The following is a 255646-nucleotide window of genomic DNA, read 5'->3' as shown; positions in this document are numbered from 1 at the left end:
GAGAAGTGGCATATACATTTTCTAAACAAAATAAATCTGATAATTGAAAAGGACGAGTGCCAGCATGGTGAAGCATACCGTGTCAGGCTAGAATCTAAGAAACACGTGTTCAAATGCTCCCCCACCCTCGCTCCTGCTATGGTTAGGTGGTAACCTGGGCCACACACTTTCCCTCAACTTAACCTACTCACGACTTTTTTGCAGAAAACGTCAAGCAGGAACTCATTTGCATATTAGGCCACACCCCTGATGTCACCATTGTTTCACACAGTGCTTTATTTGTAGAAGGAGCGGGAACTCATTTGCATATTAGGCCACACCCCCTGATGCTATGCCAGCCAGAACTGCATTCCTGTGTGTTCCTACTAAAAAATCCCTCTGAACCTGCTTAACATAACTGTTGTAAAGATAATATGGAAGATGAAAACATTATCTACACCAACCTAAGCTGCTGGAAGGATGAGATGAGATTAATTTTTTGTTTAAAAAAAAATCATTCAAATCACCAACTAGGAGTATGACAGAGTGGCTAAAAGGCATTAAGAGGTAATCTACATCAAGAGATGTGCTTGTATCTTTATATGCAGTGCAGTGACCAGGCCACATCAAATGAAAATTCTAATTCAGATCCAGAAGTGCAGCCCACAAAGCTAAAAACGTGTACAGATCATCATACAGGCGAATCTATTGGGCCATGTGTAGGCAGGAATGTTCTTGTCTCACTTCCTGGTTTATGATAAGCATCCTTTCACAGAGTAAGCTACTATTTATATTCTGTATACTACACCATTGTATTATAGAAAACAAATAAGGGTGGCTTTGTGTTTAAAAAACCAGCTCAGGAAATCTGAGTTCTGTTCTGAGCTCTTCTGCGGAGACTTTTCCCTTTGAAGTCCCCCCTCCTTTTTATTTTACCATTTTTAAAAACCTATATTTTGTGCTTCTGAACCTATAAATATTTAATATTCCTGTGATGACTTTTCTGTTCATCTGACCTGCATCTGACGAAGTGAGCTCTGACTCGCAAAAGCTTGTTCTGGAATAAATTTGATTACTCTTTAAGGTTCCACAAGGCTTCTGTTTTATTTTGCTGCAGCATGGGTACTTCTCTGGAATTATTTTCTGGTCACAGCCAGATCGCTAGAATGTATTCTCTTCCCCTTGAAGCAGGAAGGTCAAAATGACCCCTGGTGGGATGAATTCCCCAAAGTACATTGTAAATTCTCAGAACACCAGGAAAAAGCTGTTTTTGGTTTTTAGATAATGCACTTTCAATCTACTTTCGAACTGGATTTTACTGTGTGAGCTGGCAAATTCCAGTTAGGAAGTGGATTGAAAGTGCATAATTTAGTGTGCGTGGTTGCAGGATTATTCTCTTCCCTTTTTGTCTGGCTTGCAGCCAGAGACCACAACCATTTTCCTTAGGGACTCTGTCTTGTCCATGCAGCAAGGACCAATGGGGAGAAGTCCCAACCAAGAGAGCCAAGGAGATGATAACTGAACTAGTGTGACTTCAAATAATACTAACTTATCCTATTTAAACATTGTTTATGGTAAGTTCCAAATTTGGGGACGGGGACTACATGTTTTCCTCTTTTCCTTGTACCTTTGCTCAGCCTGATGCTTGACCAGATCACGAGTATTACTTTCATTTATTAAACTTCCTTATGTTTTGAATGCTTTAAGACACAGCATACTTAGGGTGCGGTCAGACGTCCAAAAAACCCCGCTACAGGCATGAGTTGAGCCCGCATGTATGTCGGATTTTACCGGGACGTTCACACATGCACATCTGTGAAGCGTGCTTAGCCCGTGCCCGTCCCACGCTGATGCGCCTTGCTCGCGGATTAATTTGCCACTGCTTTTAATCCGGAACAAGACGTTTCCTGAGCGCTTCCTGGGCGCTCTGGAGCGTCTGGACGGGCAATCATTGCTGAGTTGCAACAGCGCTTCCCGCTTCCAGCTTCCCGCCACAAGCAAATGCATATCACTGCACCATCGAAGGAAGGGGGGGGGCCTTCTGAAACGTGCAAGCCCGGCCTTTTTTAAAAAAAAAATATTTTAGTTTATTGCGTAATAGCGATATATCGAAATATGGAAGGGAGGAAGACAATTCTCTCGGAGCCCAAGGAAAGCGGGCAGCTTTGGCCGCTCCGAGGAGGAGATGGTTTCACTTTAAAAGCCGCCCTCGGGGAGGGCCGGGACTTCCCTGGGCTGGCGGCGACCACCCCGCGCTCCTGCCTCCGGCTGCAGAGTCTTCTCCAAAGGGGGACCGAGAGGCGCGGCGACCTTCCTTCACTTCTCCTCCTCCCTGTCATCGATGTTATGTTTCACGTGCGCTTTTCTAAACAGCAGTTTGCAACATCATGTCCCCCTCCTCCCTTCTAGCCGGGTGTGCGTGCGAGTCGCGTGTCCGGCCCGGGGAACGTGAGAACCTTTGGCCGCAACCATGGGGATGTGTTCCAGCCTCCGGCCCAGGCTGCTGGGGGGCGCCCACCCGCCGATCCCTCCCTACGTGCCGGGAGACGCGGAGGTCTCGGAGCGCGGCGGCGACCGGACGGCCACCAAGCAAGAGCTCAAAAATTCCATTTCGACACAACGATATATCGATATATCGATAGAGCAGCGGGGAAACAAAAAAAAAGAGGTTTAATAGCCGGAAACCCCGCAAACCCTCCTGTTAGCGCCCAGCACTGCGCCTGCGCTAATGCGGATTGCCGCCATCTGAAAGAAGTTCCGGGAGGGCGCTGTGTGATCGAGCAGGGGACGGGATCAACACGGCACGCCATCGGAACTCCATGCTGTCTGATCGGGAAACAGGATGCGGCGGATTATCTGACATATGAAATAACGGCGCTTTAAAGATGGGTTGCTGATGGATTTAATGTAAGTGTGTCTTAGTGTCTGAAGCATGGTAAAGGGGAGGACCAGAACATAAGCTTGCCATCCCAGGAGACAATAACTAGAAATTGCAATGTTGTGATAAATAGCCTCCATGCTAGTTTGTGGAAGCGAATTAGCAGGAGCAAAGCAACAGATGGAGCCTCTAAATGCAGATTCTGAGTGCAAGATGTGGTGACTCTGGTTAGCAGGAGATACTTTCAGAGTCTCTGGAGGCAATGGGAGTTATCCAGTTTGTTTTTGGTAACCCTGGGAAGTGAGGGAAAGAATGGCATCACAGAGCAGATACATGGGGTGGATATGGGGTTTTCCAGGAACCACCTGGAAAGGCACAAGTGGCTTGCAAGTCCGTGCTGTCATAGTTACCACCAGGGAATGCAGGTACGAGGGAAAGAAGTACTGTGTATATATTTTCTTAGTTAGAAATTGTAAGTTCCCAAGAAGTAGAAACTCATTTTCCTTCCCTCGTAAATATTCTTTGTTTTATTATACCATTGAAACAGACTTTTATGAAATGTGTTTTATTGAAATGTCTTGAAAATTGATAAATGCAGTTTTTGTTGTTCAGTTGTACAATCGAGTCTGACTCATTGCAGCCTAATGGACAAAGTCACGCCAGGCCCTCCTGTCTTCCACCATTCTTCACATCTTTCTCAGCAGTCTTTACAACAGCCTTGCCTGGTAGCTCAGTATGTAGGTTAAAAAAGGTGGTGATAGAATAAAAATTTGCCTGCAGCTCATTGCACACAATTGCTCATTGCAAGCACACAATTGAGTTGAGACTTGAACTGTACATTTCTCAGTCCGCACTTGTGCAGTGCAATCCCATGCATGTCTAATTTGACGTAAATTATGTTCCACGGCAATTAGTCCTAAGTAAGTGTGAGAAGGATTGCACCCTTAGCCCCTTATACAATAGTAGCTCTGTTCGTTTGTTCTTTAAAAAACATTGGGGCTGTTTTCAAAGATCAAATAATTCTGGAAGTATGCTGTTGTTCTGCTGTCTTTTGTTAGTATTAATCTGATTCCTCTATAAGTCTGCAGGTTTTCAGGAGAAACCTCTTACGGAATTCTTGTATGGTCTCTGAAGATCACCTTGCGTGTTCTGACGTGCAATGGGAAGCAATTGATATTTATGCAATGCACCAGTGTGAATTTATCACAATACCAAGACCTCATCGCTAATGAACAATCTGAGAAACAGCAGAATAGTAATGGCCTGTCATTCAGGATTTAACAAAGGGTGTTATTGTAGCCACCAGCAGCATTTAGAGCACAAAAGCCATGCTTTTAAAAATCTTCCTTTGTAGAATCCCCTAAAGAATTTGGTTATACGGGTTTTAGGGGTTTTTTATATCTATACAATTATTGTCAGTTAACACTTTTTTGAAGACTAAATAAGTGGTAATGACATTATAATGGAGAAATTAACATTCCATTGTAACAGGTCCATTAAGCCAAAGTGATGGGATTTTAGCTGATTTGCAGATAGAGGTGTAAATAGGATACGCGGGCATGTTCTCACATGATGCTTCTTCACACATTCAGATTTTAGAAATGTGAGTTGACATGTACTGGAGAAGAGCCAGCAGCAGCAGTAATTGATTTATAAAGGTTTCTTCCACATGCAGAGATCAGTATTTGGGGCCTGCAGCTGATATTAAACCAATGGCTTAAGACAATATTCTTCATCCTTCTCAGATGCAGAGCCCACCTTTAATTCCTATTTGGTAACATGAGATCTACTGAACTGCTAGCACATGACAGGAAGTGATGGGTTTTATGGTACCATAGAGTTTTACTGTAATTCCTAGAGTCATCATCTAGCTTTAGCATCACACCGGAAACTATTCCTAAAGTCATCATCTAACTTTAGCATCACACTGGAAACGCTCTAGAATTCATGGTACCATAGAGTTTTTAGTTCAAGCCCTAGAGCATCCCTGGTGCGCTGTTCCCAGCGCAATGACGTCACTTCTGGATGACATTATTGTACTGGGGACAGCGCACACCGATAGGGCTCTTCGGGGACAGGGATCTCCCTAGCGGCCTTCTCCCTGCTGGTGCGTTGGGGCCCTCCTGGGCAGGGGATCCCCCGTCCCTGGCAGAAGCTTGGCAGCCCTAGCAAAAAGTAAAGTAATCACACCAACTTTCTTTCACCTACACTCCAGAATGAGTGAGCTGATATTCTTTGCCCCCAAACACTTCTGGTTTCAGCTCAGACCTGGAGAAGGGTGAGAAGAAGCGAAGGAGGAACAAGGTGAATGGCCAGGTTCTCCACAGATTTTGCTTTGTTTTGCCCCACCCTTGACTTCATAGATGGGAGCCTGACATCAGTCTTTTTTTTTTTTTGTCTAAAGTGGGGGAAAAAACCCTGTAGAATTTCTGTGGCATACTGGGGCGGGGGGGGGGGGGTATGCTGACTTTGTTGAAGGGTTGTGGATGGAGTTTGGGAAATAATCAGTGCCCAGTGGTGAAAAGCCTCTTTCTAGCTTAAGCTAATGTTTCCAATAAGCCTAGACAGGGGTTTTGTTTTGTTTTGTTTTTGTCAAAAAAGCCCAGCAGGAACTTATTTATATGTTAGGCCGCACCCCATGTTGTTTCACATTGGGCTTTTTTCCTGTAGAAAAAGCCCAGCAGGAACTTATTTTCATATTAGGCCACAGCTCCTGACACCAAGCCAGCTGGAACTGTGTTCCTGTTTTAAAAAGCCCTGGGCCTAGAGAAAAATGCCCCTTTAATAGAAGCTTAATGTGTGGAAATGGGCAGCTGAAGATTTTCAATGCATAGAGGTAAATAACATCATCTAACTTTAGCTAGAAGATCCTAACTATTCCCCAACCTCCACCCAGAGCCCTTCAGTCAGCATAAGAGCTTTCAGTCCCCCCCTCCCCCGACAGTATAGCATGTCAGATTCACTCCTATTAAATCAATATTGACAATGAAGAATTCTGAAGGGGCTAAACACTGGGAGCAGAACAGACCAACTACATCCCAAAGCATTGTTAGGTAACAATAACATATTGTAATTCTACTTTAGTTTGGATCCAGTAAGCTGTATTGAACATATGAAGCTGCCTTATACTGAATCAGACCCTTGGTCCATCAAAGTCAGTATTGTCTACTCAGACTGGCAGCGGCTCTCCAGGGTCTCAAACTGAGGTTTTCCACATCTTTTTGCCTGGACCCTTTTTTGGAGATGCCGGGGATTGAACCTGGGACCTTCTGCTTACCAAGCAGATGCTCTACCACTGAGCCACCGTCCCTCCCCATTAGCTATATTAGCTGAATCATACCCATACATATAGGCTGAGGGTGTTTATGGACTGCTAACTTTTAATGTATCAGGAGAAGTGTGCATGCTAGGATTGCCAGGTCCAATTCAATAAATATCTTGGGACTTTGGGGTGAAGCTAAAAGATATTGGGGTAGAGCCAGGAGCAAGGTTGTGACAAGCATAATTGAACTCCAAAGGGAGTTCTGGCCATCACATTTAAAGGGGCGGCACACCTTTTAAATGCCTTCCTTCCATCGGAAATAATGAAGGATAAGGGCACCTTCTTTTGGGGCTCATAGAATTGGACCCCCTGGTTCAATGTTTTTGAACCTTGGAGGGTGTTTTGAGGAGAGGCACCAGGTGCTATGCTGCAAATTTGGTGCCTCTACCTCAAAAAAACAGCCTCCCCAAAGCCTCAAATATCCGTGGATCAATTCTCCATGATACCCTATGGGAATCAGTCTCCATAGGGAATAATGGAATGCCCAGCAGACATTTCACTCCCCACTTTCTGATGATCTTGAAGCAGGGGGAGGGCCTCCAAACCAGGGGATTCCCTGCCCCCACCTGGGGATTGACAACCCTAGTGTGTGTACAGGAAAGCTTTTTCCTTGAGTGAAACTTTGTTGGTGTTAAAGGTGCCACTGGACTCGAACTTTGTTCTGAAATCAAGTAGCAATACCCCCAGAACAAAAAGGATACTCCTCCAATGGAATGTTGGGAGAAAAGAAATGGCTTGGGAGTTCAATTAATTACTGCAAACAAAACAGTTCGCCGCCCCCCCCCCTCCAGGATATATTCCAACTGTCAGCTGATTACAAAGAGCTTCCTCTCCCTGCTGGCCTGAGGTCAAAGGTCCAGGTCATTGGGTAATCTATATTTCCTATATGGTAACAAACTAGTATTCCCATGGCAGTTTCCCATTCATCTGACCTTTTAACACACCAGGATGTAGCCGCCTGTGTGTGAAGCAGCCTGTGAAAAGATGATAAAGATGCAGTCTGCACTAGCAGGTGTTCTGCGCACAGGCACTCCAGTTAGGTGAACTACAAGTTTGCGAACTTGAAAAAAGTTCTAGTCTTTTATGCTCCTAAAGATATCTTTAGATCTATCTTCTGCATGTACGGTACACCAACCAACATTTTCTGTTCTGGTGGAGTAAATAGAATTTATAAAGCTTACAGCATCCATGGGTAGAAAAGGTGGGAGTTCAGTGGTACCTTTAAGACCAATAAAGTTTTATTCAAAATGTGAGCTTTCACTTGTTTGCACACTTCATCAGAGAAAATGAAATGAAACTTACCAGTCCATACATATAGAGCAGAGGTTGAATGGCAAATTGGCAAAGAAGCATACAATATAATGAAATGTTCTGACAGATGCAAAGAGGAATAACAAGCCAAGTTTATAAGGTCATCATGGTTTAGATTCAATTCCAGGGGGAAACAGTGAGTTAAATATGTCAACATTGGTGATAGATTTGTAAATGTATCCTCAATTATGGAGTGTTAAGAGCTATCATCTGACTGTGCTGTCACACTCCACCCGTCTCCTCTCAGAAGACTGGGACATTAAAACTGCCCTGGAGTATGGCTGCTGTAGTACTGGCGCGACTGCAGGGGCCAGACAACTTGGAATCCAAGTCAAGCTTAGGAGTCAAGCTGGTGATTGACTTGGAATCCAAGTCAATCACCAGCAGCTTAGGAGCCACACTTGGCCGGGAGCAAGCACAGTCACCAGTGGCTATCCAGGTCAGCAGCCCACCAGGAACCATCCCACTAAGGCTCAAAGTCTATCTGTCCTTCTTGATCTTAAAATAGACAGGCCCATTACAGCAACTCAGGATTTCCTGGCAAAGACCAAGTATATCCAGGGAGATGGGACACAGCTGTTTGAACACTTTCCAGCTGCAATTGAGTGGATTGAAAAATCTAGATATTAGTATTTAGGGGGATTGCCCAATCGGTCTGCATCCCCACTGTATGAACTTGGTTGCATATTTTATATTATTATACGTTTCCTGTGTAACTTGTGTAATACCCAAGTATATTTAGCTAGCATTAACCAAGTATTTATTCCACCCCGAATATCATCTTTGAAAGAACATCAGATTCATGAGAGATGTACAGGTATTATTGAACATTAGCGCTAGGTTACAATTGCCAGCTGTCTTGGCTGTTTCTGCTTTCATTCTACCTACAGTATCTTCTTTCATTGGAGTGTATTTGAACACCAGCTCTAGATCTGTAAGATGAGACTGCAAGAGAAGTCAGTTTCAATAAATGTTCCACTGTGTGTGTGTGTATTTTGTCCTGCCAACTCATTCTGATGCAAGCTAATCTAATGCTTCCTGCAAAAGGGAGCCTTCCTAGAGTTTCGTTCGTTAATCATTTAAAGTAAAGGGGTTTTAGTTTGTAGTGTATCTATTAAGCCATTGTGACAGAGAAACACTAAACTATTGTGGATCACTAGATCAATTGCTAAAAATAAATTTCCACTCCATACAAACCCCACATTTACTGCCTTGAAGGAACAAAGCACAGCAGAACCATTTATTTTAGCACAAAAGACGCCTACTAATTTAATTGGATTGCCAGTCTCCAGGTGGGTCCTGGAGAGCTCATAGAATTACAATTTATATCCAGATGTCAGAGGTTGGGGCCCCTGGAGAAAATGGCTGCTTGGCTGGGTGGACTGTAGTATCACATCACTGCCGATGTCCCTCCCCTTCCCAGGCTTCATCCCCAGAATCTCCAGGAATGTCCCAACCTGGAGTTGGCAGCCGTATGTACATTATCATCATGATGGAATGAGGAGAAAGGTTAATGGCTTGGAGTTTTTACAAGGAGCTGCTTTGACTCTGTTCTATTGAGTGTTTGAACCTTCCAACTTAACCCCTGTCCATTTGATTCTAGTCAAGAAATAGCCAATTTTATCAGAGTGAGAATCATGCCTTAGCCAAGTTACACGAAATCCAGAACCCAGCTGTGCTGCTGTTGCCAGACAAGCATTAAATGAGATCAGATGTGCATGACTTTCTTTTCTGACCAGCTTGTGCAAGCAAAAGTGAAGCTGAGGAATTCCCACTTCTGTGTCCCCCCCACCCCACCATAATGTCACATACTCTTTTTAAAGAAGGGCATTATTATTCTATTTAGACAGGATAAGTTTCAGGAGGGTCTTTTTGTCTGTTTTCATGACCTGAACAACGGAAAGACTGCCTGCCCGCAGACCTTGTCCCAGTGGGTGGTTTCAGCTATCCTGCGACTTGATGGCACTTTTCACCACCACCATGACTTGATATATTCTCTCAAATATGGGACTTGGATGCATATGGGAAAGGAGGGTGCAAAACTGGTATGGTTAAAGAGAGATGGGTAGAACTACAGGACCAAGTATGTATAAGAGATCCCCTTCCCCTATTTACTGTGGTATCTTTAGCAAACCCTGGAACATGACAAAAAATTGTCAGAGTACCTTTCAGTCCCCTACCATTCAGCAAACTCAGTATTCTGACAGTCAGTTCCTCCTGGCATTTTTCTGGTTGCTCCAAACTTCCTTTCTGATCGTGTTTCTGTTAGAACCGCAGTCACCCAGAAAAAAACCTTACACGCTGTCTGCTCTTAAGTCACTAATTTCATCACATCTGAAGATTTTGCTCACTAGATGTTCCTGGGGTTTTTTCCCCTTCCAAGCAACCTGCTTGATTATTTTACTTAAGACCTGATTCACTTGCATCTCTAGAAATTCACATGTTGGCTTTAGCATAAGGCTGCTGTCTACAAAGATTATTTTGACAGAAGAAGATACATCTTAATCTACATTAACACTGAAATGTGTGACTAGGTAAGGATTTAAAAATGTGAATACCTGAACAATCCCATGGCCTTGTTTTGTTGCCTGGAAAACCAAATGCCTCACTTCAGCCTGTCTTGAAGGTACGCTCCTTTGGGGACTCACGGACTCTTGCAGTGGCTAATACCCATGTGGTAGCCAGCACAGTGATGGAGCTTGTGAGGACCACCAAAACAAGGACTGTATTGGTGGTATGGTGGTTAGAATGTTGAACTAGGATCTGGGAGACCTGGGTTTGAATCCATGCTCTGCCATGAAAGCTTCCTAGGGGATTTGGAGTCAGTCTTTCTCTCACAGTCTAACCTACCTCACTAGGTTGCTGTGAGGATTCAACAAAGGAGAGGGAAACAATATTGTAAGCTTAGGAGCCACACTTGGCCAGGAGCAAGCACAGTCACCAGTGGCTATCCAGGTCAGCAGCCCACCAGGAACCATCCCACTAAGGCTCAAAGTCTATCTGTCCTTCTTGATCTTAAAATAGACAGGCCCACTGGGTTCCTATTGGAGAGAAAAGTGAGATGTGGATAAATTTGATTGGATAGCAGCAGGGGCATTTTGGAGGAAGAGCCAGGAGCTAAGAGGAAGCCTTGACAGTTACTGTGGATCACTCCTTCCCCTTAAAGCTCTTCTCAGCCACTGAGATCTAAAAAGTTGCTCCTGAATTTGGAAACACTGAAGCAGCATATGTTTTAATTTAAGTGTATATTTCTTGATGAAATTGTTAGGCAAGTTAACAAAGAACTGAATCACTGGATTTTTAGCACGGGGAAAACCCTAAAGTATATACGGGCAGCATACTGTATCATTGCTGTATAAGTATTTGTGTGGAATTATAGGTATTTAGAAATTGCACTGATCAGCTACACTAAACACAAAGTAAAAGGACACCATGTGACAGTGTGCATGAGAATACACAATATTTTTTGTCCTACACTTGTAAATACCCTTTTAGCAAAAAAAAAAAAAAGAGTCAAGTGTGAAGTGTCCTTTTGAGAAGCTGCATGAAGAATCTTGAGCTGATCCAAGCCACAGAAGAAAATGATCAGGAAAAAATCATGTAGAACTGGAGACATACTAGAAAAAATCTAAAGGAGAGGCGAGCGAAGATCAGGTTGGGGTACAAAAGGGCAGACACAATTCTGGCAAGGGACCTACAAAAAGGAAAGAACAAGGCAGCTAGAGAGTTCTGAAGAGTGCTGCCCATTAATTCAGAGCAAAGTCAACATTTATTAAAAACAGTCATAAGACCAGCATACAAAATAATATAAGATAAGATAATACAATATAAGGACATGGCAACAGACAATTACAGCCATAATTCCTAAAATTCTGGACCAAACTAATCCTTCACTAATGACTCAACTTACAGTACGATCTACGCTTTTTAATTACCAGATAACAATACCTAGCAACCTTGCGTGAGATGGAATCATAATTGTCAGCCAATAAAAACTTCATAAATTGTTCCTCAACATATTTACAATAATTTGCCAAAGGTTTAAAATGTAAGAGAAGCAGTATCAGCAGCTGCTGCCCCTCTTCATCATACATAGGACAATGAAGAAATATATGGGCAGCTGACTCCACCTGATTTTTTTTTTCAGTTTTCAAAAGTTTATTTCAGCTCCACAGATTAACAAAACAATATATCCATTACAATTACAATTCTCCTGGTAAACGGTTTACATGAAATCAAAAAGTTTTATAAAGATAAATTGATATCAAAACTGTAACCCGTCTTTGTTCTTCCCATTGAGACTGGGAAGCCCCAACGGGTTCAGATGAGTCTTAATCCAGTAGTTACACCTCTGATTAATTCAGAGCAAGAACCAACTCCACCTGATTCGATGCACAAAAATAAATCCTCTGATGCATGGGAATCCAGGTATATCTACCAAAAAAGACTGCTGATAGGAGCGCATCGAAACGGGCTCTAGTAAATGCCCATCTATAATTAGGATTTTTTATAAATCCAAAATAAGATGCGGATCTTAGGCTTGGTCCCAGTTTCAGTTTCTTGTAATAAAAAGGTAGAGCTGTATAATCATTTTGTGCTTCGATATTCTTAAATCTTTGAGAAATCAAACTCCTTGCATACTTCTGCCCTCCCTCTAATAAATTTTCAGGGTCAGTTTATCAACTACTCTATGAGACCATTGGGGATATGGAGTTGATGTCAAAAAATCAGGAATAAGCCCCAACGGGTTCAGATGAGTCTTAATCCAGTAGTTACACCTCTGATTAATTCAGAGCAAGAAGCCCATAGGCCTTTTGGTGAGACAAATGAACTTCCGCGAACATTAGTGCCATGTGTGCAACAACTACATTTTAGCCTTTGCAAGACAGCGTGCAGAGGAACAGGGTTCGTGAGACTGGAATTGCTACAACTATGGCACTTTATGAATGCTCCATCTGACTGAAATTAAAGGGGATTTCACAGTTCAGCAGTGTAGAAGTTCCACTGAGCATGTTTAAATTTTTGAGTTGTACTACAGCCCAAGGCGGTCCCAACTCTTTTTTGCACTGGGTCGATTATTAAATACACAAAGTTGGATTAGGAGATTTCAGGTTTTTACTTCATCAAACAAAGACTTGAATTCCCTGAGTAAGCCCATTGAATACAACGGGTCTTAGGATGCCAAGCCAGAACAAGATTCATGCAGCCTTCCAAACTCTTAAGGCTGCACTCTGCCCTATATTTGTTGTTATCTGTGGCACAAGGCACAGTAAAGTGTACTTGACATCCCTGGGGGCACTCAATGCGAGTACAATTTGTGAAACTTGCCATAGGTGCTAAAATGCCAAGTTACGTCACTGCTTAGGGCATTCAGGTGTGTTTTGAAAGGTTCTTTCCTCTTTTTCTTCCGCTGTTGTTGCCTTCTGCTGTTCATTGGTCTTTGCTTTCCCTCGTGCATTACCAGAAGAGATCCATTTTGTCTTTTGTATGGTTGCCAATCTCAAGGTGGGGGCAGGGGATCCCCCGGTTTGGAGGCCCTCCCCCCACTTCATGGTCATCAGAAAGTGGAGGGGAAGGAAATGTCTGCTGGGCACTCTATTATTCCCTATGGAGACCATTATTCCCTATGGAGACCAATGGAATAATGGAGAATTGATCCACGGGTATCTGGGGCTCTGAGGAGGCTGGTTTTTGAGGTAGGGGCACCAAATTTTCAGCATAGCATCTGATGCCTCTCCTCAAAACACCCTCCAAGTTTCAAAAGGATTGGAATCGAATTCTATGAACCCCAAAAGAAGGCGCCCCTATCCTTTATTATTTCCATTAGAGGGAAGGCATTTAAAAGGTGTGCTGTCCCTTTAAATGTGATGGCCAGAACTCCCTTTGAAGTCGAATTATGCTTGTCACAACCTTGCTTCTGGCTCCATCTTCAAAGTCTCCTGGCTCCACCCCCAAAGTCCCCAGATATTTCTTGAATTGGACTTGGCAGCCATACTCTTTTGAGAAGAACAGCTGGGACACAATCTAATTAAGTTTAAGTACTTTTAGGAAGTCATAGAAATGCTGGACTTTTACACCATGGGTCTTACGTACATCCTTTGTGCTGGCGTCCACTGTATTTTCACTCCAATAAAACTCCTTTGGAAAGGTCTGGAGGAACATTGGTTCTTGGCAGCAAAAGACGGCTTTGAGCATACCGCTCTGAATGCATTTGAAAAAGTATTACCAGCCATCAATATTTAATGATAAACTAAGCAAGGTACTTTCTGTAACATAATAATAACCAAAGAGAGTGGGGAAATGGGTTTCTATTACATCAGAAGCTGGCATGAGCTAGAATTAGTCTGATGGCTGGAGCTTTAAAGTAGTTTATTTGGTCTTTATATTTCAATTGTGTAGGTTGTTTTGAAACGAAAGCCTCTGTATACAGAAGAATCAACTGTATTCTAGATCAAGGTGTACAGATTTTAAAAGTGAGTTTTGACTGCAGGTGAATTTATCTACTGTTACCTTGGAGAGCTCCTGGGATCAGGGCTGGCCCTAGACAGTCTGGCACCCTAGGCAAGGCTAACTTTTGGTGCTCTCCCCTGCATTGATAACATCACCGAGTCACATGGAGGCACCCAATCCAGTGTCCCCAGAAGACCAGCGCCCTTGGCAATCGCCTAGTTTGCCTAGTGGCAGATCTAGCCCTGCCTGAGATTATAACTGATCTCCAGACATCAGAGATCAGATCACCTGGAGAAAATGGCTGCATTGGAAGGTGGACTCTATGGTATTATATCCCATTTAAGTCCCTCCCCTCTCCAAACCTTGCCTTCCTCAGACTCAACCCCCCCTGCAAAAAAAATCTCCTGGTATTTCCCAACCTGGAGCAGGCATCCCAAGTACCAGGTGAAAAAAATGGGGTTTTTTGGTTGATTTGTTTGTATTTTTAAAATTTCTCTCCCCTCCCTCCCAACTTTCTTTCCTTAATATTCTATCATTTATAACTTTCTGTATTATGATTTTATATATTTTCCCCTGGACCTGCTTCCACTTTTAATGACTATTTTGCATTTTAGAAAAACCTTGTGATTGAAGCTGAGAGCACACAGTTTGAGATATGTAACATAAGCTTCACCACCTGGCAGTATGTGCATTTTCATTATGGAGCATATAGGCTTGAGAATGACCATTTTATAGAAACCGGGAAAGAGGTGTAATCTTAAATATGCTAGGAAGCGCCATTGAACTCCATGGGATTTACTCCTGTTGCTTATCTATCTATACATTTTGTCCCATCCTTCCTCAAAGGAGGTCAGAGCAGCACATGTGTGTGACAGGGATAGGCTGGTGAGGGAACTCACATATCTGAGGCCAGGATGTGCACCACATGAGGAAAGCCCTGAGGTGCTGCTAGAAGCAACAGGGTGGACAAACAGCTCTGGAAAAGCTGCTATGCAAACTGTGTGGGCTAACAGCTCTGGAGCCAGGTTGAGCTGGCAGCAGTTAGCAGCAGCTGGAAACAGGTGGCAGGCTGATTAGCTAAACTAAGGTGCTTGGTAAAGCAAAAGCAGAGGGCAGACACTCATGGGTGTGGTTAAGGGAATAGCCAGATGAACTCAGGGGGCACAAGAGAGCAGTGGGTGTGTTGTTAGCCACTTCTTCACCCTATTTGTATGAAGGCCAGCTTGAATTATTACAGAAGTGATTTGAGAGTCTAGTGCATACAAGGGGTGGGAGAAGACCAACAGAGCAAGTCTGCTATGGGTCCCAGTGCCACAGGTGACGTGGGAAATGCCCAATCCTGCTACAGCATGGTTTCCCCTTCCCATTTTATCTTCTCAACAACCTTGTGGGATATACTAGGCTGAGACAAGCAACTAGTTGGAGTCCTGATCATTGTAGAATTGTTCTTGATAGTGTAGAATCTTTCTTGTAACTTTTGATAATTTATATCCAGCTTTGACTGGGTTCTAAGCTACCTTGAACCACTCTGGACAGTGGGAAAGGTGGGACCAAAATTTTTCAGTAGACAAACAGTTTTATTTTCCTTACAAATGAACAGATAGGCAAACTGTTTACTGTAGCGATAGAAACTGTATAGATCAAGGGTGTCAAACTCATTTGTTAGGATCTGACAAAAATGGGACTTTGTGGGGGTAGGCCATGTGTGCCATAAAATGTAATATGAGGTAGCAGAGATATAAACTTAATAAAGGACACAGACAAACGCAATTAAATTATGTTTTAACTTAAAATACAAGCATCCTTAAACTCTTGCAATATTTTGTTTAAAATGGAAAGGTCGGGGAATAGTTGGATTTGGCAAGGCAATTTTTTTAAAAATCAAGAAAAAGCACAAGCAGAAACTAAAAAATATAAAGTGGTCTGGGCCTGGGAAAACAATGAAATGACATTGCAAGCTTCTCCCCCTGCCTCGGGTCTACTCAGATTGGCAGTGGCTCTCCATGGTAATATTTCCCTTTGGCTGTGGGTTCCCAGATTAGAGTATTCACTAGGTCAGATCCGTTCAGCAGAGATAAGATGACTCAAAGCATCAACCCTTTATTTGCAAGGACACAACTCCAGGAATCTTGAGCTTCAGCAGACTATAGGAATACTGAAAGTGAAACTGATCTCCACTTTATTGAAAAACTTTGCAGCACAAAGTTGCCAGGAATTTGTGGAATGGATTTTCCATTAAAGTCTCTGGGCCCTATCTATCCGGGCACAGAGACCTTAATGGAAAATCCATGCCATGCTTTCCTTGCAGCTTGGCTTCTTTCTCTAGCTGGCAAAGATAAGGCAGAAAGAGCGGGGAACTTCATCAGCCTGGAGCTTCGAAAGGTGAGGGCATGACGGGGAGGATGGGGGAGAAAAAAGCCAAGCAGGCCTTACTGAGGCCCTGGGTGGGCTGGTTCTGGTCCATGGGCTGGATATTTGACACCCCTGTCATAGATAAATAAGACTCTCTCTCCTGCTTCTGTGGACCTTTCCTCAAGAATGATGATTATCACCCTTCCCTAAGATCTTTCCCCTCTCCTCCCTGTGTTTCTCTTAGTTAGCTCTTGTATGTGTGTTTACTGTATGCATTTTGTTTTATTCTTGCTTTTTTAATTAAACAACAAACTTTTCTGGTTGAACATCTGCCTGGTTTATTTGAGAATTCTTTTGAAGGAAAAATCCCCATATACATAGGTGGAGAATCCTAGTTACCCCTCTTGCTCTGTTTCCTTAAAGCAAATTCCTCCAGCTAATTAGGAGACTGCCTATTTGGGTAACAACTGCACCAGGCTGTTCAGCAGATTTCATTACCCTTTCTCTTGATGGAGGGAGGACACATGATGAACACATGAAAATGCCTTACACCACATCAGACCATTGGTCTTTTGAGATTATTATGTACTGTGAATGATGGCAGCTTTCCAGGGCCTCAGATGAGGTTTCTCTGGGGTTGCCAAGTCCAATTCAAGAAATATCTGGGGACTTTGGGGGTAGAGCCAGGAGACTTTGGGGGTGGAGCCAGGAGACATTAGGGGTGGAGCCAAGATCAAGGCTGTGACAAGCATAATTGAAAGGGAGTTCTGGCCATCACATTTAAAGGGATGGCACACCTTTTCAATTCCTTCCTTCCATAGGAAATAATGAAGGATAGGGGCACCTTCTTTTGGGGCTCATAGAATTGGACCCCCTGGTCCAATCTTTTTGAAACTGGGGGGGGGGTATTTTGGGGAGAGGCACTAGATGCTATACTGAAAATTTGGTGCCTCTACCCCCCAAAAACAGCCCTCCCAGATACCCGCGGATCAATTTTCCATGATTTTCTATGGGAATAAATCTCCATAGGGAATAATAGAGTTCCCGGAAGACATTTCCCTCCCCTCCCCCCGCTTTCTGACAACCTTGAAGCGGGGGGAGGGCCTCCAAACCGGGGGATCCCCTTCCCCCACCTGGGGATTGGCAACCCTAGGTTTCTCTGATAAACTTTTACCTGATCCTTATAACTGGAGATGCTGGGGACTGAACCTAGGACCTGCTGCATGCAAAACAGATGTTCTGCTACTAAGTCACAGTCACTCTCTTAGACAAGGTATGCATGACTGAAAAAGTGGCTGTTTTTAAAGTAGTAATCAAGAATAGATCTTAGATTATTCAATATCTTATTAAACAAATATCTACTACCACTGTACTACAAGCTATCTGTTTTTATGTCACTGTTGTGTTACTGAAAGAGGTCAATTACCTATACAATAAAAATATAATAAAGAAAAAAATGATTTGTATGACTAGATAAGAACACCTTTGTTCCTCGCCTTCATCCTGTGCTTCTTGTTCCCTTCACATTCTTCTTTGCTTTTAAACTTCCGTTTTCCAGTTATTTAGCTGCAAGCATTTTCTTGAGTTGCTCCCTGGGTTTGGAAAGCTTTGCTAGATAACAGTATGGCTTCAAGAAATCTCTTTTCCTTCTTTTTTAAATTTCATCTTAATTAGCTTTGGAGAAGAAGTTATTTTATACTGTTTAGTTATCTCAAGTAGTACTAATACTTTGCTTTTACTTATACTTTTACATTAGCTGGTCCAGTATGGCAAGATAAAACTGCTTTGTAAGCAGCTTCCAGACCACCAGTTGCCCATCCCTTATATTTAAAAAAAACCTGTTTCTCACTTTCTGTTAATAGCTTTCTTGGGACAGATTCTTTGCTAATCCTAAAAGAATACTTGTAAGGAAATTGCCTGCATTCCTGCCTTCTTTTCCCAGTGGAGGCCGCCAACATGCTCGTTCCTGGCCTTACAAACAAAGAACTGTACATGTTCTTTGCAGACATAGGTGCACCTTGACAACCAAACCATGTCTGAAAATATATTATTTTGTACCCTCCTTCTCCTCTGAGCAATGGGATAATCAGGGCAGTCTAGACTAGTTAAGTTTCTATGTCTGAGCTCTATGAGACCATTCAAAGCACTGTGTTCCATGAGCAACCCTAATCACTAAAAGATTATTTTTCTGTATGTGAAGTCTAAACATAAATAGATCAGTAGGCTGAAGAAATGTTGGAACTAAGTAATAAACAGATTATAATGTTTGACTCGCAAAATACTCTGGATTCATTTGGTCCTATCTGGAGCCTGTTCTATATTTCAGAAGTAATTTCACACTAATTTATCCTTGGATCTCTGGCCAGACCCTAACTACTTCTGTGCTATCCCCTTTGCTGTTTAGTTATCTTTCTCTTCTTCTGTCTCTTCCGTGCGACGTCACATTAAAGGAAGTTGGGGTTTTCAGCACTACGTTTTCATTATAAGCCCAATGTAGCTAAAGGGACACTTATAGGAGATTATCAGCAGGCAGGAAGGGGACAACTTTTCTCCCATTTGCTGATTCTCCAGGTTTCTCCTAAGGATTCTGTTGTTTTTTACTTGGAGCTAGGTTACAAACCATCTTAGTTGAGGGCAAACAGTGTGGGGACAGGATAATTTCTAGGAGGTTAAAGATGATGCCAGCCTTAACAACTTATTTCTGTTTACTGATGTGTAGTGGTTTTAAACCAGTAACAGCCAATTTTAAAAGAATATATTTTCATTGTATATTGCCTCCGTAATAGCCTGATTTTGAAATTTACGCAATGTGCATTATCAGGATTCAGAAGCAAACAGCGCAAATCCCAGGACAACTCTCAAACACATACTGATACTGGGCACAGCTCCTAACTGCATCATCCTTTCCATCATTTGTCTGGTTTTAGCAAACTCTCCAACCAGAGAACCTGGTTTCAGATTGTCTGTCCTGCAGGCAATGGGTGTGGCTCGAAAAAGTCACATTACTATTGTTTAAAGAAGAGTCTGGAAGGAGTCTGAAAGTCTGTTGCAATAAAAATTCAGAGGATTGGGCTGCATGTTCCAGTGGGACCAGTGGCTTTAGCTGAAGTTCTGTGCACACTTAGGTGAGGTTAGATCCAGTATGGAATGCAATAAGGCTGGGCAAACACAGATAAAGACCAAATTCCAAATCCTGTTCCATTGCCTTTATTTTATTTAGCTGGGATGGTGCAGTGGTTGGGCTAGGGCCTGGAATAATCAGGTTCAAACCCCAGCTTTGCCATGGAAAATTGCTGGGTGAGCCTGGGCCTGTTGTAGGGTTGCCAGCTCTGTGTTGGGAAATACCTGAAGATTTTGAGGGTGGAACCTGAGGAGGGGAGGGTTTGGGGAGGGAAAAGACTTCAATGGGATATAATTTGGGTTGCCAGCTCAGAGTTGGGAAATACTGGGAAACTTTGGGGGTGGAGCCAGGAGAGGGCTGGGTGAGGAGAGGAGAGGAGAGGAGAGGGACCTCAGCAGAGTACTATGCCATAGAGTCCACCTTCCAAAGCAGCAACATTCTCCAGGAGAACTGATCTCTACTGTCTGCAGTTCAGTTGAAATAGTGGGAGATGTCTAGTCCCCTACCTGGAGGTTGGCAACCCTAGCCTGTCACAATCTCTGAGCCTAACCTACCTCACAATGTTGTTGTTGTAATTGTGGGGATAAAGAGGAGAAGGGGGAAATGATGTAAAAAGTTGCTCTGGGTGAAAAGTAAGAATTTTTTTTAATCATTTATTTGTTTATGTATTCATTTCATTTATACATCAGATTTCTCCCTAATGAGGACAGAAAGTGGCTTACATTGTTCTCTCCTTCATTTTATCCTGACAGCAACCCTGTGAGGTAGGCTAGACTGAGTGTGCATGACTGCCCAAGACCAGCCAGTAAGTGTCCACAGCTTAGTAGGGTTTTGAAACTGGGTCTCTGAGATCTTAGTCTGACACTCACTTCCTCACATGGTCTCTCTGCTTAAAGTCTCTTCCACTTAAAGTGGAAGCCTGTACATGTGCCCTGTATTCCACAGTCAGGGCCATTTATGTGTCCTCAAGTCAGTGGTACCTAGAGCCTTGGCCCTGAGGCTGGTAGGTTTGAGGACCAGGAGCTGGAAACAAATACACTTATACCTGATGGGCTAGTTGACCTACTGAACTTCCTTTTGCAGCCCATGGCTTAAATAGACTGAGAAGGAAGCCACACTTTCTTCTCTGGAAGCAACACCTGGAACTCATCTTCTCCAGGCTTAAGTGGATCCAGAATCCTGCAAAGGATTACATCCACAGGGAGTCCAGGAGGTGGAACACAGGTTGCAAGCCCAGCACTCTGTCTCTACTGAGCAATTTCTGCTCAAGGCAACTACCTCTGCTGCTTCTGCTGAAGCAAGTCAGATCCTGGTGTGTTGTGGGCCAGGTCTTCGGCTGGCACTTGGTTGGACAGAGAGAAGTTCTGGTGGAGAAACTCCAACTACAGGCTTCTCTGGGGCATGTTCTGGAACAGATGGGCCAGGGCATTTACCATATGGGGGTTTCTTGGAGTTCCCTGCTTTCCCTCAGGCCATGTTCCTGACTCTAGGCTCCCCTGAGCCTTGCAAATTGGATTCCAGACACAATTTAGTGGGGGTCAGGACACCATGTTAAATCCTGCTTTATTCATTGGCAGTCACTCCCAGGTAAGTGCATACAGCATTGCAGGTTAAGTCATTGTGATTAACTTTTACTGGGTTGTGCCATTTGTGTTGGAATAAGATTTAATGAGAAACATTTTAAGAGTCAGGGTAGCTAACAAGAATGAATAAAACCAAGCCAAGATATAAAACCAGTTCACAAAAGACAAAATAGTAAGAAAAATGCACCCCCACCGTAGCTTCAATGCTAAATCCAGCCAACATTAAATTTTGTAAGTAATCAATCTGTCAGGTAAATGAATATATAAAAAATGCAGAGGCTTTGATCCACACAGCTTTTCTACTGTTGAATAATGGAGGAGGAAGTCCACTTGACCAACAAGAAGCCTATGCTGAGGATTACAGGGACTGCATGTACAAAAATCATGTGGGATGGGAGCTGTAACATGGAGAACAATTGAGATTGAGTGAAAAAGCTGGCTGGATGTAACCCAATGGTTTGTCATGCTCCTGAACACATCAGGGACACAACAACAAACAAGTCACACACACAAAAGAGCCTAATTTCAGGCCAGGGACTACTCATGATGAGAAGATAGAAAGGGCAGAACAGAATACACTGTAATGTCTCCTTTGGCTGTGGGTTCCCAGTTTAGAGAACTCACTCAGCCACCTGTTCTCAGGTCCATTAGGCAGGGACAAGCTGGCTCAAACTGAAACAAGAGCTCCACCCAATAGGACCTTACTAAATCACACAGATATTAGGGGGGGGGGGGAGGGAGCAGAATGTTCCATTACATATATACAATAAATATCACACACACACTATTCTGCAAGCTGAGTTATGACTGCCCCACTGAAAGCAATGGAAGAAGACTTGCAGAGTGATCCTATAAATGTTTACTCAGAAGTAAGATTCAGTGGGGTAGCTGTGTTGGTCTGAAGAAGCAAAATAAAGTTTGAGTAAAGTAGCACCTTTAAGACCAACAGAGTTTTATTTTGGGTATAAGCGTTCCTGTGCATGCACACTTTTTCAGATACATCGAAACAGAAGTCACTGACTGTTACATATAGGTATAGGGTGGGGAAAGTATAGCCAGGAAGGGCTAAGTAGAGTCAAGATGCATAAGTAACTGAGCAATAGATATAGCTAAGGCTGGATTAAGGCAGCCTGTGTTTAGCAGCAAATTAGCATAATAAAAGAGTTTACAAACAGATGCAAGAACTGAATGATGTTAGTGTGTATAGTGAGATAAGAAACATATCTCTGTTAAGCCCTAAGGGTAGATCTCACAGATTTCACATGCACATATGAAGCTGCCAGATACCAAGTCAAACCATTGATCTATCTAGTGCCAACTGGAAGTGACTGTTCAAGAGTAAGTAAGTAAAATTTTATTTGTATCCCGCCCTCCCCCGCCGAAGCAGGCTCAGCAGCACAAAAGGCCCTTGCTCCCCAGGTTTGAAGATTGAACCTGAAGATGCCCAGGGCTTTTTTTGTAGAAAAAGCCCAGCAGGAACTTATTTGGATATTAAGCTACACCCCTTGACATCACCATTGTTTCACATAGGGCTTTTTTGTAGGAGAAGCCTTGAAGGAACTCATTTGATATTAGGCCACACACCCCTGACAGCAAGCTAGCCGGAACTGCATTCCTGTGCATTCCTGCTCAAAAAAAAGTCCTGAAGATACCCAAGACCTTCTGCACACAAAATGGATTATCTGCCACTGAACCAGGACCCCTTCCCATTTATCTTTCAGTTAGGCTTGCCAATCCCCAGGTCCCAGAGGGGGTTCTTCCGCTTTCCCAGGCTCCTTCCCACCCCCAGTCAGCTGGCTGACGGGAGGGGGGGGAAGCCCCACCCCCAGAGGACCGTGTGCCTTTCCACCTCCGGAGGCTTCAGTCTCCAATTGAAAGGCTTCCTCTTGGGATGGTGTGTCTGTGAAGAAGCTGGCAGCAACTCGTGAGTAGAGAGGTCAGTCCCTTGCTTCAGAGTTGCCAGAAATGGGAGAGGGGAGGGAAACGTCTGCTGAGCACTTTATTATTCCCTATGTGGAGATCGATTCTCATAGGGTATAATGGGGAATTGATCGGGAGGTTTTAGAGGCTTTTGAGGTAGAGGCACCAAATTTTCAGTATAGTATCTAGTGCTTCTCCCCAAAGTACCCCCCAAGTTTCAAAACGATTGAACCAGGGGGTCCAATTCTATGAGCCCCAAAAGAAGGTGCCCCTATCCTTCATTATTTCCTATGGAAGGAAGACATTTAAAAAGATGTGCTGTCCCTTTAAATGTGATGGCCAGAACTCCCTTGGAGTTCAATTATGCTTGTCACACAGTTGTTCCTGGCTCCGCCCCAATGTCTCCTGGCTCCACCCCCAAAGTCCCCAGATATTTCTTGAATTGGACTTGGCAACCCTACTTTCAGTCCAAGGACACATAATGAACTTCAGGCATGAAAATGTTTCAAATTTAGCTACATGCAGACTTTCAATAGAGGGTCTGCACATTGAGGAGGGCTGGAACCACCACCACCAATCACCCCACAACCAAGCATTGTAGAACCAATCCAAGCTCAAACCTCTGCTTATTATTTCTGAGGCAAGGAGAGAAAATCACAGCTAGTGTCTATAGTTCAGTGCAAATGAGGCATCTTGGACTATTTTCCTGTGCTTGGATTTGTAAAAAATCCACATTTTGCAAGTGGGATTTGAAAAGAGCTTTGGGACATTGAATTCCCTTGTCATTTTTATAAGGCTGGAAACCACTTCTTTTAAAAACTATTATTGTTTTCTCCCTAGTAAAATGAAAATAAGTAATAGGGAGAAAGAATGACTGTGCACTAAGACTGTCAGATGAGATGGCTTCAGGGCAGATTGTGTAAACTAAGATCTTTAAGGAAGAAAATGAAATGTGACAAGCTTTCAAACCTTAACAATCAGGTAATATAAGGCTACCTTGGCAGTGACAAACAAAATCCTCACGCAGAACTTGCCACACAATGAATGTGCTCCAAACAGAACCTCAGAGGAGCCCCTAGCATTTGTAAATTTGTTTAATAAGAGCCTGGCTGTGCACTTTGGAACCTTTCAAGTATTCTGTGCTTAGAAACACAAATTATGTGCGGATTTCTGAAGCAACGCCTCTTATTGGAGCAAGTTCTATTGGTATAAGAAACTGCAAGCTTCTGAACTAAAACAGAATTCATCAAGGGAGGGATACAAAGACGAAGGCTCAGCGTCAATGCAGACACTTGTAGTCACTCCAAATGGTGAGCTATTTGTAAATCCAAAAGGAGAGAAAATATTAACCAGCTCAAGAGGCAGTTAATGGTTGTTGAAATGATCTTTTACACAGGATCAATGCTTATCGGGAAGCTCAGTTTAAGAATATCACCAGCAGGTGATGAATGTTCCTTCCATCAAAACATCTCCTCAGATCTCTCACTCTTCATTTTTACTTGATTATTTAAAATGTGGAACCTTACTAGAGGCAAAGGGCAAGCATTTTCTAATGTTTTCTTCGAGACTGTGCTTTAGCCTCTAAGCAGCTCCTCCAAAAATCTAGCATTTAAACATTTAGGAACTGCTTAAAATGGTCCCAGGACTCTAAATGGAATTTAGATCTAATTGGGGAAGGCAAAGGCAAACCACCCCATAACAAAAAGTCTGCCAAGAAAATGTCATGATGCAACATCATTCCATGGGTTGGTAACGACTTGCTGCTTGCACAGGGGACTTACCTTTACCGTTAAAAGGGCTGAAGATGGAGGTGTGAATATTTTCAGGCTTTCAGCATGGATACCTAGATTACTAGTGTTATTATGAACCAGGTACTCTTTGAAATGCCCACCTTTGGAAGCTCTGTTCTTTATTTCTGTAGTTTTCTTCCATTCTGTCTAATAAGGCTGCCAGCTCTGGGTTAGGAAATACCTGGAGATTTTGGGGGTGGAGGGACTTCAATGGGATATAATTTCATAGCATCTACCTTTCAAGGCAGTGATTTTCTCCAGGGGAATTGATCTGCATTGCCTGGAGAGCAGCTGTAATCCCAGAATATCTCCAGCCACCACCTGGAAGCTAGCAACACTATGTCATGAACCCTGTATATTCTTGTACCAACCATTAGTCAAAATTAATCACTTATGTTGTGATATCTGAGCAATAATTTAGAAAGTGTGCCATATGAATAGAGGAGAACTGACATAATTGACATATTGACTACAATTTGTTCTAATACTGTTTTGTGGTCTTAATCCTGTCTCATAAACATGGGATTAAACCAGTGGTGCCCAGACAATAATATTCAGAGACTGTAATACAGGACCTAGTTTTCAAGGCACTAGGTGGATGTTTCTAAATATAAGTCCTCATCTGCAGGTGCTAATTTCAATTGTGGTTTGCCAGGCCCATACAATTAAATTCTGTAATTTGCCGTAGTTACCATTTACTTCAGTGGGATCCAAATCAAGTGTTTATTCACCAATGACAATTTACATAGTTGTTTTGTGCGCTTTCTCCTCGAAGCTAACCACATTGAGGGTAAACATAATTTTTCTTTCATGTGGCAGTAAGGCAACACTATTTTGCATGCCATTCATTCCTTTTATGCATGATTCAAAGACTCCAGTGCCCCTCCCATAACAAGAAATTCTGCTTCCTATTAACTGGAATATGCAGATATATTTACATTCCACCATTCCATATGTTAACTATAATAAATGCAATAAGAAGGATTCCTAGTTGGATTTCCACACAAACTGTGACTCATGAAAGCTCATTTTGAAATTAATGTTGTTAGTCTTTAAGGTGCTACTGGACTTCTGTTTTATTTAACTATAATAAACCCAAGTCAGCAATAACTTCTCATGCAATTTAGAATTAAGGCATTTGGACATTCTCACAACTCTCTAAATCTTCAGGTGCAGCAGAGGGCAGGCTTCCTATACCTTTAGTAGAGGATGCAATTTCAGAAGGAACAGTTGAGAAAAACTATGCCTATCAGCACCCCTCTCTTCTCTACACCCACGAAAACTACTGGAGCTCCTTCCTTTATTGCATCTTGTAATCTGTTCTGACAAATAAAAGTGGTCTCCCAAAAGTGTGGTAGGACACAGCACAGAATGACCTTGCTGCTGCTTCAAGGGCAAAGGGGAACATTTGGAGTCTATCATTTAAAGGTAAAGGTAGTCCCCTGTGCAAGTCATATCTGACTCTGGGGTGACGTTGCTTTCATGTTTTCATGGTAGACTTTTTACGGGCTGGTTTGCCATTGCCTTCCCCAGTCATGTACACTTCCCCCACAGCAAGCTGGGTACTAATTTTACTGATCTCAGAAGGATGGAAGGCTGAGTCAACCTTGAGCTGGCTACCTGAACCCAGCTTCCGCTGGGATTAAACTCAGGTTGTGAGCAGAGTTTAGGACTGCAGTACTGCAGCTTTACTACTCTGCACCACTTGGGAGTAAATATTGCTCTCATGTAAATCTGCAAAGGAGTGCAACTCATAATCTAACATCTGGTCCCATACAATTGGGGAACTGAGTAAATTTATGTAGGATCTTCATGTCAGATTTTAAGAAAACAATTTTTTAAAGTCTACACGCTAGTGCACATAATAAATTATTTCTGCTTGAATGCTTCCAAACTATTTTCTTTGTACTGCCCTGTAATGGCTCAAACTAGTGTTTTATTTTGACATGTTAAAACGTGTAAGGCAATTTGTAATGCTAATTTTTGGTTGCAATCAGAAACCTACTTTCTTGGAAGCAAGTGCCACTGGAACTGAATGGGCAGCTTCCAAGTAAATATGATCAGGAACAGAACATTCATCAGAAAATTGTCAAATGCCTATTTTTCTAGGAGTATTTAAAATCCTGCCCTTGTTTTAAGGGTGGCATATGTAGGTTTCTCGTCCCCATTTCCCCCTCACAAGAGTAGGTCAGGCTGAGAGACTGTGACTGCTTCAGGTTTACTTCATGGCAAGATCTGAATCCAGGTTTGTTGGATCCTAGTCTAACATTCTGTTAAGATAGTTTCAAGGTATTATGGGACTGAAATCTTCTTATTTTAACCATTAGATCACAGAGGGGAAACTGAGGCAGAGTGATTGACTTAGCGCTATTGACCTAGCAAGAATGGAGCGAAGTCTTGCCAGTAAACACAAGGCAGAACTGGTTGCTCTGCTTTGCTTTGAAATCTGCTGGGTGCTCTGACAACACTGGACATTTATTGTAGCCTTGCAATGACTGTGGTCTGTTTTATTAGTTACCTGCCCCATTTTCTAAAATAGCTTTTATCAGTTGCTTGCTGTATAGCCCAGAGCAAACGCTTCTGCCATGGGAATATATTGGTTGCCCTTTATCACAATTCTCCTGGCAGGTAGTTGTCAACATTTTCTTCTTAGCAAACTCCTGTCCCTTTAACAGTTGTCTGAGCAGCAGTGAATTTTCCTGGAATGTACACGCAGGATTAGGGGGAGCTTCAATTCTGTAGGCAGTTCTTGAAAATGCAGAAGACCTTTAAGGTTTTTTTAAAAATAAAGTTGGCAACACTGGTATAAATTCCAGAGGGAAGCCCACCCCCCACTTAAGAGGGGGGGGGAGAAACAGAGTTGTTCAACTGATCCACTGTTTTGAGCGTCTCTTCCCTTTGACCGGTTGCACTTACGCTAATATGTATCACAGGGTGGGTGCTTATTGGCGCAGACGAAAAGACGACGGACCCCGACGCCCCCCCGCCGGGCTTCTGGCTTGGACCAGGTAGTGAGGAATGCTGTGACGTCACCACCGAAGGCAGGTGCCGCGGCGGGCGCCACAAGGTACAAGAGGGAAGGAAGGTGTTACATGTCCCGGCTGGTACTGAGCACGCGCACTGGGCAGTTCCAGAGGACTGAGTGGAGAAGGGGAAAAAAAAAAAAAGCTACAGACCGAGAGAAAGCGCGCCTTGGCGCGCTCTCGCCCTGTTCTGGACCCAGCGAGGCAAATGGTCCTGCTGCAGCCGCAGAGCAGAAGGTAACAAAACCCTGCAGGGCCCTGCTTGGGCGGGAGGGGAGGGGAGGGGAAACGTGCTACCCGGCGGGAGGGTTTCTTCTCTTGCCTCGCTGAACTGCGGCGGGCGCAGGAGGAGGAGGTGGAGAGGGGAAGGCTGAACTTTGGCAAGGAACTTGAGCCCGGGGGCGGCTGGCTGGCGGGCTTCCCGTGCCAGTTTAGTGCTGTGAAAGAAAGAAAGAAAGAAAGAAAGAAAGAAAGAAAGAGGGAAGAAGACCTCGTTGCGTCTCCGAAAGGGCCGCCAGCGAACTTGAGAGTGGGGACTTTTGAATCTCTGCTTGGTGGTTGTGAGGGGAAGGGCGGCGGGAACGCGCGCGCGCACGGTGGTGGTGGTTCTGCTGCGGGGCGAGGGTCGCTGTCAAGTTGGTGCGGAGAGTTGTGGCGAGCTCGACCCTCCTCCTCTGGAACGCGCGTGGGCCAAGAGGCGTGGCGGGAAGGAGCGTGGCTGGGGGGCTCTCATTGGATTTGCTTCCCCCCCCCCCCTTCCCCGGGGCTGAGAGTGAAAGGCGGCGACTGCTGCTTTCTCCCCTTGATTCCTTCGGCGAAAGTGGGCCGCTGCGGCTCTCTGCGAAAGGTTGCTGTAGCGGGGAGAGAGAAGAGAGGCTGCTGGCGTTTGGCCACCAGTCCCAGGCGGCGAGAGTAGCAATGCTGAGAAGTCATTCCGGCAGGCGCGCTCTTATTATCCCGGGTCGTGGCTTCCCTCCCTTCTCCTCCCTCAGCCTTAGGCAGTGCCAGGCACTTCGGGGGGTGAGTGGGGAGGGGTGGAAAGGTTGTCACGGCTGGTCCGAAGGGTGCTGACTGATCCCTGCTGTGCGTGCCTCGAGCTGCAAAAGCCCGTCTAAACCGACCTGGCGGGTTGCGGCTGTTTTTGTTTTGCTCCTTTGAAAGATGAAAGCAGCCTCTTAACTGCTTTGCCCTCTAATAATAGCAACTTGGGATTTACATAGCCTTTAGTAGGTTGTAGGCACACCTATTGTCCCTGTGACAGTCCTGTGGTGAATTAATAAGCTTCAGTCTGCAGTCTGGGTCTGTTTGTCTTAGCATGCCCTTTCACTCATTCCCTTCCTTCTTTTAGCCTCACAGCAGTCCGGTAAGGTGGTTTGAGCCTGACCTGGACAAGGTCATCTGAATGGGGAGCCAAAAGCTTGGTCTGCCACCTATTGCCAGTCCCAAGGGACTGAGATGCCAGAGATCTAAGGTGGTAAAAGAATGGAGTGCTTTATTTTGAGGCTGTAGGTGGAAGGTCACACTTTGGAATGCTCTTGTGTTAAAAAGTTCCTCCAAGTAGAAAATTAGCAAGGGAGGGGAGGAATCTTTCTCCTTGCTATTCTCCTTTTCTGAGTGAATGGAGCTCTCTTTTATGCAAAAGAACCATCAAAGCCAGAATCCTCCACCTATAGTCTGTAATTATGTTATTCTTCCACCTCATTCTCTATTCATGAACCAAGCCTTAGAGATAGTGGTTTGCTTGAGGTTAGCTTAGGAATTCATGAACCTGGGATTTCCAGACTCCTAGGTCAGTTCGTGAAGACTGAAGTATAGGTTTTCTGAACTTTTTCCCCTCATGGGACTAATTGCCACTTGAGGGTGCCCAGTGGTCGTCTCAGTCTGAAACAGAGGCCCTGCTGCTCTGCTTGTATTTAAGGGTTAAAAAAGATTTGATGACGAATCTCCAATATAACATAGTTTGTCCCTTAGTCATTATTCTGTGTCAGTTCTAAAACATGTTATTTGTGGACCATTGGCTGTTGCATTCTGGCATTGTCAGATGTGTCTCTGAAAGGCATCATTTGAGCCTTTCTTGCGATGTATGTGAATCTTTTAATGTTTAGAGCAGAATGTGAGAAAGCCACTCTTCAATAATGTTTCCTTTGTGAAGTTATATGCAGTTTGGGGATAACACCCCCCCCCAAGCCTGGAATGCCTTGCATCTTTAAAGCTTAGGTCAGTTAGAATGTACATCTGATTTTTTAAAAATGCCTTTTGCTTTTTATTGCACATCAGCAGTATTCTTGTACAAATAATGTGTGAGATTCAAAGCTTTTTATAGTATGGAAAAGTTCTTTGGCTTAAAACTGGGAGATTCAGATCATTACTTCATTGTACTCTACCTCAATTCTCCATTTGCATAATGGGATTATTACTCCTGTTTATCTACAAGATGGCTGTGGTGATAAATGGTATCAACATCATGAATATTTGCCACATCAAATGTTTCATATAGATCAACAGAACTTGTGTATTGATTTTGTTAGCACATTATCAAGATGTTAATCCTAGCAAATTCAGAATTTTGTGGTAATCTCATTTGCAAGAATAAGCCAACATTTGTGCTTCCTAACGGAATGAATTTTACTTTGACTTACAATGAGTTGGCTTTGTTTTTATTCAGGAACTTGATCTGGATTTGTATGTGATCATTTAGCCATGAAGGTCTACAATCCAGGAGAGTTATACTGTCCTTTTAGAAGTCAGAAGTGTTTCATTCCCCCTTCCCCCACTAGTCCTGGCATCAGATTTCTCTTACTTTCATTTAGACTAATAGCCTGTGTCTGGTCTTCTCATCTCATAGATACCTGTTACAAAAGAACTACTGAAAACTGCTACCTTCTTTAGCAGTTGTTTTTAGGGCGAGAAGCAGAAGCTCTTGCCCCTTTCCCTGGGTGAGGGCAAGCCAGAATGTATGAAACAAAGATAAAATAATCACAGACGTATTGCTAAGTGGTTTGCATATGCCTGCATGTCAGGCTTCTGAACCAAACTAGGAAGAATCTGTCATGGGGAAAATGCTGATTGTGATCTATAATGCTTCAGCTGAAGCTGTCATTAAAACAACTGACTAGAATATGCATACTCCCCCCCCCCCCCCCGTTACAAAGGAAGCAATTGGATGCTTCTCTGGGTCATGCAGCCTGAACAGTGTCAAGTAGCACTTCAGCTCTCTTTCACATCCAATGGAAATGTCATTTCTTTCCCTTACACAGCCAGTTGCATTTTTAACTCTGTGCCTCCTTGCTGTGCTAAGCATTCTGCATTGCTGTAGCAGTCAGAGTGGCAAGGAATAATGATTTGACTGCAGTTGTAGGAGAACAGCTACCTCTTGATAAAGTCTTGGTGCATCACACTTACTGAGAGGCTAGACTGGGCTGCCATAAGATGTCATGAATTTTCATTGCTATACAGTGCTATGTTAATTTTAGTGTTAATTTGTTAATTAGAATTGATATTCAGTTGGTATGAAATACGTAATTCAAAGATATTCATCTAGATAAGTTTTTAACCTTTTAAACCTGGGACCTTTTATTAACCCTGATGGATTACAAGGGATAAAAATTATAAACTAAATGGCGGGTATCTGTGCCTCATTCTTTCCCCCTCCAATTTATTTCAGATAAAATGACAAACAGACCGAAACACATGGTGATCTGCTAATATGACCACCTGTGACCCTCAGCCTACTAATTGAAAATAAGCCTTTTGTTCTAGGGAATGAAAATAAGGAAAACTCTCCAGTTTAAAGTTCTGTTGTAAATGGCTTATTTAAATAAAGAGTGGAAGATCATTACAAAGTTTCCCTCCATTATCTCTGCCAAATAGAAATCTATGGTATGTCTAACCATTTCAACTGTGAAGAGATACTAGCTTTGAGGATGGGGCTGTGGAAACTGATCTGCTCATAGTAATCCCCTCTAGGAAGACATCTTCATTCTACCTGATTTCCCCCCATCCACCCCCGCAGTTCTAATAATAGTTTGAGACAGGGCCTTTTTTTGGCAGGGAACACACAGGGATGTAGTTCTGGGTGGCTTGGTGTCAAGGGGTGTGACTTAATATGCAAATGAGTTCCTGCTGGACTTTTTCTACAAGAAAACCCTGCGCAAAACAATGGTGATACCAGGGTGTGTGGCCTAATATGCAAATGAGTTCCTTCTGGGCTTTTTCTACAAGAAAACCCTATACAAAACAATGGTGACACCATGGTGTGGCCTAATATGCAAAGGAGTTCCTGCTGGGCTTTTTCCACAAAAAAGCCCTGGAAGATACAGAGTACATTGCAGACATGTTGATGATGCATGCAGTTGGTTGAAGAGAAGCTACTAAATATTGATTCTCTGTAAAGTTGTTCTGTCTTCTTTTAAATATTGGGCATCTGAGTTGCTTTTAAAAGAATTTAATTTAGTTTTTCAATTTATACCCCTCTCTATTCCGCAAGCGAGCTCTTTTTTGTACAACCCAAGAATGATTTTCAGGGGTGTGAACGGTACTGTAAGTATAACTCCAGGGAGAAAATTCCTGAATTTTCCTTTCAAGGACAGCTCTGCAAGAGCTATAGCTTGAACCAAGGCCATTCCAGCAGCTGCAAGTGGAGGAATGGGGAATTACTTCATACCATGATGTAAAATTTAGTTTAAAACTTGCCCTTACCTATAGTCTTTATGAAAACTGGTATTACTCCATGCATTTGATCTCGGTTGAAAGGAGAAAGTGCCAGGAGAGCATTGAAACACCATGATGATATAACTGGAGTGAGCCATTACCACTCATCAAGCACTGTCTGTCCAGGTACTTACCGTAGATCAAGATGAGGAGCCGCATACACCAGCCTGAGCCCTGTTCCACAGGGAAGGGTGGTTTAAAAATCTAATTTAATAGAATGTCTGTGGCAGTAGAAAAGACCAAGAGTTCAGTGGCACCTTAAAGACTAATAAAATGTGTGGCAGAGAATGAACTTTCATGAGTCACTGCTCACTTCTTCATGAAAGAATGAAGTTCATACCCTGCCACAAATTTTGTTAGTCTTTAAGGTGCTACTGGACTCTTACTCTAGTTCAGGAATTTTTCCCCTGGAGTTATACTTACAGTACCATTCACACCCCTGAAAATCATTATTTGGTTGTACAAATAATTTTTTTTAAAATATACAGAATAATTTAATCCCCCCCCCCCCCAGTAAGGGCACTTCATTGGAAATTAGTTAGGGCAGCTGGGTATTTCTCTTCCAAAATTGTTACGTAATTATTTTGGAAAATAAATATTAAGCACAGGAAGCTTCAACTCTTCTTTCTTTTGCGCCCCCCTCCCCTTTTGCATTGTCTTTCTCTTGTGCACTATCAAAGACCATAGCCTTGACCTGAAAGAAACCTCTTTGTAACTGGATTAATCTCCCAGTTTAAGCTTCCGTTTCTGCTTAGAGATTTAATGTTGTGAGTTGCCTAATGTGTTTTAAGCGAGGCCACACACACTTCTAAAGAAACTAGGAGGGGGGCATTCTTATAAGTGCTTCAGGCGTCATTGTCCTCTTGAAATATGAATTGCTTCTAGAATATGAAGTTTTGGTAAAATCTCTCATTGGATGTTTGTACCATAGACTTCTCAAGACATAGTTCCTAAGAGGGCTTCTGGAGGTTTTGTGGTTGTATATACTGTTACCACAAAAATGCACATACACTCTGACCTTAGAAGCTCATAGAAGAAGATGATGATGATATTGGATTTATATCCTGCCCTTCACTCTGAATCTCAGAGTTTCAGAGCAGTTTCCAATCTCCTTTAACTTTCTCTTCCACAACAGACACCCTGTGAGGGTGGTGGCGCTGAGAGAGCTCTCACAGATGCTGCCCTTTCAAGGACAGCTCTGCGAGAGCTATGGCTGACCCAGTGCCATTCCAGCAGCTGCAAGTGGAGGAGTAGGGAATCAAACCCGGTTCTCCCAGATAAGAGTCTGTGCACTTAAGCACTACACCATACTGGCTCTCTGTGTATGTTTGCCATACACAGAATTGTGGTTTTTAAGGGTTTCCTTCCTAATGAATGTATAATATTTTCACATAAATAAATGTTTTGAATATAGTAAATGCTAAAAGTCCAGAATTTATTCTTTGATAACTCCTCTGAGAAGTTTGAATATAATATCAAACAATTTTAGGGAAAACTAGTTGATTGCAGTGCTTATACCTTCATGTTTATAAAAAAGACTGCCTCCAAAGAGAGATGAACTGGAAAGGGCATTAACTTTGAATTTGGTATCAGTTTGGTGGCCAAGGAGAGGTAGGGTATGAATAGTCTCTTGAGGCTCACTAAGAAATTAGAAGAGTGCACTTAAAAAAAAAAGCATGCCCTGAGCAAATAAATGATCCACTAATGAAATGTACATGATAAATTCAACTGCATGAAATAAGCTGATGAAATCCCCAAGTGCCTTGATTTGCTGTGCTGGCATATAAAATGCCACTGAGTTAAACATTCTCCAGGTATCACTCGTAAGCTGTTGGGGAGGGGGGGTAAAAACATGTTATTGTGTAATACTTGTTTAATCGTCTACTGATTAGATCTTTGGTAGGTAGGAAAAATGTGAACCATCAGCCTGCACTTTACAACGTGGCTATTTATGCCCTTTTGTTTTCTGTTTGAAATACCACACAATGAAGACAGCAGTTTATGTACAAGCATCTCACCATGTAAAGCTTGGGAAACAAAGGCACAGAACATTCTTGTTGAGCTGTCTGAGGCTGAAAGCTTCCATTTGCATACTTGGAAGTGAGCCCCACTGAGAATACTGGAACCAAACATATTGCTCATGTATTAAAAAGTTACAGGTAGTCAGTCCCCTGTCTAATTAAAATACTTGTGTTTTATTGGATTATGTGCATGAACTGAGAATCTTCTGAGAAGGTTGACTTTCGCCTGTAAGAACTTTAAACTGTAGTTGATAGCATGCATTGGTGCCTTTCAGGGTGTGTTTAGTAGCAACTCATAAAAAGAGAAGACTCTTTAGTTGCTTTGGTGATCTCTAGACTCTATCTGGAACTTAGCAACACCATCCATGCATGCAGCATTTTTTTCAGGCAGCAGTTTTATATTGGAAAATGCAAAACATAAAACATACAGCTAACATGAACTGAATAAACTGGTTCCCTACCTTACTGATCTACAGATTCAAGACATGGGCCTATCTGAGCAAGGAGCATCCTTTTTCCTTGCAAAAGGCAAATTTAACTCTCACTTTTCAGGCAGCAATTTTTCTCCAGGCCAGTTTTGCCTGGGATCCTGGAGAGTTTTGTGCCCCCTCCAATCTTCTGGGCTTAGAGCAGCGGGGTCACTGGGTGTGTGTAGTGGGGAGGTACTTGTGAATTTCCTGCATTGTGCAAGGTGTTGGACTAGATGACACTGGAAGTCCCTTCCAATTCTATGATTTTATGATTCTAATTCTTAAATGTCCAGCTCCCCACTCTTCTCTTGCTTGGAGGTACTAGGCATACAAAGGCTCAGAAGAGAGAGAACCAGACAAATTCAATGATAAACACCTTTCTTAATCCATTGGAGACTATCAGTTTTTCCCAAGTGGTAAAATTATGGATCATTGAAAAAACTTCAGTGAAATTTTCTTTGTTGTAATGTATTTTTTCTTTGCTGTGAGGGCAAAGACTGAAACTTTCTGGGAGATATAAGCATCAATGTCAGATAAAAGAAATACTATTTTTTCCTCATCTGTATAAGCAGTAAGGCCTGACAGAATTCCATCTAAAAAGTTGGCCCTTGGACTAGAACAGAGAGGACAGAAAAGTAAATAGTGAAGTAAGTCCTTAATTACAAGAGAACTTCAAATGCATAAATGTCAAGCTACTGGAGTTTGGTTTAAATGATCTTCCACGACTGCTGTTGGCACTGACTAGAATCATATGGAGGTAAAGTTCACTCTAAGAACATGATTAGAAATGTTAACTAAGTATGAACATCTTGTGTGTTCAAACAACACTATGGCTTAGGCTAGGCTGAAAGACCAAGACAGAGAGTGATCTAAGTTCACCCAGTGAATATCTGTTGTGGAGTAGGGATTCAAGCTTGGTATCCAAATCCTGGTTTGATTCTTTAACCACTATTCCATGCTGGTTTTAAGATAAGGTTTTTATTCACTCAAAAAGCTTTCTAAAAACTATATAGTGTATAAAAATCTCCAGCAGCAGTTCTCAGACTTTAACAACTCCAAAGATCCCCTTTTCTGTTAATCTGTTGCGGAACCCTTAAGTCCTTCCCCTTCTGGGCATGTTATAGCTACAGCCCAGCAGGACGGGGTGGGAAATGTCCTGGAAAAACATTCAAAGTGCATTACTGAAGTATAAAGAGACCAGCGTTGCATACCACTTGAGCATATAGTGTTTCATTGAGACAATGATTGACTGCTATTGTCAATGAATGCAGAATCTTTTGTCTCTGTCTGCATCTTTTGCCACAGAAAGAAAAGTAAAAACTACTTTGTGAGTAACTATGATGACTGAATTAGGGCTATACTTCTTGGTTTACTCAGCTGATTATTTCTTAGGGCTGATTTGTTGATTCCCATTGACTAATCAGTGTATATTCTGGCTAGGGCTCTAGAATCTAGAGTCTAGATGTTAGGAGCTGCCCCTCACAGCCAGCTGAAAGAGGGGGAAGGTTGATGTGAAAGTTCTTACTCCTAGTAGTAGAAAAACGAGGTGTCAGTATTGACAGTATCTGGCTGGGTGCAAGGACTTGCTTTTAGTTCTTACAAAGGACTCATGGAATCCTGGGGTCGCACGATCCTGTTCAAGATTTCTTTAACATTAGGTAAGGATAATTTGTGAACATACTGTAGGCATATTTCAAAGATACATTTGTTAGCTAAATGTGAGTACTGTAATTTCATCTACAGTTAATAACATATGCCTATGATGATGATACACTATGGAAGAGGTCAGTGCTAACTTGATATCCCAATCTGCTAATAGTCTTGCTACAGTCATACAGGCTTGAATCCAGCGGTAACTTCCACATATGGAACAGATTTCCAGTGGTGGAGAGTGACTTTTCTGCCTCCTGTCTTCTCCTGCAGCCTGAAATGCTTGGGAATATAGAACCCTCAGGAATAGCATGAGAGGAATGTCAGATTCGCAGCCAGACAGAGAAATCAGTGACAATGCCCCTTGTCCCCAGAGATTTTCCTTTGGATTATAGTAACAGTATTAAGGACTATTTCTAAGTCATAACAAAACATCTTTTGTTTATTGTAACATTTGTGGTTTATGCTTTCAACTTGTGTCTCCCAAATGGCAAAACCTTAAGATATATGTGTTTAGGTAACATAGATTGCAGCTCTGTTACTAGTTTTGTTTTGGGTTTTTTGCTGCCAAGTTGCAGTAGTCTTAAGGTGCACCGCAGGTTTTTCAATGCAAGAGACATTCAGAGGTGGTTTGCCATTGCTTTCTTTTTTATTGCAAGCCTGGTATTCCTTGGTTGTCTTCTACCTGAATACTAACCAGGCTACAGTCTTATCTCTAGTACAGGATATAGTTGCACTTTTGTTTGGGGAACCCCCCCCCCCAAGTATTTATACATTAAGATTCCTGCTGAATATTGCAATTTTATATGCTAATGAAGTTATGAATGATGCATTTTCATTAAGTAAAATATAGTTAGGCTTGGTAAAAAATACATAAATCCCATTTCCAAACTTGATTCACAATTGTGTGAAAAATAGGACAGAAAAATTACATTGAGGAGAAATTAAGCAGAAATTAAGCAATCTGCCTCTTTCCACAAAATCTTCTGTTCCTTCCCAAGATGTTTCTTTGGGAGACCCATGAATGTTAAGTACTAGAATTAATTTAGTAAACCAACATTCTTGTTAACGTGTGTGAAACAAGTAAACTGCAGAGTTCTTTGATAAAGTGTTATATAAAGGCTGACTAAGAGAGCAAGCCTAACCAGGGCTACTCAGAATCCTACTCAGTTCTATTCAAAGGGGTTTACTTCCAGGAAAGTATTTTAAGGATTGCAGTGTAAATCTGTGTGACTGTTTCCATCCTAGTGTCTAGAGTCATATTTCTGGTTGCTGAATGAAACAGTTGCTGATGTGTTCATTAATTGTTTGGATAGGGTTGCTTTCATTTGTGGGGAAGGGCAGGAATTCATATTCTCACAGGCTTTAACAATACACAGTTGCTGTTGATAATAAGTAAGTTTTCAAGACTATTCCTTTACATTCATTTTATTCTAATTTAGGTACCTTTCTGTTTTAGATGAGTGACATGTTGGCACTTCTGCTTGCTCCTGAATTATTGTGAAGTCTGTAAATGTGTGCCAACTTGCTATCAACAGGTGTTAAAAGTAGCCACTGTCTTTGGCAGATTCAAGTGTTTAAGGGGAAAAACAAGCTGACGTGCCAAATGTATTTACCAACATTTAAAAAATATTTGTGAAAGGCTAGAGAATATCTGTTCAGAGTAATCTTGCATTGTTTTTAAAAAGTTGATCACAAGGCATGTAAAGTCACTAGCAAAACTGTATATGCGGCTTGTATGACCATCCTACAAAAGTCAATCTTTCTGGTACAGAAATTAGCCACAAATTAGCAGAGTCTTTTGCTGGAGGCTCTACTGGTTAGTGGCCCATTTGCACGCTTCATGAAACAAGTTCACACCATTGGGTTGGATTCATACTAACAGTACAATCCAATGCAAAGTATTCCAGTCTAAACTCAAAGACTTCAGTGGATTTAAACAGGAATAACTCTAAGCAGGAGGACCTCAAAAGTGAACTTGTGGATCTTCTGACAAAAATATGTAATCTTTCATTAAAATCTGCCTCCATTCCTGAAGACTGGAAGGTAGCTAATGTCACCCCCATCTTTAAAAAGGGTTCCAGAGGAGATCCAGGAAATTACAGGCCAGTCACTCTGACGTCAATATTGGGAAAGTTGGTGGAAACTGTTATTAAAGAGAATTAGTGGGTACATTGATGAAGAAAAGCTATTGAGGAAGACTCAGTATGGGTACTGTAAGGGAAGATCTTGTCTCAACCTGTTAGTGTTCATTGAGGGGGTGAATAAACATGTGGACAATGAGGACCCAATAGATGTTGTTTACCTTGACTTCCAGAAAGCTTGTGATAAAGTTCCTCATGAAAGGCTCCTAAATAAGCTCAATAATCATGGGGTAAAAAGACGTCCTCTCATGGGTCAACAACTGGCTAATTAATAAACAGAGTGAGTATAAATGGGTAGTTTTCACAGTGGAGGGTGGTAAGCAGTGGGATACCACAGGGCTCAATACTAGGTCTGATGATTTTTAACTAGTTCATTAATGATTTGGAGTAAGCAGCAAAGTGGCTGAGTTTACAGATGACACTAAATTGTTCAGGGTTAGGGAACATTGTGAGGCACTCCAAAGGTATCTGTCGAGGCTGGGCGAGTGGGTGTCATTGTGGCAAATGAGGCTCAACGTAACCAAGTGCAAAGTAATGCACATTGGGGGCCAAAAATCCTAACTAGAAATACAAGTTGATGGGATCCAAACTGGCGGAGACTGACCAAGAGAGAGATCTTGAGGTTGTTGTAGATAACTCACTGAAAATGTCGAGACATTTAAAAAGGCCAATGCTATGCTGGGAATTGAAAACAAATCAGCCAGTATCATAATTCCCCTGTATAAATGGATGGTGCAGCCTCATTTAATATACTGTGTACAATTCTGGTCACCATATCTCAAAAAAGATTATATAGCATTGGAAAAAGTGCAGAAAAGGGCAACTAGAATGATTAAGGGGTTGGAACACTTTCCCTACGAAGAAAGGTTAAAGTGCTTGGGGCTCTTTAGCTTGGAGAAATGTCGTCTGAGGGAGTGGCATGATAGAGGTTTATAAGACTATGCTTAGGATAGGTAGAGAAAAACGTACTTTTTCCCCCTTTCTCACAGAACAAGAACTCATGGACACTCAATGAAATTGCTGAGCAGTTGGGTAAGAATGGATAAAAGAAAATGCTTCACCAAAGAGTGATTAACACATGGAATTCACTGCCATAGGAGGTGGTGACAGCTACAAGCATAGATGGCTTCTAGAGGGGATTGGATAATCATATGGAGCAGGGTAGCTACAGGGTGATACTCTGTGTCTGGGGCAATGATGCTCTGTATCCTTGGTGCGGGGGGTGGGGGGTGGGGAGGTGGGCAACAGTCCTGGCCCCACTAGTGGATCTCCTGGTGACACCTGGTTTTTTGGCCCTGTGTGACAGAGTGTTGGACTGGATGGGCCATTGGCATGATCCTACATGGCCTCTTAGGGTATCTTATGTTTTTATGTGTAGGATTGCACTATCTATATATCTAATTCTCAACTATGTCCCCATGTGGGGATACTTATTTCTGCAGATAGGGGACACAGGAGAGTAAAGAGATTTTTCTCCACACTTGGGGCATTTTCCAGGTTTGCTGAAAAATCTTACATCTTTAAAAAAAGTATATGGGGGAGACGTAACTCCACCCCAAATACAACAACTTTTCTGTGCATGTGCAGAGAACAGACTTACTAAAGCAGAGAACAAGGAGCCTTCTCTCCCACCTCTTATGTGATAATAATCACGAACATGTTTCCCTGCCCTTCTCACTGAATGTTTCAACAGAGCAGCCAATCACGGTGTAGACATAAAGTGAAGAGGTAAGGAAAGCAGTGGGTGGCTTTGGGGCAGAGTCTGCACCGATTTGGCTGATAGACAAATTAAATTGATAAACTGATAGGCAAATTAAAAATTAATAAGTCACCAGGTCTGGATGGCATACATCCAAGAGTTCTGAAAGAACTCAAAGTTGAACTTGTGGATCTTCTGACAAAAAATTGTAATCTTTCATTGAAATCTGCCTCCGTTCCTGAGGACTGGAAGGTAGCAAATGTCACCCCCATCTTTAAAAAGGGTTCCAGAGGAGATCCGGGAAATTACAGGCCAGTCAGTCTGACTTCAATACCGGGAAAGTTGGTAGAAACCATTATCAGGGACAGAATGAGTAGGCACATTGATGAACACAAGTTATTGAGGAAGAATCAGCATGGGTTCTTTAAGGGAAGATCTTGCCCCACTAACCTGTTGCATTTCTTTGAGGAGGTGAACAAACATGTGGACAAAGGAGACCCAATAGATGTTGTTTACCTTGACTTCCAGAAAGCTTTTGATAAAGTTCCTCATCAAAGGCTCCTTAGTAAGCTCGAGAGTCATGGAGGAAAAGGACAGGTCCTCTTGTGGATCAAAAACTGACTAATAGGAAGCAGAGAGTGAGTATAAATGGGCAGTCTTCGCAGTGGAGGATGGTAAGCAGTGGGGTGCCGCAGGGCTCAGTACTGGGTCCCATGCTCTTTAACTTGTTCATAAATGATTTGGAGTTGGGAGTAAGCGGTGAAGTGGCCAAGTTTGCAGATGACACTAAATTGTTCAGGGTGGTGAGAACCAGAGAGGATTGTGAGGCACTCCAAAGGGATCTGTTGAGGCTGGGTGAGTGGGCGTCAACGTGGCTGATGAGGTTCAATGTGGCCAAGTGCAAAGTAATGCACATTGGGGCCAAAAATCCCAGCTACAAATACAAGTTGATGGGGTGTGAACTGACAGAGACTGACCAAGAGAGAGATCTTGGGGTCGTGGTGGATAACTCACTGAAAATGTCAAGACAGTGTGCGATTGCAATAAAAAAGGCCAACGCCAAGCTGGGAATCATTAGGAAGGGAATTGAAAACAAATCAGCCAGTATCATAATGCCCTGTATAAATCTATGGTGTGGTCTCATTTGGAATACTGTGTACAATTCTGGTCACCGCACCTCAAAAAAGATATTATAGCATTGGAAAAAGTCCAGAAAAGGGCAACTAGAATGATTAAAAGTTTGGAACACTTTCCCTATGAAGAAAGGTTGAAACGCTTGGGGCTCTTTAGCTTGGAGAAATGTCGACTGCGGGGTGACATGATAGAGGTTTACAAGATTATGCATGGGATGGAGAACGTAGAGAAAGAAGTACTTTTCTCCCTTTCTCACAATACAAGAACTCATGAGCATTCGATGAAATTGCTGAGCAGTTGGGTTAAAACGGATAAAAGGAAGTACTTCACCCAAAGGGTGATTAATGTGTGGAATTCACTGCCACAGGACATGGTGGCAGCTACAAGCATAGCTAGCTTCAAGCAGGGGTTAGATAAAAATATGGAGCAGAGGTCCATCACTGGCATATGTGTGTGTGTGTGTATATATATAAATTTTTTTGGCCACTGTGTGACACAGAGTGTTGGACTGGATGGGCCATTGGCCTGATCCAACATGGCTTCTCTTATGTTCTTTACTGGCAGTGGTGGCTTCTGCCCTGCCTGGCCCAATGAAAACCTTGGCTGGTGATTGGTAGCAAAGCACTCAGCTGCTAGGCTGTGTCTTGCTGGGAGGGTAGCTTCCTGAATGGGGTTTGACACTTCCAGGCACTGCCGCCACTGCCGGGCTCAAAGGTCAGGGAAAAGAAGGGGGGAATGGTTTGGAGAGAGAGAGAAGGAAGGGGGGAAATGGCTTGGAGGAAGACAGATGAAGAAAGAAGGGCCGACTTAGTGGAGGGTTGGAAAGAAAAAGAAGGAGGGATTGGCTTGGGAAGAGAAAGAAAGGGAAAGATTGAAAGGGGGAAAAAGCAAAGGTGAGGGAATTTCCACTCCCTGCAAGTTTCTTGCGGGTCTTCCCCTGTAAATTTTTTGACAATAGAATGGAACTTTCCTCCCTCCCACTGATCTCCATGAAATGTTGCTCCTGGGGTATGACAAGTGGAGTGGGGGCGGTCTACAGTGATAAGGGGAACTTGTGGCTATTGCCAGTTTAGTCTGGGTTCAACCCAGTGTCTCTAAAACTACTATACAATCTGTTTATTTTAATTCTGTTTCAGAGTATTAATGGCTTGGCTTTCAGTTCTGTTGTTCAGGAGGCTTAAGTACCATATCACTGGTGGTACAAAGCAGGAGCTGTCCTTAATCTGTAGGTCGGTTTATGTTTGAGTAATATGGGACAGCTAAATTCTTTGTCTGAATATTGCACCTGTCTTGTAAATGTCTAGTTGGTGATAAAAATACATAATAGGATAAGTAATATATCACCTGAATTGTAATATTAAACATGTGAGCAGTTCTTGAAGTAAGTATATATTTCACAATAGCATTTTTCTATATTTAATTCTTTTTTTTAAAAAAAACTCAATTAAGTACACTACTTTGCAAAACTATTACAGTGCTATTTTTTGTACTGTTAACTAGGTGCAACAGAAAACAATACATGTTGTAGCAAAATTGTACAATGTGACCAAGCAGAATATATGGCAAATGCTAAAATCTGTTACTAGATTTGTGTCCCTTAGGAAACCTTCTATTAATAACTTTATACTTTTCATTCCAGTGCTCAAGATGTTATTTTAAGTAAAGATTTTACGGAGCTTCTTGATGAGTGGCCTCTTGACCCTCCCTCTCCAAAGGAAGTGGGTGTGGCAGGGAAGCATATGAACATATGAAGCTGCCTTATACTGAATCATACCCTCGGTCCATCAAAGTCAGTATTGTCTACTCAGACCGGCAGCAGCTCTCCAGGGTCTCAAGCTGAGGTTTGGTTGGGCCCTTTTTAGTTGGAGATGCCGGGGATTGAACCTAGGACCTTCTGCTTACCTAGTAGATTCTCTACCACTGAGCCACCATCCCTCCCCAAAGCAGTTTTTGAAATGAAGGGAAACTACAACAGCAATATGGATATGACATGGGTTATTTATATGCATCATGAAGCTATTTGAAGAGAGGAACCTCATTTGGAGAGATGGGTATTACAAGTCCTGTTAACCTAAACTCTTTGGATCTCTGTCAACTTTAGAAAGTTCTGATTTTCATTGCTTGTGTACTCTTCTTATGGAATGAGGTGCAGGGAGGCTTAAGCACTTGATCCATAAGCTCGTGTGATGTATCTCAATATCTGCCTAGTTTCATTGTTATTACAGGCTTAGTGGGTGTAAGAACAATTGATGTTATGGACATATCTTGTTTGTCAGTGCTGATTTTAGACAGTTACTTTACAAGATATTAACAGTAGCTAAGGAAGAGACAACACTGCATGTTTTGTGTTAGCACTCACTCAGTTTCTGGTGATGGGAGTCAAATAAAAATTGTGGGAGACTATTTCATTTATGTCCCACTTTAATCCCCAATGGAAATTTAAAGTGGCTTACATCGTTACCCTTTCCTCCATTTTGTTCTCACAACAACCCTGTAAGGCAGGTTAAGCTGATTGTGTGAATGGCCCATGGTCACCCAGCAGGCTTTCAGGGCACAGTGGAAATTGAACTTGAGTCTCCCAGATCCTAGTCTGACACTCTTAACTGTTATATTACACTTCATTCACATCAAGCTAACATATGTTTACAGCAGGCATATTGATGAGATGGATTCTGCAGAGGTCACTCAATAGTACTAGCATAAGTTATATTTAGAGCTTGTGTACAGTAGAGAAAAGCTCCTATTAATACTGTTCAGTTATTTATATACAGCATGAAGCAATAGCAATTTCTATAGTGAGGTGGTTTGTAACTTCATGTGTTGCAGCTAGACTTCTTTACAAAAAAAAGTAAGTCGTTCTTACTCTGCCCATATGGCATGAAAGCATGGCAAAGTAACTTGCTTTCGCACCTTTTTTCTTCATATGACAAAAACTGAAGTCCTGCTTTAAAACTTGCTAGCAAAAGCTGCGCCACATTTTTACACGTTTTTTGCTTGAGGCAAAAGAGGAACTCTTTAAATGGTCTTAAATTCTATAATATGTGCAACACTAGATTAAAAATCATATTAATAAAGTTTGGAAAGCCGGTTAGAATACCAAAAGTGCTTCTTCTGGTCCGGTCTGCAGCAGTAGAGAAGCTGGTGGATACTTGGGAAGAAGGGTTGGTACTTTACCACCAAACCTGCCTCCCCTCCTTTGTTGTTTGAGGTTGCCTTTATGCCAGACAAACAAGGACACTGGAGATTTTCAGATGTGCAGCCTGCTACCTTTTCTATCTGCAAGAGAGCCATTTTAACTGTACTTCTAAGTGGTGATTCTTTTTTCAAAACTGCATTGAGCAAACATCTGCATACTGAATTGTCTACTGAAGAAGCTGTTCTGATTGAAAGTTAGTAAGATGAAATTTACTCTTGTCCTGCTTCAGTTTGTCATTTGAGGTTCGTATGGGAACAGGTTCCAAACTGAAATTTAAACAGCTCTTGAATCCTTAGTTTTTTGTTTTGTTTGTATATAATAATATAAACAATATTCTCATAATGAATGTCCAATATGTATTCCCGGGCCTAATACAAACATTTGGATTTGTATTGGTTTGATTGTTTTGTAACGGAGTTCTTACCCTTGGATATTACCTGGATAAAGGGGTTGATGGGCACACTAGCAAAGTATATGTAAAGTTTAGGTAGTTGCTATCCAACCCGGACATTTAATTGTTTGGTCCTTTCCCCAAAGAATCCTGGGAACTGTAGTTCTTGTAGAACTGTTATATTCCTAACTCCACCCTCTCACAGGACTAGAACTACAATTCCCAAGGCAGGCAGGAACTGTGTTAGGGCACTGTGGATGTGCTATCAAGGGGTTAACCATACTGACAACTTTTTTTGTAATAGAAACCTCTCTGAAAATATCTGATTTGGTGTACAGGCTGGTGTTTGTAGATTCCATAGAGATTTAAACAATTCATAGTGATAATTGCGGGGGATGGGGTAAGCATTTGGTTCAAACTATGTAGTGAGGGTTGGTAATCTCTAGGTGGGGCATGGAGTTCTTCCAGAATTACTTGATCCTTCAGTCTACAGGGATCAGTTCTCCTGCATTACTATGGCAGCATTGGAGAGTGGATTCTATGGTATCACATACCTGCCGAATTCCTTCCCCTCGCTATACTCAACCCTTCCCAGACTATGCTCAAATCACATAACATTTCCCAATCCAAAATTGGCAATGTACATTGCTCAAAGCCTGGCAATGGCCGGGATGGGGTGATCCATCAATAATGATAATGATGATGATACTAGTAATAACCCTATGAGGTGGTGATAAAATCAGGTTGATTTTTATTAGCTCATAAAAGGAGAATGATTGATTTCTATCTGTCATAACTCTTTAAAGATCCAGAAACATACTTGCCTTGCTTTATTTTTTTAAGGTCATCTGATTTAAGGCTCTCTTAATGCAAACCCTTCAGATAGAATTTACTTACCAATAGAATTTATTTACCAGTAATTAAGAACCCAGTCCTAGCTGTTGCATTTATACAAAATTGTTTCTTTTTAGCAGAAATAGGCAGTGAAATGAGTTATAAAATGGTATTTGTATTAATGAGCGATTACTACTGTGTTTAATGCTTGCCACCATAAAAGGAAAGCATTAATGTCCAAAAATCTGCTTTAACTGCCTTGTATTTAAGTTTTTGTACATAAAAAACTTTTTGTTACCTTTTGTGAGTATATGAGTACTCGTTTACTCATATACTTGATTACTCAATCCCTTTAAAAATAAGTCTATTTTTGAAAAAAGGATTCCTCAAAGCTAATATGTAGGTAAGAGTTTGGTGGTATTAAGTTTCTCTACTGCTGAGATTCAAAGATTTTTGGCAAATCCTGTTCTCTTGGTTGCTAGGTTACATGGAATGCTGATAATCTGTAGCTCCTCCCACAGCTAGATGGCTAACCAGTTGCTCATTTTGTCAAGCTGCACTTTTCCTTTTACTGTAGATAAGTTATGGGGCTAATGACGGTTGCAGGACACAAGAATGTCTGTGTGCCATCATCCCTTCTTAAAAGCCATGAAGGGTTTGGCGAGAGCTGCTGGGCATGGCACCGCTGGCAACAAATCCCAGGAAAATTCTTGAGTGGGGGGGAAGAAGTTATTAAACTCTGCCCTGTTACTGCTGCTCGGTTGATCTGCTTTCTGAATAGAAGAGTCTTTGTAAAACCTGTCTGGGATTTCTGCTTTTCTAGCAGTGGCTTCTGTGCTAATGTGCTCAAATGTAACAGACTGTCTGCTGCAGAGTAGTTAAATAGGAGTCGGTGAGTACTTTAATCTACTTAAAGCTATGAATAAATTTGTTCCAGCATTCCTAATGCTTAAGCTTTGAACATTTCACTTTGGTGGCTGTGAGATGAGTGTTGTTTGGCTAACAGAATAAACTTTTGGCTGCTTCTATTTCTTGTTCCATAATAAAGTGCATCTACTTTGTTCAGTGAAGAGTTGCATAGGTTACTGAGTATTTTTCAGACAGACAGGCTGTGAACCTTATTCAGTGGTCTTCATAACATAAGACACTGGAAGACGTTTTTGATGCTTTGTACCATTAAGAGGTTCTGTTCATGAAAATGAAAACATTCTAAAGAGATTAAGTGTTTGAACATGTGTTGGTGCAGGATATCCTGAAAAGCAGCAGGCGCCTTTGCCAGCACTTGTACTAATGTTTTTCCCAGTTGGGATCAAACTAGCAAACAGCCAGTGGAATAAATGTCTCGTTATAGGTTGCCAGAGTGAAACATAGCTGCCTTGGCTTTGCAGAATAGATAAAGTGAAATGATAGTGTTTTCTTTGTACTAATTAAACCAGCTTTTCCTTAAATTCGTATGTACCAAGATGAGTTCAGCTATCTTGGTCTCACTGTGCCTTATGTTTTCCATGAGAGATTTACAGCTTCCCTAAAAAAGCAATTTAAAAAGTGCTTAAAGCTTCTACAAACAGAACTGCAATCAATGCATTAAGATGCTGATCAAAGGCATATGCATCTTATTTAAACATTTATGTAGCAGTCTATTTCAACAAAGCAATCAATGTTATATGACTGCAGGTTTCTCTTTTATCTACCCATCCCCGTTTTGAGACCCATGTGGATAGAAAGTTTCTGCTGTGAGATCCTGATTGAACCATTGGTCTGGGGAATGCACCTGAATCTATTTTACTGATACTACATACGAAGAATTAATTGGAGTTATTCCCAATTAAATGGTTTGGAATCAGTGGACCAGGATTACCCAGGGGATGGTTTGGGGCTGCAGCAGGAAGAAGAAAGTTATACTTTGCTGATGAAAATCATTCTGCCTGTGGAAACATTCAAGTTAATTCATGTCAATGTGTCTAGGATTGTAGTTTTGAGGTGTGCTAGAGACGTTAATATTGACTCTTCCATTGAGAGCAAGATGTTTCCCAGAAGAATAATTTCACACTTTGGCTGTTTAAAAAGTTAACAAAAGCAACTGTCCAAATAGGTTTTTATCTTAAACAATCTATTTACATGCTGTTTATATCTATTTCCATCTGCTTGTCCTCCCTTACCTGTCATGGTGCTATCTTACTCTTATCTTAATCTATTATTCCATCTCTGGGTCTACTGTTGTATTGATATATATAATGTGCCCAACTGGAAACCGCTGCCTGTGACATACATGTTGTTTGTTCTATTGTATCTTGTGGTTTTAGCTTGTAGTTTTTAATGGTTTTAACTTTTGTTGTATCTGCCCTGTGCCCACTTGTGGGAAAGGAATACAAATTAACAAAAATAAATAAATAAAAGCTTTATTTTAGATGTACAGAGCATGATTAAATAAAGGCCATCCACTATATCTGCTGCTAGATGGTTAATGAAACCCTTGAAAGAGTAGTTTTGCCAAGTATAGTTATAGCTTTAGTGTTGCTAACATAACAAGGTCTGATTGAATGGGTTAAAAACTATACTTGTAAAAGTAACTTTGCATTGGAATGTTATTTAAAAGACATATTGTACAACTTGAAACTTAACCGTACAGTAACTTGCTGCTTTATAAACCATTTTCTCTAAATAGTAGTGTGGGTTTTTGGCTGTTTTTCTTTCTGTTCCTAGATAAGGTAATCATGCTGCTTGAGATCAGATAATTTGTTGAGTCCATCTATGCTCAGTAGTAGTCAGCCTTGCTACCAGAAGTCCAAATTAACTCCACAGAATGAGACTTCAGGTTTTATTGCACACTGTGGTAGCCATCTGTCCACACTGTGCCTTGCTGCCTAATTATGACTATTTACTCAGCAGTAAGTTCATTGTGGCTTATTTCAGGTATGTGTGCATTGCAGCCTTAGTGTGATTCTAGTCTACCTGTCCAGGAAGCATGTTAGAAATAAACAGGTATGTGAGCCTGACTGTTATAGCTAGGCCTGTGCCCCATTGTAATTCTAGAGTTTAGAATCAATTTAACCATGTGGTAGAAATTCTGTTTGCAATACAGCATGCTTGTCTCTTCTGCTGTGTCTGAAGGACTATTTACATTATATTAGAAAAAAGTGACATGTTTTCCTTGGTTATAACCTAACCCTTACTGCCCAATTCTGTACATTGATGGGGGATGGTTGTTATTTATTTGATTTGTTAATCACCCCCTCCCAGCTTGTGCTGGGCTCTGGGTGATATATGGGGGGAGGAGTTTGAATGTAATCTGATTTCTTCAGTGTCTTTAATTAATACCCCAATGATTTAAAGTAGCACTAGATGTGTTTCAAATATTAGGAAACAATTTCAGTAGGTTTTCCCAACCTGTTTTAAAAATGTCACTTTAGTCCACTGTATATATTGGGGAGGGAAGGGGTCTTCAGGGATCCTGAGCAAAAACATGGCAAGCTTTGTTTACTAGCCCTGTTCATCATTAGTGTCTTCAGACTTTAATACATTGTGTATTTTAATTAGCTAATATTGTACTCTAGATAATTGTAAGCTGCTTCCTGTGTGACAACGGCAGTAGAGATTTAATGCAGATGTAAAATTCAGATGTTTCTTCTACAAAAGTAAAGTGACTTGTATGCCTGGGAATATCAGTTCTGATAACATAAACAAAACCAGATTTCTGTAACTTAAACTGCTGTAATGAAACTGCTTTTTTTATATTTAAATAAGTATCTTGCTGTGTGGCCTGTGTGGGTTAATACTGTATGCAATCTAAATTAAAAATGACTGTGGTTAACTTTTAAGCAAGAAAACATCTATCTCTTCTCCTGGCCCTCCCAAATTATTGGCTTGGATCTGTTAAAGAATTGGCTGTGGTTCAAATACCATTGTAACTACGTTTGCAAAAGCTGTTGCTGGAATGATAGCTGTAGTATGAATGGGGTTTCTAAGCGTATTCCTTCGCTTTAGTGCTATTATTGCTGTTAAAGAAACTTACACTTGTTGTGTCTCCTGAACAGCACCTACGCAATCTATTTGTATCTGGAATGCAGACATGGTGAAGTGCTGTGTGCTCCCAGTGCAGAGATCAAATTTGCATGCTTGCAGCAGCAGATATTTAACTGAGGAAAATTGCACTCTTAAGTAGAAATGACTGTAGTCTGTAAGTGCTGTGGGTGAGAAACCATTAGGGTAATATGGAAGGCTTCCTAGTTACCAAGTGTTTCTGCTCCCCACTGGTCAAAATCAAGCTTATTTCCAAAACGGTGAGTGAATAGGTATACCTGTCAAAAGAGAACAAATACTTTTCTTGAGAGATTAAACTCTGTAATGATAAAATAGATAACAGCCCTAAAATAAGTGCTGCAGAAATAGAATGAGCCTGTAATACGGAACCATGTGTCCTAACGCAGTAGTGTCCTAACGCGATAGTAGGTTACTGCAAAATGTTGACGGTATGAAGCATGTGGCTAGTACTATAGGAAATTGAAACAATATTGCTGTGACCAGTAGGTATGGGCATGAACTGGAAAAATGTGGTTTCGTTCTTGGCATGCCCAGTTTGCAAACCATGAGCTGTCACTACTTCTCAGGGCTAAATGAACTGGTGAGATTCATGATGTGGTAGAATACCCCCTGGTGTGCTAGAGATACCAAACTCACAGGGGATCTCTGACTGACTCTCTTCTACCTGCCCTCCAAGATTGGTGATGAGTAGAGTTACAAGTTCTGAGTTATGGGCCCCCAAAGAAGGTGCCCCCAGGAAAGTGCTTTCAGGGGGAAAGTCAGGCTCATATTCACAAGTGTGTAGAATGGACCCCCTGCAAATTACACACACCATATGCATAGGGAAACTCATCCTGCCATCTGCTTCTCTACAATCTCTTCAAGTTGAGGGCAGATTACATTTCTGGGATCCCCCCCCCAAAAAAAAGGTATCCCTAGCGCTCTCTCTATAAGAGAGAGCTGCAGTTACAGGAGTCTGTGGAACAGCTCAGGAACACGCCAGTGACACCAAGCTCACAGGGAAACTTCACCTGGGCAGGCTGGCCCGCAGCCAGATACTGGAAGCAAGGCAAGTTTCCCCCCTATGCTCACCCCCCCCAAAAAAAAGCTGGTGGTGAAGAATGCTGTGGAAGCCCTGTCAAGACCATCTGAGATGCTGTCCTCCTTGAGATGCAGTCCTTGCTCAAAACCTAGTGGCACCTGGCCACCCAGTTCTCATGTAGCATCAAGTCTACCCATCTGCTGCATGAGACACAAGGGGAGGGGGATGAGGAATTCCACCTGCACCATGATTGCACTTTTGGCAGAGCAGAAGGGTGCAACAAAGGATGTCATCTGCTCCATGACCATCCTGCCCAGGGAAGAGAAGCTCATCAGCTCCAGTGACTGGCTGACCCTCTCTCAAATAGTACATGTGTTCAAGCTCTTATAGGACACCACTGATATGCTGTGTGTCCATATGGCTAGCCTGATGCGAGGGCTAGACCAGGTGCTGGGTTTCTCACTGAAGCTGACATGGATCAGAGCCTTGACAGAGAGGCTGCTGGTGGGCATCACCACCAGGTTGCATCCTCTCTGCAATAAAGGGGAGTACCTGTATCTGTGACCTCTGGATAAAAGGCAGTATTGCTCTCCTGATTGCAGAACTCTTGTAATGGAAGTGTGAGCTCTGCAAAGAAGTGTGCAGGGTACAGGCCAACAGATGTGACCAGAGGGAACAGTGGGTGGAAGAGGCTGGGGAGGAGGAGGAGCTGTAACCCAGAACCTCTGCTTCAAAGAGCCCAACCAGGGAGAAGCCCCACTACTGGCTGTCAATAGTGAACTGGGAGGTCAGCAACAGTAGAGATGCCAGGCATACAATGGCAGAGGATTTGGCAGAAATAGTGAAGCAGTACCTTGCCAAGTCCCCTGAGCTCATCGACACTGATCCTCTGGAGTAGTGGTCACACAAGGCTGTCATCTGGCCTCACCTGTCTTGATGGTTATGAACCATGTGTCCACCTAACACCCAAACCCCATCAGGGGAGGGAGAGATAGATAGATAGAAATATAGATAGAAATATAGATAGATAGATAGATTTATTGTCATTGTTCTCAACAAAAAGAGAGCAATGAAATGAGTAAACAGTAACGTAAAAAGTGTGGGTCCTTAGCCAAAACACCTGGCATGAGCAAAGAGACAGGATGGCTCAGAGCCTTGAGTCTACCTAACACCCAGACTTCAGCAGGGGGGACAGGTTCAGAATCAGGAGGATATAAAGCGTGGGTCCTCAGCCAAGGCACCCAGTAACTAAGCCCCACTTCTCAGCATGAGCAAGGAGATGAAGTGGCTCAGCACCCTGATTCCACCAAACACCCAAACCCCAGCAGGGGAAAGGTGTTCATAACCAGAAATAAATGAATGTGCTCTGCTTTTAACAAGTCCCCTGCCTTTCTCTCTCTAGGACTTCCAACAGCCAACAGAGGAGAGGCTGAGGTGCAAAGCTGATAAATAGTTTTCTGATCCCATAAAGCAGAAGGGGAGCTTTGTTACTGGCGGTCAGTAGCGCCTGCTAAGCTTTGGAGGACTTCTATTGGTGTTTCCAAGGCTGGAGACTCTCTCCCTTCCTATTGCTTTGAATTTTTGTAAACTGTTTGAGTGGAGACTGTCTGTCTGGAAATTTATCCATCACAAACCACTATGAACAGCTGAACAAAGCAGGAGTCAAGTTTCACCTTTAAGACTAATCAAGTTTTATTCAGAACGTAAGCTTTCGTGTGCTCCCTAAGCACACTTCATCAGACGAGGGGATGATGAAGTGTGCTTAGAGAACACACGAAAGCTTATGTTCTAAATAAACTTGGTTGGTCTTAAAGGTGAATCTTGACTCCTGCTTTGCTCAACTGCTTCAGACCAACACGGCTGCCCTCTTGGATCTATCTACTATAAACAGCATGGAAGTTTATGCCAGTCAACCTCCCAGGAACATTATTTCACGAACCAGCCGAAATTTGCGATGAGCTTTAGTTTGTGAGCCGGTTCGTGCCCATCCCTACCGACAAGAGAATGTTTTATCCTACTTCTTAATACTTATGACTGCTTTTCAACCTAAGTCCTCAAGATCATAATAGAAGCTCAAACAAATTCATGGAATTCAATCATAATAATGTAGTGAACATATATTTGATAAGTAAAAAATCTGTTTGCTATCTGCCTAAAAGATTTAGTATGTAAATGTTTCTGTAAAATTTAAGTAACTCCAAACATTAAGAGTTAATAGGAAATGCAAAGAAGGCGATAGTGAATTTTCAGGCCCTTAGCAAAACAACTGATCATGGCAAAGGGTAAGATATGATGATGGCTACTTATATATGTATCCTTTTTCTTTTTAGTATATTCACATAACTGAATTGTTCTGTAAGTCTGTTAATTAATGTAACCCTTCTAGGTTGGTTTAGTACTTATGGATCTGGAGAGCCAGCATTTGCAACTATAACTTCTAGGGCAGGGTTGCATGAGTAGTGTTTAAACATTTGAGAGGAGTGTTGCTACCTATCATGTTAGACACATTTGTTCTGTATTACTGTTGCTGAAACAGGGTTTGTTGATTCTTGAAAGAATAAAAATGCGTTTATCAGAAACAAAAGCAGAGTGAAAGTACATGCACATACAGCAATTTGTCTTTCAAAACACCTTCAGTGCTCTTTGGATAAAAGTATTGTCTTTATGCAGCCTCACTAATGATTTCAGCAACCCTTCCCACAACAAAACAAAAGTCAAAGGAAATTAGGATCTTCTTTTTTTAAAAAAAGCTAGCTATTTGGTTAAGTCTAAAGAATCCATATTGATGCACTTCTTTCTGATGACACTCCTTCAGAAGTCTGGTATCAAGGAACATCCAGAACAAGAAGAGAAAAATTCACCCTCAGTTGCATAAGTAAAAATGTAAAAATAAGTAAAAATGCTTGTATTGCCTGGGGGAAGAGGGGGGTAGAGTGGAAACAAAAGTGTTGTTGATTTTTTGTTAATGAACTCTCAAATAAACTTATTTTTTAACTTGAATTCTGAAGGCACTCTTACGAGCTTTGTGGGTACCAGTGAACTTTCAGCATTATAGTGCAAGAATTTAAAGTCTCAGATGAATTTGAGTATTGTTAGATAAACAAAAATAGTCCTTGGCTGACTCAGAAGGAAGGTTGTAACTTTATTAAAAGTAGTGTCTCAATTACTGGACGCCTCTTACTGTTTCATACTCTCTCTGTATAGTGCCAGAAGGAGTGTTTTTGCCAACATAAATTGAAAACCTTGCAATCCTGGGCTATTGTTTTTTCTTAAGTTTCTGCAACATTTGGAGGTGGCATGTTCAGAATAATTGCATAACAGCATTCCATTAAACCATTTACAGCCCTTATAAAACTGGGTGTTTTCTTGAGATTCTTAATTCAGCACTGCTCCCATACAGATGTTACAGGTATTACTGCTGTGAGCCTGATTGAGTTTGGTTTATGCATTGCCCTCATGTGCTTTCTGAGGGACCTTCAGAAAGGTACATTTAAATGCCTTCTGAGACCATTGGTGTCACACCACAGTGGTGGCAGGATCTGGAAGTCGGCTCAGGAGGCATTTAAATGCCTCCTGAGATCACTCCACACAGACCGCCCAAACCGGCCACCTAAAAAAAAATTACAGTCTGTGGGCGGTCCTTAAAAACAGCAAATGGGCAAACAGACCACAAACTTGGCCTTGGTTCATGATGAATTTTGGTCTATGGACTGGTCCGTGTCCATCTCTACTTGCCAGGGTCATCCTTGCTTAGCTTCTGAGATCTGACAAGATCAATCTTGCCTGGGCTATCCAGGATAACAGGACAAAGAAACTCTTAAGGGTACCTCCCACTTTTAGAACAAGTAAAACACTTTTCTGGACTAGATTTTATTCCAAATATTATGCAAAATTTTAGGTAAAACTCTACAACATTAAAGTCCTGTGTATGCTGTAGACATACTGTTTTGTAGGATATGTTGCTTAAATGTGAGTAATTTTGTCTGCAGTTAATATTTATTTTTTCAGTTTGTATCCCACTCTCTTCCAATATCATGTGACTCAGAATGGGTTACAATATATAATAAATAAAGCTATAATATAATTAGAACATATCAGTTTAAAACAATTTACAGTTAATCAGATGTCATTTACAGATAATCAGATGGCATAAAATAACACTGTAACACTGTCCCAAGGGAAGAGAAGGGGGAGGAAGAGGCAGGAGAATCTGTATAAATGGGAGTTTTCCAAACCTCACCCGTGTGCTTGATGGTACATTTTTATTTTGCGGGCCCTGTGGAACTATACTAAGTCCTGCAGGGCCAGATCTTGCTTGGAAACGTATTTCACCAAACTAGAGCCCAAACCAAAAAGACTGGCTCTTGTTGAAGGCTGGTGAATACTCCTTGGTCCTGGGGTCATCAGTGTGTTGTTCAGAGAGCATATATGCTATGATGTGTGTTATAACGAGAATATTGAAAAGTTCAGTGTTAAAATTTAAGTCTGTCCAAACATGCTGCTATCCTGTTGTGGTTGTGTGTGAATGTCTCCGTTCAAATACACTTTTTAAAGTGGAAAAATCTATCCTGCTTTCCACTTTTACTTTTTCTTACCTTTCAGTTAACAAAAACTGTGATACCGTGATATCAAAAACTATGATACTTACACAAGTAATATAAGGTATAGCAGTTTTCATCTCCCTTTCACCCCCCCCCCAATATTAACAAGTTGCTTGTAGAAAACTTAGATATTTACACTTTAAAACTTAAACAGTTTTGTGATCAGTTTTGTTAAAACGGTACAATAACTTTAAGTACTACATATATTTCATATTCACCTCAAATGTACCTTTTTGTAGAAAACAAAAATGGCTTCAAAATTTCCAACATTTTACATCTCTCTGAAGGAACCACTGCTGTTGGGAAGTACAGGAGTTCTTATTGTGTCCCTGAATCTTGACGGCTTGAGGTTCTGAAACTGTATCCCAGATTTTGGTGTCCCATTCGCTCCCATGTAGTTCCAGTGTCAGGCAACTTCATTGCTGCTTGCCAGCACATGTGTCCTTTGCCAAATTTAGTTTCATTGTAGGCTAAAACAGGAGGTTTACAATAAGCACAGTTCAAGTGCCCCTTTTTAACCTTGCAAAAATAATTTTGCTTAAGCTTTGACTTCCTCTCCCCTACATGTTCTGCAGAGAATGGTACAAACAGTAAGGAGTTGTTCTTAGGGTATACTTGTATTTTCAAAGTTTTGCTCCTTCATAGACTTCTTGCAACCAGAAGTAAGAGTGGGTGAGATCTTGAGCACTTAGGTATCAGCAGTCTTTCACATGGTCCTCTCTGCAGCAGTCCTCTCTGAATCTGGTAAAGTTAGTTTCTGAGATGATGGGGTCTAGGTGGGCTAATAGCCACATGGCTTGCGGAGAGTGGAGGGTGAAATCGCCATCATCTGCAATGCTGAAAGAGGAGGGGTGGGGAATTTCGCTCTGCCCCACTACAGCTCCCTGGTCTGCATGGCTATTAATTAACATGAGTCCCAATTTTCCTGAGGTGAGATGTGACAGCTTGTGGGGAATGGCAATGTGGCAAATCTCTGTGACTATTGGTACTTCTGCTGATGGTCACCAGGAGCTAATCTAGTTTCTCCCAGAAGGATGCAAGACTTGAAAGTAGGTATACAATGACCAGGAGGGAATAAACAGTCCTAGTTGTAATATTTTTCAGATTTGTTACTGTGTTACCTTAGCCTTCAGTGAAAGGTGGATTTAAATCAAATATAGTTAGTAAGACCTGTGCATGGTGGCTTGATTTCCAAATAGTGATTACCAGGGCTTTTTTGTAGCAGGAACTCGTTTGCATATTAGGCCACACACCCCTGATGTAGCCAATCCTACTGGAGCTTACAGGGCACTTAGTACAGGGCCTACTGTAAGATCGGGTACATCAGGGCTGTGTGGCCTAATATGCAAACGAGTTCCTGCTACCAAAAAAGCCCTTGTGATTACTAGTAAGAATCTCTTGAATGGGTTATAGGTAATGGATGCAGGGAATAATGCACTACAATAAGTATATAGTGCAAAAAAGAGTTTTGCGCAGAGATGAGTAAATGTAACTCATGGTTAGTGGCATGTTGTCCCCTTCAGATTTTGATGATCCCCTGTCACATGTGTGGCTCCTCATTCAGGGATGTTGTGACTGACCAAATGGGCAAAGTGTGAGCTCTAATTTGTGTATGCAGCAGAAAAGTAATATGCTGCAGTTATAAAAGGAAAATATCACGGGTGGTGGGGGGGACAGAATCCTGTTAATTGTGGCAGAACCGTACCACTATAACCTGCAGGCCCTGTTCTCTTCTTCCCTCTGAGGCATCTGGGGTAAGTGGCTGTGCAAAGTCTCTGCCTGGCACATGCCACCCACCTGGCTTTTCTAGCAACCTGGAGGGGTTTTTCTCTCCCTCTCTCGGTTCAAACGCTGCTACCTCCTGGCCTTTGTAAGAACTACGGTACCTGCTGAGAGGACCAGAGCTCACAGCTTCCTTTCCATGTGGTGGTGTTCTAAGGCCTTGCCTTGTGCCTGTTTCTCCTGCAACCTAATGTCTGGTTACTGTGGGGATAGCTTACTGCACTTGCATAGCTGCTTGCCAGTTGACTGCCCTGTGCTGGCCCATCTCCTGGCACGTGTGTGGCTCCTTATTCAGGAATGTTGTAACTGACCAGACTGGCAAAGCATTACTCTAACTTGAACATGAAGCAGAAAAGTAATCTGCAGATATACGGGACAATGACAGAAAAATGTCATGGGTATATTAATAAGCACACCAGAGTCTCTGCCTGAGCTGAGGGATGGTGGGGCAATGTTACTTTGGCAGAGGAGAGTATGGATCCACATCCTGGATTTTCTTGCTCTATCAGAGTAACTGCCCAGCCGTGGGAAACTGGGGGGGAAGAGCTGCGAGGCCTCATTTATTGAACTACAAGCTTTCAGCAGCGTTGTAGCCTTTCTCTGTCTGTCCTCTCCCCCTCTACCCACCATAACTTGTCGTTTGGCAGCGTTATGAGCAAGTTATAGCAAGATTTTCATTCAAGGTTGAAGGATAGCTCATCCCAAGGGCTTTCCGTGTTAACGCATGCCCTCTACTGGATAGAATATTTTGACATTTATAGTTAGGTCATTTGCTAGTTTATAGTTAAGTCAATTTCTAGTTCTTGTAACCAAAACACTTGGAAAAAGAGAAGAAAGTTAAGGAAGAGTTAGTGTTTCAGTAGGCTTTGTTTATTAGACTCAGTAGTTCCTCTCACCCATAGTGAAGCATAGCTTTGACTCTTACCCCCAGTTTGAATGTGGGTAGGCTCTGGTGGGGGGTATGGTTGCCAGCTCCAGGTTGGAAAATTCCTGGAGATTTGGGGATGGAGCCTGGGGAGGACGTTGACCTCAGTGGGCTACAATGCCATAGAGTCCAACCTCCAAATCATTCTTTGTCTCAAGGAGAACTGATCTCTGTAGTCTGTAATTCTGGGGGATTCACAGGGCCCAACTGGAGGCTGGCATTCCTAGTCCCCCCCCATATATATGTAAGTGTAATATATATATTTAAAGGTAAAGGTAGTCCCCAGTGCAATCAGGGTATCCCTATATGGATCTCAGCATTTACCAGGAAAGTGAAGGGCATTCAAGCCTCATTCTTTAGACAAATTCTTGGTATGCCAAAATGTGTGTTCTGCTCTGCTCTCTGGTCAGTCTTTGGTGGAGACAAAAGCCTGGATTGCAGTGTTTAAATTCTGGCTCAAAATTCACTTTAGAACAGATCTTAACAACCTTCTTGATTGTGTGAAAAGAGACCCATATATTTCATCCTGGACAGCAGTGCTTATGTCCAAACCTAACCAGTTGAGGATAGAGGTTGATGATTTTTTTACTTCTGATGAGTCATATATCTTCAGATGTATTAAATTGAGGCTGTGGGAGTTGGAGGAAACGAAACTACAGCCAACAGACCCTTATATTTGCTCCCCAGCTTCCTTAGGTCTTTATGTTTTCTGCGGCAAAATGCCCAATTATCAGACTTAACCATTCCAAGTCATCGCAGGGCATTTATGTTGGCTAGACTAAATGAGTTTCCCTCCAAAGTTTTACAAGGGAGATATCATGGAGTCCCTTTAGGCGACAGACTCTGTTCCTGTGGAGCGAATATTCCCAACTCAGTTCAGCATATATTGCTTGATTGTTCCTTTTATCATAATCTCCGTAAAAATTTATTTTGCAAGTTTTCTTTCTCCCCAGATTTGTCTATTCTGCCACCCTATTATTATTTATTGAATGATACTGAGGGGGAGGTTAGCAAGGCTGTGGTTTGCCATTGCCTTCCCCAGTTATTTACACTTTCCTTCCAGCAAGCTGGGTACTCATTTTACCGACCTCAGAAAGATGGAAGGCTGAGTCAACCTTGAGCCGGCTACCTGAACCCAGCTTCTGCAGGGATTGAATTCAGGTCTTGAGCAGAGAGCTTGGACTGTAGTACTGCAGCTTTACCACTCTGTGCCATGAGTCTCCTGTGTGTGTGAGTGTGTACACGTGTGTACATACATGAAAAAATGATTGAAATGTCTCAAACTATATTGCTTCAAATCAACAGGCTGATCAATTATAGAACTTTTGGGAAAATGTATGGGGATCAACATACATTAATGCCTTTTCAAGTACAGCATTTTCCTCTGAGAAACATTTTAATGAAACATTTTAAATAACTTAATTGTAGGTGATGGGGGGAAAATCTTACTGCCTGTTTTTCCTGTGCTATGTTATTTATGGCAAGTCATTCAAGAGCACCTTTAACAATGTTAATGTGTGTTAACGACGTTAACTGCTTTGCATAGATCTTTTTCAGGCTGTAAGACCTAAAGTCTAAAACTTAATTATTGTACTTCATGCATACTTCTGGTGGTGGTGGGGACATTGAAATAAGTGTATCTTATTTCCAAGTAAATGTGGATAGGGTTGGGTTGTGTGTCCCACTGAAACAAGTTAAACAAGTTGCAACAAACTTAAGTCAAGTGAGTCATGACTAGTTCTAGTTAGATCAGGGCTCTTTTCTTTTATTATATTTTTAAATATTTAATTTCCCCATATCTCCAATTCTAGATCTAAGAGTTGTGCATATACTTGAAGATTCTGGATTCAAGAAAATGAATTAATGTTCCTTGGGAGAAGCTTTACAACAAGAAAAAAACTCTCACCCTGACAGACATCTTAAAATTCAGACTTGGACTATGCTAAACTAGAAATAAAGTCAAAAATGAATGTTGAAGAATTGGAGGAAATAGGCTTACAGCCTCCTTTAATCATTAGGGATGAAAATGGCAATAAATGTGTGTGTCGTAATGCTGCATTACCCTCACTGAATGGAAGCCCTGCTAGCCAGTACCAAGAAGCAGAACATGAAGACTACATAGAACTGAAGGATACAAATGATCTGATAAACAGAGCTAGCCACCCATGCACTGAAGCAGAAGACCTGCAGAAAGTTGCCAGTGACTACATTTGCATGGGGACCATGGATTTAGAGGCTGTGCATATCCCTGCTTCAAAGGAGCAATATTACATGCATGCCTTGAAACAAAATGTCACAGAACCAACAAGCCTTCTTAAAGACAGCCTTGCGGTGAAGAGTATTCAGAATCTCGGGACTGAGGAATCTGTGCCTTATTGCCAGGCAGATTGCATGCACTTTGCTGCAGTTGAGTTAACTGAAAGTACAACAATCCAAGATGAATTAGATTGTTCTCAAATAGGACAGGAAGGTGCTAGTCCAAGTGAATCTTTCATTACAGTTATAAACATGGAGAGTAAGTGTAATGAAGAGGGATCTGGCCATCAGGTATTTGCATCTTCTGGGGAAATGAATACAAGGGACAATTTGACTAACAGTGTAAACTCCTATAAGCTAGATGACCCTGGCAACCACAATATGGTGAACATGAACCTAGATAGGGGAATCCCACTTGCTAATGTTCTTTCAGTAACTGGAGATAACATCACTAATTATATTGATTTGGTATCAAAGAATAGGGAATGGCATGAAAACCAAGGAAAGCAGGGTGCTGAATGGGTAAATTCTTGCTATAGGGACTCACCAGAGTTGGAACCATTTAAGTGGTACGAAAGTGAGCCTTATATGCATAGCACACCTGAGCATGATGAAGATAATAAATGGGCAGCCAAACATGGAAAAGATGGTGCTGTCAATGCCTTATGTCCTCTAGCAATACAGAGTTTTGATGAACATTTAGAGAAGGAGTTTTGCAAAGATGGAGAGACTTTGACCAAAGGACCAAACTTTTCGGAAAATGATCAGGCTTTTCTTGAGGGATGTGCTCAAGAATCTGAGACAATGCAAAATGGTATACCAAAGCTAGAAAAAGCTGTTCTGCCTGAACCCAAGTGTGAGGCAACATTTGTAGTTTTTAATCCCATTGCTTGCGAAAATGGCTCTATTTCTCCTTTTACAGACTCATCAAAAAATACAACCTGTGTGGTTTTTGCCATGGCTGATGAAGTTGGTGGTATTTCTAAAGCTGGGAAGAATAACCACATGGTGAAAGAGTGTGCTAGGAGGACTTCATTCAGAAGTAATTCTGAACGAGTCACGGTTAAACCAGTCACCAGATCCCCACTTGCTCCTACCATAACCAAAGCAAGAAAAGCAGAGATAGTAAGCTTTCCAAAGCCAAACTTTAAAAATGTTAAACCAAAAGTTGTGTCCAGGCCCATACCACAATTGAAAGAGAGTGCTGCATTAAAAGCAGCTCAAAGATCTCCTCAGCTATCTACCACATCATCATTTTCCCCATCTTCTTCCCCAAGGCAAACATCATCTTCAATTGCAGTGCTAAGAAAAAAAATAGACTTGGAAAGAGGTACAAAAGCAGAAACACCGATGAATAAGACCTATAAGCAACATTTTAATAAACACCTTCCTAGCCAAGCTGTACATGCTGCAACTCATTCTGAAAATACTTCCCACAAGGTTACAAAAACAGCTGTGTTAAAACAGAATGTGGAACAGGTCGACAAAGCGAGGTGCCCCAATTCAACATTCCTCTCTGTTTCTGGGGCTGTTACATATGCAAACAACACAGATGGGACTCTGAATGACAAAATGGAAATTGTAGAGTCCTGTGTACGGCCTTGTACTTTGAACATCTGCCCAGTACCTCAAGAGGAACAGCAGAATGACTGCCTGGGGGTTCCAACAGAAAAGTCTGCTCAAGATGCAGTGAATGAAGGTGTTGGACTTGCCCGTCTTCCTTCGGTAAGATTTCCCTCCCTTTTGAATGTATTGTCAGGTTGTCCCTGAGCACTGATTGCAGGCTGCTGATTTAAAACACCTCGCTTTTTTATTGACATGCAAAATGTGCTTAATTATACAGCAAATATGAGAGTCTGCATAATGATATAGGAAAAGGAAAAAACCAAATGGGCTTTCAAAAATGCTTTGTTGTTAACCTTGGGTATCTTGGCTCAGTGCAAGCTGTATGAGGTTCTATTCTTGCTACTTCTAGCCAAAATTTCTGCTGAGGGCTAGAAAACTCTGTCTGGGTGGCACAGTTTGAGTGGCACAGTCTAAGATGGAGGGCACACCACAAAATCATGCAGCCTTGGGCTGTCTGTTGAAATATTTCCTTTAAGGTAGCTACTTCTCGTTGTTTAGCCTTATGATGGAAACCTATCACTTGTATGTAGCCCTGATGACTTTATATTTGTGTCCATTAGAGACATAAGAAATTTCGTTTGTAATTTGGTTATAATATCTTAAATCTTATAATGTATGTACAGCTATATGCAGTTTATTTAGGTTTGTAACTAGAGAAACCTGGAGATACCGCCATCTCTGCATATTACAGCTTTTACGGAACAATAAATATGCTGTTATTTCGAAGTGTTATCTGTCCTGAATAAATCATTGTCAGCTAGGACAGAATGGCCAACTGGCCCAAATGAACTGCTTCTGAATATAGGTAACTTTGTAGACTGCTCCCCCCAGGAGTATCTGATCTAAATTGCATGGGAAGAGTCCACACCAGAGTCACCTTCCTGTTTCTTGCCATTTAATTTCCTAAATGTGGTGTGTGCAGATATTTTGGCTTTCGATTCAACTTCACGTTCTTAGATCAGACTTCTGAATAGCCTAAATTTGGAGATTTTGTTAAATCGGGGGGGGAACCATGCATTTGAATGATGTTGCTGTGTCAGATTATTGAGATGACAGCTATGTAGAAATATCTCCTCTCTCAGAATGGCAATTAAGATATTACACAAGAGCAGTAATCCGTAAGAGCTCCTAGGAAGTCTGTAGCAAATGTTTTGAAGCAAGTTTTATCTTTCCATCGCTACAGTTGTAGAAATACTGTGCCAAAGCTCTGAAGGTGTGGGCTGCAAGTCTCCTAGACTTGTATTCATTAATTAAAGTGTTGATTTTGGTTTTCTGTAAAATTAAAAGTTTTTATAAGTAAGTCCATAAATCATTGTCAGTAGTGATGGTCCCACCTTCTCTGGTGTCCAGCCTGTTGTAGACATTCAATTCACCACTCTTTCTGATTGCAGAGAATTCATGGAAGAGGAGTGACCATCACTTCATATTGGACTCTGGCCGAGGGGGGGGGGGGAATAAAAGGAACTTACACCACTTTTTATCACCTTCGAAGTCTAATGCAAAATGTGGCAAGACTCCACTTTTATCCTAGTTTTTTAGACTAAGAAGAGAGGCAAAGTCCTTCCTTTGTACTAAGCTTCAAAGAAAGAAAGTCTCCCCCCCCCCCTTCTTCACTACTAGTGTGAACTAGCTGGACACTTCCTTCCAATGCCTTCTCTAAAACTGTCAAGATCTGTCCCTTTCCAAATAATCTGCGAATGCCATGAACCTGGAGGATGGGAGACTTGATCTCCTGCCATGCTTGGCTTCAGAAATGTCGGAACCAACATGAGTCCCTCTCACTTGTTCTGTGTACAACTGTGAGAGGCTGGCACCCTCCTTGTGATGATTAATGACTGGCTACTAAGCCCTAAACCAATACTGTTTTGGTCTCTGTTAGTGATGTTTAAATTGTTTCATTGCTTAGAGCAGTGGTCCCCAACCTTTTTGGCCCCAGGGCCGGCAAAGTGGGGGCACCCAATTCGGCCTCCCCCCCCCCCCCCCGTGGCATATTCTCCCCCTGTTTTCCTTCTGTTTCCTCCTCCCTCCCCCCCCCTTGCCTCTTAAAGGTGCAGTTTGACTCCTACTTTGTTTGGTGTAGTGGTTAAGTGTGCGGACTCTTATCTGGGAGAACCGGGTTTGATTCCCCACTCCTCCACTTGCAGCTGCTGGAATGGCCTTGGGTCAGCCATAGCTCTGGCAGAGGCTGTCCTTGAAAGGGCAGCTGCTGTGAGAGCCCTCTCCAGCCCCACCCATCTCACAGGGTGTCTGTTGTGGGGGAGGGAGATAAAGGAGATTGTGAGCCGCTCTGAGACTCTTCGGAGTGGAGGGCGGGATATAAATCCAATATCTTCTTCTTCTTCTTCTACTGCTTCAGACCAACACGGCTGCCCACTTGGATCTATCCTCCTCACCCTGTTTTCCTCCTCCCTCCTTTGTCCCCCCCACGCAGCCTCACTGCCACCTCCCCTCCCTTTTCACCATTTTAAGTCCGGGGAAGGGGTCGTGAAGCTCCTCCCAGACCGACCCCCCCCCCCAAGAAAGGAGGTAAGGGCAACATCCCTTGCTGCCGCCACTGTGGTTTTCCCGGCCAATCAGCTTATTGGCAGGGGCGTCGGCCTGGGAGGACCATCGCCCTTTCCCTGGCCTTAAAATGGTGAAAAGGAGGGGGAGGCGACATGGGGGGCAACAAGGCTGCTGGGGGACAGGGCGGTGAGGCTGAGCAGCCCATTGCAAACAGGCCACGGCCTGGTTCCAATCTCCGGCTCAGGGGTTGGGGACCCCTGGTTTAGAGAAACAGGATCATATTTTGATAGTGCACTTAACGATGTTGAGAAGATACTAATGGAAATGCTTGATTTGAAATTTCCTTGTATTGTCAGACCATGAAACTACCTAGTCATATTTAGTTAGGAAACTCATGTGTTGCCTCTCCAGAGACCTGTTTGAAGTGGCTGTGTGGTTGCGTGGTTTGACTGTCCATGTCCTCCCAAGGTCTTGGACAAACATTTTCCCAGCCTTGTTACCTTTTTTCGGAGAAGCCATGGTTGAACCAGGGGTGATCTTAGGTACAAACTGAGGTGTGAATACCACTCTTAAAAACTTTGATGATCTAGAATTATGTTTGAGATTATGGTCCCCTCCAGGGGTTTTTTTTGTAGCAGGAACTCCTTTGCATATTAGGCCACACACCCCTGATGCAGCCAATCCTCCAAGAGCTTACAGGGCTCCTAGTATAGGAGGACTGGCTACATCAGTGGGGTGTGGCCTAATATGCAAAGGAGTTCCTGCTACAAAAAAACACTGGTTCCCTTAATCTTGGAACCTGTATAGAAATGTTTTAAATTAATGAAAGATTGTGCCAAAACTATTTTAATCCTGTTGAGTAGCACCCTGTTCCTTAGGGTTGTGTAAGGTAAATGATTTTATTGGTTTTGATCATTTTATGTGTATGTTATTTTTCTCTCTCTGGTGTTCTGTTATGAAGTAATTCATTAGAAATCTTATGACCACAGCTGTTCTGCATTGTTAAAAAAGATTTAGATGCCAGTCATTAAAATAAAAATTTAGCCAATAAATTATGTTATTTTGGAACTGTCTGAGTTCATGTGGGATCAAATTGTTCTTCAGTGGCCTTTGTCCAATGTATTCATAATGCCTTGCATTGTGACATGGCACACTACACGTCATAGTAATTGCAAAGAATAGAGTACAGATATTGCCTATATGTTTGCTCAGTATATACTTGTATCCTGTTTTTTAAACATGATGTAGGCTTCTTCACCTAAAGGAGAGAGAACACAGCTGCAGAGTTTACCCAAGGACACCCCAGTCATCCTAAGAAATATCCCAGATTCCAGGAGGACGTTCTGCTCTAAGAGAGGAAGTGACAGTAAAAATGTTCATGCAACCAAAGTATCTTCTCCTCAAAGAGCAGTTCTACCTTTGAATTCAGGTAAGAAACATTTTTATTAATTGGTTCTGTATACAAGTCTTGTAACAAGAGATTTCAAAATGAACATGGTTTTGAAAGTTATGTGTGCACTGAAAGGTTGCTGCAGGTCAGTGCGGTATGAGACATTTCTGCATTCAACTCAGATGTGTCTGGAGCATACTGTGTTTCATTTGCAATAATTCATGGTAAAACCCTCTTGGCCCTACCTGGATGTCTCTGAAATCTATAAAACTATCCTAGTTATCACATTTATCTTCTTCTTACTATGGTGAACATGAATGCTAGTAGCTGTTGTTCAATAGCTTAGGTAGCAGAGATAACAGTGACTTGAGGAAGGCCACTCAATGAGCTTTCTGGATTGAATGTGTGTTAGAGCCTGGGTTTCCTGTTGCACAATAAATTGCTCATATTGCTGTTGTACTCAGCATTACTCCAAGGGGAGAGCTGCGGGGTGAAAATTTTTCCAGTGTTCCATTTCTGCATGAGAAAATAAAAGCCATGTTGCTCTTTCCTGCAGCAGTTGAGTAGCTTCATTTTATTCTGCTGTAATAAACATTTCCAGCCCTAAAGTTGGTCTGGGCATGAAGAGCTAATTTTGAAAACATGCCATAAATTTAAAAGCCTGTTGATGACTCTTAGCCAGAATAACCTGCTTTAATTTTGCTTGACTTTCCCACCCTTTTTACACTGAAAGAGAACAAAAATAACTTTCCTGTGTTGTGTATACACATGTGTTTGGGGAGGGGTATTAGAAAAGATTTGTGTTTTTCTCCTGTAAAAGCCCTATGTATGATAGAACAGTTTATAATTTTTCCAACCCTATAAAATGTAAAATGGGATTAATCATGGTAAAAACAATCCTTGTGCTCTTTATGCTACTTTATTTCCACTTTTGGTAGCTGACATTGGGAAAACAAAATTCTCCCTTAATACTGTTGTCAGAGCAGTTCGTTATCTGCATGGCTTTCTCTTGAATGGCTGCTAGAATTGGCTTGAACTTCTGTAGCCTTTGGCTCTTATCCTGAGAACTGCTTGTGTTTCTGCTGGATATGGGAGTGCAAACATATTCTACCTGATGGTATGAAAGACTTATGTACTCATAACATGGGAGTGGGGGGGAAGGTATTTGTGAATTTCCTGCGTTGTGCAGGTGGTTGGACTAGATGACCCTGGACGTACCTTCAACTCTATGATTCTCTCTAACTAGATCACAGCCTTGGGCTTGGCTGATCCAACATAATGCTGTCAGTTCCTTCTGTGGTAAATGGCAATGAGAAGGTTTTCTTCTGTATGTCCTTAGGGAGTTTATTTATGGTCTTCTAACAAGTCAGTGTAGTATCAGTGGTAACAAAGGAGCAATCTAATTAAAGTCACAATTCATTTACCACATATGGGCAGTATATCAATCATTCTCAGTGGCTGTTCTGTCTCTTTGGGGTTTCCTCCTTTTTGGAGGCTTTTCAGAAACATAATCTTTAAAGGTGGATGAGTTCTTGGTCTTTAGAGCTAGCTAGCGTAAGTGGAGGTATACTATCTCTTTAATATTAGCTGCAGTAGCCCAAGCCACTGCAGCTTCCCTGCATTATATTGAACATGAATGCTTAGAAATACCAGTGTGGCTTGGTGGATAAATGAGATTTAAGGGCAAGCCAAGAAATATTAACCAAGGATTTTATTCCATAATTTCAGGTGGAGGGGTGTGTGTAAAAATGTTTGAGCACATTTGGTCATAGGTGAGGACACCGTTCTTAGTTACAAAGTATATGCAAATTACCTAAGTAATTGTTAGTGTCTGAAATAAAATTTTTGTATATCAGCCCAGAAAATGAGAGGATTGTACTTCTGTTGAGCGCTTTTTTTTTTTAGATTGGAAAATGCCAAGAAATTGGAAGCACAACACTCTCTCATCCAAAACCTTGCTCAGTGTTGAGTGAAATCATTCTCTAGTGAAAGGAACTCTTTCCTTTGGAGATGAGATAACAACGCAGTCCCTCTTGACTAAATTGTGTCCAGATACTATTGAAATTATATATGTTGCTTAAACCTCACTGAGGCAGTGGAGGAGGGAGTCATTAGTGTAGTTTATTGTTCCCACAAGCATAGCTCTAACAAAAAGATTTAGAGTAAATTCAAAAAACAGCCAAAATAAATCTGGTAGGTTTGTTCACTATAGATCCAGAAACCATGTTGTAGTCTGTGGAGCAAAAATCTTTCAATTCCTGTATAAATTCTACTGAAGCTTTGTGAATTAAGGGATAGCCAGTCTTCTTATCTACTTGACTAAATGCTCTGTGTCCTATGCCAGAATGTGTCTCATTTGTAGTTACTGATGGGCAGAGCTTTTTTTTGAGCAGGAATGCACAGGAACACAGTTCCAGCTGGCTTAGCAGCAGGGGGTGTGGTCTAATATGCAAATAAGTTCCTGCTGGGCTTTTTCTTTAAAAAGCCCTGGGTGAAACAATGATGATGTCAGGGGGTTTAGCCTAATATGCAAATGAGTTCCTGCTGATGATGGGGAAATTTCTCTTAACAGGGAATGAATCCAAGCTTTGGGGTGCGAGACCTTCCATTGGATAACAAGTTCTGTGTACCAGAAATTCTTCTAATGGGGCTTAGAGCTTCCCTGTGAAAGCCTTTGAGCCATATTTACTTTTAAGGCCTTTAAAAAAAAAAAGTATCTGGATATTATTGCGGAATACAAAAACGGATTGGGGTAGGAGTTCCCAAAATCTGGTTATCCAACCACTTTATTTGTAGCAGAGAGCCATGCACCTCTGTTTAATATAAAGGCCAGTCATGGGATCTGGATGATTGTATTCCTTTTAAAATACTAGTGGGGGTGAAGGGGTACCCATCCACTACTAGAGCTATTTCTCAGCATGATTCAGTCATAGCTTTGCCATGTGTAGTACAGTTAAGCAATGGAAGATAAATAAATTTATCTTCCCTTGTCCCCAAACAACCTGTCCCACTGCGTATTAAAAGACAGCTGGTTTAACACTGAGAGGAGGAGGAAGAGGACCAGAGACAGGTGTGTGTAGGCTCAATGGGGTAGCAGCAGGCAAAGCATAGTGTTAAATAGCTACTGAAGAAAGCAGCTGTGCATTCAGCCCTTGTAGTGTGCTCTATGTTAATATGCTGTGGATGATGTATGTATAGTTTTGTTGTTCCATGAGGAATATTTTGCCACAGAATTGTTTACCAAGTTATTAATGCTCATATTGAGTGAGAAGATGTGGCAGACTACAAGCTGTATTCAAGATGGCGTAAAAAGTATTGCAGAAAAGAGTGCTCATACTGCTGTTGCATTCAGCTCTTAGGTGAGAGATGTGAGGTGGGAATGTTTCCAGTGTTTCATTTTTGCATGGTAAAAGGAAAGTTCATTCACTTATTGTGAAACTCTCTTCTCATGATCCTAGGGTGGAGCAGTCATGACTCATGAGTAGAAGCTCCACCATCCCCTGATCAGTCCAGAAGCCATTTTACCCCTAACAATAAAATTTGCTAACTTATAAATGCCAAGACAGTCAAAGACTAAACTGAAAACAGAACAGTCAAGAACAGGAGAGGCAGCAAATGGCCATCCCCCAGGGTTCTCCCACTTAGGGTGGCCATAATGTCTGAAGGTCAGCCAGGGACACCTTTTGGGGGGGGGAAGGCAGGGGTGTGCGCGCGCGCCGGAAACAGGAAGTGACATCACTTCCTGTGACATCATTTCCCCACACCACCTGCCGGAAACAGGAAGTGACATCACTTCCTGTGACATCATTTCCCCCAAATGACATCATTTCCCCCAAATGCCACTGCCGGAAACAGGAAGTGACTTCACAGCACTTCCTGTGACGTCCCCAAAAATCCCCCAAATATCACCGCCGGAAACACCAAGATTATTTATAGAGAGGGAAAGGGGGAAGTAAAGTTAAATGAAACTCTTTTTTTACTTTTTTCAAAGTGAGAAGACTAGAGAGAACGGGTTCCATGCAGAGAAGCCAGTCAGATTCCAGTGAGATTCCAGTGAGACTGTGCTGCATAATGCAGCCTATTTATTTTGTCCTGTTTGCTCTGTTGGCTCTATCTGCGCCACCTTCATCACTTTCGGGGTGTGGATCCCCCAGTGGGGTGGTCTCCCGACTCCCTTTGCCAGCTGTTTCTGATAGCCCTGCGCCCCCTCTTTCATTTTATATGTGTCCCGTGCGGGTGCCACCCTCCCGCCAGGAGATGCCGCAAAATGAGCCCCCTTGAGGCTTATGGCGGCAGGGCTCGGGGGAAGCGAGCTAGACTGCTGTTCTTTTGAGGGCTTATAGAGCGTTTCGAGCCCGTCTCTGTGGCATCGGTCCCATCGTTGTGGGACCCAGGGGGCCGGCGCAGCGGCACGCCGAAGCAGCCTGTCACTAATAACACAGGTCAAGATGCAGGACAGGAACCCGGAAGTGACTGACAGGCTGCTTCAGCGTGCCGCTCCAGAGACTCTGGAGGGCCTCCAGGGACCAGCGGAGGCCGCGGAGAGGCCTCCGCTGGTCGGCGCTGGTCTCTGGAGGGCCTCCAGGGACCAGCGCCGGCCTCTCCACGGCCTCCGCTGCTCGCTGGAGGCCCTCCAGAGACTCTGGAGGGCCTCCAGGGACCAGCGGAGGCCGCGGAGAGGCCTCCGCTGGTCGGCGCTGGTCTCTGGAGGGCCTCCAGGGACCAGCGCCGGCCTCTCATTGGCCTCTCCGCGGCCTCCGCTGCTCGCTGGAGGCCCTCCAGAGTCTCTGGAGGGCCTCCAGGGACCAGCGGAGGCCGCGGAGAGGCCTCCAGGGACCAGCGCCGACCTCTCCGCGGCCTCTCCGCGGCCTCCACTGCTCGCTGGAGGCCCTCCAGAGTTTCTGGAGGGCCTCCAGCGACCAGCGGAGGCCGCGGAGAGGCCTCCGCCACCGCCGCCGGGCCCCGCGCGTGGGCGGGGAAGGCGGCGAGTGAGGGAGGGAGTGTCCCTGCGCGTGCGCAGGGATGCTCCCTCCCTCACTCGCCGTCTTCCCCGCCGGCGCCGGCGCCCGCGGCCCACCGCCTCCGGGGCTGGCTAAACCGGGACCTCTAATGGTCCCGGTATAGCCAGCCCGGGAGGCGGGAATAGGGGGCCAGAACCGGGACATTCCCGGGTGCCCGGGACGGTCTGGCCACCCTACTCCCACTAGACTGTCCCACTCTAGGGAGGGATTGACTGCCCTACTCTAGAGCCACTGAGAAGGGAACTTCCAAGATAAGTGTACAGTTTTCCCTTTCTCCAGTGGTCCAGGATGGGGCAGTGATGACTCATGGGATGTACAAAAGCAATAAACCCTAGGGAGGGATCTTTAATTATTCTAGCAGAGAATATTCCTGCCCTTCCAGGGAGAGAACCTTGGAGTAAAGGAGAGGGTATTCCAGAAAGGCACCCTTAACTGTGCTTCTACAGTCATATAAAATGGAGTCCCTCAAGATAGACAGAGGGGAAGAGAAAACAAAATTGGAGAGGAAAAAAAAGGACTCTCTGGGCTCTATCCATTGCAAGAAGACAACCACTTGTCTGCAAGCCAGGTAGGGCCTAAAATGGGGATTGATGAATAAGCCCCATCCACCTTGAGTAATCAAAAGATCAATGACCCTACCTATCTCCATGGTGAGCTTGAACCCATGAGTTGTGACTGCCCCCAAACCACTTCCATGCCTATTCATGAGTTGTGACTGCCCCCAAACCACTTCCATGCCAAACAATTTTTATTTCGAACATAAGCTTTCGTGTGCACACGAAAGCTTATGTTCGAAATAAAAATTGGTTGGTCTTAAAGGTGCACTTGACTCCTCCTTTGTTCAACTGCTTCAGACCAACACGGCTGCCCGCTTAGATCTCTTCATTGTTTAATAAAAGTTAAGCTTGAGCTCAAAATTAATAAGGAACTGATGTCATTTTCAATGCAATAGTAGGCAAGCTTTGAAGTGTTTCAGATGATTATCCCTAGGGATTGTACAAAAATATACGTATATAAACCAGGGATGTGAAATCAGATTCAAAATACATATAATCAAACACACTAATCAAGTTATAAATTCACTTGACACACTGTGCAGGTTAAATAAAAATCTAAGCAAAAATTCTTGTTTAGATGTCTACTCACATGGCAGAAGGGATATTGTAATTATTATTCTGTCATGAAACAAGGCAGAATCACAGTGAAACTAAGGTGCCCCAGTGACATCCCTGAAAGAGTTGTTAAAATATTTTGAAACTCATGAGTAAACAACATTGTTTATACATATCATGTAGTTATTTGGAAGTGTTTTCAGTGCCTTCCAGTTTTTCTTACATTTAGACAATGTAAGTGATATATTTAAATTTTTCCAAGCATTGCTCCAATAAAGTAATTTCGGTATGGTTTTCAGTTTAATATTTTAAATCATTGTGAATTTTTCTTTGTCAAGTATTTGATGCTTTTGTATCCAAATTAACATGAAATAATCTTTAAAATTTGCACTGCTGGTCCATGCAGGATTTCACCCTTCTTAAACCCATTGATTTAGAAGGGTATAATTCTGCTTAGAATGTCAATGTTGGTTTGCTAAATATAAGTCAAAATAAGCACACTAAATCAGCTTGTGCTTTATTTTGGCCATTGAAAAAATTTGTGATTCCTGAAAACCCAGAGCCCCCTCCTCACCACAACCTTTATTTTTAGTATTTTAATTCAGAGAGGAGTTAAACCCAGTATGTCACGAGAGAGGGGCACATAAGAAAGGAGTGGGAGGAGAAGAGTTGCTGTGAATGCCCAGGCACAAAGGGGGGCTAGCTCATGGAATTCAAGGCAGCTTACAGTGCCGAAAGCCCTGGGCTGCCAAACCGGGTGACCCGCCGTGCCCCCCCCCAACAACAAATTCTGCTGTGGGCCCAACCAAATCCTGGCTACGGCCCTGATAGGAGCCCTCCAGGGGCCTGATTTTGCCCCTAGGCTGCATGTTTTACACCCCATGCTCTAGGCTATTTCTGCTTTTTTAAGTGTCAAATTTTCAGAAGAATTTAATAGTGTGAGAAGGTAAGAAGCGCTTCAATCTTGCCTTATTCCTTAATGGCTGATATCAATGGGGTTTTTAGGTAAGAGGGATTCATAGTGCCATTCATGGCACTAACAACAACCTAGAATTTCGAAGAGATGGTTAGCACAGAATGAATTATTTTAACAGCATGAGCATTTAGAATTATGGACTTCGGAGCTGAAACTTGAGAGTATTAGGTTTTGTTGCTCATAGTATAGTTTAAACCAAAAGATATGAGAGATGTGAAATTTACTCATGCAAGTTCTCTGAGGTTTGTTTCAAAGTGAGCACTGGAGGGGCTTGTTTGGATATCACTCTTTGATGCAGCTTCTTAATAGGCTAAATCTCAACCATATTGTAAATGTACATTTGAAGTTGTACGCATTCCTTTTCTTGTTAGCGGGTCATTAACTTTCAAAAATTTGTTGGGACTGCTATGAACCATTAAAATCTCATGATTAAGAACACAGGCTGTTTCTCACCATTGTAAAATGCATATAGCTTTTCAGATTCCAGGTTAGTAGTTTTGTGCATTATGCTTTATGATCTTCATGTAAAAAAATAAAAAATAAAACTGCTTCTCTTCAACCTGGTAAACAAGGAATTTGAAGGACACATTTATGCCTGTTTTGTTGTTGTTCAGTCGCACAGGCGAATCCAACTTTTGCGACCCCCTGGACACCCATGGACAAAGTCACGTCAGGCCCTCCTGACTTCCACCATCCTGCTCAAATTCGTGTTTGTTACATCAATAACACTGTCCAGCCATCTCATCTTTTGCTGTCCCCTTCTTCTTTTGGCTTCTGTCTTTCCTAGCATCAGGATCTTCTCCAGGGAGTGCTCCCTTCTCATTTGGTGGCCGAAGTATTTGAGCTTCAGTTTCATCATCTGACCTTCCAGTGAACAGTCTGGGTTGATTTCCCTTAGGACTGACTGATTTGATCTTCTTGCAGTCCAAGGGACTCTAAATTTATGCCTGTTTAGTGGCATTAAATAGTTGTCTGTTTTTCTCCCCTTTTCTGTGACTGTTCTATTTGGGTTATGCTCCATTTCAGCTAATTTGGGCACTTTTTCTTCCCTCTTGCTTGCCTTTCTCTCAAATATTTGGCTGCAACACGAGCAAATTTGTACTCAAGTTATTATTTGAAGGTATGTATGTAGCCTGATCAGGATGCTTTTCTTGACCGCAGCTAAACGTGTAGCTGCTACTATGGGAAACATGATTTACTTGTTTTCCTCTGCATCTTGGAGCATTACCAGAGGAGATAATTGGTCCCCTTACCATCTCAGTAGTTAGGTCATGAATAGAGCAGAGACCTCAGTTGTTGAGTCACACAGTCGAGTCCGACTCTTTGCGAACCCATGGACTGCATCACACTCGGCCCTTGTATCTTCCACCATCTTGAGTTCGTTCAGTTTCATGTTCGTTGCATCGTTAACACTGTCTAACCATCTCATCCTTTGCTGTCCCCTTCTTCTTTTACTTTCCAGCTTTCCCAGCATCAGGGTCTTCTTCAGTGAGTGCTCCCTTCTCACTTGGTGGCCAAAGAGACCTCAGTATCGGGTCACAAATAGAGCCATTGTACTTTAGTGGTTGTTAGTGTCACTCTAAGATCTAGGAAGTCAAAGATCAAATCACCATTCTGCCTATGGAAGTTCTCTGTGTGAAGTTGGTCCAGTCACTCTCGGTTTAACCAACCATACATGGTGGTTATTGGGTAAAATATAGAATAAGGAGGAAATGATGTTGCAAATCAGTTTGGTTCCCCATTTGCAAGAATAGTAGAATGTAAATATTTGAATGAATGTAATTTACTGTTGAGTTGGTCCTTGATCTTAGGGCTTGTCTTAAGTTAGATGATATTGTTCTGATCCGAGAAAGGCAGTTTGTGTTAGGAGATGAAAGGATGAAGGACAATGTTTAGTTTTGTCCTAATTGTGTTGAGATTATTTAGTTACAATAGCTATGAAAGGAATGCAGTTGCTCAGTAGAGCAGCCCAGGGTACCCACGTTGCTGTACTGTCCTACGCTGCCACCTTGTGTTGAGGAGACTGTTGGATCTACTCTGTGTCTTAAAATAGCTTATTTATGGCACCAAATGATGTTTTTTTATCTGCAACTTTAATCCAACACTCAATATTATATTTACTAGGTATCTTTAGACTATAAGACACTGGGTTCCCACCTGGGTGCTAGCTGTGGGGCTATTTCCCTACCCTCTTGGGAGATCCTTGAGTTTTTATTTTATTTTTATTTGATTCAATTTCTAGCCCTCCCTCCCTTGCACAGCAAGTCTCAGGGCAGGTTACAAGAATGAATATAAAACAGTAGAACAATAAAGCATATAAACAACAATTAAACTGTTTAAAACAGGGGTGTTGAACTCATTTGTTATGAGGGCCAGATCTGACACAAATGAGACCTTGTTGAGCCAGGCCATGAGTGTACCTATTTAAGATTAGGTAGCAGAGATATAAGCATTATAAAAGACACAGACAAACTAAATTAAATAGTTTTTTTTAAAAAAACTCTTAAAACCTTAGCATTCATTGATCTTAAAGGTGCTTTCTTTGTGGAGAGCCAGTTTGGTGTAGTGGTTAAGTGTGCGGACTCTTATCTGGGAGAACCGGGTTTGATTCCCCACTCCTCCACTTGCACCTGCTAGCATGGCCTTGGGTCAGCCATAGCTCTGGCAGAGGTTGTCCTTGAAAGGGCAGCTGCTGTGAGAGCCCTCTCCAGCCCCACCCACCTCACAGGGTGTCTGTTGTGGGGGAGGAAGGTAAAGGAGATTGTGAGCCGCTCTGAGACTCTTCGGAGTGGAGGGCAGGATATAAATCCAATATCTTCTTCATCTTCATCTTCTTCCCCCGTGGAATCCAGGGGACTGTACAAAGGAAGCTCTAGCTCTTTCCCTCCCTCCCCAGGGGACCAGGAGAGAGGGCACCTCAGCCAATAGAAGGAACAGAGGCTTTGCTCAGTATCTCTGCTGTGAGGTTGAGAGAGTCTGGCAAAACAAGCTCAGCTTCTGTCCCCCTTCCTCCCCAAGGGAGGAGCCTCAGCCAATGAAGAAAATAGAGGCTTTTCTCTGTAGCTCTTGTGTGATTGAGCAAGCTTGGCAAAGAAAGCTGTTATGCAAAAGGACACAAGAGAGAGGAAGAAGGAAGCAGATAACAGCCAGTTGCTTGGGGACCTGATAAGAGTCCCCGGGACGCATATTTAACACCCTTGGTTTAAAACCTCAGTGATACTAATTAAAAATGGTGAACAATGGAACATGATTATGACACTCCCTCCATAGCACTCTGTGTATTTGTGTGTGTGAATGGTTGATAATATTATGGCAGGTAGGTGGATGGGGAGAGCAGAACAGGGGAGCCAATGGACCTCTGCCACCTCAAGCATAGGCCTGGTGGAACATCTCCATTTTACAGGCCCTGTGGGCCTACATTCATGCCTAGTTGGGTTAAACAGTGGCTGGGTTTCGCTGCATGCGTGATCATGCGCATCCTACGAGGGCTTGCGAAAAACAAGACGCTGCGCTATGGAGTCCCAATGATGGACGGAGATGGCGACCGAAACTGGAGCCCGGGTGCTAGGGCTCCGATTAATTCAGTGAGAACTTAAGAACAAGAAGCTATTAAGAACAAGAAGCTACTGATATACATACATAATTCATAGTGATTGTGCCTGGAGGTGCTTGGAGTGGCCAGAGAAAGAAGGAATCAACCCGCGTCGAGTCACGCCGCACCAACTTCCCAGCGTGGGAGGTGAGCTGGGAGCGCCGCTGGTTGCGCTGCCATTGGTTGGCTGCTGTAACCGGCCGCTGGCTGAGTCGACCAGGCCGGCGTGGAAGTAGGGCGCGGCCGGAGCAGCCAGAGAGGGCTGGAGAGGGTCCGGAGACCGAGGCGAGAGGCACCCAGAACGGGTGAGCCGGCGCGGAAATTGGGCGCGGCCGCAGGCTGAGGTATCCAGGGAGACCGGAGAGGGCCGGGAGATCAAAGAGAGAGCCGCTGTGCGTGGCGATGAGAGCTTGGAGGACACCGTGCTCGAAACAACGAGCGTACAGTGCAGACGGAGCCAACGGGAGTGTGGGGGTGACGAGGCCGCAGCCACCACAAAGGTTTAGTTCGACCCGACTGCCAGGAGCCCCACGATCAAGAAGCCCTGTATGGGGCGAACGGCGTATGGAGGCCTGTGGAGTGGTGACGGCAGAGCTGGAATCCCCCCAGCCCTTGGGATCTACAAGGGCTCAGCCCAGACTGCTGGGAGGTCACAGGGGGAAGTTCCATCTCCTCCTGGACCCTTGGACAATAGAGAACATCAACGGAAACTCTGACCACAGACCAAGACTACTGACAAGCACTAGCACTTTAAGAACTGTATCCAAAGACTTTCACTTAATTGGCAGCTAAACTCCCATTCTCCACTGTGCTGGTAACTAGAAAGATTGAATTATTAGTTAATTAATAAGTGTTCATTAATTGTTTAGCACTAAGGATTATTTATTTATTTATTAGCAGATTAATTTTGAGGGGTAAAATTGGGGGTTATTTGTTAATGTGCTATCGATATTTTTTACAGTTAGCTAGGCAATTGGAGTAGGTTAGGATTAAGGATTTTAATTAATTAACTTGGATTATTAATAGTGAACCAGCAATCTCAGGGATAAAGTAAAAGAAGGGGGAGGGAGGTTAAGATTAGAACAAACAAACGAGGAGAGAAGTAACGACAACCTGGTATTAGTGGAGGACATACCGAACACAGAGGGGGATGTCTGGCCTGGGGATCCTAGTGCTCATGGGGAGGGGAAGGTATGACGGTGGGAGCAGACGGTATGATAAGGGAAGGAGGCGGAGACAAAACAGTACTCGGCCCCCTTCCAGCCTGCGTCCCATCCCGACAGTGGCAGGTAGTGGGGCCAAGAGGAGCCCATCTCCGTCATTGGTGTTATGTAATGCCAGGTCCATAAACAATAAGACCTCAATCCTCAGGGAATTCCTGCTTAAGCAGGACATGGACCTGGCTTGCGTGACCGAGACCTGGGTGCAAGATGGGGAGACAGTGGCTCTCTCCCAGATGACACCCCCGGGTTACTCGGTCTTTCACCAATCACGGACAAACGGGCAGGGGGGAGGGGTGGCGCTACTCATACGGGAGGATTACTCCTTTAGGGCTCTCCCGACCCCAACAATCGATGGCTTGGAATGTGCCGGTTTGGTGTGGGAAGTGGGGGAGGGGTTGGCGGTCTGGCTGGTGTACTGTCCACCTAACGCACCGGCCAGTGCCTTACCATCCCTAATGGAGGCCGTGGCAGGCTGGGCGTTGGAGTTCCCAAGGCTTATAGTCTTGGGTGATTTCAACGTCCATGCGGATGACGTGGCCTCCAATCGGGCGATGGACCTAGTGTCTTCCATGGCGACACTGGGACTCTCCCAATTTGTCACCACCCCCACACATCAAGCCGGGCACATGTTAGACTTTATCTTTGCGTCCGGGATTTTGGTGGACGATATCACTGTAGAAGCGGTGCCATGGTCGGATCACCTAGCCCTCAAGGCTCGTGTGGGTGCGACGTCCCAACCCTGTATGGGTGGTGAGCCTATTTTGGCTTGCCCGCGGAGTCTGATGGACCCGGAACGGTTCCAAATGGCTCTGTGGGATCCCTGGCCCTCTAACGATTCCCTTGATGACCTGGTAGAGGCTTGGCACAACAGGCTATCCAGGGCCATCAATGAGATCACTCCCCGGTGTCCTCTGCGCCCCCGTAGCAGGCTGGCTCCATGGTATACCTTGAAGCTACGGCAGCTGAAACAGGGACTCAGACGACTAGAGAGGCGGTGGCGGCATACTCATGACGAAGCAACGAGAACATCCTATAGAACGTTTATGAAGTCTTATGAGATGGCAGTCAAGACTGCAAAGAAGGAATACTTTGCAGCCAGGATTGCATCTGCAAATTCGCACCCGGCACAATTATTTAAGATAATTGAGAATTTGACCACTCTGCCTCAGGGCAGACCAAATGCAAGAGAATTGGAAATAGGCTGTGAGGCTTTTGTGAATTTTTTTGCAGACAAAATCTCGTTGCTCCGCCAAGACCTTCCCGCCACGTTGGATACAGTATTAGAACCCGAGGTTCCGTGCCTGTCTTCTGATGTTAGATTGGATCACTTTGACGCACTTAGCTTAGGGGAAGTCGACGGGATTCTCTCTACTGTGCGCCTTACAACTTGTGATCTTGACCCATGCCCCTCCTGGCTAATTAAATCTTGTCAGAGGGAGCTAAGATATCCTGTACGGGATATCATAAATAGATCCCTCTTGGAAGGGCAATTTCCAACATCTTTGAAAGAGGCCATGGTCCGCCCTCTCGAAAAAAAGTACAGCAGACCCGGCTGAATTGGCGAATTATCGACCGGTCTCGAACTTACCATTTTTAGGTAAAGTTATTGAGAGGGCAGTGGCGGCACAGTTAGAGATTTCTGGATGACACTTCCGCCTTAGACTCCCACCAGTCCGGCTTTCGTCCGGGTCACGGGACGGAGACAGTGCTGGTCGCCTTGGTAGATGACCTCCAGCGGCATCTGGATCGAGGTGGCGTGGCGGTGCTGATGTTGTTAGATCTGTCGGCCGCGTTTGACACGGTTGACCATCGGCTACTGGCCCGCCGGCTTGCCGACACAGGGATTACAGGGTCGGCCTTACAGTGGCTTTCCTCCTTCCTTGATGGGCGGGGACAAAGGGTGGCAATTGGGGGAGAACTGTCCCAGAGGCACCCACTAGTGTGTGGGGTGCCACAGGGTGCAGTTCTCTCCCCGATGTTATTTAACATCTACATGCGCCCCCTTGCCCAGATTGCCCGGAGGTCACCAATATGCAGACGACACCCAGCTCTATCTGCTAATGGACGGCCGGCCTGGCTGCGTCCCGGAGAACCTGGACTTAGCATTGCAGGCCGTGGCAGGTTGGCTCAGGCTGAGTGGGTTGAAGTTGAATCCAACGAAGACAGAGGTCCTTTGCTTGGGCCGTAATGCCCTGGGGGGGGGGAATCCCCCTTCTGGCTTTTGATGGTGTACCGCTGAAAGCGGCCCATAGAGTCAGGAGCTTGGGGGTTCTTCTGGAGCCTTCATTGTCAATGGAGGCACAGATAGCGGCCACTGCCAAGTCCGCATTTTTTCATCTTCAACGGGTGCGAGGACCTAGCAACGGTGATCCATGCTACGGTCACCTCGAGACTGGACTACTGTAACGCCCTCTACATGGGGCTACCCCTGTGCCGAACTCGGCGGCTGCAGCTGGTGCAGAACGCAGCGGCTAGGCTGCTGTTGGGGCTCCCAAGATGGGAGCACATACAGCCGGGGCTGCGCGGACTGCACTGGCTGCTGGTGGCGTACCGAGTTCATTACAAGGTGCTGGTTATTACATTAAAGCCCTGTATGGCCGAGGACCTGTCTACTTGAGGGACCGTCTCTCCCCGCGTGAACCCCAGAGAGCGCTGAGGTCAGCTGGAAAGAACCAGCTGAATATCCCTGGGCCAAAGGAGGCCAGATTGAAGTCTACCCGGGATCGGGCCTTCTCTGTAGTGGCCCCCCTACTGTGGAACCAACTCCCGGAGGAGGTACGGGCCCTGCGATGCTTAGATCAATTCCGCAGGGCCTGTAAGACCCACCTCTTTAAAACAGCCTTCACATAAAACCGAGCCAAGAAAGACATGTTGGATATGTTCTATGATTTATGTTTTAATCACTGGATTTTATGAAAGATCTTAATTATAGCACCATAATCTTAAGTCTAGTGTAATTTTAATGATTTTAAGGATGATTTTATAATTGAAATTGTATATGAATTTATAATTGATTGCACATGGTTTTATTGTATACTGTATTTACATGTTGTGAGCTGCCCTGAGCCTGCTTGCGGGGAGGGCGGGATACAAATAAAAAATTATTATTATTATTATTATTACATCAATTTCTGCAGGGCCTGAATCTCACTTGGGAGAATGTTCCACCAGGCTGACAGTAGAGCCAAAAAGGCTCTGGCTCTAGTTGAGGCTAGGTGGATATCTTTTGGGCCAGGAATCAGAAGATGATGTTGGTCCATAGAGTGTAAAACTCTATGAGGGACATAGTGAAGGAGATGGTCCTACAGGTATGTTGGTCCCAGACTGCATAGGGCTTTAAAGGTTAAAACCATGACCTTGAATTTGATCTGGTATTCACTTGGCAAAGCACCAGTCGTATATGGGCTTTTAATAGTGTCCCAGTAATGACATGTGCCACTGTGCTTTGGACCAGTTTAAGTTTCTAGGTCAGTTTCAAGGGTAGCCCTGTGTAAAGGGAGTTTTGGTAGTGTAGTCTGGAGGTGACTGTTGCATGGATCACTGTAGCTGAGTTGCAGAAAGAGAGGTAGATAGCCAGTTGCCTGGCCTGCTATAGATGGTAAAATGCTGATGTGGCAACATTTGTGATTTGGGTCTCTATTGAAAGTGATGCATCCAAAATTTGCACCCAGACTCTTCACCATTGATGTTAGTAATGCTCTGCCAAGAGTTGGGAGTTGGATCCCCTGCCCCAACCCCCCTGGCTCAGGTACAGGACCTCTGTCTTTGATTAATTTAATTTCAATCAGCTTTTAAGCCAATCAGCCACAGCCTCAAGGCTAAAATATCAGGTGGTCATCCATCAGCAGTTATTTCTAGGTATCATCAGCATACTGGTGGGAACCGAGCCCAGAATTCTGGACCAGCTGGGCAAGAGAGCACATATAGATGTCAAGAGGATTGCCCCCAAGGAATGCTGCATACCCAAGGTAATGCAGTGAAACCCTTTCCCCAAGTGCCACCCTCTGTTCCCGACCATGGCAAAAGAAGACAAACACTGCAAGGCTGTCCCCCATATCCCCACTTTGGTGGGGCAGTAGGTCATGAGATTGTAATTGACCTTGTCAAAACACTGTTGTCAGATCAAGTAATAACAGCAGCACTGACCCACCCCAATCCAGATGTCTACAGAGATTATCCATGAGGATGACCAAGGCTGTCTCCATCCCATAGTCAGGGTGAAAGCTGGACTGGAATGGGTCCATGAATCTGAGTTGTGCCTAGATTGCACATCAAATCCTCTCCAATAACAGACATGCCTGGATCCCTGTCTCTGGTTTGTATAATGATATTGCAAGAGCAGTGAGTAACTGGTAGTACCTTGATTTTTTTTTTTTTGACATCCATTGTGACTAGGGTGCTGAACTTGGAGACTGTGGATTCAGCATGGAAGTTATGACTTCCTAGCATAGTTAACTTTAAATGAGACCCTGGTGTATATTGTCCTGAGCTCCCTATGGGAAGGTTAGGATATAGTGTGGCAATACTGTTTTTGGCCAGTGATGTGGGGAGGAAAGATTTCCACAGGAAAAAATTTGCCTTTTGCTAACATTATTCAAATTACATGTTAAAATTTTCCAGAAATTCTTCCACTTCATATTTTCCTGGAAAACCCACAATATTGATTTTGACCAATATCAATCAGTATTGCAGGATGCCTTATTTAATGCAAACTGTCTTCAGAAACCTAACAAATAAGTACGCGTAGACAGTAATTTCAACTTCAACATCTGCTGCAACCTTTTTTTTTCTTTTAGAAGGCCATGCAGGTCTTTCCAAATGATTAGACAAATGGATTAACACTGTTTTCATTTTTAAACAGTTTAGAGAGGAGCACAAGGTAGTGATTAAGAAAATGAAGCCTGACACACTGATTCAAATCTTTCCTCTGCACTGACCTTGCTAGATTGCTTTAGGCAAGCCACTCACTTGACCTTAGTCTCCCCAGGCCTGCAGCCCCCTCCTCCAAGTCTGTAATATAAACATCACACTGCACTACCTTACAAAGCTATTGTAAAGATTACAAGAAGTTAATGTGTGTAAAGTGCTTTGAGTGCTGAAAGCAATTCACACTAACTAGTTATAATGGCTTTTTGTGTGACTAACACTGACTCATCCTTTCTCTTTTTACTGATAGGAACAGAATATTTTACTCCTAAAGGAAGGCTTGCATCTGCAAGAGCATTGCCTGGATCTTTCACCACTTCTGGAAAGTTAATTCCTAAATCAAAAGTGCCCGTCAAGGGACAAGGATTTCGGAGAACCTCTAGCGTTTCTTCAGTCAGCAGCACACAGAGTGACCAAAGTACTTGCAGCAACAAATGTAAGTCAGTCTTGAGAATCTTTTCCCTCCCAGTGACTACTAGTTGGCTACAACCTGAAATGGCTTGTGTTGGTCTCTTGCTCAGACCAATGACTTTGTCGCAGTTCTTGTCCTTTATATATTGCTTTAGCCAGTGATCAGAAAACTTTCATTGATGTCTTGGTTAACTTTTGTGCATATCTTGTCAAGAGTGGTGATAATCTCTAGCTAGGTAAGAAAAACCATTTCAGGTTGTAGCCTAAGACTTCCTTTTCCTACCTTATTAAACCTTTTTGTATAAATTCATGTGTCACAGTGTAACTGGAATGTTGGGTATTTTCTTTTTTGTTAGGTTTTCAGTTGAATTGCAATTTACAGCCCCAAAGAAATGCTTAAGAACTTACAGTTTAAGTATAAAAAGAGTTAATATTTAATAGCACAGCCTTGCTAAAGCTGTGTGCTGCTTGCTTTGTCAGTGCCCTGAACTGTATAAAATACAGGACACAAGCTAGAGGTGGGGGTGGATGGGGAAAAATGGTACCTTATATTGAAGTAACTCAAGTCTGTTTTCTGGGAAGGAAGTCTATTATGCTAAAACCTTGTAGAGCTTAGGAGGCTAACAGTACAGCTTTAGTTTTTCCTGTATCCCCCACCCCCTGCTGGCTATGAAAATAAAGCCTCCCTTTTATGCTATTTTTTTTTTAAAGCTGATTGTGACATTTAAATTTTGCAGCATGCATCTCTCCTACAAACAGATTGGTTCTGCACTGACAGCCATGTTGCCTTTTTTTGTGTGCATTTGCCGTTTGGTTTACTCCAGTGCCTGGAATCACCTAAAGAGGTTGTGAATGCTCTGTTTTGTTTTTTATTTTTGCTGTTAACAAAGGGGAGATCTTTGCTTCATGACAAAGGACTGTGGAGGTTTCCTTTTCAGATTAAGCATCCAATGGATGACTCTTTCTTAGCCTGATTTGCTAGTTGGCTTAATCTGTTTTGTCTCCTGCCTGCCTTGAAGCTTACAATTTTTTTCCACTCTAATTCACTAACAGCAAGCGTGGGGAAATACTAGCGGAGCGGGTGAACATGGCTGCAGTCTTTCGGGCTTTGAGCTTGCTTTGATCATTTTAAATGACTATACCAGGAGGACTTCGCAGTTGCACAGAAACTGAATTTTCTCCTAACATTTTCACCAATTCCACCTTAACGCCACCGGCAGATTCAGGAAGCCACTACGATATTACCTTATTGACCTTGCTGGTAGTGGGATCTTACAGCTTTTGTATAATTCCTTTGTTAGCTTCATTTACTGGGAGAAGAAGTAGGTGTTCGTCTTTTCTTTCTTAAGCAAAAGGGCAGCATGTGTTTGGTTTCTTATTCAATAAAGAGAATGTGTGTGTGTCAAATAGAATGCTTTAAATTTTGGATAGCTCCTTTTTATTGTGTGCTTTTTGTGGGGGAAGAAGACTACTATTCTGTCTAAATGGAAGCTTGTATTACAGTCGCTTGAGCAATAATCAGACTTGGGAAATATCACTGGATGCATTTCCTAGTGCAGAGTTTTTTCATTATTAGATGGGTCTTTTAGGTCATCAGATAAATTATATATATGTGCGTGTGTGTATAGATATAGCTATAATATAGATATATTATAGATATATAGTTGATGGTTTGGCTTAGTAGAAGCTGATGATAGACAAAGCTGGTTAGAAGGATCTTGCTGGGGCATTTTAAGGTCAAAATAGGGTGCTTGCTCAGTGAGGCTGGTACAAGTGTAAAAGTAATAAATATCTTTCCCAGGACTCTTGTTTTTCCTTTAAAGAAAACAAGCTTGCACTAGCTATTTGCTTGCTGTGTCTTGTCAGTTGTTTCTGTGATTCCTTTAGAAGTTTAAGTACCTGCAGTGTGTTTTGTTTGTATAGATAGTACTTAACTCCTCTCTCTTATTTCAAGGTAATATTTTTGAATAATGGAAATAGAGCTTGAAGTAAGCTAAGAACTACAAATTCTTATGCAAGTTTAACTAGAACCTGCATGCATGCCTGACCATAATATAAGGCTTTTTTAAAAAAGCAATTTTATGATGGGCATGCCCATGAGGCTGGGGTGTTGTGTATAGAACCCTTGCCTTAAGCAGAAGGCAGGTTATTGTATTGCTTTTTCTTACACATAAGCTATTATAACTTTGATAGGCATTTAAAGTCCTCATCTCTTTCCAGGAAAATAACTATCTTGGAACTAAAGTACTGTATTTTTTTGCTGGAGCCTGGAGCATAACAATTACTAATAAATCATTTTTTTATAAAGTTGGCTTTCCCATAGCTATGGACTTGCTGAATTTGTAAGGGTCTAGTAAACCTGATGTGGCCTATGTCTTTTCCCCAAATGAATATGTTTTCTTAAAGCAATCATTTGCTCAAATACACAATTATTAAATTAACAGTAAATGTAATCCCTTTTAAAGTCTATATTAGGATACAGAGACTGTTTGGCAATTGTCTGTCTTCTACTGGAGTCTTTTTCACCATAGCTTGCAAGGCAGGTGCTAATGAAGTCTTCTGATCAGTCTTCTTCCAACCTTATCTGACCACTAAGAAGCAGAAAATGACACAATCCAATTAATAAGCAAGCTGCACCAATTGGAGTTTGTGCTTGAACAGCTTAGATGTTAATTGGCTAGTGGTACCTATCTTATTGTGGGATAAACAGGAGTCCATAAATTAATTGCATACTTAAACACAGGTATATATAGGGTACAAAGCCTTTTTAATTTTATTGATGGGTTATAATTTTGTGAATACTGCCTTTGAACATTCTTATTGTAACAAGTTCTTTTCTATAGACTGATAGCACCGTGCTGTCATCAAACTAGGTCAGTAGACCACTTGTTTCACTGTGGTGGTTTGTTGACTCATAATCCTAAAACATCAAACTGATGGTTGCTATAAGCACTATACTTGAAGATACAGAGGCAAGCATATAAGAGGATAGCTGTATTAACCAGTGAGAAACTTCCCACTTGATTTTGATGGGCTGTATTTTATTGATATTCTACAGTTGGAAGAGAGGCAGTCTTGCCTAATTTCCCTTCTTGTTGCAATCTCTGAAATCCTGTACTTGGGGGACTGGGGACCCTCAAGAACAAACTTTTTGGGGCATTTGGGTCTGTTGTGAGAGGGGAGGTGGGGCAGTTGTGCCCAGCAGGCAGAATTCCTTGTGCTTGCAAGAAATGTTCATCTGGATTAAGCTGTTATGGGCTGTTCAACATGGATGTTTTGCTCCACTTTGGCTTTCTTACCACAGTGCTGTTTTGGGGAGCATCTTGACAATGTTTTCTGTTTGTCTTGTTTCACTATTGCCTCCTGCTGTGCTGTGCTCTTCCCCAACGTTGATTTGGTATAATCTCTTTGAAAAGATAGCATGTGAATGGGAAGATGCATATTTTTTTCCAGATCTCACCCATTTTAGCACTATTTGAAAAGATAGAATGTGAATGGGAAGATGCATATTTTTTTCCAGATCTCACCCATTTTAGCACTATTTTCCTTATCTCTGTCCCTACTGCTGTCATTTCCCTGCTACTTGAAGGTCTTTAGTGAAGGGTTTTTAGAAACTGCAATATGCTGACTTAGTAAGTGCTTGAAGCAGATTCTGAGAGTCCATGTTGAAGATCAGTTAGCTATGTGTTTGGTAGCTAAAAATAGTCTCCTCCTTTTCCCAGGTGTTGCTTTAGTTTTTCTGTAGGTAATGGTGGTATTTATTTACAACTTTTAGAGTCCACTGTTCAGCTCTGGGCAGTTATCAAGGACTCTCCAATAATAAAATGAGTAGATTCCCAAACTTAGCTTTCAGTGCAGTGACAAATTGTCTATCAGTGTTCTCAGCTGTATTGGATTGTTGTAGTTCTCAAAGACAATGGGGTAGATAGGCTTTGCTAGTCTTGCATATGCACAGTGTGTGCTTTTCCAGAGATGTTAGTAACTTAATGTCAAGAATTATTATCCAGTTACCTTCTTTTGCTAACCTCTGCATTGTATGAGAGGATGTCAGAATATAATTTCAAGTACAAATACTTGGTATTTAAGTACAGCACTCCCAAATCCTTAACACAGTTAAGGGAGCAGGCCATGGGAATATGTCCTCCCTCCATATTCTCATGCACAGTTATCTGCTATTCACCATAGTTAAGGCTAATCTTGGCACCAATTGAAACCCTAAATAATGGTGACCAATGATTGAAATCCACTGGAAACTCTGGTTACCAAAGCAAGGAGATTATTGTGGGGTAAGATATTTGCTAGAAAGAAAAGGATCTTAGACTTCTGTGATTAATGGATCAGAATTGTGTGTGAACACATAATACATAGCACATATGACTTGTATGTAGGGCTTTTTTTTTTAGCAGGAATGCAGTTCCGGCTGGCTTGGTATCAGGGGTGTGGCCTAATATGTAAATGAGTTCCTGCTGGGTTTTTTCTACAAAAAAGTCCTGCTTGAAGCAGTTTTTTTTAAAAAAAACATGCAGTTTATTTCTGGATTTACCATTTTCTAGAAAGCTTTTTGCTGTGTATTAGGGAAGAATAAAACAACATTTTAGAGTGAGAAGACTGAAGCTGTTCTTACTGCAGTTTTCCTAGCAAGCAAAATTAATAGCTTGTTTTCAGAGGTAGCTGTGCTGCTAGATTTCTCCCCCTGCTTTACCCTCTACTTCTCTCCCTCTTTAGTAGAGCTAGTAGGATATAGAAACCAGTGATATACTTTGTATGCGAATAGGAATTTCACAGCAGTGAGAAAGCCTGTTCTCAGTTTTGTTCCAAGAGGAAGTTATGTGAAAGTGCAATATGAATATGTATGTGAAAGGAACACATTGTAGTGTCTGGAAAGTCTCTGTGCAAGAAGTAAAGGGGGTGGGAAGGAGAACAAGCAATAGTGGTAAATAAATGGACAGCCAGAAGAGAGAGCCATATGGAATGAATTATTTTTACTGTTTTGTATGTAGTATAATAGCTGTAGGTGAAGGAAAGTTAGTAGAAAGCTTTTGTGTTGATGGTAAAATGTTCTGCAAAAATCCTGAACAAAAAAGTGGCATGTAAGAGGACACTAGTCTTTAAGAAGAATAATTCTGGGAGTTTTAGGACACTTCCTTGTAGAGTTGCCTTTTATATGGCTTCACTCCTTTTACCTCACACAATTATCAGCCAAGCCCGAGAGCTGTAGCATGCAGACTTCTGAAATCACTTTACTGGTCAGAGAACCAGCTGCATTTGAAACTTTGAAAGCATCTCCCAAACAAGGATTTAGTGTAGCGTTACCAGATGTCCTCATTTTAGAGGCATGTCTTCTTTTTTGGTATCTGTCTTCTTCTGGACTCTTTTTAAAAAAAAAACCTGATGAAAATGACCTCTTTGTGTGTTGGGAGGTTACAAATATTCCTAGTTAGTGGTAGTTATCATAGCTTAAATAATAGGGGCATTTAAAATGAGATTTGTCATAGTGACCATTACCGTTTTCGCACACAGCTAACCTCGCAGTCACAATCCTGTTCCCTCCGCAGCGTCCGGTCGGATTTCTCACCATCTGCGCTGGAGTTACAGGAAGTGCCGTGGCTTTTGCGTAGCAAACGTAAACCACTAAAACCCAGTTTACGTTTGCAACACAGAAGCTGCGGCACTTCCTGTAACTCCGGCGCAGATGGTGGGAAATCCGACCGGATGTTGCAGAGGGAACAGGATTGTGACTGCGAGGTAAGCTGTGTGCGAAAATGGTACATTTGTTTGAAGTAGTTAGTCAGAAAATAAAGGTAAAGGTAATACCCTGTGTTTACGACTCTGGGGTAACGTTGCTTTTACGTTTTCATAGCAGACTTTTTTTGAAGTGGTTTGCCATTGCCTTCCCCAGTCATCTACACTTTCCCCCACAAGCTAGGTAACACATTTACCAACCTCAGAAGGATGGAAGGCTGAGTCAACCTTGAGCCGGCTACCTGAACCCAGCTTCTGCTGGGATTGAACTCAGGTCGTGAGCAGAGAGCTTGGACTGCAGTACTGCAGCTTTACCACTCTGCACCATGGGGTTCCTAGTCAGAAAATACTTCCTCTTTTTTATGCTTTTCAAAATATGGTAACCCTAATTTTGTGGTTTTGGTCCTGGGTGACCACTCTCCGTGTATACAAAGGGATAAAACATCCACAAAATACTTATGTGGAGGATGGGACGGTGTAAATCCAAACAGTGCAGTGGGCTGTCTAACTCTAGTTCTTAGACAGCTTGTACCAACATTGGTAGAGGGCAGGGGTGCCCAACCTGTTTGCGCCTGACATAACTTTGTGGTCACAGCCGCAAACGAGCTGTCTCAGGAGGTGGAGCCAGCCATAAAATGGCTGTTGCAGCTTACTTTGAGTCACAAAGTGAAGATCCTTGTGTTGTGACGCAAGCAATGTTTTTAAAACTCTGCACAGCTAAAAGGAAAGGTTTCAAAGGGTGTCGTGGTGCCCACAGGCACCACACTTGATGATTCCTGGTATAGAGGCTTCAGGCAATCAGTGGCTGGCTCTTTGGTTTCTGGTTGAACCCCAGCAGCAATTAGCATTCAGTCTATGTAAAAAATAAACCCTGGATTTTAGGAATGCAAAAAGTACTGGATTTTAACATATCCACATAACCAGAACATACTAGCAGATGTAGTGGTTGGTTGTGAACTCTTGGGATTGAATTTGTGTTCCAGGAGAACAAAAACATCCTGTGGTTTCTTCTTTGTTATTGACAGCTACAAGTGCTACAATTATCATCAAGAATGGAGAGTGGCCTTCCAAGTCTGCTTGTCAAAATGGTTCGGCTATAAAGCCAGTACCCAGGCCAAGAGTGTATTCCCTGAAAAACACCCCCAAAGGTATGTGACTTCTTACAGTGATTTGCTTAGCGTTTGTTCAGGCATGAGAGAGGTATCCCTACATTTTCCGAAAATCCTTAACGGTTGACATTTTGATCATGTGTTGGAGGTTGTGATCACAATGAGGTAATAATATATGCAGCCTGGCACCTTTAAACTATTAAACTTCCCTTTGCAGGTGGCCAGGTAAGACATTCCTAATGCAGCCAAAGTGATTTTTCTAAGTCAGGAAGTGTGCTATAATGTTGCTCCTGGTCCAGTGGAAGGAAGTTGCTATAGTATATGGAGTTGCTATACAGCTAAAGAAGAGAACTGATTACACATGACACAAGCTTCTGACAAAGGAGCCAAGCCATTTTAGACACTTCCTTTACTGCAGTCATGTGTAAAGCTTGATTCTTCGTCTGCCATAACTGAAAGACTGTTTTTCAAGGAAGAAGTTGGGTACTTAGAATTCCTAGGTTGATGCCAGAATGCAACGTCTTTGCCCAACCTTTCCACACGTAGGTGAAGGGGCAGAAGTAGCATATAAACAGCCTTCCCTTTTATTGTAGATGTGGCTTAAGTGTCAGTAATGTCTAAAGCTCTAGCTAGATCATATAAGAAGACTGCTGCATTGTTGTCTTGTTGAATGCAGTGCATGATACGTAGCACCACTGTGCATTGAGCTGTCCCCAGTTCACATTGTTGTTGGCAGCAGGAGGATGCATAGCAATGTTATCATTTCATATGCTGTTTGGTTAGCCTGTTACAAGGAGGGCAGTGGGAAGAGAGACAGTGTGGCAGCAACTCAGTTTCATCTTCATAGCTTCTGTGTGCACATGGGACTGTACAGCTGCAGGCCAACCAAAGAGATGAAGAACCCAAAGCTTTCTAGAAGATTCAAAGCACTGGGAAAACTGCCCCCCTACCCTCTGTCTTGTACCAGTGTTTTTCCGCTCAAAACCAACTTGTGACAGGAGTGGGGTGAATGCTTTCTCTCAGTCTTCTCCTCACCACTTTGGTGAGAGAATAGTTTCTGAGCTTTCTCATCAGGCATTTCTCCTCAGGATTTTTTGTAGGAGAGCTTTTGGTAAAAAGTCAGATTATGGTGCCCTATAAAAAATGTAAAGAGTGTGGGACTTCAATGGCTCCAATCAATGAGCGTGATTCCTATCTGTTCTGTTTTGGGGAGGCTCACAATGCCATGGCCTGTCAGTTTTGCTACCAGTTACCCTAAAGGTTCATCACAAACGTGCTGCTTGTCTGATAGCCGCATTAAGGGGAAAAGCACTGGGAGTTTCTGGTCTCCAATCTAAAAAACGCTCAGCCAGAAAAAAGGGCCTGTACGCCATTGTTAGTATCTGTGGCCTCCACCTCTATGTCAGAACCAAACTCAAACAACCTCAGAGGGTAGTTTGGCTCCAAGGATGTGGTGTTTGCACCACCACCTAAGAAGGTAAAGAAAAAGACAAAGCATATTCAGCTTCTCCTCAATGCCATTCATCACCTTCCCCTTGATGTCGTAAGTCTCTGTCTCAACCCTGAGCTTCACCCTCTACAACATGGAGTTGATGGCCTCTACAACAGTATATGAAGCCAGTACAAAACTGGTTTATTTGTAAATTCAGGATTAGTTCTGACACCCAATAGCTTAGACTGTCAGTCCCTAGGTCTTTCTTTAGGTTTGTCACAGCAGAGCCAGGGGGACCAGGATCCCAGCTCCTAGAAGACTGCAGATAATGTGGAGGTATTTTTGATGCCTTCCTAAGGAGTTCCTTCCACGTTAAGAGCTGATGGTCAGAGAGGGAGAGGCACAGAGAGTCTGTACTGCGTATTAAAATTTTAGAAATTGGGGTGATTAAGTATACTCTTGCCTCTTTGCAGCTCTCCTTATCGGAAAGCAGGTTTTATTGGCTAAGGACAACACAGTGGTGAAATTCTACCTAAACAAACAGGAAAGAACAGGTTTGCTAGTCCTGTGCATTGAAGTCAGCAGCATTTGGGAATAGCCATTCAAAGAAACATCTCCCTTCAGGCTGTTCATATTGCTGGCCAAAGTAACATCACAGCGGATGTCCTAAGCAGGGAAGTGACGGCAGACCACAAATGATCTCTTGAAGATTGCTACTGTTTTTTCATGAGCAGGGCCACCTTTCTGTTGACCTGTTTACTTTGGGAAAAATGCCATATGTCCTCTGTTTTGCTCAAGGGCATCATCCAACAGGGTTTCTATTAAGGATGATTTTCAGCTCTGATGGCAGGGGGGCCTTTTCATGCTCCCCCCCCCCTTTACTATACCATCCAGGGTGATTGCCCAACTAAAATTGTATGGAAACCAAACCCTCAGGATGCATAAAACGTGGATTCCAATGCGTCTACACTAATGCACAGAGTATGGGAAATAAACAGGAGGAGCTGGAAGTCCTAATAAAGGAAGGAGACTATGGCATAATAGGCCTTACTGAAACTTGGTGGGATGACACTCACAACTGGAATATTAGGATTCAGGGGTACAACGTATTTAAAAGGAGCAGGCAAATGAGAAAAGGGCGGAGGCGTAGCAGTATATGTGATGGAGGTATATACTTGTGAGGAAATACGTGAATCTGAGCATAGCGGCTCAGTTGAGAGTCTCTGGGTAAAAATAAAAGAAGTAAGAAATAACAGTGGTATTATTGTGGTGGTCTGCTATAGACCACCAAGTCAGGCAGAGGACTTGGATAAGATACTTCTACAGCAGATTGCAAAGTTCTCCAAGAGAAGGGATACAGTGATCATGGAAGATTTCAATTACCCAGACATCTGTTGGAAGTTCAACTCTGCTAAAAATGAAAAGTCAAATAGATTCCTGACTTGTCTTGCTGACAACTTCCTTTTCCAGAACGTGAAGAAGGAAACAAAGGGATCTGCTATCTTGGATTTGATTCTCATCAACAAGGAAGAATTGATTGAAGAAGTAGAAATAGTGGGGACCCTGGGCAGTAGTGACCATCTGATTTTGGAATTTACAGTCTTAGGGAAGGGAAAGGCTATACGTAGTCAGACTTATAGGTTGGACTTCAGAAAGGCAAACTTCGATAAACTTAGAACTATGCTGGGTAAAATCCCATGGTCAGAAATACTTAGGAGGAAGGGGGTTCAGGAGGGGTGGGAGTTTCTTAAAAGCGAAATACTGAAAGCGCAATCACAGACGATTCCTATGAGAAGAAAAAATGGAAAAAGCCTAAAGAAGCCGAAGTGGCTCCATGGACAGCTCTCTAAAGACTTGAGAAATAAAAAAGACTCCTTTAGGAATTGGAAGGAGGACCTTATAACCAAGGATGAATATAAACAAATCACCAGTGCTTGTAGCGAAAAAGTTAGGAAACGTAAAGCTCATTATGAGCTTAGGCTGGCCAAAGATGCTAAAAACAACAAAAAAGGGTTCTTTTCTTATGTTCAGAGTAAGAAAAAGAGCAAGGACATGGTAGGCCCATTGCAAGGGCAAGAAAGTGAAATTGTAACAGGTAATGAAGAGAGGATGGAACTGCTCAATTCCTACTTTTCCTCAGTCTTCTCTTCTGAGGGAAACGGTGCTCAACATGGCAAAAACAGAACATATAAGGAGGGTATGAAGTTCCAACCTAGGATCAGCATAGGGGTAGTGCATAAACACCTAGTTTCTTTAAATGAAACTAAGTCCTCAGGGCCAGATGAATTGCATCCAAGGGTTCTAAAAGAGCTTGCGGATGTAATTTCTGAGCCTCTGGCTATTATTTTTGAGAATTCTTGGAGAAGATTGGAGGCGGGCGAATGTTGTCCCCATCTTCAAGAAGGGGGAAAAAGACGATCCGGGTAACTACCGACCTGTCAGCTTGACGTCTATACCTGGAAAAGTTTTTCAAACAGTCGGTCCTGGAACATTTAGAAAGAATGGATGTGATTACTAAGAGCCAGCATGGTTTTCTCAAGAACAAATCGTGTCAGACTAACCTGATCTCTTTTTTTGAGAAAGTGACTACCTTGCTTGATCAGGGGAATGCTGTAGACATCACTTATCTTGATTTCAGTAAAGCTTTTGATAAAGTTCCACATACTATCCTTGTTGACAAGTTGGTAAAATGTGGTTTGGATCCTGTTACCATTAGGTGGATCCGTAACTGGTTGACAGATTGCACCTAAAGAGTGCTTGTGAATGGTTCCTCATCCTCTTGGAGAGGAGTGACAAGTGGAGTGCCTCAAGGATCTGTCCTGGGACCTGTTTTGTTCAACATCTTTATCAATGATTTGGATGAAGGAATAGAGGGAATGCTTATTAAATTTGCAGATGATACTAAATTGGGAGAGGTTGCAAACACAGAAGAAGACAGAAACAGGATACAGGATGACCATGACAGGCTGGAGAACTGGGCTAAAATCAGTAAAATTAATTTTAACAGGGATAAATGTAAAGTTCTGCATTAGGTAGGAAAAATCCAATGCATGGTTATAGGATGGGGGAGACTTGTCTTAGCAGCAGTATGTGCAAAAAGGATCTAGGGGGTCTTAGTGGATAATATGCTGAATGTGAGTCAACAGTGTGATGCGGTGGCTAAAAAAGGCAAATGCAATTTTGGGCTGTATCAACAGAAGTATAGTGTCCAGATCATGTGATGTGATGGTATTGCTTTACTCTGCTCTGGTAAGACCTCATCTGGAGTATTGTGTTCAGTTTTGAGCACCACATTTTAAGAAGGATATAGACAAGCTGGAACAGATCCAGAGAAGGGCGACGAAGATGGTGAGGGGTCTGGAGACCAAGTCCTATGAGGAAAGGTTGAAGGAGCTGGGGATATTTAGCCTGGAGAGGAGGCAGCTGAGAGGTGATATGATCCCCATCTTCAAGTACTTGAAGGGCTGTCATATAGAGGATGGTGTGGAATTGTTTTCTGTGGCCCCAGAAGATCGGACCAGAACCAATGGGTTGAAATTAAATCAAAAGAGTTTCCGGCTCAACACTAAGAAGAACTTCCTGACCATTAGAGCGATTCCTCAGTGGAACAGGCTTCCTTGGGAGGTGGTGGGGCTCTCCTTCCTTGGAGGTTTTTAAACAAAGGCTAGATGGCCATCTGACAGCAATGAAGATCTTGTGAATTTAGGGAGAAGTGTTTGTGAGTTTACTGCATTGTGCAGGGGGTTGGACTAGATGACCCTAGAGGTCCCTTCCAACTCTATGATTCTAAAAGCAGAGGTTTCAATATTATATTGTCATAGTCCTACAAGAGTATTATTTTCAGTCCTCTGGGATTTCTTGGTGGGGGAGAGTTCACATTAGACATCTGATGGAGGACCTGCTTCACATAGGTCACCTCCTCCATTACAGTTCAAGTCACCACACTTCATAGTGTGGCTGGTACACCACTAGGTCAGTGGACAGATAGTCGCTAAGGTTCTTATCTCAGCCCATAAAATAAGAATGTTCAAAGGCAGCCTGTAAACTGCCACAAGTAAATCTTAACCAAATGGCAAAGGTTTCCTGATTGGTCAACCTGCAGTGGAGTCTATCCTGATATTTGCCCCAGCCACAGATTTCTGAATATTTGTTAGCTTTCAAAGATAGTAGTCTGTTGGTCTTTTCTCTAAAATATGACAACTACCTTGGCTTTCAATGTCAATGTAGAAGGACCCACTGTGTTCCTCAATCCTGGAGACTTTTGAAAGCTTTATTCCATTTATATCCACCCTTTACTTTCCTGGTCCCTTAATGGATCTTTTCTTTGGTACTGAGTAAACATATATAAACCATTTCAACCCATGGCAACTTCTGGATAGGAGCCAAGGGAGGACTAAGGGAAGAGCAAGCTTCCTGTCTCAATCGCATGCCTGTTTGGGTGGGAAAATGTTGGCACAAGGCAGAGTGGAGGGGGAAAGCACTCTTAGAGCTTCCAATTTTCTAGAAAGCTTTGGATTCTCCATCTCTGAAGATGCACAGCCCCATGCTTCCTTGCACATAAGACCATTTGATGAACAGCAACACTGTTATCTTTTTTGCAATGTCTAGTTAGACCTTGGTGTGGGGTTTGGGGGATGTTTGCAATAGTATGTTCTGGCAAGCTGTCTTATATGTGTGGATATGTGTTAAATACTTAAATCCAAAGCTAATTGAATTTTTTTGGGGGGTGTCTGTGTACTTTATTTAGGAACAAAAAGAAAGTTTGGTGTGGTGAGCCCCTGTGTGCCAAAATCGGCAGGAACACTTCTTCCAGGAAGGAAAACCAGTGATTCAAAAGGCAGTCAACAATCAGGTAGAGTATTACTTGATGATAAACTAATGATCGTTGAGAAAACTAATGATCTTTGAGAAAACTCAGCATGTTAACTGCCTTTTGTGCTCTCAGTGTAGGCCAAAATCTAAACTAGAAAACGTGATTAGGCTTGTACTCTTAAATATTGGCAGTGTAGAGCCATTTAAATGATGATGTGTATGTTTAACTGTACATCTGGCTTTTGTTAATTTCATTAGGATTTAAATTTGCTTAATTTAGGAGTACACTCATTATGACCACTATTTAGAATGCTTATCTGGAAAAGACTGTTGATGGATATATGTATGGAATAAAATATCTCTGAAATGATTTCAATTTTGTCACTGGTGTGAAAACTGTATTCTATATATATGAAGCAAGAGTTTCTGAACATTTTGTTTTCAATCTCAGAAGAAATTACATTAAGCTACTGTATAGTATGCCTTCACCTGGTTGGCCCAGGCTAGCCCAATCTCATCAGGTCTCAGAAGTGAAGTAGGGTCAGCTCTCCTTAGTGTTTGGTAATGGAGACCACCAGGGTGTTTTTTTTAACAAAAAGCCCAGCAGGAACTCATTTGCATATTAAGCCATACCCCGTGATGCAAAGCCAGCTGGAACTGCGTTCCTGAAAGCATTCAGGCAGCTAAGTTAGGTCACTTCTCAGTGAGAAAAAACATACCAGCAAAATAACAGGGAATGTTTTGCATGCATTTATTATATTTTAGGTTGGTATTAAACCTGAAGGTAGATGGCAGACTGTTGTGTGTTACATGCATGATGTTGGCCTGAGAACCCTTTTTAGTGTAGGAAAAATTGCTCAGAGTGAGACATATGCAGATATTTACTGAACTAAGGGAGATGCTGAATCCTTTCTCTGTCTTCTGTTCTTAGTTCTAAATTCTTCCCCCCTCCCGTTTTTGTTTTTCTTCTCTCACGGAATTTTGTTCATGGGTTTTCCTTATTATGTGTTTAGAACCCTAAAGAGAACAGGAAGAGGTTGAGGAAGATTTGTAGGAAAGAAACAGGTGGGGAAAAGGTGAAATGCACTCGCTCTTGCTGCTGGCAGTTGCCCCCTGCTGAAGCATCTTTTCTTCGCCTTGTTTGTATGTCCATGTGTAATTTTTTTTAAAAAATAGATATGAACGACTGAATATTAGATGTAAACCACTGACTTAAGTTTTTCTCTCCCACAGGACCTGCAGGACAAAATGGGCCTCGAAGTTTATTTTCAGCGTTCACTTCTGGTAAGCAGTCCCCACCCCCACTTTTGTTTATAAAGATGTCTTCCTAAGAAGGATTCTAGACCTGGACAGCCCAGTCTGCATTTTGGATGCAGTATAGTCTGTATTTTCACATGACATTGCACACATGATCATTGGTCCATCAGAGTCATTATTGTGTATTCTGGTTGGCAGTGACTCTTCAGAGTCACAAGTAGAGGCGCTTTGCATCATGTGCTAACCACTCCTTTTCACAGTGAATGCTGAGCACTGAACTTCCGACAATGCAGAACAGGAACTCTGCTTTTGAGCTATGGCCCCGCCCAGCCTTTGTATGTTGGTTATGGTGCTTTTTGGTCTGCAGTGCTTAAATATGTAGTAAACCTCATCATAAGAGACTGCTTACACAACTGTTCACATCAGTGCTTATCTGCTCACTCCCCACATTTCTGTGACACAGGGATTTTTCTGTATCACTTGCCACAAGCAGAAGCTGGAAACCTTCTGATGGGGCATAAGCAGTTGCAAGCAAAACTGCATCTTTCAATCATGGAAAATGATACAGACTGAGGAAATGATGGCCAGTTGAGTACTGTGTCAGTGTACTTCCTCACTTTGCCTTATGGAGTGTAAACAACATTAAAACCAAACTCAAAGTGCGTAGCTGAAGCTTCAGTGTCAGAAATGGCTATTTGGGGATGTATAAATTCTTAATGAAAGATGGAGATGTGTAGCTGGGCGAGGAATAAAAGCTAATGTAAGAAGAGCCTTGCTGAATCAGGCCAGTGGTCCATCCAGTCCAGTATCCTGTCTCACACAGGGTACAAAACAGGACATAGAGGCCAAGGCTGTCCCCTGATGTTGCCTCTGAACTTTGGGATTCAGAGGAGGTTCCTCACAGTCATCATGGCTAATGGCCACTGATAGTTCTATCCTCCATGAATCTATCTAATCCCCTTTTAAAGCTGGTTATTCCTGTGGCCATCACTAAATCCTCAGGCAGCAAATTCCACATTTTAATCACTCTTTGTGTAAAGAACTACTTCCTGTTCTGAATCTAGCATTTTGGGAGAGGGAGACCAAATACTATAATTAATTTCCCCAGGCTGTTTTCGCTCAGCTGAGCTCTGAACTCAGCAGAGCTAAGGAGAAATCCTAGGGTGGGGGGCATTTTAAAAGAGAATTCTCAAGCACAGGAGGGATTAAACTCCCCACCTTTTAGCCTTCCTAACGAATGTCCCTATGCCATACCTTGGCTAATACAGACTTGGAAACATACTTGACAAGGTAACGTGTATATAATTTATTCAATCTTCAATTTAAAATCTGTGGTGTGGAGAGGGAAGCCAGTTCTCCTCATGTTTGGCTTATGTAAATTCATTTTGCTCCTTGCCTTTCCTCCAAACTTACCTGGTCTCACACCCTTACTTCCTTTCTCTCTTGGTCTTCACCATTATCAGCATTTAGATTATAAACATCTCAGGACATGGATCCATCTTGCTTTGAAACTTCGTTATGGTCATGTTTGTGAACAGAATTCAAGTAAATAAAAATGATAGATATAAGATATGCCTGGCAATTCCTAATCATGTAAATAATAGTTCATTTAAAGAAAGGCTGTTGTGTTTCTAGTAATACAACCTTGGTATTAACAGTGTAACTGCTGTCACATAGATAATTTCCTATGGGTAACCTTGATAGTCTGTAGCAGCAGAATAAAAAAGAAATCATGTGCCTGAAAACAGTGATCAAGTGTCCGAAAACAGATGCAAGTGCTCCTTAAGATAATGTTGGAATCCCGTGTGTTCTGCCTTCATGTAATTGCTTTCATTTCTATCTAGTCAACAGTATTCCTAGGCGCTATTTATAGAATTATTTTGGAATTAATAAGAGACTTGACTAAAGCAGTGCATATCTAAAGTAAATGTCTGCTTCAGGATGTACATGAGTGACTAGAAAACATCGAACTTTTAATATCCTCAATAGCCTCAATGACTCATAAAAAAGAATGGCTTTTAAAAAGAGGGGAATGACTTTATCTTATGCATAGGGTTATCTGGCAGCTGCTGGCAATCAGTGCAACTTGGAGGGGGTGTCGTTACCTTGCTTCTAGGAAAAGACAGTAGTGATGTCATGGCCGTCTAGGAATCACCAGGAACTCTACTTTCTACTAATTCCCAAACCAGGAACTCTAATTTCTACTAATTCCCAAAAAGACATTATGTTTATTTGAGGTTTGCCCTAGAAATGATGTTATGCTGTTCTGTAGACAGTGGTTTCTTTATTTTTCTCCTGCTGAAGCAGTGGCAAGCAATAGGAGCTTAGGTAGAAAATTTCCTGCACCCTGTGGGTGCTTGGCAACCTTGTTTGCAAGCTTTAATGACAAGCAATGCCCACAGCAAGCAGAACATTTGAAAATTGCTCTTAGAATTCAGAAATGGGGGAGGAATGGTTTTATACTTTTGAAATGATTGAACTTTTGTTAATTGAACTAATAGCAACCTGTTAATTGAAACTGGGCATAGATGGGAAACTATTGATTATGTATAGAATGGAGAAAATTAGAAATGTTCAAGTTTGAGGCTAAATGAATTCCATTGTCTTTAATAACAAGACAAGACAGAAAGCTATTTTGTTTTTTTTTCTTTTCTGTAATTCATTGTTTTACAACAAAAGACAGTCTTTCCCTGGAAAATAGTACAAGGAATAATAAGCTAGTATTAACAATAAAGTTTTGTTAGCAGTTTTTTTCCAGCCAAATATTCTGTAAAAATTGGGGTAGGAAATCTGATAGAGCACTAGCTTTGCTTGCAGAAAGTCCCAAACAAATCCCTGGCATCTCTAGTTGAAGGATCTTTGTTTCAAAAACTTCTTTCTGAGAACATAGAAATTGTTGCCAGCTAGAGCAGACAGCACTGAACTAGATGGACCAATGGTGTGCTTTAATGTGCCTAAATACACATTGCACAGTAGCAGAGGAGCTTTCATAATATTTCTTCTGGTCTACCTTGATTTCTTGAGAAACTTGGGGAAAGCATGATGAAAACATTTCTTTAAACCCAAATCTATATTGGACTCAAACTAGTAATGTGAGACCAACTTAATTTTTTTGTTACATGTTCTCTCCCTCTCTTTCATATACTTTCCCTGTTTGCTTTCTCCTTCTTGAAGGTTAACATAAAATAATCTTGAATGTTAAAAAGTTATTTTAGACCTGTGGTCCACTAGAAATCAAGGGGTATTTCACTCTTGAGTTCTGGACCACTGGTTGAAGGTCAGTAGTGCATCCAAATGCATGGCAAAACAGGTCAGTAATTTGGATGCTGGCAAAAACACCATAGTACGGAAGTTGGAAACCCCCTCCCCCCTAGCATTCTGGAGCCCAAGAGAGTACTTTTTAAGTGAGTACTTCATACAACTAGTTATGTGTGATCAAGAATTGGGTCTGGCACCCTTGTCCCAACTTGTGTCACTTGTTAAGTCTAGTTTGGCTGTAGGTTACTGTTAACAAGCCATAGATTATTGAAACATCTCCCCTGGAAAGCTACAGGGAGAGTCCTTTTACTCACTGCACACTAACACAAACAGTGGCTAACTGTACTCTCCAGCCCTCACTATTCCCTGTATGATTTTTTCCTGTCCCCCCCCCCCCAACATGCTTTACACTGGAGTTCCAAAGCCCCATCTGTCTTCTGATGTCTTCTGTGTTTCATCCCTTCAGGTATGGTGGAATAAGATTATCTTAGCCTGAACTTGAACTCCTGGCAGTTAGTGTTCCAACTCACATGCTCAGTGTTCTCCTTCCAAAACGAAATGAAGGTTGCACTGTAGTGGCATGCTTTTTGGGTTTTTAGAGTGGCTCTTGGTTGAGATTTTCCGTCTTTTTTTAATTTGTGTTGATTCATTATGTTGATGTGTGTGTGCTGATCACCTTTGGTCATCTTGAGAGTCCTTTGTAGAGGAATAGATGGAGTAGAAATGTTTTAACAGATTCTTTTTCTACTGATTTTTGGATAATTGTTCCCAACACAGTTAGTTGGCTTGTTGTTGACTAAACAAGTTGATACTATGATGATTACAGGAGTCACATACAATTGGCTTTCTGCTTATAACTGAATAAGTTGGAGTCCAGGAGCATCTTTAAGGCCAGCAAAGTTTTATTCAGAATGTAAGCTTTCATGTGCATGCACACTTCGTTATGTAATGAAATGGGCACAGTGAGCAGTGCTACATATAGCTGGTGGGCAATGGTTAAGCATGCAAAGTAGTACAAAGTTAGAATCCAATGGCAAAATAGTGAACTTAACTCCATTTCATTGTCTGACGAAAACTTACATTCTGAATAGAACTTTGTTGATCTTAAAGGTGCTGCTGGACTCCAGCTGAGTTCTGTTGCTGCAGTCCAACACGGCTGCCCACCTGAATTTCTGAGTAATTGGATCATATCATGCAGGCAGTATGATTTATTGTGAAAGACTGATTGAAACTTCTGGTGTTTATTGGTTGAAGTTAACTACTTTGCTATATCACAGAGGTGCTAGATCACGAAGGTTCTGTTAAACACAACTTTTGATTATTGTGGGGTAGCATTTGAAGGAGGTTGTGATGAGTTCGGAGATCTGAATGAGCAAGGGGTACAAAGTGGGTGACTAAAGACTTCTATAAATTATGCTGCTGGGGGTGTTTTGAGGAGATGTTCATTTGGAAATAGTTGCAATGTTCAAAATAAGCTTTTCAAAGACTTGACACTTGGAGGAGGTACTGTAGAGTTATTGTAGAGTTGATTACCCTATTCACGCTCTTTTGTGTTCCTCTTTTGTGGTCTCAGATTAAACAAATTTTACTGTGTGTAATGCTTCAAAATTGTAAGCTGGAACAGCTGGGAAACTTACCTTAAAAGAGCTCCATTGCTTTGGAGCATTGTGAGGGGGAAGGAGGCCCTTCTTAGTTCCAACTCATGCTGTTTTTGGAAGTGGCCTCATGGAGTGCTGTTTGCTACTTCCTTTGGCTTCACATTTCCTAGCCAGCCATATGGAGCTAGAGAAAAAGGCAAACAGTCCCCCTATCCGTGACCTTTGGGGGAAAATGGCATGGAGGGATACTTCCTCTCTTGCAGCACTCCAGAGTTTCCCAATTCATATGATTTCCCGGTTTGTATGACTACAATTTGGATCAGGCATTCATGTCCTGATTGGTGTCACTCATAATATCTAGGTTGGCTCTTGGTGGAACCATAATTTGAAACACTCAAAATCTCACTTGTCAGTCTAGGAGGCGCTAGAACTAGTTCTTTTTGAGAATCTGGGCAGATGGTAGTCCAGTAATTGCTCAGCTTGGTTCATAGTTTTCAGTGTAGCTGCTATGGCTTTGTTAAATCAAAGTAACTCCATGGTGATCCATACCATTGCCTTCTGCTGGACCTGTGGACCTCCTGTTGTGCAGCAGAACTCCTGTTATGCAACACATGCAAGTTCAGTGAATTTTACAATTCCTCTCCTTTCCCCAATTTCAAAACTGTTTTTTAAATTGATTACAAATGTGAATCCTTAGTTCATTGTTGTGGTCTGTTTGCAGTCCCACATAGGCATTGCTCAGACCTTCTGTAGATAGGGACTTGGGGATGGGGTTCTTGTTAAGCATTTTGTGTTTGTTTGTGTACTTGTGTGCGGTTGGAAGTCATGGCTGACTTTTGGCAACCTGTAGTAGGGCTGAGAGGCAAGAATGTTCAGCGGGGTGGCTTCTTATTGCATATCTCTGCATTCCAGCCCTGGTATTCCTTGGATGTCTCCTATCCAAGTAGTTGCCAGGGTCGACCTTGCTTAGCTTCTGATATCTGATGAGATCAGGCTTGCCTAAACTATCCAGGTCAGGGCCACAGATAGGTTTATGAGGCTCCAAAATACCTGAGGACATTTTGTTTCCTTTCCCCATGCTGTTTCCCTCTTTTCCAGTATAATAAGAAAGGCAAAGCACCCTTCTTTCAGTTCTCTCTGCCACTTCTGAGAGAGGTTTATTAGTAGAAGCATCGCGTCTCTTACCAATCAGCACAAACTGCCAACAGTTTAACCTTCAACCCTGTCTCCAGAGAGCCAGTGCTCGGAAAATGGCACAAGAAACACTCCTCAAAAAATGTGGGTCCCATAGGTCAAAAATCCCACCACAGACAATGGTAAGCAGTGCTTTTCATGTCTCAGTGCTTTTCATGCCTCAGGGAAGTGCATGATGCCTCACACTGCTCTATTTGTTGCTGGTTTTCTCCTAAGGCCAAGGCATGATAGAGCTTCCCACCTAATGGTCAATCCAAAGAAAGTTGGAATCCATGCAAAGGTGTCATTCATAGACACTGCATTAGATTCCACTAGAGTCAGAGCTTTTCGGCTACCAGAAGGGGTACCAGCAATCAGACTGAACATGCTCCATTGCCTGAAATTACAGTTTTAGATAGGCATACTAATCCAAAAGCTACCAGTATTAATGACTTGCACTCCACTGGTGGTACTCTATGCAAGTACATGTATACTATACACTCCTGAAGTGTATTTTTTATTATTTATTATGAATAATCAATTAACATAATAAAGTTATGGTTTGTCAGGAATGTCAACCCCCTTTGTCACCATCAATCAAAGAGGTACACATCCCAAGACAGGTAGTATGTTCCCTCCATTGGTAGACTCTAGGTGTCAGCCGCCTCATAGAGATTCCATTCCACTCCACTCTACCAGAAATCTCACTCACCACAGATGCCTCCTTGGGGTTCCTACATCAGGCAAGTGTTGGTCAATGTGCTAGAACTCAAGGCTGCATCCAAAAGACTGTTAGTGCTGAACATTCACATCTTGGGTGAAAACATTCAAATAGCCAGACAATTTCATGTCTGTATTCTACATAAGCAACCAAAATGGCATCTCCTCACTTATGCTCTGCCACCTTTCTATACAAATCTAGGAATTGTTGATTTGTAATAATGCCGTTGTCCATGCTGTTCACATAGCTGGAACCAACAACCGATTAGTGGACTTCCTCAGCGGTACCCCCTAGTTCCTTACTTCCTCAACAGGGTTTTTCTTGCCACAGTGTTCCAGTGTTTCAACAATAGACTTATTTGCTACCAGGCAAAAAAAATGCAAATTCTTTTGTTCCAATGGTGCATGGAGCCTGAACTCCCTGGGAGAGGCTTTTCAGATCCAGGGGATGGGAGACCTGATACATGTGCTCCCTCCCCACCCCACTAATTCCCAAGGTCCTCTATAAAATGAGACAGGCCATCTTAATAGCCACTTTTGACTGAGACAAACATAGTTTCTGACACTGTTGATCAGCTTGGTATAGTGGCTATGAGCCTGGACTCTAATCTGGGAGAATCAGGTTTGATTCCCTACTCTTCCATATGCAGCTGCTGGTGTGACCTTGGGTCAGTCACAAGGTCTTTCAGGGCTGTTCTCTCAAAAGCAGTTTTGAAAGAGCTCTCTCTATCCCATCTACCTCACAGGGTGTCTGTTGTGGGGAGGACATGGGAAAGGAGACTGTTAGCTGCTCTGAAACTCTTAAGTGAAGGGCGGGGTATAAATCTAATCTCTTCTTCTTCATCTTCTTCCCAAGGAACATGGCCTCTTTCTTCAGGGCTCCTTCTTGCACTCAAACATTTTCAACCTACATTTTGCAGTGTGGTTCATTCAATGACCAACTGCCAGTTTTCGGAATTCTTAAAATATTCTGTTTAATGCTAGGTATTCTGCTTAATGCTAGAAAATTGTTCACATGTTACTCGTATTCTGCAAGATGGAAGCATTTCTGTATATGGGTTAAGGATCAAAACTTAGAACCTGTCATGTCCCATCAAAAGGGTCTTCAAAGACCTCCTAAACCTTATCCAGGGAGGACTCGTGTCCACTTACCTAAGGGTCCATCTGGCAACATTACCATTCTTCCAGATCCATAGCAAGGGAAGATCCTTGTTTGCCCAAAGGGAACCTGAACTATTCCTAAAAGGTTACGATGTTTATTTCCTCCAGTCCAACCTCTGTTCTTTTAGTAGAACCTGTTTGTGTTTTCAAAGGTCGGGGTGCAAACCATTTGAACCCATGACACTTACTCATAACTGTCATTCTAGTGGTCACCTGTACAGTCAGACATCTCTCCTTCCTGCCCTGCTTTGAGCTCTTAATTCAGTCTGATCATTCTACCTCACTCTGATGGTGGAAGAGAGAAACTGAAGGAATGGCGTTCCATTCCCTCTTCACCCTGGAAGAAGTAGAGACAGCACAGAGGAGGGAACTGGGTGTGCCCTCTCTGCAGTATGCCTGCATGTGCACAGTACACATGTATGTCTGCACAGTTGACCACTTCATGAACAACCTTTACGGATAAGCATAACCCAGTTTGTAAAAATGTAACCTATATTTACATACAGGTAACTATGGATTTAGTATAATCTGCATAGGGACCTACATGGTGGTTTAATTAAGTGTTTCTTCCAGATTCATTTGATATTCCTTCTTGAATTGGCAGTCTTCCTTGCAAAGCATGTGACCTACATTGAAGGCTGTTTTAATGATTAAAAGCTGCCTGATATGTCTCTCTAGGAACACTTTTCATTCTGTTTAAGCAAACGCTTGTCAGTGATATGTTTGTGGACACACAGAATACTTTATTTTAATGAATAAGAAAAGTATCAGTATTTGGTAGCAAATGATAAAGTATAGGTGTTATGAATTCAGAATTAGAAAAATAGTGCTAAGAGAGCCTTGGTTATGTGGAATAAACTTAATCTGTTTGGTAGGACATTAAATCTTCTCCTCCTTTTATCCTTTGAAAAAAAGAATTATATCATCTGTGCTATTACTGGGTGATATATTCAGCTTGGGAGACCACCCACTTCCTCCTCCTCCTCCTGCTTCCCTTCCCTACTGGGTTCTATAGTAGATTAAGCATGAACAGTGTGATGTAATTCAGAGGCTGTTTGTCTTCTGAATCGCAAAGCAGTTTTATGCTGAGGGGGAGCTTTGTGTTAACAGCATCTGTTGGGGAAGGACGCTGCCAGCAGCATTTACGTTGTGGATACATTATCTCCCTTCTTGGATTCGTGTGTGTGTGTGTTTGAGGAATTTTAGTGAAACGAGGAAAGGTTTTGATGTGCTGTGAGTTTGTTTTTAGTGACCAAGAGGTATGTGGCCTCAGTCGGTGCTGAGTTACAGATATCGTATGTGATAGTACATGAAGGCTGCTTCCTGCTTGATTTTATTCCATTTACTCTGAAGACATGTTATGGTCCCCAAAATTCTCCTTATCCAACATGCACGTTCGACTGACTGCAAAAGGATTACTACGAAACCTTCGACTTCCTTCTAGCTATAGGAAAAGCACTGTTATTTTTCATGCAGGTTAGTACCATTTTTGTGTGCATGAGAGGAGGCACATCTTGTTTACTTCTGGTGTTCTGATTAGAAATTAGGGCTTTTTATTGGGGGGGGCACTGTTTTTCTTGCTGCATGAAACCTTAGAAAAGCTGTGTAGTTGCAGGAAGAATAAATTAATCATCGGTTTCTCATTGTGTGTGAGCTGTTGGACAGATGTGTAAGCTCGTCTCTTGGGCTGTGAAGAACATGATTTTAGAGCGAGTCCTTTTTAATGCATAAATCTGTTAAGTAGACCTTTTAAAATGTCCCCCTTTTAACCCACTTTTTTAGCATCATATTTTCTGCATGGGATCATGCTGAAAGATGTTGAGCCCCATCAGCATTTTCCCATGCCAACTAGGGTTCAACTGATTGCTGCCCGGCACCAATCCTCTCCCCATGCCCCACTGGCTGTACCTTTAATAGGTGGTTGGCTTAGGTGAACTCCCTTCCTCAATTAATGCCTCAAGGTGCTTGCCAACACCCTTTAGAATGTTAATCGGTCCAAAACCTGAATGCATGGCTATTCTACCCACAGCAGAGCTGTTATACAACCTGAGTAGCTGTGTTTATCCTTCTGAAATGTCACCACCTCTGGTGAAGAAGTGAATCTATGTTCCAATGCCAGCCTTAGCTCTTGGGCACATGGAAAAAAAATAGAAATGTGGTAAATTATATTCCTGCGCCAAGCCCAGTAGGTGCATTGTAAATAAGGACACATTTAATGTTTTCGGGGTGGGGGGTGGTGGTTCTGATTCAGTTGTGGACACAATAATAAAACAGTGTGGAAACTTTAGTTTTGACCCAGTAATTGAGGAATGTGTTGTTGAAAATAGTGCATGTGACAACTATGTCACAGAGAGCATGCTTTGTGGGGATTTGGGGTGTGTGTGTGTGATGCTCAATCCTTTTGCTGCTCCTAGACAAGCTGTTATTGTGGCTGCCTGTTTTGTGCGTTGTTTTCCATCTCCGTTGCCTTCTCTTCCCCCACTCTGCTCTCCCCCCCTCTCTTCCTCCCATAGGCATTTCCTTTTCAGCCTAGCAACTAATAATCTTAACATCTCGGTAGGTCCCTAAGGTATTTTTGACATGCAATTCAACACAGTCATGCCCAGTTCTATTCTGCCCTTGTACATTGGGTCTTTGTATATTCTTATTTATGCTTTCTCTCTGTTGCTTATTATAGTCAGACTAAGCTCATAATTCAGAGTAATCGTTGTTCATCTGTGACTGCCTGAATGTTTCATAGGCAAGCATAGAGCCAAGCAAACATTAACATATGAGCTGCATGGTGTGTGTTGCACAACAGTGCCATCTCTTTACCCAAATACCTTAGTGGAGGTGCCAGTTTACTAGTGTTGCTAACCAACGGGTGAACCTTTTATGTATTGTAGGGAGCTTAAAACACAGCAGGAGCAAAAAAAAAAAGGGGGGGGGGGGAGGAGAATGTAGCTTTGTGTGCCGAATGTAACTGACTTGCTAGCTGAACCTGAGTAGCTGTTTACATAAGGGCTCCTGTGCGTGCAGTTGTATAAACTTGACTGTTTAAGTAGGAGGAGATGGGTAAAACCTGGGTGTTCTGGAGTGTTTGAGATTCAGTTGCTGCTTCTGCTTTGCAGCTAGAGCATTGGCCTGAGAAGGCTGTTATGCCCCATTTCCTCCCCCTGCCCCCTACTTATAAATCTTCATTACTTAATAGTATGGGCCTTGGCACTGGTTGCTCTCAGGCATAAGGAACATGGTTTAATTATAATGACTTTATAAAAGCAGGATTTGGATGTTGCAAATGATCATTCAAATCCTGGTCTGCCCCTGCATATGCTGGTTCTATCGCCTTTGCCTGTTCCTTGGAGCGACCCAGCTGCTAACCCAGCCTGCGTTGCAGCAAGTACGACCCCATGGAACAAACACAGATTGCTTGGATGTCTACATTTGTATTTAATGTGAAACCATAGCATGGTTTAATAAAGCAGGTTTTCAGGTCATGGTTTGCTATACTTTTATAAGCCATAGTCCATGAAATGGTCACACTATACAATGGTTTGGATCCATGGAAGCGTTTTTGAGAAAGGAAGATTTTATTGCCTCACATGACACAGGGGTTAAACCAACATGTAGACTTTTATGCCAACCCAGTTTACTTTGTGACTGGGACTGGAAAGAGAAGGTTGGAAGAACTCCAAACTGGTGGCAGAATCATGTACATTTGAAAATCCTGTGATCACAGGTATGCATAATAAGATTTCTTGCAACTCTGACCTGCGGAATATCTGGTTTCCGGATTGGGTTTCGACAGATGTCTCCCTTCCCATTTTTTGGAAGGCTGTAACCTTGATTGGGACAATAGCAACCAATGGTGCTTTAGGCACCTTGAGGAAAAATGTTCTGTGTTTGTCAATAGCAGCAACTATCTCCCTGCAGACAAACACTGATCCTACATCATAACTGCAAGATTGTGCCAAAATGAATTTCAGTCAGGATAATGGCACTGAAGCTACGCTTCATATTGCTGCATTTCAAGATTTACTGTGGAATATATTCATGAGCAAGCAATTTTATGTAGTTTTCTGCATATTAAGCATACTGAAAGAGTATATTGCTGTGAGGAATGTGTCTTGTTTTAATCATGATAGATATTAATTTCCTAATGGAATTGGCCAAATCTGGCATTCCCATTGGCTGTGGTGTGCACTCCACTAGTGATCGGCCTGTCAACCACCACTCAAGAACTTGCATGCCATTAACCTGGACAACTCCTCTCTCCTGCCCACTGTTGCCTACTCACTCTCTGTATCATTTGGAAGAGGAAGTAGGCAGCAATGGCGGGGAAATGGTGAAGAGATAGGGAATGAGGGTGGTAATGTGACTAGGCAGCAAGACCTGGCCCTATCAGGAGCATTTCTTCAGAGGCCATGGTGGCCACCACTTTCCTGTCAATCCTTCCCTCCCTCCTCCCCTCAGCCTTGCCCCAGGACAGATGAGGATTGGCCCACTGGTGAAGCTGCTAGCCAGATGCTGTTTCTAGGCAACCAAGGTTACTTCTGTCACTAAAGGGAGAGGCCTCAGCTGAATAGAATGTCATAGAATCCATCCTCCAAAGCATTTTATCCAGAACCAGGAGAGAAATCAGTTGTCTCGAGTTCAGTTGTGATCCCTGGAGATTTCAGGCTCCACCTGGAGGTTGACTACTCTAGGCTTGGCAGCACCGTCTGGGTGATTTGATGCCCCCTGACTGGCATGGCTTAACTAGGCTTGGCTGCTTGCTCCTGTTCAGTAGCAGCCCCACTTTGACAGCCAGTGTGACATAGCAGTTGCCAACTCCAAGTTGAGAAATTCCTGGAGATTTGAGGGCTGGAGCCTGATGAGGTGGAGCTCTCCAGATGGCAGAGATCAGCTCTCCTGGAGGTGGGGGTGGGGAGTGAATCCCTTCACTCGAGTGGGTGGGAAGACAGCAAAGGGGGGCACTCACCCAGAGAGCCTCTTTCTAGAACTCGTTGTAGTTTTCCTCACAACTGGCCTTATTCCTAGTATTACATAATATTTAAGTCATTTCTTCCAAGTGGATTCTCCCTCCCCCCTCCTTGAAACTGCTCAAGGTAGCCTAGATTATTGCAAGGTTCCTCAAATACCTATACATTTCCTTGAACATCAGTCACTTGAGACACAAACAGTTAAATATCTGTTGTCTCTCATTCGTTAAAAAGTCAAACATGTTTATGTGGAGCCAGTAAACACTGGCATATCAAAAGTGAACAGAAGCATGCGTTTGGCTAAAATTCTTCATGCATCATTGGCGTGACAGAATAGATAAGCATCTGTAGAGAGCTGTCATAAAGAGAACAGATTCACATTAACTATTTAGATTAATCTTGTATTTCTCTCCAGTGTACTATTATATCCAGGGGCTGTTTCTTGTGCATCACTTACACCCTAGTTCCCATCCTGAACTGCATGTTGTACTTTAATATTAGTACTCACTTGTAATATACAGCACGAAGAACTGCACAATGAGAGCTAAGGTGTAGCAGCTTGCATGTTCTGCATAAAGGGGAAAGTCTACTTGGAAGGATGACTTGGTCCACAGAAAGGTGGACTATTGTAAGTAGCTGTGGCACTTTCATTAGGCAATGGGCAGTTATAGCATGGAGCCAGTTTTTTCAGACACTGAGCAGAGATTGTTGGTTTATGAAGTATGCATAGTGCCATAGATATAGATGACTGGGGAAGGCAATGGCAAACCACCCTGTAAAAAAGTCTGCCGTGAAAACGATGTGATGTCACCCCAGAGTCGGAAATGACTGGTGCTTGCACAGGGGACTACCTTTACCTTTTTTACAATATGAAGAAAGTCCAGAACTCTATCTAATGTATTGGTAGGATGCTGAATGAAATGATTTTTGGTTGTTTGTGCTGATGTCAACAGAGCATATGTGTAAAAAGGTAAGTGCCAATGGCTGCTATGTGGCACATCTAGTTTTTATTTTATGACCCTTAAGAACATAAGAGAAGCCATGTTGGATCAGACCAGTGGCCCATCTAGTCCAACACTCTGTCACAAAGTGGCAGAAATCCAGGTGCCATAAGGAAGTCCACCAGCAGGGCCAGAACTCCAGAAGCGTTACCACTGTTGTCCCCAAACACCAAGAATACAGAGCATCACTGTCTCAGACATAGTGTTCCATCTATACATTATGATGGATCTCTGCTCCATATATTTATCGGATCCCGTCTTGAAACTGTCTCTGCTTTATCTATGGTTGTAGCCACCACCATTCCTGAGGCATTGAATTTCACATTACTTTTTGGGTGAAGAATGCTTCTTTTTACCTGTTCTAAGACTACTGCTCATTAATTTTATTGTGAGCCCATGAATTCTTATGTTGTGAAGGAGAAATCAACTTCTTTCTCTACCTTTGCTATCCCATGCATAATTCTGTAAGCCTCTATCATATCACCCTTTAGCCATCATTTCTCCAAGCTAAAAAGCCTTAACACTTTAACCTTTCTTTGTAGGGAAGGTGTTCCATCCCCTTAATTATTTTAGTTGCCCTTTTCTGCATCTTTTCAAGCTCTGTAATATCTTTTTTGAGGTGCACTGACCAGAACTGTACACAATATTCCAAATGAGGCTGCATTATGATACTGGCTGATTCCGTTTTTAGCCCCTTTTCTAATAATCCCCAACATAGCATTTGGTGTTGCACACTTGAGTTGACATATTCAGCGGATGTTTTTCCTGAATATCTACCATGACTTCAAGTTCTCTCTCAGTTACCACTAGCTTAGACTCCATCAACATATATTTGTTTTTGTCAAGACCAAGGTTCTTGAATACTGCTGTATTCTGAGATACCAAAGCAAGGCTGCCTTGCTATGTAGAGTAGGCTCATCTGCATGGACAGTCAAACCTTTGGGGATCTCTAGGTTTTCACAGCCCATGTTTGTAGGGTTCTTCAGACTGTGATGGTCCTTGCCTGTTGTTGTAGTTGATATCAGAAGATCCATTAATAGCTTGTTAACAAAACTGGCTTTTTGTACACTCACCAGTGTCCTGCACAAAAAGGTACATAGCCTTTCTAGGAGACTCCAAAGCGCTGGCTTGTCTAGCATCCTCAAACCTGGAGCGAGAAGTTTACTATGGGGAGACTGTGGTTTCTACTGCCATTCTTGGCTTATAAAAGCAAAACCACTTTTGGTCTGCCACAGAACTGAGGAACGTTGATATTGGCATATAAAATTCTTGGCTGCTATTTAGTATTTATTTAGTACAGAATTTAAATTCTTTAAATTCCTTTTGCAAGCATGGTGGCTATAACCAGACATTTTATGTGACTCTTAAGATTTGCCTGTAAAATGATTGCTGTGCATGGAAAAGTGTTTAGGGCTATATGAGAGCCTGAAGCTTTAATGAGAATAATGCATTGTCAATATATTAGCTGAGTTGATTTTTTTTTTTTAATTTTCATGCTGTCTTGAGGGGAAGACGTGGTAGAATGATGGGTTGAGTTGGTTCATTGTGTAACTCTTTCCTTCTGTAAATGGATCTGTTGTAGTATTTTTAGTCTAAGACAGAGGTTGCCAAACTGCAGCTTGGGGTCACACATTTTTCACATATATTGTGTGGCTCCTAGAGAAGGAACTTAATGCAGGTTTACTCTCAAGCCTCTGAGTGCCGGCCCATAGATAGGTGACTGTTTCAGCCATGTGTGAAGCAGGGAAGGAGGGGAAAATAGGCCAGCTTGCAAGCTCTTCACCACCACCACAGAGGTCGTCCAGAGACCTATCGCAGGGAAAGAGAGTGAGGGAGCCACTAGAAGGAGGGACGGAATTAAAGAGGGAGGCACAGGGTTTTCCCTTAGTTTCATAGCTCTTGTAGGAGTTGTGTTTACTAACCTTGGTATCAAGGCAAAGAGAGATGTAATCAGTTGTCAGTGATTTATATGGTACCTGTGTTTCTTTCTCCCACTGGTGCCAAAAAACAATTCCCCATCCTTTCCCTATACTGGTCTTATTGGGACTGTTATCCCCCGTCTTTGTTTTCTAAAATGTGTCCTTCTTGCATGGTTGTGTGGTAAATCCATACATATATATCTTATCTTTCTATGCAAAGAAAGTATTAAGAGTTTTAATAAAGATGTGTGTGTAACATTAATTCATGCCTTGCAGCTCTCAAACGTCTGCTGTTTATTCTGTGTGACTCTTACCTTAAGCAAGTTTGGCTACCCATGGTCTAAGATATCAAAAATTTGTGTTTTGAATAAACAGCTTTGTCTGTGTGACTATAAGATGAGCTGAACACCTGAGATCTGTAGGTCTTGGACCTTCATTTGTAGCATGACACTTTGCCTTTTCCTTCAGCACAGTGGCAGAGGTATTTGCTTTGCATGTAGAAAGTCACAAGTTCAGGCACTGACATGTGCTGTTAGAGGAATCAGACAGTAGGTGACATGAAAAACTTCTCTGGAGAGCCATTACCATGTCAGGGCGGGCAATATTGACTTTGATACACCAATGATCTAACTTGGTATAAAGCAGTTTTGTATATATTGTGATTAGTACTTGCCTGGATTGGCATTATCATGGCCCTAGGCTCAAAGTGTAAGTGAGCAGCCATACAAGTGGAAATAACTCCCCTTAAATAACCTGGCATAGTTCTGTGCTATGTATTGAATTACCGTCTGTATTTAATACCAGTATTATATATAGTTTGGATACAGCCTAATTTTTAGCTGGTGTAAATAGCTTTGAAAATCAGTGGGGAATTAGTCATAAATTTGAATCTCTTTCTGATTTCAGTGGGATGCAGTTAGTGCTTGTCTTAAACTGTTTGGTGCCCCTGAGAAGTCTGCAAGAAAAAGATAGATGGGCTATCACTGCAGCCGCCCACCTAGGGTTGCCTGGTCCAACTCAGGAAATACCTGGGGACTTTGGAGGTGGAGTTAGAGACTTTCCCATCCCCCCCCCCCAAATAAAACTAAAAATACAGTAGTGCAGTTCCCCTGGATACAATCCTAATTTCCTCATCCTCTTTTTTGCCATCAAAGGGTTCCCCAGCAGCTGCACTTCCACTGATGACATGACCCTTGTCAGGCTTTAGTATCATTTCCAAGCATGGCTTAATAAAGACACACAGAGAGAAACACTCTCTCTCATAAAGCAGCCAAAACAAATGCACAGTTTGCAGGTCCACACTTTTGTTCTCTCACTGGGGCAATAGCATAAATCACTTTACTCACAGGAGTTGCTGAATGTAACAATCTGCTGTATTTCAACCAACTTCCTCAGAAGTAAAGAAGAGAGAAGAAGAAGAAGAAGATATTGGATTTATATCCCGCCCTCCACTCCGAAGAGTCTCAGAGCGGCTCACAATCTCCTTTACCTTCCTCCCCCACAACAGACACCCTGTGAGGTGGGTGGGGTTGGAGAGGGCTCTCACAGCAGCTGCCCTTTCAAGGACAACCTCTGTGATAACTATGGCTGACCCAAGGCCATTCCAGCAGGTGCAAGTGGAGGAGTGGGGAATCAAACCCGGTTCTCCCAGATAAGAGTCCGCACACTTAACCACTACACCAAACTGGCTTTCCTAGGTCTAGGGAGTCTAGGGAGTGGCATTTTTCTCCTTCCCATAATCAGCTTCTAGTTAACTATTTACTATCTATTTGACTATACAAAAGACTTCTGATACGAATGCAAAACAAACAAAAGGACTGTGTTTTCTTCCATTCTCACATACTCATCAGGAAGAGCCACGTGGCTCCGCCTCCTCACCCCCCACCATGCAGCTTTAGTCCCAATGAGATTTCAAAACACAGTTTGTTGTTTACAAGGTTCTTCTAAACCTGCTGAGATTTAAAGGCACATCATGGCTATTGGAGTGGGCTTCCCCCTGCTGGCCAGCTGACTGGCAATGGGGAGAAGCCTGCAAAACCAACCTGGAGGCCGGCAAGCCTACCCCCCCGCAAAGAAAAGGTTCCGATAGGGTTTTTATTTAATTTGTGTGTGTGTGTGTATGAAGCTGCTTTATACTGAATCAGACCCTCGGTCCATCAAAGTCAGTATTGTCTACTCAGACTGGCAGCGGCTCTCCAGGGTCTCACGCTGAGGTTTTTCACACCTATTTGCCTGGACCCTTTTTTGGAGATGCCGGGGATTGTACCTGGGACCTTCTGCTTCCCAAGCAGATGCTCTGCCACTGAGCCACCGTCCCTGATACTCTCAGACCTTTGGGTTCCATAATTTATTTATTGATTAGAATTTTTTTTACCACCCACCTAAAGGGTCTCATGACAGCTTACAACGTTAAAACCAATAAGGTAAAGACAACCTAACAACAAATATTAAATATAAATATTACATCTTTAATAAAATATGAATATTAAATTATTAAACTATTAAGCATTAAAATATTGAACTAAAATTGTTTGGCTTGCTCTTCTCAGGTACTGAGTAGTATAAGAGACACTATCCCAAATTCAAACAGAAAAGAGAAAATGGCAGCTTTCTGTCCTAGAAGTTAACGTTTATGATGTCCCTTGCCCTGGATGAGGTTCAAAGCATCTCTCCTTATAAATTAGCAAATTGTATGTAATGACAGGGGCAGTAGGGGGTCAAGCAGATTGTGGAGGACTGAACAATGTCAATGGAGGCTGAACTTTCTAATGGCTTTGTTTCCATTTCAGTAAAGGTAAAGGTAGTCCCCTGTGCAAGCACAGAGTCGTTACTGACCCATGGATTGACGTCAGATCAAAACGTTTGCTTGGGGGACTTTTTGTAATGTGGTGGTGTGCCATTGCTTTCCCCGGTCATCTACACATTTCAGTAGAATTGAAGCTGCTCCATTTTAATTCTGTAGTAGCAAATTACAGGCTTGGGTTAGAGATACTAGAGTACACCCTGGTGATTTGGTTAAACAGTCAAGTCTCAGTCTTTTCCTTTCCCCCTGTGTTGCTGAAAGGGGGAACTTGGGCATGGAGGCTAAAGACTAGTTGGAGCATTGCCTCGCATTCCATCTCATAATAGTTATTTACACCCCTGCTGAGAGTAGGCAGTAGTTTTCTGAAGCCAACTGCAGGCTGTGAGAACTGCCCCCCTACCCTACCACCTTCCCAGCCATGCTGAAGTATGATGAAGCCACCCTGGGCTTTCATGTGTTAAGACTTACTATAAGTCTTCTATACCAGCAGCCCTCCTGTAAAGTGACACTTTGGCTGGTGAGTTGCTTTGCTGCTACCTAACCCACTAAATTAAGTTCAGTCTCCTTTTGAGGTTCGAAGCCTTGCTTGTTGCATGCCACCTGGGATATTTTAGTTTTATGATTTGAAAGCTGTACTAGGTTTAGAAAGTGTTGCACGTACATGCATCTAAAAACATTTGTAAATGTATTTCTGTCTTGAATAGCTGAACCACCTGGTGAAAGAGAAGCAAGCTTTTGAAATGAGTCACACTTCAATTAAGCATTTAATCCTTGGTGTCAGATTTTTTTTAGCACAGTTTATATTTATTTAAAAATACCAATAGCACTGAAAGGTTCTTACGTTGGTATAGTTACCATTAGGACTTCAGCTTTTCAGGCTTCAAGTAGTGCTGTGCTAAAGTTATGAAAATGAATGGAAGAAGAATTGGTTAGAACTAGCTGATAAGCTTGCTAGGTCCCTTCGTTGCCCTGGCAGGGGATTTTGGGGGGGGGGCATTCTGGGAGTGGGTGGGATGTCTCATGGTGCACTGATGTCACCCAGAAGTGATGTCACTGCATTGGATGATTCTCTGGCTTTTGGGCAAAGCTCTGTGGTAAAATTGGCATCAGACTATAGGGTTTTGCCCCAAACCCCAAGTGCCGCCTCATGATGTTCCTGACACAATGACACCACTTCCATGTGATGTCATTTTGTTGGGGATGTTGCTGGGTGACATTACTGTTTGGAGGCAGGGTTTCCCCTGCTGGCCAGCTGCCCAGTGACAGGCAGAGGCCCCAAAAACCAGTGGATTTCCCACCTGTACCTGGGGAATGGCAGCCCTATTAGCTAACCATCATGGCTGCTATGCTGACAGGATTGTTTTGCCCTTATCTTCCTCCTCCCCTTTCTGGCTGGGCTGAAAATTATCTATTACCAACCAAACCAAATTTGGTCATTTTTCAAAATTTATACTTGTCTCTAACTTTATCCATAGCTTCAAAAAAATGTGTAAACTACCAAGGATGGTGTACAAATGAAAAACTCAGTAAAGTAAGAGAAGAGCATAAACATGTAGAGATAAAACTCTTCTTTCTCTTCATCACTGAGCAAACAATATATTTCTTTGATGCCAGCACAGATGGATACAAAGACTGTACAGGCCTTCTAAGTGAGTACTATATACGTTTGTGCTGTTAAAAGCTTGCAAACATGGTAGACAGAGCCCAAGGCTATTGCGTATATCAGTACTGCTCTTAAGAGAGCTATTGCTATACTGTAATAAAAGGCCAAACATTTTAGTTTTTAGCAGAGGGGAAAAGCATTAAAATGAAAACTTGTTATTCTAACCAGTAAAGTAAACCAGAATTCTGGACAAGATGTTAGGTTCTTAAATGCCCTGCATGAAACACAGTTTTAAAATCTGCCAGGTGGACTTGTTCTCAGTCCTATGTATAATGCCATGTCCAATAAGGAGGTCATATATAAGCAATTTTGGCTGTCCCTTTCGTGTGTTCTGATACATCTACTGAGACAAAAATACGTTGTATCCTAGCTTTGGTGGCCTTCAGTCTTTCTGATCTTGGGCCCACTGAGCTGGAAACACATGACAAAGAATCATATGACAGGAAGAAGGGGGAGCCAAAGTTATGACTTTACCAGTGTCAGTTCTTGAAATGGGGATTTCAAGAAGAAAAGCACTTGGAGGTGTATTTATATATCAGATTTATATCTTGCCCTCCTCCAACGGGCTCAGGGCAGCTATACCATGTAAGGAATGTACCATGGTAAGGAATAAACCCAAGGGTGACAGCAGTGGGGGGGGGATCCTCACCTTTATGTCCTGCTACTCTTCTTGGCATGTGTGCAAAGTGAGGCAGGAGAAATAGCAGCCTTTTGTTCTCTACACAGCAGGCCCTTCCATAAGGCAGGTCTATAGGGCTCATGACTATGACTGTTGTCATAGCTAAAACTAAATCACTGTCATGCAAAGTAATTCCTAGTTCTGCTCAGTCAAGTTCCTTATTGCAAATAATTTCCAGTGATTGATGTTGTAAAATGATTAACAAACTCATTTATTGAAAACATTTATTAGCACTCCTTCCTATAAGCTCAAGGCAGCTTATAGCATAGATAAAACACATAACAAAATACATATTTTTTTTTAACATCACAATTCAGGAATTAACATCACAATTCAGGAATGCTAATAAATGTAACAATTTGCAGTCTTAAAGCTGTCTTCAACTGCCTCCTAAAGATCCTAATTTTTAAGTAGGGACATATAATAGGAGATGATCTTTCAGATACCCCAGTCCCAAGCCACATAGGGCTTTAAAAGTCAAAACTAGCACCTTGAATTGGGCTTGGGAGTGGATTGGTAGCCATTGTAACTGGGGTCACATGCTTCTGATACCTGCCTGCAGTACTAGCTGCCAGGAATGAGCACAAACTGGTTCATGAGCCAAAATTTGGCACGAAGCCTCAAACAGAGGTTTGGGGAAGGTACCTTCCCCAAACATTTCCCAGCCTTCTGCCTGGTTCAGCTGTTCACAGCCATTTAAACCTAACAGCACAGTGGGTCCACCCATCCACTGTTAGAATTAAAGGGCTGCAAGCCATTTAACTCCTCTGTTTCATTTCCCTCTCTGGGAGACATTTCACCCCTTCCTTTCTGTTGGTTGTGGAAAGCTGCGGTCAGCAGACAGGAGGAGGTGGAGTGCCCCTTGGGAGGCAAGCCATGACTAGGAGAAGGGGGGACCCAAAGTCCCAGTTTGGTTCAGGGCATTTTTGGCTCAGTTCAGTTTGGGGCTCACTTCGGGATGACCCCAAACTGAACAGGAATGTTTAAAGTTCATGCCCATCTCTACTAGCTACAGCCTCCAAACACTCTTCAAGTGTAACCTCCAATAGAGTCCATTGCAGCAGTCCAGTGTAGATCATAGGCATAGATCACTGTGGTTAGATCATAGGCATAGATCACTGTGGTTAGATCTAACTGACACAGGAACAGACACAGTTGATACTTTAGCTGAAACTGAGCAAAAGCCCTTTGAACGACTATAGTCACCTGGTTTTCTATGGTGACTGCTGTGTTAAGTAGTACTCCTAAGCTGTGAACCTGGGGAATATAACCCCATTCAAGGCAGGAGAGATCTTTGGTCCAATGTCTACCTTTCTACTTAACCCAGAAAACCTGTGGCTTGTCAGGATTATGTTTGAGCTTGATTACCCTCATCCAGCGCATTTACTGACTCCACCAGAACATCAATAGCATCAGTGGGAGCACCTACAGCCAGGGCTGCAGGAGCTGCACTGGCTGCCAGTGGCGTACCAGATTCGCTACAAGGTGCTGGTTATTACCTTTAAAGTCCTATATGGCCGAGGACCTGTCTACCTTAAGGACCGTCTCTCCCCACATGTTCCCCAGAGGATACTTTGTTCTGGAACACAAAATCTTCTATTGATCCCCAGGCCAAGGGAGGCAAGATTGAAGACCACCAGAGCCTTCTCAATCGTGACCCCCTATTGGTGGAACCAACTGCTGGAGGAGGTCAGAGCCTTGCGGAACCTCACCCAGTTCCACAAGGCCTACAAGACAGCACTTTTCTGGCTAGCCTTTAACTAAATTGCTGGCTAGCCTCTAATTAAACTGCCGATATAGTAATACAAAAGGATACCTAAGAGCATGAAATGCCATTGAAAATTTAATACTCACACCAAACTGTTTTATATTGTTTTAATTGTTGAATTGATGTTTTATTGTAATTTTCTGTTTTCACTGTTGAGCCGCCCTGAGCCTGCTTCGGCGGGGAGGGCTGGATATAAATCTAATAAATTTAATCTAAATCCTTGGAATTAGGTGGGAAAGGTATAGTGGCATATCATCTGTGTAGGCTCTGTTCTGTGTTCAATCAATCTTGACCTGACTTTTCCACCAGCAGAGCTTCCTCCTGTGAGACTGCTTGGCTCTGTCCTGCCACAACAGGAGGCCTGACAACTCTAAAGCAGATCTATAACATTGAACAAAATCATTATGAACTCTAAAGACCAAATTAGATGTGACATTTTAAATGAGTGGGGTCCAGAGCTGTTTCAGTGGTGTGAGGGGAAGAGAGAAGCCCCTTCTCCCTCTATGCCACAGTTCTGAACTGAATCAGGCCCCCACAATGCTTTAAAATTTAATTTCCCTCATACATACATAAATATTGAGGAGGAGGGGTGAGAAGTAGCTTGATGAATATGCCCAACATTCTTTATCCGCTATAGAACCAAGACAGGATCATCTTACCCAGGAGTCTCAAACATGTATCCCGGTGGCTGAATCAGGCCCCCAGAGGGCTCCTATTAGCCCCCCCCAGGCAACTGACTGTCATCTGCTTCCTTCCTCTCTCTCGCTTCCTTCTGCATCACAGCTTGCTTTGCCAGGCTTGCTCAAACAAGCTACAAAGCAGAGCCTCTGTTTTCTCCATCCTGCTGTGGCAAGAGATTTCCTGCCAGCAACCTGCCACTACTCTTGAGTGGCAGCACAAGGGAAAAAAGATGCCATTGTACACAGCATGATGCCACTGACAGAGGAAACCCAGAAGTGATGGCATATTGCTGTAGGAATCACTAGAAACTCTGGTTTTAGCACAGGGTTTCTGATGATTGCAATAATAACATCACTTATGGTTTCCTCAGAATTGATGATTTCAGCAATTACATCACTTCCAGTTCCCCTCAGAATTGACATCATGGCACTTGCAGTGCTGGTGCCCCCCCACCCCACAAATCCTTTCAGAGCTCCTGCTTGTTGCCAGTGTGACTTGGCAACCCTCATTTGTCTAGTCCTGTCATTTAAAACGGGGCATTGTGACCAATTTATAAATGAAGCCATTGTAGCAGAGCCTCTGTGTGTGTGTGTGCCCGCGCTGTAAAATAGGATCTTTCAAGCATCAGTTCCCCTGGCATAAACTAGATACCCTTTCTCAGTAGAGGTTAAATAAAACAATGTAGATCTGACAAGTGGGCATGACTGTACACTGCAGGAAGAAACTGCAAATGCCCAATCCATAGATGAAGATGGTCTTGCAGTTGACTGGAGTAAAAAACACCTTTGTGGAGCCTTCCTTGGGAATTTCTTGTGGATTGCCTTATAGACCTAGTCAGTGTTACCCCGTTTTGTCATTTCTCTCTCTGTTGCAAAGGGGTGGGGGGAATGACAGAAGATGAATCTAGTGTTTTAAGACATCACAGTCAAAGCAGTTAATAGACAAAATAATTTCTTTTAGCTCTGACTGAAAAACAGATATGGTTACCTGATAGTCATCAGTTAAAGTTTTTGTGTTAACTCCATGATAATGAAGCCAGAGGCACAGGTTTTTGTTCCATTCCTACAACAGTGACTGGAGCAGAGGGTGGTTTGTCCTGTTTTCTCTTGTTTCTGCAGTCCCATGAGCCATGTGACACATTGTTTAGGAGGGTCCTCCAGCTATCACCTGGGGTTTTATGGGAGGGTGCAGGAAGGGTAGACAGAGAAGAGATCATCTTCTGCCACCTCCTGGTTGCAAGCATTTGTATCCAACTTATTTAAAATCAGCAAGGCGTTCCAGAATTGATCTTTGCCTCTTTTGTTCATGTACAGCCTTGAACAGAATACTTTAAAGAAGGGGACTCTAGAGTATTCTAACCATCTCTGTTCTTAACATTTAAAATTCTAAATTAGTAACTGGTGGTAATTTTAAGGTTTAGTGTAAGACCCAAGACCTGGATGAATCTGGGACAGTAAAGCTATTCTTCTCATGCAGTCTATCCTATCCTGGGACTCTATGAGTCTTCATCAAAAGCTAATCATACCCAGGGCCGGCTCTTCCACTAGGTAAACTAGGTGCCAGCCCTGGAGGGGCACCAAATTGAGCACCCTCACCTTTTGTTTAAAAAAATTCCTTCCCCTTCCTCCCAAACTGCTGCTGTCTTCCCTCCATTGCCTTGCCGTCGCTTCTCCCTGCCTCCTTCCCCACTCCAATCGCTGCTGTCTTCCCCTTTGCCACCGCTTCTTCCCGCCGCTGGGCTGTGGGGGCAAGGTTGCCCAGGGAGCTGCGGGCTGTAGGGTCGACCCTGAGCACGCCACTGTCAAAAGTTGAAACTACTTAGGTGGCTAAAGTTAACAACAAAAATATATAATCTCATTTATTGTGAGAGCTTAAATGTATTTATATCAATCTAAAGCTTATATAAATGTTGTTCACGTTGAAATAACTACTGATCTCCAAATGTATTTAGGATTGAGTTATTGGTTGTCTGTACAAAAGTGTTATGGGCCTTAATATTCTCACGTGGTGAAAATACAGTGAATTTGTCCCTCCAAAAAATTCACTGAGTAAAAAATGCGATTTATGTAATAGAAGAGCATGTCTGTAATCTATTGAAGTCATTGCATAGAACTTTATAGTAGAAAAGAGCCGTGGATTTATGAGGCAGGGTGATCCCAGTTGTACACTGCAGCTTCTATTGGTATTCCTTCTCTGTTAATTTACAGGTTACTGCTGCTCAGAGACAGTCAGGATTTCTATCCTTCCAGGGCTTTAATTTTGAAAACCAAGCATTTTTAGTATGGCTTGGTGAAATTCTGTCCAGCTTTATCTCTAAACCTTGCTCAGGATGAGGCGAAATTGCTTGAGTGGCTGCTTAATGTATTTATATGATCTGAGGATTCTTGACTGACACTTCAGACCCTAGAGAAAGAAGAATTTAAACCAGATGTATGAGAAGTATGCAAGAAAAGGGAAGGCAACTGCATGAGGTGACTCAAAAGGCACTATTGAGAATGGCACATGAAGCTACCTAGGTCATTTGTCTGGCAAAGTCATTAGGCAGCAGTTCTGCAAGGTTCATGCTTATTATCTGAACATTTAATTGGAGATGCCAGAGATTGAATGTGGAAACGTCTATATGCAAAGCAGATGCTCTGTCACCTGGCCATGTCCCACCCCAAAGATTCTTGAGAGATGCAATTTCTGGACACTGCTAACCTGGTGCTCTTGATATTATGGCATGTTAGGCTGTAAAAAGAGACACTAGTATTTTGGGTAAAACAGATTAATTCTGCAGTAAGATGAAATACAGCTGTGACTTTTGGTCTCCACCTTCTGCGCTGTTCATATGGTGTTTTCAGCAGCATATTGAATCTTAATTTGAAACTGAGTGTCCCCATCTTAAATAACTGCATGTGGAAAGAAAATATTTTGATCTTCATTTTTTTTGTATGCCATACTTCTTCATGGGAAATAAAAGACTGAAATAGAAGAGGTTGAGCATTAGCACATACAAAAAGAAGCAGATCTTGAACAGTGCCATGCTTATGTGTAATCTGTTAGAAAAGCTTACCCTCCTTATGATGAGGCACTCACAGGAGGCAGTCAAATGTATTTATTCAACGAAAACTCAAGTATCTTACATGAGATAGGTATTTACAGGAAGTGTGGGACTCCGAGATCTCAGTCCTGTCAGTCCGGATACAAACTATGGTCTATTTGATTGGCTTCTTTTCAGAGAGATGAAATTCATGGATCAAAAAGTCAGGGCAATTCTTTGCTCATCAAATTTTATAATAGCAAACCAGCCTCCCTAGTTCTACATATTGTTTTGCATTACAGCATAAGAGTGCAAACACTGACTTAGATACCACAAACACCCACTGCATTTGTTCATCAGAAGTCATTAACAAAGATAAGCTTCACAGGATTCCAGAAATTTATGTACCTGAAGGGGAATGTCTTCACTGCAAGGCCCATTTGTTTCATTGTTCTGATTTCTGACTGCCTTGTTCTTGCCCTCGCTAATCAGTGGCTTCATAGGATTGCTCAGTGGCACTTCTGGTTTCATAGATTACATCTATAATAATAATACCCCTATGGTGGCGGCCAAATAGAGCTCTCCCATTGGCTTACTGGTGCATTCCATGCTCTTGACAGATAACTGGCCCATCACAGCTCACAACATCTCTGGCCTCCTATTGACTGACTCCCCTGTCCCCGCCTACTGCAGGTCCAGAAATGTTGAACAAACCACCAAAATGGTCTTACCTCAGAGACAGCCATATCTCCAATTCTTCTCTGTATCCTCTCTGTTCACCAGCCTCATGAAACCAGCAACAATTTCTGTCACCCCAGCAGTGGCCCCCACACATGGTCTCCCAACACATGCAGCCTCTGAAGGCTGCAGAAATAGCCAGGGAACTGCCGCTGCCATAATGCAACTAGGCGGCAAGGCCTGGCCCTGCTGGGAGTGTTTCTGTCACTCTCCCTCCCCTCATCCTTGCCACTAGCCAGAGGCTGTTGCTAGGCAACCAACTTCTGTCAGTAAAGGGAGAGCCCTCAGGTGAATAGAATGGCATAGTCCAGGGGTGGCCAGTGGTAGCTCTCCAGATGTTTTTTGCCTACAACTCCCATCAGCCCTAGCCAGCATGGCCAATGGCTGCGGCTGATGGGAGTTGTAGGCAAAAAACATCTGGAGAGCTACCGTTGGCCACCCCTATCATAATCCAAACTTCAGGTCAGTTCTTCAGGATGGGGAGAGTTCTATTGTATGGAGTTTAGTTGTGATTCCAGGAGACCTTCAGACTCCACCTGGAGGTTGGCTACTCTAGGCCTGGCAGCACACTCTGGATGACTTGATGCCATCTGACTGGCATGACTTAACTAGGCCTGGCTGCTCCTGTTCAGCAACAGCCTGCCTAGGTTGGGGAATTCCTAGAGATTTGACGGTGGAGCCTGGAGATCATGGGTTTGAAGAGGGATGGGATGTCAGACAGGTACAATGCCGTAGACTCCACCCTCCAAGGTAGCCATTTCCTTCTGGGGAACCAGTGTTCCCAATCAGCAGGTGAGGGCTGGAGATCACTCAGAATTACAACTGCTCTCCAGATGGCAGAGATCAGCTCCCCTGGAGGTGGGGAAGGGATGAATGCCTTCACTTGGGTGGGTGGGAAACACAACAAGGGTGGGGGATACTTGCCCAGAGCCTCTTTCTAGAGCCCGTTGTATTTCCCTTCACAATGGGCTTTATTCCTAGTTGTCTATGAAAACAAAAGCAAAATGGGGAATTTGGTCAGCACTTGGTTCTCTTCTGAATACTGAAATAATTGCAATTAAGTGCGAAGGGATCATCAAACTGCTGTTTACTTGAAAATAATTTAAGTGTTGGCACTTTTTTGCATTTACTAACTACTGTAATTATCTCAGACTCTCTCATGCTAATAATTTGTGTTGGCATGTTTCCGTGAGCATTTCTGGAATAACGTTCGTAGTAACTGTGCAAGATCTGTCCTATACTTTAGAATTACTCCCTGACTGTCATAAATCATTCATTTACTGATTCAGAGTATGTCCCACTCGAAGCATGCATACAGCCAATCTTGCCATTAGACACAAACACCCAACCAGTCTAAAATATATACTTCCTTTTCCATGTCAATTTTCTGCCATTGTACTAAACAGTCTTAATAACTGTATATGAGATCAAATGGGGATATATTTTATTGACTAATTTATTTTCTCTTTCTCCCATATTATGCCAGTCTTATAACTAATCCTGACAGGCTTTTTTAGATCTGAAGATCAGGATTTAAGTTTTAGTTTATTAGAACTGATTTAGGCCCCTGACTGCAGGGACACAGAATCTTATAGACTATAACATGATTCAGTGTTTGGCTTCCTGAAGTTTTACAATGCACCCACGTGTGCCTGTCTAAAATAATAAAATGGTGTGATCAGGAGATAAGTTTACAAAGTGATCTTTACAATACTTGTTAATATTTGTTTTTAAAGTTTTGTTTCCGAAGTACCTTCTGCTGTTAGTTCAAATATTTTGTAATTGAAGAATTAAATTCTTTCTGTAATTAACCTGTAGAATGACATTTTTAAAGTGTTGCTCGTCTGTGTTCATGTGCTCAGCAGACAGCTTTAAACAGAACTCCCACACAAGTTTTACTCTTGAAGTAATTGCTATTCCCACACCTTGGTCACATCCTGTTTGTTGCAACCTTAGCCTCCCTGAATCAGCTATGATTTGAATTAATAGGTGTGCCAAATAAGGTATGCCATATAAGAGAAATATCTTCCATAACTAAAGTTATAGGGCATCAAACTTGTCAAGTTATTCCTGAATTTACAATCTTAACAGAACAAAAAAGGAACCCCTGTAAAAGCCTGCATAGGGGATTTTGGCAGATTCCATTCCCCTCCATCTAGTTGTTTAATATTATGTAACCTTTATTTGCCCAAAATAATTTCTAGGTTAGGTTGCCTGAAAACTGGAAAACTGAGCAGTTAAACAGAGATGGAAGCAGATGGCCTTAAATTGCCTAGACTTCAAACATGGCACTGTTCCCTTCTCTGGCGTACAATGATGCATCTTAATGTGGTTTTCTTCATATAGTGATTACAATACTGTTGCATTTGAAAACATAAGCCTGTTTCACCTGAAATGACAGATATGCTTCAGCATGTTCACAAGGTGTGTCTTGGGGTGGGGGTGGGGGCTCTGTAGCTTACAGAACAGGTGGTAGGCATTCACTAGGGGAGCTCTTGTTTTGTTGTGCTCCATAGTGTATTTCTACAATGTGTCTAAAAGCCTACATGTTCCCTTTCAAACATTATGGTGTTCAGTATGAACATATGGTAGGTATTCTAAAAATGTCTTATGCCTTATAGCGTGAAGTGATCTTAAAGTACACTTTTTCCTTTATGCACTCTGACCATATGGTACACATGAAGATGCTGAAGTCTTTGACAGTAAACTTTGTCAGTGTGCAGTCTACAACTGTACAATGAATTTTAGAGAGCGCATCAAATTTAATTGGAGGATGTAGATGAATAATTCTAATGCTTCAGAAAACATAGTTTTGTTCACTTGAGATGCTCCTTTGCTATCCTCTTGATGCTTCGGGGTTTTTTTTAGTAGAAATCTTCTTTTAAAAAATAATTTCATTTTTGTTTACCTGGCAATACTTGTAGTATGGCAGAAGCAGCCCATAAATTAATGGGACAGACATAACTACTTTCTCCATGTGATGCTGCAATTGAGCATTGTTTTTAGATAATGAGGTAACTGGGAAACAAGCTGTCTTCCAGTTATTTGTGGGTTGCTCCCAGCATGTAGATGGATTTTTCTTTTTACTTGGAAGAGTGAATTCTTCTGAACTATCACATGTTGCTGAAAGAAGACAAACAGGTATTCAAAGAGAAAACACCCATATGTTCTTTTGACTGACACGTGGATATAATGACTATGGGAGGATCTGTGGGTGACATCCTACATAAATGTAGTAAAGGACGACGAGTTTGGGTGTGGCCATTGCAGACATCCTTTTATGTTTGGTATCTTTTTGCTGAAGCCCGCAGTTAACTTCAGAGGACGGTAAGATGTGCTTTGAGTCTATAAAGCTCACTTATTCATCTGGGAACATACCTAATGAAAAAACATGTCTGTCTACACATTTTCTCAAGAAATAACCTTCTGCTTGCAAGATATGGAAGTTGGGAAGTAAGGAACTGTCAGTTGTAACTTCACAGTGATGGAGAGCTTAGGTGTCATCCTAGGAACATTGGATGCAAACCAACAAATGATAGGTGCTGAACAGAGAGAATTTTACAGCATGGAAGAATCCAAAGAAGAAACTGGGGCAGTTTTGGATTTACAGAAGTTCCAGAAAGAGATTAAAGAGGATCTTGCATCAGAGATCAAATCCAGCCAGCTGGAAATGAAGTGTGTGCTTCAGGAAATCAAGGCAGCTTGGGTGGAAATGGAATTGCGCTTGAGCACCCAAGCCAATCTGGTAACACTGCTAAAGGAAGTGAGCCACAGTTTGTCTAACATTAAAGCGTTTCAGAACGTGCCAAAGAGCCATTGGAACTATGTTGCAGGAGATGGGGAAGAGCAGGCATTTCAGTACTTGGATGAGAAAGCTGGAAGTATTCACAAGTGGGAGTGTAATGGTGTCAGTGAGGGGGATAAAAAGAACACGAGCGTGGATATTGGTAAGACAAAAATTGCTTGGTATATATTGCTTACAGACTTCTGAAATGAAAGGTTAAAACTTTTCCTCCTCTGGAGTTTGGAAGGAAGCCTCTTACACTGAATGGTTTTGAAACAGCACAGTAATTTTATAATTTAGCTGGCTTTCTTTACTTGACTTGGATTATTTTTTTCCCCTCGGAAGTTTAAAAAAAATGGCATACTGAGATATATGGTAATCCTGTGAATGAGGTGTTTGTCTCTGAGGTGGTCAGGATAAAGTGAAGGTTAGATCCTAAAGCATCTCACAGGGGAAGCTTAATTTGTTGAAGCAATACATATGAGGCTGTTAGATGCCGTAGACAAGCATGTCTGGGAACTGACAGGTATTAAGCATGCTCTCCTGTGTTGCCAAGAGGGTGTGGTTTTATATTTGAAATACACCCAACAGAGTGGAATAGCACTCACTTTGGAATATTGCCAAATCTGGTAAACTGCAAATAGAGAGGAACTGGATCTTCCCATCCTTATTAACAAAGAACTTAAGAGCAGTGGAGGTGACATCATAATCCTTTACAGTTGATTCTGGCTTTAATGAGTCTTGATTCATCCTGCTGTGCTGCTATTTTGTTCTAAATAGATCTCTAGAAGGCAGGTCCTTAGCTGAATCACCTAAACAAGAGCTGATAATGAAGTAAAATGAGAAAACTCATGTTTTCCTCAAGGCCAATTTAAAATTTACTGAACAAGAACATTGCACCCTGGTGCAAGAATAATGAATTCAGATGCAAGGTTTTGTGTTCCTTTTGGGGTGGTGAGGCTCATTTAACAATACACCAACCGATGGTGTTTTCAGAGGGTGGCTGTGTTGGTCTGCAGTAGAACAGCTAGATCCAAGTCCATTAGCACCTTGGGTATAAACTTTCAAGAGTCAAACCTCCCTTCATCAAATCCTGTCAGTCTCTCAGTTGCTACTGGACTAGAATCTAGCTGTTCCAATTGGTAAGAAACTCTTAATTGCAAATTCATGTATTGGTTTTGTGACTGTTGAGAGCCAGTTTGGTTGTAGTGGTTAAGTGTGCTGACTCTGACCTGAAAGAACTGTGTTTCCCCACTTCTTCACTTGCAGCTGCTGGAATGGTCTTGGGTCAGCCATAGCTCTTGCAGAATTGTTTTTGAAAGGGCAGCTTCTGTGACAGGTCTCTCATCCCCACCTACCTCACAGAGTGCCTGTTGTGGGGGAGGGAGGTAAAGGAGATTGTAAGCCACTCTGAGATTCAAAGTGAAGAGCGAGGTATAAATCCAATATCATCATCTTCTTCGTCATCATCTTCCTTTACAAGTAGTAATTTTATGTCTTCAGAGCAACATACGAAAACGTAATATCTTCAAGGCAACACATGAAATTGTAATAGTTCAGATACCAACTTATAGTGGGTTATTTCTCAATAAATACCTCAATAAAATTGCATAGTAATGCTAAATTATTCTGTGACGATAGAGTGCTCAGTTGTTTTGACGAAGTTCAGTACCACATATTCTGCATCTGTTTGTCCACAATTCACATACAGGTCTGACTCCTGGCTCAGTAAAGTTTTGATATACTTCAGCCATGTGCCTTCTTAGTTCATTCATTTGTGAACTAGGCAAAAGTTCATTCCAAAGTAAATGAAGCTGATTTCTAAGTTTCCGGAACATTTTTGGTAGCTTTTTGGCACAGATATATGATTACTGTTACAGAAATTAATTCTGGCAATCTTAACTATAAAATAGCATAAAGAGCCACACTACATTCTCCAGCTGCTCCAGATGTGATATAATTTGTTAAGTTTTTCTTGACCTAGGTTGAACAGTTTTATGTTCATTAGGGTAACTAAATCTTCCAAGATTAGTCCGGATGTATTTGGAATGAGCAGAGAATTTGGAATGTTCCTCAGAATGAGCAGCTCAGATTTTAAAGTAGCTCAAAGGCGCCCAGGATTAGCCACTTAAAAACAGAGAGATTCATTTATAGTGATGGGCTTATTGGGTATCAGCCAAGTTAACACTGTTTAATCTAGTGCTGGCCAGGGAAATATATTGGTGGGTTTGAGGTGCTGCTTGCATTGCTTAATCCTATTCTGTATGAATGCACCACTAGTCCTAGAGTATCCAAAGATTTACTGTTTTTTAAAAATATATAGCTACTATATTTCTTAGGGTGGGTTATATACTTATCACAAGCTTTTGTTCTTCATCCTTTGTCCATAGATGATATTTACTTTTTCTTCCAAGTACGTTGAGCTATATAATTATTAAGGGAAGCCAGCATAGTATATTCTAAGGGTCATTCTTGCTCTGAGAGCTCAAATTAAAGGGATATTTTTGTTAAATCTGATGAGTTGACATAGGAACTTCTCTCTCAAGCTATTCAAATATCTTATCTTACTGCAGTAGATGATATGCATTTAGCGAGTAGTCAACAGTATTTAACTTGAAGGAACTATACAAGTAAGAATGTAGTCTTACAGTGCTCTTTGTAAAATTTGGGAGACATCTGTCTGAAACTTCAAGACAGTCCTTTCATGCTTGTGATCCGGTAATGTTGTTTGCTAAAGTGCTGTTGGGAATTCATCCTTGGACAAATAGAACAATACTGAGTATGTCTGACTCCAAAAATTAAATTTTCAGAGCAGAAAACCACTGAACTTTTTTGAAATTTCCAGCACATCTGCTTATGTGTCATACTCTCCTATGACTAGCCCAGTTAAATAAATGACAGATAAGTACTTTAAATGTGTATATGTAGTTATGACAGATAAGTATTTAATAGATTATGGTTAGCAGCGTCTATGATCATTGATGGTGCTAAAAGCTTCTCCCATCTTTGATATGAATTGCTAACATTTACAAGTGTTAATGAACTGGTTAAAACTTATGACAGTTAAGGTACTAGAATTGCAGGAAGTAACCCTGTAGCCTTTCTGGCTCCATCTTAGTAATTATCTTTTCACATCTTGACTTATAATGGTTAAGCAATATATTGTTCAATTGACTTGGGAAGCCCTTTAATTTTGGCCTGTGTATTGCGATACAAAGCTTTAGTAACTTGGCAACAGGAGTCTAACAATAAACAATTGGCTAAATCTAACTGGAAGGTCTGAAAGAAAGAAATGAAGGTTAGATTTGTGAAAATGTTAAGAACACAAAGTATGCTGACTTGTTGATGTTGAAAACACAAATGTTGAAGACACAAAATATGCTGAATTGTAACATGCATAGAAATGTTACACTAGTTATGCCAATTAAAATACAATGAATACAAAATGGATTATGTCACCTTCTGCATTCAAAGTTGCAATACCAGAAGAGTTGCAATACTGTTGAACTCCAATACTGTTGGTAACTGTGCTGAAATGGGAAAAGTATATGAGAATAGGAGACGTTGTTATTCAATAAATGGATAAACTTCAGCTCATTGACTATAAAATCATGGGTGAAATCCAATGCTTCACTGAAAGCCAGTCTAGCATACAAATCCAATTAAATAATTTTCTTAGTCAGAAATTTAGTGTGCTGCTTGCTCTTTTAAAAACATTGTTCATTGACTAGCAGAGTTTGGACAATGGAAGATTTGATGTGATTCTTACTCATTTATAGCTTCAGAGTTGATGTAATAAAAATAGTGTTCTTGTCTTGCTTTTGCAGTTGACAAGGGGAAGCAAAGGAGTCCTAAGAACTCATGCATACAGACCCGCAGTTCTGCTGAAGTACATTCTACAGAAACAAAAACACACGAGTTGACGCAATACAAAAGAAAATGTGAACACCAAAGTGGAATTATCCAACAACTGAAGAAATGCTTGGCAAGCAGTAACAGGAAATTTGAAGCATTAACTCTGGTGATCCAACACTTGCAGTCTGAGGTAAAATTACTCAAGTGTTCTTTAATTTCTTTGTTTTTGCATATTTCCATCTGTTAAAACTAAACCACTGAAAAGTGTCTGCATGCAGAGAGAACTATTTGCATGTTTACAGTCATTTGTGCAGTTAAGTAAAGATATAAATTTGTATTCAGAAAGTGTTTGGACAAGCACCCCTTGCTGTGCAGAGAAATGGTTTTAAATTGAGAAACGGTGCAGTAATTGAAACTACTAGAGAAGAGGCCAGCTTTGAGCTATTCCACTCTAAAGAAAGATCTTGTGTTTAAATAATGGCAAGTCTTCCAGTTTAGATGTTCACTTCTGTGTTCCATATGGTGACAGGAGAAGAGTGGGGAGGATGTGTGAGGTTAAGGACTACTACTGACTTGCACTGTGTGGGGGAAGATAATGAATAAGATGGTGAAGGCAAGTCTGAACAGATTAGCTTGCATCTGTTTTACTGCAAGGTCCATCATAGTATATTTTTGTCCCAATGAGAATCCAAAGTGGCTCACGTTATTTCCACCCTTCTATTTCATCCTCACAACAATCCTGTGAGGTAGTAAGCTTCTGTGTCGGGAGTGAGGATGAGAAGCAAAGAGGTGAGGCTTACAGTGCATTAAGCTTGTATTAAAACACACTTCAAGGTCCCTCACTGTATAATATCAAATGATTAATTGGTTGACTGACATAGTGAAAGTATAGCTGCCTTCTGCAAGCAGAAATCAGTGTTACCAAGTTCTTCCATTTGGGCACTTTTAACTCTGTATATATTTGATGTCTTTGGTTATCCACTGCTTGTGAATTTCAAATGCCCAGAGAGGAGATGACATCTATGGGGGGCAAAACCATAACCTCGGAAGAAGCAGTACTTTATCAAATGCATCCCCTTTGGAACAGGTGTGGATGGGGATAGCTGTTCAGAGCTGCAAGTCATAAGCCCTGCTTTTAGATTTTGCATTGTGAATCCTACTCCTCCCCATTACCAATAAAATTGAAATTAAAGTTGAAACAGAACAAAGGTAGTGTAGTGCTAAAACCAGTGATCTAAACTGTTGGTATTGGAAAAACTGGGTCTAAAGAGTCACAGGGAAAGGTGGAACAGCTTGCAAATCTTGCCCTCCAGAATTCTCTGAGTTCGATGAGGATTAAGCAGGCTGATTTGGGCCATTTCCATGCATGTAATTTGCCCCGTTTTGATGCCATTGTGAGGTGAGTTTTTTCTTGGTTCCCTGTAGCATTGCAGTGCATTTATTTACCTCCTATAGTTTCCTCACCTTTCTCTCAACCTTTTAAAAAGCTGTTTTGCTCCAAAGTTTGGGAAAGATTGCAGCAAAAGGCTGTGTGGGCAAGACAGTTCATATTTTTCCAGTTCCACCCCCTCCCTTCTTGGCAGCCATTTTCCCCACAGTAACCATTTTCTTCCCTGCCATCAGGGGGCAGTTTTGTTTTTTTCTGATTGGCAACTGAGTATCATATTGCTATAACTGTATAACTATAATATGTGTAATGGGTTCTCTGAGGTTCCCTTTTAAAAAAAATTCCCAGCAACATTTCTGAGGGAGGTATGTATAGAGAAAAGAAAAAAGGGATTAGGCACTTTCAATTTTAAAATGTGTTGGGGCCAAGCTGGTCTGTCCCTGACCCCAACGTTTCACCCTCCAGCTCCTCAGGCTCAGAAACCCTGATGTGAAGGGAGGTGGTTGCATTCACCAGGAGACTCCACTTCCAGGGTCCTTTGTTGCTCTGTTGGATTGCCCCAGACCTGAGAGCTGTGTTGGGGTTCATCTCATTCTGGGCTGTCCTTGGAGGTCTCCCTTTGAATCCCACATCCCTTCGAATTGGTGCTCCCTTCCCTTCATCCCCAAAGCAGAATGTCCATTGGGTGGTTGTTCCTAGTGCCCGCCTCCTTCATGTTCTGTCTGCACCCTCCTACTCAGCCTCACTCCTGGCTTGGGCATCTCCCCAACACCGGCACATGCGTCCCATGGCCACTTCGGGGCTGTTGGCACACTCTAAAAGGCCCTAGTTGTAGGGGAAGAGGGACAGAGAATGGTTGCTGCTGGAGTGGGGAAATTCTGCCACCTGTAGGCCCTGTTGCTGTGGCTGTATTGGTAGCCACAGCAGAAACAGAAGAACTATACATGGCTGTCCCCCTATGGAAAACACCATCTTCTCTTTCCTTCCCCCTTTTTCTTTAACTGATATTCAGCTGCTCTCAGTGTTCCATCTACGGTAATTGAGAGTGCTCAGCCCTTATTGGGCTGGAGGATTTTTGTCCTTAGGTTTTCCCTTTTGTAAATTAATGAAGGATGAAGTCATTTTTTCCTCCATACCTTGATTACATAGAAACTCTCATTTTGTGTATTCATGGTTTGGTTTTGCGACTTTTGTTATGGACACAGGAATGCAGACAGTTTATTATTTAATATTCAAAGACGAACTTTATAAATGAAAGTGTAAAAATCAGAGTTGCTTTTGCATGTTTCAGGCAGAAGAGGAAAGCAGGGGAGTGAAAAGCTGTTTGAAAAGCAGTTGTAATACCTGTATATGTAGCTCAGATCAAAGCGAAAAATTATGGTCCTTTGTGGTAGACCAAAGTATATAATCTACATAATCTATTTTTAGGTGTTAATTACTGTTAATTTGGGGCGTATGCCTGGTCCAGCAGGATGTCTAATGCTATGAAATGAAATTAATAGATACCCTAAAAGCCAGATTTAATATAAAAGACTTAAGTAAGTGCTGGATCATTCAGAGTCTGTCTCTCTCTGAATGAAAGAAAAATATGGTCGTTTTTGAGCTGTTTGTTTCTTTGCCCTTGGTTCTCCCAGACATTTTTGTAGGCCCTTTGCTTTCTCCTTATTCTAGTCCCTACCTTTTTTGCATATTGCATCCTCTACTCTACAGATGCACATCTAACTCTGAGCCTTATTTCCATAATGGGAGTGTCCATGCAAAATGAACAGATTTTGCTCTGTTTTTGAACCATTTATAGTCTTCCGAATTTTCCACTCAATTTTTTATGCTTATGGTCTAGTGTTCTGTTCATGATCCTTGTATCTCTTGCTCGTTATACATGACGGTCATTGCCCCAACACAGTTATATATGTATGATGTTCCCTTTGATAAGTGAGCACATTGCTGTTGCTCACCCAGTTTCCCGTATGTGAAATGGAAATTGCCTTGTCCCTTATTGCTTGTGTAGGGATGTGACAGACTGTAAATTACTGTGTGAAATGTGGAAGCTTAGAGGTGATATTTTTAAGAGTTTAAATTAAAGGTGTTATTTTCCCAGTGAATTCTATGTGTTGGTGAGAAAGTACCCTAAAGCCAAATTCCATGAAATCTATTAAAGGCAGTGACATTATGGCCATTGCAAAGAGTCCTGGTTTGTCAGTGGCCTGGGGAGTCATCCCAGCCTGGGGGTCACCCCATGCCAGGCCAAAGAGAGGGGAGGACACAAGATGGAGGCATGGGAAAGGAAGAAGAGGAGACTGGATTTTATAGCCCATCCTTCACTTGGAGTCTCAGAGCAGCTTACAATCTTTCACTTCCCCTCCCCACAACAGCTACACTGTGAGGTAGGTGGGGCTGAGAGAGATCAAGAACTGCTCTTGAGAGAACAACTGTTTCAAGGACTATCACTGACACAAGGTCACTCAGCAAATGCATGTGAAGGAGTGGGGAATCAAACCCGGTTCTCCCAGATTAGAGTCTGTGCATTTAACCACCACCAAACTGGCTCTCCACAGGACAGCTCACCACAATGAGCACCTGTTTGGCCCACCCCATCTTCCAGATGGGGATAAAGATGGGGATACACTTGCCTGGCTCTACTGGAGCAAGGGATGGGACAGGCCTCCTCAGCCATCTGGTGAGGGATAGGCCTGCTTGGACACACACAGACTGGTTGAGCAGGCTGTCTGTTTCTCTTTTGCAGGAGAGGGGGGCTGAGGCAGAACTGAGGATAGGGCCAAGGTGGGCCATTCTACCCCACCCCCGCATTTTCCCTAATTAAAAGATTTTTAGTATAAAGGTAAAGGTAGTCCCCTGTGCAAGCACAAGTCATTTCCAACTCTGGGGTGACATCGGATCATAACGTTTTCATGGCAGACTTTTTATGGGATGGTATGCCATTGCCTTCCCCAGTCATCTACACTTTCCCCCCGGCAAGCTGGGTATTCGTTTTACTGACCTCAGAAGGATAGAAGGCTGAGTCAACTTTGAGCCAGCTACCTGAACCCAGCTTCTGCTGGGATCGAACTCAGGTCATGAGCAGAGAGCTTGGATTGCAATACTGCAGCTTTACTACTCTACGCCATGAGCCTATTGATTTTTTTTTTTGTATAGTAGACAGCTGTTGCCCAACACATTTATTTTTGCTAAATTAACAAAGAAGACAAAGGACAAAATCATAATTGTGGGATAATATACAAATGACCATCTGGGCTGTTCTTGGATGAATCAAGAAAAATGAAAAAATGATGTTGAAGGCAGGGATTTTAGTAGTTTCCACAGTGTGATTTCTACCGTCTTGGTAGGGAAAAATCAAGGTAAGGGTCATTAAACTGCACTTACAAGGCGTATTAGAAGTCTTCATGATAAAATAAGAAGAACTTGTATCTTCTGTGTTGATGTTTTTCTTTGTGGTTATTTTGTTAATAATCTTGCTGATTTCTAGGAGTGCTCCCTCCATTAATCTAAGCAGAACCACCTAATACCTTTTATTAGGACAATTAAGAAGTACCAAGCAACATGCAGTCTTTTCAGCTGTCCAGAACTAATCTCAGGCTGGAGGTTTTTAAAAATTGCATGGGTAGATGGCATGTTTAGAGTGTGCTCTGAAGACCTTGTCTTGCTAGCAATCTCATGTGAATTGCAGAACAGGTTTACAGACTGGGAATGGTGCTGATGACAGGTTGTCTGGTTTTTGTATTTTCAGTGGAATGGCTACATATTTTGCTGTTTGTTCCCAGAAGGCCAAAGTGTTTAACAACGCTTTGAGAGCATGTTCTGAAACATTCTTCCTTATCTTTAAAACATCTAGCCTGGGGTTGCCAAACTTGCTTAACGTAAGAGCCACATAGATGTTTGAAAGCCGCAAGACATGAACAAATATTACAGACATCTTTATTAAAGCTCTTAATACTTTAGGGTTTGTAGAATCTTTCGGGCTCAAGTACCGTGTTCTACTGGAGAAAGTTGAGAACGAAACGTCTGGAAGGAAAACTTTCTCCAGTAGAACACGGCACTTCAGCCCGAAAGATTCTACAAACCCTAATGATGTTACCAGCCGTGAAAACCTGAAATCTTAATACTTTCTTTGCACACAAAGATAAAATACATATGTATTCACTTTAAACATGACCATGCTAAGAGGAGACTTTTTAAAAAACAAAAGCTGGGAATAACAGTTCCCTTAAAACCAACATAGGGAAAAGTCAGGGAATTATTTTTTGGCACAAGTGGAAATACATATGCATCATCTAAATGATGTTTGCATCATTATGCATCACTCTTTGCCTTGACACCAAGGTTAGTAAATACAGCTCCGACAAGAATTATGGGACTATGAAGGAACCCTGCACCACCTTCTTTAATCTGTCCCTCCTTAAAGTGGCTCCCTCAGCTCTTGCACTCTCTTTCCCTGCTCTCTAAGTCTTCAGGCAGCCTCTGTGGTGGAGGAGAAGAACTTGCAAGACTGCCTATTTTCCCCCTCCACCCAATTCACACATGGTGGAAATATTTGCCCATCTATGGGGTCAGCACTCAGAAGTTGACCAAGGTCCAAATGTTAAGCATCTTTACATGAGAAGCCTGCATTAAGTTCTTCCTTAACCTCTGGGAGCCATGAAATATGTCTGAAAGAGCCATGTGTGACTCCCGAGCTGCAATTTGGCCACCCCTGATCTAGCCTCATGAACAGAACTGTAATTTTGGTTGGTGTCAAAAAAGGCATTCCATGGCTTCTGCTTTTGGATTTTACTTTGGATCATTTGCATCCCTTTTCTTCAGTAATGGGTTCAAAACTGCTGGCCATTTTAGCTCTGTAGTTTGCTAATTGAAGTTATTTTGATTGTATTTATTTTGCAATTGAATATGCATCACTTTGAGCCATTTTAGAAGAGATTTGATTAAACTGGGGGGGGGGGGGCGAAATCTGAAGCTTTGCCTCTGAATATATGAAATGCTTGGCAAGTTACTTCAGTGTCCTCCAAGTAAACTATGGCTCTTCATCATAAATTACTTGCAGCTATTAATTTATTACATATCTCATTGATCTGTTAATGCTTAACATGTTCCAGCTATAGCAGTTTTACTTATTTATACATAAGAGGTTACAGTTTGACAGAATAACTCTTCTATCATTGTGCCTTTTAAATGTAAACTTGGCTTACATTTTGCAATGTGTTTTTTCATATTTTGGTGCATGAGAAAGATATTTCAGTGGTGGGGCACACAAAGTTCAAAGGCCTGTTGGAAATGCTGAAGATTAACGTTCTTTGTGTGTGTGTATATGAGATTTTAGTCTTCAGTGTATCCAAAAGGCACATGCATTTTAAGAACTTCTCTAATTTAAAATCAGAGTGGTTTGTGCCCCCCCCCCCAGGCTTGCCAATCCTCAGGTCCCAGCAGGGGTTCTCCCTCTTTCCCAGGCTCCTTCCCACCCCCAGTCAGCTGGCTGGTGGGGGGAATCCCCACCCCCACAGCCACCATGTGAGTTTCCACCTCCAGAGGCTTCAGTCTCCGATTGAAAGGCTTCCTCTTGGGATGGTGTGTTTGTGTTACTTTGAAGAAGTTGGCATTAACTAGTGAGTAGAGATGCCAGTCCCTCACTTCAGAGTTGCCAGAAATGGGGGGGGGGGAGGGAAATGTCTGCTGGGCACCTCATTATTCCCTATGTGGATATCGATTCTCATAGGGTATAATGGGGAATTGATCTGGAGGTATTGGGGGCTTTGTGGGGGCTGTGTTTTGAGGTAGAGCACCAAATTTTCAGTATAGCATCTAGTGCCTCTCCCCAAAATACCCCCCAAGTTTCAAAATGATTGGACCAGGGAGTCCAAATCTGTGAGCCCCAAAAGAAGGTGCCCATATCCATTATTTCCTATGGAAGGAAGGCATTTAAAAAGGTGTGCTGTCCCTTTAAATGTGATGGCCAGAACTCCCTTGGAGTTCAATCATGCTTGTCACACCCTTGCTCCTGGCTCCGCCCCCAAAGTCTCCTGGCTCCACCCCCAAAGTCCCCAGATATTTCTTGAATTGGACTTGGCAACCCTACCCCCAGTTGGGGATCACAGCCTAGGTAGTCAAAATAACCCATCCTATATGATTTTTGCTTATCATGTAGAACAGGGGTGGCCAACAGTAGCTCTCCAGTTGTTTTTTTGCCTACAACTCCCATCAGTCCCAGCCATTGGCCTTGCTGGCTGGGGCTGATGGGAGTTGTAGGCAAAAAACATCTGGAGAGCTACCACTGGTCACCCTGATGTAGAATATAATGTGCACTAATTATTCGTACATGCTGAAGCTGTAAAGACATATTTTATCACTTTCATCTTCAGTGACTGAAAGCAAGTTCCCATTCAGGAAAAAGTGAAGGAAGGCTTTATTGCTATACTAGGAATAAGGCTCATTGTAAGAATAAATACAACTTGCTCTAGAAAGAGGCTCTGGGTGAGTGCCCCAGTCCTAGGCAGTCAGCGTCAATTTGCTGTGGTATCATACCATGACAGTGATCATGCAGACACTGAAGCTCACCATTCCTTTCATCTGCAGTGCATTGTTGCTGCCTTTTCCTGTTGTATTCGGCCTTTCAGCTTTTAGAATCAGCATGTTCTTGTGATGTGATCTGTCTTTTTTTGCTTGGCATGGTTGTGTTACGGTATACCATACAGTATGTGCTTCAAGGCGGCCATTTTCTGTAGGGCAATTGATCTGACTTCAGCTTTCCATCTCCTCCCCCTCCCTGCAGCCTCTACCTTGGAAAAGTACAGTCTTTCTCCACAGTGAAGGCCAAAGCAGGAGGAAAGTGATCTCAGCAGGTTATGAGCCCCGAAGGCAATTATGATCTGCTAACCAACATCTTCTGGTTATCCCTGACCCAAGGGATGTCTGTCTTGCCTTGACCAGGGCCAGGGCTTTTTCGGCCCTGGCCCCAACCTGGTGGAATCAGCTCCCAGTGGAGATACAGGCCCTAACGGATTTGCTACCTTTCCGGAGGGCCTGTAAGACGGAGCTGTTCTGTCAGGCGTTCGACTGAGGTGGGCGGACGCCCTTTGCCCTATTGCCTATACCATTGACTATCCTCCCTCACAGTGATTGGAACTATGGTATATGGGCCGCTAACTATACCCTAACCTGTACTATGAGCCCACCACCTATGTCATACTGTATTGGGCTACTTCATTGTTTTAATTGTATTTTATAGATTTTATTGGGTCCATTGTACTGTATCTGCCTAATTTTACCTGTATGTGATCCACCCTGAGCCCGTTTGGGATAAGCGGAATATAAATCAACCAAATAAATAAATAAGATATAATGACACAGAGTTCACCATTTTCTCCAGGTGAAGTGATCTCAGCCATATGGAGAGCAGTTCTAATTCTGAGTGATCTCCAGCCCTCACCTGGAGATCGGCAACAGTGGTTTCCCAAGAGCAAATGGCTGGTTTGGAATCTTTGGCATTGTACTTGTCTGAGGTTCCACCCTCCTCAAACCCTGCCCTTTCCAGGTTTCAGCCCTCAAATATCCAGGAATTTCCCAACCTGGTTGGCATCCCTATCTCCTTTCCAGCCAACCATCAACCTAGCTTTATCTGACCCTCTGACTTCAGCTTTCCATCTTCTGCCCCCTCTCTCCAACCTCTGCCTAGGAAAAGTACAGTCTTTCTCTGCAGTGAGAACCAAAGCAGCTTACATCATTCTTCTCTCCCCCTTTTGCTCTGCACAACTATGTGAGTTAGGTTGGGCTGAAAGCCTGTGACTGGTCTGAAATCACCCAGTCAGCTACCACAGCAAGAACCTGGGTCTGGCAGACCCTTCTCTGAAGTGAATATAATTATGAAGTGCCTATTAATGACTGACTGTCATAGGGGGGCTGCTGCTGCTGAGCAGTAGCAAGCAGCCAGCCCTGGCTAAGTCATGCCAGTCAGGTGGAATCAAATCACCCAAAGAGTGTTGCCAGACCTAGGGTAGTCAACCTCCAGGTGGAGCCTGAAGATCTCCTGGTATCACAACTGAACTCCAAACAACAGATCTCTCTCCCTGTGGAGAAAATAACTGCTTTGGAGGGTGGACTTTATGGCATTATACTCAGCTGAGGCCTCTTTTCTCCCCAAACTCTGACTTCCAAAGACTTTACCACAAAATCGCCAGGAATTTAGCACCAGCCTGAAGCTGGCAACCCTAGTCAGAACTGGTTCCAATGAGTTTTCCCTCAAAGGCCAAAACAGGCCTGAAAGGGGCCTCTTTGCCCCACCTTTTACTGTCAGAATCAAGCTTGGGATACTATGGTTGCCTAGAAACAGCCACTGAGAGAAAATAGAAGATGTGGTGGGATGGGCCAATAGGATGTGAAGGCAGCTTCCCCAGTGGCCCAGTCTTCATCTGTCCTGGAGCTGGAGGGATTGAATGGCACGTGGTTCAGCCAAAGCGAGGGTAGGTATCACCAGTATGGCTTGGCATTTGTAACTGTAGGATAATTTGAATCTGTATGAGAGTGCAGTGTTCTGAGAGCTTAAAATATATGTCATGAATATAATTATGTAGTATTTGCACGTTTCAGTTAATGGCACAGAACATCAGAAATGCTGAGTAAACACATTTCATTTTTAATGTTATTAGTTTTGCTGGATGACATGTTAAAGAGATGGCAGAAAATAAAAGTAAAATATACAGACATTCCTCTTCAATTATGTTGTTATCCAATGCTGAATTCTGCATATGGCACTGGATAAACTGATTTAAGATAGAGAATATTCTGTATCTGATTTAAATGGTCAGAAGTGAGAGAACAAAGCATAAATCAAGTTTTTCCATTATGCAGTTGGGTTCTCTTTCCCTGAGCAAAGATATATATGCCTTAGTTACTATAATAATACTTTATATTGTAAATAAATTGAGCATTTATATATTCCAGTGGTACCAAACCTTTGGAGGTATCAACTAAATGCATTTTTGCAGTACAGAATTAGGTGTGTAGAGATTGAGAGAGAGCGTTTGTGAATCTAAAGGATTTATGTTTGGCTTCTTATACTCATACAAAGGCACTAGTGAAGTTAGGGTTGCCAGGTCTGACTCAGAAAATATCTGGGGACTTTGGACACTAAATGAAAGTGAACCCACACTCTCACAAAGCAACTAAAATAAAACAGTTTGCAAGCACACACTTTTGTGATCTCACTGAGGCAGTTTACTCATGGGAGTTGTTGAATGTAGCCATCTGCTGTATTCAAACAAGTTCTTCAGACTAATACAGGGAAACCAAAGGTTCTAGTTTACTCTTTACTCTCTATTTTACTGTGCAAACAACTTCTGAAAGGAATGGAAAACAGCGGGACTGTGCTGGTTTTCCTTCCTTTCTCACAGCTCACTGGGAACAGCCACATTGTTCTGATGGCTTGCCCCGCCGCTGTTCAGCCTGATTCCTACAGAGATTTAAAGGCACACATACCTTCCCAAAAGTGAGCATTTTCCAGGCTTCTTATAATCTTTCCAGATGGAAAGACATATGGCAGCTGTTCAGGGCTTCTCACCTACTGGCCATCTGGCTGGCGGCAGGGAGGAGCTTGCAAAACTAGGGGATCCCTTCCTGGGACCTGGGGACTGGCAAGCCTAAATGAAGATCATGTACTTGAAGACAGAATGTTCTGACCTTTCCAAAGGCAGGCTAATGCTACTGAGGCAGAATAGCAGTTCTACCTGAGAACAGTATAATCCATATAACTTTTTTAAAAAGCTTCAAATTCCATTTATTTTCTACCATGGTGTTGTGGTATGAATGTTCGTGTTATGATAACACATGTCATTTTGCATTATTTTGGTAATGCTTTATTCAAATTGGTTAAAAGAGTAAATGAGGAAAATGCTTATGTGACTGGCTGCAGATTTATTTTATTTAAAATATTCTGCTCTCCCCTATCATTTTCAAAGTGTTAAAATGTATACAAGTTGAAACACTGATATGACATTAAAACAAAAAGACAATTAGCATATGACTGAGCAGTTAAAAACTATTAAACTGTTAAAAACAACATTGGAGATAAAATGGAATCCAGTTTTAATTTTTTTTATTATTCTTTTTGCTAGCAGTGGGTGTTTTCGCACTCACGTTTTACTGGCGCCACGACCCTCCTGACGCCGGCGAATCTGCATGGATTTCGCACCAGAAGCGCCGGCGCACCCAGAAGCGCCGGCTACTTCCGTCGCTAAGCCAGCGCAAACGTTTTCCTGCATCTTTGCGATTTCCGTTTGCGCTGGTTTAGCGACGGAAGTAGCCGGCGCTTCTGGGTGCGCCGGCGCTTCTGGTGCGAAATCCATGCAGATTCGCCGGCGTCAGGAGGGTCGTGGCGCCAGTAAAACGTGAGTGCGAAAACGGCCAGTGTGAATGTAGACCGTAGCTTCCCTTTTAATCCAGATCGTTTCCAAAGGTACACATAATGTGACTGAAGCTTACTTTAAAGGTAAAGGTAGTCGCCTGTGCAAGCACCAGTTGTTTTCGACTTTGGGGTGACGTTGCTTTCACAATGTTTTCACGGCAGACCTTTAACGGGGTGGTTTGCCATTGCCTTCCCCAGTCATCTATACTTCCCCCCAGCAAGGTGGGTACTCATTTTACCGACCTCGGAAGGATGGAAGGCTGAGTCGACCTGGAGCCGGCTACCTGAACCAGCTTCTGCTGGGATCGAACTCAGGTAGTGAGCAGAGGGCTCCGACTGCAGTACTCCAACTTTACCACTCTGCACCATGGGGCTCTTTACCTCATTTTAAAACCATCAGAAACTAGCGAGTGTTCTACTATGAAATGGCTAATTTATTGTGGGAAAAGTTAGCTTTTATACCTATTTACCTTTACTATATTATACATTTATTATAACTAATAACTCATCCAATCCAATGAATTATAAGAACTTGCCCCCCCCCCACCTAAAATGCATGAATCCAATTCACCTCCAGGTGGGGCCTGGATATCTCCCAGTTTTTACAACTGATCACCAGTTGGCAGAGATCAGCTCCCATGGAGAAAATGGCTGCTTTGAAGGGTGGACTCTATGGCATTGTGCCATGCTGAGGCATTTCCCTTCCCCAAAACCTGTGCTTTTCCAGATCCATCCCTGAAGTCTCCATGTATTTTACAACACTGACCTGGCAACTTACTAGGATGTGGTCTATAATTCTGGCATAGGTAGAGAAACTCCCATTTCCTGCAAATTTTATCACCCTTTAGCAGTTTTAAAATGGCAGCTTTCTCATTCACTTGTAGAAACCACTTAATTTAGAAATTTACTTGGACTAGAAGCTTTAATGAGCTTAATGAAATTTAGTGCATAGTAAATGTAATTTATTTTACTGCTCATTCACATTGTCACTTAAATGACATCATAAATTATAACTAGAAACCTTGGCTTTTCAGTACTTGCCAAGAATTGTACATATTTTATTTTTTCCTACTTTTTAAAGGATTATATGAAACATATATGAAGTAGATTGGGTTGCCAGCTCTGGGTTGGGAAATACTTAGCGATTTTGGGGGGTGGAGCCTAGGAGAAGTGGGGTTTGGGGAGGGGCCAGGCCTCAGCAGGGTGTAATTCCATAGTGTCCACCTTCTGAAGCGGCCATTTTCTCCAGGGGAACTGATCTTGGTCATCTGGAGATCAATTGTAATAGCAGGAGATCTCCAGGTATCACTTGGAGCTTGACAACCCTATGTAAATCATACTATTGACAAGAATTTGTACTTTGTGGAAACCTCATCAAACCATCAGAAATCAAAATAACTAAAGAAGACGCAAATGATTTCCCTCCAGTTCCTCAGTATTATATATTTCTAATTTAACAGTTAAGCCATCACAAGAGCATTTTAAAAATAGTTTAATACTTTAGCTGGACTGTTGTAAATAATGTATTCAACATGTTTGTCATATCCCCCTCCACACAGTAAGTTTGATGTTTAGAGGGGGTGCTTCATGTACTTGTCCAAGATGTACTAATTTCCAGATTTCTAAAAAGGTTGCTACTTGAGTACTGATGTAGTGCACAGATAGTATGAAACTTGCTTTGTCACTTCCTTTGTAACTACATGCAAGTTATTATTCCAGACTTGGAACTTGTTCTCACAAACACCTGTTAACAATGAGGCCAGCCATTAGGTAGGATTAGAATTGACAGCTCTGAGTTGGGGAAATACCTAGAGATTTTGGAGGTGGAGTCTGAGGAGGGCAGGGTTTGAGGACAGAAGGGACTTCAGTGGGGTATAATGCCATGGAGTGCACCTTCCGAAGCAGCCATTTTTTCCAAGTGAACTGATCTCTTTCATCCGGAGAGCAGTTTTAATCCCAGGAGATCTCCAGCTGCAACCTGGAGGTTGGCAACCCTAGGCTGGATGCATGCCTCAGGCAGCAGGTTTGGCAATAACGTTGAGACACATTGAATTTTTAAAATGTTATGCAAGGAACAATTGAGAGGGCAAGAAAGGTTACAGTAGTCAGGAGGAAGTAGGGAAGACGCCTTCCTCTAGCAGGACTCTGCTTTTGCTGCTTCCTGTCAAAGCCTTGGTCTTTCTCTGCTTGACTGTGCCACTTCATACTGCAGGTGAGAGATCATACAAATGAATTCTCTTCCACATTAAAGTTTTTTCCTATACTCCACCAAGTGACTATATTGCTGAAAAAAGCAGCTTTCTTCCTAATATACTAGATGCCATGTTTGTAGGGACCTTCTGTATAGAGAAGTATTCAGTGATGTTGTTTTCCACCATACACTCTTGGGTTAGTAAACCAAGTCATCTCTGTCTATAGAGTGAATGAGGTTAAAGAGTTGTATTAGAGACACATTATTTAGTCCAGTGATTGGGGAAAAAAAGATTTCAGATAAGTTCTATATTTAGACTCTAATTTTGTGTTTGATCCTAAAGTCAATAAGCTTGTGGGAGGCCACACTGATTGCTAAATATTGAGCTATTTTAGGGAGAACGTCTTGGGTTAAATAGTTTTTGAAAAGGTATATCAAGCATTATTGGTTACCATTAAGATTGCCAGTTCTGGGTTGGGAAATATCTGGAGATTTTGATGGTGGAGTCTGTGGAGGGTTGAAGCTTGGAGAGGGACCTCAGCAAGGTATAATGTCATAGCCAACCCTCCAAAGCAGCCATTTCCTGTTGGTCATTTGGAGATCAGTTGTAATAGCAGAAGATCTGCAGGTGCTACCTGGTGCCAAAGGAGGGAAGGGTTTTCTCCCCTATTTACATATTTCTCCTTTCTGCTGACAGGGTGAAAGCAAAGCTGTACCGTGCATTCATTCCTCCTCTTATCCAGAAAAATCCTAGGATGCTTGGGGAAGGTGAGGGTGGTGACGAGTAGGGTTTATGGGGAGATGAAGCAGAGAAAGGAAATTGGAATTTGTAACCGTAGAAGCAAGGATTTTGCATTAACAGGAGATCACACCAGCCAGTTCTGGACAGAATTTGGAGTACCTGATGCTTTTATTCTTATACTCTTGGAAAGAAGTACAAATGTTTTAAAATTTAGTTATTTCCAGGCATCAGATTCAGCAGGAGCTCACAGGAGCACAGCTCCTGAACCTTTCTGATGGTTCCCCCTCCTCCTCCCAGTCTACCTTGTCCATTGAATAGTAGGTACATCTGCATAACAATCCCTGGATTAGGAGAGCGGGCAGCCAGCCAGCCACTAGGGGCTTTGCCATGCCCCCAGCAGCCATCATTAACCCCCTGGAGAAGCCCACACCACCTTTTCTCCATTTCTTATGTGATTTTAGGCAGTGGGTGGCTTGCTGGGCTTTTGACAGAGGAAGGTCAGCCCAGGAGAGCAAGGCCTGCTTGGGCTGGCTGGATCTTTAGCCAGCCCAAGCAGGCCTCGCTCACCCAGGGGTCTCCTTTCTTGCATCGGGTTGCTTTTGGCTGGGGGGGCAGCATATGTTAATGAGTTATGCTAATGAGATCAACCGCCTGTTTTTCTACAAAATGATCCCTGGTTATTCCCCCCCCCCCTTTCTTTGTTACGTACCCTCAGCATCAAGGCTATACTTGTGCTGAACCAAAACAAGGGGTAAGTTTGAGAAGTGTTTTTGCCCTGTGAAATGCCATTCTCCCTTTCAGTGATTTCTCTTTTCCCTGGCCGAAGAGTATAAAATCAGTTTCATGTGGATAGGTGTGAGGAGCACTGGGCTCCATGGCTGAAGCAACAGGGTCATTGCTCCTGTGTATTGCAAAACCATTGGCCTTCTACACTGCATTACTTTCAAATGGATGAGCATTTTGGTGCGTACCCTAATAAAAGAGATAACTGACCCATTAACCTTGACAGTGGGTACCATTTTGCTCTCATGCCTACCCCCAGCAGAAAATCAAGAAATAATGATAAGGGGGAAGGGAGAGATAAGCAGCAGAATGAAGGCTAAGTGTGGGCTGCAAACATTTTTACACATGAGCCTCTGTCTCCACTGTCAGCCATCAGTAACCACTTGCCTTGTACAGACACAGACTTGTGAAAATTAGATGCAGCTTTAGGAAAATTGACAGTTATTTCTTTTGCCACCTGTTATGATGAGCCCAGTTTCAGGCTGAGTGTTTTATTGATCTGAAAGGCTGGCAAATCCTTTTCTGGAAGTTGCTGATCTTGCATTTTATAAATTAATTTTTATCTTCAATTGCCTGCTTTTATTACATGTTTGCACCATTACACTTATCAAGCTTAAATGAATAGGTTACAGTGGTGTGGGTATAGGGTTGCCAACCTCCAGGTGGTGGCTGGAAATCTTCCACTATTACAACTTATCTGCAGATGACAGAGTTTAGTTCACCTAGAGAAAATTGCCACTTTGGAAGATGGACTCTATGGTATTATACCCCATTGAATTTCCTCCCTGTCCCCTCTCCCCTCAAGTTCCGCCTCCAAAATCTCCCAACCCAAGTTGGCAACCCTAGGAGTGGGAAACTAAGTGCAAATGTGTGTGAAGGGATTTTGGCCTATGTCTTGTTGCAGTTTTGTGAGACTCTTGAGGATATGATGAACCCCACTTTGCAGAGGTGCTATCAACCCAGACTGAACTAAAATTCAGTCTTTCTCCATTAGCTTGTTTGGCAAATATTTTTGAGTTTTGGTTTTCCATCTGGAACTTGTGACCATTGAGTTATATGGCCCAATCTGAAAGATCTTAAGGACTTTACATGCACCTATAATGGTGTGTAGAAGTCAAATTCCTACTGCACAAGACAGGATGCAATTTGAATTTTACTTATGATCTGTGTTTCACGTACATTATGCATACTCTGTATTATGAAGCTGAAGCGCAAGAATATTCTGCACATTTTCCCCCCTGAAAAAATATGTTTAGTTGTTCTTGTATTCCTGTTATGTTTGACTTACTGAAGACAGTTGGCTTGTAAACCGATTCTTAGTAGAAGTATGTTACTTGATCTGACTTGGAGATATGGGCTTCTTTGAATCTGACCTAAATTTCTTTTTGCAGCCCTCTTTGAGTGTTCAGAAGCTTAGTGTATATGAAAGTACAAAAGTCTGTGAACATCTCAATCTTCAGAATAAAATATCTTTGCCAGCTAGGCCGCAGTCATTCTTATATCATGGCTGGAGTTGGTATGGGGGACAGAGTCAGAGTGACTGGCTTGTGGAAGGCATTTGGCAACTTCATAGCTGAGGTAGATTTTAAAGCAGAGACTTCTGGAGACCGAGTCCTGTGAGGAAAGGTTGAAGGGGCTGAGGATGTTTAGCCTGGAGAGGAGGTGGCTGAGAGGTGATATGATCACCATCTTCAAGTATTTGAAGGGCTGTCATATAGAGGATGGTATGGAATTGTTTTCTGTGGCCCTGGAAGGTGGGACCAGAATCAATGGGTTGAAATTAAATCAAAAGAGTTTCCGGCTCAACATTAGGAAGAACTTCATGACCGTTAGAGCGATTCCTCAGTGGAACAGGCTTTCTCAGGAGGTGGTGGGCTCTCCTTCCTTGGAGGTTTTTAAACTGAGGCTAGATGGCCATCTGACAGCAATGAAGAACCTGTGAATTTAGGGGGAAGTATTGTGAGGTTCCTGCATTGTGCAGGGGGTTGGACTAGATGACCCTAGAGGTCCCTTCCAACTCTTATGATTGCCATGTAAAGAAGCTTATTGGACTTCTTGAGTTCAGGCTTAAGTTTCGGAGTTCAATGTCCAGCAGAGGATTACAGGCTAATTCTGGGATTGTATTTGTTATAGCTGTTAACTATCAACACTTACTTCCATCCAGAGTAGACTTCATAAAAGAAGAATCCTGCTGTATCAGGTCAGTGGTCATTGCCATTTTAGAGGCCAATCTAGGCAATTTAAAAATGCCACCAGGGCCTGATCCTCATATTCTCCACACAGCTTCCCGTCAGAGAGAAATTCAGCTCCTATGTACATCTCTGTTCTGCCTGACAAATGGTGCCATGAGTGCTAAATGTTTTCTGATTTAACTGTTTACCTGACACCCTAGGCTTCTATTTTACATAGCTAAAATTTTTGCATTAGTTGCCTTTCTTTAGCTTAGACATCCAAGGATCTAGTCCGGTGCAAAGTGATTGCCTCACATTTGTGTATCAAACTGGGTGACCCTCAAGGCGATTTAATTTAACAGTACTGCATTCTACCACCCTCATAGAGTGCTGTTGCACCCCCTCTCCAAGAACACTGTCTTGATTGTTTCTGTGACTTAGGGTTGGTAGGAGTGGTTGGCCGCTAATAGAGTTATCAGATAAGTGGATTTTTCTTATTGTGAGTTTTAAACCAATTTGCTGATGGAATGAATGTCTTGATAGTAACCAATGTATTCTCAAGGTGGGGCTCTCTGACTGCATGGCAGTTTTTGCTCTTGAATTCAACTACCGTAGTTCATTGCACAATTGTTACCTTTACATTCCTTACGTCGTTTAAAACTATTCCCCATGTGCCCAGGTATTTATTATTATCGTATGTATAGAATTTAAAGCACAAACCTCTTTACAGGCTTTTCCTCAACATCCAGTGAGCAGGTCATTAGTTTTCCTGTTTTAATATGGGCTATATAATCTGCAAACTGAGGTAGATACTCATTTGTCCACGGTTATCCGGAGGTCTTATGGCCAAGCTAGGGTTTGAACTGAACTCAGCCAGTCCATATCAATATTAATGGACTGTAACAATATGCATATTTCTGTTTCTGAAAAGTATCACTTCTTATTAGGAGGAGTTGGTTTATTTTGAGGGGAAATTAAGAAAGCCCCCCAATTCCTTCTGGTGGGGGAGAGGAGGCTGGAGAGTCAACCAGGAACTTGCAGCATAGTCTTACAGCGTCATCCTTAGGAGATCTGCTCCCTAGAAGTCAAGAGACTTAGAAAGATGCAGTTGTGCTCAGGATGGCAGTGTTAGACTCTACCAGCTGTTTTCAAAGTGGGATTAGTAGTAATTTATCTGAATCGTAGTGTTTTGGAGAGAATCCTGTAAGGCTTTCAGTAAGCAAAAGTTCTCTCTAGTTGTTCAAGTTTCAAATGCATGTACCATCTCATTTGCTCAAATTCATCTCCTTTCATCACTTTTACTCCTCCTTGCATCATCTGAATTTTGAGAATTTTGAGACTGAGTGGGGACTCAGCTTCTTATTATTATGCAAAGCACCGTGTTACCTGGGCTCTAAACTAATGGCTAATTGTAAAGTGATATTGGCAGGAGCTGTTCTTTCCTCCCTCGCTCATTTCATTCATGTCATCTTTTTTTTTCCACCTTTGCATTTATCCATTGAGTCAAAGCCTGGAATAACTAATTCAGAAAAGCTAAAAATAAGATCCATTATCCATGGAAGAGGTCAGGATTTATCCTCCTCCCCTCTTTCTCCCCCGCCCCTTTACTGTACCAGCTGATATTTGAGTAAGTGGCAATCGATCTTCGTAATGTCTGGTTCTCATTTTTCAAAAAACCCGAAAGGGCTGTGGCTTTAAGTAATCACTGGCTGCTTGTGCCAAGTCCAAGAGAGCTGCAGTGTCTGCTTCTGTTGGAGGAGGAGAGGCCAGTAGAAGAAGTACGGTAACTGCAAAGCATGATGAAGTAGGGGGCTGAGGGCCGTGACCAATGGAGCGCTAGCTAGCAGTGAGTTAAATGTAGCCCGACCAGTTTTAGTTTGTGGTCGTGGTGCCACCTGTACACTCCTGCTGTGTTTGAACAGCAGGGGGAGAAACGAAAAGCTGGGTGCAGAAGCCGGAGGATGGGCTGCTCTAGCAGCAAAATGTGCCTGTATTCTCAGTGTGCTGGAAAGAAGGTAGTTAATGTTTTCTTCTGTAGTTCTCTTCTGGAACAACACCAGGGACTCTTTTAAGTAGTGCTTTGCTGCAAAGCAAGGTGAAAAATGGTTCCAGCAGCAAGCAACCGGGGCCGGGGGGGGGGGGAAGTACCTGGATCTTGTGATTTCTGCACAATGCTCTGTCCTCTACAGCAGTGGCTGCATCTAAAGAGACAAGGAGCAAGATGAAATTCAACCCCATCCTGTTTTATGTGGGTACTGCATGATTCTTGTCTAGTTTCAGATTCTTTACTGTACTGTTCTGGAATGTGGTTAATAGAGGGTTTGGGAAGGGGGAGCGGAAGCAAAGCTTTGCTCTTCTCAGGGGCTTTGTGCTGACACACACACAGTGTGTTGAACTCTTGAAGTTGGTGTGAATTGTATGGCTGTCTGCAGTCTCGATACAACAAACTACTAGCCAATTCTGTTTTTCTTCTTAACTGCAGTGTGGCTTCATCCTGCTTTGGAAAGCTTAAAAGCCTTTCCATATCTAGGTGTCATGTTTACCTTTGTTACAAAGTACATGTGCCACGTAATGTTTTCATGCTCTCCTCTGAGTTATGGGAAAGAGGCATGGATCCTGGATCCTAGAATGCTAGTTGACTGCTGGTATTGTTTTTGTCCTGGAAGAGTTGCTCATACTTACCCAGCAAGCTGAGGGTTTTATGAATTTAAAAGTAATTTGTGCGCTTTACCAAACCAGTTACAAGGTCTTTTATTTTGGCATCTGTGCTTTCTTAACTCAGGGCCTTCTGTGTGTTTGTAATGTTACAAAGCTGTTATCCTGGATGATTCATATCTTGGCTTCCCATTCCTGTCTCTTGTCATTCTCCAGATAGCATCCGAGTTAATTATTGGAAAGTGTTGTGTTTTCTACTTAGAACATTTACTATGTTCTGTTTATGTCTTTCTCCCCGCAGAGAGAGGAAACACTAAAGCAGCACAAAGAGCTATCTCTAGAACTTATCCACCTTCGTGGCGAGTTGGGTAAGCACGTGTTCTTTTTTTATGGTGGCAATTTAAATAAAAATGTAGCAGCAAAACTGAATTAAGACATAACCCATGGGGATTGAACCAGCAGAATCTAATCCCCTGAGTGCATTCTGTTCAAGTGCTTACGCTTTGTATTTCTCCTGCGTTTTGACTGCATGACCCCAGGTTCATTGAATTCCTGGCACCAACTTGACTGAGCGTACCAGAGCTTCCTCTCAAACACGTATCTGATGGTCAAAACATTCATGGGGAGGGGTGGATGACAGCGGAATGACTGGCTGTCAGTATGCATTTATCCCTGTTTATTTAAATGTTTTTAATAGCCATATGTTTTACATCTTGCCAGTAAGTGAAACAACTGTAAAATATTCTATATTTTATTAATCAGTGTGTCATGCTGGGTCTTTCTAGAGTAAAATGATCAGAAAAAAATGTTACTTACAGTAAATAGGTTAATTACTTGGAGGCAGCATAAACTGATGATCGTAATGCTGGAAATGGTCTGAAGTTTCCAAGTAGGGTTCCAGCCTCCAGGTGGGACCTGGAGTTCTCCTAAAATTACTAATGATCAGTTCCTGTGAATATAAATGACAGCTGGGGAGGAAGGACTCCATGGCATCACAGTTCCCACTTCCCAAACGCCCTAGTCATGGCCCTTGAATCTTCAGCAGTTTCCCAGACCAGATTAGTGTAGTGGTTAAGAGTGATGGATTCTAATCTGGAGAACCGGGTTTGATTCTCCACTCCTCCACTTGAAGCCAACTGGGTGACCTTGGGCTAGTCACAGTTCTTTCAAAGCTCTCCCAGCCCACCGTAAGCCTAGCTTGCCACAAAAGAGCTAGAGCTTCTGACTGCCAGACAGTCCTGGGATCTCCTGGCTATGCTACACACACAGCCATATGATAATTATTTCCCAAGCTGGAGATGGCAGCAACCTTATTTCCAAGCAGCCAAGTGAAGGCTTGCCCCATAGCCACGATTTATTGAGAATTTTAAACTTTAAAACTAGTTGTTTGTAGTTGTATATTTCTTAAGATGAATGAGTAGGGCTGCCAACCTCCAGGCGAGGCCTGGAGATTTCCTGGAATTACAAAGATCAGTTCCTCTGGAGAAAATGCCAGTTTTAGATTATAGACTGTACAGCTTGATGTCCTTCCTAAACCCCACCCTCCCCCAGGCTCTATCTCAAATCTCCAGGAATTCCTCAACCAAGAATTGGCACCCTAATTCTGGTTCATCTCTGGCCTCCACTAAGAACTTGCTGTTCTTCTTAAGCAAGGTGCATCCACTCTGCTTCAGCCCTCTCTCCCTTAGAGATAACGTTGACCTACAGTATCAGGGTGCTTTTTGTAGAAAAATCCCAGAAGGAACTCATTTGCATATTAAGCCACACCCCTGATGCCACCATTGTTTCATACATGGCTTGTGTAGAAAAGGCCCAGCAGGTACTCATTTGCATATTAGGCCACACTCCCTGACAAATAGCCAGCCGGAACAGCGTTCCTGTGTGTTCCTGCTCAAAAAAAGCCCTGCCTACCACCATACTGGTCTGTTGTAAGGCTCACTGTGAGTGATATATGTGGAATACTTCACTCATTTATCCTCATTCCTATCACAGGAGATTAGTAACTCCCAGTCTGTGCGCTCCCATAATAAAAGCTGGTTTGACAAGGAGTGTGTGCAAGCAAAACAGAGCCTTATTAGGAGCCTTAAAGAATTTCATGTTATTAATAAGAATGCACAATTGAACCTGAACCTCTAAGTTTGGATAGATGTGCAGCTTTCATTTTCATTTCAGATGTGCTGAAACAGCAGTTTTTATTATGAGAATAATTTACTGTCTAAAGCAAGGTAATGTCTTAAGTAGCAGGTTGGCTTTTTTTGTGTTACAAATTGCCCTTAGAACCATCTACTTACCGTAGCTTTCAGGATGTATTTGTAAACATAGCCTTGGACGCACTGTGAAGCCTTAATACATTCAGGTCTATTTTTAACTGCTGGAAGCTGCCTGTCTTATTATGATTGCATCTGCTGCAAGCTTACACCAGGTTAGATAAAGGACCTTGTTTTGTAAAGGGCCATGAATGTATTTGAATGGCTTCTATAAACCATGTGTGTTAGTCTAATTATTTTCAAGTGCTGGATAAGTAACCCAAGTATTTTTCACAAGGGAAAATGACACTCTGCCTTTACTGCCCCTTGTTCCATTTATTGCATGAAAATAAACTTTGCTGCATTGTGTAAGTAGAAATGGTCTGTGCAAAGTCTGTTCAGATGTGCTTGCCTCTTGCACACATTTACCTCCTTTTTTTGTTATTATTGACCTTAGATTTTAATGCATGGTAGAATACTAGATTCTAAAGAACTTTGGCAAGCTTGAGGGCAACCCCATCAAAAGTTTTGTTGTCACCAAATTCTGTCCCACTTTTGAGAGAAGGGACTCCAGGAGATATGGGAGTGTGTGTAGAACAGTAGAAGTGACAAGCTTTAAAAATATGTATAGGGAAAGCTATGCTGATAGAGAAATTCTGGAGTCACTGTTTATTGCTTTTAGGTATCTAAGGATGTGAAAGTAGCTTTGTTGAAGTACCATGGCCTTATGTGAAACTGCATCCTTTATGTATACATCAAGAGAACTTCCGCAAAGCCGATTAGGTTAGGCTGCTTTAAGGTTAGTAGTCCTAGTGATTAGCCTGTCAGGGCTGCTTTGGATGAGTTTCAGAAGCAAAAGTGACTTGCATTTTTTTTATTCCCAGTTTTTGCTCAGATACCTAAAATCTCACCTAATGAATGAAATCTGAGGTGCAAGGTCCCTTGATGGGCCTAACCGTGGCCAGCATCCATGAATCCCACTTGCAAACTACTTGTGACCTTCACATCTTGTTTCAGCAAAAAGGGCCCTCCTGTACATGGCTTTCTACTTGCAAATAGATATAAAAGGTCACTAGAGTTGCTTTCCTACACTCTTTCAGAGGTGTTTCAAGTTCACAGTTCTAGGAAAGCTCTTCCCATTTTTATCCCACCCTTCCAGTTCCTCCAAGATTTTAAGGTGCTATATATGGCTCCCCCCCCCCCCATTTTATCATCACAACAATCCTATCATGTAGGTTAGGCGGAAGCTGACTTTTGGGTGAGCTTCATTATATTGTGGCAGTTTGACCACAGGCCTGGCCCAGTGCTCTAACCACCACTGCACCGTACTCCTAGATTGGTTTTTTAGAGGGAGGAAAAGCAGAATTGTCCCCTTCTCTTTGTCTGTATCTTGGAAGCATGTGATATTTGTGTGCTTTCTGAGAAGTAGTAAACACTGGACTACTATGCAGATTATTACATTTTTAACCTGCCCTTCTCCAAGATAGTATAGCCTGGTTTAGAAGAAGAAGAAGAAGATGTTGGATTTATGTCCCGCCCTCCACTCCAAAGAGTCTCAGAGCGGCTCACAATCTCCTTTACCTTCCTCCCCCACAACAGACACCTTGAGAGGTGGGTGGGGCTGGAGAGGGCTCTCACAGCAGCTGCCCTTTCAAGGACAACCTCTGCCAGAACTATGGCTGACCCAAGGCCATTCCAGCAGGTGCAAGTGGAGGCGTGGGGAATCAAAACTGGTTCTCCCAGATAAAAGTCCACACACTTAACCACTACACCAAACTGGCTCTCTGGTTGGTTGCATGTCCTTCATTCTCCATTTTACTCTGACAACAACCCTATGAGATTGGTTGAGGCTGAGAGATGGTAAATAGCTCAGGTTTTGTCAGCTGCTTTATTACTAGAGTGCCCTTACCTGGATAACCCAGGCTAGACTAATCTCGTCAGATCTTGGAAGCTAAATAGGGTCGACTTTGACCTCCGAGGAATACCAGGGTTGTGACACAGGGACAGGCAATGGCAAACCACCTCTGAAATGCCTCTTGCCTAATAAACAAGTCTAGCTTACCACCTGGTGGTGCATAATGCTAAAAGAACTAGAACGTCTGGCTGCCAGACAATCTTAGGATCTCCTGGCTATACCACACACAACACCATATGAATTAATTAATGTTACTAGAATTTCACAGTTCTTATCCAGTTCCCTAGGCATCACCCTACTCTGACTCACAAGTTATAAAATTGTAGAGTAGACACTAGTAAAATGTTGGATTGTCCTATATGTGTGGCAAGTATCACAACACCTCCTAATGTGCCAAGACCATGTTGGTGTGTAGTGGGAACCAATGGAATTTAGCAGGGTGTGCTCAGACCTGTAAGGCTGATACTCAAAGCTGAAGTTTGGTCTTGAGAACTGAGGATACTTTTTCTGCTCAGGTTTTTAGTTTACAGTCTTAACAAGCTCTTTCTGACTCTTAGATTGCATGTTGTATTTGTGTGTAAATTTCTTCTTGTATTTAAAGAACTTGTTGTTCAATACTGAATTTAGTATAAAGTACCCGTATAAAGTTATAGAGGTGGGTTTGTTACATAGTATGGGTGCATACAGAGGGTCTACTGGCATGCTGGTTCCTAAGTTTGCTCTCTTCACCATGTTCTGATGTGACCAAGAAACTGAACCTTGGACAGACGACCTTCAAGGGAGTTGGCTTGATCTCAGTGGCTCATGTTGAATCCCATGGAATTAAGTGGTGTGCTGCTGGAGCATTGGGGAAGGGGATACAAAATCAAGTCTCCCAGGGCAGGAGGCAGATTAAGATGCGTACACCCATATAGCATTCCTTGTTGTTTGTCTGTATCACTGAATTCTGTTTGCTTCTATAGGAAATCCACACTAGAAAATGCTGTGGCAATAGGTACCCAAACCCTCCCCACCCCTTTATTGGCAGCAGTAGAGCCACCTCTAATGCAGGTGGAATCAGGAGGCACAATATGAATTTCTACTTCCTTGGCTATCCTTGCAGATATTCACCCATCCTGGTCAGAACAATGGGCATTTCCCTAATGTTATAAAGTTTCAGCAGCATTGGATGCATATGCATGGAGTATTGATCCATTCAGTTTTATTTGAAGTTTGAGGATGCTTGTTTTATTGTCTTTTGGGCACTGGCCAGAACATTTCTCTTTAACTGTGCTTTAAATTGAACAGTTTCATCCAGGGTCACAAATCGCCAGCAACTTGCTCTTCCTGCTACCATTCAAAGTGGCTTTCTCATGGAGTTTCCAGTGATTCCTAGAGATGTGTGATGTCACGTCCTGGTTTTTCCCCAGAAGTAATGTCACATTGTTGCAGACAAATGCCTCCCATATGGCTCCCCCCGACTCTCCGCAGTTGCCAGGCCATGCCTGACAACTCTAGTTTAATCTATTATAGCTTTATATGATTAGCTTCAAGTGCAAGGGGTTTTTTTTAAATGTACCATTTTAGGTTTCCCAATGTTGGCTTTTGTGGCTGCTTTAATCTTTATTTTTTTGGTTCTTTAATGATTTGTATTGTGTGCTTAATTTGTGAGCATTCTTGAGCAGGTCTCTGGAGAGGCGGCATATAATTTTTTCTAAATAACTAAAATAGCATGTGTCTTCCTGAACCCTGTAGTGAAGTCATCTTCTCTTTTGTGCGTGCTGCAGTCTTGGTTTTATTGTTTTTTTAGGGCTTTAAGTACAATGGTCTGCCACCTGGGAATGGACAACCAATAATTTATGGACAGTACCATGGAGCTCCTCTGCCAGCAGCCAGAGGGATTTAGTGAATATGGCTCTTGCCATTTTTGAAAGGAGTTCCTATCTTAAATAGACCTCCTGACTTTCATTGAAGGTTTTCTGGGGAAAGGACGTAAACTTTCTGATGAGATAGGAAGGTTTTCTGGTAGAGGTAAAGCAATCAAATGCCCATGGAATTAATGCTTTCTGCGAAAGAAGCAATTCAGTCTTTAACTTAATTGTGGAGATGCAAGAAAAGCTTGGGCATTTATACAGCCACAGTTGTTAGCAACCTGGCATTTTTTGAGCAAATATTTTTCTAGTGTCCTGTCTGTTGAGGAGGGGCTTAATCTATAAATCAGGTTTAGGAATATTAAATGAAGAGCAGCTGTAGGTGACCTTGAAACTCATAGTCATTTTCTGTAAAGAAAAGGAGTCTGTCCATAAAACATATTTGGTTGTTATTGTTTTCTTCATCAGTGTGTTAACTAAATATCACTTAGATCCAGGTGGGCAATTATGTTGGTCTGATGCAAAATTTTAGTCCAGTGGCACCTTTACATGTGTGATATGAGGAAGTGTGCCTGCACACAAAAGCTCATACCTTGAATAAACATTTGTTGGTCTTAAAGGTCTCAAAATTGTTCTAAATATTGCTGCATTTGGATGGAGACTGAAGAGAGATGGAAAATTATGTCTTACCATTAACACAGTAATTATGTCAGATTTCTGAAGAGCTATCAACGCTGTAGAAAAGGGGAATAAAAAGTATTTGAGGTAGTCCTTGTGTATGGCACCACATCTTTAGAAACATTTAGATTTTTAAAAAAATTCTCACAAGTTGAGCTGCATGTATTTGAACTGTGGAGCTAACAAGCACAAAAATTTCTTGCCTTGGTTTCAGAATGTAAGGCATTATTTCACTTTGCCTACCTAAAAATGCAAATCAGGCACCTTCCTTTTGTATTATTAGTTCTGTTACGTTGGACTTTGGAGAGATGGAAGACTGCCCAACCTTTTGCTTGTGTCTCTGGTTCCTTCAGTACATTAATCGCCTGCCTTCAACTCCTATATTTGCAGGGAGTGGACTGGGAAGTGAAAACGGCCCTGGCAGAAGCCAAACAGAGTGCCTCTGTGATCCACCTCTGATCCAGATCCAGTTTTGCAGGAGTCACTCAGTGATGCACGCAAGGGGCATTAGCTACCTAATGCTTCTTGCTGAGAACTGGCAGCAGTGTGGGGAAAAAACAATTAGTGAACTGTCACCAATTACCGTTGCTGCTGTAGGGTCTGACCCTTCAAGCCCTGTCAGAGTTACTAGCTTGATTATTCTTGCTCCTGGCCACTTATAGGAACTTTCCCTATAAGTAAAATGGCTAGTCCAACCCTGGTAATTGCAGTAATTTCTCCAGAATATGTGTTTCTTCCTTTTGATTGCCACAAATCTACAAAATTTGGTCTTGCAGATAGGTTAATTTTTTATTTGAGTTCTTTAGTAGTATAGCAATGCATTTTAATTGCATTGGGATTTTTCTGCCATGGTTCCTGGTGATATTTGTCTATAGGAATGTTGTCTTAGTCTGTACAGAGTTCAGTTATAAATTGTTCTTGGCTGTCCCTGTTCCTTCATGGAAGCTTTACTCACATGTGGACATCAACCTCCAATCTATAAGTGGGGAAACAATCAGCAAAAGCTAGAGCAAGTTAAACAATTTTGATAGTTGGGGATAGGCTTTCAGTTTAACCTCTCATGGAAACAACACACAGAGGAGGCCCAACAGCAAGCTGCCCAAACAACTAATGCAATTATTAATTTGTTTCTTTCCTAAGGGAGGTCATATATACCTATGGCATTTTAATTTAAGGTAGGAGTCCAGTTGCAGGTGCCCCAGTTTGGATATCAGACTGTTATGATTGGCTCAATTTTTTTTTTGTGCTAGATTTTTAAAAAGAATTATGGGAGCTTCTTGTTGCATGACAGGAACCATCTTGAGAGCTGAACTAGGTGTGCACTCCCTTGAGGCAAAGGCCTGGGCATCTACCTTTAGATTTTGGCTCAAGCTAACCTTTGCCTCTCTGGGAACGAGCAGACTCTGTCTATTGCGGAAGGACACCTTTAAAACATTTTGGCAGAAACTGGTAACCTCCTGCCTGGGCTGCCTAGGGATTTCCCCTAATGATCATCTTAGTTTGACCTCTGGTTTTAATTCAGTCCCAGCGGCAGAATTTTTTGGCTGTTTTGGGAAGATTCCCTTAGCTGATAGCTGTGACACTCTGTAGCTCAGGGAATCATGCTATCTAAGTTTATCGTTCATTGGACTGTCCAAAATTTCAGAGGTACAAAATCATGTTTATTTCTCCCCTTCTAAAGGACATGGCTAGTCTTTCAGCCCATTGTTAGTTACATTACAGACTCTTTGACTGAAAGTGACCAAGATACTACCTTCACTGTTGCTAATGTTTTTTGCCTTATGTAATCAAATCTAACAGATAATTTGATGTTTTAGGTGTATTTGCTGTATTTATTGTCATTTATGTGTATTTATTGTATTGCTCATTGTTACTATTATTTATTGTTGTTATTATTGCTGCTGCTTTGTTGTTGAATTGCTCAAGATTGTAGACATAAGAGCAATAAATGAATGAATGAATACATATGGAAAGCAGGAATCCACAAATCTGCTTGCCAGAAGAGCCTGGCGAACAGGATCATCAGCTGCTTACAGAACCTGTTCCTAGACACATGCACCCCAATTTTGTGGTGTAAGACAGAAAAAGCAGGAGTCTTTTCACAGCAGCAGAAACTTCTGCTGTTCCCTTTGTTCATACACCAGAGCAAATCTGGAGAAGAATTTCTGCCTCTCCCCAATCCCTCTGGATACCCCAAAGGATTTTGTTTTGCTTGTTGCCATTGTTTTGCTTGTTGTTACCATTGTTGTTGCTTGTTGAGAGCCAGTTTGGTGTAGTGGTTAAGTGCGTGGACTATTATCTGGGAGAACCGGGTTTGATTCCCCAATCCGCCGCTTGCACCTGCTGGAATGGCCTTGGGTCAGCCATAGCTTTCGTAGGAGTTGTCCTTGAAAGGGCAGCTGCTGTAAGAGCTCTCTCAGCCCCACCTACCTCGCAGGTGTCTGTTGTGTGTGTGTGTGGGGGGGGGAAGGTAAAGGAGATTGTTACCACTCTGAGACTCTGAGATTCAGAGTGTAGGGCAGGATATAAATACAATATCTTCTTCATTAAGTCACACCTGATTTGTGGCAACCATGTAAGGTTTCAAGGCAAGAGATATTCAGAGGTGGTTTGCCATTGCCTGCATCTGCATCATGCCCCTGGACTTCTTGGTGGTCTCCCATTCAAATACTAGCCAGGGTCGACCCTGCTTACTGCTTCCAAGATCTGTGTGTGATGAGATGAGGTTAGGTTAATCCCACAGGATTAGGGGGAACACTACTAAGATAAACCAACATTTGTGGGCCCTTGGTAGTGAAGCAACAGGACATCAAACAACCCAACTCTTATGGGTCCTGTAAAGCTTTAGGTTGAAGAGGCGCCTGCATTGTGCTTTTCATATTTTATGTTTTGGTTCCCCCAAAGCAGGTTATAGAAAATAGAGTCCCTGCACTCAGGCTCACAGAATACAAAAAAAAAAGAGAGTGAGAGACAAGGGGAGGAAAAAGCTGAAGACGCAGATCAGTCTGGCACATATCTTGCCTTGGTGTTCTTTGTTGGCAGTAGCTGTGATGCAGGGGCCCTGTGGCCCATGAACCCATGGCCTTTCACTTCTACAGTCACCAAGCAGATGCCTTGTGTTGCCGTTGAGAGAAGTGTTCTGTCTCAATTCTGATCACTGCATGGCTTTGTTTTTGAAAACCTGATTTCAGAGTACTATACTTATCAGTCATGGGCTGTGTGTGCACTAAAGCTCTGCTTTGTGAGTTAAGTGGAAGTACTTTAACCATTTGGGGATAAAATGTTTGTAATAATTTGGGTGTCTTGGATTAGGTGGTGCTGATTTTGGTTTCTTCGTACATGTGGAATTAGTGGCACAATTCTGACAACCTCCATACTTTGGTGATTTTGGATGGCACAGATGCGTTGCAGTGTATGTGATATCAGATCTCTGCCTGTTCCCCTGAATTAATTTAACAATAATTTCTCCTTCAAAGCAGTTCCAAGTTCAGAGTGATAATGTGTGTATGTTCAGCAGCCTGTTAGCTGATACAATTCTCTTAAATGAGTGAAAATAATAAGTAGTCATTTCGACTTAATAACTATGCCCAGTGATACTTTTTAATCTCTTCCAGAGCTAGATTTTTGAAATTTGATAGTTTTTGTTACAAATAGTTGGGCATTTTGTGCAAGTTTTTTCTTTCTAAGAAAGAAAAGAATGAAAAAAGGTTGGTATCAGATACCATCCATTCAATCAGTATTCCTGGCACCCTTTGAGAAGGAAATTCTCTGTACTTGTATTGATATAGCCGTAGTTCAAGATGCAAAACTCACAAGAGAGCCAGTGGGGTATAATGTTTAGTGTTGTACTAGGAGCTGGGAGACCTGGGTTTGAATCTCTGCTGTGGAATTTTTCATGTGACCTTGGGCCGTTCACACATTCTCAGCCAAATCTAGCTCACGCAATAGTTGTTGAGGATAAAATGGAAGAGAGGAGATCAATGTAAGCTGCTTTGGGTCCCCATTGGGGAGAAATAAAGTATGTAGATAACCCTAGAATGGCTGGGGAAAAATTTACAAAAAGACCTTTCAGACAATTGATGGTTTGACGCACAAAAGTATTCCTCCTATGTCTGTTAAACTAGACAAAATAAGGATGTAACATTAAGGATTCTCAAGGTTTGACTTGCATGACTGTTAGTGTCAAGAATGGTAGTCTCTTGTTCATTTTCACCTGTTAATGACTGTATATAGCAGCACCTGTGGACCTATGGCAGTCATGTGTGCCATGAAATAACTCATTTGAAATCCATTCCTGCAGTTGTTTCTGGAGGTGTGAAAAGTCACTTCTGCAAAATGCCAGTATGTCAGCTACCAAGCTGTTCTTTGGTTTCTTTGAGGAGCTGTGGACTACCATATCTTTGCAGATTTTCTATATCCAATGAAGGAAGAATGAAAGAGATGCACCCCTTTCACATTGATTTTGCTGTCCTTTGAGACCTTGTTTGAAGCTGAATTGCTCCTCGTGTGTTACAATGATGCAGGATAATCCTCTTTGGAAGCATGGGACTTTAAATCTTTGACTTTTAGTTGTTTATGAGTTAAAATCAGAACTTATTAGTAAAACAAAGATTAAAATTTAACATGTGCTATATCTGTTTAAAATAAGTATGTGTGTTGGGCACCTTTATGGGAGAACAGCTTAGCCTTGCATATACTTCCTTTGATTCTGGAGTTTTAATTTGAAATAAGAACCTTCAAAATACTCTCTCAAAACCCTTGTAGAGACACCTGGTGGCTTATTCAACCAGCTGTGGTTCTGAACATGCTTCCAAGCATTTTTTGGATTATACCCATTCTCAAAAATTCAAGAACATTGTTGTGTTTAAAGCTATTGAACTCTGTTAAATCTAATCATGTATTTCATTTTTTAAAAATCTGTTCATTTCTAGGAACTACTACAACAGCATGTGAGAAATTGGAGAAAGACAGGAATGAACTACAAGCAGCTTATGAAGGATTTGTGCAGAAGCTAAACCAGCAGCACCAAAGTGATCTTGCTGAGCTGGAGGAGAGGCTAAAACAGTTTTACACAGCAGAGTGCGAAAAACTACAGACTATCTGTATTGAGGAAGCTGAAAAATATAAAGCACAGCTCCAAGAACAGGTAGATGGTCCAAGAACGGGGGTGATAGTTGGGTGAATAAATCAATAATCAAGGCTGGAGCTGGGTGTTGGCTTTAAGCATTGGGTCTTTTTGTAATGCGGCTTTTGCTTGGACCGGGGTGGCCAAACTGTGGCTCGGGAGCCACATGTGGCTCTTTCATACATATTGTGTGGCTCTTGAAGTCCCAACTACCGTGTTGGCTGGCTTGGACAAGGCCAACACAGCCTTTAAATCACTTTTCCAAACCAAGCCAACCGGTGGCTTAGAGAATGCATTTAAAGTTGCTTTCTTTCCACCTCTCCCTCCACCCTTTCTCCTATTGCCTCCCTCCCTCCCTCTTTCCTTCCTGTCTTGCGGCTCTCAAACATCTGATGTTTATTCTATGTGGCTCTTACGTTAAGCAAGTTTGGCCACCCCTGGTTTGGACCATTGAGGCTTACCCAAAAGATGTCTGAAAATATTTTTGCTTCAGAGAGTTGCTCCAGTACTGATGGGCATTTTCTGATTGCACGAAGTAGTTTTAACGCAATTGTGTCATTTGAATAAAATTGAGGTTGCTGCCACTTGATAGTGCTTGAATTCATTTTAAAATCTCCTCCTTGTATGAAGGTTTTGAAATTCCTAGTAGTTGCATCAGCAGAAGATTTATATTGGCTTCATCTTAAATGTTAATTCTAGAGACAATTATCTTGAACAATGCCTGTAATGAATAATCTTTCTGATGTTGTGTTTGGTATTGGAACCAGGGCATCTAATGCAATATAAATTCATGTGGAGTGCTCAATGGATGTGTGGGAGCTCCATTTCGCACATGGAGTTCCCAGATTTTTTCCCCCACTGCTTGCTTAATGCTCATTCCCCAACATTTCCATGAATGCCAACGTTTATGCAACACTACTGTAGGGCCTATAAGTATCAGCCATACCATTAGAGGCTCATTCTCCTGATTGTCCTCCAACATGGTGTAAGTAATTGCACCTTAACAGTGCCCTTGTATTTACATAAGGCAAACAAATTCTGTCTCTACATAAAAGAAGGCTTTGGGTGGAAAGACAGCATAAAAATGTTTAAAATAAATACCATATTTTTTGGACCATAAGATGCACTCCCCCCCAAAAAAAAAAGTGTGGGGGGAAGTGTGTGCGTCTTATGGAGCGAAGGTACCTTCCTCCGGGGGGGGCCATCCGCTGCCTCCGCCTCTGATCCCGGCTCTTCCCTCGCGCCTGCCTGCCTGCCTGCCTGGCTCCAGCTTCTTCCAGCAAGCGCTGGGATCGCTCCACGCTGCCCCCACCGCAAACCCAGCGCTTTATGAGCGCCGGCTGCGGAGGGGGCAGCGTGCTTCCTCCGTGCCTGTCTGCCTGGCTCCAGCTCTGTCGCTTACAGCAAGCGCCAGGATCGGAGGGCGGAGGGAGCGATCCTGGCGCTTGCTGTAAGCGTCAGAGCTGGAGCCAGGCAGACAGGCACGGAGGAAGCACGCTGCCCCCTCCGCAGCCGGCGCTCGCAAAGCGCTGGGTTTGCGGTGGGGGCAGCGTGGAGCGATCCCAGCGCTTGCTCGAAGAAGCTGGAGCCAGGCAGACAGGCGTGGGGGAAGCGCCGGGATCGGAGGCGGAGGCAACGGATCGCCCCCCAGGAGGAAGGTGCGTCCTATGGTCCGGAGCGCCTTATGGACCAAAAAATACAGTAATTAAGAACTTGCACTGTCAGTTGTGCCCAGAAACAAACTGAGAAACTGTTTCATATGTCTTGAAAAATATGTGTTCTCACTCATCAGGTTGATGACTTGACCTTTACACATGAAAACTTTAAAATAGAGCTTGAAGCCAGTCATACAGAGAGGATCGAAGAACTGAAGAGGGAATACGAATCGTCCTTTTCAGGCAAGTTGTCTTACTTACTAGATTGTGTTCAGTTCCCTGGTGGATTACTGTTTGAGACGGGGTTCCCCAACAGGATGCTTGTGGACACTATGGCACCCTCCAGTACTTCCTTTATCTTTTCATAAAATGAGTGGTCCATTGTAAAGCAGGGGTTGGTTGCCTTCATTGAAATGAAAGGATTTCCCATGGCTGCAATAACAGGTAGTCACTGGAGGATCAGGAAGACCGGTAAACCTGTGAGCTATTCTTAGTCAGTGTGTGGGTCCATTCCGCCTTCAAGCATTTCTTCTTCCCAGGAAGTTTGAGACAGGAGGTATTCTATTCTATTTGGCTCTGCCTCCTGTAGCAGCTGTTTTGGTTTTGACTCTATGTTCTGTGGCATCCATTCTGAGATATCGCTCAGCAACTCTTCACCACCCCCTTGTAAAGTTTGCAAAGTTGCCTGCAGGCTCAAAAAGGGTGGGGATCTTATTAATTGTAGGGAATATTTCTGTCATGACATCAAACATATTCAGCACTTGTCATCTTGCATTCTATTGAAACAGCTTGTGTTTTTCCTATCAAAATAATGATGACCTGATTTTTCCAGTTTACTTAACATCATATAAACTAGGACATGTAAAGACTATTGTTACTGAACATTAAGCAAGTTTCATTGGGGAGCCATGTTGGTGGCACCTTAGAGACCAACAAGATTTTGGGGGTATACCACATCTGATGAAGGGAGCATTGACTCGCAAAAGCTTATACCATGGACATCTTGTTGCTCTGTAAACAAGTGCACTTCTCATGCAAAACTAAATTGTTTTTTTAAATGTTTTTCAGAGCTCAAGAATGTCCATGAATCAGAAAGAAAGACACTTCAAGAATCGTTCCAAGAGAAACAGGAAGAACTAGAGGTTTGGATTCCTCTTTTTGGGGAGGATTTATAGGAACCTGTAAAATAAAAGCTGTCATCTGCCATAACAATACCATCTGCATGTATCTTGGGTGTTTGTAACTTGTATTGCTTTATTCTGAAGTCTAGCCCTAATTCTGTGCCCTCACTTGCTCTTAGAGTTGCCTGCTACAGGTTGGAAAATTCCTGGAGATTTGTAGGTGGAGCCTGTGGAGGGTTGAGGGCTGGAGAGAAGAAGAGGAGCCTTAGCAGGATATAATGCTATTCAAGTTCACCTTCCAAAATGGATGTATTCTCTAGGGAACTTATCTGTGTAGTATGGAGATCAGTTGTAATTCTGTGAGATCTCTCAGCCTAACCTGGAAGATGGCAACTATACTTGTTCTAAAGAACCTTCATGAATTTCATGTTTTTTGTAGCCTTCCCCATCTGCAGAAATGTAATCTGGGACTAGACAATGTGACTGTTCTTGCTTAAACCTGTATTTCTTGCTCAGACCAACTCACCAGTGAAGACAAACCTACGTAGAACATTTTTTCTCTAAATTGTTATCTAGCTCTTCAATTTCCATGGAATCTTACCTTGGATTCCTATTAGTTGTAGTATTTGTTACCATTTCTTGTCGGCCTTTTCCAACATGTCCACTCAGCTTCATCATTAATGTTTCCTACAATTTTCATTACTAGCTCTGTGGTAAAAGTTCATCATTTGGGTCTAACATTTCTTTTCAGTGCTGTCATTTCTAGTATGTGTGAGTTTGTAAGACCAATTAGAAGCCTGGGTTGAGTTCATTGGACTACATAATAATTCAAGTTATTTTGCCTTTTAGAAAAAAATTGCTGAGTTACAGAGTGAAAACGATTCCTTGAACGAAAAGCTGAAGTTGGAAGAGCAAAAACGAATAGCCAAAGAAAAAGCAAATCTTGTAAGTATCAACTTGGACTTAAAACTAAGTGTACAGCTGGGCAACCTCTACCTAAATTTAGAAGTATTTAATTAGTACCTGGCAACTTTTGAGTACCTCTGCCATATTGCTGCCCATTCTAACATGAGCAATTTCTGTTCTGAAAGATTTGTATGTGTTTTGAAGTGCTTGCAAGTAAGAGCATGAATAGATCTTCTGAGCTGGCACACATGAAATTAGATATAAACGTGGGGCTTAGTGAGTAACACTACTATGCTCAGTTTGCCGTAAACAGAGAGAATATGGTCTGCCATGTTCTTAAAAGCTTGAAGTATAGGTTAGACTATTCCTCAGTAATTCATTGTTTGACTTGTTTTGAAAAAGGATAGACTTTATTTTTGTGTTCTCTTGCCTCTTGTGACACTAAGAGGATCTTTACTGTAGAAGTTCTAGCAATACAGTGAAGCCTGCAGTAAACTGATTTAACATTACTTGGGATACTGTGTTATGTAACTAATGATTAATGCACACTTATCTTGTCATCTTTTGATTCTCAATGTCTGTCTCAGCTGGCTTTCTTTTCTTGTTAACTTTGCCTCCTTTAAACCTTAACTATTGCATCATTTCCTTCTTTCCAGACAAACTTGGCAGATTTCACTAGTTCATACAGTTTAAGTTGAAAAAGCCTAATTACCTGGAAAGATTTATCTCTCGGTCTCTTTGAATGCCTTTCTCTTTCACCTTTGGTTTTGGAATATCTACCGGTTGATGTGTCTAAAAGACATGTTCTTCATTGAATTTTTGTTTACTTTGGCTTACTGATGTTTAAAAGGTGCAAAAGGGAAGTGGCTAGAGGATGTTTGGATGTATGTAGTGGTGTAATCATTATAATTATGCATAATATTTTAATTTGGGGGATGTATAAACACACACACACACACACACACACACACATACATACATACACACACACTTATATTGCTGGCTCCTCATAGGAAATCATTTTATCAATACAGTTGTAACCTTAAACACAGTTTGTATTTTAAGATCAGCTTTTTCTCCAAGAGTCACAAACACTTTGTATGTTATCATTATATTTAGCTGTAAAACAACTAAGGATAGGTTTGATGGATTTTCTTTTCTCCTATCACAATATGACTTTTTTGTGGTTTCAGAGCTGAAGTCCATGTAGAGTTCTTATTTCCATGTGTGCTGTTCTTTAGGCGGACCCATGAATAACTTTTTAAAAGACAGCAACAGAATCCTGATCTGAATTATTTGTCATCACTTACACCAATCAAATAAGTTTACAAGAACACAAACAGGGCTATAAAGCCAGCCTGTGAAGTGCCTTCCAATGAGCTTTGTTATAAAGAGATTTTCCCACTCCCTTCTTCCCTCTATACAAATTCTTATGAGTGTGACAAGTTAGGTAAAGGATATGCTGGTACACTGATAAAACTCCAGCATGATTTGGACAGTCTGTATTAGATTCCTAACATGTTTTCCACGTATTTGGAAGAGAGATGTCTCTAAACTGTTCTGGGTGTAATTTTTCAGAAAAACCCTCAGATCATGTATTTGGAACAAGAGCTGGAAAGTTTAAAAGCAGTGCTGGAGATCAAGAATGAGAAACTGCATCAGCAAGATAACAAGTTGTTAAAAATGGAAAAAATGGTAAGATCTTCCTGAGTGTGGTGTAGAGTCCTCTGAAATATGGATTTATGCATGTTTTTTCCACAATTAGTACTATACTATACTCAGGTACTGAAATAAGTTGAAGATGGCACCAAATGTGCTCAGGAGTCAAAGCATATCAGTTAGTCTGTAGCCAATTTCAGGAAGCAAAATTTAACTTTGTGAGAACATAGGCTTTTTTCAGCACGTGGTGTCTGGTCTACATTAGACTTGTGCAGTGTAGCTGCTGAAGCTGGGACAAAAAGTACCCACTTCAAATCCAAATCCTAAATATATGTAGAGAGCTCATGAGAATGTGGTCCTTCTCTCAACCTTAGTTTTGCTATTGGCTCTACTTCATGATCTGTTATGGAGATAATATATTTCAACTTAAGCATTCTTACAGCCCCTTTTTTTTATCTTCCATGCAACTCCTCAGCAAAATAATTAGCTATAAGTTTTAATGATTCCATTAGAATCTGACATTTAACATTAGAAAGCGCTCCACCCTGGTTTTCCATGATATCACTGTCATGACCAAAGAGTGAAGCAGGAATTTCTTCTGTCCACCCAACAATACTTTCTTCACAAGAGCTAAAGCTGGTCCATCTAGCTGCAAACTTTTCCAACACTGCAGAGTAATACATAAAAGGCTTTGCATTTATGATGTTTATTTGTACCCCCTTCCATGCTGCAAACTCTTCAGTGCAGAAAGGTGTTACTGAGTATTTTCACATCTGGTGGCACTGCTCTTTTTGGAGGGGGGAATGGGTGAAGATTAGCATTGCGGATGGATATTTTGCCTCCCAAAGGCAGAAGAAAGACAGTGAGTGGACTCCAGGAAGTTTCTAACTGCTGCGATGCACAAGGCACTAATTGTTTGGAATTGGATTTTGAAGGAATATTTGAAAGGTCAACTTTGTTGAGCTTCAACCAAGAACTGCTTAGACTAGAGAACTGCCATTTCAAACAAGAGTTTCTTCTGCAAATGAAATAAGAGCATAGTGCTCATGAAAATTTCATTATGAGAGATGCATATATATGCAAAAAACCCCAAAACAACAGTACAGGGTATATTTGCCACGGAAAAGAAGTTGTTATTTCCTCATGTGAGTTTCCGCATAGTAAATATGGCTTTGTGTGAATCAACCTTGCTAAGAATGATGTCATGTAAAAGAAGATATTACGCAAGTGTGGGCTGTTTGAATGCATGGCAAAGTTATTAGTGTGATGGTTTTTCTTATGCATGCAACTTCTAGGTATTCCCCCCCCCCTCTGTCTGAAGATGTTATCATTCCGATGCTGATCAGCTGCACCTTCACACTATGCTCATAAACACTCCCTACACCTCTTTGATCCTTTCTTCAGATAGTTCAGGGTGGCACCTTTGCAATTTCTTTCCATTGCATCCTCAGAACAGTCTTGTGAAGTAGTGAGATGTAATCATCGTGGCTGGAGGGAGATTCTCATGCAGGTTTCTCCAATACAAATCTGAAACTGTAAAGAATTTCAGTGTGTCTCAGACATGACCTGGGTTACTTAGGCTAAGAAGATACAATTTTGCAAAGTGACAACAGTAGAAAATGGGAAATCACATGGGGATAGGTGTTTGGTGATTTGAACATCTTCTATCAAGTTTTTCTGGAGGATGACTTCTAATGACATCCACTCAGCCTGGAGGAAGTCAACAGGATCCTTTTTGCTGTACGCCCTATGACCTGTGGGTTGGACCCATGCCCGTCCTGGCTTATAAAAGCTAGCCAGGCGTTGCTACGTGAGCCACTACAAGGTATTGTCAACAGATCCCTGGCAGAAGGGATCTTTCCCACACCTCTTAAAGAGGCTGTGGTCTGTTCCCTCTTGAAAGAACCATCTGCAGATCCGATCGTATTGGCGAACTATCGGCCAGTATCAAATCTTCTCCTTTTGGGTAAGGTTATAGAGCGGGCGGTGGCAACTCAGCTACAGGGATTCTTGGATGACACTTCCGCACTGGATCCATTCCAGTCCGGCTTTCAACCAAATCACGGGACGGAGACGGTTCTGGTCGCCCTCATAGATGGCCTCATGCGACATCTGGATCGGGGCGGCTCAGAAGTGCTGTTATTATTAGATATGTCAGCCGCATTTGATACGATTGACCATCAGCTACTGACTAGCTGCCTTGCCGATGTGGGGATTCAGGGGTCCGCCTAACAGTGGTTGGCCTCCTTTCTCCAAGATCTGGGACAAAGGGTGGTGATAGGGGAGGAATCATCCCAAAGGCACCCACTTATATGTGGTGTGCCACAGGGTGCGGTTCTGTCTCCGATGTTATTTAACATCTATATGCGCCCCCTTGCCCAGATTGTCAGGAGGTATGGACTAGGATGTCACCAATAAGCAGATGACACCCAGCTCTGTCTATTGATGGGTGGCCAGTCCGACTGTACCCCGGAAAGTCTAGACCTGGTTCTTCAAGCCGTAGCATCTTGGCTCAGGCTGAGTTGGCTGAAGCTGAATCCGATGAAGACGGAGGTTCTCTACCTGAGCCGGGGTGGTCCGGGGCGGGGGGGGAGATCCTTCTGCCAGCTCTTGTCGGGGTGTCGTTAATACCGACCCCTAAGGTCAAGAGCTTGGGTGTGCTCCTCGAGTCCTCTCTTACAATGGAGGCCCAGGTAGCATCCACCTTTTCTCATCTTCGGCAGGTGCAGCAGTTGGCCCTTTTCCTGGAGCATGACAACTTAGCAATGGTGATCCAAGCCATGGTCACCTCAAGAATAGATCACTGTAATGCTCTCTACATGGGGCTACCCTTGATGCTGTCTCGGAAACTACAGCTAGTGCAGAACTATGCGGCACAGCTGTTAATGGGGCTCCCCCGAAGGGAGCACATTCAGCCAGTGCTGAAAGAGCTGCACTGGCTACCTATTCCGAGTCTGTTTCAAGGTTCCGAGTCCGTTTCAAGGTGTTGGTATTGACCTTTAAAGCCCTTTATGGTCAGGGACCTGTCTCTCTGTGGGACCACCTTTCTCCACATGTTCCCCAGAGAGCACTGTGTTCAGGGACAAAAAATCTATCATCCATCCCTGGACCAAAGGAGGCTAGGCTGTGTTAGACGCAAGCTAGGGCCTTCTCGGTGGCAGCACCAGAATTGTGGAATGCTCTGCCGGAGGCCATAAGGGCCCTGCGGGATCTTTCCACTTTCCGCAGGGCCTGTAAGATCGAATTGTTCCAACAGGCTTTTGATATCTAACTGGGAGAGAACTGCCATCCGACATCATATAGAGTACTAGGTGATCGCCGTCAGAAAAGAAGAACTCGCTTGTATTGTAGTGATACAGCACCACGAAATGGTTTTAAAATCTTAAATTGTAATTGTTTTATTGGTTTTAACTTGTGAATATGAATGTTGTCAGCCGCCCTGAGTCCGCTTGTGGAGAGGGTGGGATAGAAATTTAAATAAATAAAATTATCTGTAAGGTATCATCTTATGCATGCAAATTCTAGTTTCCCCCCCTGTGCGCGTGTGTGTAGATGTTATCATTCTGCTACTGATCAGCTGCACTTTTACAGCACTTACCAGCTTATACCTATAACAGATCAATAACATTTTTATGGGTGAAGAAATAGCAAAACGTTTGAGTTACATTTACTTTTGAGTTCAATATAATGGCATAATACAGCAACCTGATTTCGCTTTCATATGTACAGGGCTTTTTTTGAGCAGGAACGCAGTTCTGGCTGGATTGGCATTGGGGGTATGGCCTAATATGCAAATGAGTTCCTGCTGGGCCTTTTCTATAAAAAGCCCTATGTGAAACAATGGTGATGTCAGGGGCGTGACCTAATATGCAAATGATTTCCTGCTGGGCTTTTTCTACAAAAAAAAAAGCCCTACATATGTATATTAAATAATTCGTATTTGCAATTTTTTTTCTCTTCCAGGTGGAAAACAACACAGCCTTAGGGGAGAAATGGAGGAAGCTTCAGCAGGAGAATGAGGAATTAAAAGCTCGAATGGACAAACACATGGAGCTTTCGAGGTAATTTAAAGAGAAATTAATTACCATGTGCAACAGCTGCAGTATGCTCATGGAAATAGGCTGAGTGAAAAGGAATGTCATGAGCTTCTCTGAGCCTGCACGAAAAGGTGAGGGCTTCAGTCGAAATAAACAAGACCCAGCCCCTTGGCAAGTGGCAAGAGCAGCTTCCCCAAGGGCTCAGGAACACTTTCCACCCATCTCTGTGGGACTTTCTCAAGAGTCTAGCGGGAGCGCCTTTGCATATTAGGCCACACCCCCTGATGTAGCTAATCCTCTAAGAGCTTACAAAAAAGTCTTGTGGAGAGGGTGGGATTGGCTACATCAGGGGTGTGTGGCCTAATATGCAAAGGAGCTCCTGCTAGAATTCTACTTCTGCTAGAAGTACAAGTTGGGAGTACTAGTGAAATCCCAATAGCTCATAAATGGTCAGGAATGTGTGTTCAAGCAGAAGAGAGAATGTTCTGTTTAAGGGCCAGCTAGATCTGTCGGCATCTTCGTATATATGGTGAGAAAGTTGTCACCACTTTAAAGTGATTTTAAAATGCCTCAAGGGCCTGATCTTGATCAGGTCTGTGGCACAGCAGGCTAAGGAGCTCTTGTTCCCCCTCCTCATCTTCGTAGCCTCAAGGGGTACTTGGAACCCAAAAAAGAGTGAGTGTTTCACAGCTTACAACTTCCTGTGGGAAACTGCTACTTAGGGGCCAAGCGGTTGGGTGGCATACTACTCACTCCAAAGCTAGAAAATAAGTTTGTGGCTTCTTCCTCGTTTCCTTTCGTACCCTTAGAAGCTCATTGATTAACAAATCTTGAACAGCGGAAGACACTTATTTTGTTGGGGGGTTTTATGCAAGGGGTATAAGGACTGAAACAAATTTTGCAGTTGCTGGAGTGTTCTTAGAATTCTTATCACTGAACAAAAGAGCCAGGGTTTTCGGAGTATCATAATCTCAAAAAAAAAAAATCTGCATTCCAGCCGAGTGTGAAAGCTTGTATCAATCCTGTTAAGACTACAAGGGCAAATTCTATTAGTGTAGGGCCTGTTCAAAAATCTCCCTTGCAAAACCATTGTAGGTACAATGTTCAGTCTTGCAAACAAAAAAGTTCTGCAATAACGTGGGATGGTAAGATAGTACATATAGGAGCATCGTCTTCTCCACTCCCTCATCCTTTTTTTTCCCCCAGACAACTTTCCACTGAGCAGGCAGTTTTGCAAGAATCCCTGGAGAAAGAATCCAAAGTAAATAAACGTCTGTCAATGGAAAATGAGGAACTTCTGTGGAAGCTACACAATGGTGACCTGTGCAGCCGAAGATCACTGTCCCCTACCACCCCACCAATGCCTTTGCCATCTCCAAGGAATTCTGGCTCCTTCTCCAGCCCAACCATGTCACCTAGATGACACCCCTGTGTGCGTGGAGCTACTCTTTCCGTACTGACATTTCATCCGCAGTCTGCAGAACTTAAACATGAATCGAGGGAGCAAAGAGTTACATTGGCTGTATGTGGTCGAAATGTAACTGGAAACTGCTGTCATGAGGAGCAAGTATAAAACATACGTAGAGCTCTGGAGTAGGGCTCACCAATGCTCTTCCTTGTGTTGTTTTTTTTAAAAGACTTCAGTAATAACTTTTGGACGTTGTTGCACAAAGCACTTAAAAGAGCAAGAAAAGGTCTTGTTCGTTTTTGCCTTTTGCCTAACTATAGGGGAAAAAATGCTCAGGAACTTATGCATAAATGGTCGTAACCTTTAACGCGTTCCTCACCGTAGGCACCTTTCTGAGACTTTGGGTGTGGTGTGAAAAGATTGGATGTAGCACATGAAGTGTGTCTGATGTGGCCGCCTTCACCGTGTACATTGTAAAGGATGAAAGCTGAAGAATATAGTGACATGTATATCATGAATAAAACATTTTCAGTATGCATGATTTTTTTTTTTAATGAAAGGTTTCTCACTTCTCTGGGGCTGAGAAAAAGCTGCCACTTGTGCTCTTGGGTCCTTCCTAATCTCTTCTTCAGTTCAGTAAGAGGATGAAAGGAAACAATTGTTTGATTTTTGTCTGTGTCTGCCTGTTTCAGTCAAATCTGTAGTCTGATAATCTCTTAAACCATAATTTAAATGATGTTCTTCCTTTTTTTTTTTTTGCTTTCCTACTTTACACGATAACTATATTGGAATTAGAACTAGCTAATGTCCCCTGCCCTCTTTTTAAAATGGTACACATCAGACATGCATCTCCTTTTGTCCAAGTGCGATAGCAATTGTAGAAGGTTGATCTGATCCAAAATTGCCAGTTTTCAAACTGAAGGTGAAAACATTCAGATGGTGTTGTTTCTGTAATAAACAGGAGAATAAGATTGTGTATGCCTACCAATGCAATCCTTGCATTGTGAAGAGCAACAATCCAGGATCAGTGACTTATCATTTTGCACTTTCTTGCACTTTTGCAATTAATGGCTAAAAGGAAAAATCCATACCTGGGTAATCTGTAACAGATTTGCCTGCCTTTTCTAATAGACTTCAGGACTCTTCATCTTCAGTTTCATCTACAAAGAGGCTTTGCTCTGCTCTCCACCCCCACTATTACAAAGACAAAATTGGATTGTATTGCTGAAGTTGTAAGATGCTCATGTCACATGTAACATTTGATACTATATTACAGATTTAAAGATGACATAGTGCATGTCTTCTCTTGTTGATGATCTGGTCAAAATTTATTTTTATGATTTCATAGATCTTTTAACTACAAACATAATTTTTTTGGGATTGTGCTGTGCTTGGCATACAAGGCATCGTCATAGTATCCAAGAATGCATCAATAATTACTTTGCTGTGAAACAGCCCACTCATTAGCAAACAGCCGTATCCTGTTATTACTTTGCAGTGGAAATCTTGAGAACTATTGGAGTTTCTTTTTCCTTTTCCACAAAACTGGAAAAAGGGAGTCCAGGGAAATCATTAAACTTGAACAGTAAAATGTTAAAACCAAATGTTTTGGTCTAGGATGCAAAAATGTTGACTCTAAATTAGGAAGATTTTAGTTACCCTTATTCTGTAATTATGGAAGTATTTACTCTGTAATATGAAAAATACAAGGATGAAATATTTAATTTTTACATGCTGTATAAAGTGTGCCTGCCCTGTGCAACATTTTACTTGCCCTTACCCCATTTATGGCACTGTATTTGCCTCTGTAGCTAGAGATGTCAGCACTTCTGAATAAACTCTTGTCCAGAAATTGAGTAGAACCATGACAATTCCGCTTCGGGCTGAAACTTGGCTTAGAAGTATGTCTTCAAGCAATTTTATTTCCTTGGCAAGAACAAATTTGATGTTATGTATTCTTGAGTGTTCAAAATTGAAATAAAACTTTTTTTTCTACTGGTTTATATGACTCTTGCATCATTGGGGAAAGGGTGGATTAGGAAAAGGAGTCATGTATATGTTGACCAAGACTGGTGATTTTTTTCCAGAATGTTTCCATATACTATTTTCAATGCTGTTCTAGCAAAGTTTGAACCTGGGAGGTCATTTACCTGGGAAACCATGTCACTGACTCCTCTTCCCACCTGATCTCTTGGCTTTCAGACATTTAAAATGTTATTACATCAAAGGACTTGCCTGCCTCTTACAACAGAGCATTCTTCAGTAACAACTGGAGTAGGAAGTTGGAAGATCCGGGTCTGTCCATGAGCATGTATGATATTGGGTGGCTGTAGCAGACAATGCTCATACTATTGGTGGAATGAAGCATTCATCCAATCAGTGGGCATGGTTGAATACTATGCTGTTTGATAGGGATGCACATCCATCTGCTTATATATCAGCTGCCTGCACAAAAAGTTGCTTCAAAAGGCACATCTTCTTTGCTGTATTGTGGCAAATGTGCAGCTAAAGTTAAGTTTATTGGTGAAGTACAACTACCATATTCATTGAAAGAAATTCCAAAGAGCCTTGTCGCCTAGAAGTTCTCACAGTGATAAATACATGAATGAGAGAGATGACTTCTTATATAAAGCACTGACACATTCACCAGCTTTCTGTTTTCTCAAACCAAATAAAGGACAATTTCTCACAAGCATTTTGGTGAATCAGTTATCCATACCATAAAGAGAGGGCACAGAATGTACCTTGACCTTATTATCTTTATTAGGTTACAAAGGGGGTAGTGAGACAGTGATGTACAGCTGCTCGCATACCCCCTCAACTCAGCCAAAATAGTATGGGATTGGGATTAAATGTTCTGTTACCCTAGGACAGGGGTGTCAAATGTGGGACAGAACAGGCCTGCCCAGGGCTTTAATAAGTCCTGTGGGGCTCTTTTATCTTCCCTTTTGTCCTCACTCTTTGAAGCTCAGAGGCTGACAAAGTTCCCTGCTCTTTCTTCCTTGTTTTTGCCAGCTGCAGTAGGAAGCAAAGCATGGAATGGATTTTCCATTAAAGTCTATGTGCCCAGATAGATAGGGCCCAGAGACCTTAATGGAAAAGCCATTCCATGTTTTCCTTGCAACTTTGTGCTGCAGTGTGTTTCAATAGAGTGGGGATCAGTTTCAGAATTCCTATAGCTAGCTAAAGCTTATGCTTCCTGGACTTGTGTCCTTGCAAATAAAGGGTTAGTGCTTTGAACCATCTTGCCTCTGCTGAATGGACCTGACCTAATAAGTACTCCAACCAGGGAAGCCACAGCCAATGGGGGATATTACTCTGGAGAGCCATTGCCAAGCTGAGTAGACCTGGGGTGGAGGAAGAAGCTTGGAATGCCATTTGTTTTCCCAGGCTGAAGAGTATTTTATATTTTTAGTTTGTTGTGATCCTTGTGGTTTTTTTTGATGTTTTGTTTTAAAAATTGTATTCCCAAATCCCACTATTCCACACCTTTTCATTTTAAACAAAATATTGCAAGAGTTTTAAGCATGTTTGCATTTTAAGTTAAAATACATATATTTGTTTGTCTGTATCCTTTATAAAGTTTATAACTCCACTACCTCACATTACATTTTATGACACACGGGCTCCACAAAGTCCAATTTGTGTAAGATACGGCCCTCCTTACAAATGTGGTCAACACCCCTGCCCTAGGATTTCTGAAAGGTAGAATTTAGTTTTTAAACTACTGTATATAGAAGTGTATGCATCTACACAGCCCTTAATGATGCAGCCCTAACACCTTAGTATACATATTTTTCTTAGAATGTATACATAGCTGTATGTTAAAATGTGAAATAAGCAATGCAATTCATATTTATCAAAGGAAATAGCAGTGATATTTGTCAGCATTCTAAATGTCTACTAACCTCTGTCAAATCAAATCAGGAAGTGATGAGGGAGTCTTGCAACCTGAGTAATGTGAATATTTTCCTTAAATTGGTTACATTTTGTATGAGTGTCACCCTTGCTAATTAAAAACTTCTGTATTTAGACACATGTAAATTGTGACTGTGGCCAATGGAACAGACATTAGTGTCATAGATTTACATTTTTTTATCAGTAATAATGTATAGCCCTGACTTGTATAATATAGCCCTCATATGTCTAACGTATAACCCAGGCTGTCAGATCTCAGAAGCTAAGCAGGTTTGGCACTAGTTCGGATGGGAGACCACCAAGGAAGTCCAGAGTTGCCATGCAGAGGCAGGCAATGGGAAGCCACCTCTGAATGGCTCTTGCCTTGAAAACCCTATGAGGTGGCCATACGTCAAGTATAACTTGATGATATTTTCCACTATCACCAATAATCTGCATACTAATATTATCAATATGTAAGAAGCAAAGCTGTGTACAATCCATCATAGACATGTCGGTCTGCCCTTTTGCCCATTTTGTGTGTTTGCATTGAAGCCCTTACAGTAGCAGATAAAATCAAGAGAAACTGGCAAATGTACCTAACATTTATTGAAACATCAGCTTAAAACCAATCCATCATTTTAAGGAACAGGACTACATTTCCTCCTGTGCCATCTTCATCTTAACCAGTCAACTTCAGTACCTAGACATCAGAGGTTTGTTTCCTCCCTGTTAAATATTTAAATGTTGACAATATTGCCAATGTAATTGAAACTTATTTATTGGCTTATATAGGATTTTCATTCTTTATTGAGCAACAGTGGCTTTCTAGTTTGGGAAGATTTTAAAGGAAGGCTGGCTGTTCACTGAGGAGGTAGGCACCGTCTAGACCAATATATGTATTTGGAGAATAGCTATACACTCAGCTACTTGAGCTGTGTTGCAGTTAGAAGGTTTTTGTTTGCAGTGAAAAACTGTCATCCTAAAAGCAAAACTACACTCTAAACCCAATGACTTCTATGGACTTGGAAAGGGTGTTTCTTGGCTGTATGACTTCCTTGCAGTGCTTGTAGAAGTGGCATCATAATGTGAAATACTTTATTAATCAGTCAACAGCTTTGCTGTGCTATCTAAGGATTTATGGTATACATTACAACAGACATGAGTCATGTCAGGATCTCTCACTCACAACTACACATGCATAAAGAGAGCTTACCTTTACAAAACACTCTATAGCTTGGTGTGGCTCTGAGGGCTGCAAGGAGGGAGGGAGGGGCTTCAGCTTCCCTTCCACATAATTTTTACAAGCATGTAGGGCCCAGTTTGTCCCTTTACACTCCACATGTCCACAATCACAGGATACGAGGACAATGATAAAGGCACAAACAGCCCCCCCCCCCGTTTCTGCTTGCAAAAACAGAGCACAAGGGAACTCTGAAGCCACTCTTCTTTCCTCCGAGTGCTTGATCCCATCAAGCAGAGTCCTTTGTAAAGGTGAATCCCCCCTATGTGTCTATAGTTGTAGGTAATATGACTTGTGCCTTTTGCAATGTATAGATAAATCCTAATAGTAAGCTATTCCATGGAATAAGACTGTTGAGTGGACGTAACTATTGCTTTGCTTTTATAAAAGGACCATTATAAGAGTATTAGAGTCATTATCCATGTTCTCACAAACAGAGGCATTTCGTATGATTAAAGCCAGAATTCTGGATATTGAATTACAAAATCTCCACAGCGCCGCTAATAAAACTTGTTCTCCCGTGAGTCTAGGGTTTTCGTTTGATGTTGGCCATATGGCTTCCTATCTCTATTCTTTGCAAAGTCCTCAACAGCGTAGGACCTTTTCATTGGCAAGATGTGATGTTATGCCATCAGCAGTTCTATATGGTAGATATCATAACATACCCTACCCAGCCAGACTATGTCCGTGTAAGTCTGGATCTATTGAAACCATTTCACATATTCTCCTGTATTGTCCTTTTTATCTAAGTATTCGTGGTCGATTTTTGGATCCTATTCTTTTAAATAAGATGGGTCTGGCTGATCCAGCTAAGGTCTAGTTTCTTTTGAAAGATGTTACTCCTGACATAACTGTAAATACTGCCTTATTTCTGTACTGGGCCAAAAAGATTCGTCAAGACAAGGAACAGTCTTGTTGTCCCATTTAACTGTGATCTTATGTAAATGTAGTCTAATCCTGATGTCCAGTATTTTAACCTATTTTCTGTTTCTCAACCCTTTGTTCTTTTAACCTGTTTTTACACGCCATTAAAGGTTGATTGATTGATTGATATAAGAGTATTAGGTTCTACAAATATCAGACATTCAAAGCTTGCAAAATAGTTTATTTAGTATGTAACAAAACAAGGCTAGAATACTTATGAGATTAAAACTCATATGCTATGGTTTCAGCAAGGAAAGCATTTTATTTTGATGACTAATGCTGTTGGAGAAAAAAGTATAGACTTCCATACAGCAACAGAGATCCTTGTTAGATGAACATGAGTGATTTTATATCCTCTTCCCTCATGTTCTGCTTAATTAGAAGTATTTTTTCTGCTAACTACCTTTTGGCTGCATTAAACAATATTGTTAGAGATGCCATCACATTAAATGTGATTTTTTTTTGTTTCCTAAAGTGGGTGACTCTCCTGATTAATACTTATATAGCGCTTTCTAGTGCTCAAAACACATCACAGACACAAGCTCAAGAATCTTCACATCCAAACTCCATAATGTACATCACTATATTGCCCCCAAGTGGGAAGACAACAAATATTACAGGTAAGAGGATGGCTTCTATGAGGCCACCAAGGTGAGTTCATAGTATGTGAGTTCATAGTTTAGCCATTGTGTTGCACTAGCTGTCAGCATCTTATGACTACAAGCCTGGAGTCTACTAGTATGCAAAAAGAATGGAATGTAAAGAGTAGGAACAAATCTTTCTTCCAAGTTCAGTGTGTTAAAGCTAGCCAGAAGCAGACCAGCCATACATTTCCTGTTCTGGTTTTCTTTCAAGCTCAATGTATCATATCAGTTCGACATGGGTAGCTACTGTGGTCTGTCCTCGAAGGTTCTGAGCTATACAAATATAGTTTCCAGCATCAATGGTTTCAAAATCTTCTATAGTAATCACACTCTCTGAGATTCTTGTGGTGTGACCAATTCCTCTGTCAATCAGTCTCCAAGTGTCTTGGATGATCACAGGCCTTTCATACTGTGTGAAAGACACCAAAATACAGTAAATAGCATAAAAGTGCATGGGGAATACATAATAAAGTTAACAGTATTTTGCTATAGCATGAAACATATGAATGTATATGAACATATGAAGCTGCCTTATACTGAATCAGACCCTTGGTCCATCAAAGTCAGCATAGTCTACTCAGACTGGCAGCGGCTCTCCAGGGTCTCAAGCTGAGGTTTTTCATGCCTATTTGCCTGGACCCTTTTTAGTTGGAGATGCCAGGAATTGAACCTGGGACCTTCTGCTTACCAAGCAGATGCTTTATCACTGAGCCACAGTCCCGCAAAGCAATTAAGGGAAGAGACTGAGCTGCTAGTTTAGTAACAGAATCATAGCTGTTCTTATAAATGAAAGGAGTGGTTGCTGCTGCCTGTAAGAAATTAGAACATAGATCTCCCATAAGATGTCATTTGACATGAAGTGTGTGTGTGTGTGGGGGAATAGGCTAGGTCAATATTATCAACACTAAAGGTAAAGGTAATCCCCTGCGCAAGCACCAGTCCTGGCTGAATTTCTTCAATGCTTGAGCAATTCTGTTTGCAGTTAGTTTACACACTGTTTTAAGATCTTTGCTAGCACTATGGTAGCATATTTAATCTGGATTTTTTTTTCAAGGGAAATAATTTTAAAAAGAAATAGCAGCTTACCTCTTGTCCTGGATATATCCAGTTAAATTCCACTTCTACATCCGGCTCTCCCAAAACTGTGCACAGAATGCTGATATCGTCTCCACCACTTGCATTGTTGGATGATGCCTTAATAGTAGTTGAAGGTGGACCACTGGGGACTGGTTAAAAAGCAGGTGACAGGTGACATGAAAGAAAAAGTGGTTCCTCACCTGAAATTGCAATGAATATGTTTGGGGGGGGGGCACAAAGGGATCAATGGACCCTATTGATATCACACATCCAAACGGTTCTTCACCTGCTACACTGGCTCCGGGTTGAACACCGGATCAGGTTCAAGGTTTTGATAATAACCTTCAAGATTCAACATATCTATGGACAGGACTTTTTTTGTAACTCCTTTGCATATTAAGCCATACACCCCTGATGTAGCCAATCCTCCAAGAGCTTAGGTAGGCCCTGTAAGAAGAGCCCTAAAAGCTCTTGAAGGATTGGCAACATAAGAGACGTGTGGACTAATATGCAAAGGAGTTCCTGCTATGGGACAGACTCTCCTGATATATTCCCCCCAAAACAACATGCTCTGAGGATAATAACTTTCTGGTGATCCCTGACCTGAAAGAGATCGAGCTGTCCTCAACCAGAGCCAGGGCTTTTTTTGACCCTTGCACCTCCCTGGTGGAACTCTGCCAAATGACATCTATGCCCTGTGGAACCCAGTGCAGTTCCACAGGGCCTGTAAGACTAAGATGTCCCATTACGCCTACAGTTAAGGACAGCAACAGTTTTCCATGGAGCCTGACTCTCCTGCTTTCCTCTCTCCCGTGGGGTAAGGATATAAATTGGTTTCTTAGTGCCATCTGTAACTGAAATTGGAATTGCATCAAATTGTTTTACTGTTTTAATTGTTTTCACTTGACTTTGAGTGTGTTTAGTAAAATGTTGTTCACTGCCCTGAGCTCTGCTCACAGGGGAGGGCAGTCTACAACTCAAATAGATATACATATTAGAGGAGCAACATGTTTTTATTAGAGGATCAACATTTTTTAAAATATGTTTTATATGTTGCTCCTCTCATAAGGGGGTGATCAGCAGATACTGGCACACATGTTTAGCACCAACAAATTTCTGCAAATTAAATAATGGTTAAAGTCACAGGAGCAAGGACTAATTAAAAAATTGGCAAGTTTGAATCCTATGTACATTTTATTGTACTTTATTTTTCCTTAGCTGTCTTTTAATCTTCCTGTAACTTGGATCTAATTTCTTTCCATAGGTAACCATAATAAAATTATTTGTAGATGTAGATTAGCTTTTCTATAGTAAAAGGTAAAGGTAGTCCCCTGTGCAAGCACCAGTCGTTTCTGACTCTGGGATGATGTTGCTTTCACAATGTTTTCACGGCAGACTTTTTACAGAGTGGTTTGCCATTGCCTTCCCCAGTCATCTACACTTTTCCCCCAGCAAGCTGGGTACTCATTTTACCGACCTCGGAAGGATGGAAGGCTGAGTCAACTTGAGCCGGCTACCTGAAACCAGCTTCCACTGGGATCGAACTCAGGTCGTGAGCAGAGGGCTCCGACTGCAGTACTGCAGCTTTACCACTCTGCGGCATGGTATATACTTAAGTATGGTACTTAAATGCTAATCTTTATTATATTAGCTCAATGCCTAGGACATTTCCCCTAAAGTACATTAAGCCCCTTTGAAGTAAACAGAACTTCCACTTTAAATATGAACATAAAATAAAGACTAACAGAATTTGTGGCAGGGTATGACCTTTTCTTCAGAATAGTGAGTCACGCACAAATTTTGTTAGTGTTTAAGGTGCTACTGATACAGACAGACTAACATGGATACCCACCTTAATCTAAAATAACTTATTCACCTTTTTAAAAGTTTCACTTGGATGGTATTCATTTGGGCTGTACAACCAACCATCATTTCTGTTGTGACTCTAATGTAACATAAAACATTTATAGAAAATATTTCTAGAACTGTTCATTCATAGGAATTTTTTTTTCTGAGCCTGCAGATATTGGTCATTTATAATTGTTACTGTAACAATGATAATTTAGAAGGGCAGCCAAATGTAAATTGAAGCAATAACTTTCTTAAACAGTTCCAGGACTATGTGTGCTGTCTAACAAAAGCAAATATCTTTGTCAAGACAAGCAAATATCTTTGCCAAGATAAGGGAATTAAATGAAGGTGAAGTCCCTGGTGTGTATATGCAAATCATGTAATTTCCTGTGTAATTCTGCCATCCAACTTAGAAGTGAACTTAATCTGGGGAAAACAGTTTGGCCATACCTTCATCGTAACCAGAATTTGCACATGACTAACTGGATTATCTTCTGGGCTGTAAAAACACATTCCTGTTTAGGGTTGCCAGCTTCAGAAATACTTGGAGATTTTGGGGATGGAGCCTGAAGAGGGCAGGGTATCATGCCATACAGTCCACCCTCCAAAGCTGCCATTTTCTCCAAAGGAACTGATCTTAATCACCTGGACATCATAGGTAATAGCAGCAGATTTCCAGTCACCTGGAGGTTGGCATCTCTATTCCTGTTCAGTTATAAAAATGGATCTTTGTGCTGACCTGGCAGCTCAAGAATGGTCTCATTGTCGTGTATACTGCTCTACTGATGCTTCTTTTCCCTCATCATAAAGAGGTCACTCAAGCAGTTCACCAAAAGCCATTATTAAATCCACCATGCTCTGATTGCATTGTGCTAAAAAAAAGTATTCAGGGTCTGTTCCTACAATAATTTCCAGTAGGTGAGAAGCAAAATGATGATACACCAACTCAGTTAATCTTACCTTCCACATAAAGCAACTGATATTTAATGGAAATCTGAGGCGCTCCCCTTGATTCGGCTCTGCAGTAAACTACTCCTTTGTGTTCAAACTTTGGGTGCTGATAGACAAAGCCCTTCTTTACATCATATACAATGTCAATGCCATCCACTTTGACTTCTTCTGCCGGAAATTCCTGATGAAGTGTTACTTTTGCTGATGGGTTGGTCACTCGGCAAGGAATCACTGCAGGCTTATCTGGGTTAAGGTATACCACCTCGAAATAACTGGGAGAAGGAACAAAGAGTTCCCCTTTATCTGTTTAAAAAGTAATGTAATATGTGTTACGTACTAGCATGATGTATTTTATTTCCTCACCATTCTGACCTCCTTGCAAAAATGGCCATTCAACAATAGGAGAGAACAATTTTTACTAGAATTGTAATATCTGATATTCACTAACAATAAATTTGATATTTAAGATATTTAAGAACTCTTATTTAAGATATTTAAGAACTCTTATTTAAGATATTGAAGAACTCTTAAAAGATTCTTTAAAAAATGAAAAAGTTAACTGAAAGTTGATCATATTCCACATCATTATAGCTGAGGCTTCAGTTTGCATGCCTTCCATTAGCACATATTCATACCTCCCCACTGATGTACCTATTATTCTGGGAGGAAACATGAGACAGTACAGTCTTTGCCCATAACAGACTGCCATATGTAACTGGTAGGCTGGATCTGGCTTGGTGAGTTACACACCTGGGCTAAGAAGAAAGGCAATAAACCTCTGAGTGAGTCACTGTTTAGTAGCAGCTTCATTACTGAACTAAGATAAGGCCTTTGCCCTTATTCAAGGACCCTGTTATGTACAAACGAGCGACCAGCAGGGTTTTTTCTCCTTACCAGGTCTGCAGCTCCCCCACCACATAATATTAAAACTGTCCTGCATTTCAAAAGAAGGGTGGAATGTAAAGCTGTGCTGTGGTGCCCAATGTCAAGAGTCTGAATAGTACTCTTGGATCTTCCAACTGTTTCAACAGTTTCTTTGATTAAAAATAAGCAAATATTTTCCATCAGAGCTCACAAAGCGGGGTTTTTAATTTTTTAATTATTATTTTTAATTTTTTTTGTATTTTTGTATTTATATATGCATGTGTGCGTGTGTGCACCTGGTAGTCATGGTGTCCTCCGGTGACTGATCCCTACTGGGGGCCTGGAAGATATTCAGGGAGGTGGTTGAATAAGGCCTGCCTCTCCCTCTCAACTCCTGGTATTCCAAGGAGGTGTCGCATCCAAGTACTTACCACAGTCAACCCTGCTTAGCTTCCAAGATGAGGCTTGCCTGGGGTATCCAGGTCAAGACACAAAGCAGGTTTTAACTGCTTAAACTATTCCAATTCTGATCAAATTGTTTTTAGCACTGTTATTACCAGGTACTCTGAAAAACAGCTAAAGTAATGGAAGCGCTAGCTGTAATGGTGAAGTATTGTTTGATTCAGGGTTCAGCCATTCTTCTTTACACAGGTATGGAATGGCAGAAGGTTTTCTAGGCATTTTGAGCTTCAAAAAGTCCTCTCCACAGCAGGCCAGTGCATATGCAGTGCCCACATATGACTGCACAGGTGACCACTCAAACAATAAGTATAGCTAAGTGCATCCTCGTTTACCATTTTATTTCAGTTCTAAATATCACATTTAAAATCAGAATAATTTGTCTGGGAAAAGTAAGCATGTAGGATTTTTCTAAATTATTAATTCAGTGTCCACGTGAGTTTGCATTAAGACATATTGCTACTACTGCTATGATGTGTCCCCTGAGGCATTTACTGTAGTTTCACGGAGAAACACAAAACTGGCTTTCTTTGGGGCCAGTGAACTCATTCTGTTACCTGCAAAAAAGATGTACGTTGAGCCTGTTCTTGACTCATCCTTCTTGCAGTTGTAACCTTTGCATAGGAGTAGCCAGCAGCTGTATTCACCGGTGTCTGCTGCAGTGGAATTTGCCAAGATCAGCTGACTGTATCTGTCATGCTGCTTGATGCTAGGAAGAATAAAGAATAAAGATGCTAGGAAGAATAAAGACAAAGCACAGTTGAATGAAGCTGGAAGTGGCTGTAAAGTCTCCCATATTGTAGTGTATCGCCATTACGATACAACATAACAACACAATACCAAGCTACACGCGCCCACGCGAAGAGGCGACTGGGTTGCCCCAGGCGCCTCTGCACAGGGCGCGAAACCCCCGCCAATCACCAGCTGTGGCGGGAAGTTCAACAGGCCAGGATTGGGCTGGCCTGTCCAGGAGGCTGTACCGGGAGTTGTATATAAGCGGGACCCGGCCCGCGTGTTACCAGTTCTCCATCTTATAATGTACTTGCAATAAAGCATGTTGCCCTACTCTCGTCTCCCGTCGTGGTACATTATAGTGACGACGAGGATGGGATCCTAGCTGGAAGGCTACACAGGAGACTCATGGGCAACCGATCGCCACGACCGCCGCCACCATGGCCAGCCAGAGCGGGACCACCGGTCACATCGAGGCGTTCAACCCCGCAAATCCAGAAGGATGGGAGTCCTACTTGGAGCGGGTTGATTGCTACCTGAGGGCGAATCGCATAACCGAGGACAGCATGAAGAGGGACGTTCTCCTGAGCGTCTGCGGGGCCGCCACGTTCGAGATCGCCAAAGGTCTCTCGGCCCCCACCCGACTCACGGAGAAGTCCTACGAGGAGGTCGTCAGGCTCCTCACGGGACATTTCCTGCCACAGCCTTCGCGGGTGGCCCATCGGTTCTTTTTCCACAAGAGGGACCAGGCCCAGGGTGAATCGGCCGCGGACTACCTGGCGGCTCTACGACAGATCGCAGGGAACTGCAACTTTCCGAACCTGGAAGAGACCCTGGCGGACCGGTTCGCCTGGGGCCTTCGCGACGAGAGGCTCCAGCAGAAGCTCTTCGCGAAGGAAGAGCTCACCCTCCAGAGCGCTTTCAGCGAAGCCGTGGCGTTCGAGAGGACCACCCGGACCATCCCCAGGGCAAAGACCGAGGCCATCCACCACGAGGAGCTGGACCCCGACCGCCTGGAGGAGGGAGAAGCGTTCCAGCTGCGCCGCCCAACAGGGCCAACCAACCAAGCCCCACAGCGTCCCTGAACGACAGAGAGGCCGCCCGCCACGAAGTGCACCAGCTGCGGTGACCCCCACGACAGAAGGGACTGCCAGTACAGGACCTGGGACTGCAGAAGCTGTGGGAAGACCGGTCACATAGCGCGGGCGTGCCGAGCCAAGATCAACCGCCGGAGATCGACCACGCACTACGAAGCCACCGAGTCCCACTCCACAGCCTCCACCACGCTACAGGTACTGAACCTGCCCCTGGCCACCCCCAACAAGATCAAAATGGCGGTCCTCATCGAAGGAGCCCCATGCCTCATAGAGGTGGACTCAGGCTCCTCCATTTCCATAATCACAGAGGAGACCTTGAGGAAGCTGTGCCCCCGTCAGTGGGTGCAGCTACGACCGGCAGATTTCATACTCCGGGACTTCCAGAGGAACCCGGTACAAATAGCGGGGTGGGCCAGGGTACAAGTAGAGCGGGGGTCCTTCAGGGGCCCGCTGGACATCCTGGTGGTCAAGCGGCCACTTACCACCCTGCTGGGCCTCGCGTGGTTCGGGCCCTTAGGAATCCGGATAGAGGGGGTGGCGCAAACCGTCTCAGCCGGGGGGTACGGGGAAGTATGCCGAGAGTTTCCCGACGCGTTCGACGGGTCGCTGGGTAGTTATAAGGGGCCGACCATCTCCTTACCGCTCGACCTGACGGTCAGGCCAATCCGGCTCAAAGCGAGGAGGATCCCCTTCGCGTTAAAGCCCAAAATAGAGGCAGAACTGGACCGCCTCACGGCACAAGGGGTCCTGGAGCCGGTCGATTATGCCATGTGGGAGACCCCCATAGTGACCCCGGTCAAACCGAATGGGGAGGTACGGATATGCGCAGACTACAAGTGCACAATAAACAAGGCACTCCAGGATAACCCCTACCCAGTGCCTGTGGTCAGCCATGTATTGGCAGCCCTGGTGGGATCAAAGGTTTTCGGGAAGCTGGACCTAGCGCAAGCATACCAACAGCTCCCGGTAGACGCCAAAACGGCCGAGGCCCGGACAATTGTGACCCACAGGGGGGCGTTCAGGGTGCGTAGGCTTCAGTTTGGGGTCAGCGTGGCTCCGGGGATTTTCCAGAGTATAATGGATGCTCTTCTCAAAGGGATCCCCGGAGTCCAACCCTTTTTCGACGACGTTCTAATCGCCGCCCCGGACCCTGAGGAGTTCAGCAGCCGCCTCAGGGAAGTGCTCCGTCGTTTTCAAGCAGCAGGGCTCAAGGTGAAGCGGGAGAAATGCTTGTTGGGAGTACCGCGGGTGGAGTTCCTGGATTTGCTGTGGACGGTGAGGGAATCCACCCGACCGAAGAAAAAACCCGAGCAATCGTGCACGCCCCGGCTCCCACCTGCAAAGCGGAGCTACAGAGCTTCTTGGGGGTGCTCAATTTCTATCACACGTTCATACCCCATAAGGCGGCCCTCACTGAACCCCTACACCGGCTGTTGGACAAAAAAGCTCCCTGGGTGTGGGGCAAGCAACAGGCCACCGCCTTCCAGGCGGTGAAGGACGTCCTAGTTTCCAATGCGGTGCTTCATCATTTCGATGAGCACCTACCGGTGATCCTGGCTTGCGATGCATCGCCGTATGGGGTGGGCGCAGTCCTGGGGCACCAGCTACCGGACGGCAGGGAGGTACCAGTCGCTTACTACTCCCGCACTCTCACACCCGCAGAAAGAAATTACGCCCAAATTGATAAGGAGGCCCTGGCCATTGTAGCGGGGGTCCACAAATTTAACGATTATTTGTACGGGCGGAGGTTCACAATAGCCACGGACCACAAGCCGCTCTTGGGTCTGCTGGCCCCGGACCGCCAAACCCCCCAAATCTTGTCACAACGAGTGTTGAGGTGGAATCAATTCCTCAACTCTTACATGTACACCCTGGTACACAGAGCGGGCAAGGCGATGGGCCATGCGGACGCGCTCAGCCGCTTGCCGCTCCCTGACACGGGCCCCGACCCAGCCCCTGCCCACCATATCATGTCGGTAGAGTCACTCCCGGACCAGCCCCTCCATGCAGCAGAAGTGGCCAAGGCCACCGGAAAGAACAGGACTCTAGCGAGGGTTCTCGACTGGGTGGTGAGGGGGTGGCCGGAAGGGAACATGGGGGAAGAATTCAAGCCCTATAAAACGAGAAGGGATGAGTTAGCTGCACACAAAGGGTGCCTGCTATGGGGAAGTCGGGTGGTAGTCCCCCCCCCCGCTACAGAAGCGGGTCCTGGAATCACTCCACGAAACCCACCCAGGCATAGTGAGAATGAAGGCCTTATTCTATCTTGTTTTTACTAAATTATGGTTTAATGGTATTTTAATTGTTTAAACTGAAATTGTTTTAATTACTGTGTTGTAAGCCGCCCTGAGACACCTAGGTGAGAAGGGCGGGGTATAAATCTTAATATAAATAAATAAATAAATAAATAGCTAGGAGCTATGTATGGTGGCCAGGAATAGACGGGGAGATAGAGAACTGGGTCCGAAGATGCAGCACGTGTCAGGAGTTGCGACCGGAACTGCCCAGCGCCCAGGCCACACGGTGGGAAACCACGAGGAAACCCTGGTCCAGGCTCCACATAGACTTCGCGGGGCCCTTCCAGGGACAAATCTTCCTGATAATAGTGGATGCATACACCAAATGGCTGGAGGTCATTCCCGTAGGGTCCACGTCTTCCACAGCCGCGATCCAAACGCTGCGCAGAGTCCTATGCACACACGGTATCCCGGACACCATAGTCTCGGACAACGGGACCGCGTTCACCTCGGGAGACTTCCAGGCGTTCCTCCAGAGGTATCTGATTAGGCACATAAGGTCTGCCCCCTTCCACCTGGCCACCAACGGCCAGGCGGAGCAGATGGTCCGCACAACCAAAGAAGCCCTGGGCCGAATCATGCAGGGCGACTGGGACCACAGATTAGCCGCGTTCCTTTTCGACAATAGGGTCATCCCCAACCCAGTCACGGGGGTTAGCCCAGCAGAGCTCCTCATGGGGCGCAAACTCACAACGAGGTTGGACAGGTTGCACCCCGACCGAGCATCGGACGTGCGGGGGTCCCCAGAGATCAGAGAAGCGGCTAGAGGGTTCTTCGCGGGGGATCCCGTATTCGCCCGAAACTACGCTAGGGGGCCGGAGTGGTTAGCGGGGCGGGTGCTGCGGGTAGTGGGGTCCCGCCACTACGAGGTATCCACGGAGGGGGGCCAAGTCCTACGGCGGCACATCGACCAACTGCGCCGCCGCACCCTCCCGGAAGCGCCGGCAGAAGCAGAGGAGGCAAGACCCGGAGGAGAACCAGCCAGGGGACACCATACCAGCAGTGATCCTACCGACGCGCGAGTCCCCAGGGCCAGCAGAGCTCAAGAGACCGGCAGAGCCGGACCAACAGCCTGCGGCCGCACCACTTCCCGTAGAAGCCCCCGCCGCAGAAGCCGCGCCTACTCCACAAGCCGCCCCGAGACGGTCAACCAGGGAACACCGGCCTCCCGCCTACCTAAGGGACTATGTACAATAACTTGGGGGGGAGGGGTGTAGTGTATCGCCATTACGATACAACGTAACAACACAATACCAAGCTACACGCGCCCACGCGAAGAGGCGACTGGGTTGCCCCAGGCGCCTTTGCACAGGGCGCGAAACCCCCGCCAATCACCAGCTGTGGCGGGAAGTTCAACAGGCCAGGATTGGGCTGGCCTGTCCAGGAGGCTGTACCGGGAGTTGTATATAAGCGGGACCCGGCCCGCGTGTTACCAGTTCTCCATCTTATAATGTACTTGCAATAAAGCATGTTGCCCTACTCTCGTCTCCCGTCGTGGTACATTATACATATTTACTTTATTGTGTATTTTATTGTTATTATAAAACAATAAAACACTGTTATTCAGAGATCTACTGCCTTTTCTGACGCCTGAACTTCAAATATATACGAATATGGAATCATGAGTACTTCAGGTACCCTAATACACCATGGAAGGCTATCCATTTAAACGGAGGGCCACTGATGGCCAGACACCAAGTGGCCCCTGAGGTTCTTGTCCTCATCACTATGGCCCACATCAGCCCCTTTGATGCTACCACAGCTGCCGGGACCATTCGGCTCAGCTTGTTCCAGGGTTCTCTGAACACTCCAATCCACCCATTTAAATAAAATGACTGCAATTAGATGCTTAAATGCAAGCATATGGTTGTACATCACTATGATTCATCTTTATCTACCTCTACCATTTATTATCAGAAACATTAAACACTAAATGCTCTGCATTTCATCTAGTCAATTTTACTTTACTTTTACCATTAGGAAAACAGAGCACACTGATTTATGAACAAGGCTCTTCCTTCCCATTTTCCTTACAACTCTGTAGTTATCAAGCCATTAGTGTAGGAATGGATTAAAGTAAATGCCATAATAGAGGAAAGAAGGAAATTCTCATTTATTGCACTAAGGAAATAATCTCCTACACTGAGCCAAAAATATCATAAGAATTGCATACTAATTCCACTATGAAAGAACCTGGCCCTACAACAGCTGTGTAGAGCTTCCTTCAATTTATTTATTTATTATCCCACTCCTTTCCCTGCCAAGCAGGGCTCAGGGTGGTTTCCAACAGTTACAGTTACAATTAAATATACAATAAACTACACAATGCAATATACAGTAAGTCCATCACAATTTAAAAACAATCTTACTTAGCAAAAACTTAGCAATTGATCTATAATAGAAAAAATGGTGCCCTGGCCCCTGACAAACCTTCAAGGTGGATAACTAAGGGGGAAGCCAGTACAGGAAAATTTGCAGCCCAACAGAGGGGAGGGAGGCAAATGCTCTTTCTAGCTGTCACTGGCCTCAACCATAAGCCTGGGGGAACACCTCCATCTTACATGCCTTGCGAAACGGAACCAGATCCCACGGGGTTCCGGTATTACTAGACAGAAAGTTCCACCAGGTTGGGGCCAGAGCCAAAAAGGCCCTAGTCCTGGTTGAGGACAGCTGGATTGTTCTGGGGCCAGGGATTATCAGTAAATTGTAACTAGATGAGCATAATGCTCTCTGAGGGGTATACAGGGAGAAGCAGTCCTGTATATATGATTGTCCTGGACCCTTTAGGGCTTTGAAGGTAAAGGAGGGAGAGTAAAAAACAATCACATAATACAATATTGACTGCATCCACACAGGGACGATTCTCTGCTGTGAATTCATTGCCATTATGAACATGTCCACACAAGTTTCTTACACGCTTTTCTCCATCATCTCCATGTGGTCATAATTTCCTCCTACTATGTCTTTTAATGGGGATTTTTTTTAAAAAAAACAGAACTTGTACAGAGATATAGCATTATAATTATATAGCAATAACTATGTATTTAAAGGTGGCAAAAAGCTCTCCAGTGACTGTACAGTGATACAGCAACTACTGAATTTTTTTTAAAGGTGGGAAATTGCCTTGCAGTGACATGGTGGGTAGAATGGTCACCCTTGAGATAATGGCAGTAAAGTGTGCTGATATGGGCAGAAGGTTTAAAATTCTGCACCTTCCTGTCCAAATGATGAGGTAACTATTTTTGACAGTTTTTTTAAAAAAAGATAGCAAAGCAAGTTTCAGAAAGATCAGGTGAATATAGAGGAACACTTGGAAAGTGGATAATTGGAGGATGACATCACTCACATGTCATGTACAGACAATGATAACTTTTCTTACCAGTGTAAGGAAATAGAACAACAAAAAAGGAAGAACATGAGATCGGTTCCACAAGATCCAAGAAATCAAAGGGAAATTTTAGCACAGTTAGGCATTGTGAAAGATCAACACAAAAATACATTATTTGAACAGGACAACATAAAGAAAAGATGGCAACAACACAACAAAGAACTATACAGAAGAGATTAAAGGATAACAGATTCCTTCAAAGAAAAATCTTCTGAAGAACCTGCAATTTTAGAAAGTAAAGTGAAAAATGCACTCAAAGCAATCAGCAATAAATAAATCACCAGGAAAAGTGAGGAAAGCAGTAAAGCTATTTCAAGTCACAGAAATGGTGTCCATCAAAATCCTAACATGAATAATGCAAACAAATATGGAAAACAAAACTGGGTTAGGACATTTTCGAAAATTAAAGTGTTTTACTCTGGAAATAACAAAACAGAAGAATTGGAGTAAGGTGAGATGTAGCACAAGATACCAGAGGCTGCGATAGAAGTCTGACTGAATAGTATCAGACTTCTCAGAAAACCTATCAACATAACCACCATTCACATTGACAAATCAATTGAAATGGTTAAAGATTTTTATTCCTTGGCTCAATCATCAACGAAAAGGGAGACTCAACCAAGAAATCAGAAGGAAATTGAGTCTGGGAAGGGCAGGTATGAAGGAGCTTGAGAAGATCCTTAAATATAAGGATATGTCACTGGCGATTGAGAACAAGATATTCTCCATTACTATGTATGGATATAAAAGTTGGACAATGACGAAAACTGACAGGGAGAAAATTGACTCACTTAAAATTTGGTGTTTAACAGAAAGTCTTAGAGATACTGTGGATTGCCAAAACAGCAAATAAGTGGATTCTAGACAAATCAAACCTATACTCTCCCTAGAAGCTAAAATGACAGTTCTCATTTAAAATTGTGTGGCAGTTCTCAGTTTGTGATTATTCATAATATACTTGACAGAGACCCCAAAATACAGTAAATTACATCCATGCTCTGTAAACGATAAGATTTTTCTTGCATAACTAATGTGCAGTAAATTAAAATAAACTCTAAACACCCACTCCAAACATAATTATGGGGGAACAAATTACTATTTAAACAACAGTATTAACTGTCTGTTTGTTTGTTTAAAAGAAACAAAATTACCATAACTAATACTGCTGTTTAAATTCTACTGATCTTTTTCCTTCCAATTGAACGGTGCAGCCTGTATAATACATAGCTAAATATAAGCCACAACCTTTCCATATCTGCCTAAGGTTATTTTTAGAGCAAGTTCCAAGATTAATTGGATGTGATCCAGCCAAAGCAAAGCACATCTATGTCCCATCAGGTTAAACCCATGTTTGGCTCTTTCCGAATGAAACTGAAGAGACTTTGAAGTACCAAAGCTTTGCCGCAATGCATCCTTCCTATTTTTTTCCACTACAGGCCCCTGAATGTAAGCAAACTGGGGAAACAGGAAAACTAACCTCTTCCTTGGTTAGAAAAATCTTGGGTTGAGTTTTTTCAACTCCAAGGATAAATAATAGTTCAGATTTCAGATGAATCCCTGCTCCAAATACGTCAGTACTAAATTAATCAAAGGGTCTCTTCAAGGCATTTATAAGTCCAATATTTGGCCTTCATCTGGGTACACAAATGTTGACAGTACAAATAAATGCAGTACAGAGAAAATGCCATAGGCTCCTAATTTTAAATTCACCTTTCTCGTGCAGAATTTTAACTGTGTCCCCAGCTAAGGTCTTTGTACATTTAAAAAGCTGGGCTTATTGACAGGCTTTTTGACATTTTAATAGATTGTGTGTCTGAAATAAAAACAAAAACAATGCAAGCACACATGACTGGCTAAACCAAGATTATTTGTTAACACCTCCCACCACCCAAATCAAGGTTGAATGAGAATCTTGCAGGTTAAATCTGCCATCTAGTGGACTAATGTGCTATAACTCATTCTCCAAAATGAAACCAAATATCATTTTAGGATCGGATAGGACAGAGCAGTTCATTCAATCTACACCAACTCTTCCTTCCCTCTGGCAGCCTCTACCTGGCAAAACTATGGCCTAATTGCACAGTGCCTGCTATCAAGCCAAGCATAAATGTGCTGTGGCAAGCCTGCAAGGGCTTGCAGGGGGTACCTCACCCTGTATTCACCTTCCCAGACTGCTTCCTCTTTCCCTCTTCTTGGTAACTCCCATATTGCCCTGCTTCTCTGTTTTCTTCTCTCCTTCCCATCCTACCATTATCTGCCCCTCATCTTTAGCTACATTTATTACTTCAGTTATACCCTGTCTTTCTCTACAATGGGGACCCAAAGCAGCATACATGATTCTCTCCTTCATTTTGTCCTCACGACAACCCTGTGAGGGAGGTTAGGCTGAGAATGTGTGACTGGCCCAAGGTGAGTCAGTGAGCACTGTGACAGAATAAGTATTTGAACCTGGGTCTCCCAGGTCCTAGGTTGAAACTCTAACTGCTACACCACACTGGCTTACATGGGGTGACTGCCCTTGAATAGTGGTGAGCAGCAGGGCCTGGGTGTGTCATGGAACTCTTGTGGTATCAAGTCGCTCAGTGGTTGCTGATAGTACTGGCTCTCATGAGTCCTTCTTCAAAGGCCTGCTCGATCTGCCTGTTACTGACAAAAACCAAGGCTTCAACTGACAATACTGTTGGGGTTGCCCAGCAATGGCCACAGAGGGCATTTGTTTCTTAATGCTGCAGGTCAGGGCCGGATTAACAATTAGGCAAAGGAGGCACTTGCCTACGGGGCCCCCGGGGCCAGCTTTCCCCCCACCCCAGTTTTCCCCCCACCTATCCCTACGGCCTGCGGCTAGTTTGCCTCTTCCTCCGTCAGCCCCTTCCCCTCAGCTTGCCTGCCTCGCCTCCTCCCCATCGCTTACCCCTTCGTCCACCCGCCTCCTCCCTCCCCCTCGCTTCCCTCATTGCTGCTTTGCTGTTTGTCCGCTTCCCTCTTCACCTAACCCCTCCCTCTTGTTTTCTTCTTTGTCTGCCTGCCCTGCCACCTCCCCATCTGCCAGCCCAGCCGCAGGGAAACCCATCTCTGGAGTGAGAAAACCGCTTCTGCACTTGCTGGGCTTGCAAGGCGCTTTCAGCCGAGTGAGGCGGGGAAGAAAGGGAAGCCATTGCAAAACTTCATCTGGGCTCTGGTTGAGTGGTGAGCAGCGGGCACAGGACACTCCCCCCCCCCCTGAAACAGAAATCCGAATCACCTGCAGCAAAACAAAGTAGGAAAACCAGCCAGGCAAGCTGGCCCTTCAGCAGCTCCTCAAGCCCTCTTCTGCATCTGGCAGTGCAAGGCCAGCCAACACTGGCTCTCATAGAGCAATGGGATAGGGAGAGAGATGGATTGGGCTGGCAGAATTGCTGCAAAGATTCCTGCATCGGGAGCTTACTTCCCCACCCCCCTCGGTAACTTGCAGGCTGCCTCTGTCAGTAGCAGAGGACAGATTTTTTTTTTAAGTTCCCTTTGCTCTTTCAGCTGCCTCCACTCTTTCTATCAAGTGCAAATGAGAGAGGGGGGAAAAAAACAACCCCTTTGTTCCCTCCCTGGGCTGTCTCTTCCCCCCTTCTTTAGAGGAGTGGGAGGGGAAAGAGACAGCGGAAAGTCCAAGTTGTGTGGGAGTGCCTTGAGAAGCCCAGCAAAGTTTCCCTCCAGGTTTTGTGTTCAGTGCTTCTCCGGGATGGCTGCTCCAGAGTCTCTGGTCAGTTCACCAAGAAAGGGTCTTGTTTGTTTCAGTGAGTCAGACTGGTTTGCAGGTTATCTCTCTCTCTGTAGCAGAGGCAGGCCCTGCGCTAAGGGTGAAGCGTGTTTGAGGGCGAGGGGGGGGGGGGCAGAAGGCGACCGCAAGAAGACAGCGGCGGCAGCAGGAAGGCAGCAGCAGCTGCAGGGAGGCGGCAGAAGGCAGCAGGAAGACAGAGGCAGCTGCGGGGAGGCGGTGTCTGCGAGAAGGCAGCGGGAAGGCGGCAGCTGCAGGGAGGCGGGAGGACGGCAGCAGCGGCTGCGGGGAGGCGGCTGTGGGAAGGCAGCAGCAGCTGCGGGGAGGTGGCAGAAAGGCAGCAGTGGCTGCGAGGAGGAGGCGGCAGGAAGGCGGCGGCGGGAAGGTGGCAGGAAGGTGGTGGTGGCTGCGGGAAGGTAGCGGGAAGGCAGCAGCAGCTGTGGGGAGGCGGCAGAAGACAGTGGCAGCAGCAGGAAGGCAGCAGCGGCTGCGGGGAGGTGGCCAGCCTTATTCATTGTGCTGCACATGGCTCTCTCACTGGTCTCTCCAGTAATCCTGCCTTTATTTTCCTGCTATTCCCTGTGTGAGGGTCTGCTTGACATCCCTGTACTGCTTTAGCCATTTTAGCCATTCCAGACAGTTCAGCAGAAGCAATATAGACTCCATCAAGGCCGGCCCCGCCTGGCAGCCAACTATAATCAACGCTTCACATGAACACAGACATGAAACTGCCTTATATAAATGAAGGGAAAATATAAGAGGCGCCATTTTTTACTTTTGCCCTCCCTTTAAAAATATGTAGATCTGGCCCTGCCCCGACAGCTTTGTCAAAGGGGCTTTTGAGGTTGCCTGCAGGCTGCAGTGGGGCAGGCCCTCTGTCTCTGAGATAACTGGCAAGCCCCCCCGAGTTTGACTGCCTAGGGGTGCGGGCAGTGGGGTGGGTGCTCCAACTTGGAGATAATTTGTGAGGGGGCCCCCAAGATTTCGACTGCCTAAGGGCCTCCACAGGGTTTAATCTGGCCTTGCTGCAGGTGCTGCTTCTGTTATTTGGGGGGGGGGGGTGAGGGAATTTAACTGCCCCCATGTTTTGTTTTTTATAGTTCAGATTTTTCTGCAAACCCGGGGTTTTCCACAGATTTGTAAAAAGATTTGTCTGCTCATGGCTGCAGTCTTTGGATATAAATATCCAGAGTCAGCCATACTAAGAATTAGATATATTGACAGTTGACATACAGCTATATACAGCATTGACCCAGACAGTAAGAGGGAGATCATTATTCAAAAACCGTGTTCAAGCAGCAGATGCAAAATACATACAAATCAAAGATAAGCTTCATATCCTTTATAGTAGGGAACAGTTATGAATGTAAAATTAATTTAAATATAGAAGAATTTCAGCAATGCACATGTTACAGCATTATTATTGTCAGGGAGAAAATCTTAATATATTATTAAAATTTTATAAGTTTAAAAACTAGTGTGTGTGAAATTTCTGAGTCTTACCCAAATTCTTTTAACCTTATTAATTTATTTAAGATTTATACTCCAATTTCATCCCCCCCCTCAAAGAGCAGCTAAGTTCTTTGCAATTCCTATGGATGTTTCATCAGACTCTCCACAGTCACCCTAAGGTTTACTTCATTTGATTCAGTCAACACCAGGGTCTCTAAATAGAGCAAAAACAATAAGACCATGCAATTTACAAATGACACATAAATATATTATTACATAGAACTACAAGAAGATGTAGCAATATAGTCACAGTCCATGAATGATGAAAAGTAGTTCAAGTCCAACATGATTTTCTATAGATGTAGTCCCAGGACCATACCAAATTGAAACAGAAAGTTCTTTCCACCTTACTTCCATAGGTGCCAATGGGACTTCTCTAGAATGAGAGACAAGATTCTGTATAGGAGAAAATGATATCTGAGCCCAACTTGCTATTCAAATATAAGCAATTTCATGTCTTCTTCCAGAGAAGCATCCTTTCTCATTAATGTTTCAATTTTTCTTCTGATGGAATACAGTAGCTTCCAACAATAACACAGAGCATATGCTTCACCAGTATCCTTAGGCTAATAATTCTTCTTGTAGTTCTATATAATAATAGACTTGTGTGTCATTTGTAAGTTGCATAGTCTTACTCTTGTTGTTTTTTCATTTGATTCAGTGGCAATTAAGACACCCTCTGATAAATCCCATTGTTTTAGCTTCCTTTTAACTCTTGTGTATACTCTACATGAGGAGAACACTCCAAATTAATTTAGGACCCCCCCCCCCCCCCCCAATTGAAGTCTGGTAGCAACTGTAGTCATTTCCATCTTTCAAACTCTTACCTGAGTCTGGAGTCTTTAAAAGTGTCATGATAAGAGGGATAACTCCACCCAATTTTATTGCCTTTGCACCGCAGTTCTAAACTCTGTCCTGCAGAAAGGCTTAGAGTGGCAGCAGGCTTCTGAAAGCGGCCCTTATCCATCACTTGCGTCATTATGGAGTAGATCTTTGGGGATGAGTCTGTGGATTCTCTCTCCTTTAATTTGGGAATTTTGGGTTTTACTTTTTTGTTAGCAGGTTTAATCCTGTTCTCTCCTGGTTCCTTTGGACGCTTGTTCTTCACAGACTGACCAACAGCTATCACAAGGGAGAAGGGAGAAAATACATTGTAAATATCAACATTCTGTTTACCTTTTATGGAGGGAACTCCTTCCTCCCAAATGTTATTTTTCTCCTTCCGACAGACTCTAGGATAAACATATTATTGATGTAACGTTTAGATTTGAACAAGTCAGCGCAGCGGAGCTTCTTTTTTGTTGCCCTGTTCATTTTTTATTACTTCAGGCAAGATGCTCACAGACAGGCCATTTTAAATTTGCATGCATTTAAATTAATACATGCAAATGAACAATTACTGTTTCCCCCCCCCTAGGGAGAGATAGCACTCCTGTACAAAATCCATTATTACCATATGCCATTACAGATCATTTGCCAACCAATTCTAATTCAAGCTGCTGGTTTTGACCTTTGAGGCCCTTCACAGCCTGGGGGTGACATATTTAAAGGACAATCTTTTCCTATGCATCCCCTTACTGCAGCTACTAACTTCTGCCTGCTAATCTTTGTGTGATCCCTCACCAAGGAAGACCTGCCTACAAAAGCTCTTGCTTTCTCTGTGGTTGCTCCCACTTTAAGGAAAGGGTGCCATAAGCAGAGAGGCGTTATGTGCTGTAAAGCAGGGGTGTCAAACATGCGGCCCGAGGGCCACATCTGTCCCACAAGCAACTTCCTTGCTTCCTTTTCCAGGGCTGCTAGTGCAGCTGCACCTTTGTTTGCTTTCCCCCAGCACCCTCAGTGCTTCCTGTTTCCTACCTCTTGCCTCGCCCCCCCCCCCCCCCCGCAGAGCTCCGTGGCTGCTTCCTGCTTCAAGTAGGAGAGATATGAAGACAAGCCTCTCCCATCACAGCTTTCAGTTTTATTCCAGGTATAAGCTTTTATTCCAGATATAAGCACTCTTCTTCAGAGGGAGGGTGGATGAATTCTTCTGACAAGCAAAATTTACATCAAGGAAATTTTGCTTATTCTGAAAAGTTGAAAAAAAAAAAGATTGGATTTATCTATGTTGTCAAAGGCCTTCATGGACAGAGTCCATTGGCTGTTGTAGATTTTCCAAGCTTTGTGGCAGTGGTCTTGGCCAGGACCGCCCTGACATCCTGGGCCGCCCTAGGCAGACTTGCTGCCTGGTGCCCACCCAATCACCCCCACAGTTCCCCCCAGTGCTCTGCGTCCCCTCCCCCCGATGCTCCGCTCGCCTGCCCGCTGCCATTAAAAGCGGCGCTGCGCTCGCTCCCTTTCCCCTGGGGCTCGCCAGCTAAAAGTACACTTTGCCAGTGGCAGGGAGGGAGGCAAGCTAAGCGCTTGCCTGGGGCACCGGAGGGTGGGGGTGAGAGCCCAATTTGCTGCCCTCCACCTCTCAGCGCCCTAGGCAACCACCTAGTTTGCCTAGTGGGAGGGCCAGCCCTGGTCTTGGCATTATGAGACCTGATGTTTTGCCAGCAACTGTGACTGGCATTCTCAGAGAAGTAACCTAGAAAACTGGAGTTCTCTGGGTCAAATTGAGAAGAAGTTGGTAGGCATGTAATTTATATCTACTCAGGCAAGTGGGAGCTTCCTAGTCTGTGACATGCTAATGGAGGAGCTTACCTTAGGGGGTTCTTTTGTATATGGATTGGATTTTGAAATTCTAATCTTATTTGTTGTAAGCTGTAGGGCATTTTGAAAAACACAAAATGCCCTACCGTTTACAACAGCACTACAGGTAAGATTAGAATTTCAATAGCCAATCAATATATAAGTTACTGCATTGGACAGTTCTTGTTGTATATCGTAACTATGAGTTTATCCTCAGTGATATGTTTGACATATTATTGACATAATCTGGGGGGAAAAACAATGTGAAGGGCAAGAATCCTTTAATTTCCTGGCAATATTTATAGAGGAAAATTGTTTGGATGAACTTCAGTTATACATAAAGAAGTTGATTGAGTAAAACAAACACTGAACTATTAATCTATAGCGACTAGTGCTGTGTTTTAACAGTAAGCAGCAGAAAGGTTTCAGTGCAATATCAATGTTTCCCCCAAAGTATGACCCACTGACTTCATTTGGGGCTGCTCTTTATAGCTTGAAGCTCTTTATAGCCTTAAACCACAGCTGGGCTCCCTACTGCAATTAATGTGTGAAATATAAACGAACCAACAGAGAAAGTGATGCTACAACTGAATACACAGGTTAAGACTTCCTAAGAAAAGTTATGATGCTAGTTGCAAAAAAGGATGGTATATGCTACAAAGAGCAGCATCACATCTCCAAGTTCCGTTTTCTAAAGCCCAGTTTGTGTATTAGGCTCTTCCTACATGAAAAAAAGCATTTCGGTGCAGTATAACATACAAACAAACACACATGCTTCTAAATAGTTACCTGCACATATATTTCATTGTATATTTCCCAGTATGTGTTTGATACCACACACAACTGTACCTGAATGCTGTAAATACCCAAGTGCTAGCATCTCTAAAGGATGCTACCATTTTGAAAACTTGGTCACAATTTTTTTTTTTTAAGAGCCCTTTATGTGAGACAGACTGAGCTGCAGGGTTCTGAAGTAACTCAATGACAGAGGGGGAAAGAAGTGTGCCCAAATTCTCAACATTCTTTAATGGGGCGTGCGTCGGCCAACAGTCTCCATTGCTGGCAGTCAAGCCTTGCTTCAGAAAGAGGCGCTTTTGTCAGGTAACGGAAAACAAACGCGCCCGTTTTCTTCGGAGAGGAATGGTGAGGATGAGTAATCCCACCCCCTTTCCTAATAGCTCCGCGACCCTCGGCGGGCGATAAGTAAAGAAAAAAAAAGCGGGGGGGTGTATTTCATGTTAAGAGGAGTTGAGGTTAGAGCGGTGCAGAGTTTTGAGGCTGCAGGCAAGCCTCCGGGCGAGAAGAGAGCCGTTGCTGAACTCACCGTTTTGCAGCGTCTGGTGCAGCAGCAACAAGCTGAGCAAGAGCCAGGCCTTCATGACGGGAAGGGCAAAGAGAAGGGAGCCGCCACCGGGGCAAGGGAGCAAGGCGAGGAGTCCCGGCCGCCAACTTTCGAGTAGCGACAGGGGGAGCGCCGACTCCGGCTTACGGGGAAGGGAAGGGATGGCGGGGAAGAGAAGCGGCTCTTTCCGTTCCCGCCTTCGCGCCCTCCCCGGCGCTGACAACTCAAGACTGGCGCTCATTACCGAGGCTGCCCCTTCCCAGAAGTGAGTCTAACCAGCAGGGCCCCATTTTGTGACTCTGAAGGGCTTGTGCCGGAGTCCGCCTCTCTGAAGAAAGATGGTTGCTTAACTACAGTTGGGCCGGCCGAGTAGGGAGCAAGAAGGCTGTGTGCATCTTTAATTCTAGCACAGAAGCCTGTCGAGTCGGTAAATCAACGTGAGTAGCCCCCATGAGGCTCTTAAAACGGATACAAAAATGACGATGGGATAGGGTAATGATAGCCTTCTTGACATACTAGGCCACTTAAACAGAACGCTTTTGCCAAGGAGGAGGATGATATTGGATTTATATCCCGTCCTAGAGACCGTCTCCTTTACCTTCGCAGGGTGTCTGCTGTAGAGGGGGGGGGGGGGGAAGGTAAAGGAGATTGTGACCGCTTTGAGATTCAGAGTATAGGGCGGGATATAAATTCAATATCGTCATCTTCCCCCCACCCCACAACAGACACGGTGAAGTAGGTGGGGCTGAGAGAGCTCCTACAGCAGCTTTGCTTTTAAGGACAACTCCTAGGAGAGCTATGGCTGACCCAAGGCCATTCTAGCAGCTTCAAGTGTTGGAGCAGGGAATCAAACTCAATTCTCCCCGAAGCACACTTGACCACTACACCAAACTGGCTCTCCTGATGTATTAATGGACAGCACAGGATAGCTCCCCCTGTGCTTATGGACTATGGTGATTGTACACTCAAAATGAATTACTGCACATGCCTCAAATGGAATGATGATCAAGCCCAGTTCACAGCATGTTCATAGTATGTTTGCCAACAAATGGGGTACACATAGAGTTGCCAGCTCCAGGCTGGGAAATAATGGAGATTTTGGGGGTGGAGCCCTTGGAGGGTGGGGTATAATGTCATAAGGTCCACCTTCCAAAGCAGCCATTTTCTCTAGGTGAACTGACATCTCCAAGCCACCACCCTTGGTTGCATGCCATTCCTTGTTTTAGTCTCAGTAGGAGACTATTGACAGTGTATGGGACTATAACGCACATCTGTTAACATTCCTGTTATGCCTTAGCTAAAAAGAAACACAAAGTTCAATCATTTGATTAATCAAGTTTCTCTCCAACAAATAATTTTCTTTATCAGAGGAAGCCTTTCCCTCAGAAAAGAGCTATCCACTGGAGGAAGTCTCCTCTGATGAAGAAATAGTGGGAAAACTCACAGGATTCAACTTAGCTGAAGGTCCCAAAACTATTGAAGTCAGCAAAATGACACAAGTTTGTGTCAAAATATCATAACATTTTGGAATTATAATAATTTCCAATAGATTATATCCCATCATTATGGTTTACATGTTTCCTCTTCAGTGTTTAAAATGCAAAATAAAACTATACAGAATTTACAATTTTAATCTTTATTTTAAAAAATACAAGAACAAAAGATTGTCCTAAACAGCCTTTTTACAGTGAACAGCAGCATACAAACTTCTTCTCCAATCTACAGTAACTAAAAACTACAAACATTTTCTTGTAAAAGTGAAAAAACCCAAAGCACCAAGACGTAGTTTTATTCCTTTGCACCTAAACACGTTTTTACATTAATAAAATGCTGGTTTTTCTCTAGCAGATTATGAAACATCTTGTACCGAAGCTGAAGGATCTATCCCATTTATGTGCACAACAGCAAATAACATTTACATAGCAACAATATAGAATACAATGTACAATATACACAGTGATACAGCAAACGTAAGTGATCTTTTTGATTTAAAAAATGAACACTCAAAAGTATTTTTGTGTAGCGATCTGTGAGTTTCTCAACCCTGACTCAGCAAATTTCCCTAGGAGTTTGCTCAAGACAGAAGTGAAGGAAATGCTTTGACTGATCCTATCCATGGCCTGTCAGGTCAAGCTGTGTGCAACAAGCTTACTCATAAGTAGGCCACTTTAGTTCAACCTTTTACTAATGCATTAGGCTCAACCAGTTTTTCAACTGGTTAAAAAAAAAGAGAGGGAGGAAAGAGTCCCCTTTGGCCACCCAAAAAAGGCTATGCTTGGGATCATGCAACTTGGAAGATTATAAAACTTGCAAGGATGGGAACTGATGTAAGGAGGAAGGTTTCTATAAAAGGTTTCCAAATAAGACCATACAAAATTGTCATTTATATACCATATGTTCAAATACTGATAGAATTCTAAGACCTTCAACAATTAATTTACCACAGGTGAACATTTATCTTTCCAATGTTGTAATATGAGTGTTTTATCTGCAGTAAGGGCATGGGGAGTCCATTTTTGTTGACCATTGTTTATCCTCCATAAACACAACACACGTTCAATTTATACTTATTTGATAAAGTTGCCTTAAGGCAATTCTAAGAATGAAACTTGAATTGGTCACATACAAAAATCAAATTAAAAAAAGAAACATTGATCATAATGGCCATTCAGTTTGAAAAGGGTTTTCTTTTATTTGAACAACATCCAATGGCTCTTTGGACCTAAAATGTATCACCTATGATCTGTTGTTGACGTAGGCAGCAAGTTTATTTACACAAATTACTTTACATATTGGGGCATTCATGTTTTTAATGTTGAACTATAAGACAGTAACACAATTGCTTTAGCTTAAGCCTTTTGGTAGTCAGAAAAAATAATTGCCTTTGACTACATTACTGGGGAAAAATTATTTTCTTACTCAATTTTGGGGCTGAGGGTGGGCTCCAGAAAGTCACTCTTTCTCACCCTAGCCAAGTCATTATCATTCTTCAGAGTTGTATGGGGTATGGGGAGGAACCATTGCTCTGAACTCTTCAGGTGAAGAGAAGGATACAGAAATATCATTGAATGAGTAGATAGGAAAAAAACCCTCAGCCTACTGAATCTAAAGATCCTTGTGTGTTCACATATTCATTTGCTTACTTCACTTTCAGCCAAGCTTTTCTTCCTAGTGGGGTCTTAAAGCATCTTACGTCGTTCTCCTCTCCTCACGTTAATCCTACAACAACCTTGAGAGGTAGATCAAGATGCGTAGTTAGTCTGTCTGTAGCAGTAGAAAAGAGCAAGAGTCCAATAGCATCTTAAAGGCTAACAAAACTTGTGGCAGGATTATGAGCTTTTGTGAGTCACTGCTCACTTCTTCAGATACAGCACTGAATCTGAAGTGAGCAGTGACTCATGAAAGCTCATACCCTGCCACAAATTTTGTTACTTGCTTTTTCTACTGCTTGAGAGGTAGGTTAAGCGGAGTATGTGTGACTGGCCTAAGGTCACTCAATATCCATGGCAGAGTAGGAATTTGAACCTGGATTATTCAGGCCCTAGTGTGACACTGTAACTACTACAATACCCTGACTCTCACCAGACGTATATCAAGGTCATTTCTTTTTGTAATGGGTGATGCAGCTCTGGCTTTGTTATTTCTGGAGGGATACAGGCAGTCTATTAAGTATGCAGGTAAATAACCTATATGCTTAGGGGTTTTTTGGTTACAAAATGACATAAGAATTACCCCCACCATCTTTTATAACACCGCTAAATTTCAGGCTATGGACTTTCAAATATGCCTGTATGAAGAAATAAGCTACTTTTTTTCAAAATCCTAACATGAAGCCATTATACAGATAGAAGCTCTATGCATGTATGAGAAATCCTGCATCATTAAAATAATCACTTTATATGAATCAAACAACAAAGGGCTTGATTAAAGAAACCTGTTATGAATCTTATTTTTGAAGTTTCTTGTTTGTCCAGAAGAACAAAAATTTACCTCATACATGAAAAAGATCCAGTAAATAATTATACTTAAATACTTATGTAGATATGAAAGCCTGTACACCAGCTCTTACAGTGTTTTAACAATTTCTAGAATATGCACATTTCCACCAGAATTTTTCACTGTTATAAGGAAAAGTATCAGAACATATATACACAGATACTAAGTGTGTATCAAAACTATGCTTAAGCATTTCTGAATTTATTTCATGTCTCATATAAAGCTAAGTAATCCTAATCTACAACTTTCCTGCTAAAATAAATATATGAAATAAAATGCTGAAAGTGTAGCAAGAAAACACAGCAGAGTTAATTTTTCCTCTTATTTTATATATATAAAAAACTAATGATATTTTAAAGCCAGGATAAAGAGCCAATGATGAAAAACACTACACAATAATACACTTTCGCCTTCCCCAATTTCACAACAAAGTAAAAAAAAGTTTTAAAAATTATTTATAGACTTTGCTATAAGCGCTAGGAATTAGAATTGGGAATTAAAACTGTTTATTTACCTCCCAGCATAATTTCTTTTGAAAGTATCCTTCAAATAGCTGGATACTTTTATTAAACAACTTCCAGAATCTGAGGAATAAGGGCTGTTTTATTTCACGTTATTTTTTCCCTGCGACACAGGTACACGTACACATTTCTAAAGCTGTAATTTAATTATATGCCTAGATTCAGAGGTTTCTTGTATATGCAGAGCTCCAGCATGGATACAGAGCCTCTTGATATGCCACGGCTTGTCAGGAACACATCCCCCTGAAAGCATGGAGCTGCTTCCATTAATGGATTGGATGTGATCAACCAAGCCAACTGGGTACTCTCTGCATGCAAAGAAACATAATAATGTGTGAACAGTAATACACAGAATTATTCCTCCTTGGAGAAAACCTGCAACATCTGGATCCATGTCCGACTTTTGCCAAATTCACAAATGGACATGTGTCATGTTAAGCAACAGTATTTCAAAATGTAACAAAGTTCCCAAAGAAAGCTCTCTTACAGGAGCCATCTCTTATGAATACTGCACAACCACACTACATTAATTAGGTATTCTTACATTTGTTTTCCATTATTTTTGTAGTGGTTTGCCATCCATCATGGAACTTTTAAAAGTAACTATAATCCAATGACACTTTGGCCAGACTGTCCCAGTTATGCCACAAGGACTTTCAATCATATGTGAGGCAAAAGTTTCCCACCGGAAACTCTATATCCAGGTGGGCCTACAGAAGTTTAGTGACTGACATTAAAATTATTATTTTCCTCATTACGTTATTTGTCTTAAAGATTTGCAGTGCAGCAAACAGAATGAAGAACATAATATTATGGAGATACCAATGTAAAACTATTTACATTTAGTAATGGCAGCAATCAGGGCATCCTTTCGCCCCTATAAAACATTTACGCCAGTTTGGTGTAGTGGATAAGTGCATGGACTCTTATCTGGGAGAACCGGGTTTGATTTCCCACTCCTCCACTTGCACCTGCTGAGATGGCCTTGGGTCAGCCATAGCTTTCATAGAAGATGTCCTTGAAAGGGCAGCTGCTATAAAAGCACTCTCAGCCCCACCTACCTCACAGGGTGTTTGTTGTGGGGTGGGGGGAAGGTAGAGGAGATTGTGACCGCTTTGAGACTCATAGTATAGGGCAGGATATAAATCCAAAATCTTCTTTTAATTAAAAAATTGCTCATTAAAAATGCATTATGTATTTCCATAAGTGTTCATTTTCAGCCATTTACAAACCTATGTATAAAAAGCAAAATTACAATGCAAGTCTAGTACATCCTGAAACTAAAAAGCACTGGTCATTTAGTGCTGTTATTAAGCTCAGCATTGGTTGCTTCCAAGATGCGAATTTTGTTTCCATTTTGGCATCCTAACTGGAGCAGGATTTTTTCTTTTGATGCATCCATATGCCATCATCCCCCCCATTCCAGGTTTTCTCCTGCTTTGACATGATTGTTCCTAACAATTGGCATGAAAGTTATTATCAAAGTCAAAGTACTTTTTCTTGATGTGTGGATGGGAAAGTGCATAATTTTGAAGGTCCTGCCCATGCAATAGCATTTTCCTTGCCTCAGGACCCATGCCCCCACCCTAAAATTTGTTTGGGAAATCCCTGGAGATTTGTAGGTAGTGCCTGGAGAGGAGAGGGAGCCCAGCAAGTCTGTAATGCCACAGAGTTCACTCTCCAAAACTGTCATTTCTCCCAAGGGAACTATAATCTGAAGATTGATGTAATTCCAGAACTCTAGGCCCAAATTGTGGGTTGACATCCTCATTTCTATTGGATGACTTGGGGGGGGGGGGGCTTTTTTAAAAAATATCAACAACTGTTCCATTGCTAACAAAAGCAAGATAACATTACAAGGAACTACTGCCTCTATCTATAAAAACTATTGACTTTTTAAAAGTGAAAGCTGGGAATTCAGAAGAGTTAGTAGGTCACAGCAACAGATCATTGCAACGTTGTTTGCTTCAACTGAGCAACTGCCCATTTTAAAAAAAAAAGGCCTGAAAAAGACTGCTGGTGGTGCGGTGTGAGTAGTGACCATGGGAGCCTGATGTAAGGAGAGCATGGAAGAGTATGTTACTCTAAGAATGCCTCTGCTTTTTCAGCAGAGAATCGCCACTGGGTGGAAGCAACCATTGCTAGGGTGCTTTTAGAAGTTATATGTGAAAAGAACCCGTTCTTCCTTTTTTTCTTTTTACACTACTGATATGAAACTTTGGACTGAATTTTTAAATATATGTTTCTAGCCCTCACCATTAGAGCAGAAAGCTTGAAAAATTATAGCAACATGATTCTAATACTCAGAAACCAGAAGGTAGCAGATAAACTGTATCACTCCTGCCAAAAAGAGCATCATAGCTTTTCCTTTCACTCTTTTTCCTGATCAGTCAAAGAAGGAGAACATTGATGCTCTGGAACATCTCTGGCTTAGCTGATTGCACGGTTTTATGTTCACTTACTGCTTCATGTAGAGGCCAATGTGCAAACTACACATAAAGCATTTTTTCACTACTACTTCACAGTTGGTGACACAGAAATACATCATACGCACTGCCATCTTCACTGGGCAAGTGATGACAATGTACAAAAAACCATATTCATCCCACCCAGTGACCCCTTTGCACCTAATGAAGGTGCCCATGACCTAACATTTATATGTAAAATATTATTTCATACTAAGGATTATTCATCCCTGAAAATACCACCTTTTATATTTCAGATAGTTTAAATCAGAAGGTTCCTCTCTTCTATATTTACTTGGTCTCTTACTAAGATAAAACCCATCTTCCCATAAAATAAATTAGTACTCTTTGTGATTTATATAAAAATGCTAAATCAGACACTGAAGGACCTGGTGCTGCAAGGGAGAGAATACTGCATGCTTGGAAATTTCATATTCCATAGCTGCAGAAATGTATAATCATAATTGGTTGGCTAGAGTCACGTTTTGTTTTTTTCCAGTCAAGTACCTGTGGAACCCACATGAGAAGGTTCACACATTCAGCTATATCACAGGGCACTTCCCTACTTGCCACATCATCCAGAAAAAATCCATTTACATAGATGAATAATGACCACCGCTTGGGCTGCTGATTTTCACTCACAAGAAGAACATTGAACAACACTGACAGAAGATTATTTCAATAACGATTTTACATCAGCAGGCACAAGTTATTAATTTTTTTTAAATACTGTTCTTTTGCCATTTTTCATAATAATGTCCATTGCTTACATAATTTGCAAAAGAAAACTGGGTTGGATCTCATGGAGGATTCCTGTGGACAGAAACTGGGACTGTTTGAGCCAGTCCTCACCTTCTGTTACAGACTTCCATGGCTATTCCTGAAGAGGTCCCCTTTTCCTCAGAAGCAGCATTTTGGGTTGCAACAGGAGGGAGAAGTAAGGGAAATCCTGCTCTATTACCAGGAATATCTTCTGTCCACAGAAATTTCTGGTGGATCCAAGCCATTGCACAAATATGGCATTATGCATGGCATTCTTAACATGCAGCACACAGTGTTGTAAAGCTACACCACATTTATGTGATTTGCATTCTTCAGCTACTACCACGAGCATTTTTTTAAAAAAATTCAGGTATCCACTGTTAATGTGGAATAGTTGTGTCTAATTACCAGGTTATTAATACATATTTAATGAGACACCACCACCACATGACTCCAGAAACAAACCAAGATGTTTCAGACAGCCCACCTTTAAGCTCTTCTAAGGAATTAGTTGTTGGTTGTAATCAATTGCCAATTCAAGATATCAGACTCTGCTCAGAAAAAAAGTCACTGAAGTGTTTAGCATGACAGAAGAGTCAAATCAGCTAACTTGAACATTTCCCTTCCCATCACCATCTAGTTGTTATCTGAAGTACAGCGCCCACCACAGGGAAATTACCCCTGGATAAGATCTCATGTAGCAACCAGAGTCTAGATCACCATTCATGCTTTCTAGGAGACATTTCTGTAAAGTGTATGTTATTGTTAATTCTTCATCAGCTAGTGTTTGACTATTTCTTTTAGCAACTCAGTTCTTTTACAGTTCATTGCTCAATAGACACACATTGATGCAGCAGTGGGCAGCCGTTAGCATTCACTTGTCCTTTCACTGGTAATAAAGTGAGCACTTTCACTTGAATTTTCGTTCTCATTGGGCCCTCTCAGAGGGTTCTTTTCTGGAGCTGCACTTTTTTCCAGGCAGCTGTCATCATCCCCAAGATGGTCTTCCAGACTGTCTTCATCATCGTCTTCCCGAGGGCGGCCTTCTGTACTATGTCGTATACCATAAGCAAAGTAAATAAGGAAACCTTTCAAAAAGAAAAAAAAAAGTTTTTTCCAAGCCTGTAAAAAATCACACAATATTTCTGTATCAACTGTGTCCAGGATTAACAGACCAGATCTCAATCACACAGTTATCCAAGGAGATCAGGATGATTCTCCCTTCATCCACTTTATTCTCACAACAATCCCCTGAGACAGGTTTGGCCAAAAGAGAGAATAACTTGTCCATGGGTTTCCAGTAAGATTCAAGGCAGCACAGAACTTCCCAGCCATAACCCAACACCAACCACTATAATGGCTCTCAGCTGAAGGATTGACACACAAACTCTCAGTAAGTTTTAACCCAAAATGGCTGACAGTGAACTTGAAGCAAAGAAGGATTTGAAATAAGGTATGGGCCACACTACACATTACAAACAGTGACAGAATGGAAATGATGGAGTTTCTATTCCCTACCGCCTTTTGTAACATGTATAAGGCAATGTGTATTTCACAGTGCATCAGCCATTAGGTAGGGCTCCTTGCCATGTGGAAATATATTAAAATATGTTTTTCCTTCATACATGCAAGGCAGGCCTTAGCTAAAGGCACAGAAGCCTTTCTCGAGTACATCGGTGAAACCAGCATATGGTTGGAAAGCAGCTGAGAAGGTCTGGTCCTGGCCAATGCCTGAATGGGAAGTTTCCTGACTAATGAATTTTGAGGTCCATAATGGAAGGGGGGAAAGCGATAGTTATATAATTAATACATTAAAAATACATTCCTGTGGCTCATTTTCCTCTCCATTTTCTATATGCGGCTTTGGCACGAATGATAAAATCAGCTTCTTCTTCACTTAGAGCAACTACACACATTGGTGTGGACCACTGTGGCTACCATACAACTACTGAATCATATGGGTAAGTGAAGATGCCAGCATTTGTCACCGTACAGTAGATTCAGCACGCAGCATTTTTCTTTCCCATCTCAGGTAAATAGACAGGGATAAACCAGAGGCACATACAGGCTACAAGTATGTGAAGCTGCCCTTACAGTGCTGCTTAAATGTTTATTTTGTGATACCTGCAGCCAGAAACACTCACCAAGAGCCATCCAGATGCTAAAGCGAGCCCAGGTCTCTCCACTTAATTGCACCATCAAGTAAACATTGACCAGGATACTAAAAGATGGCAAAAGCGGCAAGAATGGGACCTAGAGACAATTTCACAATTCAGTCTTTTTAGTGAATACTGACCATATTCATCTTGTACATGTCCATTACAGAATGCAATTAAACAGACATATCCATATGCCCGTTTTTTGAGAAAATAATTCAATCTTCAGCAAATCCTAAAGCCTAATACAACTCTTCCCATTCCCTAAGCCGAAGCAGAGCTTGGGACTTTTCCTCTCGTTATAACTGTTAGCTATATTAGGAAAACCTGGGACTCTCCACCCATCACTTTGGTTAAAACTATCTTAGTCACTATTTTTTCTTAATTAAATTTGCACCATAATTATTTCTCACCCTTTACTTCCTGCGTTTCATGATTCTTTGAATCTGCTGTTGCTTATTTCTTTAAACCTCCTAAATAAACTGCATAGTGAGGATCTATTCATTCCACCTGAAGAAAAAGACTGTAGCCCAAGAAAACTAATGCTGGAATAAAATGTGGTTGGTCTTGTTTATTTTTGCAGCAACAGACTAAAAATGCTACAGAATTAGTCTATAAGTAGACCGAATAAATGGCCTATAGAAATATGCTGTCATTAACTACAGCAGTCCACAGTACATTTATTTTTATCATAAAAGTTCATATCTGTGTTTCTCCAAAATGTCAGAACTACAGCTAGTCATATACCTCAAAGTGTATATGGATTCAGCTTTGCAACATACCATAAATGCTACTTTTTGTTGACTTTGAGGTTGCCTCCAGATGGCAAGTATGACAGCGCCAAGCAGTACTGCAAGACCTGCAAGAAGGCTGATACTCCAGGGCTCCAAATTAGCAAGAAAGTTAATTCCATAGGTGATCAGAATGCTTAAGCCACAAACCACAAAGGCTATGTAAGAGTTGACCAAAAAGAAACAGGAAAGAGAATGTTTCAGTATTTCAGAATCTTATATACACTGGGTCAAACCTTTATGTGACTTGCAAGATTTTAGCAACAGTGATAGCTGCTTTCAAAATTAAATCAAATGGTTTTTGTTATTTAAAATTAAACATAAAGAACAGACAAGGAGTCTCTCTAATACTATTTCAAGCCAGCATGCACACCTTTTTCCTTTCTCAGTCGTACACTTCAAATCAAGGCTGAGCTCCATCATTTTGACTGTGTCTTATTCCAAATTTGCTCTTCTGCTGAACATCAGCATTTCCAACTTACCCAACAAACCCACCAGAAAGCTGACCATGGTGGCAGACTGTTCGGTTGGCAGACTTGATGGATTAATCAAGGTTAAGAGGCTGAAACGGTGACTTTCCAACATACTCATTTGTGATTCACTTGCTGTTGATTCCCTCTCTGATCCTGCAAGAGCCTCTTTTTCTGTGGAATATTTGGGTTGCTCATAATTTAAACTGGGTTGGTACCTGTACACAAACAAACAAAACAGATGTTCCTGTATCACAAGGTTCAAAGGAAAGAGACCAAGCCTCAGATCATGTCAATACACTATAGTCCAAAAGCTCTTTGTGTTGTTGCCTAACTGAAACGGCCAGGAAGGCTCCCAATGCTTTTATCATTCTCCAAAATGTGTAAAATGGAAATATTCAGCAGGGCATTTCTGTAATGGGAAGTAGGCTGTAGTAATGTCTATGATTTTAGGCTATTCAATGTATATTCATACTATTGGGAGTGCGTCGCTCTTCTTAACCTTACAATCTAATACCATTGCATTGTTTGTATTATACTGTCGTTATTTACATTGTTCTTAATTGCATAATCCATTTTGCACCTCAGTAAAAGGTGGACTATAAATGAAGTAAATAAAAAGATCCTTCAGAGCCACTTCAGCAACAAATGAAAAACACTTCTTATTTTGTGCAGCATTTCTTCAGCTATGCATACTTGATTTAGAGATCATACAGTCTATATGCAGTGAGGATGCATGTCTTACTTAGGAGTGCCACCTTCCTTAGCAACTGCACTTCCCTGTCTCATCTGTGAATCACAGTATAGATATGTAAGTGTACAAGTAGCCAACTAAAAGATCTAGCTGCTACTGAGTGCAGTGCTGCGAAATTTCAATTGTCCCTGAACATCCAAGCCACATAATCCAATGGGGAGATAAAAATCTGTCTCAGAAATGGAATGCAGCTGGGAAGTCCCTTTCCATCAGCAAGCATGCTTGAAGGCAATGTGAACTGGGATTAAACAGTCCATGAGACAAATTTTGCACTACTGATGGCACTACTGTCCAATTAGCGGTATCTTCATGGAAGATATTTTACACACACAATTAGTATCATAAAGATTTTTTTTAAATGTAGCATAAGCTTTGGAGGGCCAGATCTTACTTTAAAAGATACATATCTAATTTACAGGTCAACCTCAGTGGTAACTGATGTCTGGACTGCACTGTAAATAATTTTCAAGTCTAAATTTAAATGATAAACAAGTGGGACTCACCTAAGAATGAGAACACAAGCTGCAACGAGAGAGTAGGCAAGAAGCGTACCAATAGACATCATGTCTACTAAGGCTTTTAGGTCAAAAAGAAAAGCCATCAGAGCTAGAAAAACCAAGATAGACAGAATTTGTATTAAAATGTGCATATTAAAAAACACATGGGATTTCCCTACCAATAAGCCATTAACTTTTAATGTTTGCATTAAGAGCCATGAAAGTGGCTATATAATTTTTGGGGAGTCATTCTCTGACAGTTATGGGAAATGGGGAAACACTATGCTTCACAGCCATAATCAAAGGCTGCATCATGGCAGCATTTCATAGCATTTTGTGACATATATTTGGAGACATTTTGCTGACCTAATTCCCTTCTCCCTGTCCTGGAAAGCCCAGGCTAGCCCAATCTCATCAGATTTTCGAAACTAAGCAAGGTCAGCCCTGGTTAGTATTTGAATGAGGGACCACCAAGAAATACCAGGATCCCGTTGCGAAGGCAGGTAATGGCAAAACCACCTTTGAATATCTCTTGCTTTGAAAACCCTACAGGGCCACCACAAGTCAGCTGCAACTTCACAGGGGAAAAAGTCCCTCTCTGAAATTTGGCAACTTCAGTGTTTACCCAACCAACACCATTGTTAGTTTTAATATAAGAAAATAACTTTTTATGTGCATAACATACATAATGTATTTAAAGGCATGCATAAAATGTAAGGGCAAAATGGACTAGGGACATCTCCCATGCAATCCATGGGAACTGTGCATTCTGTGTCCTTATGAAAATCCCATTTTTACAGGGCCTGGAGAGGAAATGTTCCTGGTGCCTTGTGCCCATATCAAGTGTCTCTCCTTCTGTTCCCTGCAGAAAGCTCATGCAAAAGGATTTTGAACCCCCAAGTGCTCATAAAAGACAGTCCCTCTTTAAACAGTGTTAAAAAGTAATAAAATGTATTGGGGAAAAGGAGAAAATGCCCAAGCATTAAATAGATTTACTTTGATAAATTAGGAAAAATGAAATCCAATAATATTAGTGTTTTATGCAGACATAACCCCTATGGTCTCGCAGACCATGGTTGACAAATTCTCCTCCAAAATAATTCCTTCTGTTCTTGATGTTAACAATCCTTTCATGTTACATATGCATCAGAGTAACCTATAATGAATGCCAGTCAGTTTCCTACCTAGCCCCAGTTTCCAAATCCATCGCAAAACATGGTTCCAGATTGAAGTTTACAAGGAACTGCATGTTGGTGCACATGTAATGTAAAACCATGATTAATATGGAAATAAAGGATCAGCTACCCTAGAAAAGGAAGGAAGGAGACTTACATGTTTCTGGATACATATATGTTCCTGAATTTGAACCTTCAGCATTATATCTAATTATTATTTCCTTTTAACTGGTGATGGTTTGTTCCTGAACAGATTATAGGTAATATGTAGCATTACTTAACTCCTACATGCTTTCCTTTCACATATGTCATATCCCTAACACATATGAAGTGCAGAAGCTAATATACTATAAATATATCACACCAAATTGCATAAAACTACAAACAAGAAGAATTCCTGAAGTTCTTAAATTTTAACATACAGCTAATTTCTATCCACATTTGACATACTGCTCCAATTTGCCTTGTCTTGACCCTCTTTGACTCTATTTTAGCTATCATTAGTGGGGCAAGTAGTTATCAACATTTGGCCTTAAATGTCAACCTTTTAAAAAAGGTTAGCATCTAAACCTCTGAACACTGTTTAAAATGGAGAGACTATCCATATGAAATTTAACAGAAATGCAGTATTAAGCTTTCATGCCACATGCCTTTTGTTGAGAACATCTTAAGCAGAAAGAGATTTATTTAGAAAGTTCTTACATGAGATTGCACAAGGAAACAGAACGCAATATCCATGTTGAAAAAGAAGGAGAGTTTATGAAAGCATTCACTTAAAACTTCCTTCCTGACACATGCACACCACAGTATCCTTTGGCCCACAGGAGGAAAGCTTAGAGAAGACCTCCAAGGAGTTTGACTTCTTCCACCATCACTACTACCACCACCACCATCACCACAATTCAGAATTGCTATGTCTTCTGATTAGTCAGCAACTGCATTCCTAATTTACATGCATGGGAAATTAGCAAGCAGCCTCATCTTCTTACAGGGTTATGCACATAACAGGGCTTAGGTCGCAATTAAGCAAGACCTGAATGTACCAAGCTTACCAGAAATGCACCCTGCTGTCAGCGTGGCAGCAACAGGAGACTGCCTCTTGCTCACTTTGGCAAGAAATCTAAAGAGTAAACCATCTCGTGCCATGGCAAACAGAATGCGGGGCAAAGGAAACATAGAGCCCAGAAGACTAGAACAAAAGAATTTAATTGTTCAAGTGCTACGGCAACACTGTTATTCTCCATTTCAAAAAACAAACACAAACCAAGGATGAAAAAAACAATCCAGCTAAAATGCATATGGGGTCAAAAGAATTCCAATAACCAAAAATAAGATTTGTGAAACACAAAAGGTTTGCTTGCTTTACTCTAAGATGCACATTTTATTCTTCCAGCCATAATAAAGCCCTGAATGCCTGCCAGTGAGTTATTTCTATATTGAATCATGGGTGTGTCCATCTTCCTTAAAATAAATTAGTTCCTAGCCTCACCTGCTACAGCCCCAGACGATAAAGTAGCAACAAGCGGCGTCTTCGTTTTGGGATTGACTTGAGCTAGACATTTGAAAAGCAACCCATCCTTCGCCATAGCATAGATTACACGTGGCATTGGGAAAATGGATCCAAGGAGACTGAATAAAAAGCAAAACAACATGCAACGAGACCAACACAACTTCATGCAATGCATTGAGGAAGCAAGAAACAGTGCAAATTAACAGCATGTAGTACCAGAAACATAACCTAGAAACATGAGCAACTACAGTTTAGACGCAAGATTTTTTCGAAACTCCAATTTTATGATAGGTATTTTAAATATGCAAAGTTTGTCATTAGTTTTCTGGCTCAGACAGCATCTTCATGCCATGGAGGAGCAGCTTCTTCGTCACACAGATAATGCCACATAAGATACTGGTGTTGTCTGTGAATATACAGTTTTCTGTTCACAAACGAGGGGAAGACTACATAAGATGGATATCTGTACAACTGGACATCTGTACAGCAGAGGTGCATCTACCTGCTCCACCACTACATGAAGACTGTCACTGACCCAGTAAATACTTGAACCAAGCCTACATTTCCTTGCCTGATAACTAATTACAGTAGCCTGATCCACTGTTAGCTCCCCTTCTGAAGATGGGGAAATTTAGTCTAAAGAATAGTGGTGTGGGTGAGGACAACCAACGAGACTACATAACAAAGCCATGAATCTTGTTCTCCCAGGTTCCAGTTAATTATTTTGTCCTTGGCCAAAATTCATGAACTCTACCCACACATAGAATTGCACATGCCTTTCAGCCTTTCTCACGTTTGAGACAAAATGTAGAAGAGAGGTTTTTTTTTAATATAGTGGGTATTCCAGCCAATATTAATGTTACATGCCCTTGCAAAACCCAAATTTAAGCCTCACATGAGAAAATCTCAGGTTCTCTTTTTGGGGGTGGGGTGGGGGCTGATTTATGATAATATAGTCATCCTACATAGGACAACAGTTAAAGCAACTTGGGTCTTCACTGTAGTTCTTTTGAAATATGATATAAGCAGAACAAATCTGGTAATACTAGCAATGCAATTAAGCTTTATTGAACCTTGGAAGATTATGTCAGGCAGCAGGAGGTAATCAAAACAGGCACCACAACACACCTACAGTCAGTAAATACTTGCACAAATAGCAAAAACAATTTGTAATACACGGAATACATTAAACTTAAGTTGTATAACTGTTTTTAGCTGCAGTCTTTTTGCCCAACCTATATTTTTTTATTACAATAAAATTGAAATTAAAAAAAGGAAGAAGTGCCAAATTAGGGTTGCCAGGTCTAACTCAAGAAATATGTGGGGACTTTGAGGGTGGAGCCAGAAGCAAAGGTGTGACAAGCATGATTGAATACCAAAGAGTTCTGGCAATGACAAATTAAAGGGACCATATGCTTTTTAAATGCCTTCCCTCCATTTGGAAATAATGAAGGATAGGGACACCTTCTTTCAGGGCTCACAGAACTGGACTCCCTAGTCTAATCTTTTTGAAACCTGAGAAGAGTTTTGAGGAAAGGCACCAGATGCTATGCTGAAAATGTGGTGCCTGTCCCTCAAAAAACAGCCCCCACAAGAGCCCCAGATACCCACAGATCAATTCTCCATTATACCCTATGGGAACCAGTCTCCATAGAATATAATGGAGTGCCCAGCAGACATTTCCCTCCCCCTGCCCCACTTGAGGAGAAAATGGCCATTGTGGAAGGTAGACTCTATGCCATTATGCCTCATTTAGTTCCCTCCTCTTCCAAACCCCACCCTCTTCAGGCTCAATTCCCAAAATCTCCAGGTATTTTCTAACCTGGAGCTAGCAATCCTAGAAGGAGAAGCTCCTGCCTCCCCCCAGCACAATTTCAGGTTGGAAAAACAGTGTCTGTGGAGGAGGCAGGAGCCCCTCATCCCCTAGTACTGCTCCCAGAGCTGTTTACAGGAATTTCCTGGTGGGAATTCACTCTATTCCTACTGACATTATCAGCGCAGAAGGGGTGCCAGAAGTTAGCCTTGCTTAGGGTGCCAGACAGTATAGGGTTGGCCCTGATTACAGAATGACTTTTTGTTTGTCACAGCTCACTTCCCTGAGACCTATATGATTTCCTTTTTCTCATTTGATCTTAGGAAGTGAGCTCTGACTCACTAAAATTCATACTGGAATTTTATATACTGGAATATATGTTGAACAAAGTTTGAGTCCAGTGGCATCTTTAAGACCAGCTAAGTTTTATTCAAGGTATGAGCTTTTGTGTGCATGCACACCTGAGGATATACCGTATGTCACAGAAGTGAGTACATCCCCTCACATTTTGTAAATATTTAACTATATCTTTTCATATGACAACACTGAAGAAATGACACTTGGCTACAATGTAAAGTAATGAGTCTACAGCATTTTGTGTGGCCACCGTTATTTTCCAGCACTGCCTTAACCCTCTGGGGCATAAAGTTCACCAGAGCTTCACAAGTTGCCACTGGAGTCCTCTTCCACTCCTCCATGACGACGTCACGTAGCTGGTGGATGTTAGAGACCTTGAGCACCTCCACCTTCCATTTCACGATGCCCCACAGATGCTCAATAGGGTTTAGGTCTGGAGACATGCTTGGCCAGTCCATCACCTTTACCCTCAGCTTCTTTAGCAAGGCAGTGGTCCTTTTGGAGGTGTGTTTGGGGTCGTTATCATGTTGGAATACTGCCCTGCGGCCCAATCTCCGAAGGGAGGGGATCATGCTCTGCTTCAGTATGTCACAGTATAGATATGACGCTGAGTACAAGCACTCAACTTCTTTGGTCGACCATGGCAAGGGCTGTTCTGAGTGGAACCTGTCCTGTTAAACCGCTGTATGGTCTTGACCACTGTGCGGCAGCTCAGTTTCAGGGTCTTGGTAATCTTATAGCCTAGGCCATTTTTATGTAGAGCTCAATTCGTTTTTTCAGATCCTCAGAGAGATTATTGCCGTGAGGTGCCATGTGGAACTTCCAGTGACAAGTATAAGGGAGTGAGAGCGATCACCTGCTCCCCCTTCACACCTGATACTTTGTACCACTAACAAGTCACATGACACCAGGGAGGGAAAACGGCTACTTGGGCCCCATTTGGACATTATCACTTAGGGGTGTACTCACTTTTGTTGCCAGCAGTTTAGACATTAATGGCTGGGTGTTGCGTAATTTTGAGGGGACATCACATTTACACTGTTATACAAGCTATAGACTCACCACTTTACATTGTAGCCAAGTGTCATTTCTTCGGTGTTGTCACATGAAAAGATATACTTAAATATTTACAAAAATGTGACGGGGTGTACTCCTGTGACATACTGTATGTTGCTAGCCTTTGAGGTGCCACTAGATTTCTACTGTAGCCATCTATTGCAGCAAAACAAAACATGTTATAGCTATCCTACTGGAATTTTTCCCAGTCAGGACATCCATTATCAGTGACTATCATGGGGAATAGGACTGTGTGAGATTTGCTTCAACAACCTAGCTACCTGCAGGCATTCAACATAGTCCATAACTTTCCTTAGACAAAACCATATAAATAAAACCTTCCCTGGTGGATGTGTGGCCTTCTGTTGCACAAATCTAGCATTATTGTTAAGTGGCAGCATGCTTTATTTGATTTCTTTAGAAAAGTCTCCGCTTGTTCTATGAGGACACACATATCTATCCACATTTTGGAGGAAAGACTTATCATGTAGGGATAAAAGAAAACTATTGGGGCTGGTGAGAGTGACAGAACAACTTTTAAATAGCTGAGATGGCATTTTGACCTGGCACAGATGTAACGTTTCCAAATTCCAAACCCTGGATGTATCTATTCATAGGGTATGCCAATTTTAAACACCACAACAGCTAAGCAACCTCAGCAGTTAGTGAAAGGAGGATAAGCAAAATGTTAGGATGCCTGCATAGCAATGCCAGCTTTAAATGCTAGAAATGCATCAAATCACTTAAGCCAGACTTTAGCGCATTTAAACCATAGTGACTATTAATAGAATAGGGCAGGTATATTGGCTTTGATTGTCTTCAGGTCCTTTTCAATATAAAACTGAAACCCTATCCAGTGACAAAGTCACTTCAGGTTGCAGTACAACCAGCTTAAGAGATTTGTGGAGCACAAGTAAGACCTATACCAAATGCAGGTTCTCGAATTATATCCCATTTTATGCAAGCAAGTATAGTTCCTACAAAGCACTCTCCTAGATTTGGCCCTTCCTGAATTTACTCCCAAATTCAATTCAACCTGTGCATTTTTAAAAGCTGAGGTGTCTTGAACTAAGGCTGGAAGAAGCACTAACAGGGAACTGCTGTGGTTGCCTATGCCATTACATATACTTTCATGCAATTAAAGTACATTCTAGTCAACATTCAACAAATTGTATGTTTGGGAACTGGCACCAGCTGAAGGAGACAGAGGACTCATAAACATAATAACTTTCCTTCTCACATGAAGAAAAAGGTGCACAGGTTTAAAAACAAACAAACCCTGAGCTATATATTCAGAAGAACCTTGCAATGCTGCCTTCATCTGCATGTTTGAATGTTCTCCCAGATTTATTTATATATATATATATACACACACACATTTCATATAGAAATTAGGAAGGAAGCAAGGGCAGGTACTTTTGCTTCAACCACCTAGCTACCTACAGGCAGCCAGCATCTGACATTCAGTTATGCATTCCCTCACCTGCTTTGCAAAGAGGTAGAATACTAAAAGGGCTATACTACAGGAGTCTCTTACATAGCTGAACCCTGAGGCCAGGATCCAAAGATCTAGATGATTAGTTCCACAGTTTGAAAGGTCCTTTGGACTCATGTTTCTCGAATGCCAGCCCCTCAAATCAGAATGCAAACAACTTTTCAAACAGTGTTTGTGATAAGACATTGGGGGAGGAGGTGTCTCCTTTTCCAAGTCAACTCGCCAATCACAAACAAGTCCTTGGACATACCTGCAATGGCACTCTGGATCCTAGGGACCTTTGTATTCCACACTGTCAGCATACAGACCTCAAGGAGCACAGAAAGAGACTACAGTCTTTAGTTTTAAAATGGGGGAATTTTTTTGTCATCTTCCCAAGTGTTTTGACTAGAGGTTAAATCCTTTGTAACTTGAAAACGTACAAAAAGAACACTGGGGAAAAGTCACAAAAGGTGACAGGGAAAAAAGAGAGTCTATATTGAATAGAGCATTGCAATTTTCTTTAACTTTTCACATAATTAAGATTTTATTTAAAATGGAATGAAACCTGTTCAGTAAATTATGCAGCCTTTCTTGTATTATTGCACAGACAGCATAACTGTGCTGTCCTGAATGCCTTACTTTAACCTATTGTGCTGGCTTTAAATATTCTCGGGGGGGGGGGGGGTCCACACTGGGGGGGATCCTCCAATTAACTTTTCTCCAGCCTAAGGAAATGTCCTTCACGTTAACTGGCTCTTCCTCCCATGGAAGAGCCTTTTACATTAGTGGGAGGCTCTTTAGATTGGAAGAACACATCAAATTTGACCCAAAAGGAAAGGAAGGTTATAAATAAATAATTAAATAAGTAAATAGATAAAACTTTTCACAGTGGAATAGTAGGATGGAGTAGTAGGATAGAGGTAAGATTCACATCCACTATCACACTGGCATAGAATTATAACAAACATGGTCTAGCCTGAAAATTACCTTGCTCTGCGCCTAAGCGGTAACAACTTTTATTATTCATGACATCTCTCTTTAGGAAATCTAATAAGCAAATAAACAGTTTTAAAAGAATTTGTTTAATGACATTATTCCCAATATTGTATTAGTCAGTCCTTATTTTTTTACCTTGTAGATAAAGCGCACAGAGATCCCACAGCTACAACATACTTTGCTGGGCCCCATCCAACATATTCAAATGCTACAGGGAGAGGACTCTTCTCATCTATTAAGTAGTATGGCATCATAAGAGTCAAAGCAGCTGAAACACCAAAATAGGCCATAAAACAGACCAGAAGGGAAGTTACAATCCCAATAGGTATGGCTTTCTGGGGATTCTTGACCTCTTCTCCTGTAGAAGAAAACACACAAAAGGTTCACAGTGTGTGAATACAAATATGATCAAATGTTGTTGTCCTTTCAGATGGTGAAAATCCTCATTTAGAATGAAAGAGTTCTTATAAACCAGCACATCTGTTGCTATTTTATATCCATAAATATAAACACCTAAATGGAACATGATCAACTGCGACACTTAATTTTCTTACCAAAAATAAAACTTCTTTATTCAAGATGTGGCATTTATAGGACTATATTTGTTATTAGCAGCAAGCATAAAGAATAAAAGAGAATTGCTAGGAAAAGGGAAATGTGGCCCCACATTCTCATTCCAAAGTATGGGAAAAGATGACACATATGCAAAGTATTGAAACAAATATTTAACTCCGTGATACACACAGTAGGCTCTAGTGCTACATGCAGATCTTGTAAGGATTGTCTCCCAAGACACCTGCCCCATGCTCCAGGAAAGAGGGTAATTTCATTACAAATTGGAATAATTTCATAATTACTATGGGACCAAGGTAAAATGTTTGTTTTTAAATCATATCACAGCTTGCCCTTGATGATTATATCAAGGTTGTGCAGGTATACAGGTTTTGAGTTTGAGGGTGGGATGGGGCAAACCACTGTTGAATGCTAGCTCATGAAACAAAACTCCTAGTAGTGGGGAAAGATTACTCTAGCTGTTCAAAGGTTCTCTGGTAATTAAAAGAGTTATGTTATATATTATTGTTTATCTGTATTTGGGATGATGCATGGAGCAGACAGAAGTCATATGGCTCTTTTGGTTTATGGGAACTGCAAATGGGCCTCTCCATGAACAACAGAGTGATACCACTGATTTAGATGAATGAGGAATCCACATCAGAATGCTTGGTGGCTTGGGTCCTGAATCAACAGGGGAAGGCAAAAGGAGGAGCATCACTAAGGCTGTAGCCCTATACATACTAAAGGGAAAAAGGTACATTGAGCTGGAACAAAGCAAAGCATGTGTTCTACCACTGTGCTATAGCACTAAGATGCACAAGAATGGACTGCTGCAGCATAGCACTTATATATTACAGCTCTATAATACACAAACTGCAACTTTGACTGAGTACCCAAATTATGTATCTTACCAGTTGTTGCAATGCAGTCAAATCCTATAAAGGCATAGAAGCAAGTTGCTGCACCAGCCAGTGTTCCTGTAAATCCATATGGCATAAAACCACCAACTCCAAATGCACTGGTCACATTCTCAGAAGAAGTTAGGTTTCTAAAAAAAAAAACCACCCACAAAACAATAACAATACAAGAATGTCAAATAGAGTTTCCCCCACCTAGCAAGGCTACCTAACAAAAAAGCAATTTCTAATGTTACTTTCCATAAATATGGATCCTAAAACCCATAAATTAAGATGACTGAAAATGCAAAGTGGATAAATAGCTCTCTACATAAAATATTTCTTGAGAGTTATACAAACCAAGTTATTCTAGAGGTGCCAAAGATAACATTCATACATTAGGTTTCCTTATTTGCTCCTTTACCATTTCTCCTAAATGCTCACATTTCTCATAATATTTAATGGATCAGCACCATAATTTTTCTTATATGTAGTATAAGTGTGGTAAGTAAAGCTCCGCAGAACCCAATGTCCAATGTGCAATAGACCATATGGTTTTGAGCTAATGCAGTCTTCAACTAGAAATGTATAGGGAAGGCCACATTCTGACTGGCTTTGTGCAGGGGTATATGTTGTCATCATAGTCCTGGGAAATTATTTAGCAGGCAGTTATCACATAGTGGAGAATGCAAGGCAAACCCCTGTGCCATAATTTATTGTTGCAAGGCAAACCCCTGTGCCATAATTTGCAGCCTGGACCTTGGTAAAGACTAAACATATGAATGCAGAAGAAAGTATATTTTCAGGATTTTGACAAAGGAAGATTTGCAGAAGAACTTTACCTTTATAGTCTAAGATATCTTACAAAAGCTATCTAGAAGTGCAGCTCATATCTTGTCCAGTTATTCTACTTTAATGGCACAACATTCTCATTAACAGTGCAATCTTAAATAGGTTTTCATCCTTCTAATCTACAATGGATTTAGAAGGTTAAGATTACTCGGTAAATAATATTTTCCTCCCTTCAGTGGCTACACGACAGTTTTAGTAGTGCATCAAACCTACATTTTTACTTATTTTATTTTAATAGACCATCAAGCACAAATATTATATGGCTCATAGAAGCAAAACAAAGCTTGTATTACTCTATGTATACTGTGTAGTTTATAAGATATTCTTCAGTTTTCTTCCAGTTGCTCATGTCTCCTTTCACAAAACCAGATATCATCACAAAGAGGAGGACCAAGATGTTAATGGCAGTGAAGACTTTATTCACCCAAGCAGATTCTTTTACTCCAAATGATAACAACCCTATAAAAATCAGACGTTATTACTGATTACAGCATAATTAAGTTCTGCTTTACAACATTTCTATATGGGTTTATATCTGCTGCTGTTTTACAACACTTTCTCTTTATATTAGGTCTAAAGGCCAGTCCATATATTCGCCAATGCCAGAATTTCTGTTTTGGCCTAAATTCAGGGTCTCTAAGTAGCTGCCCCATTCTATGAAATCGATTGCTAAAGAAGTGCAAGCAGTGCCACCTTGGGCAGTGTTTAGAAGGGAGTTCAGTTTTGTTTATTGTTACTATTGTTTGCTGGCCCTGATAATAGTGGTTCCTGTTATTATGTTTATTAGTTGATCGGATGGTTTTAATATGTCCTTTTGTTTTATTAATAGCATTATGGGAACAATCAATATTTCTCCTCCCAATGCAATCGCCGCAATATTTTTAGCCTTTGACAATACCAAAACTCAGAAGAACTTTTATTCTGGCAAAAATGAATGTCCTGCCCTTGGCAGTTTTGGAGGGTAGATATAATAACATGCTAACAGAACATGCAGATGCTTATGTGATAAAGTTGAAACCGCTGAACACATTATTATTAATGAGCTGAGGACTAGTTTAATCACCTCTCTACTTAAAAATACTGAATTGCCTAATATGAAAGCTCAGGTGATGTGGTTACTATTGGATACAAATGATTCCATTACCCTTCCTGTGGCAAAATATATAGGGGCAATGATTAATTAAATACCAAGGAAATAACATTAAGTCATATCTTTCCCATTTTAATTTCTCCTTAAGGTAATAGCTGTATGAGCAGTACTAGAGACAGATTAGATAGATTAGATACCCACAATAACCACCGTTTTCAGCAAAGCGGTATATAAATATTTTAAATATAAACAGATAATTTATGTGCATGTAAAGACATTCAAGTTTATGCATAATCTCAACTGCTATGTGTATTGGATATACATGTATGCCATTCAGGCCCCTTAGTTTTTATAGTTTTTGAAGTAGAAAGACTGTAGGAATGGGATGTGTGCAAATACTGCCCAATAAAGTAAGAGACATCTGTATGGGCTTCTGCCCTAGTACACATTGTAGGACTGCTGGACTGCCAATGGTCCAATTGAGCCTTAGCTATAAGTGCTCCACAGGTTTTGCACAAGACCTGCTGCACTAGATTACATTGAAAATTCTAAAATCGCATTGCATTTGTGCATAACAAATATCCAGAAACACACACAAACAAACCCACAACATATGCATGCGATACTGATGTCCACTGAAAATTACTAGACTATTTCTACTGAAGTATGATAACAAAGCCCATTTAAAATAGTGTTCAAAAAGGTCAAATAAACTCTTTAATCTTTATAATAAAATAAAAGTGAGGGATTTTTGGTCCCCAAATTAATCAGATTATCATATTTATAAATATGCAGCATTAGGGGTAAAAATAATAATATTTTATATGATCACAAAGGATTCTTTAGCTGAAGATAACAAAATGTTAATATATCTTACCTGCCAGGAGTAATATAAGACAGACCGCAAAAAAATCTGGATACTCAGCTAGACCAGAATAATTCATTCTGAAGTAGGTTCTAAAAAAATAACCGATTTGTTTTCCAAGGAGCTCGTCAAAGGTGCCACTCCATGCTCTTGCTACACTGGATGTCCCTTAAAAAAACAGGAGGGGTAAGTTGTAAATGTTGCAGATTAGAGCTAGCCTTAAAAGAGTAATAATTATTACCTAGTAATTGTATTTAGCTGTATTTCTTTCAAAATATTTTAACTACGGTATTTCAAATCTTAAGTCTTTCTGTTCGTGAAAAAGGAAGGAAGGGTCCCCTGCATGGACAAAAGCCATGTAGTACAGGGGTTGAAGTAAGGAGGAGAACTGGGGGAGACTAACTGAAAAATCTGGCTGGATCGAACCCGCTGCCTGACCCACTGTGTCCTGGGTTACATCTATCACTTCCTGGCAGTAACTTAAATCAGTAAAGTGGGTGAAAAATACACCTCTTTGTTCATGTGAATTGGTACTGTAGAATCAGTAAATAGTAACCAGAAATTATTTCCTCTATACAGCTATGTTCCCAAGATCATTTAAGCCACTCTTGAGTGGAGGCATCAGAAAGGGCCTGAAATAGAATGGCAGGTTTAGATTTTCCTCTCTAACACAGCTATTGTTTTCTACACTGAGCTAACTGAGCAGTCTCCAAAATGAATTATTGTTGCACTTCACAGGACACAACAATACACACATCCTCTTACTTCTCTGAGTGCAAAATAAAATACAGCACCACTCCCTGTAAGATTACACAACATACAGACAGGAGGTGCAGAATAATTCCTCTAGGATGCATTCACTATGCTGGATGCCAGCCAGTATGTCAAGAGCCAAGACTTCTTTGCCAAAATCATAAACAAATGTTTTATGCTGCTCTCAGAAAGCACAGATGTATCAGTAGTTATCTACCTAACGCATTTTTATCCCACCCTGCCTTCAGGGCAAAGTACCTAGTTCTCCCTTCTACTTTTCTTCTCTTTGCAACAATCTGATGAGATAGGTGAAATTGAAAAGAAAGTAACTGGCCTAAGGTAAACCAGCATGCTTCGTGGCAGTGTGGGGATTTGAACTTAGGTCTCCTAGTTTGAACACTGCACCACACTACTATCAAATGTTTAGGACAAGAGTCATCTGCTACCCAGGATAATCTCAGGCCTGAGCACTTAATCCAGTACCCCTAGGTAATGCCACCTATTATCCCAAATTGACAGCTCTAGACTGGATCCTACCAACCTGCCTAGCAAAAGTTTGACGTTTTCTCCAAAGAGTTTCCCCTCTTTCCTCCTCCCTTGAAATGAAAGGAAGGGCGGGTTATGGCTTCTAATCTGTTAACCACAATTAAGAGGCTGGGGGGGGGGAGCCACATGACCCAATGTGCATTTTCTCCTCCAGTACAAATTTCATTCTTCCTTCCTTCTCCCAGTAGGAAGAAAAATGAGTGCAGCAGAGAAGAGAAGCAATGTCTAGATTTCCCATCCATCTACTTGCTTTTTGCTTCTCGTACACCTTTAAAGCACCCAACAGTTATCAAAAGAATGAAATCCCATGGCCATACAAAGCTTCCATAGCTAAAGGTTGGTGCATTTCATAAATTACATTTTCCAGAAGCCTGTGTATGTTTAACACTTGGAAACTCAAAAATAAATAACATAAAACTGAAGGGACTCAGTTATAAACAGTCACCTATTTTTTAGCCAGGAATACAGGGCCTAGGAGAAACGTAATTTATGAAGCAGCTCACAAACTGCTGTTTTACAGCTACGTGTCATGGTACTGCTAGAAGTACCTCCAATCATGTTCTTAGCATTACTGAGCTATTGTGGTTGTAATGTAGAGGAAGTTAGCCGATCATGTCTACTGCCTCGAGCTCCTCACATGCTCTCCACTGGCAGCATTGCTATCGACAGAGCCCTGGCATATTTGCAGTTGCCCTTTGGCCTGCATGTTCAGTCTGTCATCCAATCGTGTTGGTTTTCTCCCTTGTACAACACAGTAAAAATACAGCCCTTCCTTTCCATCCCCACAGCAAGAACTCTCAGTCATACTTTGGCAAACTATTGCAATCACTCCCTCCTTAACTCCCTTATCTCTACCAACACCACAGAAAAAAATCACTCCTTTTACTTATCATGTGCTATCCCACCTTAAATCCCTACATTCACTTTTTGAACTCTCCTGGATTTAGCACACACTCCTTGTCCATGCCTTGAAAGCCTTCCATGATCTTCCCTCATCTTCCCTCCTGGACATGACACCTCCACTCTGACATCCAAACACCCCTCCCTGTGTCCCACTCCTCCATCTCTATCACCCCAACCTATTCAAAAGCCTCCTGCTTCTTCTAATGACTCTTATGAATACTTTTGACAATACTGTGTGATGCCATCTCTCCCATCTCCCACTCCGATCTCCTTTCTATACTAAAAATAAGACTTATGAGAGAGGCAATATCAGTATTTATTTATTTATTTATTTATTCGGGATTTATATCCCGCCCTTCCCACGAATGGCTCAGGGCGGCTTCCAACAATTAATCAAACATAAAATTTAAACAATTTCAAGTATAAAACAATTAAATATTTAAACAGTTAAAACCTTAAAAACAGAATATTTCAATTTCCTGTAAACAGATGGCTGGCCAGTTACATCGAGTTGTCATCCTAGCTAGGTATAGGCTAGCCGGAAGAGGGTTGTCTTACAGGCCCTGCGGAACTGCGCCAAGTCCCGCAGGGCCCTCACCTCTTCCGGCAGCTGATTCCACCATACGGGGGCCAGTAGTAGTTATGGTTTCCAGTTCCCCCACTTTTGAGGGCTTGATCTGCTGCCAGTCAGGTGGCCAGCAGGGGAAACCCCAACCACAAACAGGGATGTCACTGTGCAACATCCCTGATGTGATGACATCACCTGGAAGCTGCATCATCACATCGCCTACATCGGGGATGATGCTCTCATTTTTGGGCAAACTATGGTTTTGTAGGCAATATAAATAAATCTAGGCAATACAAATGAATATAGCCATTTAACTCATCCATCCTCCCAAATCCCAAACCATAGCATTGTCCTCTGGTGCTGTAATCGACTAAGCATATTGTAATCCAAACTGCTGTCAACAACCTATAAAAGATTAGGTAAATTTAAAGCATGTTCTGTCTTGCACATGCATAAAGGTGAAAAGACTGACAAAGTAGTTTTACAGTAGCAACTAGGAAACAAAATCCAAATAGGCCATTAACTGCTATTTTTTCTACTTGGTCCTGGACTCACCTATCACATAGGACAAAATGAGATTCCAGCCAGTGATAAAAGCCCAGAGTTCACCAACAGTCACATAAGTGTAGAGATAGGCAGAGCCTGTTTTTGGAACACGAGCACCGAATTCAGCATAGCATAGACCTGCCATCACAGATGCTAAGGCAGCTATGAGGAAAGAAATAACAATACTAGGTCCAGAATCAGCCTTTGCAACTTCTCCAGCAAGGACATAAACACCTGCCCCCAGGGTGCTTCCTACTCCTAGGGCAATAAGGTCCACAGTAGATAAACAGCGGCATAATTTGGAATCTTCAAGGCTGTCCACAGTGATGATTTTTCGCCTTAAAATGCACCGAACAAATGACAAGACTGGTCCACAAGTTATCATTTTAGATGACGAAGGCTGAAAAAGAAATTTTAAAATTATCAGAATAAATATATATCCATTTTGTTAACTTCATATTTACTGTTGAATATTGAAAAAATAGTATTTAGGCTGCTACCTGTTTAATATGGAGTTTTATTAAGCCTAAAATCGGTAAACACTAACAGGTCAATACTTAAAACCAGGGATAACATAGTATCTCAGAGTCCCTCCCAATATACATTTTGTCTAAATCTCAATCTTATCATGATCAGGGAAACAAAGGTAATCCTATAACATCATTTTTTCTGCTCATTTTAATGTTAATATTAAAAATGACTGTAAGGCTTGCAGTGTTTAAAAATAAGGGTTCAGAAGAAGGCATATACCACCATTAAGGCCAAATGCATAAATGTAACCGTTCAGGGTCACTGTAGACAGTACATACCATCTATTCTTGTATGTATTACCATGTTTTGTAATTTCTTCATTGTTTAATATGCCATGTTAAAATTTCTGCTTTGTTTCAGCTTTGTTTTAATTTTTACTTGATCTTAATTTCCATAATCCTAATCCTATTACCAGTGCTTTTTTTTCTGGAGGAATGCAGCGGAATGGAGTTCCAGAACCTCTTAAAGGAAACAAAATCCTCAAAAAATGTTTAAAAGTTCATGAGGGGCACCTGTGTGTTTCTCCTTCATTTCCCTCTTGAGAACTCTAGCCCTTCGTTTTCCAGAAAAAAAGCCCTGACTATGATTATTGAATGTAACATCCTACAGATTACATTGACTGAGGCTGTGTAATCTACCTTGGGTCTGAGTGAGAAAGGCAGACTATAAATAGTGTGAATAAATAAACTATTGAACATATCTGGAGGACCTCTCCCCGTATGTGCCCCAAAGAGCTTTATGCTCAGCCAATCAACACCTACCTATTATCCCCAGCCCAAAAGATGTCTGTTAAGCCTCAACCAAGGCCAGGCAGGACTTTTTTTGCATATTAGGCTACACCCCCCCCCCCCCCCAATGTAGCCAATCCTCTATGAGCTTACAGGGCTCTTTTTATAGGGCCTACTGTAAGCTCTTGGAGGATTGGCTACATCAGGGGAGTGCAGCCTAATATGCAAAGGAGTTCCCACTACAAAAAAGCCCTGGGGCCAGGGCATTTTCCCCAGCATGGTGGAATATGCTCCCCCTTGAGAGCAGGGCCATGCCAGACATTTTACTGTTCAGGACCTGCAAAACTGAGCTGTCCTGCCAGGCCTTTGGTTGAGGTGACGGATATCTGTGTAAATTGGCCTCCCTATCACAGCCTTTCTCTGCAAGGGCCAGTTCTGAGAAGTTTCTGAGGGCCAGTTCTGAGAAGCAGCAAAGGCCTCTGACTTTGTGTCTTCCTAGCCAATGGCTGCCTGTTTTCAATCTTATTTTAACTGTTTAGTGTACTTATGTTTTACCTAACTATGTTTATATGTTGTAATCCGCCCTGAGCTCATTCGTGGGAAGGGCAGAATATAAATCAGCTAAAATAAAATAAACATTGCCTGACCTAAAGAGAAATGACACCATGATATCCTGTTCTCTTAAGGTTGCCAGACTCCAGGTGGTAGCTGGAGATCTCCCTCTGTTACAAGGGACCTCCAGACAATAGATATCATTTCACCTGGGGGGGAAATGGTCACATTGGAAGGCGGATTTTATGGCATCAGAGCCCGCTGAGGTCCCTTACTTCTCCAAACCCCACCCTTCTCATGCTCCACCCCCCCAATCTTCAACCCAGAGCTGGCAACCCTATGATCTCTTCCAAAGATAGTTTGATCATGGGATCACATTCCATGCATATCCAATGCAGCGTCTTCAGAGAATATTAAGAACTTTTGTATATTTTCTCTGTTGTATGGGTTGAATACAGAATTTAGGCTTATGACTATGGCCAACAGAGCTGTACCACTGAGGGAAGGAATACAGAATTCCCTTCCATTTTATTGCTTTTGACACTGGTAAAGTAAGCATGTCTTCAGATACTGCAAATCCAATTTTGTTACAAAGGACTGCAAAATGAAAGTTAAGAGTATATCATCTAACATATTCCATTGTCGTAGAAGCATCTTCTTACTACATGTGTTCATGGTATACTCTCCATCTTTATTTCAGCCCACATTGGAAATACTGCTCCTAAATACTATTTAAAACCCTTCCTCTTTTATTACCATAATACATTCCACAAAATAGGTTGTTAGTAGTTATTGATTTCCTTCAATGTATATTCATTCCTGCTCCCATCTGCAAAGATTTTATTGCACCATATAGTTCTCAAAATGCTCCCAATCTAAAATTACACAATACATTAACACTCTTGTATCTCAACCACAAGAGAGCTCCCTTTACTCTTACAATTATATGACTCTCTCACCACACTAGCTACTTCTACTTCCTCCTGCTAAGAGATCTTACAAGGTCAGTGCTACTCCAGCTTTCACCATCCAGCTCAATTCCTCCCCAACCCAAACTCCAAATAGGCAAATTCAAAACCATAATCCTCTCACATCTTCATCATCTCACTCCATACTAGGTATTCTCTCTCACAATGCTGCCGCCAAATTTTCTCTTGTCAGACCTCTTTCAAACAGCTACAGTAAGTGAGCAACTGTTACTTATTTGAGAGTATCTCAGACATCTGTTTTTAAACACAATGATTCTGTTGCAGGGATATCACATTTTCCAAGTACTCAGAATAGAAATATTTTGTAGGGATTGCAGGAAAATCCATTTGTCTTTCTGAACACTCTTTAGAGAACAGCAGTATGTTACAGGGTCTTATTTAGGAAGAGTGTGTGCCATCATTTGTGACACAGAAGGTAATTCTCTCCCAACCATGTACCATCAGTTTGTGACTTTTAAGAGACTTTAAAAAAACAATTCTTTAGAGGGACAGATTTTGAGTCCAGTGGCACCTTTTAGACCAACAACAGTTTACTCAAGGTATGAGTATGCATACTTCTTCAGATACTTCTTAAAAGTGCCATTGGACTTAAAATCTGTTCTGCTGCTTCACACCAACACAGCTGCCCACCTGAATCAATTCTTTAGAGGCTAAACATTCCTTCTACCCCACTCATCACATCAAAGCAGCTGTCCATTCCTGACTTAGAAAGGAGAAAAAGGTAAGCCAACCTTAACTTTAGCTAACCTGGCTCTCAAGCTGTCTTATATTTTAACTCATCTGTTAAAATGCAGTTCTTGCTGGCTTTTGATTATGCTACACCTACAGAGCCTATCTGTCATTATTTTACAGTCTAGCAGTGAAACTCTAAACAGTGTTACACCTCTGTATTTGAGTCAGTGTGTCATGAGCCCTGACGAGGAAGAGTTGGAAGGGTTAACAGACCTAGAAGAGTTGCCAGCCAGTTCCTCAGCTGAACAAACAGCAGCTGGCCCATCAATCACTCTCCAGGCACCAGTGTGAGCTGTTGATGATCAATCTCCTCCAAGCTCTCCTCCTCCCATTTCAAGAGTTTGAAGCAGGCTCTGGAAAGAACTTTCAGAGCAAAGACATGAGGCACGTCGATGCTTCAGATCTCTCAGCCCTGAGTTCTAGCAGAGTCACTGCCACCCAGGGAACAGGCTGATTAAGACTCCCATATAGCTCCCACCCAGGACCTGGTAACTTTGTGGAAGCAACAAGTCTATTTTCTGGCTTGCATCCACGCTCCTTCCTGATTCCTGACCTGGTTGATTTCCCTGGCACCCTGACCTTTTGGCTTTTGGACATTGACTTCTGATTCGGGTTTGTGATTCTGCATTGGTGACTTGGCTCCTGCTTGACTTCCTGGACTTTGACCTTGACCTTGGGCTGGCTTTGGACTCCTGCCTGCCTGCACCCTGAGAACGTGACATAGTGGGGTTTGAAAGGTTTAACTGTTTAGGATTACCCTGTAAATGTAGTAAAAACAGCCAAAACAGAATGTATGAAACCTTGAAAGCAATTCAAGAGAAACTGTTCATAAAATAGTTGTTTCCTTTGTTCTTAACTAATCTAATTAGATTATGAACTTATTTCACTAATGAGTTTAGGCTTTCAGTATTAGCTTATCCTCTTCCAATTTGGAACATCATTTGTTTTTCTATTTTGTAAAAAGAACATTAAACTATGGCAGGGGTGGCCAAGGGTACCTCTCCAGATGTTTTCTGCCTACAACTCCCATCAGCCCCAGCCATTGGCCATGCTGGCTGGGGCTGATGGGAGTTGTAGGCAAAAAACATCTGGAGATCTACCGTTGGCCACCCAAGAACTATGGTCCCGATAGGTGGTATGTTTTTAATCTAGAAAGAGAAAATATTGTTTAGAAAAACAGAGCTATCCAAATTTCAAAGATATTCCATATGGGGGGAGTAAAAAAAATTTCCTGTTTATATATTCCATACAAATTTTAAACTTAGATATTCATTTCAGTAAAGAAACCGCTTCAACAAACACATTCTAAATTGCTAAACAATTTATATGAAAATTAAGTCTCAGATACTATATGTATCATTCAAAATTAGTTTTACAAGCCTTCCACTTCAAAATACCAACTTCTTTTCAGCCCAGCCTCTACTCACCCAATAATTATATTCAACTTCTGGTTTTCTGCAAATGTAGACAGCAAATCTTCAGGATGGTTTTACTTAAATATCTGCCTTAAAATGTGGAAACAGTAGGTGGTGTAAAGCTGCAGGCTCTGAGGGGGTGGAGGAAAAGCAGCCACAGGTGATTGGATGACACGGAGCTTATCCAGCTCTTTGCCAAACCAAAAAGAAAAAAAGTCTTGCTATTCATATAAATCATTCCTATTATACACACAAAGTGAAATCATGTTTTACTCCCCCCCCCTTTTAAACAACGGATCAGTTTTCTGTAAAAACATAAGCCCATAAAACTAGTTTAATACCAATACATATTTATTGATGATAGACATTTTGATCTGTTTAATTAATAAATCAGGCTAATTGTGTTCTGTGTGTGTAAAGTGTCATCCAGTTGCAGCCAATATAGGGAAACCCCATAGGGCTTTCAAGACAAGAGAAGCTGACACGTGGTTTGCCACTGCCTGCCTCTGCATAGCAACCCTGGGCTTCCTTAGTGTTCTCCACTACCCGGGCTGAATCTTTTTAGCTTCCAAGATCTGATGAGAATGGGCTAGCCAGGGCCATTCTGCTCTAGTTGTCTGATTTTTTTTTTTATTCACACTCATTGTATTAGAATGTAGACAGGATGCACATTCAGTATTGAAAGCAGTGTGCTATAGACAGAGACCATCCCCATCCACATATACATCTTTTTAGGACTTTGATTCTTAATCCTGCAGATCATAAATGTGCAAAAGTAAGCTTCTTCATGCAAATCAAGGATATTATCTGGACTGAAACATCAGTTCATTAACTGAGGGTGACAAATTTTGATAACTAAGAGTTGAATGTACTTTGCTTTTTGAGCTTATTTTATTCCTGGTGTAGTACTGGAACAAGGAATGGGGGCAGGGGACAACCATTAAACATTAATAATTGCCGCCTTCAAACCTAACTCTGAACAGTACCTCTTGCTTACTAAGTTACAACTGAGCTCATAGTTGATGAGCACTGAACTGTAAAATTACATGTGAAAAACCTCAATATAAAGCAGACAGTTAATCCACTAATTCTTTAAATCAGATGATATTGTTCTGGGTTTTTTCTCACATAAACAGAACAGATTCATTTTTTCTTAAGGCAATCTTCAGTTTTACAAGTTTATACAGGCAAAATTGCCTACATTCTATCCAAAAACCAAAAGCATCCCAAACTTTTAAATTTGCACCTTTTGTAAGAAGAGTGATTCGCATTTAATATATTTGGTGAAGTGTTTGTAAGCTCATGCCACAATCAAAAAGCAAGAGGACTCTGTATAAAAACTGCTTTGTGGGGACATATAAAAATTTTCATCCATTTTAATAGGTCATAATGTTCATGTAAATACATTCAATGCCCAGATCATGCAGTATTTTTTTCATAAAAATAATGTGCATGAAATCTGACTACCGTTTTGAGTTGGGGAGAGGGGCTATACTTCCTACCTGATTGTGCTTCCAGTCATCCATGCTGGCCTTCTGCCTGTGATCAATTATGTCAGAGGCTGTGTATTGACAACAGCTTTTGAGAGAGTTTGAGAAGATGCCACTGACCACAGAGCAGATGTTTATTCTGCCTTGCCATGGCCTCTGGCCAAACTGGAGTTGCACATTTCAGCAGCGTTTCAAGAAAACCTGAAGTTACCTTCCAGCAGCGTAACAAACACTGATGTAATAAATGCAAATACATGTTGACGTGATTGCAGCAGACGCTTTTGGGGCTGTGCCCACAAAGAGTGATATGCATCTACCTTCCACAGCCTAAGCACCTCTAGAACAGTTTGAGTTGTTGTTCTTAATTAAGTGAAAGAATACATAGATCAGTACATAAACTCATCTTAAACCCTTTGAACAGTTCACTCAAGAAAAAGCTTCTCCCTTTTCTCTCTCCCCAAATCAGACGTGCAAGGTAAAAGCTTCCTGCCTTACCCATCAGAATTCACAGCGCATGCAGTGTCAGATATCAGCTCTTAAAAATCCACTCACTATGTGGACTTAGGCAACCATGATTCTCTTCAGTGTAGCTCTGCTTTTTTAAAAAAAAAATGCCCCCCCCCTTTAATGTTCACCCATTTATAGTGGATAATTGATAGGGTTGTCAAGTCTGGGTTGGAAACTACCTGGAGACTTTGGGAGCAAGCTAAAGCATAGTGTTGTGGTTAACATTCTGATCCCAATTCTGTTCCTTCCTTCTCCTTTCCCACTCCCACTTGTACAGTTACTAGCTAGCCCGAAAACAAAGTAAGCAGATTATCTGACTGGGTGCACAACATTCTGTATTTCCCACAAGAAGAGTACAGCACAGCCCATTCATCAGCATTATTTTAATGCTGATTTACAATATACTGCCGCCTCCTACATTCTGTCTTTTGAGTCCACTCTCTGTCAACTGAATATCTCAAAAGGAACAATGAGATAAGGAGGAAAGGAAAATCTCTTGTCCCAAATCATAGGCGTCATTTTAATTTGGGAAATGAACTTCATACGTTGTTTGCCCTATGAGCGCTACCTAAGGTTTACTCAAATCAAAGGTTCTTAACCATGTATTTGCTTTTAAGCAATGCAAAGCAAATAGTCACTGCAGTGCTTACATGTTACACAACTATATATCACAATGTAAAGCAAATACTTTACGCAAACCGTAAGGTATAGTTTTTGCAAAATGCTGCAATTGGAAAAACAGCATGAACAGCTGTTTCCCAAACTACCTGCAGAGTTATGCACAATTCTGCTTTAAATCTATACCTTCTGTAACTCCTGACTTTAAGACCAAGAAGGGCATGAATAATCTAACCCCCAAAATACACTTATTTGGAGATAAGAGTTGCCCTATAGCTAACCAGCACTCCTCAATTTTCATGTCATAGCAGACTGTTCTATTTCCTTAGACGTTGTATTCTAGTTTCCCTCTTTTAAATATACAAAGCAGTCTATTAGAAGCAAACACACGCCTAGAAACAAGCAGCAAAACTATATATCTTGTATCAGATGTCAAAAACTACTGCAACCTTCCCTGGCTGCATTCAGCTTTAAGTAACTGTAGTAATCATTGCATTAGCTCCCCCCTCCTCACCTAATAAGAGCCTTATGGCACAGAGTGTTAAAGCTGAAGTACTGCAGTCCTAAGCTCTGATCACACCTGAGTTCAGTCCCCGGCGGAAGCTGGGTTTTCAGGTAGCTGGCTCGAGGTTGACTCAATCTTCCATCCTTCCAAGGTCGGTAAAATGAGTACCCAGCTTGCTGGGGGGGAAAGTGTAGATGACTGGGGAAGGCAATGGCAAACCACCCTATAAAAATGTCTGCCGTGGAAATGTCGTGAAAACAACGTCACCCCAGAGTCGGAAACGACTGGTGCTTGCACAGGGGATCTTTCCTTTTTTCCCTCATCTCATGCAAAACATTAAGTTCTTTACTGAGCTCATGATTATCCCTTTGGCACAGGCAAAACCAGAAAGCCAGTGTGGTATGGTGATTAAGAGTGTCAGACTAGTGTCTAAGGAGACCTGTGTTCAAATCCTCACTTGGGCCATGGTGCTTGAAGTTAGTTCCCTGGGTGACCTTGGGCCAGTCACATTCTCAGCCTAACCTACCTCACAGGATTGTTCTGAGGATAAAATGGAGAAGAAGATACTAATGTAAGCTACTCCGAGTCACTACTGGGAAGAAAGGCAGGGTATAAATTAAATAAAAAATTAATTCAGAATAATATGTCACATTTATAATGCTATATTCAGATTCTGCTGCCTTGACTTTAAGCAGCTGACTACACTAAAAATTTCTGTGGCACTATTGTGCCCCATACGATACTTCTCCCAAAGCACTCCTGCAACAGTTGCTATTCCAAAACCAGAATTCATGTCTTCCAGATAAATGCCTGTCATCACCATAACCTCTGCATCAATGTTAACACATTCCCTTACAATCTGTTTCATTTTTAAAAGCCTTTTTCAAATCTTCATAACAGGAAAAGAGCTCATGTAACAGGGAGCAATTCTGGAAGCAATGGGAAGCTTACTACCAACTTCTGCAGAGAGCTAAATTGCAATCTTTATACAATTGGAAATTTTCACAATGACGAACACTTGCAATAATAATGACATGATAAACACAGCAATACCAACAGAATAATCAATACAAATATGACTAGTAGCAAAAAACCCCCCATATTCTTATTTAGAAGAACAACCCTAAGGGATCCAAGATATTTTTATAGGTACCATTTAAGTCTATTTTGTAGTAGTTAACATGATTTTCAAAAATGCTGCCACTCACCTCAGGGAGTCCTTGGAAACTCTGATAGACTTTGATTTTAGGCAGGGAAAAATGATCTTGTAGACTGCTGCCCAGTGATCTGCTAGGATTTTCTAAAATAATCACAGCAGTGTACTTATCCTTGTCAATAAATACAGGAACTGCCAGAGAAGGTCAGAGAAATATTTCACTGGAAGCTGCTTCAGGTCTACAGAAGGAGAGGTTTAATCCACTCCCATAGACAGAAGAACCTAGCAGCTATATAACAGGCAGCACCAGTAATTTAATCTGGTTTTCAACAAATCCAAAATGGTTAGAGGAACATACTACTATATATCATTCTCCAGATGTTCCTGAACAAGTTAAAGAAACTGCTCATAATCTTGTGGGCAGTCTTAGTTATTCACTACCACTGATTTTTTTTAAAGCAATTTATGGGAGGATCTATCCTTTTAAAGGCATAGCCCTTGAACAAACTTCTGCAGTGAAAATTTAATCAATCCATTTGCAAAAGGAAACACTCAATTATAGTAAAAGACTGTGGTAAGGACTGGGGAGAGAAAGCAGAAGGGGGAATAAAAAGTTACAGCTAATTTCTCATCCTCCCTGAAATTATTATAGAGGGATGGAAAGTTGAAATGAAAAGTAGATGGTAAGGAAACCATACATACAATTAGCCAAAGGCCAAAAGAAGAACCTCTACTTGTGAACTAGTAAATTTATAACTATCCACTCCCCCCCAATGCCTTTCCCCCCCTAGTTGTCATTCCCACTTGCACTCTGACTCAACCCAGGTTATCCCAACAGGATGGCTCAGGAAGATAAATTTCACAACAGGTCAAAGCAGTAAAACATGGCACAAGATGGTAAGTAGCTAAGTTTATCCCTTTTATACATCCTGAAGGGCCAATTGTAGGGTTCAAATATTTCTGCCTGAAGAAGTTCAAACAATGAACTGGTTTTTCTCTCAAGAACTGACATGGCTATATGTTTCTTTGAATGAACACCAAAAATCAAATGGCTGGATTTGATAGGAAGTGTGAACACCCACTTTATGAACAGTTTTTGTATTTTATATCATTCTCTATGTTTAAACTTATCTCTCTTTAACAAAAGGGGGGGGGCACTGGGAAGTGTCCCATGGCAAAATAATCCAGCATTTTCTGTCAAAGGTTTTAGAACTCTGTCACAAGGAACTTCCTCAAGTCAAGAAATTTTTAGGCTTTTCCTATGAAGTGGCACTTCCCTTCTCCACAGCAGTTACATTCTGCTCTCATCCCAACCCTGAATGACAGGAATTGACACAAAGCATGCCTACCAGTGTGCTGCAGTCACAAAACATTTCTGAAAACAAGCTGGTATGGAGAAGGTTGTAATTACCCCCATAATACCAATATAATTGTACTAATGTAATGGACCAAAACGCATTCTGTATCCTTACTCTCTCAAAACAAACACACTAAAATTAATGATCGTGGGCCAGCATTGATTTGAGGCTCTCTTGCATGAAAGACTCCTCCCCCTTTGTGTTGTGTAGCAAAAAAACAAAACAAAAGCCTATGCGTGTGGTTTTGTTTTTTTAAACCAAGTCACCATACCAAGTAAATTTGGATTTGTGGGTCACTATACCAAAAAGGTTGGGAACCACAGTACTGAAGTTGCGTGGAAATGGCCCACAGCCTTTCATACTTCTTTAAACAACAAAGTAAATGAACAGACATGGTACTGGCACATGTACTTTTATATGTGCATTTAAGTAGTCAAAATAAACCAGCCATTCCTTTCCCAGTTGACGCTTCTGCACTTATTGCATTGAGAACTGGCCACCCATCTGCTATTCACAAACAATGAATATTTTAAATATTCACGTGCTCGTTGACAGTTTTGTTATAAAAATGGAATTTTTTCCCATTCACTTTCAGTTTTGCATGAATGCATATCTATGTGGATGAAATAATTTTTTCAATTACTTTATTTCATAACTCCAAGGATGTGCATTGCACACACCACTACCTGGGTTTAGGTATTTTCTTTTCCATTTTTACATGCAACCATTTTACACTTGAAACAGCTGGATAAAATGTTTTGTTTATTGCTCTTTATATGTTTCTGTTTCTGTGTATGGGGGCCCATATTCAATCATGTTTTTCTGAAGATTTAAGGGCACTTTTTTGACAAGGGGTTAGAAATGTCCACCAATTCTCTTCCTGCTACACCCCACTGAGCCCCCCCCCTCCATTTTGTTCTACGGGGTTCTAGAGACTCTTAGGTACATAATAAAAGACAAAATGAGAGGGGAAATTGGCAGACACTGATACCTTTTCTTAAGAAAGCATGTTTCCCTAAGTCTTTGGAATGTGTGGTTGAAGACAGGTAAGAGTAATTGGCCATGCTCTATTTCAGGGGTGGCCAAGGGTAGCTCTCCAGATTTTTTTTGCCTACAACTCCCATCAGCCCCAGCCAGCAAGCATGGCCAATGGCTGGAGCTGATGGGAGTTGCAGGCAAAAAACATCTGAAGAGCTACCCTTGGCCACCCCTGCTCTATTTCATACAAGGGTCACCTTAGACCAGGGGGAAGGGGCAAGATACTGGAAGTACTACTGAATTTGATTAATTATCTTAACAGAAAGTATTGTTCCTTTGCAGAATCACTAACTGAAAAGCTTGTGCGGATTGCAGGCAACCTGGCTGCAGCTCTTGAATGGTGAGAACTTGAAAGGCAAGTTTATTATTCATAGACGTTCTCTTCGGCTTATATATCAAGAAATGCTGTCTGTCCATATTCAAAGGAACTACTTTAACTAGAGATTCTCACATCTGACAAGCATTAAAGAAATTCACTAATACTGTAAACAAATATTTCCCAGAGGCACATTATGAACAAGGTAACACAAAACTATGTTCAATGTTGGACCACTCAGCCTTTTTAAAAAGACTTTCTCTGCCAAGATCTCATTGGTAAGTCCCATCTTCCAGCTTATTTAGGAGAAGGCAGACACATATTTTATCCATTATATCAGTTAAACTAACAAGGAGATAGTTATTAGGGTCAAAATTGTCACTTTTTTATAGATGGGAATTATACAGGGTTGTGTGTTATTTAGAAGATGCCAGTTATTGGGTGGATCCAACCAGCATTTCAGCTGATAAGAAAAACAGACGTTCCTTTTTACCACCCAAGAAGGCTATTCTGGGGATCATGGGACAATGTGCAACAAAAACATGACTGAATGATTTGATTAGATCCCACCCACTGTTTATGACTTCTTTAGACTGAACTGATCTTCCCACTAGCCCAATTAAAGATCTCAGGAGGCATGGGTACTGTCTCCAAGGTTGAATACTCACCTGGAAGTAAGTCCCATTTAACTCAGTGTCTCTGAAGGAATGTTCACGTAGACCACTATGGAGTATTTCTGTGGACCCCTGAAGCATATTCATTTATATCTCAAGAAAAACTTGTACTACTGAAATAGATTCCGTTCTATTTATTCACTAGGCATTGTTGCTTTTAATCAATAACACTATTTTACCTCTCACCTAATGGTTAAAGTTTCTGCGGTGATCTCTTGTGTAAGACATCAGCCAAACCTTCCATTTCTACTTTAGCCTCACTTACCTCCTTAAAGAATCGCTGACAAGTTAGAAGGGATGATTTATTCTCATGAACCGTTTAGTTTTCCTGATCATGCGGCCATCATCCACCTAATCTGCATGTCTATTTTTATGCTCCTTCTGGAACTCAGAGTGAAGTCTGCCTGGTGTAATTACTGCATTCACCTTTAGCAACATTTGGAGTTCTTTTTCACCCTTTGTATTACGTTACTTTCCTTACACCTAGTAACCCCTTGAAAAAAATGCATTGTCATGTCAGGTTTTACAGAGAGAAAGTGAAAATTACATTGATTATTTTTTCGGCAACAAAGAATCCCAAGGTTTCATAAAGATTATTACAGTTAAGAATAATATTTCATACTAGAGCTCAGTTGATCAAGTGCAATTTCTCTCATTTGAGTTCAGAATGGGTATGTTATTTGAATAGTCCTTGTTTTACTGTGCTGTGTTCTATAAAACCTAGTTCTATAGTTGGTACATTTAGAAGAAGAAGAAGACGACTACATTGGATTTATATTCCGCCCTCCACTCAAGAGTCTCAGAGCGGCTCACAATCTCCTTTATCTCCCTCCCCCACAACAAAAACCCTGTGAGGTGGGTGGGGCTGAGAGGACTCTCACAGCAGCTGACCTTTCAAGGACCACCTCTGCCAGAGTTATGGCTGACCCAAGGCCATTCCAGTAGGTGTAAACGGAGGGGTGGGGAATCAAACCTGGTTCTCCCAGATAAGAGTCCGCACACTTAACCACTACACCAAACTGGCTCTCTTTTAAGGACTAGGGATGGGCACAGAATGTGAAAATGGTGGTTCGGTTCATTTTGTTGGGTTGCCCGAATCTGTGCTTCAGTTTGGTTCATGGTTTTTTTCCCCCCATTTCCCAAACAATTCATGGTTTGTTGGTTCAGGAAGACATAGAATGGCCCCCAAGTGGGCTAGAGAAGCCAAACTTGCAGTAAATTCTTCAGCAGACTCTCTTCTACCAACTCCCCAAGTTTGGTGCAACTTGGATTTTGGGGAGAGGGCCAAGCTACAGCTCCCCAAAGCAGGTGCCCCCCAGTAGACTGCTCTCTTAAGAGCTGGGGAAAGAAAGGGAAGCTGTGCTGCAGCTTCCGGTCGGTTTCACCCTCAGGAAGTTTAGAAACTGACTATATACCACTGCTCTGCTCTACCAGGCCCTGTGCTTCTGTTCAGTTTCGAGTGAAACTGACTAGAAGCCACAGGGGACTGGGGAGAGCAGAGCTGTTTGGCATCCAGTTGGTTTCACTGGAAACTGACCAAAAGTGCAGGCTACCAGAGAGAGCAGAGTTGATGCTTTTAGTCAGTTTCGATGGAAACTGACCAGAAACTGACTAGAGGCACAGGGGCTAGGGAATCATGCTGGAAACAGGCTGCCTGGAAAAATGAAGCAAACATGAACCAAACAACATACCGAGAAAAAAGGCTGGTTCATGTTCATGTGTAGTGGGATCAGATGAACCAGTTTGGAACAAACCACAAATTAGCCATTTTTAGCATGAATCATGATTTGGTTCATGCACATCCCTATTTAGGACTACATGGTTTATCTGCACCATTAGTTTTAACAACAACTAGCTGTAGCTTTCTTTCACTGGATTATGACTACTGTATCTTATTTATAAAATAAAAAGAAATGCCATCATAAATCAGAGTTATGCTAATGCAGCATCCAAGCACCTCCCAGCTGTCACAGTTCCACAGCAGTCCCCCATTGGTGAGCCACTGATGTAGGTCCTAGTGCCAGTGGATGGGCTGGGGGATGTGGCATGAGGCAGTTGCCTCCCTAAACCATTTCATCCCAAGAATGCCCTCCATCAATGATGGAAAGTTATGCCAGCAAAAAATATGGCATAGCCCACAGGCACCTTAGCAAAAGAAATGTGAGAAGACGCCACTGGCTCAGCTACACCCCAAAGGCCTGAAGAAGTACAGGATGTAAACTAGAGACGCATCCAATCACTTCCTTCCCCCCACCACAGTGGCAAAATCCCCACCCCCAGGATCCAACTGCTGCCCCCCCCCCCAGTCCTACAAAACCCCCAGCCAGGACACCTAAAACTCATTAGATAAGATGAGTGGCATGGGACTCTGTCTCAGATCTCCCTGCCATGCAGACATAGAGTGGAATAGCACTCTGATGGAAGGAAAAGCATAGCATTAATACCCAAGAGGGAGAGAAAAGTCCATACTGTGTGGCTAACATGTGTCACTATAGAACCCTAAAAGTTACTCCATCTCAAAGAGGGTAACTTGTGGTGACAGGTGAGCAAGGGTGGGGAACCCAAACCTGTTTCCCCATTCCCCTTGCATGAGACTGGGTGCCACCCTAGCACTGCCACATCTCACAATCCAGCCTAACACTGTATTTATGCAGGGACAGCATAAGCTATGACCTCCCAGCACCATGGCCTCTGTCATGCAATGGGAAAAGATCCTATCAAAGTTTATTGGGAGAACTGGCAGGGGAGGTGTAGGTATTTTCAACATCCTGCCGGGCTGTTGTTGTTGTTTTTGCATGAAACCCTCCCTTGACACTGGACAGGACTCATCAGTGGTCTGAGGAGTCTGGAAGCTCCCCCAGTTTATTCGGGACCAGCCTTTTGGACAACCCTTGCACTCCTTTGTTGGCTGAAAGCAGCTGCTCCAAGCACTGCAGTGAATGGTTCATTAGCAGTCACTGGCACTTCAGTACAGTATGGGTGAGTGTAGTGTGGATGGCACCAGCATCTACCTCAAGGGAAGGTTCAAGAAGAATTCCCACCCCATGGGGCTAGGATTGTGGACCCTGCAGAGGCACCACAGACATGTTTTCCTTCTTGCCATCCTTTTGACTGTAGGTTAGGACTTGTGCAGCCAGAACACCTGCGTCTTCGAATCTGAAGTTCTACCTGGACCCTGGGCCTTCAGTCTGACCAGGTAAGAAGAAGACAACATTGGGTTTATATTCTGCCCTCCACTCAGAGTCTCAGAGCGGCTCACAATCTCCTTTATCTTCCTCCCCATCTGGGTCAGAGGGCTAAAGCCCAAATAAGTATTCCTTGATAGTTATTTAGTTTATTATTTCCTTCCCTGCTTTGTACTGCTTCTGTATCTGTAAACTTTTGCACATTTTAAAGAAACTTCATTATTCTCCTATGACATTTGGAGGGTTTGGGGGCTTCAATCTAAACCCACATTCTGAATCTACTTTGGTTGCAGCTACCAATTCTTTATGGAACTCAGCTTGCAGGTGTTCTACCTTTGCAAGGCTGACTCCTTGATTAACACCTGCCAATGCTGGAAACTTGGGTCACTCAATCTCTCAGCTGAAGGTTAGCTTAGAGGGGCTGGTGGCAGCTCATTACCTTGGACAGTGAGGATACAATCTCCACTATTGTGCATCTTTATTTATTTAGTAGGCTTATATTTCGCCTTTTCCCGTAAATGGGCCCGTAAATCTTGCTCCTGACCTTCACCCAAAGTCTTCTTGTGGAACAAGGGGGCTTTGACAAAGGAGGGTCTGGCAGCATGAGTGGCAGAAGTTGCCAGACACCTGGAGGTGCTGCTGGATGCTACAAGGGACACTGGGGACAACCAGGTGAACATCAAGACAAGATCTACTAAACTGAATGACAAAAATTGCCACTGGGAACAATGAGGTATTATGGAATGTCCATCAGCTATAATGGAAGACAGGAATGCCAACTGACTTGCACAGCCTCCATCAAAGTACATCACTGCACACAAAAAAATCAATAACTGTGTAATAGATTCACAGTGATGATCTCTGGGCACAGACAGATTGCTCTGGGACTGGAATGACAGTGCCCAGAGTGGGATGAATTTCAGTCTCAGAACACTTCTGCTCCCATGAGGACAATATTGGGGGATCTGTTGCTGCTGCATGCCCCCCACACCAAAGCCCACCTCAATGACCCCCTCCTGTTCTACCCCTGGAAGGTCCAGCGTGTGGCCCTTGGTAGTGTGGCTGGAGGCGCCCTCACCAGTGAGTGGCAAAGACCCCTGGCTTGGAACAACCTGTTTATCTCCCTGTGCCCCTTTCTTGATAACTGCAAACTGTGGACCATATGGGCATGGACCTGATCATGGTTGCTGCCAGTGGCAGATTATGGGGCGCTTACCAACTCTGTCAGTTGCCCAGTAACTGTTAGGCAGGACTCTGTTCCTTTAAGGGGGTGGGGGTGTGCTGAACACAGTTCTCAATCCACAACCCTGTCTTTTCCTGCCCCTCAGCTGTAACATGCGCAGGACAGGTTCTCAGTCCTGCCAGCCCAAGCTTGGTTCTGTCTGCCCTGTCCATCATAGTTCTGCCATCACACCTTGCAACCTGTACAGGATGCAGCTGTGTGGCTGCTGGGGATGCTATTGTGGTTGCAGCCTGTGCAGCCCCACTTCTCAGTCTTCTGCCTGCCTCCAGGTCTCTGAATAACCCTTTAGGGAGCAGACTAGCTGCTCCAAGATTAGACTGGCGCCTGGCCGCTGTGGCCCAAGCAGCCTTAGGATTGCTCTGTCACTGTCCCAAGAAAGGCAAAAGTCTCCAAAGTAGTACAGTTTTTCAGGATTTGTTCAGCTTTCTTATTGTTGTTGCATAAAAGCACAATTAATTCAAACTTTGCAAGGTCCCTTGTGATGAAATTCTCCAACAGAATGTTAACCTCTGATATTAAAAAGCAAACATTCAATCAACATCAACACACTTAATAAATAATATCCCCCTTCAAGATAATGTATAATTTCCACTCTGGAGTACAAGAAACACTTATTTATAACTGAAGCAACCAATGCCAGACAGAGTTCCATTTTCAAGATGCATTCTTTACTTTAAATAGCAGTCTTGCCCTTAATGTATCAGTAACAGGGCATGAAATGCTTCCCCCCATCTTCTACCTTCCCCCTCCCAAAAACATAATTCCTTAAAGTCCAAATTTCTTGGGATGGTTGACAAAATATAGACATAAGGAGACTGACAAAGCCCTTTTGTCACTCATTTTAACTAGGGCATGCAATTACGACTATTCTTGTTAAACGTTGCACCTTGTGAAATACACTGGGAACATGATCAGAGATTTTAAAACTGGCCATGCAGAGAGTGCGTCAAATGACCTTCTGTTAACCCAAACATATGTTGCAACTTTTTCTACTGCTTGAAGTATGTGCTGCTCAGAGTACAGAGCGGCTAATCTGGACAGCCAACAAAGGGCCATGTGCTCTACATTTGACTCAGAAGAGTCAAGCATTGAAGGCTTTCCCACCTTCCCTTTATAGGTGCAGATGCTAAACAATCCACAAATTGCATACAACTCACTGTAGGTATGAAGGCCAGAGCTTCCATTCCCTGGCGTGTATTTTCACCATGCAAATTACTGATCATCAATGTTAAAAATAGAAATAATACGATAGTATTGGAGAATCAGTCTTTGGGTGAAAATGAGATTACAGACTAATTAAATTGTTGAGATTTGGCAGAAACTGTGATTGTGCCCACTTTGCAGTTACAATGAAATTTCATCAAAACTACTGATAGGATGCAATCAGTTTAATATTTCCCCCCCCCCCTACATTTATGTTGTATACAAAGGACAGTTCTTCAAAGACTTTCAGGTCAGTGTTGCTGCTCCCAACATCATTTTGTAGGTCCTGTTGTGTTCTGGAGTCAAACTAGTTTTCAAGGTACAGGTTAGCGTCTAAAGTAGACCTAAGTGTGTGATCACTGTGGAGGAAATAATTGTGCAATACTGTGCTGTGGCTGTTGTCAGTGCCCGCTGGATATTGTCTGAGTAACACTCATTCCTTTTCCATACCAGTTTTAAAACAGTATCACCCAGTCTCTAACTTGCTGTTCCTGGGCAGGATGATAGACAGAACAGTAGCAGAACAACTGCAGGTCTTCCTAGGTACCTCGTCTGCCCCATGCCCCTTTCATTAACACCAACTAGAAATCCCCTGTATATAATATCTTTGTAATTAATAAACAATCTTTGTAAACTACACAAAGTCCCACAAGTATAATACAATATAATCCATACATTAAATACACATGCAAACATAATCCCAGGTCTGCTCTCAGTAAGTATAAACTGTCCTCCTTCATAGCTATCTTAATGTTACTGAGAGGTCAGCCAAGTTTCTGTACTCTGTTCTAAAGTTGCGCCAAAGGATATCACAGAAATAATTTTTGTTCACACAGCTGTACATGAAAGTTGTGTTTCTATCCTGTTGAATACTATATTAATCTGTACTGTTATTTTTATGCCAATAAAGGCTGACTTGACTTGACATAGCTATCAAAATACAAATTCCACAAAAGAGCAATGCCCTCATTATCTGTAAATAAATTTCTAAGCGGAGAAACAAACTTTTAATGGAACACCAAAGCCTCCAGCATTTATAGTGCCTTTTTAGTCAATTTCCACTAGGTGCAGCAGTGGAATACAGCTCTTTTGTGGAATCAGCTGCTGAACAAGACATAGAAACCGGCTTAATGTTTCTGTGGAGAAACGCCATTTTAGGCTATGTTTATCTGGGAGTTGGCAAGAGGCTGTCAAACTTAAGGCAGGCTTCGGCCTGGTCTCCTCCTTCCCCCTCCCTCCTGTCTGGAACCAGCAATCTGGGGAGGGGGGTTCCTAGAGAGACAGGAAGTCCTTGAGGCCTGCCTCCCAGAATGCTGCAAGAGAGGTTAACCGGTTCCTGGGTGGGAACTGGGTTTGATATGGGAGATTTTGAGCGGGAAATAGGCAGTTCAGTTCAGTGAGTGATTCTGGCAACAGTCTTAGAGTTTGAGTTGGAATATAGTCTTGAAAGGTATGGTTAGGGCAAGTTATATATTAGGAAAAGAAGGAACGTTTATCCCTACTTTCATTTATTACTTCTGTTCACTTTTTTTAAAAAAATGCCTGTAAATAGTTGTATGTTTTAAATAAATGTTTGGTTTGTTTAAAAGGTAGTCCCTCTGTACCACCAAGGTTCCTCAACCGCCTTAGACCACACTACTGTTAGAGGGGAGTCCAGGGAAGGCATAAAGTTGGCAAGGGTGCCAATCCGTCAGGGGTCTCCCAAAGGAGGACTGTGGTCTCTCTGTGTTAACCAGGTGCTGGGTTGGCAGAGGTCCTCGAGAGCACAGAACTAGCAAGGGGGATTGGGAGTCCTGTTCCTCTCAGTCAGGAACCCCTAAATTGAGCAGGTGGTGGCAGCGTGGCCAAGTGGCAGGAAGAAAATTAGCTCTCTCCAGGAGTTGGCAACTCAAAAGGAAGTTGACAGGACTGGGTCTGAAGGCAGAATCAGGCCGGTTTCATCACAGTATCAATTGCCAGTCAGCTGACTTTTATGATTTTCCAGCTCCTCCATAGCATCGGACTGAAATGTAATGTAACAGCTATTCAAGGGGAACATCTAAAGAAACATTAGTCCCCCAGTAGCATTGGATTAAATTTGTATTTTGATAGCTACAAAGGCAGACAGTTTACTGTCGTTTACTGTTGTTTTTGCAGTGTTGACATGATTTCTAAGCAATCGTATACATTTAACTAAGCACTGGTATTCCGGCTGCCCTCTGATCAGACACCCCCCCCCCATTTGAAACGCTTGAATGTAAAAGGAAAATAATTAAAGTGGAACAGTGGCAGACGATTTGAAGACTCCAAAACTCTGGATCAAACTGAATGTAAAAACACCCTATGTATGAAATTTTCACATGGGATCATGTTGAATTGCTTTCTTTGATTACTCTTCCACAATTGAAAAGTCTGATGATTTAATATTTTAGGACCTAGATTAAAACTTTCTGATTTTTTTATTGTACCCTCTGGACCAGAGGTTCCCAGCATGGCACCTACCAACACCCGTTTTTAGAAAGTGAGCAGGGCAGGTGGGACTTTTTACTAGCAGGGCTTCTGAATGGCCAATGGAGATCTGTTCAGTTGTACAGATTTAAGAAATATTGCTTTGGCAGCAACTGCCACCACAATACAACAATATTCCCTGCAAAAAGATAAATTGTGTAAGTGTGAAAAAATATTTTAAATTGTGTAAGTGTGAAAAAATATTTTAAAATGTCATTTTAAAAGGCATTCTGTTAAACTAAGCTTCTGCTTGCAATGTCAAAGGATTACTATTAGACAGCATGACCTCACTCCCTTTCATTCTGTGGCCTGCTCTGCCTCCCACAGCAGCCATTTTATGGTTGGCTCGCCATACTGTGTCAGAATTCCAAAGCAGCCTGCAGCCTCAAAATAGCCAGGAACCCCTACTCTGGAGTTTTATTTAACTAAAGTACGGTAGTTCAGATTTAATATAAACATTTGCTAAAAGCAAGAAACTTCTATCCACCATTTTGACCAGGGTAGTTCTTCACAAATTTGTCCGTTTTTGTAAGACTTAAGAATATTAAAACAGTAGAGATGGAGCACAAGGATTAAAATAGCATGTATTGTTTACATAAGGCTGCTCAGCAGGCAAATGTAGACAATTTCAGAACACAGAGCGCTAAAGCTTTAGATAAATTACCATCTACAACAAAGTCCAGTGTGTCTAAGTGACCCAGGCAAAGTTATCTTGATAAAGTCCAGCAAGGGACAGTTTTGGACATCAGTCAAGACTCAACAGGAACTAATATATTACAATATATCAAATTTACGAAGAAAAGTTGGGAATTCTGAGTCATAAAGTTTGTTGTGCCAGCCCCGCAAGTTCCATGACAAAAGCCTTAATTGTCAATTTTCCAATATCTCATCCAACTCTCCTTTTGGGTTGTGGAAAATACAGCCATTTCTGGGAAAGGTGGAGAGGTTTTGGTCTTTTGGTGGGGCTCCTTCCTGGTCGCATTCCATTAGTTGGCTAATATATGACTCCTCAGTATATATAACACATCTATGTGTTTAATTTTGTAGATTCCCTGAGGGGAGTTTAAAGACTGTCTGATGCAACTTGATTTTCAAGCCTTCCAAGTTTTCTATTTTTTTGGTTTGGAGTTTTTCCCCCAACTTCTTTTTCTAAAGAATTTCCCACGCCATATATACAATGAAGTAGGAATACATAAAATATTTTTGTTTTAGTTGGACTTGACTGCATTAAATTGTGCACTTACACAATTTATCTTGACTGCATTGTGTACACTTAGACTTGATTGCACAAGTGTGATATTACAAATTCATATATACAAAAAAGGGTTCTTAAAATAGAGGCGCCTAATAATAGCTAGGACAAACTGCGTTAACTCAGTTTTAATTGTACACAGTTCATGAGGTAGGAGATTGTTTATGAAATAACAGGAAGATAACTGTGAACAGTACTACCTTATACAAATATTAATTACTGATTCCAGTCTTGTACACCCTGTTCTACTAACAGTCATATCTTCCTCTGACACAAGAGATTCTTCCAGAATTGGCTCTTAAACCAGGTTTAGATACCACTATTAGCAGAAAAGGTGTATGGGATCCAACACAGTAATTGTTAATCTGTTCCGTAAATCAATCTGGTATGGAGAGCTAGTGTAGTGTAGTAATCAAAGTGTCAGGCTCTGATCTGGACAATTCAGGTTTCCTCTGCTTACTGGATGACCTCGGTATTCTCAAAATAAGTTACAGGATGGTTGTTAGGATAAAATGGAAAAGACAGGAATGGTATAAACCATTTTGGGGATAAAATCCGAGTATAACTAACACAATTATTTTAAAAATAAAGCAACCTTTAATAACTATTTTATAACAATTATATGAAACCTATAATTAAATAATTTAACAATTCAACATATTCTATTTCATCCATCTTCCATGATCAAGATTATTTTAAATTTTTGCTCAGTATTCAGATGTCCTGATGATCTTCTGTGATCTTGGAGAAGTTTGACAGAAGGAGCATTGCTTGTGGTTTTTATCTTCACTGTTATCTGGTAAACAAACAATATGTTATTTCTAGATAATGTTGTTCCTGTGGAAAAGCAGATAATAACACCTTTTTTTCTACAACTTTGATGGTTACTATTTTTAATACTTATTTTTTTCTATATTCCAGATAGCACAAAAATTAGGATACAATTTGTTGCACAATCTTCAAGTGCTTTTGTCCAAATCCAATTTTTGTCCAGTTTCTAACTTTATTTATTCTTTCATAAGATGTTATTCTTTCCCCATGTAATGAATGGGATGACATAGATTAAGTATGCAATATTAGTCTTGCACTAAGACTACAAAAAGGTTCTCTTCCTCCATTGTTAGTATTAAAGTTTATGA

At 42.2% G+C, this 255646-nt stretch overlaps 3 protein-coding genes across 5 annotated transcripts; 1 reads left to right on the top strand and 2 right to left on the bottom strand.

The window, feature by feature from the left end:
* Positions 1-27569: 27569 nt before the first annotated feature.
* Positions 27570-177457, top strand: MTUS1 (microtubule associated scaffold protein 1). Of its 2 annotated transcripts, XM_060246416.1 has the most exons (16): positions 27570-27966; positions 60160-62329; positions 65984-66164; positions 83226-83411; positions 90154-90276; positions 96417-96521; positions 97715-97765; positions 132495-132712; positions 153158-153224; positions 164477-164691; positions 166463-166568; positions 167394-167467; positions 168296-168391; positions 169931-170047; positions 173975-174072; positions 175255-177457. In XM_060246416.1, the coding sequence occupies exons 2-16, from the start codon at positions 60314-60316 to the stop codon at positions 175469-175471; spliced, it is 3870 nt and encodes a 1289-aa protein (XP_060102399.1). In that variant the 5' UTR covers positions 27570-27966; positions 60160-60313; the 3' UTR covers positions 175472-177457. The 2 variants fall into 2 exon arrangements, with proteins under 2 accessions (XP_060102399.1, XP_060102400.1); XM_060246417.1 differs by lacking the exons at positions 27570-27966; positions 60160-62329; positions 65984-66164; ... (2 more) ...; positions 96417-96521; positions 97715-97765 and adding an exon at positions 106717-107124.
* Positions 177458-181683: 4226 nt separating this feature from the next.
* Positions 181684-204531, bottom strand: PDGFRL (platelet derived growth factor receptor like). Its single transcript, XM_060246415.1, has 6 exons — positions 204141-204531; positions 200968-201262; positions 187924-188075; positions 186053-186346; positions 183251-183390; positions 181684-182573 (listed from the first exon to the last, which is right to left on the bottom strand). The coding sequence occupies exons 1-6, from the start codon at positions 204397-204399 to the stop codon at positions 182385-182387; spliced, it is 1329 nt and encodes a 442-aa protein (XP_060102398.1). The 5' UTR covers positions 204400-204531; the 3' UTR covers positions 181684-182384.
* A 1247-nt stretch (positions 204532-205778) lies between these two features.
* SLC7A2 (solute carrier family 7 member 2) lies at positions 205779-237620 on the bottom strand. Of its 2 annotated transcripts, none has more exons than XM_060246413.1 (12): positions 237488-237620; positions 232538-232928; positions 229225-229380; positions 227551-227716; positions 226421-226557; positions 225090-225312; positions 219235-219374; positions 216577-216679; positions 215332-215537; positions 214841-215007; positions 214047-214155; positions 205779-212990 (listed from the first exon to the last, which is right to left on the bottom strand). In XM_060246413.1, exons 2-12 carry the CDS (start codon positions 232911-232913, stop codon positions 212770-212772), a joined length of 2004 nt encoding a protein of 667 aa, XP_060102396.1. In that variant the 5' UTR covers positions 232914-232928; positions 237488-237620; the 3' UTR covers positions 205779-212769. The 2 variants fall into 2 exon arrangements, with proteins under 2 accessions (XP_060102396.1, XP_060102397.1); XM_060246414.1 differs by lacking the exon at positions 219235-219374 and adding an exon at positions 218798-218934 and having other exon boundaries at positions 237488-237619.
* Positions 237621-255646: the final 18026 nt, after the last annotated feature.

This window comes from Heteronotia binoei, chromosome 9 (assembly GCF_032191835.1).
Source record: "Heteronotia binoei isolate CCM8104 ecotype False Entrance Well chromosome 9, APGP_CSIRO_Hbin_v1, whole genome shotgun sequence".
In the NCBI taxonomy this organism is placed as follows: Eukaryota; Metazoa; Chordata; class Lepidosauria; order Squamata; family Gekkonidae; genus Heteronotia; species Heteronotia binoei.
Note: the sequence above shows the minus strand (reverse complement) of the source record. Positions and strands in the feature narration are given on the sequence as shown.

Coding starts and splice junctions, on each gene's coding strand:
- PDGFRL (XM_060246415.1), bottom strand. CDS start 204,399: ATGAGCGCCAGTCTTGAGTTGTCAGCGCCGGGGAGGGCGCGAAGGCGG. Junction 186,347..187,923: donor AACGTACATCTTTTTTGCAG/GTAACAGAATGA, acceptor CTTTTTAAACAG/ATAAAGGGGAACTCTTTGTT. Junction 182,574..183,250: donor GGATATATCCAGGACAAGAG/GTAAGCTGCTAT, acceptor TCTTTCACACAG/TATGAAAGGCCTGTGATCAT.
- SLC7A2 (XM_060246413.1), bottom strand. CDS start 232,913: ATGATAACTTGTGGACCAGTCTTGTCATTTGTTCGGTGCATTTTAAGG. Junction 216,680..219,234: donor ATCGTCTGGGGCTGTAGCAG/GTGAGGCTAGGA, acceptor TGGTTTTTCTAG/CTCTGATGGCTTTTCTTTTT. Junction 212,991..214,046: donor TAGCATCTGGATGGCTCTTG/GTGAGTGTTTCT, acceptor TCTTTTTGAAAG/GTTTCCTTATTTACTTTGCT.
- MTUS1 (XM_060246416.1), top strand. CDS start 60,314: ATGAATGTTGAAGAATTGGAGGAAATAGGCTTACAGCCTCCTTTAATC. Junction 62,330..65,983: donor GACTTGCCCGTCTTCCTTCG/GTAAGATTTCCC, acceptor AACATGATGTAG/GCTTCTTCACCTAAAGGAGA. Junction 164,692..166,462: donor AAGCACAGCTCCAAGAACAG/GTAGATGGTCCA, acceptor CTCACTCATCAG/GTTGATGACTTGACCTTTAC.